General features: G+C 43.5%; 3 protein-coding genes and 1 long non-coding RNA gene across 10 annotated transcripts; 3 read left to right on the top strand and 1 right to left on the bottom strand.

The window, feature by feature from the left end:
* Nucleotides 1–37345: 37345 nt before the first annotated feature.
* On the bottom strand, nt 37346–148602 carry LOC145358791 (phospholipid-transporting ATPase IC-like). Of its 6 annotated transcripts, none has more exons than XM_080213079.1 (30): nt 148309–148602; nt 145440–145527; nt 122455–122501; nt 122266–122334; nt 115591–115682; nt 114027–114140; nt 108986–109084; nt 105470–105531; nt 103988–104060; nt 103824–103894; nt 101188–101270; nt 99868–100026; nt 92918–93006; nt 91481–91674; nt 88437–88645; nt 87953–87984; nt 87497–87653; nt 84621–84809; nt 81786–81898; nt 75792–75956; nt 71491–71602; nt 68877–68952; nt 67820–67964; nt 66781–67057; nt 58657–58880; nt 57427–57510; nt 51017–51262; nt 49510–49648; nt 43186–43316; nt 37346–42057 (listed from the first exon to the last, which is right to left on the bottom strand). In XM_080213079.1, exons 4-30 carry the CDS (start codon nt 122321–122323, stop codon nt 41818–41820), a joined length of 3633 nt encoding a protein of 1210 aa, XP_080069205.1. In that variant the 5' UTR covers nt 122324–122334; nt 122455–122501; nt 145440–145527; nt 148309–148602; the 3' UTR covers nt 37346–41817. The 6 variants fall into 6 exon arrangements, with proteins under 6 accessions (XP_080069205.1, XP_080069209.1, XP_080069204.1 ...); XM_080213083.1 differs by having other exon boundaries at nt 122266–122331; XM_080213078.1 differs by lacking the exon at nt 145440–145527.
* LOC145358643 (uncharacterized) lies at nt 129446–136838 on the top strand. Its single transcript, XR_013889499.1, has 3 exons — nt 129446–129637; nt 132199–132428; nt 133386–136838. It is a non-coding gene; the product is annotated as an uncharacterized LOC145358643 (long non-coding RNA).
* Nucleotides 148603–180003: 31401 nt separating the features above from the next.
* On the top strand, nt 180004–203206 carry LOC145358614 (uncharacterized). The gene is made up of 4 exons (XM_080212820.1): nt 180004–180325; nt 195086–195287; nt 197753–197819; nt 201636–203206. Exons 1-4 carry the CDS (start codon nt 180096–180098, stop codon nt 202001–202003), a joined length of 867 nt encoding a protein of 288 aa, XP_080068946.1. The 5' UTR covers nt 180004–180095; the 3' UTR covers nt 202004–203206.
* A 12835-nt stretch (nt 203207–216041) lies between these two features.
* cactin lies at nt 216042–239930 on the top strand. Of its 2 annotated transcripts, XM_080212662.1 has the most exons (11): nt 216042–216680; nt 220013–220108; nt 221724–221869; nt 224361–224523; nt 226474–226588; nt 231981–232173; nt 233132–233254; nt 233878–233937; nt 235196–235318; nt 235937–236208; nt 237210–239930. In XM_080212662.1, exons 1-11 carry the CDS (start codon nt 216066–216068, stop codon nt 237698–237700), a joined length of 2397 nt encoding a protein of 798 aa, XP_080068788.1. In that variant the 5' UTR covers nt 216042–216065; the 3' UTR covers nt 237701–239930. The 2 variants fall into 2 exon arrangements, with proteins under 2 accessions (XP_080068788.1, XP_080068789.1); XM_080212663.1 differs by lacking the exon at nt 233878–233937.
* Nucleotides 239931–246485: the final 6555 nt, after the last annotated feature.

Below are 246485 nucleotides of genomic sequence, written 5' to 3'. Positions count from 1 at the left end.
TAAACTGTCTCTTAGTCACCAAAGAAGATAACAAAAAAGACACACAAACTTGTACACGGATTGGAATCCCAAAAACAACTCGTCCCCTCCCCCCCTACTTACCCCTTCTCCCCAGTCCCTACCCCTCTTCCCCGCCTCCCTCCCCCCAAATAATAAAGATCCACAATGATTTGTCACCGAATGGCTAGTTTCAGGAACGAAGAGAGAGAGATAAAGAGAGATAGAGAGAGAGAGAGGAAAACTTGTGCCAATAGCAACAGCTGCCTTAATGATAAACACATAGGATGGTACCACACGACTTGTTGTTGCAATACCTACAAGATGACTTGTGCCATATAACAATACCAAAAAAAAACAGAATTTTTCCAAGAAAAATACCAAACCAAACCTTTTTTTTTAAATGTCTCGAGCTACTTTGTGAGACATAGACATCACTGGAAACTGAATTTTAAAAAAATGCGGGTATAGTACCATCTAATGATAAAGGTTCTTTTTCAATGAACTAATTTGCTTTGCTGTGGAAGTTAGGCACCTTGTTGATGAAGACGAAATTACACACTAGTTATGTTGAGAGAGGAAAAAAACAACTTACCAGATTCACAAAAGAAAAGAACCAAAAAAAACAAGCTTTTGTTATGTAAGAGTAATAACATTATGATGAATAGTACATTGTTTAAAAAAAATGAATATTAAGGTACTATTGAAGAGGCACAGATGGAATGTCTGATCGGTATTTCGCTAAAACTCCTCTGATGTTGTTTCTGTCTTGTTGTGATGTGGTAAAGCTTGATTCTTTAACCAAATCTAGTAGTATTAAGTAGGAAGCAAAAAAAAAGGCTTCCAAGTTGTGAACTTTGTAGAGACATTTATAGTGAGAACCAAAGAGGCTACCTCACTGAAGTTCAATTGTGATTTTAAAATCACGTCTGATACCAAAGATTTCCTTGCACGATCTGCGTTTTTGTAACTTCTCCCGCACTCAGCCCTTGTTAAATTGCAAACACACTCTGGTAACCAATTCCTCAAACCTTTCACAGTGAATGCAGGAGACCACCAATACAGAGTGACCACAAGACGAGAGTGCCTTGCTTGAGCCAAAGCGATGACTATTTGTAGACCTCTGTGCTTTGAAACTTTGCGTAAACCTCAGTTTTAGAAACAGAGTTTTCTGCTCCGGCCTTTCACCATCGTACCTACATTGTGAAGTAATCGGGGCACGAGTCATTTTACCGAAACGATTGAGGAGAACGGGGCAGCTTTGCTCTTTTGAACTTAAATCTTGACAGGCGGACATATTATCCGAGCCATGTTGCCAAAAATATCTGCCCAAGACAAAAGTCTTGATTGCCTAAATAATAGTTGCAGCCCTGATGATGATGATATTAGTGCACATGTTTTGCTTGTTTTTTTTCTCTAAAAAAAACAAAAAACAGAAGCTTCTGACTTTGGAAAGCTTAGTAAACGGCAATCTATCCAGTAATGTAATTGATATTTGCATAATTGCAAAAGGCACAGTGTAAACTTTCTGTTTTTTGTATGTATTTATGTATTTATTTAATTTATGGATTTTACTCATCTGCATTTTTAAACATTATGCTTTAAACTGGACATTCATGGCAGAGGGATAGCCAAGGATATAGTTTAAGGAATGACATCGAGGGGAATTCTGGGATTTGGATCATGGAGGGAGAGGAAGGAACGTTATTAGGAAAAGGGGACATATCCTCTTATTTCCACCTCACGTCTTTGATTGTGACTATGGCTCACGGTGCCTATAAACCAAGGGGGTATATGGAATCGAAAACTCTTTTGGGAATAGAAACGTTTGGATTACATACTTAACCAAAGATTCACATTAGGTTATAAGGCATATATGCCTTTCTGAGAAATCTTACTGAAGCCAGGAGGCATATAGGCATTCATAGAGGATCTCAGTGAAGTGAATGTTTCTCCTGGATGAAATAAAACTGAGAGAAAGAAAACATTCTTTCTCCATCCATTGAACCATTCCTTGTTGCTATTCTCTCCTGTATATTCCTGCAGAACTGAATCCTGTTGCTTAGGTTCTATATTTCAATGTGATTCAAGTGGTATGTAGCTACATTTTGTATCATGCTCTGTCCTACCATATTAGCAACTAGGTCATTTTGAGATTAAACATACTTTCTATATTGCATGTATGAAAATAAAAATAATGAATAAATGAACTGAGTCTCAGCAAGGATTATGTACTGAAGACATACTATAGATTCCGATCAGACAATTAATTGCAGAAGGATGCAGTAACAACTGCACGGAGAATCACCCTGTCCAAAATAACTCAAATTCCTTGAAAAATACAAGGAAATCTCCAGCATATTATTTTACAAACAATATAAGTATAAATACAATGTCTCGATGTGTAACGCATCCTAACCCAAAGCAGATTTTAATAATGTGCTCATGTCTTAAGACAATTCTGGGTTTTCTTCATTTGTAGGGGTAAAAAAACCTCAATTTCTATTGAGTGTCCTCTCTATATTTTATATTTATTTAAATACATAACAGATTACTTTCAATACTGTAATATTAATACTTCAATGACAATCCTCTATTAAATAAACTGAAAGCAAGTACAATCATTTTTAGTCAACACACCATTCAAGAGGGATTGACTGTACTAGCAAAGTGGACCTTCTCATTTACCCGTTATACAAACTCATTGTCACTCATCTTCATTTCAATTCTGACACAGAACCTGTGCACTAACACGTCGGTGGTACGTGATTGGCTTCACAAATACCAAAGTGTTTGAAAAATATACCAAAGTTCCCATTATTGCGGGTGGGCCTGTGACACAGACCGTGCAAGCTTTTGACAATTTCTCAGAAATACCTCAACTATTAATGTATAGTTTATGTGATAAAATACTAGCTAGTTTTGGAAATTGTGACTTGAAGCTTTATACTGTTAAATTATAATTTTGCAGAAGGCGGCATGTATACTTTGATGCGTTCATGGAAGACATATGAATGTTATGGCAATGAATTAGAAAGTTGATGCTGGTTGATAAAGGACCCCGGAGTTTACACTTTTCATACTTTTACAGTCCTTTGAGGTAATTTTATGTTCAGATGTGTTTCTTTCCGAGTCATGTCTTAATACAGTATTTATAAGTGTTATGTGTTCAGCTATAACTAAAAAAAAGATAAACTAAACTTATGATTTATGCATGAATATGTACTCTTTATAGAGCTAATGTATGGTTAGTATTGGAAAATGATTGATTTTAAAACCAAATTTCATTTTGACTAGGAGTTATGCATGGAAACTGTTATTTGTTGCATATTGTGGAAGAATTTTGTATATATTGTGTTGTGATGACACTCTGACATGAATTGAGAAGCTGAGGTGCTGAGTTTGTGCATTAACTGCAGGTGGTATTGGCTGTGTCCATAGTCAATTGTAAAGGGATAACTCAAACCTGGCTTTTGGGGATTATTCTTATAGCTGCACAGGGCCAGCTGTAGAGTGCATAGGAGGATAGCGAGTGAGAAATATGTCCATGATTCTGTGTTAAAATTAAAAAAAGAAAAAAAGAAGCTTGAACAAATAGTGATCTTGACAATACAGTCTAGACAAAACATTAAAAAAAGTCCCTTTTAGTCAATTTTTTCAAAGTAGTTGCTTTTTATCTCATGGAGATATGCATTGAATCAAGTGTCTTTTGTGTTACTAAAGAGACAATCAGCATAGACTTTTTTCAGACTAGCATTTTCTCCATGTCAGTTACAAAAAAAGAAAATCGCAATTATAATTAATAACTGGAACCTGGCAATCTGATTTTGTTAAGCTAACAAACGATGATTTTACAACTTTTATGTTACTGTGTCCAGGAGATAGATTTTCTAATGTTTAACCTTCAGCATATGTTCCATCGTTCAGCAAGTTGAGACAGCTATGAGAAAGAGGAAAACGTAATTGCAATATTTCCTTAGACTCAAGTGTTCTTGATTTTCTTTGAGTATTTTGACTCATTAAATCATATTGCCTCTGTCAAATAGAAAAAAAAGGACACAAATTAAGTGCTACCAGCATAGGAAAATAAGAATAGCAAAGAGTTAAACACTGCAAGTGTGAAGCACTTAGTTGAATTGAATATTATTTAAGTCCCTGCTTCTTTTTACTGAAATGGGCCAGCTCGAGTTTGAGAGTGGCAGCTGGGTTTTGTTCAGATCATGTTAAGGTAAACTGAAAACAATTGCATTGATCAAGTGTTTGTTTGATGCCACTGTCTCAAATCCTAATTCCACACTAGCTTCACTCATTGAACAACTGCAATGACTTACTGCTCGTAGCATCTATGTATATTTGTTTGCTTTCTGGTGTTGGGTTGTTTTATTTCAGTTCAATGATTCTAGCTAATGAATTTTGTGTGGAACAATTGTTGGATAAAGGAGAATGAAAATCAAAAAAGACCTCATGCTAATGAGCATTTACGCTACAGTGAAGGCAATGAATTGGTCATGGTTACTGTCCACATTTTTTTGCCCATAACACAGTGTGAGGCAATTTTCTGACCCCTAAGATACTTCCATGTGTGCAGTTATAATTAAGTTTCATGGGTTTCAATTCGCCTATCCATCGTTACTTTGTCCCCAATATCAAGGATGCAGCGTTGTAATTTCATAAGGATCCTGGTTGAGTGAATATAGGTGCTTGCATGTTGGGTGACGTGAAACTCCCATGTGGCAGTCTAATGCATATCTGTAAGAATGCAAATACAGATAGCTGAACCCATTGTGACGTTGGTAGCTTGACATGCCCAAGCAACTGTGCAATCCAGTTATGAAAAAAAACGCTAACGTATGGCATTAAATGTTAGTTGCTATAGGAAGGTGGAATTGCTTTCCAAATGTTTCAGAAAGCTGTGCATATATATGGGGGGTGGGGGGTGCAGAAGGGGTTTGTAGAGGGGTTTGGGTGGTGGAAGGGGGTGGGGAGAAGGAAAATTGATGTCAAATGATGTCCCACATGAAACAATCCATCATTAAGCAACCCATCATCATTATTATTAGTGATTAAGCTAACAAAGCTCACGTCAGCATATTTTAAGCTGAAAAACAGATTCTAATTCCAACTAGGATAGATCTTCGGGCCTGTGATTAGAAGCAGATTTTTTCGGCAGCTGAATGTTGCTGTTAAGAATATATTCAAGGTGTGAATTTGTGTTCTTAGCTTTTTAGGTACATTTGTCAAAATGACCATACTTAACTTGCTGGTTCTAAACCTGTTTTAAATAACCAAACAAAATCAACACTAGTCTTCTTTCTATGCACAGGTCAGATTAAAATTATTATTAATGATTGTGACTGGCTGAGAGCAAGATTTCACATTACGATCACTTCAGGACTTGCAATTGGTTGACAATAAAAAAAGAACTGAATACTTAATCCTGGTACCTGGTTTTCTAATTTGCTGAAACCTTTCAGCCGAATGGCCAATGATCCTCAGTGAATGAAGTGCTCTGCGATGAAATGAAACTAAGTCATAACCTGGTGATTTCACCAATAGTTGTAATGCAGTGATATTACAACATCTACAGCTGACAAACTGAGTGATATGTCTCACTGCTTATTGCACTTTGTCCAAATTATTTGCAAATTAGTGTTTGACTTTTGACTTCATGGTTTAAGTCGATGTTTTGATCATTTCATTCATGATGTGTTCATTTCATTCATTGCAATTCATTCCTGTAATATTTAGAAATATAAGGGACACATTTTAACAATGCCATCCCATCAGAAAGTGGACAGTTAAAATCAGCCAGTTAATTTAATCCATATCGATTGATCCATATCAATCAATATGGATTGATCCCATATCAATCCAGCTTTTTTCAATTTAACCTGCCTTCTGAGCAAATAACAAGCCTGAACTAGGGTGACTCCCCCTTCAAACATGCAGATCGAGATCTGATGATGCTGTAGGACTCCCATCTCCATGTTCAAATGTCACCCGAATGGGAACACCATCATGGTCTTCCTGTCGATGGATATAGCAGGAAGAACACCAGAAAAGACCATTTGGGTAGAAACTTTTGGCCTCCCCTCCTCTGGGCTTCTCCCCATCACCTTCATACCACTACCCTCAGACCCTTCCTCCCCCACTCCCGCACTTCAGATCCTCCTGAAACCTCTTCCCCAGAAGTACTTGCCAGCAATTGTCCCTGTCAGGCTCCTGCCAGGCAATCTTCTGCTCACACACACTCACGAGCTGCTGCTTACCCATCCATTTCCCATCGGCAATTGATTGGCACCAAACAGTTGAAACCCAGGGTCTCACAATGCCAAAGTGAAGGTGGGAGAGGTTTAGAGATAGGGCTGCTTTTCTCATCCCCATTCTTACTTGGGCTAAAGTGATTTGGATCCCGGGATATTAACTAACACCAGCTAAATCTTGTCCCATGCGGAGATTTTTGGTTTAATGATTTAACCATTGAGTCAAAAATATGACACAATGATGTGTTCATAGAAATTACTGCTTCTTAGCATTTTTAAAGTAAAATAGCTTTCTACCACTCTTGTTGTCCATCTTAACACAATGCACATTAGATTTTTTTGTAGTTATATAAATATGCTGTTTCAGCAAGACAAGTAAGATTATGTATTGCAGGCAGTATGATTTCTTTGAAGTTTTGCCATTGGGACTCCATATAAAATTGAATAAAGTCAAAAAAAAAATTGGAAGTACCTTGATTGAAAACAGTCTTAAATGTTATAAGAAATAGATGACAACAGTGTGAAGCAAATCCAGCAAATATGTAACCCTGCTGTATCTATGAGAATATCCTAGATGCACAAGCAGTACAGAGTACTTGTCACCTACGTTGAGAATAAAACGTCAGATAATGCACAATGACCTTCACTTGGGAGGCTTAGTGATGAAATAATATATATTATCATCCCAGGAACACTTGGTGGGGCTAATGTGTGATGTCTGAAAATATCCATTGTTGATTTACAATAATCTTTACCATGAAAACTTAATTAAGATGTAAATTTCAGTTATATTTCATTGTGATGAACTGTACAACTTTGCAGCAATTATTGCTCGATACCAAGGTATTCGTTAATGCATCCTAACAAAATAAGTCGCAACGTACCATTTTAAATCATTACAAAATATTAAGTGCAATCAAACCATGGAACAATCATCCTGAATTTAAACATAAATTATGTTTGCTATTGCTGCTACAGATCTTCACTAACCAGGTTCCAGCATTTAGAATTCACTTATATGTCATGGTAGAAACCCTATATGGTTTGTCTGATATGATAGGATTGATGAGCAGAACACTGGACAAATATTTTATTCATGTGATTGTCCACGTAAAGCAGAATATATAATGCACAATTGTCAACCAATTGCAGATCAAAGATTGTTAGAATATTCAAGCATTTAAGTGTTTGAGACATCTTTCTGAATTCTGGGGCTTCAATCAATAGTGATGTCTTCAGGTGTAAATTTATCTATGATTCTGTATGGTCTTCAACTGTTATACATCAGTGTGTTATCACCTGCCACATCTGTGAATGTAAATGGACAGGCCCATCACCACAACCTCCTCTACCTACTGTTTAACCTGAGGACATACAAGTTTCATAAGATTTACACTTTGCCCTAATTGATGTTATAGGACCTTATTTATATTTGTTGTATCTGTCCAGGAGTCCAGTGGATTTTTGAATATAAGGGTATTTTAGTATTGTTATTATTTGCGTAACACAGTACCAATAAACAGCAACTGTTTATTGTGAATGAAACCAAAGATTAACATTTCCACACTGTGGTAATACACATTTTCTATGTATAAAATCTGTAGAGTCTTATGTCGCGACTAAGATACAGATGATATTGTGAGGCTGCCACCGTTGTATAATGCTTTCATGTTGTAATAGCTTGTTCTGGAGAATAATGATCTTCTTCTACAAGGGAAATTAAAGAAATGATGTGGCATCCAGCGTATTGAATTGGTGTGGTATTATTTGGTTGAATCTTCTGTCTCTTTTTTTAAACTATTTTTGGGCAAGAAATGCAATGAAGTCATAATTTTCTGGTACGGACTTCACAATGTTAAACAATTTTTTTTCATGTAGAAATATAAATGCCATCTCAGCGCATGGTTCTAGAAATTTGGCTGCATCTCTTCATTTATAGCTTAGCTTTGCCACCCGACCTATTTCATAATGTCTTATCTACTGTGAAATCCAATTATTAAATGTAGACACTCTGTTTCAGTGTTGTTAAGCTATTAAAATGGGTAAGTGTTTGGCACTTTATACAGTTACCTAACTCTTGATACATAATCTGGTGTGTAGGTACGATAATCTTGTCATAAACTCTCCATCAGACACAATTGTGTCTCTCTTTCTGCATCTTGTCAAAAATCACATTTGTTCATGCTTAATTGTCATTGCTGTGCTGTAAATTTTGACATTTATGTTCAATAAATTATTTTCTATTCATTCACTAATAATGGAGTCCTACATCTAGCATTATTAATTTGGTTTGTGCTGAGTTCATTGCAAAAGTTTTTCTCTGTTTAAGATTGTCTCGTGAAAAGATGGTAACTCCTAGTAGTGAGTCTCCATTCCTAAAATTATTAGTTCATAATGAATGCTACTTCATTTGTCTCCTAGATTTTCTGAAACTGCATTCCAGTAAACTGCATGTTCTTGTGTGAAATGTGTTAGTTATTTTCTTTCTTCTAACTTTCCACCTCCCACGTCATACTTTTCTTGTGCTAGTGCAGGAATACAGCACACAATTACTTCAAGCAGAATTGTCTTACAGGTTTCCAGAAAGAAAGGGACAAATTTTACTGTCCCGTCCGCCACTGGAATTGGAGCGGGTGAGGGGGCGGGCTCTGGAAAGGTCTGTTGACCTCAGGCATGATTTCCTGTTTTGGGGGCGAGCGAGGCTGGAAATTTCCACACAGTTTGTAATTATATAGCTGGTTGTCATAACACCCATCTGGATCACTAACGTCCTTTAGGGAAGGAAACTTACCGTCCTTACCTCGTCTGGCCTACATGTGATTCCATACCCACAGCAATGTGGTTGAGTTTTAAATGCCCTCAGGGATGGGCAATAAATGCTGGTCCAGCCTCAGAAGGTCATTGCAACTCAATGCATCCCAACAAGCTCTTCACAACCAATGAATTGCATTTGTAGAAAAACATGGCCCCCATTTAAGCAGAACACAAACCGAGTAACGATAAAATATATGATTAATCGTGTTGGCTGAGGGATAAATTTGGATCAGTGCATTTGCAGAACTGATCTGATCTTTTCTGAATAGTTACATTGTACCTCAATTTAATGTCTTAATGACTATTAATATCTTAATGACCTTCAGAGGATGTTTTTCTTTTTTCATTCGTGGGGTATGGGCATCACTGGCTAGACCAGCACTTACTGTCCAACCCTGAGGGCATTTAAGATTTAATCACATTGCTGTGGATCTGGGGTCACATGTTGGCCAGACGAGGTAAGGTCGGTAAGTTTCCTTCCCTAAAGAACATTAGTGATCCAGATGGGTTTTTTTGACAATCGGCAATGGTTTCATGTTCATCATTAGACTTTTAATTCCAGATACTTATTGAGTTCAAATTTCAATATCTGCTCTGGTAGGATTCAAACCCAGGGAATTACCTTGGGTCCCCGGATTACTAGTCCAGCAACAATACCACTATACCACTGCCTCCCTGCGGTGCTATCACCGAGCCAAGGCTGAGAAAGGCCTGCACACTACATGTCACATGGATATTTTGTTCATAGAATCTCTACAATACCATCCAGTCTGCTCCAAATCTCCTACACAGCATCTTACCCAACCCTATCCCATGCCCTATCCCCATAACCCCAAGCTTTTACCCCATTAATCCCCCTAACATACACATCTTTGGACATCAGGGGGAGAATTTCACCTAACCAGCACTATGGGAGGACTATGGGAGGAAACAGCAGCACCTGAAGGAAACCCACGCAGACATGAGGAGAATGTGCAAACTCCACACAGGACAGTCACCCGAGGCTGGAATTGAACCTGGGTTCCTGGTGCTGTGAGGCAGCAGTGCTCACACTCACGTTATATTTAAGACTCATTGCACATGTGATTTGCCAATTCAGTATCACATAGGTGAAAGAATATAGTCTTCTAAAAACAAAACTACTCACTGTGCAAATACTCTCCTTCATTAAAGAACTTTCCATACATATAAAATACATATACACATATATATTATATTCACATAATCAGAATACTTACACACACACGTTTGGTAACCTGAAGTGAATATCAGGATTCAGTAGGATTTCCCAACATGGGAAAAGGAAACTGAGAGAAGAAGTGACAATTCAACGTCCAGCTTTGACTCAATCTAACTTGTTCCCTTTTCCTCATTGAACGTGTTTCATTGCTCCTTCGTGTCTCTGCTAAAGCAAAAATGCACATTCCCCTCCCCACCAAGGCAGCAAGAGCTGGAAGAAGCAGTCTTTCCCTAGGAGACATGCGGCTCCTGTTCACCAGTCAAGAAGCAATGTGGCAATCAGGGAAGAACCCAACCCTCTGAAGCAAAACAGAAACTATGGTGAGTAGTAACAGTGAGATTGTGTGGGCAGTGGGAGAAGGGCAATAAGAAGAACTGGGGGGAAGATATACATTGAAGAAAGACAAGATTACTGGAAGATATTTGTTTCCACAACTGACATCATTAGCATTGGGTTCTGTAATCTCACATTTGGATTGCAGAAAACAGCTCCATTCTGATTTTTTCATTCATATATCAGTTTAGCGCAACTGGAAGACAATATTTCCATCTCGGTAGCTCAGTGATTAACACTGATGCTTCACAGCACCAGGAACCTGGGGTTTGATTTGTGGCTTGGTATGTTGTCTACGTAGAGTTTGCACGTTCTCCCTGTAAGCATGGGTTTCCTCCAGGTGTTCCGGCTTCCTCCCAATGTCCAAAGATGTACCGGTTAGGTGCATTGGTCTATGCTAAATTTTTTCTCAGTGTACCTGAACAGGTGCTAGTTTGTGGCAACTAGGGGAATTTCACAGTAACTTCATTGCACTGTTAATGTAAACCTACTTGTGACACTAATAAATAAATTTTACTTTATTCAAGGACTTCACATTCATCTAGCTGCCTGATGCAGTGATGCAAAATTTGAAGGTATGAGGAGGTCAACCATCCTGCAACCAAAACCCTGTCAGCTGTCCTGTGCACTGTGGAATGAGACAAATGAAACTATCACGCACAGTGGCACATGGTTAGCACCGCTGCCACACAGCGCCAGGGATCTGGGTTCGATTCCCGGCTTGAACTGGGGGGAAGATATACATCAAAGAAAGGCAAGATTACTGGAAGATATTTGTTTCCACAACTGACATCATTAGCATTGGGTTCTGTAATCTCACATTTGGATTGCAGAAAACAGCTCCATTCTGATTTTTTTCATTCATATATCATTTTAGTGCAACTGGAAGACAATATTTCCAACTAAGTGGCACGGTGGCACAGTGGTTAACACTGCTGTCTCAACAGGGCCAAGAACCTGGGGTTTGGTTCTTAGCTTGGTACACTACCTGTGTGGAGTTTGCACATTCTCCCTGTGTCTGCGTGGGTTTCCTCTGGGTGCTCTTGTTTCCTCCTATATGCCAAAGATGTGTGGGTTAGGTCAATTGGCTATGCTAAATTGTCCTTCAGTGTTGGGGGACTAGCTAAGGCAAATGCATAGGGTATGGGGATAGGGCCTGGGTGGAATTGTGGTTGGTGCAGACTCGATGGGCCAAATAGCCTCCTTCTGCACTGTAGGAATTCTATGATTATCACATTCAATTTGAAACCAATCTGGCAAAAGTTATTAAGGTCTAAGCACTGGGTCATATGCAACATCTTCGGATTTGTTCTGATGTATTTGTAAAGTTCCTGATCCCAGAAGTTAATGTGTGGGCCAATCCCGGAAGTTAATGTGTGGGCCAATCCCGGAAGTTAGTGTGTGGGCCAATCCCGGAAGTTAATGTGTGGGCCAATCCCGGAAGTTAATGTGTGGGCCAATCCCAGAAGTTAGTGTGTGGGCCCATCCCAGAAGTTAATGTGTGGGCCAATCCCGGAAGTTAGTGTGTGGGCCCATCCCAGAAGTTAATGTGTGGGTCAATCCCGGAAGTTAATGTGTGGGCCAATCCCAGAAGTTAGTGTGTGGGCCAATCCCGGAAGTTAATGTGTGAGCCAATCCCAGAAGTTAATGTGTGGGCCAATCCCGGAAGTTAATGTGTGGGCCCATCCCAGAAGTTACTGTGTGGGCCAATCCCAGAAGTTAGTGTGTGGGCCCATCCTAGAAGTTAGAGTGTGGGACAGTCCCGGAAGTTAGTGTATGGGCCAATCCCGGAAGTTACTGTGTGGGCCAATCCCGGAAGTTACTGTGTGGGCCAATCCTGGAAGTTACTGTGTGGGCCAATCCCGGAAGTTAGAGTGTGGGACAGTCCCGGAAGTTAATGTGTGGACCAATCCTGGAAGTTAGTGTGTAGGCCAATCCCGGAAGTTAGTGCGTGGTCCAATCCCAGGAGTTAGTGTGTAGGCCAATCCGGGGAGTTAGTGTGTGGGCCAATCCCAGAAGTTAATATGTGGGCCTGAAAGTCAGTTTCGTGCCTGGCAAGAAATCATTTGCAATCATCCCACTCACTTTCTACTGCCACAAACCGGATTGTGCCCAGAAAGCGGGCATGTGGGAGGCATGGTGGCACAATGGTTAGCACTGCTGCCCCACAGCGCTAGGGATCCAGGTTCTGGTCACTGTGCGGAGTTTGCACATTCTCCCCATGTCTGCATGGGTTTCTTCCAGGTGCTCTGACTTCCTCCCACAGTCCAAAGATGTGGGAGTTAGATGGATTGGCCATGCTAAATTACTCCTCAGCATCAGGGGGACTAGCAGGGTAAATACATTGAGTTGTAGGTATAGGGGCTGGTTGGGATTGTGGTTGGTGCAGACTTGATGGGCCGAATGGCCTCCTTCTGCACCAACCACTGGGTTGGGGGTCATGTGGCTCCCTGCTTACTGAAAGACCTTCGAGGGGTTTCATATAAGGTTGAGTTCAAATCCCACTAATGTGGCATTGGTGTCCCTGCCATCTGTGTGCTGGATAGGCTGTCTAATGTACTGCGGACGTTCCATTACAGGCCCCACTAACCGTTACAAGCACCAGATCTGGCCACTGCTGCCTCAATCAAGGCAGCTTGGCAGGTTTTAGCAAAGTTCTTCACACTGCCGGAATGCTGCAGTGCTCCCTACAATGGGCACCCATCACACAAAAGTCAGGAGGATGGGATGGATAACCTTAATGACTTTTCCACCAACTATCTGAACTGCATGCCATGCCTGGAAGCCAGTTTGCACCATACATTCAGATGAGTGCACGGAGGTTTATGCAGCAGGGGTTCCTCAATGAGGATAGGCCCTGGTTGTTGGTGTGGTCTTGATGGGCCAAATGGCCTCCTTCTGCACTGTAAGGATTCTATCATTCTAGGACCTTCTCACAGCCACCCTCATGCTCCATGTGAGTGCCAGAGCACTGAGCCCAGCTTGCTACATGCTGTTACCAATGGCCTGTGGTATCAGGGTTCCATGTCTAGGTGGGTGGGCTGGCATCAGGAGGGGCAGCTTTGCACCACACACCAGCGACCATACAACTGCACTGGGGGTGCAGAGGGCATCATGTCACAGCATGTGAAGGTAGAGTACAGCTGTGTGGAAAGCTGTTGGTGACCATGAGGGGGGCATGGACAGTGGTAATGGTCAGCAGCTAATTGAAATGTTGCATGGCACTAGGGATGGTGTAGGGTTGTCAGCTTCTAGAACCATGAGGGCAACAGGGTGCTAGGAGGGATTGAGCGGCCTGGGATGGATAACCTTACGGACTGTCTCTCCCTCTCTCCTTCTCCCCTATCCCAGAAGAACCATGATTGTTGGGATTGAGCAGAGCTGGTAGCAGTCCTCATGGTGGCTGACTGGTGTCACCGCCTGCGGCAAGGCCAACCCAGGCTGGGGGCCACACTGGAACAATGGAGGGGGCTGTGATCAAGGTTAGGGCTTGGCCTCCCATCAGCCAGAGGAGGAGGCCAGAACAAGGAAACTCGGCTGTATGAAACCTGCATATCCTACAAGTTGTTGGACAGTGTGTGTCGCTGAAGACTCTGCCTGATGAAGGAGACAGTGCAACACATGTGCCCTCACAGACCTGGGACCTTGTGGGGAAGGAGAACAGCGGCTCCCAGTGGTCATGAAGGTCACAGCAGCCCTGAACATTTTCAACACTAGATCATTGGAGGGCTCGAGCGGGTACTTGTGTGGCATCGCTCAGTCATCAGCGCACAAGTGCATCCTGGTGTGGTCACTGATACCCGGGCATCCCACTCCATCCATTTTGACATGGGTCAGGCCCAACAAGATGCCCGGAATGCAGGCTTTGCCACCATCGCTGGTGTACCTCAGGTGTAGGGGGATTACAGATGCACACATGTCACTCTGCAAGCCCCATGGAATCAGGGAATGGCCCTAGTCAACAGCAAGGAGTTCCACTCCCTGAATGTCCAAAACATGTGCGCCCACCGTTCGCTATTATGCACATGTATGTGCGCTATCTGGGGACCGCGCTCCACACCCTGCGGCACTCGAATATTCCCGGGGTCTTTGAGGACCAGCCCAGGCTGCTGTGATGGCTTGTGGGGACTGAGGTCATGGCTGATGATGCCAGTGCTTTGGTCTCTGGCTCTGCACTGGCATCATCAGGCAGATTCCTCTGAGGAGGATTGCGGACCAGTAGGGTGTGGAGGATGAGGCTGAAGAGGACCCGGAGAATGGGAGACCTGCGCGGCAAGGATCCGGCATGCCAACAGACAAAAGAAGGCCCTCATTGCCCCAAGGTTTTCCAATTAGGAAGCATGGTATCCAGCAGCTCCAATCTACCCCCCAGAACCATGACTGAGGGCCTCGGGTGCATGCTGGAGACACAGTGGGTAATTGCAGAGGGGCTCCAGACCTTGGTCCAGACTCAGAGGGCCATCGCTGAGGGCTCACACATCATGGTTCAAACACCATGGTCAGGTTGGGCCTCCAGGGCTGGCAACACCATGTGATGAAGAGGCTTCTGGAGCTCACGCCAGCTGTCCCTCTGTCCCATGGAGTGTCTCAGAGGCCCACAGGCTCTCTGAGGGAGGGGGGAGCTCTGGAGGCGATCCCGGGGCCTCCCACCTATGGGATTCTGGCCATGTCTAACCCTTCCGAATCCTCTCTTCTTGATACCGGTGCATCTCACGGGCTGAACAAGTTGGCATGACTGCATCTTTGACACCAGAATTTCAGCCGGAGTTTCGCAGCTCCCAGCCCTCCAGAAGATACTTGCCCAGAACATCAAAAGCCATGGAAAAGAGCTGACGTGTTTCATCTCTGATGTGTATCCGGGGGCGGGGGGGGGGAGTGCACTTTGATGTTGTGCTAGGCCACACAAGATAAAGAAGAATTAGGAGTGCCAAGAGGATACGGATGAAAGCAGACACCATAGTTAGGAGCAGGGTTATTGGCATTTTAAATAACTTGGAAAGCAGGGAGTTGAAGGCTCTCTGTCGGGATGACCTGGTCATGCCTTGGACCCTACCACCCTGGTATCCTTCCCTGCCCAGGTTTTCCACTGTGGTCGCCAGCCTTGCAGTGTTGTCCTGGGTGCCACACAATGCTGGCACCATCTCTAGCACCTGAGGGATGTGGGCCACTCCCAAGCAACCTTGCAGTTGCTGGAATGTTGCTGACACTCCCTCCTGCTGTCTACTACATCTCCAGCAGCTTTGGGAGAGTTGTTTCCAGTGGCCTGGCATCTGGATCAGAGCCAGCTGTTCCCTGGGGTCCAGCGGACCTCCAACTCCCCAATCCCACCGATGTTCCTGCCACCACCTGATATGCATCAATGGCTGTACGGTGCTCACCATAAAGTGACCCCGAAACCTGTCTGCTAATTCCACCCACTGAGGTGTGTGACCTCCACTGGCGGATGGTGATACTTGGGTAGCGCATTCCTCAGAGCTTTCCTCCAAGGCACTGGGATGGGTTGAGGGTGGGGGTGGGGTGGGGAGGGGGTGCTGATTTCTGAGAATCCAGCCTCATCGGGGGTGGATAATAGGTGGTGAATGTTGGCACCATGCCTCAGCAAGCAGGGATTATGATGGGGACTGCCAGAGGGATTTGAGGATGATGCTGGGGTGTTAACTGCTGGAAGGCCCTGGAGTCAGGGATTGGTGTGGACATTTCAGTTGTGACAGATGGGACTGATGCCAGAATATGACAGATAGACACTCACTGTCTCCTTATGATAATGGCACAGTGGTTAGCACTGCTGCCTCACAGTAGCAGGGATCCAGGTTCGAATCCCCGTTTGGATCACTATCTGTGCGGAGCTCACATGGTCTCCCCATGTCTGCATAGGTTTCCTCCCACAGTCCAAAGATGTGTGGGTTAGGTTGATTGGCCATGCTGTATTAACCCTTAATGTTCCAAGATTTGTAGGTTGGAGGGATTAGCGATGTAAATATGTGGGGTTATGGTGATAGGGCCTGGTGGGATTGTTGTTGGTACAGACTCGATGGGCCAAATGGCCTCCTTCTGCACTGTAGGAATTCTACAATAACACAGGATAAATTTTAGTTGTGAATCTTGTGTTATCTCTTCCCAACATGTTGGAATAGTTCAGAGAAAATGACGAGTGCCCCCTCATTTTGGCATTACAGCTTAAGGAGTACTGAACTGTAAGGGGGCACTCAGCTTGGAGCCTCACTCGTCTGTAGTATAGGTCAAAGACCATAACAAAATAGGGTTGCCTCTGCAGTCTATAAGAGGCTCCCCTCTTGATACGGCCTCACAAATTGCCCCTTTAAAAAATAGATCTAGAATTTAGAACAAGTTTTAATTAAAAATTAACTTGTGTCTGTGGAGTAGCAATCGTGCCTCATTATAACAGAATGAGAGAAATGGAAATTGAAATCACCAACAGCACAATAGAATTCTAAAATGTTAAAGTAGAAATGACCAGGAGTAACGATATTTCACAAATGCTTAATTTACTCATATGAAGTTCCTCGCTGCCATTTCAGTTTTAGGCCACCTGGTTTAAACAGCAGGAAGTAAATAGCTATGGGGAGGTGATGGCCGAGTGGTACTATCGTCTCGATTACTAATCCAGAAACTCAGCTAATCTGGGGAACCAAGTTTGAATCCTGCAACGCCAGATAGTGAAGTTTGAATTCAGTAAAAAGTATTTGGAATTAAGAATCTACTGATGACTATGAAATGATTGTCAGAAAAACCCATCTTGGTCCGTAAAAAGTTTAAGTTTTATTTATTAGTCACAGGTAAGGCTTACATTAACACTGCAATAAAGTCACTGTGAAATTCCCCTAGTCGCCACACTCCAGCGCCAGTGTTCCTAACAAGCACATCTTTCAGGCTGTGGGAGGAAACCAGAGGACCTGGAGGAAACCCACGCAAACACGGGGAGAACATGCAAACTCCACACAGACAGTGACCCAAGCTGGGAATCGAAGCTGGGACCCTGGCACTGTGAGGCAGCAGTTCTAATCACTGTGGAAATCTGCTGCCTTTACCTGGTCTGGCCTACATGTGACTCCCGAGTGACTACATGTGACTTCAATGCGGTTGACTCTCAACTGACCTCCGAGGGCAACTGGGAATGGGCAACAAATGCTGGCCAGCCGGTGACACCCGTGTCCCACGAATGAATAAACAAAAACCAATATAATAAGCATATGCATGATAACATTGCCTTTAAATATTGTTGGTGTTATTACAAAATCTTTAACTTAATAATGTGTGCCAATAAATCTTGCTTTAGCAGTTCATTCAATAATTCAAATAAATATGGTAGTAAAATGGCAGAAATCTGTTCTATATAATGACAGAAAATTGAGTGCATGTTTTAGGAAATTGAAGAATCCACATTTTTCCAATTCCACTTCATCGAATATCAAAAGTTATATTTTCAGTTATATATAAGGAGCATCTCCCAGCACGTAGCCTTGCCAAATGAGATTGCATCAGAGGCTTGGGGCCTGATTTTACCATTTTGATTCTAACTTTTAGACCCGTTCTCAGGCACCCCCAAAAAGCAGCGGTTCTGAATCGTGCTGCTGAAGCCTGTGGGTGGGGTTTATCATGCCCTAAACGCTGCAGCTCCGACTGGAGCCTTCAACCGTGCATCGCAGGAAACTAATTTTAAAAACACTCCCTGTCACATCGTTCCCAGGCCGCATAAAGTGGCCCCAGAGCGATGGGCCCACAGGAAAAGAACAAAGAACAGTACAGCACAGGAAACAGGCCCTTCGGCCCTCCAAGCCTGCGCCACTCACTGGCCCAACTAGACCATTCGTTTGTATCCCTCCATTCCCAGGCCACTCATGTGACTATTCAGGTAATTCTTAAACAATGCCAGCGTGTCTGCCTCCACCACCCTACTTGGCAGTGCATTCCAGGCCCCCACCACCCTCTGTGTAAAAAACGTCCCTCTGATATCGGAGTTATACCTCGCCCCTCTCACCTTGAGCCTGTGACCCCTCGTGATCGTCACCTCCGACCTGGGAAAAAGCTTCCCAATATTCATCCTATCTATACCCTTCATAATTTTGTACACCTCGATTAGGACTCCTCTCATTCTCCATCTTTCCAGGGAGAACAACCCCAGTCTACCCAATCTCTCCTCATACCTAAGACCCTCCATACCAGGCAACATCCTGGTAAACCTTCTCTGCACTCTCTCTAAAGCCCGCACCACCCCTCCACCCACCCCCCACACCCACCCACCCACACACAGCACCCCCCCTCCCCCACAAACTGAGTTACAGAACTGCTGGAAGCTCTGAACTTACCTCCTCAGAAGCTGGAGCATCCAAAACAGACTTTTGCCGACCATGTCTGTTTAGTGCTATATCTGGACAGGCCAACATGGCAATAAAGGAGGAAATGCCGGTAAGTTTGGACATGAAGCCCATTAAATCAATTTAAATGAAGCAAATGCATTTAAATTGACATCATGCCTGTATTATGCTGATCGTGGCCATTTTAGCCACTTGGTAAAGGGGGAATGGGCATGGAGGCAGGCATGGATCACACTACTCACTTCATACCCAACTTTACCAAGTTTTCGTACCCAAAAATGGCTGCAACTTGTTGACAAAATCAGGCCCTTGGTCTAGCACGTAATGGGAGTCTACTCTGTGAACTCCCCCCAACTTGTAATGTTCCACAGTGAGAATCCTGCTCACAAAGTGACCCCTGTGGAGTCCAGTGATGACTGTTGGCAATATTAGCAGACTCTTAATGTGTCACATGGTGTTCCTTTATCCGTTATTTTAATGCGGGCATTATCCCATTTCAATGAGGTAATGTCTCCGCTAAATCACAGTCAGGGGAATGCCACACAAATGTTTTAATTGTTTCTCCATTAATATGATCAACAGCCATTAATATGGTCAATAGAATTTTGCAGCATAGTTTACAGTTATTGAATACTTCAAAGAAACTTGTGTTCTCTGTTCCCAATATGAAATCTTTCATTGGAATAACTAAAAATTTAATGCAGCACAATTTTCAAACATAAATTTCTCCTCTTTAGCTCTCCCTCTTCTATCTATTCTTTAACTGACTTGTAACTGACTGCATGAACGTAAGAATATAAGAAAAAGGAGAAGGGGAAGACAATTCGGCCCATCAAATCTGCTCTGCTATTCAATATGATCATGACTGATCTTGGGTATCAACTCTTTGCCACCCACTCCTCATATCTCTTGAATACCTGAATCAACAGAATTCTGTCTGTCTCAGCCTTAATTAGATTCAATGATGTTGCATCCATACAACCCTCCAGCCTAGAGAATTTCAAAGATTCACAACCCTTTGAGTGAAGAAATTTCTCCTCATTTCAGTCTTAAATGATCAACTGTTTATCCTGAAACTGTGACCCATTGCTCGAGCTTCTCAAACAGGGGAAGCAACGTCCCTGAAAAATCCTTCATTATCTTGAATGTTTCAATGAGATCACCTCTCATTCATCTAAATCCCAGAGAATAAAAACCCAATTTACTCAGCCTCTCCTCATCGGGCAATCATCTTATTACAGGGACCAACCGAGTGAGTCTTTGCAATATTGCCTCCAATACAAATGTATGCATGGAGACCATGCGGGCAGCACAATGGTTAGCTCTGCTGTCTCACAGCATCAGGATCCGGGTTCAGTTCCCATTTGGATCGCTGTTTGTGCAGAGTCTGCACGTTGTCTGCATAGGTTCCCTCCGGGTGCTCCGGTTTCCTCCCACAGTCTGAAAGATGTGCTGGTTAGTTGGATTGGCCATGTTAAATTCACCCACAGGCACCAGAGTGTGGTGACTAGGGGATTTTCACAGTAACTTCATTGCAGTGTTAATGTAAGCCTGCTTGTAACACTAATAAATAAACATTAAACTTTAAAAAATTTCGCACAGTGGGCAAGATCTTCCAGCTCTTCATGCTGGCAGGATCTTCTGGTCACACAAATGGCATCCCTGCACTTTTGGCTTGATTTATTATTGTCACATATATTAGCATACAGTAAAAGGTGTTTCTTGCACGCTATACAGACAGAACATACCATTCATAGAGAAGGAAACAAGAGAGTGCAGAGTGCACTGCAGTGGGCAGCACGAAGGCACAGTGGTTAGCCCAGCTGCCTCACAATTCCACGGACCACGGTTCGATTCCTGGTTTGAGTCACTGTTTGTGCAGAGTTTGCTGTGTGTCTGCATGGGTTTCCTCCGGGTGCTCCGGTTTCCTCCCACAATGCAAAAGACGTGCTGGTTAGCTGTATTGGCCATGCTAAATTCTCCTTCGGTGCACCCAAACAGGCACAGGAGTGTGGCAACTAGGGGATTTTCACAGTAACTTCATTGCAGTGTTAATGTAAACTTACTTGTGAGTAATAAATACACGCTAAAACTTTAAAACTCCCATTGATAGCAACCAAGAAATTTGCCTTGAGCAGGCCAAAGAATTCCACCCAGTATTCTAGGTATGGTCTCACCAATGCCCCATACAACTTTTTTGATTCATGTACTCCATTCCTCTTGAAATAAAAATGCTTCTTAATTATTTGCAAGACTGCATGTTAACTTTATGTGTTCCTTATACAAGTGCACACAATTTCTGCTCTTATGATCATAGAGAAAAACTACACACTTCTCATATTATACTCAATCTGCCATCCTGATGCCCACTCACTTGACCTGGCTAACCCTCTTTACATCTGTGTCCTCCTTGCTTCTTGCTTACCCACTTAGCCTTGCAGCATCAGCAGACTTACTCTGTCTCATTGTTCATTCATTAATCTGGATTGTAAATAGGTGCAGTCCCTGTGCTGATCTATATGGCACTCCACCAGTCACAGACAGTAAGTTTCAAAATGCCCCATTTATCTCTGCTTACTGTCCATTAACCAGAGTGGAATTCTCCCCAAAAAAATTCTAAGTGCCAAATTCAGATGAAAACTGGAGTAATTCATACTGGTTTTTTTAGTGGGAGTTCAAGAGAAGAATCGCCACACTCTCTGCACTGTGTGAGATTTCAGGTGGCAGGGGGCCTATTGCCTTTGGAGAGGCTGAAATCAGCTTGCTCAGTGGGTCATTGCGCATGCACCAATCTGTCAGTGCCAGGATTGGCGCATAAGCAGTGACCCCATACTAACGGCCTCCCAGTTGCTGGTCAGCTCACTCGCTGGCCAGCCCCATGACCCCCGCATCGTCAGCCTTCCACCCCCCCCCACAGCCCAAGCCCTGGCCCCCCCCAACCATTCCTGGGCCCAGCCCCTGCCCCCCACTCCCAGCCCACCACAAACTCTATGTCGACCTCCCCACCCACCGATTCCCCCCTGGACAGTAACCCTCCCCCGCAGTCACAACCCCTCACCCCCGTAGTGCCGATCTTCCCTCCACCCCCTCTCCCCACAAGCAGGCTCACCGCAACCCCCAGCTGACCCTCTCCCCACAGCCCACCCAATTGTTGGCCTCCCTGCTCCCCCACTGATCACTCCCTAGGTTCTGCCCCCACCGGGCTTCCAAATGCTCCACCCCCTTGGCGTTCCCGCATGCCCGATAGACAGTGCCAATGGTACTTTGCACCCTTGGGCAATGCCAGGGTTCCTACGTTGGCACTGCCAGTGTGCTAATGCCCAGGGGACACCCACTGTCACCCGGCCATCTGGGGTTCCCGTTTGCCCCTACTTCATTCCAGCAGGATTGGGCCACTAGCTCCCGAAAAGTGAAGAGCTACTGCAACCCCGCTGGAAACACTTTGGCGGGATGAGTGATGCAAGCAGGCCTGGAAAATTCATTTCCAGGCCCGCTAATTGTATTTGAGTTATATTACAATGACCATTTCTATGGTCTTTAAACCTACCCACTGATTTCCTGCATGGAACAGCCACCACCAAAAATCCAGCACTAAGAGACACTAGTGGGGTATGAATGCTCATTTGAACTCCACAAATCGGCCAATGCGAGAATCTCCTGGTCTGCTGCACTAAAATATTAGTCGCAGTGTCCACACTAATATATCACCCCTGTCTCCATGAACCCTTATCGTTAAGCTCTTGTGTGACATCTTATCGAATGGCCTTTGGAAATCCAAGCATGCTACATCTGCTGGTTCACCTTTATCTATCCAAGAGTTACATCCTCAAAATAAACTCTATTAAGCTTGTCGAACAGGATTCCCCTTTCGTAAAACCATGTTGACTTGTTCCAATCATTTTTTGCTTTTCTAAGACTTCTAAAACTTCTAGAATCCAGCACTTTCCATGACTGATGTCAAGTTAATTGACCTGTAGTTCCCTGTTTAGTCTGTCATTCCCATCTTGAATAGTGGTGTTACATTTACTTGCCCCTAATTTGCTGCGACTCTTCCAGATTCGGAGAGATTTAGAAAGTTATAGGCAGTGACTCCACTACCTCTTTAGAATCCTCGGATGTAAACCACCAGGTCCTGGAGATTAGTCAGATTTTTGTCCCTTGAGTTTCCAATACTTTCTCGATATTAACTGCTTTAATTTCCTCTCGCGAATTAGCCTCTAGGACACGTTACCCGTTATATCTGGTATGTAACTTGTCTTCTATTGTGAAGTAAAATGGTTCAGGCTCACTCTTGTATTAATTTATAATATATGAATAAATATTTTATAGTATATATTTTATAATATGTTATTACATAAAAGGCCAATAGTTGTAAGCATATATTTTATCCACTGAATTTTGGACAACCAACAGATCCAATATTTCTGTGACCACCTCCTTTAGTACCCAGAAGATTTCTCAGCTTTCAGTCCCATTACTTTCTCTAACACTATCTATCTATTCCTTCAATTCCTCCTTCTCACTGGACCCTTGCTTCCCCAGCATTTCTGGGAAGTAATTCCTCTGTGAAGACAGACTAAAGGAGCTGTTTAATTGCTCTGCCATTTCCTTGTTCTTTCTCTATCATAACTTCTCCCATTTGAGACTCATCATTTTCCTTTTCCATACTTCTGGAGGCTTGTAGAATTTGTTTTTATTTTACTTGCAAGTTTACTCTCATACTCTATTTTTACCCCAGTTAATCAATTTCTTAATCCCCCCTTGCTGATTTCTGAACTGTTCCCAATTCTTAAGCTTGCTACTTTTTAAGGAATTTTATATACCCCCTCTTTGGATCTAAAACTATCTTTAATTTACTTTGTTAGCCATGGCTGTGTTGTTTTTCTATTGTGTTTTTGCACCAGAAAGGAATGTAAAACTGTTGCATTGCATATATTCATTCCTCAAATATTAACCATTGCCTATCCACTGTCAAGCATTTTAATGATGTTCTCCAATGTATCTTAGCCAACTTATGCCTCATACCTTCATACTATCATAGAATCACAGAATCCCTACAGTATCATGGTGGCACAGTGGCTAGTATTGCTGCCTTACAGTACCAGGGACCCAGATTCGATTCCTGGCTTGGGTCACTGTCTGTGTGCAATTTGCACCTTCTCCCCATGTCTGCGTGGGTTTCCTCTGGGTGGTCCGGTTTCCTCCCACAGTCCAAGGTTCATAGGTTAGGTGGATTGGCCATGCTAAATTGCCCCTTTGTTTCAGGGGAACTAGTCAGGGTAAGTGGGGATAGGGCCTGAGTGGGATTATGGTCAGTGCAAATTTGTTGGGCCGAATGGCCTCCTTGTGCGCTGTAGGATTCTGTGTAGGAGAGTCCATTCAGTTCAATGAGCTTGCCCTGCCTGTCTGACAGAGTATCTTACCCATGCTCTCTCCCTGCCCTATCCCTGTAACCCCACACATTTATCATGGCTAATCCATCTACCTTCAATGTTTGCAGAGCTCTCGTGACTGTTATTATTGTCACGAGATCAGAGTGGAGTTGTGCTGAAAACTAAGAGGTTAAAAAGAAAAGTTCTATACCATTGTACTGGGGAGCTTTATCACTCTTTAAGGTACAGTGCAACTGCTTATTCTGAAGAGATTTTGTTGACCTTTGATTTGACAGATTTAGCGAAGATAATTGTCACTAATTGAACTTTTGGGAGCCCAAAGCATTCATTAATTATGAAAAGTAGGTATCTGCTGCTAGGGAGATTGCAGAAATCAATAGTGCATGGGCTAATTGGCAACTCTGTCATAATGTTGCTTTGGAACATTCCTATGACTTGGCAAAGTAGATAGCCCTTAATGCAATGCTTATCAGTAGTAGAAAGTCATTTCTTTTGCTTCACAAAATTCTTGGTTTCACTTGTTTTTGGGATAGGTCCCTGAAATTACCAAACTGGCCTTGGAGATGTAAGTTCATTACTTGTTAGCCTTCAGCCTCAGCAAGGTTGAGATCAGTTCACCAACTCTCTAACTTCCTCCTAGCTCGCCCCAGACTATGACCCCACCATCAAATGTCAAGCCATCGATTGCCACTGACCTTATCCCTGGAGATCTTCCAACATCATAGCCCCCCAACTCTAAGCAGGCAGATAAGAACATAACATAAGAACATAAGAAATAGGAGCAGGAGTAGGCCATCTAGCCCTTCGAGCCTGCCCCGCCATTCAATAAGATCATGGCTGATCTGTTGTGGCTCAGTTCCACTTTCCCGCCCTCTCCCCATAACCCTTAATCCCCTCTCTTATCAAGAACCCATCAACCCGCTTCTTAAAAATATTTAGCGAGGCAGCCTCCACCACTTCAACGGGCAGAGAATTCCAGAGATTCACCACCCTTTGAGTGAAGAAGTTCCTCCTCAACTCCATTCTAAACCGCCTCCCCTTTATCTTGAGGCTGTGCCCCCTAGTCCTACTGTCTTTTTTGAGCGGGAAGAGTCTCTCCACCTCTATCCTATCCATCCCATTCATCATCTTATACGTCTCAATGAGATCTCCCCTCATTCTTCTAAACTCTAACGAGTACAAGCCTAGTTTATTCAGCCTCTCCTCATAGCTCAATCCCCTCAACTCCGGTATCAGCCTAGTAAACCTCCTCTGCACTCCCTCCAGGGCCAAAATATCCTTGCGCAGGTGCGGCGCCCAAAACTGCACACAGTACTCCAGCTGCGGCCTCACCAATGCCCTATACAGCTGCAGCAAGACCTCCCTACTTTTATATTCAATCCCCCTTGCTATGAAGGCCAGCATCCCATTCGCCTTCCTGACCACCTGCTGCACCTGCAAGCTGGGTTTTTGCGACTCATGCACAAGGACCCCGAGGTCCCTCTGCACCGTCGCCTGCTGCAGTTTTTCGCCATGTAAGTAATAGTCCTTCCTACCATTCTTCCTACCAAAGTGGACCACCTCACACTAGGATTATTCCCTATTCCCAAGATCCAAAAGTAGGATTGCCCTGGTAACCAATGTCTGCCTCACTGAACAAATTTCTTCCCATCTTGACTCTGGATGTGATTTTCCAGCCACACTCGCCCCGAAACTGGAAAATTCTGTCCAAGATCAATAGACTTTTCCATGGTCGCCCCTCGCCTGCTACAATTCCAGTGGCAGGCAGAATGGATAAATTTGCTCCTCTATCTTTGTATCTCTCCTGCCTTCCAGTCTATCACACACTTTCACTTTTACTCATCTTTCCATCCATCCCTTTTTCACTTACTTATAATCTTCAAACATTTCAACATTCTAATGAAAGGTCATCCATCTGAACCATCAACATCCCTCCTCTCTTCACAGATGTTGCTCGATCTGTTAAGTATTTCCAGCTGTTTCTGGGTTTTTTTTGGCTTTTTCGGATAATTACAGGCTCATTTAACATTTATGAGAGAAAACTTTTGAATTATTAATTAAAATTATGTAATTGAAGAGGAAGCCATTTCAGGCATCCAATATAGATTTCAAAAAGCAGGTTGTACTGAACATGCGAACGTGCCTAATAGAATGCTTTGAGGAGGTGATACCAATATGGTGGATGAGGCAAATGCAGTGGATGCTGTGTGCATGGACTTTCAGAAAGCTTTTGACAAGATATTCAATGAAGACTATTGCAGAAGATTTTCATTCCAATCCTATTCCCACACTAGTGTTGCACCAAGGCAGTATTTTGTCTATTTCCACAGAACCAAAGAACCAGTGCCAAAGAGGCCATCGGGCCCATCAAGCCTGCACAAACTCTCCAGCCTATCCCCATAATCCAGCTTGTGGCTAATCCACCTAACCTCCATCTATGAACACTAGGGGACAATTTAGCATGACCAACCCACTTTACGTACACATTTTTGGACAATGGGAGCACACCAGAACATCCAAAATAAACATGCAGACATGGGGAGGATGTACAAACTCCACACAGACATTCACCCAAGGCCAAAATCGAACTAGATCCCTGGCACTGTGAGGCAGCAGTGCTCATCACCGTGCAATCATGTCATCCATAGCTGGTAATTCCCAGAACAGGTCTATAGTCTGTTGCCAGGGGGCTTATCACTTGAGGAGACACCACTCCACATCAAGCGGCTGTTGTGAGAGTCTCTCCCATTCTTCCCACCTGCCATTGTTGGAAGGATTTTCAAGTTGATACTCAACCTAGATTCATAGATTCATAGAACCTTACAGTGCAGAAAGAGGCCTTTCGGCCCATCGAGTCTGCACCGACCACAGTCCCACCCAGGCCCTATCCTTATACCCCTACATATTTTACCTGCTAATCCCCCTAACCTAAGCATCCTAGGACACTAAGGGACAATTTTAAAGTGGCTAATCAACCTAACGCGCACATCTTTGGAGTGTGGGAGGAAACCGGAGCACCTGGAGGAAACCCACGCAGACATGAGGAGAATGTGCAAACTCCACCTAGACAGTGACCTGAGCCGGGAATCGAACCCAGGTCCCTGGAGCTGTGAAGCATCAGTCCTACCGTGCCGCCCTGTTTGACTGCACTCCACGGCCATCAAGTCTTGGGTGGGACTCAAACCCAGAGCTTCTGGTTCAGGTATAAGTACGCTACCCACTGTGCGACAAGACCATTGATGACGATTGAAGAGTATGAAATTGAATGATGGGTAGGAAATGTGATTAGAAACTAGTTAAATGAGAGGAAACAGGCAATATAACAGTTGTGGGAGCAGTTGCAAGTGGATTGTAGTTTCTTGCAGGGTTGTGTTTTGGTCTCCATCCAAAAATTGTTCATATCAAAGATTTTAATATACGGCCAGAAGAAGTAGGGTCCAAATTTGTAAAAAATACTAAAATAGGAGGTATGGCCATTAATTCTAAAGGTTAAAGGAAACTGTATGGGGATATGGATATTGTGGCAGAAAAGCAATGGCAAATGAAATGGCTGCAAATATAAAGTCAGATAAAAAAAATTGATAGCAATTATTTTACATCGAAGAGGGGAAGTCAGGGTAATGTATAAAAGCCAATGGAGTTGGAGTTCTAGTTCAGAAGACATTAAAAGCAGCACCTCAAGTGGACAAGTCTATAAAATGATTATGGAATTTAGTGAGACCACAGGTGAAATATAATATGCTGCTTTGGACATGATGGCAGGTTGACACAACGGTTATCATTGCTGTCTCACAGAGTCAGGGACTGGGTTCGATTCCCGGCTTGGGTCACTGTCTATGTAGAATCTGCACGTTCTACCTGTGCCTGCGTGGGTTTCCTTCGGTTACTCCAGTTTCCTCCAAGAGTCCAAAAGACATGCTGGTTAGGCGTATTGACCATTCTAAATTCTCCCTCAGTGAACCCAAACAGAATGTGGCGACTAGGGGATTTTCACAGTAACTTCATTGCAGTGTTAATGTAAGCCTACTTGTGACACTAATAAATAAATTTTAAAGCTTAAACCATGCACAAAGCTATATCAGTCCAAAAGAGTTACAACTGCCTTTACTGCTGTTTGTCTGAGTGCATTGCTCTGTGTTTACCTGCAGGCCACGTTTTTCTGTTGTTGTTGTACTTGTTTCTTTGTGATACACTTTCGACATTTACACTGCAACATTGCATCCTCTGCTGTTATAATCTCTCTTAGGACGTATATTGTGAAATATTAATAAAGTGTAAACCCAGAGGCTTCGTATTTCCCATCCCACTCACTCTGGCTGAGCTGGAGGAGGAATTCTAAACATTGTTAACACAGTAATAACCATTCTCCTTCTCAAAGCCCAGCATCTTTTTCTGTATACATTGTATAATATTCAGATTCCCCTGGGACAAATGCCAGTATCTCTGTTATTGATTGTGGTGTTGCATTATACACCCCTCCAATTTTCTGTGTAGTGAAATTTCTCCTGACCTCTCCCCTCACCTTGTTAGTGGCAATTTTAAATTGATGCACTTCCAGCCAATCCTTAAACATATTTTAGCCTTCTTTATTTCATAGAAATTCTTCAGAATTTTAATAACGTCTAATGAATAGCGATGGAAATAGTCTCAGTATTGCACACGTGTCTGCAAAATGTTGTGTCATTCTGATGAAACATACACAGTTCATAGAAACATAGAAAGTAGAAGCAGGAGGAGGCCATTCAGCCCTTCGAGCCTGCTCCACTTTTTATTTTGATTATGGCTAATCATCAAATTCAATATCCCGATCCTACCTTCCCTCCCTTGATCCCTTCAGCCCTGAGAGCTATATCTAGTTTCTTCTTTAAATCACACAATATTTTTAAAAACTCATCCCTGGGATGTAGGCATCACTGGCTGGGCCCAGAATTTATTGCCCATCACTACCTTTCAGAGGGCATTTGACCTCAGTGCTATGGATCTGTAGTCAGATGTAAGCCAGACCAGGTAAGGACAGCAGATTTCCTTCCCTGAAGGGCATTAGTGAACCAAATGGTTTTTTTTCTGACAATCGACAATGGTTTCAGAGTCACCAGTAGACTTCTTTTAAATCCCAGACTTTTTTATTGAATTCAAATTTCACCATGAGCCGTGGTGGGATTTGAATCCGGGTCCTTGGGACATTACCCCACGATACCACTGCACCACTGCCTCCCCTCACCACTGTTTACCCTCTGTGGCTTTAATACACTCTCTGTACATACCATTGATGTTGGTGATATATTTTGCTCTTTATTGGCTTCAGTCTTAGACACAAACAGATAGATCATTGTCCATTATATTGAGCTCTTGTAGGCTCCATTAGAAAGAATTTTAAGGAAATTTTGTTCTGGCCAGCAACTGTTGTGAAATACAAGGAGCTCAAACAGGGAACCAGGTTTCCAGTGAGCCCAAAGAATGCGTTCTGCCCTCTGGAGCAGTGGTTCCCAGCCAGTGTGTCACAGCGCCCTGGTGTGTCATGAAGGCTCCGCCACAAGAAAAGATTCAAAACGATCCAAAATTCATACAATTAAACAAACTAATCTTTGTCTTCAACTCTGTAGTCAGGATCTCCAACGAACCTCAGGCCTCCTGCTCACGCAAGGGCTGGGAAAGAGCAGCACATGCGCGGTTTAGATTTTTTTATGTTGACTAGGCCCATGCACATGGCCAACGGGATGTACGGCTGAAGATAAGGATACCATGTTCCAGGCGAGATCTGTAACTCCTGGGATTTTGCCAAATCCTGAGCCCTTAACACAATTCGCATAGATGGAGGGAATAGGTTCAAGATTGCCCCCTCTGTGTTTACATTTATCATCGTTTTACTGTAAAGTCGGGCCAACCAACAGATTATGTCTCAAAACATTTTAGAGAATTCCTCAAAAGAATGTAAAAAGAAGTGAAATTTATGAGGCAAAATATAGGTAGAACTTTTCAAATGTATTAAAGACAAACATTGATGTTATAAAAAGCTGAACTTGCAGAAATACGTCTTCCAATTCGTTCCAAAATCAATGTAACTTGAACCTGAAGCATTTTAAAACATTCTGAACAGTTTATTGATTAACAATTGTCTCCATGGATATTCAAAGGTGTAATTATAGGTATTAAACTGTAAGTTAGAAAAAATTTCCATTCCAAATAAACTCTTGAATATAGATGATGTACAGCACTATGTAGGCTAAGGAGGTCTTGTAGCATGATAGATAGCATCCCTGTCTCTGAGCCAGAAGCTCTGGCTTTGAGTCCTATCCCAGGACATGATGGCTAAGGAAGGTGCGTTCATAGTGGGGACAATAAATTGAGTGTGTCAACCTGCAAAACCCTTCCAACATGCCAATGCAGAGGTAAGAGTGGAACAATTTCTGGTCTGCCATGCTTGATATGGAGTTGTGCCACTCCAGCTTTAAGCCTTTGGTGACAGACAAGTAACCTGATCCAGGAAAAAGCTTGCATTAAGTTTATTTATTAATGTCATGAGTAGGCTTAATGTCACAAGTGGACAGCATGGTAGCACAGTGGTTAGCACTGCTGATTCACAGCTCCATGTCATGGGGGGGGTTGGAAGAGTTGACAGTGGGTTTGATTCCTGGCTTGGGTCACTATCTGTGTGGAGTTTGCATGTCCTCTTCATGTCTGCATGGGTTTCTTCTGGGTGCTCCGGTTTCCTCCTACAGTCCAAAGATGTGCAGGTTAGGTTGATTGGCCATGCTAAAATTTCCCCTTAGTGTCCTGAAATGTGTAGGTTAGAGGGATTAGTGGGTAAAATATGTAAGGATATGGGGGTAGGGCCTGGGGGGGATTGTGGTCAGTGCACACTCGATGGGCCAAATGGTCTCTTTCTGCACTGTAGGGATTCTATGATTCTTACATTGACACTGCAATGAAGTTACTGTGGAACCCCTGAGTCGCCACACTCCAGCATCTGTTCCGGTACACTGAAGGAGAATTTAGCATGGCCAGTGCACCTAACCAGCACATATTTCTGACTATGGGAGGAAACCGGCAGAAACCAATGCAGACGCGGGGAGAACATGCAAACTCTACACGGACAATGACCCCAGGTGGGGATCGAACTCAAGTGTCTATTGTTGTGAAGCAGCAGTGTTAACCACTGTGTCACTGTGCCACCCATTGAAATAGCAAACTCCACACAGACAGCGACCCAAGCCAGGAATTGAACCCGGGACCCTGTGGTGTGAGGCAACAGTGCTGACCACTGTGTCACTGTGCCACCCATAGGAAGTGCAGGCTTCATACAGACATTGACCCAAACAAGGAGACAAGTGAAAATCTGCCTTGTGCACCATTAGTTATGAGAAGAGAAACAACAAAATATGTTGTCTGTTATACCACAGCTACCGGTTTGACTCTGTTGCTGGCTTAAGATCAATATAGACCGGGAACATCCAATATTCTGTGGAATTCTGTGAACTCAATAACTGTGGAATCCAATGTAAAATAGTACAAGTGCAACTTACATTGCTGGCTGCAGCATAGCTTAAGCAAAGACCTTTGCTTTGTGCTTATTCAATTAGGCTCTTCAGATCTTTCCACACTCTGCTACAAAAAAACAGATGGGTATGTTTCACGCCATCACTCAGGGGTAACGGAGGCTCAACAAGCTGTTACTCAAGGCACTGACTATATATTTAGTTAAGTGAAGACTGTCTTGGCAGTTAACATTAACACCTATGAATATCACTCCAAAAACAGCCTGTGCTTATCAAGAATCCAGAATCCTATAATGCAGAAGGAGGCCATTCAGCCCATTGAGTCTGCACCGACCACAATCCCACCCAGGCCCTATCCCCGCAACCCCGTGCGTTAACCCTAGTTCACCCCTGTGATACTAAGGGGCAATTCAGCATGGTCAATCTACCTAACTTGCATATCTTTGGACAGTGGGCAGAAACCGGAGCACCCAGAGGAAACCAACTCAGACATGGGGACAATGTGCAAATCCCACACAGTGACCCAAGCCAGGGATCAAACCCGGGGACCCTGGCACTGTGAGGCAGCAGTGTTAACCACTGTGCCACGGTGCCACCCAAATATATTGCCTATATTTACTGAAATTTCCCAGGATGCTTCACAGGAGAGCAAACAGGACAATAATTGACACCGAGCAAAAATGTTAGGAGAGGTGACTAAAAACTTAGCCAAAGAGATAAGTTTTGAACATTGTCTTAAAAGGGCACAGAGGAGCAGAGAGGCAAAGGGATTTGTGGAAAGAATTCCAGATCTTTAAGGATGGCTGTCTGTAGTGGAGAATGCACACAAGTATGCTCTAGAGTGGTAGAGCTGGAGAAGGTTACAGAGATAGGGAGGGAGGGCGATCACATGGAAGCTACAGGTCGTTCTGCAGCCCCAGTGAGAGGGTCCAAGGTTTTCATCACCTCTCCTAATATTCTTGCTCGACGTCAATTATTGTCCTGTTTGCACTCCTGTAAAGCATCTTGGGAAATTTCAGTATATGTAGGTGACATATTTTGGTGGCATGATGGGACATTGTGGGCAAATAACGTGATTTTCTGTCCACAAATTTCAAGAGCAAGCAATCACAGAGGGAGGGAGCATTTAATAAGGAGGGAGGGTGAGGGGTAGGGTCCCTGCCACCCTCCTGTCTCTGGTCTGTTTAATTCCCATGTTGGAAGCCACATGGATGGTTTTCCTGGCCCGCTGCTAATTGAGGGTTTTAAGTGGAAATTCAGTGCCCACTCACAATGTTCAATACCTCGCTGCTGGTATTCATCTAGTGTGGCAGGAAGGAAACCCAAAAAGCAAACCACGTCATGGGGGGTTGGAAGAGGTGGTTGACAGTGGAAGAGGTGGGGGGGGAGCTCTCTTGTTGTTCATCATTCAGTGTCAGGTTGAGGGACCCTGTCCTTGCCTCTGGCCCATCCCCCCACACCACCACCAATGACTCCCATCTCTCAATTACACCCTTTCCTCACTCAGTGTGGTCTGGTTCCCTCATTGATCCTGGGCGTCTGGTATGTGCATTGCTGGCAACAGTCACCATTTCCTTGGTGCCTCTGATAAGGTGGCACGGTAGCACAATGGTTAGCACTGCTGCCTCAAATCTCCAGGGGCTTGGGTTCAATTCTCGGCTTGCGTCACTGTCCGTGCAGAGGCTACACATCCTCCCCGTGTCTGTGTGGGTGTCCTCTAGGTGCTCTGGTTTCCTCCCACAGTCTGAAAGACATGGTGGTTAGGTGCATTGGCCATGCTAAATTCTCCCTCAGTGTGGCGACCAGGGGATTTTCACAGTAACTTTATTGCAGTGTGAATGTAAGCCTACTTGTGACTAGTAAATAAAAATTTTAAAAACTTGAAACTTTATAGCAATTAGGAGCTGTTATTTTCTGATTGACTGGGCTCTTGGATCTCTGGGAAGGCCTTTCGCCTTGATTACAACAGGCATTTCCCAGAGAGGCGACAGTGGTCTCGCTCCGGCAAGCAAACAAGACACCGTCACTGGATTAAATTCTGCCCAATGTGTTGAATTCCCAACCATGCACTTCCCTCAGAATTCTGCTCCCCTCTTGAACCAGAGAGTGAAATTAGCTCTGCATCACAGCCTATAGTGAGACTGGTGCCTAAGTGTTACTATCGAAATTGGCTTATAATAAATATCAAAATAACAAGGTGCACGGTATTGTTAACGAGTAAATGTTTTAACAATAGTTTCTATCGATTTCTCAGCATTGCCTCTTCAGCTGCAGAATGCCAGTCTGTACTTAGCACAATGACACAAAGCTTATCAAAGTTAGCAAGGAGCAGTCAGCAATGATTACATTGCTGAAACCACTACACATCGCATCAGATAGATGATAAATACTCTTCTGAGGCCTCTCAAAATGATGCCTCATTCAAAATCATTTCGCCTTTGCAAATCAATTATTTGGAATGGACTGTAAGTTTGATGCATGTGGTGGATGAACAGTGGTTTAATTGCTGCTGCATCACAGCAAACGTAAGCACGTTGGTCTCAAAATTACATCGTACAATTATTTAAACCGCTTCTCACTAACTAAATTGAAATAAAGGGGAGAATATAGAACTGCAAACTTACTGAGAGACGTTGTAGTGTAGCATGCTCTCTTAGGCTTTTGACTAAGATCAAGCATCAGATCAAGCCCAAGATCAGGTGCAATGCCTCATCTTGTCAGCTTGAATCTTAGAATCATAGACTCATAGAATTCCTACACTGCAGAAGGAGGCCATTCAGCCCATTGAGTCTGCACTGACCACAATCGCACCCAGACCCTATTCCCCTAAATCCATATATTTACCCTGCTAATTCCTGATACTAGGGTCAACTTAGCATGGCCCATCAACCTAACCCACACATTGTTTGGACTGTGGGAGGAAACTGGAGCAGCTGAAGGAGACCCACACAGACATGGGAAGAATGTGCAAACTCCAAACAGGGACAATGATCCGAGGCCGGATCCCTGGCACTGTGAGGGAGCAGTGCCAATCACTGTGCCACCGTGTTTCATGTCTCTCTTGTAGGGACCATGAACTGGATTCAATTTGAATTTGGTTTTTGGAGCAAGCAAGGAGATGGATTCAGGCTTTCCTGGTCCAATCTGAGCATTGGCTTTGTAACTTTAAGAATGAAATAAAAATTAAAAAAATACATGTGGAGTTGATAATCCAAGTTCATGCTGATGGTGGCGTACTCACATTACACCGCTCCAAATGAACAATTATAGGTACACTATATTGCTCAACATAAAACACAAATTTCAATGTTAAAGTAAGTACCACAGTCCAGATTGTATCAAAGCAACAACTGCACTTCAACAATGTTTCATTGGTTTCAAAATGCTTTGAGATTTCTGATGGTCGTGAAATGTATCATATATATGTCTTTCTTTGTTTTGGAAATTTACACATTGATGTGAATTTTCATCTCTGATGCTTTAGACTTGCTGTGGTTTGACACACTACTAAAAGTCATATCACTATATGTCCTGGGCAGGATTTTACTGTGCAGTGTACCTAATAGGGTGACATGGTGGCACAGTGGTTAGTATTGCTGTCTCACATTCCAGGGGCCCCAGGTTCGATTCGCGGCTTGGGTTACTGTCTTCATGGATTTCCTCTGGGTGGTCTGGTTCTCCCACAATCTGAAAGACGTGCTGGTCATGCTAAATTCTCCCTTAGTGAACACTCAATTTAAAATTTTTGTGCAGCCAAGTTGCTAAAAATATAAGCTAATAACAACACGGTGAGGAAAACAAAGGGTGGAATTTTATCTAATTGACTGCAGTGGCAAATATGGCTGCCAGGCCCACATAGGAGGGGGCAGCTGTTGTGGTATTGTCACAGAACTAGTAATCCAGACACACACACTGGGTTCAAATCCCACCATGGCAAATGATGAAATTATATTTCAATAAAAAAGGAATTAAAAGTCTAATCACAAAAATGAAAACATTAATGATTTCACACAAACCCATCTGGCTCACTAGTGTCCTTCCGGGAAGGAAATCTGCCATCCATACTCAGTGTGTCCAATATAGCTGACTCACAAAATGCCCACTGAAATGGCCTAGCAAGCTACTCAGGTCAAGGGCAATTAGGGATGGGAATAAATGCTGGTCCAGCCAGCAAAGCCCACGTCCCATGAACAAATAAAAAGAAAACTTGATCAGAGAATCCCTACAGCGCAGATGGAGGCCATTCAACCCATCGAGCCTGGACTGACAACAGTCACAGGCCATTTGTTGAGCTATAGACTTGACAGAACCAACCCATTGTAATGTACATTTTAGGGATTCTATGATTCTAACAATGCAGAAAGAGGCCATTTGGCTTATCAAACCTGCACCGATAACAATCCCACTAGGCCCTGTACCTAGTAACCTCGCATATATACCCTGCTAATCTCCCTGATACTAAAGGGGCAATTGACCACGGCAAATCCACCTAACCTGCACATCCTTGGAGTGTGGGAGGAAACCGGACCACCCAGAGGAAATCCATGCAGACACGGAGAATGTGCAAACTCTACACAGATAGTGACCTGAGAACAGAATACTGGTGAGTGTACCATACCATGATAGCAGATTCCCTGATAGGTATAGCTGTAAGCAGCAGCAGCAACTTTGAACATTGCAAAAGACTAATCTAGATCTGAAGCTCTATTTGTAATCAATGGGCCACCAAGATGGCACAGAACATATGTGCGGCACAGTAGTTAACACTGTTGCCTCATAGCGCCAGGGACCCAGGTTCAATTCCCAGTTTGGGTCGCCATCTGTATGTTCTCCTCGTGTCTGCGTGGGTTTCCTCCAGGTGCTCTGGTTTTCTCCCACAGTCTGAAAGAAGTGCTGGTTAGGTGCATTGGCCATGCTATATTCTCCCTCAATGTACCTGAACAAGTGCTGGAGTATGTCGCAGTAACTTCACTGCGCTGTTATTGTCAACCTACTTCTGAGACTTAGAAGTATACTTTAGGTGTTGTTGCCTCATTGAAGAGATAAATCCTAAATCAGATCATCAAGATCTGCTGGTATCAGCACACTGGGAAAGTAACAAATTAAAGGGATCATCCATGTGATCCAAGGCTCCATATTGCTCAATGATCCATGAGGACAAATGGACATCCCTAATATGGCAAAAGACTTACATCCTAAAGAAACACAAAATGCTGGAAAATCTCAACAGGATTGATAGCATCTGTGGAGACAGTTAGATTCCAGCATCTGCTGTATTTTGTCTTTCATCCTAAAGTACCAGGCTGGAATGATACAGATGTTCATGCCAGTCCCGTCCTGCTGCAGTGAACGAAGATTTGGCTCGGTGACAAATTCTTTGAGCTCACCGCAGTGGGAGCGTGGCATGAATGGCCGGTAAGATCGTCTCAAAGAAAGGAAATTGATTGGAAGCAGCAGAAAATGATTTTATAATCTCAGTCATTTATTTAACAGAACACTATGTACTCAAGTAGAGGAAGAAACTTTAAAGTGTAACATCCAATGACACTTGTTTTCTTGCACATTGAAATAGGAGTAGATATTAGTACAGACACTATTCTCATACAGATTATTGATCAAATACAGCAGTGATATCGGGGGGAAATTGCATTATGCGTTTGTATAAAAGCAGCAAGAGTTCAAAATTTCTATCCATTGAACGGTTGCACATTCCTCATTGCTTAGTCACAGTGATAATCTATGTTCTGACAAAATACGCACTTAATTCAAACATATCTCCAGTCTGCATCTGATATGGATTTGATAACATTCGCAAAAAGGCTATTTATTCATTGAATCTTTACAGTAAAGTCTTTTTATATGAAATGCTTCATTTCAAACACATTTGAATATAAAAATATCAAAAATACAATATATGCAAATATAGCCTCTGTGTAACGAATTCCAATGGCATTATTCAAAAATAACATGAAGAGTTCAGATTATTGTCCTTTCTCATAATATACCACATAAAGGTCAACAATAAAGCATCTCCCAGTCCATACTCCAATCTGCACATGGTCAATCCCACAGGTTCAGTATAGCTGCTCTGAGCATATTAGTAAAGGAGGCTAGAAAGGGTCAGGATTAATTTAATTTCAGACAGTTCCAAGATATGAATTTTGTGAATTCTAAATAAAATGCAATGATTTGAATGGAATGAGGATGGAATGGTGGGGGGAGCTTTTAAGTTGGCTAAATAATTGAGATCTGCAGGGACTGAACCATGCAGAGGCACTTAGGTTCTGGGATAAAGGGAACATCACTTCCTAGCTTGAGAACTTGATCCGCTCAAATGAGACATAATTTTGCTTCTCTGGTCTCTAAAGAGGTAGCATCATTGATTAAGACATATAGAGTCATATACAGCACGGAAACAGGTCCTTCGGCCCAACCTGTCCATACCGACCAGGTTTCCTAAACTCAACTAGTCCCACTTGCCTGCGTTTGGCCCATATCTCTCTAAATCTTTCCTATCCATGCACCTGGAAGTTCTTTGGAATACACAAGGCCCATTCAGGCTGCTGCACCAGCTCTGGGAACAAATTATCCAGAGTATAGCGTGCTTTGGTTTTCTTTTGGGTTCAGTAATAATGAAAAATTTGATTTGGAGTTAACATTCGAGTCAATCCATTACTGAAGCTTCCTAATGTGGTATTTGAGGGATATACATCACCAGAGCATGTGCTGGGGCATCGGCTAATCATTTAAGCGATGATTCCTTCAGTAAAGCTACCTTTTGGAATTTCAAATACATCGATCCCTAGAATTCCACCATCTCGCCCACCGCAGAATCAGAGCGGGCAAGGACAGACAACGGAAACGTCTGACCTCGGGCAGGAATTTCCAGTCTCACTGGAGCGAGGCTGTGAAATACGTCCATAATTTTAACCACACAATAACTGGCAAAGTAACCACATGCTGGCTTCTAACAGTGCTCAGTTGAACTTGAGTTTGAAAGTGACTGCAAATGGTCCTATCTGGGGTTACTCAAAATCCTGATGCAAAGATAGGCATGCACGTGCAAACATCAATACTGACTATCAATTTTTACTGATGCCATGGTGATAAAGATAGAGCTAATTTGAATACAATACAAATGATCAACAACCAAATAAAGGGAGAGACATTGGGAGGGCATAAATCTCTGACCCCTATCAATCTATTGCACATTTACATCTGATTATATTCAAGACACAACAGAGACTGAATGCCTGAAAATGGTACCCGAGGAAAGCACTGATAATGTTGATGACTTAGTCAGTGTTATATTCAACCTTTAGTGTTCCAGTGCAATGTTGTCTAATACATTTACTACTAGCTAATTGGGGATGCAGATGGTAAAATTTTTTTTATTTAAAGCAAAAAATGGATAATAGACAGTATCATCAACCATGTGATCTCAATGTTCATACGCATGCGCATTTGAACATTTTTGCGTGCTTGTAGGTTAAAAAGCTATGAAAAGCACAATGTGTGAATGTTTATTGATTGTTGTTTGTGCTTTTGCTTACTGATAATTGGTCACTCGTTATCATGGAGTGCAAGCCCAATGAAAAGGCTGAACTGGAAATGCTGCCATGGAAACAACAGAAACATCAAACAGAGGGGAGAATTTATATTGTCATCAGCTCGACCAATCGAGATAACTACTTCAGGCCAGAAGAAAGCAAGACCAATCGACACTAGCAGTCTTAGTGGGCACCTCATGGCAAAGGACAAGCAGCATCCAATCAGCACTCTGGATGGAGCAGGACAGGGCATATCTGACACATCTTCGCTCTGAGAATCAACATTTGCAGCAATTTCTCACATGAAGATTTTTTATTCATTTGTGGGACATGGGCATCGCTGGCTGGCCAGCATTTATTGCCCATCCCTAGTTGTCCTTGAGAAGATGAGCTGCCTTATTGAATCGTTGCAGTCCATGTGCTATGGGTTGACCCACAATGCCATTAGGGAGGGAATTCCAGGATTTTAGCCCAGTGACTACAAAGGAACAGCGATATATTTTCTAGTTAGGATGGTGAATGGCTTGGGAGGGAGCTTGCAGCTGGTGGTGCCCTTGTCCTTCTAGATGGAAGTGGTCATGGGTTTGGAAGATGCTACCTAAGAATTTCTGATGAATTTCTGCAGTGCATCTTGTAGATAGTATACACTGCTGCTACTGAGTGTTGGTGGTAGAAGGAGCGGATATTTCATAGAATCACAGAATTCCCCACAGTACAGAAGAAGGCCATTCAGCCCATCAAGATTACACCAACATCAACTCCATCCAACCCTATTCCCGTAAGCCCATGTATTTACCCCACAAATTGGCCTAACCTACACACCTTGAGACACTAAGGTTCAATTTAATATGGCCAATCTACCTAATCCATACATCTTTGGACTGTGGAGGGAAACCAGTGCACCTGGACTGCAGACATAGGGGAGAATGTGCAATCTCCACACAGGCAGTAACCCAAGGCCAGAATTGAACTTGGGTCCCTAGCGCTGTGAGACAGCAGTGCCAACCAGTGTGCCACTGTATTTGTAGATATGGTGCCAACGAAGAGGGCTGCTTTGCCCTGGATGGTGTCAAGCTTGAGTGTTGTTGGAGCTGCACCCATCCAGGCAAGTGGGAAGCATTCCATCACACACCTGACTTGTGCCTTGTAGATGACGGACAGGCTTTGGAGAGTCAGGATGTGAGCTACTCGCTACAACATTCCTAACCTCTGATCTGCTCTTGTGGCCGTTGTGTTTGGCGAGTAAAGTTGAGTTTCTGGTCAACGGTAACCCCAAGATTGTTGACAGTGGGGGGGATTCAGTGACGAATTGTCCAGGTGTCCCCATGCAGGGGTCGGGAAAACAAATGAAGAAGCTGCACTGAGATGTGACGGGTTTGGCCAATTCATGTCAGCGTTCCAAATGCTGGTGAAAGGAGAAGACTGCAGAATCCTGCACTGAATGGTCATTGCCGCTTGTTGAATAAATAAAAATGTGAAGTTCTTGTACTGAATGTAAGGTGCTTATTAGTCACATGACCTAATTGTTGCCAACATGGCAAGACATGTAGTTAATCAGTGATTCCTATTGGACAAGACCCTTCTAGTGAGGAGTGAGTCTGCACATAACATGTAGCTGTCCAGCAGTGCCACATATGTTACTGGAATTTAATAGGTGGTATGTGGTTTGATGCTCTAGTGAAGGTTAATCCCCAGTGAGGGTTAAATGCGTAGGGAACAATTTTAACCTCATCCGCCCATCGTGAATGATCGGGTTCAATGTTGATTTTCCACTTTCACTCCTATTGAAGCTGAAGTAGAATATCAGGTTGGGTGTAAAAGGCAAAAACTCCACCCAAACTGGTCATTATCCTCCTCGGTGGGTTAGATTAAAATTGCCCTCTTAATCTCTAACAGTTTACATTGAGGTCAGGTACCCAAGCATTTAATGAGAGTCAGTGGACATGTGCAAACATTACTTGGGGCAACAACTTGTGACAGTCATCTCTCTTCCTGGTGGTCACACATTCTTTCGGTGTGGGAACCTGAACGAGGTTTGGCTTTCGGAAATCAAAAATAAGAAATCTAATCACGGATCCCTTAATTGCACCACAGAACAAACTAAATAATTTTTTTAAAAATCAACTGTGCAAAGAAAATCTCTCAATTCTAGTTAAGTAGATTGAAATAACAGAACATCTTATGTACTGGCCCAAACAAATCAGGGGGGAAGGCACTCTATTCATTCAAGTTGCAGGGACAAGACTAACGTTTAACGTGGGCTGCACACAATCTTCAGTCAGTCAGAATCCTTCAGAAAGCTGGCGTTTGGGATATTTACCAGAATTGTCCACAAAACAGCATCAGAACGTTTCCAGCATCTCAGTAAGTGCACGAAATGAAGAATGCGGCAACTTTAGAATCTTTCCTGAATCACATCTTTTTCCCCTTCAGGCATGCTCTGAGCATTACTGTTTGTATTTGCTTCTGAAGCGAGCTTTTTCCTCCGAATGCTTGCTCCGGAGGTGATGAGGTCAGCGTAGCCTTTGTCCTGGGAAAAGGCATAAGCCGAGCGGCGTTGTGTGGAATCCCTGTTGAAGTGATTGGCCTTGTTGCTGGAAATTTTCTCGCCTTGATTTCGATTTTCGTAGGCTGCCTGGAAATAATCAAAAAAGGCTGCCGCTTAGTGAAGGCATTTGCATTCCGTCTCGTGCATCCACTCAGTGCACACTGCATAAATTGTAACTCATTAAGGGCCATCCCTCATTCACCACCTTAGCTGATCCACCAAGGGACTCCTCTATGGAATATTGGCGTACTTTGTAGGGCTATGGGGAATGTCTTTAAGACACAAGGGGTAATTTTAAACTTCACTGCAGAAGGACTAATCTGGTGAGGTGGAGAATCAGTGTTAGAGTCCTTGCAGCACAGTAAGAGGCCATCTGACCCATTGAGTCTGCACTGATTCTCTGAAAGAGTATCCCACCGAGGCCCTCCTCTCTGCCCTTTCTCTGTAACCCTACATATTTTCCCATGGCTAATCCACCTAATCCACACACTTTTGGACCTTAGGGACTATTTAGCACGGCCAATCCACCTACATCTGTAGATGTTTTCTAATTTTACATTTCTTACAGATCTCCATGTGGCTGATGGGCTGCTAGTGTTATTTGGCACCAGATTGCAGAGCTTATTGATGCATGAGGCATTGTCACTGTATTACCTGCCCCCCACCCTCTCTGAAGCCAGACCCCAAGCGTCCCCCCAACACCAGCCCACCATCCGGCAATTGAGCCAAACCTAAGTTTAAGTTTTATTAAGTTTATTTATTTAGTGTCACAAGTAGGCTTACATTAACTCTGCAATGAAGTTACTATGAAAATCTCCTCGTCGCCACACCGTGCCTGTCTGGGGACTCTGAGGGAGAATTTAGCATGGCCAGTGCACCTAACTTTCATGTCTTTCAGACTGTGGGAAGAAACCGGAGCATCCGGAGGAAACCCACAGAGACACAGGGAGGACATGCAAACTCCACATGGGATTTGAACCCGGGTCCCCGGTACTATGAGGCAACAATGCTAACTACTGTGCTTCCATGCCGCCTTAGTGTCAGGGGGATTAACTGGATAAATGCGTGGGGTTACAGGGATAGGACCTGGATGGGATTGTTGTTAGTGCAGTATCGATGGGCCGAATGACCTCATTCTGCACTGTAGGGATTCTATGATTCTAAATACCAGACACAATGAATGATAAGAAACTAATTTAAAGTAGCTGTACTTACTCTTCCTCCATCTTTGGAGTTGAAGATTCCCCAAATTAATCGAATTGTAATGGAAGGGATAAAATTTACAGCAACCGTCAGTAAGATGATGAGCCAGGCATAAGGCTGTTTAAAAACGTTTAAGGCCGCTCCTGCAAAATACAATGGAAAAAAATATTGAGTACCCAAACGTCTGACACTAATCATTATTGGGGCAGATATCAACGACCTTAATGCACAAAGGTAACAAAGCACACTGTTTGGTCAACCACCCCTGTCCCAGGACATTGCCACTGCAGGAAGCACTGTATAAATTTAGCCAGGGCTCCTTTGCCAGTACCTTCCAAACATGTAGACCACTGCCAATCACCAACCACCAACCCCCTCCTCCTCCACCCCCACCTCCGCCCTGGAAGTACAAGGGAAGAATGTACATGGGAACATCATCACCACCAATTCACAGAACATCCCGAATGTTCCTCCAGCTTGGCTGGGTTAAAATCATGGAAACTCCATGCCCAGAATTTCCCGACTGTTCGTGCTGGTGGAATCTTTTGTATACCTAGCTCATTTTCCATTACTTTAATCAGAAAACACCAAGGGTATCCTTTCTCGGCTATACAAAGCCTCATTAAGTCCTCTGCCAAATAAACACTTGCGTGGCTAAAATGAGTAATTATCCTGCTCTCTCAGCATCTGCTGTATTACCTCAAGGCACTGGAAGATCCCAGCCACGAATGAGGATGGAAGATTTTGGGCACTGTGACAGCAAATCTGCTTCTAGAATATCCAACTGAAAAGAGGACTGGTGGGATTTTCCAGCACTTTCTGATGAGGAGGGGTCATTGGGGGTTGGGGGGGGAGTGGTCAGGGGATCCTCCAGTCCCGCCAAAGGCAACCTCCCATGGTGGGTTCCCCAGGGATGGGATGGACAAGTCACACAAAACGCTGTTGACATCAGTGGAACCGGAGGGCTGCCTCTGCCACAAAAGAATCTTGGTTCAACTGCTTCACACTGTGAAATTCACTTGAGCCCAGCTTCTCAATTATATGAGCATTCATTTGTTTGATTAAATGAAAATTCACAAGTCACTTTTTGTAATGTTTTGTTGCAGATTGAAAAAGAAAATGTAATTAAATACCAAGGAAGAACAACTTTTAACAAAGGTGCGGGCTACAATTAGGGCTTAGGCCATAAGTCTCCTGCCTCTCATCAATTGACTCTGTCTACACTTCCCGCTGCCTCGGCAAAGCAGCCCCTCGCACCCCGGACACACACTCTTCCACCTTCTTCCGTTGGGGAAAAGATACAAAAATCTGAGGTCACATACCAAACGACGCAAGAACAGCTTCTTCCCTGCTGCCGTCAGACTTTTGAATGGACCTGCCCTGCATTAAGTTGATCTTTCTCTACACCCTAGCTATAACTGTAGCACTATATTCTGCACTCTCTCATTTCCTTCTCAATGAATGGTATGCTTTGGCTGTATAGCACGCAAGAAACAATACTTTTCACTGTATGTTAATACATGTAACAATAAATCAAATCAAATCAGAGTTTCCATAGGGTTCTTGTCCCATACTAGAACATTTCTCAGAGCTAAAATAATATTCACTTTAACAGAGAAGTTGGTGAAAAACTAGCAATAAAGATAGACATTTGGATTATATCTGCTAATCTTAAATTTGGTTGCATAGTGGCATTGACCAAAGTGTTAAAATAATTGGGAAAACACTGGAAAATCTCAGCAGGTCTGACAGGATCTGTGGAGAGAGGATAGAGCCAATGGGATTAGTGCACCTTTAGTGGTATTTATTATCGGTGCAGACGCAATGGGCCAGAGGGCTTCTCCGGCGCTGTTTAACGCTATTGCTGGAATTTTACTGCCCTGCTCACCACAGGAATCGGAGCGGGTAAGGGATAGACAACAGGAATGTTCATTGACCTCATAAGAACATAAGAACATAAGAAATAGGAGCAGGAGTAGGCCATCTAGCCCTTCGAGCCTGCCCCGCCATTCAATAAGATCATGGCTGATCTGTTGTGGCTCAGTTCCACTTTCCCGCCCTCTCCCCATAACCCTTAATCCCCTCTCTTATCAAGAACCCATCAACCCGCTTCTTAAAAATATTTAGCGAGGCAGCCTCCACCACTTCAACGGGCAGAGAATTCCAGAGATTCACCACCCTTTGAGTGAAGAAGTTCCTCCTCAACTCCGTTCTAAACCGCCTCCCCTTTATCTTGAGGCTGTGCCCCCTAGTCCTACTGTCTTTTTTGAGCGGGAAGAGTCTCTCCACCTCTATCCTATCCATCCCATTCATCATCTTATACGTCTCAATGAGATCTCCCCTCATTCTTCTAAACTCTAACGAGTACAAGCCTAGTTTATTCAGCCTCTCCTCATAGCTCAACCCCCTCAACTCCGGTATCAGCCTAGTAAACCTCCTCTGCACTCCCTCCAGGGCCAAAATATCCTTGCGCAGGTGCGGCGCCCAAAACTGCACACAGTACTCCAGCTGCGGCCTCACCAATGCCCTATACAGCTGCAGCAAGACCTCCCTACTTTTATATTCAATCCCCCTCGCTATGAAGGCCAGCATCCCATTTGCCTTCCTGACCACCTGCTGCACCTGCAAGCTGGGTTTTTGCGACTCATGCACAAGGACCCCGAGGTCCCTCTGCACCGTCGCCTGCTGCAGTTTTTCGCCACGTAAGTAATAGTCCTTCCTACCATTCTTCCTACCAAAGTGGACCACCTCACACTTGCCAACATTAAATTCCATTTGCCATTTCCTGGCCCATTCGCCCAGCCTATCTAGATCCTTCTGCAGACTCTCCACACCCTCCGCACAATTTGCCTTTCCCCCAATCTTGGTGTCATCAGCAAATTTCGACACCCTGCACTCGGTTCCCTCCTCCAGATCGTCTATATAAATGGTAAATAGCTGAGGCCCCAGCACCGACCCCTGGGGCACCCCACTAGTCACCAACCGCCAATCCGAATAGCACCCATTGACCCCCACTCTCTGCCTCCTATTTGACAACCAATCCTCTATCCACGCTAACACCCTACCCCCAACTCCATGTCCCCTGACCTTCTGCAATAACCTCTTGTGAGGTACCTTGTCAAACGCCTTCTGAAAATCCAGAAAGACCACATCCACCGGCTCTCCTCTATCCACTGCCCTAGACACATCCTCATAGAACTCCAGTAAATTTGTCAGACACGACTTCCCTTTAATGAAACCGTGTTGCGTCCGCCCTATCAAGCAATTCCCTTCAAGGTGCCTCGCAATTTCCTCCTTAATGACGGATTCTAACATTTTACCTACCACAGACGTTAAACTAACCGGCCTATAATTCCCCGCCTTTTGCCTGGCACCCTTCTTAAACAACGGCGTAACATTAGCCGTTTTCCAATCTTCCGGCACTTCCCCGGAATCCAGCGACGTCTGGAAAATAACCACCAAGGCATCCACTATCACCTCCGCCATTTCTTTCAGAACCCTCGGATGCATTCCATCCGGTCCTGGGGATTTGTCCACAATCAGCCCCTCCAGTCTGTCAAGCACCACCTCTCTAGTAACAGTAATGTCATTAAGACCCTCCATTCCTACCACCTTTCCATCGCTAACACCCGGCAAATTATTCACGTCCTCCTCCGTGAAGACAGAAACAAAAAAGTTATTCAAGACCTTAGCCATATCCCCATCCCCTACCACTAGCTCCCCTTTCTCATCCCCTAAAGGACCAACGTTCACCCTAGCCAGCCTCTTCCTTTTTATATATTTATAAAAACTCTTGCTATCCTTTTTTATATTAAGTGCTAGCCCAGCCTCATAGCTTCTCCTACCCTCCTTTATCAACTTCTTTGTCAATCTTTGTTGACATTTAAACCTTTCCCAATCCTCTTCTCGCCCACTGCTCTTAGCTACTCTAAATTCCTCCGCTTTTAATTTAACACTTTCCTTCACTTCCTTCGTTATCCACGGCTTATTACCTCTCTTCCTACTGTCCTTTTTAACCATCGGAATAAATTTCTGCTGAGCACCAAGAAAGATCTCCTTAAAGATCCTCCACTGCTCCTCAGCAGACCTACCTTCCAACGCACTCCCCCAGTCCACATTCGCCAATTCTTCTCTCATCCTACCATACTCCCCTCTATTCAAACAAAGGACGCGTGTCCGGGAACCCACTTTCTCCTCCTCCATCTGCACCAGAAACTCCACCATACAATGATCACTCTCTCCAAGAGGATCCTTCACCGCAAGGTCCCTAATTCTACCCGCCTCATTACATAGCACCAGATCCAAGATAGCTCGCTCCCTCGTCGGCTCCAACACACACTGTTCAAGGAAATTATCCTGGCAGCATTCCAAGAACTCCTCCTCGAGCCCACCTCGTCCAACATGGGTCGACCAATCAATATGCAGATTGAAATCTCCCATAACTACTGCCGTCCCATTCCTGCACGCCGCACTTATTTGCGTGTTAACAGCCCGCCCCACCTCCAGATCATTATTCGGGGGCCTATAGACGACACCCACCAGCGTCTTCCTCCCTTTGCTGTTCCTAATCTCCACCCACAACGATTCCACGTTCTGCTCTTTGGCTCCGATATCATCCCTTGCTACCACCTTGATACTATCCTTAATCAGCAGAGCTACGCCACCCCCTCTTTCCTCCTGCCTATCCTTCCTAAACACTTGATAGCCCTGTACATTCATCTCCCAGTCCCTGTCACCTTGCAGCCACGTCTCTGTAATGACCACCAGATCGTATCCATTTGTGTCGATCTGCGCCACCAGCTCATCCACTTTATTCCGAATGCTTCGTGCATTCAGATAAAGCGCTTTCATCCCAGCCTTCACCTGGACCCTATTTGCCGTAACGCCACCAATTGGGACATCCTCGGCCTCTTCCCTTACCTGTACCCTATCCTTAACTTTAGACCTCGTAGCGTCACCTACCCTCGCACCCTCCCCCCCCCTAATTAGTTTAAAGCCCTGTCTACAGTCCTCTTTACTCGATTCGCCAACACTCTGGTCCCAGCACGATTCAGACCAACCCCATCCCGCCCGAACAAGTCCCACCTACCCCAATACTGGTGCCAATGCCCCATAAATTCGAACCCATTCCTCCCACACCAATCCCTGAGCCACCCATTCACTTCCTTTATCCTGTCAATCCTACGCCCGTCTGCACTCAGTTCAGGCAGTAGCCCAGAGACGACCACCTTGTCGGTTCTACTTTTTAATTCCATTCCCAGCTTCTCATACTCCCTCCCCAGATCCTCAGTCCGCACTTTGCCTACGTCGCCGGCACCCACATGTACTACAACGACCGGGTTCTCACCCTCCCACTCCAGGTTCCTCTGCAGCCCAGCTGCGACATCCTGTACCCGAGCACCAGGCAGACAACACACCCTTCTGTGCACTTTGTCATTGTGACAAAGGACAGTGTCAATACTCTTCACCCCACTATCTCCAATCACTACTACGTTCCTTTTCCCCTTCTCTTTGCCTATGTCCTGCTGCATCACTGTACCGTGTGCAGTTTGCTCACCAACCTCACCTGCCTCGTCCTCTTCCAGAGTGGAAGCAAGAACCTCAAACCTGTTATGCAGATTAAGAGGCTGAGGCCTCCGCTCCTCACCCCCCTTCCTCCTCCTCCCAGCAGCCCCCTTTTGTCCCTGACCCTTAGATTTAGCCAGTCTAGGGGCACCCTCTCTCCCCCTGATGAGCCTCAGTGTCTGTAGCTCAGAGGCCAGCTCATCCACCTTGAGCTGGAGCTCCTCCAGCAACCTGCACTTACTGCAGACATGGTCACTGGGAAGGACCCTGGGGTCCGCCAGTTCCCACATCATACAGAAACCACACATCACATGCCCCTCCATTATTCACTGTAATTTTTTATGGGGAAAAAAAATTTTTTTCCTTGTTTCTTGCTGTAGCAGTTTTGAAAAAATTTTTTTTCCTTGTTTTTTTTTCAAACAAACTCACCTGGCCTTTTTTCCTCCAAGCCCTTTTTGATATTAAGCCCTATTAACTCACTCTGCTTCCCCCTCACTCCCTCGGGCGGGATTTTACTGTTTCGGGACAAGCGAGGGCATAAAATCCCATCCGATGACTCTAACTTTTCAAGTCTGGATGACCCTCTGAAGGATCATCCAGATTCAAAACATTGGCTCTACTGTCCTTCCACAGGTGCTGTCAGACCTGCTGAGATTTTCCAGCATTTTCTGGTTCAGATTTTAGCATCCGCAGTAATTTGCTTTTCTGCTAAAATAATTCACTTGTCCTCTGTTAAATGTATATATCAAAAGAGATAAATTGCTTTCTTACCTTGGAAGTGAAACATGTCCGGTTTCATTCGAGACATGAAATTACTCTGCGTTAAAAAGGTGAAGCAAAAGTATAGTCCAAGACTGATGACGATGGACAAAACACTGGGAACTGTCCAGTATGAAATCTCCAACATAACCTGTACAGAAAGCATGTTATTCTCATGAGTCCTTCCAGACAGGTGCAGGTATTTTTTGATTAAGTAGGAACTGGCTCACTCCCACATGAAAATACTTTTCATTTAGAATTCTACAGCGCAAAGGGAGGCTATTCAGCCCATCGAGTATGGACCAACAACAATCCCACCCAGGCCCTACTTCCGTAAGATTCCCCCTGACACTAAGGTCAATTTAACATGGCCAATCAACCTAACCCACACATCTTTGGACTGTGGGAGGAAACCGGAGCACCTGGAGGAAACCCATGCAGACATGAGGAGAATGTGTAAGTTGTACACAGGCAGTCACCCAAGCCAGGAATCAACCTGGGTCCCTGGCGCTGTGAGGCAGCATGTCGGCCCATTTAGATGAATTAAACTTCTGACAAAATACTACGTTCATTGCAATGACTGACATTCATTGCGTGTTAATGTAGGCATACATGTGACAAATAAATAAACTTTACTTTTTAAACTCTATTCTACAGAATTGTTTGGCTTCTAAATTCCATTTAGCAATTGGCTCCCAGAGATGTCCCTCACCCGCAGAGTGCAACAAAGAAGCCGGAAAGGGAGTCTCCGCATCACTCAGAACCCCCAGGACTGGAATCAGCAGAAGTATTTGACAACCACACTTAAATACAGTCACATCCACTGCTTGAACCAATGATTCTCAAATACTTTTGGTTGAAGAATTTCTTTGCAAATGGATTAGTAAATGCAGACACCTTCCCCCCGATCCCACCAAAATCATGACACCATGTAACACAATACAGGAATGTGGCATGTATAAAAAGTTCCATTATGCTTTTTACTTAGAGACATCAGAGAAATGAGCGTGCCTGCTTCTCACTGTAGAGGCTGCCTATGCTTGGTGTGTTGTTTATTCAGTTTCTAACTGTCACACGTAAGTTCACATTAACAGTGCAATGAGGTTACTGTGTATATCCCCTAGTTGCAACATTTGGGTGCTTGCTCAAATACACTGAGGTGGAATTTAGCATGGCCAATGCACCTAGCCAGCATGTCTTTGGACTGTGGGAAAAGTACTGAAGGATCCAGAGGAAACCCACACGGAGAGAACCTGCAAACTCCACACAGACACCCAAGGCCAGAATCGAGCCCGGGGTCCCTAGCGCTGCGAGGCAGCAGTTCTAACCATTATGCCACCACACCATCCCAATTACACATTATTTTTCCACCCCAAAGGGTACATGGACTCATGTACGTCAGCCAACTTGAGCTTCATAGGGATTTACATTTGTTAGCTGGATTATTTATGTTGATAGTTATTAGCATAGGTTCCAATGAATAGTTCTGTAATGGCTAAAGATTTAATTGTGGACTTACCTCCATATTAACAGAAAACACTACAGAGGTGCCAATGGTTGTAGCTAAGGACTGGTAATCTGAGACTGCTGTGCCATCTCTTCCCTCAGACTCCAAGAATGCTCCATATGGTATAAAAAATAAAACTATTGAACTTAGAAGGCCATGTAATAAAGTAATTAAGAAGATCTTGTAATTAAATAGTTCATTCCGCTGTCCAATATTGTAGAGTTTTGGGTGCTTTATGCTCAGATTGTCACTTATATCCTGTAATTCCAAAAGTACAAACACAGTTAGAAGCATTAAGTGTAATAACGCAAAACTTGATTGAATCCTCAATATTATAAAGGGAAGGACCAATGCTTCCCAGTTGCCTAGAGTCATTAAGTAATAATAGTGGCTTGGGACAGCATGGTGTTTGTGCTAACTGTGCTAAGCTGCCTCACAGCACCAGGGACCCAGGTTCAAATCCAACCTCGGGTCACTGTTGTGTGGAGTTTGAGCATTCTCCCCGTATCTGCGTGGGTTTGCTCTGGTGTACTCTCACAGTCCAAAGATGTGCACGTTAGGTTGATTGGCCATGCTAAGTTGACTTTTGTGTCAGGGGATTAACAGTGTAAATAAGGGGGGGGTTACGGGGATGGGGCCTGGGTGGCATTGTGGTTGGTGCAGTCTCAATATGCTGAATGGCCTCCTTCTACGCTGTAGGGATTCTATGGTTCAATGGAAGTTCCAACATCATAATGGATGGAAAGAGTCTGATGTGGGGCAAACAGCCAAGGCAGCAGATTAAATTGCATACCAATGTTGCCTCTTAATATGTCTCAAAGAGCTTTTCATAATGTATCACTTTGAAAGGCTGACAAGGACACTTAAAAGGGGAATGTACTTAATTTTCCTGCTGCCATTCATACCATTTTCCACCCAAGAAGAAAGCCAAGACCTGGTTTAAGTTAATCTCGGACATTTACATTTGATATTATAGCGGAGGCTCATTTGGACCTAATCTGTTTGATGGGAAAGAGTATCAATATCAAAAATGCAGGAACTTTTAAGACTTAACCAGGACGAGCTTCACAGTGAATTGGGAGCAGGTGATGATCACTAAAACTTGTATTTAAGAGCTGGATTTCCCACCTGACCTCCACCCATCCTCCCTCCAGCGAGAGAGATTGTTTTTTTTGACAAAGGATGCAGAAGGGAAGAGTGGAAGCCTGTATTTGTGCTGAATCATTGTATCACAATAACACTCTTGTGAATCATCAGAAGTCAAATTGTCGAATTTGATAAGTTTTAAATTTTATTTATTGGTATCACAAGCCGGCGTACATTAACACTGCAATGAAGTTACTGTGAAAATCCCCTAGTCACCACACTCCGGTGCCTGTTCAGGTACATTGAGGGAGAATTTTGCATGGCCAATGCACCTCACCAGCACGTCTTTTGGACTGTGAAATCGGAGCACCCAGAGGAAACCCATGCAAACATGGAAGAATGTGCAGACTCCACACAGACAGTGACCTGAGCCGGGAATTGAACCTGGGTCCCTGGCGCTGTGAGGCAGCAGTGCTAACTGTGTCACCGTGACGCCCTAACGGATATTCACCTGTTTTAACATAGAGTTGGGTTCAGGGTGACTGCCTGCTCTACTTCCTGCCCATAATGAGGCAATGGCCTAATGATATTATCACAAGACTATTAATCCAGATACTCAGCTACTGTTCTGGGGTCCTGGGTTCAAATCCCATCATAGCAGATAGTGAAATTTGAATTCAATAAAAATATCTGGAATTAAAAATCTACTGATGACCATGAAACCATTGTTGGGGAAAAAAACCATCTGGTTCACTCATGTCCTTTAGGGAAGGAAATCTGCTGTCCTTACCTGGTCTGGCCTACCTGTGATTCCAGAGCTACAGCAATGTGGTTGACTCTCAACTGCCCTGGGGAAATAGGGATGGGCAATAAATGCTGGCCAGCCAGCAATGCCTATATCCCACAAATAAGAAAAACACGTTCACGTTGTAAAGTGATCGGCTGACCAAATCAGAGCAGGTATCTTCCCAGGCAAGGTAAAGATACCCCCACATCATGAACGTTCATCTGTCAATTGCCAGCGTACACATACCGATAGAATGAGATACACTAGTGATTCTTTGTTCCTGTTTCTGGAGAAACCACAAGTACGCTTGCAAAACATTTTGTACTGAACTATTCAGAGCCAAACAGCACCATCTTTTGTCAGGAAAAAATAATGGACCGTATTTTTGCAGAATCGTGGAGATTTTGTGCCTTTTGATGTGTTGATGAACAGAGGGATCTAGGTGTATGTATACATAGATCCCTGAAAGTTGGGAATCAAGTAGATAAGGTAGGTAGGAAGGCATATGGTGTCTCGGCGTTTATTGGTAGGGGGATTGAATTTAGGAGCCGTAACGTCATGTTGCAACTGTACAAAACTCTGGTGCGTCCGCACTTGGAGTATTGTGTGCAGTTCTGGTCCCCACATTATAGGAAGGATGTGGAGGCATTGGAGAGGATGCAGAGGAGGTTTACCAGGATGTTGCCTGGTATGGAGGGAAGGTCCTATGAGGAGAGACTGAGGGAATTGGGGTTGTTTTCGTTAGAAAGAAGGCGGCTAAGAGGGGACCTTATTGAAACATATAAGATGATTAGAGGTTTAGATAGGGTGGACAGTGATAGCCTTTTTCCTCGGATGGAGAAAGCTAGCACGAGGGGGCATAGCTTTAAATTAAGGGGTGGTAGATATAGGACGGATGTCAGAGGTAGGTTCTTTACCCAGAGGGTGGTGAGGGATTGGAATGCCCTGCCTGCTGCAGTTGTAGATGCACCTAGTTTGGGGGCATTTAAGAGATCCATGGATAGGTTTATGGATGGAAAGGGATTGGTTTAGGTTAGAGGGTCATTGCTTTTTTAATTGGTCGGCACAACATTGTGGGCCGAAGGGCCTGTTCTGTGCTGTAATGTTCTATGTTTTCCAAAATGGCCTCCATATTAACAATATGACTTGCGATTTTTGAGAGTAGACCAGAGCCCTTCTGAAAGGCGGACAAGGTTTGTGGTCTGGTCAATCTATCAAGTTATTTCAATCCCTTGCACTTCAAGTTTTGAATATAAAGACAGCCCGATGAGAGTCTCAGTTGAAAAAAAAGGTGCTTGCTGTTTCAATAGCTGTTTGTTGACAATGTGAACGGTTTTCATATTATTGCTGTTTGACTGCTTTCACAAACTATCACAGTAGGGGAGAGTGCAAGTAGTCGAGGGGATTTAAATGTTGAATGGGCTTTTAAATGAATTCTGTAATAAATACTTAGCATTTTATTTTTAGTTAATCCCAGCACAGTTCTGAAGTCTGCCCGGAGTGAACGCTGCTGGGCTAGCATGGAGGGTGTAGGGGCAAAGGGTCAGAGGCCATGTGTTCCCATTAGTTTGCACTTAGTAGATACAGGGGCTAGAAAGGGTTAGCATAAAAGCTTATTTATTTATTAGTCACAAGCAAGGCTTACGTTAACACGGCAATGAAGTTACTGTGAAATACCCCTAGTCACCCCAGTCTGGCACCCGTTCGGGTCAATGCATCTAAGCAGCACATCTTTCAGACAGTGGAAGGAAACCAGAGCACCTGGAGGAAACCCGTGCCGACATGGGGAGAACATGCAAACTGCACACAGACAGTGACCCAAACCGGGAACCGAACCCGAGTCCCTGGCGCAGAGAGGAAGTAGGGCTAACCACTGTGCCACCATGCTGCCATGGATGAGAGGCAGGGAGATTGGGTGACCATATGTGGGGTGAGAGCTGGCGGAGCTAATATCAAATAAAACAACAGGGACAATGTCCCAGAGAATGCAGGAGGGTCTGTTAACCAGTATGTATCATCACTCGGCAGCCTCTTTATGTTCCAAGCCCCTCCAAACTGTTCCAGGGGAGCGGTACACCAGACTCCATCAGCCACCTGTATTCCCCACACCTCTCGCCCTCTCACCATCCCTCGGCCCAGCCCAATAGTGAATATTTCCCAACTTGGAAACAATAATCTGGGCCAATGAATCAGATCCTTCTGCCCTACCTTTGGAATTATTCCTTCCTAGTTTATGATGCCACATTTGAATTTCAATGTTTTGTCAACAATTGAAACTAGTTAATTGATCATTTTTGGTTGAAGTTCTTATCCCAGCTGGCACTCAATTCCTTTATCATAAACTTAATCCACGTTACAAAGACACAAATGATGGAAAACATGCCATAGGGTCTTTTCCCGCAATTTGTTTGTAAGTGTAACACATCCACCCAACTCTGGACCCGTGTTTTACTTTGAGCAGGAAATGCCCACAATAGTGGCAAGAATAGAAAGCCACTATTCCCAATTAACAATCCCTCTCAACGCAACAGAGTTACATGAGGGAAAACAGCACACCTTGCACTGAGAAGCAGTAGTTAGCACTGCAGCCTCACAGCGCGAGGGCCCCGGGTTCAATTCCAGCCTCAGGTGACTGTCTATGTGGGGTTCGCTGTTCCCCATGTCTGCGAGGGTTTCTTATGGGTGCTCCGGTTTCCTCCCACAGTCCAAAGATGAGCAGGTTAGGTTGATTGCCTATGCTAGGTTTCTCCATACTGTCCCAAGATGTGTAAGTTAAGGGAATTAGCGGGGTAAATACGTGGAGTTACAGAGAGAGGGCCTGGGTAAGATGCTCTGTCAGAGAGTCTGTGCAGACTTGATGGGCTGAATGGCCTCCTTCTGCACTATAGGGATTCTATGTTTCCAAAATGAAAACTCAAATCCCCCCCCCCGTGTGGGTCACACACAGAGATTGATGGTCATTTGCTCAATATGGCAGTACCTCACTGGTAACTAGAATTGACCAAGAAGAACTAGTTAAATAGCAATGCCATGGGGCAACAAATAAACAAACTAAAGTAGATTTTATAACAGAGTAAATGCCAGATATCTGCATTAAAACAGAGTTCTGGAAATGGACAGCGGGTTTACCTGCGTTGAATGACAAGAGCCTGTATTTGGCAAGGATTATTCAACTGTGGCAATCTCTTCCAAAGACATGCGGGTTAGGTTGACTGGCCATAGTAAATTGCCCCTTACTGTCAGGAGGATTAGCAGGGGAAATAAATGGAGTTATGGGGATAGGGCCTGGGTTGGATTGTTGTTGGTGCAGACTCGATGGGCCAAAGGGCCTCCTTCTGCACTGGAGGGATTCTATGATTCTTAAGGGCATGGATGGTGGTCCCACCCAAGAACTCATCGTGCCCCTTTTCGAAGCTGATGGGCCGACCTGTGTTTTTCCTGTTCCCAGCCACCAGGCCGAATAACCATTCTCCAGCCGTTCCCAGCTGCAGAATTATTCATTCGACGGGGGAAAATCCTCCACTATTACGAAAGGTGGAATTCCCACCACGGACCAAATCCACTGGGATTCCAGAAAAGTGGAAAAATCGTTTGAGTCATCCTGCAATTTGAATCCAGTTGGATATCAATCTCAACAGCTTTGGGTTTGAGGTGTGACTGATTACACAACTCATGATGTCACCTCAATAAGTTACACTCACTCATGATTGGGAACAGAATTAAGGCAGACAATGACTAGAGTTTCTTTTTCATTTGTGCACATTTTTAAGGCCAGAATAAGCAAGTAAGTAATTTTATTTACATTATAAAAGGACCATAAATATGACATTGTCTCTAACAGTTCAAATAAATAACATTCTTTGAACAGTGATAAGCGTGGGGATCTCATCGTGATGCTGACTGGTTGAAACAGAAAGCATTGACGTATTGAAGGAGAGGCATGTTGCATACTTATTAAATGGGAATGAAAGAAAGGTGGAGGAGAGGGGCGGAGTGGTAATATGAAAAGAGCTAATTAGAACAAGGGGAGGCTCCAGTGGCATATAGGCTGGGATTTTCCAGCCCCGACACCAATGGGCATGGCCAAAGGGGGACTGGAAAACATGGTGCATCATCACAGCTCTCCAAATTTCCACCGTCCCTCCCACAATGATGCCCACTGGTGTGGGAAATCCCACACCAGGGCTGAAATTTTCCAGTCCTTCCCATCAATGCCGACCCTTTGTGGCACGTTCACTGACGGCTAATGCTGCAGGATGCACAAAGCCCCATGGACAGCAGCAGAACTGGAAAATCCTGCTGCTGGCTAATGGTGGGCCAGTGGGGCTGGAAAATCCCACTCGATAAGACACTTTGATCGATTGGGTTGGGAGGCTTGCTTCTATGCTGAAGATTTAGAGCAATTCAGTGAGCTATTGCAACTATTTTCACAGTGTTAGGATGGCACAAATATTCTGAATGTATTTTCTGAGCGTATTTAAGGATGCCTCATTGATTTCCGCTCTCGGCTGACGCTGAGAATGTACGCTTAGGTTAGATGGCATCTTACCTGATCCAACGCCCCCAGGAACAGAATAGGCAGCCAGCTGTACATTACCTTATAGAAGGTGATGCACCAGTTCTCAAAAACAGACTTTGGATAAAACAAAAATTAGGAATGTGAAAATTAGTCCATGTTGGTTAAAGAGCGAGAAGACAGAAAATGAGTACAAATACGTCATATTCCAATGTAAGCTTACATTGATTGTCTAACAGTGGATTTGATAGCATGTGCAGAGGGCATATTTTGCAAGCCTTTTATTAAAATTCTGTCATAGAGCTGGAACCTTTGACTATGTTTCTTCCACAATTCATACACTGGCATCACTTACGAGACAACATAACAACTGAAATTCTTTTATTCGTTCGTGGGACATGGGTGTTGCTGGCTGGGCCAGCATTTATTGCCCATCCCTGGGTACCCTTCAGAAGGTGGTGGTGAGCTGCCTTCTTGAACTGCTGCAGTCCACTCTCTGTGGGTTGACCCACAATGCGGTTAAGGAGGGGATTCCAGGATTTTGACCCAGCGACTGTGAAGGAACGGTGATATATTTCCAAGTCAGGATGGCAAGTGACTTGGAGGGGAGCTTGCAGGTGGTGTTTCTATGTATCTGCTGCCCTCGTCTTTCTAGACGGAAGTGGTCATGGGTTTGGAAGGTGCTGTCTAAGGATCTTTGGTGAATTGCTGCAGTGCATCTTGTAGATAGTACACACTGCTGCTACTGAGCGTCGATGGTGGAGGGATTGAATGTTTGTAGATGCAGTGCCAATCAAGCGAGCTTCTTTGTCCTGGACGGTGTCAAGCTTCTTGAGTGTTGTTGGAGCTGCACTCATTGAATTGCCATTTGCGGCGGTGAGACCAGAGAGTCCCATCGCTAGCAGACAAGGTGCACTTCCCGTCAGCAGGAAACACTCGACTGGGAGACTGGAGAATCCCACCCTTCCCTTTCATGTGCGTTCCCATCTGAAACACTTCTGCCTTTTAGGTTAAGGAAACAGGACAGAATATTCTAGCTAAAAGGAAAGGAGGATTACAAGGGAAAAATCTTCTTAAGATTTATTTCATATTGCCAAATCTGATGTGTTTTATGTCAAACAAATTTGGTGGCTTTTAGGTCTTTGAAGTCAGACATTTCCTATTCCAGAAAACTCAAACTGAGGTTCCACTCCTTGAATCCCAAGTTTCCCAATAAATTGGAACTTTAGGTAGACAAAGTAGCAATGTTATATTCTTACTTACCAGACCAGAGAATCCGTTAAAGAATGAAAACCAGATTTGGACAAAGGAAAATGCGAATGTCTTGTAAAGGAAATATCTCAGGAACTTGCAGATCCTTAAGTAAGACCATCGACCGTGAACCAGAAGCAGGCGTTCGAGGTAGCGGAACTGGGCAAGTGAGTAATCACTGGACAAAACAGCCTGCATGCCCTCCTGACCGCTGATTCCAACTCCAATGTGTGCCGCTGGGGAAACACGCAATGCGTTGTAAAGTCACTCGCTGTGTACGGGGGAACGGATATCATGTTTCAGACCACTCACAGGCTAGTGAGCGATATGGATCTTAGTGATTCTGAATGGATGGTTCGATCACCAAACCCAATGCCACTCAGGAGGAAGGTCCACCCGCACCTTTGTCAGGGCAATGGGCAATAAATTCAACACGAACCCTACACAGTGAAGGCAAAGCTGATGTGGGACTAGATCTCATGAGGAGCATTATCTATCAGTTTATTCATTCTGCATTTCCTGTTACGGATGGCTTGCTCCAGAGGTAGCACGAAGCAGGATTAATTGCCAAATGATAGTTTTAAATTGTGGGTATTGATAGTTCATTATAAAACAAAACTAGACTTACTGGGGCCTTCGTGCACTGAGTGATCAGGGACGAGGAGACGAAAAAGAAAAGAGAGACAGGGACCACTTTAATTTGACGTAGCCAAACAGTGACACAGTGATTAGCACCAGGGACCCAATTCGATTACCGGCTTGGGTCACTATCTGTGCACATTCTCCCCATGTCTGCGTGGGTTTCCTCCAGGAGCTCCAATTTGCTCCCACAGTCCAAAAGATGTGCAGGTTAGGTGCATTGGCCATGCCAAATTCTCCCTCAGTGTACCCGAATAGGCGCCGAAGTGTGGCGACTAGGGGGTTTTCACAGTAACTTCATTGCAGTGTTAATGTAAGCCTACTTGTTACAATAATAAATAAACTTAAACAGGAAACCGATGGGAGCAGCTGCCCTGCAATGTTAGACTCCTTCAATTTTACTTTTCAGTGAAGACAAGAGTGTGGGGGACATGGGTACCAATCCCATCAGGTTCCAGCCAAGGAGGCTGGGTTAAACCGCACCCCCCCCCCCCCCCACCCCTCCAATATCCGGAATTGTTGTTTACTAAGCTGCAAAAGTATTAAAACTCACACAGTTTAAAAAATATTCTGAATTAGCAAATAATTGAAGACAGCAAAACAAGTTTGAAGAACAGAGTTAGCGTGTGTAGAATTTCACAACTGCGCTAAATTCATCAAATCACAAATTTGAATTACCTGCTCGCCATAAGATCGCTGCCCTTACAATCCCTGAACCCCTTAAAATCCTGTAGCGAAACAGCTAATTTACTTGATTTAAATGAACAAAAATAACAACATCTACGAGATTTAAACACTGAGTCAAATCTTCTCACGGAAGCAAGCCTGACGGCATCTGTGGAACGAGAAACAGAGTTAATGATTCAAGTCCGTGTGACACTCCTTCGCCCTGTTTCTCTCTCCATAGATGCCACCAGACTTGCTGAGTTTTTCCAGCACTTGGGTTTTTGTTTCAGGTTTCCCGTGTCTGCAGTATTTTGCTTTTGTCTTTCCAACATCAGCACTAAATTCACTCACTGAGCCAGCGTACACCCTGTTACTTTACAAAGCTCACTGCTGGTGGTGCTTGGATCAAACACAGCGCCAAGTTGTCAGAAACCACCCTAGCCCATCCCCAGGCTGACCGTTTGACCCCCACGTGGGGATGCGCATGGAGGCTGACAAGTGTAAATATTCACACCAGGGACAGGCCTGGCGGTTTACTGCAACCATCTGGGTGGCACGGTGGAACAGTGGTTACCACTGCTGCCTCAAGGTGCCAAAGATCTGGGTTCAATTCCGGCCTCGGGTCACTGTCTGTGTGGAGTTCTTCCCCAGGTCTGAGTCGGTTTCCTCCGGGTGCTCCGGTTTCCTCCCACACTCCAAAGATGTGCGGGTTGGGTTCATTGGCCTTGAAAAATTGACCCTAGAGTCAAGGGATTAGCAGGGAAATATGTGGAGTTACGGTAATAGGCCCTGGGTGGGATTATAATCGGTGCAGACTCGATGGAACAAATGGCCCCCTTCTGCACTGTAGGGGTTGTTATATATGTCCCTGCCCAGGGCATTTTCCTGGAGGCAGGATGGGGGTCAGAAGGGCTACCCATCTACAAGTGGCACGTAGCCAACTGCGGTTAACAGCCTAATAAGGCCTACAGACTGTGGGTGCCCAAAGCCTATAGTTTGATATAGTTTCTTTAAAGTTTATTCATTAGTTTCACAAGTATTGTTAGTGTTACATTAACACTGCAATGAAGTTACTGTGAAAACACTTAGTCTCCACACTCTGACACCTGTTCAGGTACACTGAGGGTGAATTTAGCATGGCCAATGCACCCAACCAGCACATCTTTCGGATTGTGGGAGGAAACCGGAGCATCTAGAGAAAACCCAAGCAGACAAATGGAGAATGACCCATGCCAGGAATTGAACCCGGGTCCCTGGCGCTGTGAGGCAGTAATGCTAACCACTGTGCCACCTTGCCACTTGGTTTCACTGACGTTCTTAAACAGAATGTTTCAATTACCATGAAAAGAAAAATTGGGAATGGATTGGATATTTTACCCCGATTCACTTAACCGGGATAGATGCAGTAAAATCGACTGCTCTGAGGAACTGAGCGCTGAATGTGTTGCAATTTTGAAGATGATGCAGTAACTATTGAGAGCCACTAGATGGTAGCACAGTTCCCGGAAACAGCGAGAGACACAACGTGAGACCAATTCCGACGTCTCCGACCCAGCTCAGGCCAGTGGCAAACTTGCACTTTGTGGGGCCCCACTCTTTCATTTCTGGGCCCTGCCCTCATGACATCACACCCCCTCCCCTAACAACATCACGTTCCTCCTGAACCCCCTCGCTTTCGCCCCATAGAACATAAGGGCATTTGAGTGGTCACTGAATAAACATATGGATGATATTGGAATAGTGGAGGTTAGATGGGCTTTAGATGGGTTTCACTGGTTGGCGCAACATCGAGGGCTGAAGGGCCTGTACTGCACTGTAATGTTCTATGTTCTTCGTCTATGTAACAGCCCAAGCCACAAAAATACACAAATTGATCACTGCTTTAGCTGGTCAAATCACACCTGTATGAATAATTGCTGAACTGAAATCTAAACTTGCCTCTTGTCAGAACCTTGGTAAAGATGGTCAATATTGAGATGTGAGTCTCGAGGCAAACAGACATAGAACTTGCTGATGAGAAGGAAATATCAGCCAGTGCTATCACTGCAGCACAGGCCAGTACAGAACTGAATGAGCCAGTCCAGCACAGGAGCAAATATTCCAATCAACAAGATGCATGCACTGCCATTCGGTATATTTCTGAATCTCATTCAGATTCAGAAGTTGACTTCCTCTCACAAAATCAACGAAGTTATTGCTGTAAATTCACGTGAACGGAGAGTTCAGTGAGTTCAAGTCCAATATCAGTGGCTCTCTCTGCAGATATTCTCTTCTTTGTCCTAGAAGAGACTTTCTGAAGGCCAGTCTTGAGACTGATGGTGGTTAGAATTGCAGCCATTGTATGAGACCAGCAATGGTCCACTTTAAAAAGACAGAATTTAAACAAGAAAATATGGAAGACAGATTTTTAAGGATGTTTTTGCCTCATCCCTTGTTGGCATGGCAATTTAGATAGCTTTTCTCCTACACCTCTTCTTCACAAAATCATCAATTACGTCATTGTGGGTAAAATCTTTTAAAGTCACACTTTCAATCATCAAAATTGCTGAACTTGTCAGATGTTCCTGACTCATCGTAATTCACAAATAATTTTTAACTCTTATGTTCGCCAGAAGGATTTTTGACAGGTATTGTTAAAAATATTTTCAGAATGGTTTCCACTTTTGGAAAGGTTTTCAACAAACAATCAGGTCCAAGTCTGTACAAATCAGCTGGGGATCTCAAAGCACAGAGCTCATCATTATCGACGAAATGAATGCTTTCACTTCATCTTCAACAAGATTTGTGTCTATATGCTCCAGGTGGAATTCATTTAATTTCTTACTGCCGTGGATTTTAGCATTGTCATCCAAACTTCTGTTGAAAAGCACACAAAATAAATCAAGTTCTCTTCAGAGATTCACTTCTACTCTGCAGGTGCACCATTATTGCATCTCAAGTAACACTGGCAGTCTTAATGATGATCTTTTCTTTCTCTCCTAAAGCGATTTCATTGTCTCCAGTTTCATCAAAAAGTAATTTCCCGCATTTTGTATGCTTCTCACCATACAGATTAAATTCAAGGAGTATCTGGAACTTAGGATGAGTAACACAAAGGGGCTTGCATTGTTCAGTCTTGCTTTTAGACCTGAGTATTTTCCCTCCATAGTTGTGACATTATCAAAGCTCTACCCATTACCATTTTTGATGTCCAAACCTAAATTTGCAATGATTCCCAAAACAGTTCCCTCCAGACACTTGGGATTGTAACTGAACAAAAGAAATCACTCTACAACTTCACCATACTGGTCACGTATTTTAATATTAATGTTAATTGGTCTGCATGATTTACATCTGGTATTGAATCAACTATTATGGAGTAGTATCTGGCATCTTTTACTTTATTAGTACATTTGTTCCTGAGATGCTTTGCCGTCAGAGCGATGGAGTCACTCTAAGTTCGATATGTTAAAAAGTTGGTCTTCCATTCATACAAATACACATCTCAAAGAACATTTTAAAAGTTATCAAATTCACTGAGATATTCAGGGCAGACTAAAATATTACCTCTTCAAGTTGACAATGATGACTCATCATGTCCTCTTAGAGAGATAGTCCCAAAGAAGACAGCAGTTTGACAATGCCAACAACACATCTCAGCACTTTTCACTAATTAGAACATTGCTTTACAAACTGAGCCAATAATACGGAATCGATTCTTCCAGATAATTTACATCTTTGAATGAACGCACACGTAGCTTTAACATGAACTTTAGAAGTTTCATGATCAACAATATCTCTTCCAATATTTCTCCAGTTAGAGCACCCATCGACAAATGCTCATTTCCCTTTACTAGGGTCAGGGAATAATGTGCAGATGGCCTTAGAGATGTCCATGAAAGTCAACTAATTTCTCATTTCCATCATCCCAAATCTCTTCACGGTTAGAAAACGGACTTACAGAAACTTCCAACCTGCTTTCCACCTCAACCTCAAACTCCTTCCTCAAATTTTCCATATTACCCATGTTTTCTGGTTTAATTTACTATGAAATATTCTATCATAGGTTTTGGCCATAAGCCATGTCTTCAGGATAAGTTTCTTCCCTTGTTTCAAGAAAGGAATCAGCAATAGCTTGCAGTTCCATTGTCATTTCAGATTCCACTCCTTGGTCAACTTTGTCAGGCGATGTGGTTTCTCCGGATAGCAGCAAGTCGAAGTCATCAGATAATTCACCCATACCTTAGGTGGACGCGGACGAACGTGCAGTTTGTGCATTGCTCAATACTTCAAACTTTTGGAAGTAAAATGAGGAAATGTCTTTTTGCCTGGCTTTGTCCTCTTGCCTCACCTCCAATTTTCTGCGTTTCTTTACTGCCAGATTGATAGTATCGTTTCACCTTTCTCATGAATATGAATTTTCTGAAAGAGCAGATTGTTGTTGTTCTCCTCAGCCCTGGGGGTGGTGTCACCGCTGTTCAATAACAGCTACCCCAGGTCTCGCCGGCTGGCTGGCTCACTCACTACTCCCCTCCTGGCTGTTTTCACCAATTTGCCCAGCCCCATTGGCACCTTGCACCTCACCTCACTGCTGGCTGCAGGCTTACCCAGCCCTTCTCAGCCCTGGCCTGGGGGCTGACTCACCCCTGTTTCCCTCAATGATGGCTTGCTTCTGAATCCCGACCAGCTGGCTGACTCACTACCCCTCTCCCTCATGGCAAAAAGTTAGTTAAGTAAACACAAGAGGTCTTTGCCTTGACTGCTCCCTCTCTCCCTTGTAGTCCCCTTAACCTTCACCTGTGTTTTCCCACCCTAAGGAGACTAATCAGAGCCTGATAGCTCAACGTAGAGCTATTAGGCTCTGATTGCTACTCACAGACACTGGCCTGCATGGGCCCACATCCCTCTCTGCCACCACTGGTGATGGCCCCCATGTCTAGGCAAGATTTGTTTCATTGCAAGTCCACTTCTGCTTCAGGCCTTTCTCGCAGAGAAATGAACAAATATTTAATTGTCATGGAACAGGCAAAACCAGAAAATGACAAAGTGAAATTGGGAGAATGAAGGAGCAAAGTTTCAAATAAATAAAAGGATAATCTAGGCTTAGATAGTCCATCACAAGAAGAGTGATCAGTATGTCAAATTAGGTTTCAGCAATGGTGGTAAAAAAAATTAGAAGCACTTAACTAACTATTGGCTTTCAGTTATGGGCTATTAAGCTAACTGATTCCCTAGCAGGTTTGGGGATCTTTAAGTAATGATTTTGTGCTGTCTTTACATCCTAAAGTTGGGGGGGCACAGTAGTTAGCACTGCTGTCTCACAGCACCAAGGACCCAGCTTCTATTCCCTGCTTGGGTCATTGTCTGTACGGAGTTTGTACGTTCTCCCCGTGTCTGCATGGGTTTCCTTCGGGTGCTCCAGTTTCCTCTTACAGTCCAAAGGATGTGCTGGTTAGGTGCATTGGCCGTGCTAAATTCTCCCTCAGTGTACCCGAACAGGTGCCGGAGAGTGGCAACTAGAGAATTTTCACAATAACTCCATTGCATTGTTAACGTAAGCCTACTTACGACTCTCATAAATAAATGTTAGCTTTAGTGCCCGAATACTTTGGAATCCAGTAGCACAGGTAGCTGTGACACTCTGTCAATACGATTGAAGTGCCTCCATTTGCAAAGCTTCTAAGTGTCAAATTAGCTTTTTTATTAATGATTCAAAGACAGATGACAACCATGTTAACCTATTGTGAGGTAGGCTCATAGAACATTTCTACTGCTGAGTATGTGTCTAATAATAGCACTGTTCTTTTAAATGCTCAGTACTCCTACAAAATAAAGCTATCACCAGTTCTGATAGCTCTTGTTATAGAATGATATATTACAGCACAGAATGAGGCCTTCCATCCCATCAAGCCCATGCTATCATTCTAGGATTGCGTGGCTCTCTCCAAACATTTATCCCCGTTCAGTCATGCTCTCCTGCTTGCTTTCCATACCTTTTAACATTCTATTTTTTCCCCCATCACATTCCCTGAAATACCTGCCCAGCCATGTCACTATTCCCACCAGATTAGGCTCCAGTCATGTGGACAGGTCCCAGGAATTGAGACATGGTGGGTGTCCAGCTGTGAAGGGCCGGACAGCTTCCCATCCATCTCGACCCTCAGCTCCCCTCTCCCCGAACCCCAACCCCCATCTTTGTCACTCACAAAATCATTCCATAGTTATTGACCGGCAACTGAAGATGACTAACTGCCCAACGGCTTTGGGGCCCTAGGCCTACTTCCTCTCTTTGAACCTCTACTTTCTCAGAAAGCTAAGGAAATCTGTCATGTCCACTGCGACTCTCACCAAATTCTACAGATGCACCATCGAAAGCATTCTTTCCCAATGTATCACAGCTTGGTATGGCTCCTGCTCCGACCAAGACTGCAAGAAACTACAAAGGGTTGTGAACATAGCCCAGTCCATCATGCAAACCAGCCTCCCATCCATTGACTCCATCTACATTTCACACTGCCTTGGGAAAGCAGCCAGCATAATCAAGGATCCCATCCCATTCTCTTCCACCTTCTTACATTGGGAAAAACCATAGAAGTCTGAAAACGTGTACCAACTGTTTGAAGTACAGCTTCTTCCCTGCTACTACCAGACCTTTGAACGGTCCTATCACACAATAAGCTGATCTTTCTCTTCACCCTATCTGGAGCTACAAGACTATAATCTTCACCCTCTCCCCTATGTACTCCATGAGCAGAATGTTTTGACTATATAGCGTGCAAGAAACAATACTTTTCGCTGTATCCCAGTACACGTGACATTAATAATTCAATAACTTTGTGAATCTTTTCTTACTTTTCAGCATGTTAACATCATTAGCTCCATCCCCGATGGCCAGCGTGATGGCACTTCTGTACTTTTTGACCAGTTGCACCACCAAGGCTTTCTGCTTGGGAGTGACGCGGCAGCAGATGACCGCCTTGCACTGACAAGCCAGTTCCACAAAGGCCTTCTCATAAGCTTCCTCCTCACAGTCAATGTCCTCTCTTGAGTGCGGACAAACGGAGGTTCTCAACTTCCAGCAACGTGGTTTCTTCCTTTTCAATCGCTTCAAGCGTCGGATGAATTTATTCTAGATGTAGATTGGAAAACAAACGTTACAAATTCAACAAACGCCATTGACAGGAAATTGATATTTGTAATGAAACGCTTCACCCATGGGAGGAGTTTTTTTTGTGTGCGTACCTTTTGATATTTAATTCCCATTCAAAACAGATTCAAGATGAAAAGACAGGCCTTAACTCCCATCTTGGGCTCAATCACACGAGATCCAAGCTGAGTGGGTCAGGCATTGCCCCCCATCCCGGGCTTGATCTGAGCTTCCTCTTAGCCAAAAATCCCAGATGGCTTTTAAAAAATTGTTTCAGGTGAAGTCTCAGCCCAACCTCATTCACTTAAACCAGACGCAGGATCAAAAACTACACTTGATTTTAGCTAAAAGGCTGAGAAGTGAGAGGAGATATTTCATCCAGGCCTCCCTGTTGTTATATTGCAATCTCTCACTGGCAGTCGGTGACCATGTTGGAGTAGCTCAAGGATACATATTTAGCCAAATTTAAAATTGACCAACCTGCATCAATATAGTTTGCACAGTCAAGGGCTTTTTCCAAAATAAGGTGACCCGCCAGTGAGTATAGGCTGCGATTCCCGTGGCGGGTGGGATGGGAAGATTCCATCCACTGGGTGCTAAGATGTTCTTACAGCACATACCATTAGAATGTGTAAAATGCTTCCATTTTCCCGTTCATTGTTAAGATCTGTGCCTGACACAATTGGATAAAATAATCCTGACCAGACCCCAGAGGTGAATATATCAAAGAATCAGATAACGTACCAGGAAGCTTCCTGTGATAATCAGTGCCTTGTTACTGCACGATAGCATGTCAGGCTGCTCACTGCTAGTTATGGCCCCTGAAATGGTTGCAATGTTGTTATCTTTGTTCGTGCTGTTGTTCATCTGTAACTTCTCCAGGGTTTTGCTGAGGTGGTAATAGGACAGAAATGTGCACAACATTACCATTGGCTCACTGTTCACACCAGTCGCCTGGGCTCACACTTCTCGCGGTTAAATCACACATTGTGCAAACCAACTGAACATACACGCTTGTCACCGTTAAAGGGTCAAACCTAACAGAGAGTGGGATGCTGAATATTCCTTCTTTCAAAGCAGTGACCAACAAAAATACACCTCACAAGAAGGCAGGGGAGGGAGGGCAGTGGACTCTAATGGTGCCAAGGTTGTAATTCTGTCGGAGAAAGGGACAGAAATGCTACGAGACATTTTTATTAGGATAATTTCCTACTCAAGTGATAAAGTGAAGTGGTTTGACACATTTATGTTACTTGGCATGCTTAGGGACTATCACAGTAAAGTTTGCCATTAATTGTTGTAATGACAGTAGCCCCTAACTACCACAGGCCATCCAGCGTGAGTTGGAAAGACTGGATTTAGGCCGAGCCTCAGAAACAACAGGTTCCAATCTTCACCTTCATCAGCCTCAAAAGTCACTCAGAGAAGGTGAATCATAGGATACCTACAGTGCAGAAGGAGGCCATTTAGCCCATCAAGCCTGCACCGACCACAATCCCACATGGTCCCTATCCTCATAGCCCCACATATTTACCCTGCTAGTTCCCCTGATGATAGGGTCAATTTATCTTGGCCAATCAACCTAATCCACACAAGCCTGGGTGCGATTGGAACAGACAGGATTCCCAGAGTTTCCACAGCCCTGGCCTGGTTGGTACTCTTACGTCCTGAGATTTCCATAGCAACAGGCCGCTATTGCATAGTTCCCCACCAGTGCCAGAGAAATTTAATTTGGAGAAAATCTTCCACGCCCCATATATTCTAGCAGACAACCCCAAAACTGAAACAATTCTCTACTCACCTAACATCTCGTCCATCAAAAAGCACCATTCTATCTGAGAGCAATTTACAGGAATACCCAATATTTATCGCCGTTTCTGTTCAAAATAGAAAAAGACAAGAAAACATTCAAGTAAGGTAACTCGCATTCATTTACAGCAGTGAATTACAAAGTGCTGTTCCTTATCCAGTAATAATCACATGTGGTTTTCCAATGATTTATTCACCATTGTTCCAATGGTGGTGGGGTGGGGTGATGCTGCCATTGCAGTGGGTGGGAGGGGATACCCTGATGTTGCCATTGTAGTGGGGAGATGGGTGGGGGGGGGGATACCCTGATATTGGCATTGTTGTGGGTGGGGGAGAACCCTGATGTTGGCATTGTGGTGTAGCGGGAGGGTGGACTGCAATGCTTGGGGGTGTCTTTATTTCATGGATGGGGGCTTTTTTTTTATTTAAGTCAGAGATCCAGATCCCCTTAGAATAGGGGGCTCCTGATCTCAGGATTCCTGGTCCTGCCGGTAGCTTCAGGTGCTGTTCCTTTAGCTGACGGTATGAATCTTGCTTCCTGTTTTTGAAATGCACAAAGTGTTGTTAAATGCGGTGAGGAATGTCGATCGTGTAATCTGCAAGCTCCATACCCATTTTCCCGCCCGAGCCACCCCACGATCGGGATTTTCTGATCCACAGCTGCAGAGGGGTCAGGAAGATGTGACTTTTTAAGATGAGTGGGGAGAGGTTTAGAAGAAATGTGCGAGGGTGGTGGATATCTGGAACACGCTGCCTGGGGAGGTGGTGGGAGCAGGAACGATAGGTGGCTTTTAAGGGGCAACTAAACAAACAGGATGGGAATGGAAGGATACGGATTCCGTACGTGCATACGGTTTTAGTTTAGGCAGGCATCATGATTGGCGCAGGCTTGGAGGGCCAAATGGCCTGTTCCTGTGCTGTACTTTTCTTTATTCTTTGGCTCACCAAGGTTTCCCATCCCACCCGTGACGATTCCCAGTGGTGTCCAGGCTGGAAAAGACACATTACATTCACAGATTTATAATGACAGTAAAAAGTCTGCAAGCTGCCTTCCTGTGACGTAAATGAGCTTTACCAATATTACATTATGATCTCTTTAAAACTTTTGAAAAATCTACTCAAAACTATTAAACCTCTCCGTGTAAACAGTTAACATTCCTCATTATCTTTACCTGCCGGTCTCCCTCACCTTCACTTTGTTCAGACTAATAGAGGTATTTGTACAAACGAAAATGTCTACACCCAAAACATTAACCTGTTGTTTCTCATTTCAGATTCATTGAATACCTACAGTTACAGAAGGAGGCCATTTGGCCCATTGAGTCTGTACCGACTCTCTGACAGAGTACCTTACCCAGGCCCTCTCCCCCCTGTAATCCTACCGCACACCTACCGTGGCTAATCTATCCAACCTATGTGGAATTTTCCCATTCCTCTCGCCACGGGAATTGTAGTGGGCGGGAGCAGACCATGCAAAGGTCCGTTGGTCTCGAGTGGGATTTTTCCAGTCTTGAGGTGAACGCGGTTGGAAGATTCCGTCATACGATGCAATTTAGCATGGCCAAACCACCTCACCTGCACGTTTTCGGATAGTAAGGCACAATTTAGCATGGCCAATCCACCTAACCTGATTCTGATGTGCCACCTGTAAAATTCCAGGTCTTACTGTTCTTTGGATAAATCCCAGCAGCATCTCTGCCCCAGCAGAACTCCCACTATTCGGGCACCCACACACACATTTAATTTCCTTTTGTTATTCTTTCATCAGATGTGGGCAGCACTGGCAAAGATAATATTTATTGCCCATTCTTAATTGCCCTTGAACTGAGTGGCTTGTTGGGCCACTTCAGAGGGCAGTTTGGAGTCAACCACCTTGCTGTGGCTCTGGATTCACATGTAGGCCCGACCAGGTAAGGGCAACAGATTTCCTTCCCCAAAAGGGCAGATAGGTTTTTTACAACAATCAGTGATAGCTTCACGGTCACGGGACTAGCTTGCAATTCTAGATTGATTAAATAATTAAATGGAATTTAAATTCCACCAGCTGCTGTGGTGGCTTTTCCAAAATCCTGGGCTTCTGGATTACGAGTCCAGTGATATTACCACTAAACTACTATGCCTTCCATGCTCGGCTAAAGGTAGACCATAATCACAGCACAATTCAGTCAGTAAATCATAAAATCCCAGACTCCTGCAGTGCAGAAGGAAGCCATTCGGCCCATCTGTCCTGCATGGACAACAATCCCACTGAGGCTTTATCCCCTGAACCCCACATATTTACCCTGCTTATCTCCCTGACACTAAGAAACAATTCAACATGGCCAATCGACATGACCCACACATCTTTGGACTGTGGAAGGAAACCAGAGTACCAGGAGGAAACCCACGCAGACATGGGGAGAATGTGCAAACTCCACACAAACAGTGACCCGAGGCTGGAATTGAACCTGTGAGGCAGCGGTGCTAACCATTGTGTCACCATGCTGCCCACAAATGAAAATGAAAAGCATGTGGACATGAATGACAGAAAGAAAAAAAACAGGGAGAGGTTGATAAGAAATATATATAATGTGTAGTAAAGGAATACAATCTGATGGTCCCAGCACCTTTCTTGTCTCCAGTCAGTACCCAGATTTTAATATCTGCCTCCTTCAAGTTCTGAATGGTTTCAGGAACTCCGACTTGCAATTTATCCTCGATCGCAGTGGCTCCGATGAGCTATAATATAAATGCAAATAAGGGCTTCATTGAGCAAAAGCCTTTCTATAGATTTGCAAATATTATATTCAAAATAAGAGTATATTATGGAGAACCATGAATTGATAGAGTTGAAAATTCCATTGCTGTTATATTAGAATTTTATAACAGTCATAGTCATCAGGAAGCATTTTCATTCTTTTTGCATTTGATTTAGAATTCTCTGACAGAGCATCTTACTCAGGCCCTATCCCCATAACCCTATGTATTTATCCCATTAATCCCATCTTGGGACCCCAAAAAGCAATTTAGCACGGCCAATCCGCCTAACCCATACATCTTTGGGCTGTGGGAAGACACTTTGGGGGTGGGGGGTCAGTTTTAACTCCAAGGTGAATGGATTTGGACTGGAGCAGAGGTGTTAAAATCTGAACCCGAATTTCAACCTGCCCATTTCCAGCTTTAATGGAGATTGATTGAAAGGTGGCCAATCAATATGCTTTCAGAATGCCAACTGGCAATTTAAGTATTCAAATGAGGCTCACAGCTTCATTTTCATCCACAATTTACTTTGACAGCTGAAGGAAAGAGAGGATTCTGGAGGTACCTTTTGTTTTACCTATTGGATCCAACTTGCCTGCTTCACCAACTCTACAATCACCACGGTTGGACACCCCACTGGCTCTTCTGATGCCAACCACCTCATGAGGCTTCTGATCTCCCATAAGAAGCCTACAGTCCACCGTCCTCAGCACCATTTACCACCCCACACATCCCCTTCAACCTCCAATGCCTCAGATCTCCAACTCTATCCTTCAATCCTTTCCTCCCCCATCTCCATTTCCCAGCTGTGACTTTATACTAAAAGCCTGCTCTCCCCACCCTCAGACAGCTCCTCAGTCTGGTTGGCACTCACCAGGAATGACAGTAAAACCATTACTCACGATCTGCGCTTAAAATCAGCTGGGACTAAGGGAGACCCAATTATTCCCTCATCTTACTCTTTTCCCACCTACAAGTAAAAGTCCAGCTTCCCTTGTCAAGGATCACATGTGAATAACCATCACTTGGGTGACAAACCAGAACTTATAGCTAAGAGTGGAAGAGTGGGATGGCACAGTAGCACAATGGTTAGTCTCACAGCACCAGGGACCCAGGTTCGATTCCCAGCTTGGGTCACCGTCTGTGAGGAGTGTGCATGTTTTTTTTAATTCATTCATTGGGACATGGACATCTCTGGCTGGGCCAGCATTTGTTGCCCATCCCTACTTGCCCTTGAACTGAATCGTTTGCTCGGCCAAGGGCAGTTAAGAGTCAACCACTTTGCTGTGGCTCCAGAGTCATGTGTAGGCCAAACCAGGCAGATTTCCTTCCCTAAAGGACATTAGTGAAGCAAATGAGTTTTCTCAACAATGGTTTCATGGTCATCAGCAGATTCTTAATTCCAGATTTTTTAAACTGAATTCAAATTCCACCATCTGCTGTGGTGGAATTCGAACCCGAGTCCCCAGAACATTGGCTGAGTTTCTGGATTAATAGTCTAGCGATAATACCACTCGCCATCGCCTCCCCCCATGTATTTCACGTGTCTGAGTGGGTTTCCTCTGGGTGCTCCAGTTTTCTCCCACAGTCTGAAAGATGTACTTGTTAAATGCCAAGAGTGGCCAAGCTAACTTCTCCTTTAGTGTACCTGAATAGATGCCGGACTGTGGCAACTAGTGGATTTTCACAGTAGTTTCATTGCAGTGTTAATGTAAGCCCAGTTGTGACTAATAAATAAACTTAAACTTCAGCTTTGGAGCAAGTACACATCAAGATTACACATCGTAAAAAAAGTCCCCTTTGTTATTACACTAAATGAAAAGTGGAATACAGAAGATACTGGAATCTCAAAATAAAAATGCAAATGGTAGAAATATTCAGCAGTAGATTTAAGGGAGATTTTCCCACCTATCTGCTTTGTTATATAATAAACGGCAGAACCCTTAAGAGTATTGATAGGCAAAGGGATCCGGGTGTACAGGTACACAGGTCACTGAAAATACAGGTGGAGAAGATAGTCAAGAAGGCATATAGCATGCTTGCCTTCGTCAATCAGGATATTGAGTTTAAAAATTGGTAAGTTACGTTGCAGCTTTATAGAACCTTATTTAGGCTGCACTTGGAATATAGTATTCAATTCTGATCGCCAAACTACCAGAAGGATGTGGAGGCTTTGGAGAGTGTATAGAAAAGGTTTACCAGGATGTTGCCTGGTAAGGAGGGCATTAGCAATAAGGAGAGGTTGGAGAAACTTGTTTTGTTCTCGCTAGAACGACGGAGGTTGAGGGGCAACCTGATAGAAGTCTACAAGATTATGAGGGACATGGACAGAGTGGATAGTCAGAAGCCTTTTCCTAGGGTTGAAGAGTCAATTATTAGGGAGCATCGATTTAAGGTGTGAGGAGCAAGATTTAAAGGGGATGTATGAGACAAGTTTTTTACCCAGAGGGCTGCTGCCGGGGGAGGTAGTGGAAGCAGATAGGATATGACTTTTAAAGGGGCATCTTAACAAATACATGAAAAGGATGGGAATAGAAGGATATGGTCCCCAGAAGGGTAGAGAGTTTTAGTTCAGTCGGGCAGCATGGTCAGTGCAGGCTTGAAGGGTTGCAGGGCCTGTTCCTGCGCTGGAATTTTCTTTGTTCTTGTTTTAGCGATTACAATGGACCTGACAGACACCGCATTACAACACTACAAATTAGATTGTTTAAACTAATGAATCTCTATCAGTTCAATAAATGGTGACAAATTGACATTAAATACACTTACACCTACACCTCAGTTTGTCATCTTACTCCTACATATCACAGTGATTTTCTGGATTCTCCATGCTGTTTCTCTCGGGGTGGGAGGTAGGCACCATTGGCCAGTGGCAGGATCTTCTAGTCCCGCCGCTGTCAATGGGATTTCCCATTGATTCCACCCCATCAGTGGGAAGAGGAGATCTCACTGGCATGAAGAGGCAGAAGATGGCACCCTTTATGTGAAATCTTAAAAGCAATAGTCTTATTGTCAGCTGTGGTAAATGGAGGTTTATCAATAGAGTTCAAGTAAAGAGTTTTCCCAACTCATTCTGATCCTTGTTACAATCACAACAAGATATTTAGCAATAAGACGACAAGCAAGGTGTCATATATATAAAAGAAAATTTGATTACTGAAGGCTGAGTCCTCACATTGTACTCAGGTTGTTCATTTGACATCTTTAACTTGGTAAAGTGTCCCAAGGCACTTTACAGGGAAATAATCAGAGAAGAGGACTGGTGCCTAAAGACTGGTCCAACAGTCAGCTTTTTAGGACCAGCTTATAGGGAGCAGGGAAAAGTGAGAAGATGAGAGATTTAGGGACGGAATTTCAGAGCTTAGGGCCTAGGTGGCTGAAGGCCACCAATGGTGGGTTGGAGACTGTGGGAAATGGACAAGAAGCCAGAATTGGACAATTTTTCAGAGGGGTGCCAGGCTGGTGGAGGTTACAGAGTCATTTTGCCAGTGATTTTGTTAGTGAGAGGGGGTGTAACTCAGAAATCAGCCTGACACCATTAATTTCCAGATGACGTACTAGTAGAATCATCATCATCATAGAATTCCTACAATGCAGGAGGCCATTTGGCTCTTTGAGCTTGCACCAACTCTCTGACAAAATATCTTACCCAGATCTTATCCCCATAACCCCACATACTTATTCTGCCGATCCCCCCTAACCTACACATGGGACACCAAGGGGCAATTTACCATGTCCAATCCACCTAATCTTCATATATTTGAACTATGGGAGGAAAATTGAGCACCCGAGGAAATCCATGCAGACACAGGCAGAATGCACAAACTCCACACGGACCAAGCCAGGAATCGAACCTGGGTCCCTAGTGCTGTGAGGCAGCTGCGCTAACCACAGTACCACCATGCCACTATACAGGTATGCATCCAATTGGTATGAATGCACATTCCAACAGGGCCCTGAATTCTCTCTGCATTGCTGAAGGCCTGAATGGTGAGACTATCCTGGTGATACTTAACTCACATGGGAGTGTCATATCAGCTGTAGGCAAATAATGGTGCCTAGAAATGGCAGGTACAGAGTCTGGGTGCATTATTACTGGGCAGATAACAGTTTGATTTGGAAACACCGCTTTTAGGCACATGTCTATCTAATAAAGGTGAGACCTTACCACCAGATCTGTTTCGATTTCTTCGTACAGCTCTTCGAGCAGCCTCCCGCGATTCTGCAGAACGACGCTAGCCTTGTGGTGCCTTTGGTTCCAGTCTTTGAAGTAGCTCTCGTCCACCTCTTTGTATGCCAGGCACAGAGTCCGCAATGTTTCAGCAGCAAAGTACTGCAGGAGGGATAGCAAAACACAAGTCCTGGCAAATGAAGCTTACCTTCAAGCTATCATTGATTTACACCACAATTTATGTGTGAAATGATTATTGAAGATATACTACTCTGTCTGCTGCCTGCCTCAAACATTTTTCATAAGCAATAGACACGCTTTCTAATATATTTCTAATATTTGTGATGACCCATTTTTAATGAGAAACATTTAGCGTGCATCAGGGAGAAAGGTAGTTGGAAAGTTAGGTCTTAGTGATCTTCAGAATTAAGGAAAATATCTTTTAAATCTTAGTTTAATTGTTTGAAAATAATGAGTTTTGATAATGGAAAGGTTTTAATGCTACTCTTGCCTCTTATGTTAAGAACAGGGCCAGCAGAGGCATGATGGGCTGAATGGCCTCCCTTCTGCACCAGGAAGTTTTCCTTGTTTCTATGTTCGTAAGAGTCTGCTAGCTCAAACAGCAGGATGGACTTAGAATCCTACGGTACAGGAGGAGGCCATTCAGCCCATCAAGTCTACACTGACCACAATCCCACCCAGGCCCTATCCCCATAGACCCTTGCATTTACCCTAGTTGGTCTCCCTGACACTAAGGGGCAATTTAGCATGGCCAATGCACTTAATCTGCACATCTTTGGACGGAAACCGGAGCATCCAGAAGAAACCCACGCAGGCACAGAGAGAATGTGCAAACTCCACACAGACAGTGACCTGAGACTGGAATTGAACCCGGCTCCCTGGCGCTGTGAAGCAACAGTGCTAACCACTGTGCCGCCGTGTCTCAGTCATGTTGGCCCAGATCAATTGACAGTAGGATCCTTTGGCGGTGTTACTCCTTGTCTTACTCCCAGTCAGATTACTCCAGAATTACGGAGGGTTTCATCTCTTAGCTCAATCAAGAATTGATAACCCACTCACTCAGCTGCAGTCTTCCCAGTTATATCAATATTGAAGCTTTGATTTGTCCTCAGGGCTGACGGATGAGGGATGATTCTGACTCACTGGTGTTATTAAGTCCTTTACTTGAGGCCTTTGCACAAACATTACATTTCCTTTCTAAAAGGCCATGTAAGTTCATTTATAAAAATGGAAGAATGAAGTTTTCAAATCAGCCACAGGTTTAAGTTTTTTAAGCTTAAGTTTATTAGTGTCGCAAGTAGGCTTACATTAACATGGCAATGAAATTACTGTGAAAATCCCCTAGTCGCCACACTCCAGCACCTGTTCAGGTACACTGAGGGAGAATTTAGCATGGACAATGCACCTAACCAGCACATCTTTCAGTCTGTGGGAGGAAACCCACACAGACACAGGGAAAACATGCACACTCTACACAGTGACCCAAGCCAGGATTTGAACCCGAGTCCCTGGCATGGTGAGGCAGCAGTGCTAACCACTATCTCACCCCACTACATAAAATCAGGTCAGGTGATTAGATCACTGATCTGTCTGGAATCAGTCAGAATGATTTGTTATCTGTCAGTGTCACAGCATTATCCCACCTTGATTCAATAACTGGATTACATGATGTTATAATGCGATCAGCGTCAAGACGCATTAATTCAAAATTCGCCTGGGTCCTTCACACTTGACAAGAGTTACAACTTTAATTCATGAAATTCAGCATTAAAGTGGTTGGTGGAATGAAAGAAAGTAGCACACCCCAGAGAATCCAAGATTTATTCAACGATTTTAATTCCCTCTCCTGAATTGAAGCTCCGAACACTTCTGTTGGTAGGTCCCAAAATAAGTGATTTGTCCCACCTGTATGAGGCAATAACTGGCTCCAGTGGAAATGAACTTCGAAAGCGACAGTTTAATCAAAGTTCTGGAAGCAATGATTAACACAAACTCGGCTATCAAACAGAACGCCATACCAACAGAAGTGTTCGGAGCTCATTGCCTTGCTCAATATAACGCAAATGTAATTTGAATTGAGTATTTGGATTTACATGAGGTTGAGTCACAATGGGGTGGATTGTTTTTGGAGAACTTTTCTTTTGTGTTAGAACTTGGTACCCTTTAACTCTGAAGGGTAGGGGTTGAGGCATAAAGGGCATGAATCCAAAGTATTGGCTCCAAACATTAAAGGGGCAGTTCATGGCCGAGGGACAGAGGGGATTGCTCATTAGGTGATGGCCTAGTGGTATTATCTATAGACTATTAATCCAGAAACTCAGCTAATTTTCTGGGCACCTGGGTTCGAATCTCACCATGGCAGATGGTGGAATTTGAATTCAACAAAAGAAATTTATCTGAATTAAAAATCTACCGATCACCATGAAACCACTGTTGGAAAAACCCAACTGGTTCACTAAGGTGCTTGAGGGAAGGAAATCTGCGTCCTTACCTGCTCTGGCCTACATGTGACTCCAGAGCTACAGCAATGTGCTTAACTCTCAACTGCCCTCTGAGGGCAACTAGGGATGGCAATAAATGCTGGTTAGCCAGCGACACCCATGTCTCAGGAATAAATAAAAAAAATTTAAACTGGGTTGCCAAGAAGTGGACAGTTTGGAATTTGTGTTTAAAGAAAGGAAGAGGCAGTGATCCAATAAGAATCATTCACCCTGTGCTCCCTCACCCTCGAGAAGGAGGTCAGCACGGCACAGGAACACCATGCTACACTGAAACACGTGTGCCAACTTACAACTATATCACAGGGCTGTCTGTACGGTGCCATCCCCAACATGGGGATTAGACAGTGTGGATTTCCTGCCCTGTAAATCTAGTGGCAAGCCCATCTCACCTATTTTTTGGGAGCTTACTGCCACTTGACTGGAACTGGCAGCCGCATCTCTCTAGTGCCAGATTCCCAAATATTTCTGGGCTCTCTGCCAGACACAGTGAAGATCGGACTAAATCCAGCACAGGGTCTCGATCTTATCAAGATGTAAAAACAGTGCTGCCTCACAGTGCCAGGGACCTCGGTTCGATTCCCAGCTTGGATCACCGTATGTGCAGAGTCCGCACGTTCTCCCCATGTCTGTGTGGGTTTCCTCCGGGTGCTCCAGTTTCTTCCCACAGTCCAAAAGATGTGCTGGTTAGGTGCATTGGCCATGCTAAATTCTTCCTCAGAGTACCCGAACAGGCACCGGAGTGCAGCGACTAGGGGATTTTCACAGTAACTTCATTGCAGTGTTAATGTCAGCCTACTTATGACACTAATAAATAAACTTAAAAAGCCATTATTTTTAGAGAAAGTGCCTTTCCGCAGAATATCATTGGTGGTGATATAAATATAAATTCTGCATGCAAAAATTCAAATGTTAATTAGATTAGTTCACTTTCAGACAGAAGGGCTCTTTGCACAAATTTTGTCCCGGTGAATATGGACCAAAAATGATCAACTTGCATTTCAATAGCATCTTCAGCACACTGAAACATTCCTAAGCACTTCACTGATGTACTAAATGACTTGATTTGATATTGATCCACGTAAGGGGAAAAAGGAAATTAGCAATAAGACCATAAGATGTAGGAGCACCTCCTCCTCTGAGCAGAAGTGGGCCATTTGGCACATTCAATAAGACCATGAGGGATTTGATATAATCCTCAATTCCATCTTCCTGCCTTATCCCCACATGAGAATTAGAGAAAATCATATAGATATTTATCTTAGAGTTACTGTGCATGAGTTTGCTGGTTGTGTTACAACATTTAATATATGGCTTCTTGGATGTTGTGAATCTTAAACCCCCAATTTACAAGCAGTACAGCACAGGAACAGGCCCTTCACCTCACCAAGTCTGTGCTGACACAGATGCCTTTCTAATCTAATATTTTCTTATCTCTACGTGCCTATTCATGTATCTATCCAGAACGTTGATACAGAATCTGCTTCCACCACCTCCTCTGGCAGCACATTCCAAGCATTCACCAAATTCTGTGTGAAAAACTTGCCCCTTAAGTCTTTTTCTAAACTTTCCCCCTCTCACGTCCAGCCTATGTCCCCGAGTAATTGACCCTTTAATCCTGGGAAAAAGACTCTGACTATCCACTCTATTCAAGCCTGTCATAATCTTGTAAACCTTTAATAGAATTGTGATGGACTGCCTGTGCTGTTATAACTGTCCTGATTTTAACTCACCCTGCCTGGCAGAAATCTGGCACAGCTGCAGTTAAAATGACTGCAGTCACTCATCCTCTCCAGTCCTGTTGCTTCCTTGCTGTGTCCTGATTTGAGTAGGTGAGGAAAACACCGAAGGGCAGAAGGGAAGGTTGTATTTTAAATATGCCCCCCTCCTCCTGACATTGAATTCCCACTCTCACCCTCTCGCCAGGCAGTAGGATGGGTTTGGACTGAACATAAATGTGGGCTGTCGTGTTGCCGGTCTCCTGGATTCGTTGCCTGTTTCAGGGCTTTGTAGGTATCTTGTCCATTGTCCTCCCCCTCCCGCACCTGGTTAGCACTGCTGCCTCACAGTGCCAGAGACCCGGGTTCAATTCCCGGCTTGGGTCACTGTGTGTGTGTGTGTATATATTATATATATATATATATATATATATATAGTGTTGGAGTTTGCACATTCTCCCCGTATCTGTGAGAGTTTCCCCTGGGCGCTCCAGTTTCCTCCCACAATCCAAAGATGTGCAGAGGTGGTTTAGCCATGCTAAATTGCCCCTTAGCATAAGGGGGACTAGCTAGGGTAAAAGCATGGGGTTATGAGGATAGGGCCTGGGTGGCGGGAGGCGGTGGAGGAGGCGGGGTGGGGGGGGGGGGGTGACTGTGGTCCGTGCAGACTCAATGAGCTGAATGGCATCCTTCTGCACTTAAGGTTCTACGATCTATGATTTCCCCACTTAAAATCAGGACCAAAAATTTCTAGACTCAACTAGTGACTTATCACTGATGATGTGATCAAAATGCTTTTAGTGGGTATCTAAGCATTTATAATTGCCACGTGACAAGAGACTCCCAACATCACTGACTATTCACTGCGATGACTGCAATACAAGAGGTCACTGTAATGGGTTCACTAAGTTGGCAGCACTGCTGAGTATTCTTTCTGAATGTTCTGATCACATGCCCACTTTGGGAAGTCTTGTTACACAGAAACTAGAAGCAGGAGTAGGCCATTTGGCCCTCTGAGCCTACTCCACTGTTCATTTTGACCATGGCTGATCCCAAATTCCCCCCTACACTCCTTGATCCTTTTAGCCCCAAGAGCTGTATCTAATTTCTTCTTGAAATCAGACAACATTTTGGCTTCAACTGCTTTTTGTGGTAGTGAATTCCACAGATTCACCGCTCCCTGGGTGAAGAAATTTCTCCTCACCCCAGTTCCTTAACCTCAAACTATAACCTTTAGTTCTGGACTCTCCCATCATCGGGAACACTCTTTCTGAGTTTACTCTATCTAAACCTGTTAGAATTTTATAAGTTTCTGTGAGGTCCCCTCTCACTCTTCTAAACTCCACTGAATATAATCCAAACCAACTTTGTCTCTCCTTATATGACTGACCTGCTATCCCAGGAATAGCCCGGTAAACAAATTTAATGACCTCCAGAATAAAGGGCATGCCAGAAAAGATCAATTTATCAGCTCAATGTGACCAGACAGTTCTCAGCCTGTGATTGTTCAACTTCCTGTATAACATGTGGAAGCTGAATAGCTATCGTCAACTTAACATTTAGAAGATTGAGGATCGTGGAAATGATAACTTGAGAAACAGAACAATATCAAAAGAAAAGCTTAAAAACAAAAGACCATTTCCATGCCTCCTGATCTCTGAGCAATTCTAGAGACTGGCACATTTCTGAATGATGCCAAAGTGCATTCATAATCCTCAAAGATTCAAACATGGGGAAAAAGTGAGCGGCCTTACATCGAGTGCCGATTGAGTACTCTCCTTGTGGGGACAGTTGGGACAAAGCCTCTCATAGATCACTGCATCAGCTCCTTTGGAGTACAACTTAATCTTCCCTTCTGAATCTTCCACTGCAGAGAAAAAGTGCTCAGGGTGAACTTTTGCACTGAAACTTTTACAGACACAAACAGCCTTTACAATCACAAAGAATTGGGTGACATGTTGGTTAGCACTGCTGCCTCACAGCACCAGGGGCCCAGGGTTCAATTCCAGTCTCTGGTGACCAACTGTGGAGTTTGCACATTCTCCAAGTTATTGTGTTTGTGGTCTGGTATTGCAACTAATAATAAACCATGAGGTCAGTGGTAGGAAACTAACTGAAGCAGTTTGTTAACATGTCTGTATCCTAGCACAGTCAGCATTAGACTGGCTAGGCAAGCTCCATCTAGGGTAGCAAAACCTAGGGTGGAGTTTGAGTCACATGATCCATGAGCCAGCCACATGATCCATGAGTGAGTCACATGACCCATTCTCTTAAAGGGGCATTCCCCCAACACATGAATCTACAAGGGATTCCTCCAGGTGCTCCAGTTTCCTCCCACACTCCAAATATGTGCAGATTAGGTGGATTGGCCATGCTAAATTGTCCCTTAGTGTCCCAAGATGTGTGGATTAGTGGGACTGATGGGGTGAATATGTGGAGATAGGGCCTAGGTGGATGCTGTTTTGGAGAGTTGGTGCAGACTCGATGGGCCAAATGGCCTCCTTCTGCACTGTAGGGAATTCTATAAATTCACAACATTAATCTGAGATTAGGCTCAGCACAGCAAGTAACAGAGGAAATCTTGAATTATATCAGGTCTTTATCACAAAGTCTGGTACTTTCCAAGTAGACTTTTTCTAAAAGAAAAGTCAGAGCTTGAGTTTATATTTAAATTGTTTCTGATTGGCTGGTTCCAGCTGAGTTCCAGAGAACCGGGAGAAGAAAACTAAAAAGCTGACTTATTCTTTGTGATGAAGAGTGTTTTACTTCTCTGCGATACAGCTTTGCTTAGAGAAAAACAATCCATATAAACCCAGAGATTTTCAGTCCTGATTATGTGCTAAGCTTGAGAGTGGACGTTGATCGGGCAATGCGACAGATGCAAGGCAGATGCATTTCAAAGTTATGCTTCCTGTATGTTTATATAAGACTTTGATCTCATAAAACCTCATGGCTCTAATGGGGAAGACTCCAGAAACAGATGTTAGACATCATCTGTACATTTGTAAAGCATTCAACTGTTGTCTCTGAACCAATAAGTGTACATCATGGGGAGGTGATGGCTTAGTGGTATTATCGCTGGACTATTAGTCTCAGAAACTCAGCGAATGTTCTGGGGACCCGGATTCGAATCCTGCCACAGCAAGTGGTGAAATTTGATTTCAATAAAAAAAAAATCTGGAATTAAAAATCTACTGATGACCATGAAATTATTGTCGATTGCCGGAAAAACCCACCTGGTTCACTAATGTCCATTAGGCAAGGAAATCTGCTGTCTTTACCCAGTCTGGCCCACATGTAACTTCAGGACCACAATAATGTGATTGACTCGCAACTGCCGTCCAAGGGCAGCTAAGGATGAGCAATAAATACTGGCCGGCCGGTGACACCTACATCTTACCAATGAATTAAAAAAAATCTGACTCAGAATTTGTGCAGCACTGTAACGACTTTAATCAGGCAAATGAGGTGGGCCTGTAGAATATGAACTCCCTGATTGAAGGCCAAACTGATGGGCCTGTCAGGGACCCTCTTGCTTTGTCCTTACCCAGAGGCTGTCAGTTCCTCTGGTACTCCTTGTGTAGACTGCTAACTGGAAGCACTCGGTATGCTGTTGTCAGGCTTGTAACTAAAGGGATTTGGTGAAGGGACTTCTGCCTCCGAGGGCTTATTATAACCACCCACCACACTGGATATGTAAAATTGTCTGGTAATTTATAAGCTGGTATCAGCAAATGTTAATGAAAGCTGTTGGATTGCTGTGAAAATCTTACAGGTTCATTAACAGACCTTAGGGAAAAGCAAGCTGCCACACCTGTATCCGATCTAGTCTATCTGTCCTACAGACCTGCACTCTCTGATTAATTCTCCATGCTCTTAAGAATGACCTAACAAACCATTGCATTGCAATTATGGAATCGTAGGAATTCACATTGTCAGTGTCAGTTGTAAAACAATTATTCAACCAAACTTTACTTTCCAGCCTTTGAGTTGTATTCCTGGAGCTCTGCATATCTACACCATCAATTTTCATTCTTCCCCCGTGCTGCCACTGGGGAATCGGCGGTGGGGGGGCTGACTTCGGGAGGACTGGAAGATCCCGGTGGTGGGAAGGGCTGGACAGTTCTGCCATAGGCTTATGCCACAGTGTAATTGGATGGTAGGATTTGAAAGGGAAATTCAGTGCTGAATGGGCAATGGGATTGGCAGAGGGGGTCTCTACTTATTCTCTTCGCTGCATTCCTGAGAAATGACAGGACGCAAAACCAAAAATTCGAGAAATAACTTTCATTGAAAAAGAAATTTCACCTTACAGAAGAAAACCTTCTATCACACAGCGAGTGGTAATGACCTGGAGCTCACTGTCTATGAGGGTGGCAGAAGGGAAGCCAATCAACAATTTCAAAAGCAAACTGGATAGGGAAATAATTTCACAAGGTTTCAGGTTAGAATAGGGGAATCGGGCTGAATGGATTCTTCCATGGAGAGACAGCATAGACTCCATGGGCTGAATGGACTCCTCCTGTGCCAGAATGACTCAAAGTGGAAATGTACTTTTTTTTATTAATTGTCTTTAGTTAGCTACTTACAGATAACAGACATCCTCTTTCGGCAGCTGTTGAAATCCAGTATTGCCAGCATTGTGTACGTTTGCTGCACTCCCAGTTCACTGATGGTGATGGTGTCCTGTGTACGTGACAGAAACACGTAACCAAAATTTCTCGCCGCAGTGACCAGAGCCTCTTCATCTGGGGAAGCAGCTTGGTATACAAGCTGACCTTGAAGTAAGAAAAATAAGCAAAGTTCAATGTCCAAACAGTGCCTGGAATAGAGTCAAGATGTCTTGTCAAATCAAGGGTGGCATGGTAACACAGTGGTTAGCACTGCTGCCTCACAGCTCCAGGGACCTGGGTTCGATTCCCAGCTTGGGTCACTATCTGTGTGGAGTTTGCACGTTCTCCTTGTGTCTGTGTGGGTTCCCTCCAGATGCTCTGGTTTCCTCCTATAGTCCAAAGATGTGTGGGTTACGTTTATTGGCCATGCTAAAATTAGTGTCCTGAGTTGCGTAGTTAAGAGGGATTAGTGGGTAAATACCACTACACTATTGCTTCATTATGAAGGGACCTGAATTCCCCATTAGTGCCCACGTTTCTCACTTCAATTTTTTTTGTATGTTTTGGTTTTTATTTTGAGTTTCTTTAACCATTTCAAACAATCTCCATCTTTATTGGAGTACTTCATTAGTTTGGGGCAGAATTTGACAATCCCAGCATGGCGGGGGAAGAGGCGTCGGGAATGGGGAGGGGGCAGGCTGTAAAATGCGGTGAGCCATTGACTTCAGCAAGGCAGCAAAATCCCACCAGTGCAATATTTTGCACTTTGTTTCTCTGGGGAGAAATTTGCGGTTGGCAACAAATGTGGGGCCTGCTGATAGTAGGACCATCTCTACTGGGGGAAGCCTAACAAGTGCCTGGGTGGTGTCAAACCTTCCCCAGAATTTAGAAACCCCCAGGGTGAGAAGTCGCACCACTGGCCAACATCCAGGGCAAGATTTAAGTCCTGCATGCAATGCAACCCCCTTGACCAGGATAATTCCACCCAATGTATTTGTAATGACCTTATCCAGCCTCAGGTACTCCCTGGTTAACGCAGTGCCCACATTTGAATAACTACTTTGTAATTACTCACCAATCCGTCCTACTGAAACTCTGAGATCATAGAATCTTACAGTGCAGAAGGAGGCCATTTGGCCCATCGAGTCTGCACCGACTGCAATCCCACCCGGGCCCTATCCCCATAACCCCACACATTTATCCTAGCTAATCCCCCTGACACTGGAGTCAATTTAGCATGGTCAATTCACCTAACCCACACATCTTTGGGCTGTGGGACGAAACTGGAGCACCCGGGGAAACCCATGCAGACATGGGGAGAATGTGCAAACTCCACACAGACAATGACCCAAGGCCGGAATTGAATCCAGTTCCATGGTGCTGTGAGGCAGCAGTGCTAACCACTGTGCCATTATGTCACTCCTGTGATGAATATTTGAACACAGTAAAAAGTCTGACAACACCAGGTTTTAGTCCAACCTATTTATTTGATAATATACTCGCAAGCTTTCGGGTTAGCCCCTTCGTCAGGTGAATGGAGAGTTCTGGCCTCAGACAGAGCATATAAAGCACAGACAGTTTACAGATTACTGATTAGAATGAATTACTGATTAGAATTACTAATCAGTAATCTGTAAACTGTCTGTGCTTTATATGCTCTGTCTGAGGCCAGAACTCTCCATTCACCTGATGAAGGGGCTAACCCGAAAGCTTGCGAGTATATTATCAAATAAATAGGTTGGACTAAAACCTGGTGTTGTCAGACTTTTTACTGTGTTTACGCCAGTCCAACGCCGGCATACCCACATCATGAATATTTGAAGGCAGAATTGTGAGGACCGGTTGTACAAATGCACTTTTCTGAAATGGAGCCTCATTCGACAGCAGCACTCATCAGAAAATGATAGCAACACATACAGGGTTTGCTACTTATACAATCCCAGCAGTAAACACCAGGCTGTGCCTGTTGTATGCATCAGAAATATCCTCCCTATTCTACAAAGTTTCAAATCCTCATAGCAACTTGTCCTCGGTTTGTAAGCATTAAGCGACGGAAGTGCTGTTCAAACCATCTTTGTGCTGAAGGATTTTTTTTTTACAAATTGGTAAAATTGCTACCAAAACTCGCTTTGCTTCATGGGCGGCACACTGGCACAGTAGATGGCACTGTTGCCTCACAGTGCCAGGGACCTGGGTTCGATTCCCAGCTTGGATCACTGTCAGTGCGGAGTCTGCACATTCTAGCAGCGACACGGTGGCACAGTAATTAGCACTGCTGCCTCATAACACCAGGAACCTGTGTTCGATCCCAGCTTGGGTCATTGTCTGTGCAGAGTCTGCATGTTCTAGGGGTGGCATGGTGACACAGTGGTTAGCACTGCTGCCCCACAACATCAGGGATCAATTCTAGCCCCAGGTCACTGTCTGTGTGGAATCTGCAAGTTCTCCCCGTCTCTGCGTGGGTTTCCTCCGGGTGCTCTGGTTTCCTCCCACAGTCCAAAGATGTGCTGTTTAGGTTGATTGGCTGTGTTAAATTGCCCCTTAGTGTCAGGGGGAACTAGCAGGTTAAATATGTGGGGATAGGGCCTGGGTGAGATTGTTGTTGGTGCAGGATCGATGGGCTGAATGGCCTCCTTCCACACTGTAAGGATTCTATGAACCTTTCTATTTATTCATATGATACGAATTAAGGCAATCTCACTGTCCTTGCTGAAGGGTAAAGAGCTAATTTATGCAAGAATGAAGATGGCCTACTTATTGCTGTAGAAATGTTCTGTCTGCCTTTCAAGCTGTCTTCTGCACGAACCTCAGTAAAATTCAACAGTTGCCCAGCAAAGATGATTTGGACTCACCATTTTTGTCCTCCACCATTACCGTGTGACAAACAGCCAGGAGCTTAAAGAATTCATGTACACTGGGGTCTCCGCCCGATCGAATGAGGTCCAAAAGCGAGCTGTCGTGAAACGTCAGTTTTCCATCAGCGAACGTGTTCCAGCTAAAGTCAACCACCTGAAAACATCCCAGTAACTTTCTCAATGTGAGGTGACTCGAGACGCACAATAATCGGCCAACGCAACATCGAATGCAGGTTGAAGCACAGAATTACTGAATACTGGGCCAGATGCACTGTTGGGGACTCGGTGCAGACTCAGGATTTTATGGAAAAACTGACCTATACTGTCTGACAATCGATGTTCCATCTCTGTGGGATGGTTGGGGGAGGAGGGGGGGAGATTTTCACTCAAACTCAAAATGCAAGGAATGCCAAATCATTCCTGCCAAATAATTTGGATTAAAAAAACACTTACCGTTGCTTTATTGACATCATCAAATTGATTGCCTGAAAGTCAAAGAATTCAACTTTTAGTGCATAGAATACAGAATATTTTTAATTAGCGATTTCTTTTTAAAGTAGAGTTTATTTATTAGTGTCACAATTAGGCTTACATTAACACCACAGTGAAGTTACTGTGAAAATCCCCTAGTCGCCACACTCCAGTGCCTGTTCGGGTACACTGAGGGACAATTTAGCGTGGCCAATGCACCCGAACCAGCACGTCTTTCAGACTGTGGGAGGAAACCGGAGCACCCAGAGGAAACCCACACAGACACAGGGAGAATGTACAAACTCCACACAGTCACCTTAGGCAGGAATTGAACTCCAGTCCCTGGCGCTGTGCGGCAGCAGTGCTAACCACTGTGCCACTGCAATGCCCCATAGCCTTTGAAATATTCCCAAGTTCTGCAAAATGGAATATCATTTATTTCTTATTGAGAAATATTAACAGTTACCATATACCCGTCCACCGACACAGCATTTCTTAAACGTCATGATGTTTTGGGTCAGAGTGCCTGTCTTATCCGAGAAGATGTACTTTATTTGGCCAAGCTCTTCATTCAGGGTGGTGGTTCTTGCTTTGGCGGGACAGTCTCTCTCAGCACAGTACATTTTTAGATCCCAGTTAATGAAGAAACTCTGGACTATGTGGAGGAATTCAAACCTGAAAGATAACATTTCTGCCATCATCTGCTGTATGCCGAGAGGTTTGCTTGCAATGTTAACACAGTTAGAGTTACAGCAAGTTAAACCTGCTCCATTAAGTCACTGCACCAACCACGTGAACACTACCCATTGAAAAGTTGCGATCGCATTTATTGGTAACATCGGGCGATTAAGGATCGTAGGGTTCGCTCTTACTGGCCATTCATGCCACGCTCCTGCTGCAGCGAGGTTGGAGGATTTGGTGGCCAGCCAAATCTCCGTTCACTGCAGCGGGATGGGAGAATCCCGCTGGGCCGAACGGACACAAGATTCCGGCCAATGCCACGTTTTTCAGTCAAATACAAGACCCACTAAAATATTTAAAATAAGTGCCTCAGGATATTGTGAGCAAGGCAGTTCCTACAATGTGGCCTATTCTGTGTGGCTAGTTCCTTTCCAGAGGCAAAATTTTCATGTGTTTAATGGTACGGGAATCATTGTATCCCATGGAAAATCCGATCGTTTCAGGACTTTCCCAATCCTGGGTTTGCTTCACTGATCTCCCACCAGAGTAAGAAGTCTCACAACACCAGTCCAACAGGTTTATTTGGTAGCAAAAGCCACTGACTTTGAGTGCTGCTCCTTCGTCAGGTAAGTGGGAGTTCCATACCCCAACTAGGACACCGGGTTAAAGTCCAACAGGTTTAGTTGGTAGCAAACGGTGAGTGGGGAAGACCTAACGAAGGGGCAAAGCCCCAAAAGCTAGTGGTGTTTGCTACCAACTAAATCTGTTGGACTTTAACCTGGTGTTGTGAGACTTCTTATTGTGTTTACCCCAGTCCAATGCCAGCATCTCCAGATCATGATCCCCACAAGAGGGCAGACTAAACATCATCATTCTCTTCAGTGACGGTTCCAGCTTCTGAGGTTGTCATAATTTAATAAAATGGCTCCCTCTCCTGGACATCAATATAATCACCACACAACATTACTTCACAGAATCCCGACAGTGCAGGAGAAGGCCATTCGGTCCATCAAATCTGCACCAACAACAATTCCTCCTGGGCCCTATATCTGTAACTCCACGTATTTAGCCTAGCTCATCCCCCTGACACTAAGGGGCAATTTAGCATGGCCATTCAGCCTAACCCGTACAGCTTTGGAATGTGGGAGGAAACTGGAGCACCCGAAGGAAACCCATGCAGACATGGGGAGAACGTGCAAACTCCGCACAGACAGTGACCCGAGGCCGGAATTGAACCTGGGTCCCTGGCGCTGTGAGACAGCAGTGCTAACCACTGTGCCACCATATGATGCCCCTAGTTTGTTCTACTATGCAATCTGACTAATTCAAAGTCAGCATTGGCAGTACGTGATACAACTGTTCGTCATCGTTGCTGCAACATTCGCTACTTGGAGAACAGCCTTTGCTCAGAGTAAACATGTGCATGTTTAGTTTGATGACAAGGAGGTGCTAACGTTGGGTATGGTCAGTATGGATACACATATTTCAGAGCCTTAACATGCAATGGACATCTTGTCAACTCCTTTCAGAAGGTTCAGTCCATATCACAGCCAGTCTTGGGGTATGTTTTAAAATTACAGAATTATATTTTAAAATACACAATTCCACTAATTATTCAGAGTCACCTTCTCTTTCGAAGCTTAATGTTTCAAATTGTATTACTATCAAATATTCTAATAATAACACCTTCTAATTAGGCCCTCAGGACTCAACATTGCGTTCAACAATTTTAGATTGTGACCTCTCTCCTCCATCTTAACCCCCTTCTTTTCATGCCCCATACATTTTTTGTTTCAATGCAAAAATGCTCCACCCCTCTCCCACTCCTCTCCCCGGTCCATCTGTCACTCATTAATTTTTGCTACATCTTTACTGCAATCTCTCCCAGCTCTCACTAACCGCTGATCCAGCTGTCTCAACCCCCTCTTAAACTGTATAATATCCCAACATGTCCTCTCTCTCTTCCATTTCCATAGAGCAGCCAAATGAACTGGAAACATTCGCTGGAATTCTCTGGTCCCCTGCGCTCTGCTGTGGTTGCCAGAGAATTTGGCGCTCAGCCAAATCTTCATTCACAGTAGTGGGATCAGATAATCCCAGTCCTGGGGTGAGTTCGGAGAATTCCGGCCTTAACTCTGTTTTCTCTTCCCATGGATGCTAGCAGATCTACTGAGGGTTTCCAGCATCTTCTGTTCTTGTTTTAGATTCCAGCATCTGCAGGATTTTGCTATTATTTTCAAAGAAATACATTGAATCATAGAGTTGCTACAGTGCAAAAGGAGGCCAGTTGGCCTATTGAATCTGCACTGCATCTCTGACAGAGTGTTTCCCTTCAGACTACCTCCTGCCCCAACCCTTTAACTGCACGCATTTACTATGGCGCTAATCCATCTAACTTTTACATCCTTGGGCACTAAGGGGCAATTTAACATGGCCAATCCACCTACCCTGCACATCTTTGGAGGAAACTGGAGTGCCTGGAGGAAACCCATGTAGACATGGGGAGAATGTGCAAAATCCGCACAGACAGTGACCCAAGGCTGGAATTGAACCCAGGTCCCTGGTGCTGTGAGACAGCAGTGCTAACCACTGAGCCACCGTGCTGCCCTGAATTGCTTGCTCTCCAACAGTTGTTTGTTTTTTCCCTTTGCTTTCTGAATTATGAGGAAATCAGTTGGATTGTTTGAGATGGCAGCCTAGGGAGAGCCTTCTCTTTACATCACAAATCTCCAGGAAGAGGGTAAAGGGCAAACCAGTCTAAACAGCTGCACATTTCAAAGTGTTTGTAAGTTTGTCAGTAGCTTTGCAGAGGGATAAAGACGTGCTTACGTAACGTAAAGTGACATTGGCAATAGGGAGTTCAATACAATAACATATCCCCAGAAAGACAGAAAGCCTTGGTATCCTGGACTGAAATCTTCGGATGTAATGTCGAGATACGGAACTTGGATTCCAAATTTCACATCCCAGGCAGCACTTCCAGCAGCAAGGCAGAATGATAAACCAGCAAGAATCAACAGGATCTGGAAAAGGATTAAGTAAATTCGCAGTGAGTGATTTAATTGGCCTTCACTGTACAGATGTTGTTACAGACATCTTTAATCCCCACAGCCTGTGCTAATGCTCTGACACACTCAACACAGAACTTACTCCAGTCAAACAGGTGGTGCAAAATATAAACTTGCAGACACAGCACCTTTCTAATTATGGTCTGGGCATTTTTAAGTAATTCCTGGATAATTTACTTCTTTCAAAAAAGTACTTTAATCAGCTTTACTATTTAAGCAATTCTGAAATGAACACAAGCTGGAATTGCAACAAGTGCAGCACAATGCAGTGGAAAGGTTGACATGCGTGTTCCTACTTTGTGCTTCATTTACCCCTTCTTTACCACCTGTCCCCAAACACAAACACGCACACATGTACATGCACACCCATACACGCACCCACACACGTATTTATGCGTGCACATACATGCACACGCCCACACACAAACACGCAAATACATGCACACGTGCATACACACACACACACAAATACATGTGCACATGCACGTACACACATATACACACACAAAAACACGCACACGTGTGTACACACGTATACACACAAACACACAAATACATGCACACATGTGCCTACACACACACACATATACACATACACACGCACACTCATATGCACACACACTCACATAACACACACGCCCACATGCATACACGCACTCAAGCATGCACCCACATGCACACACACACATGCGCCCACACGCACATGTTTAATTACATGATTGAGTTCTTATGACAGGTCATTAACCTGAAACATTAGTTTGGATCTTCCAGTCCTGTCAGTGGAAAATCTGGAGGCCTGGCTAAAGATCCTTTGGCTTCCGATGGGACTGGATGATCCTAGAGTATAAAATCCCACCCGTCACCTCTGCTTCTCACCCAGGCTGGCTGAGTGTTCCCAACACTTTCCCGCTTTTAGTTCCAGTTCCAGGCTGCTGCCTGATTGACTTTAAAAGCCGGACAAGGACTGCTGATTGTTTGAGAGGTAAAAATCCAGTCGGGATAAAGGAAAGATGCTCTGACTGGTGGGAGGTGACGAGCAGAGTTCCCAGGGGGAATGTACTAAAGCCTCAGCTTCTCCCCACACACTTTTGAATATGATCGGGAGTTGTTGGTTCGCAAACAACACAAAAATAGGTGGTGGAGAAAATCACAAAGAGGCACATTAGGCAAAGTGTGAGTGGAAAGTGACTGAACGTACCAGGAGCACCACACGATTCATTAGACGTTCGATTCTGGTTTTCTTCAAGATATATCTCCCACTGTTCTTCATTATCTTTGTATCCACCCCTGAAAATTAAATGAAATAACAAAACAAGTCAAAATGTGCGTGCTCTGAGCTAACATCAGCAGTAGGTTTATGGGACAGTGTTAATAACTTTGGCTTTGGAAGATGCAGTAAGTCCTCACTTAAAGTTGTTTGCATTTGTGAAAATCATGACTTGAAGTGAAGTGGCTTTAAAGCCAGAGCCAGGGGCGACACAGTGGTTAGCACTGCTGTCTCACAGCTCAAGGGACTAGGGTTCAATTCCAGCCTCTGGTCACTGACTGTGGAGTTTCACATTCTCCCCGTGTCTGCGTGGGTTTCCTCTGGGTGCTCCGGTTTCCTCCCACGGTCCGAAAGATGTGCAGGTTGGATTGATTGGCCATGCTAAATTGCCCCTTCGTGTCAGGGGAATTAGCAGGGTAAGTGCATGGGGTTACAGGGACAGGGGCTGGGTGGGATTGTTGTCGGTGCAGGCTCGATGGACCGAATGGCCTCCTTCCGCACCAAAGGAATGATTAGCCAGAGTTAGGTTCCTTCTAACGCGTCTTACCCAGAAAATATAATGCACAAGTTCAAATACTGAACCATTTATGTACCGCACTATGCATTCCTTCCAAAATAATATATACATCCCTAAATATGAAAGAAATCAATACAGTAGGTAATAAAAAAATACATTCGCCATCTATCTACCTGTACAAGTACTTTTAGAGTAACCGGCTACTATCTAGTGACAGGAGTTGGTTGATGCCATTATCTACCTGCACTGACCAACACCTGCCACTAGATGGAGGCCAGGGCTTCATTGGGAGTTCTGCACAGGTGAAGACAGGATTGGAGGGCGGCATCAAAGTGAACAGCCAGGGGGTGAATAACAGGGCTCAGGGATTAAGGCGAGAACAGAAGGCAGGCGGCAAGGCCCTGGAGCAAGGGCACTGAGGACAGAAGAGGAATTGCTGAGAGAAAGTTTCTATAAGTGCTGGTAAATGGGATTAGGTGGGAGGTCAGGTGTTTCTCATGTTTAGGATCAGACTCAGTGGGCTAAAGGGCCTCTTCTGCTCCGTATGATTCTATGAAAGACAGACCAGGGAAGAGAAAGTCTGGCAACTGATGAAGTGAAATTGGCAACATTAGATACCAATACAACATTATTAATGATGTTAAAGTGAAATGGTGTTCAGTGAGGCAGCGTTGAGTACAGAATTACTCTAGTATAAAGCAGCCACTTCATTAACATCTCTCCACATTTTCACCTCCATTGATCTTAACGGTAATAATAACCGGAAAAGACGTTAACACGTGTAGCTGATTTGCTATTGTCCGTTTCGCACTATCTCCAGTGAAACTTAGCCCATTGGGTCGGTCCCATTCCAGCAGAGTGCAATGTGTACGTCTCCCTGTCCCTACTCCCACGCACACAGACAGACAAATCTCCTGGGAGAAGCAATAACCAGAGACCAATTTCCATGAAATACCTCTCTGACCACAAGGGAGATCGTAACAATAGGTAATGTCTGTCTTGGTACCTCGAGGAATTTAGCACTTGCAGAAACTTGTCTAGTTCCCCTGATGTTCACGCAGTGAATATGTACTCAGAATGTGTCAGTGCTTATTCCAGAGCTTGGTGCGTCATTGCTAAAGGAGGCATTTCAAAGCAGGCAACTTCGCTCACTTCTTTCTTAACTTATACGTGCATTCCCAAGTCTATTAAATAGCTTAGCCACATGAACAGGTTCTTAATGCTTCTATTATCACAGTCACATCATCTCAAAGCCTAAGCTTTTCCAATACAAAGCCTCTATAAGTCTGTCCTGGGGGCAATGGTTTTAACTCGGGATGAGATTCAGGTGAGCAGGGAGGACAGGCTAAAATCTCCCAACCTCAGCAACATTAGGCCAGGGTGATATGGACTCCTGGGGACACATCCCTGTTGACAGTGAAGCATAGAAAATAGGAGTAGGCCATTCAGCCCTTTAAGCCTGTTCTGCCATTCATTATGATCATGGCTGATCATCCAACTCAATAGCCTGAACCCACCTTTCCCCACATCCTTTGATCCCCTTTGCCCCGAGAGCTATAGTTGATTTGATTTATTATTGTCACATGTATTGGGATACAGTGAAAATTATTGTTTCTTGTGTGCCATATAGACAAAACATACCACACATAGAGTACAAACGGGAGAAAGAAAGAAGAGAATGCAGAATATCGAGTGGGATTCTCCGGCTGCGTTCGTCCCAAAACCGGAGAATCCGCCTGAAATCAATGCGTGGTCTGCCCCCCCACCCACGACGATTTCCGTGGCAGACGGGTGGGACAATTCCCCCTGTGGTGTTACAGTCATAGCTAGCTAACTTAATGCAAGGTAAGGCCATTCAAAAGTCTAACAGAAGCAGCGAAGAAGCTGTTTTTGAGTCGGTTGGTTCGTGTCCTCAGACTTTTGTATCTAGAGGAGGTGGTGGAAGAGAGGATATCTGGGGTGCATGGTGTCCTTAACTATGCTGGCTGCTTTTCCAATGCAGCGGGAAGTGTGGACAGAGTCAATTGGTGGGAGGTTTATATGATGGACTGGTCTATGTTCACAACGCTTTGTAATTCCTTGCGGTCTTGGTCAAAGCAGCTGCCATTCCAAGCTGTGATATATCAGGAAAGGATGTTTTTTATGGTGTATCTGTAAAAATTGATAAGAGTTGTACCAGACCTGCCAGACTTCTTGAGAAGGTGAGAGGGCATGGGATCCAAGGGGCTTTGGCCTTGTGGATCCAGAACTGGCTTGCCTGCAGAAGGCAGAGAGTGGTTGTGGATGGGTCTTTTTCTGCGTGGAGGTCAGTCACCAGTGGAGTGCCCCAGGGATCTGTTCTAGGACCCTTGCTGTTTGTCATTTTCATAAATGACCTGGATGAGGAAGTGGAGGGATGGGTTAGTAAGTTCGCTGACGATACGAAGGTTGGTGGTGTTGTGGACAGTCTGGAGGGATGTCAGAAGTTGCAGCGTGACATCGATAGGATGCAAGACTGGGCGGAGAGGTGGCAGATGGACTTCAATGCGGATAAATGTGTGGTGGTCCATTTTGGCAAGACCAACAGGATGCAGGAGTACAATATCAAGGGTAGGAGCCTTAGCTGGGTTGAAGAGCAGAAGGATCTTGGGGTCCGGGTCCATAGGACTCTTAAATCGGCCTCGCAGGTGGAGGATGTGGTCAAGAAGGCGTATGGTGTACTGGCCTTCATTAATCGAGGGATCGAGTTTAGGAATCGGAAGGTAGTGCTGCAACTTTATAGGACCCTTGTCAGACCCCACTTGGGGTACTGTGTGCAGTTCTGGTCGCCTCACTACAGGAAGGATGTAGAAGCTATTGAGAGGGTGCAGAGGAGATTTACAAGGATGTTGCCTGGATTGGGAGGCATGCCTTATGAAGATAGGTTGAGGGAGCTAGGTCTCTTCTCCCTGGAGAGACGAAGGTTGAGAGGCGACCCGATAGAGGTTTATAAAATGTTGAGAGGAATAGATAGGGTGGATTCTCGGAGGCTGTTTCCCAGGGCTGAAATGGTCGCTACGAGAGGACACAGGTTTAAGGTGCTGGGAAGCAAGTACAGAGGAGATGTAAGGGGAAAGTTTTTCACTCAGAGGGTGGTGAGTGAGTGGGGTCGGCTACCATCAGTGGTGGTAGAGGCGAACTCGCTGGGGTCTTTTAAAAGACTTCTGGATGAGTATATGGGATCTAATGGCATTGGAAGTTACAGATAGTTCTATGGCTTGGTAGGTATAGATGTGATCGGTGCAACTTGTGGGCCGAAGGGCCTGTTTGTGCTGTAGTGTTCTATGTTCTATTTCCTTAGCCTTCTGAGAAAACAGAGACGTTGGTGGGCTTTCTTAACTATAGTGTCAGGACAGGTTGTTGGTGATTGGGACATCTAGAAATATGAAACTCTATCTAACGCATTCTTGAAAATATACAATGTTTTGATCTCAACTGCTTTCTGTGATGGTGAATTCCACAGGTTTACCATTCTTGGGGGAGGAACTTTCTCACCTCACTCCTAAACGACTTACCTCGTATCCTTAGACTGTGATACCCTGTAAGAGGGAATTTAGAATAATTTGGTTCTAAAAGACTAACAAATCAAAGTAGATTAATTTAAAGTGAAGTCACAAAGTACCTGGAATATATTTTACAAGGTACAGTTTGCATATAGACAGACATATAACCACGATTTGAGTATTTAAACATGTATCTTTTGAAAATATATTGTATTCTGTGTTAAAAGCATACACATTGACTAATGGCACAATACTCTAAGGCATGATGAGATTAGTCAAGTAAAAAGAACCTCTTTCTTTAGAACAATATAGCCACAGAGCACAATTCTTATCAGTGTGGACTCTAGACCAGTTTAATGAGTAGACCATATAGCACACGAGATAAGGGAAAGTCTAGAGAATGCTAGAAGATTGTGAGAAAGACCTTTCAAAGTCCATGCTGCATTCCCATGTTGTCAGAAAGCAAATGTTATTAGCCAAGGTAAATGACCTATACTAACAATGATTGGCTCTTGCTCGGTTTGGATGAGCCACGGGGCAGGCAGAATGACTTTTGAAAAATGTATAATTATAACATTGAGAGCGATGTAACTTCAGAGTAGAATTGGACTGCCCTAAATCTCTTTCCGAGCATACATTGGTCAATAAGGAAACACCTTTGACCAGGATACTGCCTCCATGAGTCTTTGTATTAGCTGAAAAGGCCAACATAATACATGGTCTCTGAAAAATGCACCTACACATTCCCACCATTGGGAAAATCCTTCCTACATCCACCCACTCTAGTCCTGTTAAAATTTCACATGTTTCTATGAAGTGACACCCAAGTACCTCACAGCCATTTCTCGCTTGAATGAGCATCAGTTGGCTGCAGGCAGAACTTCCTAATCTAAGGATTAAGATGGACACCTGCACTCCCAGGCATGCAGCCTAGTCAAGCTACCAACGCCACCAACTTGAAATAGGCCCATACTTAACTACAGCATATCACAGCGAACAAACATACACTATAAGCAGCACGGTGGCACAATGGTCAGCACTGCTGCCTCACAGCGCCAGGGACCCAGGTTCGATTCCCAGCTTGGGTCATTGTCTGTGCAGAGTCTGCATGTTCTCCCCATGTCTGTGTGGGTTTCCTCACAGTGCTCCGATTTCCTCCCAGGGTCCAAAAAACTCTGTTAGGTGCATTGACCATGCTAAATTCTTCCTCAGTGCACCCGAACAGGCGCCAGAGTGTGATGACCAGGGGATTTTCACAGTAACTTCACTGCAGTGTTAAGGTAAGCCTACTTGTGACAGTAATAAATAAACTTTAACTTTCAACTCGTTCTCAGACCAAACATGATTGGAAACAACTCCCCCCCGACCCCACCACCAACTATAGCGAAGGCTCTGTCCTGCTCCCAGGCATTTTAATATAAGTGGGGAATCTTCCTTTATCTATGGGCACACGCGGCAGCTCTCACCGCCTCTGGCCCAACAATGGTAGAACACTGACTGCTTTAAATTGCTCATTGTACAAAAACTGCCAACACGCAGCCACAGAGCTACTCTGTCAGCTGGAATTGGAAGTGTCTTTGAAAGGCCCGATTTAATTATAGTTCACACCTCAATATTCACAGGCATTTTACGTATTAAAGGAGGTTGAATTAGTCACCAACTTGAATCATCAAGTAATTTGGATTAAGCAATGTAATTAACACAATTAAAGGAAGGAATACTGCTTAAGGAGTAGATCGTACTTCCCGAGTAAGCCAACGACCAAATTCTTTTTTTTATAAATTTTATTACTTTCTCAGAGTTACAAAGCAAGTGCACAGAGTGGACATGGCAAACCCTTAATCCATCTCCTTGCTTGCTCCAAAAACCAATTCAACTCTGACGAAGAGCCATCCAGGCTCAAAACATTGGCTCTATTCTCTCTCCGCAGATGCTGTCAAGACCTGCTGAGATTTTCCAGCATTTGCTATTTTTGTTTCAGATTCTGGCAGTATGGTAGCACAATGGTTAGCATTGCTGCTTCACAGTGCCAGGAACCTGGGTTCAATTCAGGCCACGAACGACTGTTTGTGTGGAGTTTGCAATGTTTTCCCTGTGTCTCTGTGGGTTTCTTCCGGGTGCTCTGGTTTCCTCCCACAGTCCAAAAGATGTGCTGGTTAGGTGCATTGGCCATGATAAATTCTCCCTCTATGTACCCAAACAGGTGCTGGACTGTGACGACCAGGGGATTTTCACAGAAACTTCAGTGCAGTGTTAATGTAACCCTACTTGTGATTAATAAATAAACTTTACTTCTAACCCAAGTAAATGATCAATTTTTTTGTTCCCTCAAAAATAAGTTACTAACAATGTGGAGAAAAGGCTGGAAAGGTTTAGGAGGTCTGACAACATCTATGAAACAGTAATTTATTTATTTTTATTAGTGCCTCAAGTTGGCTTACATTAACATTATAGTGAATTAACATCTTGAGTCCAACGCAACTCTTTGGAATTCACCACGTCAATTCAACTCCAAACATTAATAGTTTTTCTCTCCATAGATGCTGCCAGAACTGGAACAAGAGTGTGGCGACTAGGGGAGTTTCCACAGTAACTTCATTGCAGTTGTGAATGTAAGCCTAATTGTGACACTAATAAATAGAAAAAAAAAATCCACAGGAATTTGCTTTTATCCAATTCATAATCCCCACAACAGAGACGTACAGGATCCAAGTTGATAAAAACGCCTGATCTTAGCCAAAAGGCCGAGTTGACAATCATCGCCTGATATGGAGCAGATAGAATGTTGAACGTGAAGACCCACATTCTGACTACAACACATTATTATCCACTCTCTGACTTACCTGCAAATAAAACCACCCCGTAGCACTTCTCAGTATTTCGTATTCTACAACCGCGGAGTAATATTTGCTCGTTATCTAGCGAGAATTCTTGATTTTTCCAAAATAACGTGCCAGTAAATGAGTGCAGGTCACTGTTTGGTTTTTCACAGATTATTTTACCTGTGGAGACAACATGCATTTGCTTAAAGGCTGCTGGCAATTGTGTACCCTGTTTAAGAAATTCAGGTAAGGTCAGTGGAGGTTCCCTATTGGTTTCCCGCTAAGCTTTCCCCAAAGTCTCGAGACTTTGCGCGAGAGTTAATTTAATTCATCGTTTTAATTTAATAAATGTAATTTAGTGGTATAAATGCGCGTCTGGCTCCTTTCACTCTCAAAATCATGCGTCATAAAATTGGGCAAATGGAAAGTCCGGCAAACAACTAATTTTCCTAGTTTCTATGTTGCTGACAGGACACTGGGCAGCAAAGTGGCACAATGGTTAGCACTGCTGCTTCACAGTGCCAGGGAGGTGGGTTCATTTCCCGTTTTGGGTCACTGTCTGTGTGGAGTTTGCTCTTAAAATATTTTTAAAAATCAGCGTAACTTTTACCAATTGAAAATACTTAAACATGACAAGGTCTAATTCTTAACTTTCTCTATAGTTCCAATGTAAACATGGATGGCACAGTGGCATAGTGGTTAGCACTGCTGCCTCATAGTGCTAGGGACCTGAGTTCAATTCCTGGTTTGGGTCACTGCCGATGTGGAGTCTGCATGTTCTCCCCATATCTGCATGGGTTTCTTCCAGGGATGTGCAGATTAGGTTGACTGGCCATGTTAAATTGCCCCTTAGCGTCAGAGGGAATAGTGAGGTTAATATGTGGGGTTACAGGGATAGGGCCTGGGTGGGGTTGTTGTCAGTGCAGGCTCAATGGGCCAAATGGCCTCCTTCTGCACTGTTGGGATTCTATGATCTAGAGAAGCTTAATAATGATGTGATTTCAAAACTGATAGGCCCAAGGTGAGCAACTAGGATCCAAGATCTTACAACACAGATGTTCATTCAACTTCCAACCATTTATTTAATCCTTTGGATAAGGCTTTAGACATTAAGGAACTTTGAGTTTGCAGATATGATGCACATACCTTCTTCACCACTCCCAAATCAACATCAGTTTATCATTTACAACACATGGCAATGCTTCAGGTTAGATAAGAGAGTGTAAAGAGTGAATTTATGGAACAAGGCAAGGTCCTCAAGTCCATCCATCCTGTACTGTTGAAAACCTTTCCAATCAATGAAACTCAGAAGATGGTTCTGGAACCATAGTTCACACTTACCATTAAACTGTGCTAGTTGGTCCATGGTGTTCACCTCATTGTGTGTATCACTCAGTGCTTGTCTGTATTTAAGGTTGGTTTCACTGAAAAGAAAGTAGCTTTCAGTTATAAGCCTGTTGTATCAATCATTTTGATATCTGGAAGGCAATGACCTTGTGTTATTCTCGCTAGACTATTAATCCAGAAACATGTTCTTGGGACCCAGGATCAAATCCTGCCGTGGCAGATGGTGGAATTTGAATTCAATAAAAAATATCTGGTATTAAGAATCCACTGATGACTGTGAAACCATTGTTGATTGTTGGAAAAACCCATCTGGTTCACTAGTGTCCTTTAAGGAAAGAAATCTGCTGGTCTGGCCTATGTGTGACTCCAGAGCCACGGCAATGTGGTTAACTCTCAACTGCCCTTGGGCAGCTAGGGATGAGCAATGAATGCTGGCCAGCCAAAGACACCCATGTCCCATGAATGAATAAAAAAAATGCTGCCAGGCTATACAATTCACTGAGAATCTGGTAAAGGCCTTGTCACATTGGAGGGATTTGATGATGTCAAGAGTTACTATGATATTTTTGTTCCAACAGTTAGCGTAAAAGTAACTGGAGGGGTGGAAACTTATACAGTTTATGGAGCCACAGGACCACACCCTAGTACAATATAGGTTAGACTCTGCCTGAACCAACCTCTGTATATATAAAGGGAAAATGCTGGAATAACTCAACAGGTCTGGCAGCATGTGGGGAAAGAGAAAAAGAGTTAACAGTTTGAGATAGGACTTCAGGGCTGAAGAGGGGTAGAAATGTGAGGGATTATATCATTGGGAAGAAGGGAAGCACAAGTAGAGCAGGATTGAACTCAGGGATAGTTGGGTGCTCTGGAGAGATTTGACAAAGATGTCATGAACACAAGACAAAGGGAGTTTTAATGGTAGTGATAAAGACTAAAGAAGGCACTAATAGCGGTATACAGGTAAGATCGCAGAATGTGATAATTGGAGAAGAAAGATCAAATAAAAAACCTAAGAACCTAAGTGAGAGGTGGCCCTGTGGGGGAGAGGTTGCATTGGGACAAACAAAGAAAACAAGAAACAAAAAAAGGGAGGAGAAAAAGTTAAAGCAATTTCTGGTGTGGATGACACTACTAGAGAAGATATCAAACAAAACCTAGTAACTTTCTAATGGAATGGGTGGGTATGGAAAGGCAGTCCAGGGAATATAATATGCAAAAGGCAGGCTAACAGTTATCCTTGGCTGCACAGCCTGGGAAAAAGTTATTATTCATCACTCAAGATCAGGGTCACAATAGTGGGAACTCATTTTCAAAGTTGTGAGTGTCTGATTTGTAACCATTATGATTCTCTCTCAACTTGTATGAACGGTAAACCCACATGCTGACCTTTACACTTGAATTCCTTTCATAAGAAGCTCTGCATTCTATTTCCTATGTTTCTTCATTAGATATTGCTCTACCGGCTAAAGGGATCAAGGGATATGGTGGGATCAGGATATTGAATTCGATGATCAGCCATGATCAAAATGAATGGCGGAGCAGGCTCGAGGGACCACTGGCCTACTCCTGTTTCTAGTTTCTATATTTCAATGAAACCATCAATTGACAAATTTATCTCTAAATGCAGGAGCCAGGGAAATCCTTGTATGTCGTTATGCTCTTTATCTACATCCCTCAAAACAATCAGTATCATCGCTGAGAAATGGAGCATTCCAGCCAAGAGCATTGCTCTCCAAATCATGAAATGAAGAACATTAAATGAGAATAGGACAATTAGGCAAAAGGGATGTTTAAGTAAGAGCGTGATAGAATTGTGGAAGAATATTATGGATGGCACAGTGGCACAGTGATTAGCACTGCTCCCTCACAGCACCAAGCACCCGGGTTCAATTCTAGCCTTGGGTCACTCACTGTCTGTGTGGAGTTTGTACATTCTCCCCATGTCTGCATGGGTTTCTTCTGGGTACCCCGATTTCCTCCCACACTCCAAAAATGTGCAAGTTAGGTGGATTGGCCATGTATTGCCCCTGAGTGTCCAAACATGTGTAGGTTAGGGAGATTAAGAGGGTAAATGCATGAGGTTACTGAGATAGGCCCGGGTAAGATGCCCTGTCAGAGAGTCAGTACAGTCTCGATGGGCCGAATGGCCTCATTCTGCCCTGTAGGAATTCTATGATTGTTAGCGAGTTTGGACATAATAATTGCAGGCAGGTCAGGAGCAAATGGGATAGTGAGCTATTTGTCCCAAAGTACAATAAGGAAAAGGGTAGCTGATTAGGAAAGAGCTGGGCCAGTGGTCGTCTTCTGCCCTATGTGATTGAGATAAGTAAGCTGTGTCCCTGGGCAGAGAGTTTGCTATTCTTACTGAGCAAGTTTCTCAGTAGCTTGAATTGGAGACTGGTCCACAGGGTGATGCAATGGTGTGTCAGACACACCACTGACCAGGGACAAATGTAATTAAGAAACTGAGACCAACCTAATGTCATTAGCAACTTAATTGTAGACTGGTAAATGTTCCCTGTGGCAATACCACTGTCAGGAAAGGAAGCGGAGATCCATCACTTCCGAACACAACAAACACGGGAATATTCAACGTGAATGGCGATCAGCAAAGGTAGGAAACTTACCCATCAATTTCAGCTGTTTCAACATAACACAGGCTGTTTGGCTCCGAACTGGACAGCAAGAAGAGATCAGCCTGAGGAAACCACAAACATCAACATTGTTAAGAGATACTGAAGCACTGTCGCTCGGGAGAATAAAGAATGGGTAAATTTAAAAGATAACTCACCGGGACAAAGTCATTTTTCTTCAGACAAACCACATCACCTACTTGGAGTTCTTTCCATTTTGCAACAGTAAAACTATAAAAGAATCAGGTAAAGCATTTGCATTGATATGTTGCTTTTAATGCCTTTGGGGTTTCCCACAGTACTCCCTTGCCAAGGGAATACTTCTGAGTTACTTAGTCTCTGATGTGATATAGGTAGATTTGGCAGCCAAATTGCACGCAGCAAATTCCCCAAACAGCAGTCAGATAAATTCCCTGATGTGGAGATGCCGGTGTTGGACTGGGGTAGGCACAATAAGAAATCTCACATCACCAGGTTAAAGTCCAAAAGGTTTATATGGAATCATGAGCTTTCGAAACGCTGCTCCTTCATCGGGTGAGCGGAGAGATAGGTTCACATTTCAATCTGTAATTATCTTGCTATTGTGTCTTTGCCTATATATAAAGCACAGTATATATAGGCAAAGACACAATAGCAAGATAATTACAGATCGAAATGTGAACCTACCTCCCCACTCAGCTGATGAAGGAGCAGTGCTCTGAAAGCTCATGATTCCAAATAAACCTGTTGGACTTTAACCTGGTGATGTGAGACTTCTTACTGGGGCAGCACGATAGTACAGTGTTAGATCTGCTGGCTCACAGTGCCAGGGACCTGGGTTTGATTCCCAGCTTGGGTCACTGTGTGGAATCTGCAAGTTCTCCCTATCTGCCTGGGTTTCCTCCGAGTGCTCTGGTTTCCTCCCATAGTCCAAAAGACGTGCTGGTGAGGTGCATTGGCCACACTAAATTCTCCCTCAGTGTACCCGAACAGGTGCAGAGGGTGGCGACTAAGGAATTTTCACAGTGTTAATATCAGCCTACTTATGACACCAAATAAACTTTAAACTTTTAAACCTGTTGGATTTTAACCTGATGTTGTGAGACATCTTGCAGGTAAATTCCCAAACAATCTCTTGTTAATGATGCTGCTGGCTGCACTGACCGGAATATGGACTGGGACATGCCGGCTTTCATTGAAAGAATATCATGGGATCTTTTGCATTCACCCGAGGAGGTGGGTGGGAAATCAGTGGAATAGTTCAACTGATAGTGTGGAGATGCCGGCATTGGACTGGGGAGGGCACAGTGAGAAGTCTCACAACACCAGGTTAAAGTCCAACAGGTTCATTTGGAATCATGAGCTTTCGCAGCGCTGCACCTTCCTCAGGCGAGTGGAGGACTGTTAACCTGGTGTTGCGAGATTTCTTACTGTAGTTCATCTGAAACAGTGCAATACGCCCTCAGACCCACACTGAAGGGTCGGACTAGATTGTCTGCTCCATTCTCAGGAGGGGGACTGCCACTTTGAACCCCCTGCCTCAGGGGTGACAGTGCTAACACTTAGCCAACGTGGAATGCAGTGCGGTGCCAAATGCTTGCTCTTGATACTCGCCATGTTGTGTCGGGCGATGGTGGAAGTCGTGCTGTTTGACTGCTTACCTTTCCCCGACAAGAATATCACACGGTCTGTTGTTGATTTCTTTGTCATTCCTGTGACGTGCCTGACAAACACAGGGCCAAAACAGTGAGCAGTTATATTCCTTCTTGCCAATGACATCTGTCTTTATACAGTCAATCATTACAAATGTAATAAAGTGTCAACAATAAGTTAAAACAAAAAAGTCTTATACGTTTGGTGAAGTGAATAAACACACACAAACATCTGCCAAATTACAAATATTGTTTGCTTGGCTGAAATTAATAGCATATCTAGTTTAAATGTATATCTTGAAGGTCCCAATGCTTTCCTAATGTGTTCCAGCAATTGTAGATCCATCATGCAAATGGAATTGTGAGCAATATGCTATCCGTGACAAGCTAAAATTCTCCCTCAGTGCACCCGAACAGGGGCTGGAGAATTGCGACTAGGGGATTTTCATTGTAATTTCATTGCAGTATTAATGTAAGCCTGCGTGTGACACTAATAAATAAACTTAAAGCTTAAACTGGCGTGCATTACACAAGGCAAGAAGAATCAGCTCACGTGTAAAGGAAATATGAAGCCCAAGTTCTACAATATGAAAGGGAAAACTGAGGAGGGATCTCATGTATGCTGAATGAAATTCGATGTGGCATGACTAAAGCAAACTCAGAATGCTATTTCAAAATGAATCAAAGCAGGACCAGAGGGGTCTCCAAATGAATTGGGGTGGGTGGGGTGGAGTGAGTGGGATGGAATTACTGCCAGCCATGAGCTGGAACATGAACTGATCCTGGTAAAGGGAGCCAGCAGAGCTTTCCTGTAACACATTGGTTTCCTTCGCTGCTTTAAATCCTGTGTTCTAAATGATAAGTGTTCCAAATATGTTCTGTCTCCAGTGGGTTGGTTACAAGGATTGTTTTTAAATGTATTCATTAGATGTGGGCATGACAGGCTGGGCTAGCATTTATTGTCCATCCCTAATCATCTTTGGAATGAGTGCTTTGCCAGGCTATGTCAGTTAAGAGCCCTGGGGCAGAATTTTCCCATCTGCCTACCACGATGATTATAGCTGCGCGACACGGACCATGCAAAGATCCCTTGACCTCGGGTGGCCTTTTCCGATCTTGGGGCAAACACCACCAGAAACTCCCACCCCTGGAGTCACACATAGGCCACATCAGGTAAGGACGGCAGATTTCATTCCCTAAAGAACATTTGTGAACATTAGGGTTTTTACGACAATCAACAATTTTTCATAGTCATCATTTAATTACAGATTTTAATCAATTTCAAATTTCACCATCTGCTGATGACGGGTTTGAACCCAGAACCCCACAACATTACCCTGCCTCCCCGTGTGGCATGTGCAAAATAATTTACATAATCCTCCTCCTTTGTGAAAACATCACCAAACTGTGGCATTGTCGCTGGACTAGTAATCCAGAGAACCAGGGTAACACTCTGGTGACCTGAGTTCAAATCCCACCACAGCAGCTGGGGATTTGCATTCAATAAAGAAGTTTAATTATGACCATGAATCCATTGTGGACTGTCGTAAAAACCCATCTGGTTCATTAATGTCCTTCAGTGAAGGAACTCTGCCGTCCTTACTCGGTCTGGCCTACATGTGACTCCAGACCACAGCAATGTGATTGACTATCTAATGTTAGAAATGGGCAATAACTGATTGGCAGCTAATGGAATTGAACTTCAGTTAATAAATTTGGAATATAAAAAGCACTCTCAGTAATGGTGACCATGAAACTAACATGGGTTGTCATAAAAACTCATTTGGTTCACTATATGCCCCTTTAGAGAAGGAAATCTATCTGGTCAAATCATGTGACTTCAAGTCTATTAACTGAAATGGCCCAGAAAGCAACTTAGTTGAGGGGTGATTAATTCAAGGCCTTGCTAGTAATGCTCATGGCAAACTCTATCCCCAATTCCTATATTCAAAAAGCAATGCCTGCTTTTCCAAAATTATGTTTCCCCATGTTAGAAAAGCTTTCTTTTAAAATGATGCACACTCAGGATGCTAATCACAAGCCATAACCTTGGGATGGTTAGCTGGAAGATTAGCTAATGATATGTAAAATGGTAATATCCAGCCATCTAATATCATAAAGGAATAAATATACCAAGTGTTCAAAAAACAAGGAGACATTTTAACTAAACCTAACCTGCACCAACCCCCTTCATCCCAGGGATTCAGCCAGTGAACCTTCACTGTACTGTCTCCAATGCAAGTATATCCTTCCTTAAATTAATTTAATTGATTTTTTGAATATAGGAATTAGGAACAGAGTGCAGTTCCCATCTCTCACAATCCCATCCAACTAAATACCCCCAACCCACCTCCAATCACACCTTGGAGAGAGACATTAAATCCCACCCAACCAACCATAGCTGGGGAATGTGGCAGATTCAAGTTTCTGATCAAATCATAGGTTTATTATTTATACATAACACAAACAGAATAATAAATTGCGACTTAATATTTGGCACTCTTTACAGTGCAATAATACCTATAACAGATGAGTATCAGCTGGAAAATCCAATAATTTCTGTCCAAGTTCCTGTCCAAGGATAAGGCACCCTTGATCGGGGAAGCTTTTCTCTGAGCTAGGACTAAGGTGTGAAGCCATGTCTCCCAATGAAACCCAGAATACAGTAATCACAGCGAATGACCTTTTACCTATCTGGCTGAGTATTAAATATTGGGGAGACGATGGCCTAATGGTATTATCACTAGATTATTAATCCAGAAACTCAGCTAATGTTCTGGAGACACGGGTTCAAATCCCGCCATGGCAGGTGGTGCAATTTGAGTTCAATAAAAAACATCTGGAATTAAGAATCTACTGATACCCTTGAAACTACTGTCGGAAAAAACCATCTGGTTCATTAATATCCTTCAGGGAAGGAAATCTTACCTGGTCTGGCCTACATGTGACTCCAGAGCCACAGCAATATGATTGACTCTCGACTGCCCTTGGGCAACTAGGGATGGGCAATAAATGCTGGCTATGAGTTAATAAAAAAAGTTAAAAACCTTCTATTTTGGACAAATATTTATTACCTGCCCTAATGTTTATTTAGCTCAGTACCCATTATTGTCTAATAACACTGCTATGAAGGCCATTAAGACATTTTACTATATTGATGATGCTACATAGATGCAAATAATGGTTGTTAGCTCATAACGAATGCACAGTGGCACAGTAGTTAGCACTTCTGCCTCACAGCGCTAGGAACCTGGGTTCAATTCTCGGCTTGGGTTATTGTCTGTGAGGAGTCTGCATGTTCCTCCTTGTCTGTGTGGGTTTCCTCCAGGTGCTCCAGTTTCCTCCCACAGACTGAAAGACGTGCTGGTTAGGTGCATTGGCCATGCTAAATTCTCCCTCAGTGTACCCGAACAGACACTGAAGTGTGGCGACTAGGGGATTTTCACAGAAACTTCATTGCAGTGTTGATGTAAGCCTACTGAAACACTAGTAAATAAACTTTAAAACAAATTTGGAAGTACTCACAATGTCATCAATGATATCCTTAACTGCTGTTATTCCCAGAACAAAGGTGAGAGGAATCAGTGTTGTATACCAAGGTAAAGTCGCAATGGCAGGGATGGCCTAAACAATGGAAAGAACATTCAGGTAAGGAGGAAGGTATTTCCACATCTGCCAACAGATCTCAGATAAACTATTTGGTTTTGTGTTCCAATTTCTCTTTCATCCAACAGAATTAATGCAGAGCGGGCACTGAAATAGGCACCAAAAATTCTCAAGATGTGATTTTCCGGCCATTCCCACCGATGGGAACCCCCCACCGCAGGCTTCCAGGAGATGGAGGGTGAGAACAACAGGAAACCCCATTGACAGCGGCAGAACCCAAAGATCCTACTGCCAGCTAATAGCAGGCCGCCTCCGGAACAGACATTCCCAGATTTACCATCCCCACCATATTGCGGGTGTAGTAAATCCCACCTCAGACTTCAGGGATAACTCTCAGATTCATGGGCACTATCTGTACACAGCAGGAAAATACTGGATTCTATGTCTATTCCTATGTGTCCATTACAATTTCCCTTTGAGAATTGCGTGTCCCAAGACCCAACTTACCTTCTCGTCAGGATTACAGGCTGGGAACTCCACTCGCTGGGGGGTTTTGCACCTGCACAGACTGGGAGCGGGTGCAATCCAGCGTTTTGTTATTCTTCGGGTCAAGGGTGGGCAGATTGTGCTTGTGTAAAAAAATCCTGATCATGTGACCAGGGCGCAGATAATCGAGAGGCGTCCCAGGGAGTGTACAGGGAGAGGGGGATGGGGAACAGGGAGTAATTGCAGTTCAAAAAACTGAAGGGAGAGGGGAAGAGACGGAAGTTCCAAGCAGAGAAAGAGATGTGGTTGGCAGTGTGGATGGTGAAAGAACGGCTACAACAATGATTTAACAACAATAATGGCAATAGTGGCTTTAAAATGGCTATTCTGGCTGAGAGCTAAGCATGCTGGGAATTTTGGTCAACTTATAGGTTAAAACCAGATGCAGGTCATAAAGTTGCTCTGGTCTGGGGGCTGTGATCTGAAGTTTCCCAGATAAGGGAAGTTGTTTACATTAACCGATGACATTATTCGGGCTGTATGTGATTGGCCTAATCGAAGGATGCAAGTGAAGGTTTCTGATGAATTCATTGGCTGGATGACAGAATCTTCCAGAAACTGGTGGAGAATTGTGGATAAAGAGACATGCAGTCCTTTGTTTGCCAGCAATAACTCAAAGAGACCAACCATCGCCACAGGACCTGTGCCCTGAAGGATACTTCAGAGAAGGAGATGATAGATTCTATATCGAGAATATTTCTTGGCCAAGATTTTTCTAAACTCAGTTTTATCTATTTTCAGTTAAATAATTGAAGTTGATGGTCAGTTAAAGTTCAAGAGCAGTTTAAGAATTAAAATTCAGTTGAAAGTTGATGTTCAATTAAAGTTCAGTAAAGAGTTAATGAGTTGCAACTGTTTATGTTTGAGTTGGTACTAGAAGTGTTAAATAGATAAATAATTGAATTACTGTCCTCATTTGTCTCATTAAACTGGAGTACTTGGAAGGTGTTTAAATTAAAACTGTATAATAGACTATAATTAATGAGTGTTCCAGAGAATCCCTGAAGATCTAAAAAAAGCAGCAAATGGTTGGTGACTCCATGTCATGGGTCACTGCGACACAGGAAGTGCTTTTGAGTAGTGCTATCCTGCTTGGTGTGGTCTAAGAGCGGAAGCTATGTTTGTGAGTTGGTGCTTAGTGCAGACTTGGAAATCCATTGGAACAGTGCCACAGAATCCCTACAGTGTTGAAGGAAGCCATTTGGCCCATCAAGCCTGCACCATCAACAATCCCAGCTGGGCCCTACCCCTGTAACCCCCTGACCCAAGGCTGGAATTGAACCCAGCATTCCTGGTGCTGTGAGGCAGCAATGCTAACCACCATGCCACCCATGCCTCAGGAGACAAGCTTGAAACCCCATGAGGTGGACCATCGTTGAGGCCATCCAAGCAGCAGCAACTTTTGGAGAGATTTGTAAGGCGAGATCTTCAAAGGTGAAGACTGGGATCCCTCATAAGGAAGGCAGAGTTTTAGCGAGGTGGGTTCACTCTGAGTGTTTTCTGAGGTATTGTGTGTTTGGCCACAGTTTGCCTGTTAATTCACAGACACCTGATCTTTCCTCTTAATGGTCCATTAGTTTGTGGCCTGTTTTTCCACCAAAAACAATGGTGGCTGGGAGGCTTGGTTACTGAATTTACTCTGGACAGACTTAGACCGATTGTTGATTTACAAGTGAGTCAAGTGTTATTGAATGGGATGGAGCAGACAGCAAAGTGGAGTTGAGACCACAACCAGATCATAAGAACATAAGAAATAGGAGCAGGAGTAGGCCATCTGGCCCTTCGAGCCTGCCCCGCCATTCAATAAGATCATGGCTGATCTGTCGCTGCTCAGTTCCACATTCCTGCCCTCTCCCCATAACCCTTAATCCCCTCTCTTATCAAAAACCCATCAACCCGCTTCTTAAAAATATTTAGTGAGGTAGCCTCCACCACTTCAACGGGCAGAGAATTCCAGAGATTCACCACCCTTTGAGTGAAGAAGTTCTTCCTCAACTCCGTTCTAAACCACCCCCCCTTTATTTTGAGGCTGTGCCCCCTAGTCCTACTATCCTTTCTGAGCGGGAAGAGTCTCTCCACCTCTATCCTATCCATCCCATTCATCATCTTATACGTCTCAATGAGATCTCCCCTCATTCTTCTAAACTCTAACAAGTACAAGCCTAGTTTACTCAGCCTCTCCTCATTGCTCAACCCCCTCAACTCCGGCATCAGCCTAGTAAACCTCCTCTGCACTCCCTCCAAGGCCAAAATATCCTTGCGTAAGTACAGCGCCCAAAACTGCACACACTACTCCAGCTGCGGCCTCACCAATGCCCTATATAGCCTCAGCAAGACCTCCCTACTTTTATATTCAATCCCCCTCGCTATGAAGGCCAGCATCCCATTTGCCTTCCTGACCACCTGCTGCACCTGCAAGCTGGGTTTTTGCGGCTCATGCACAAGGACCCCGAGGTCCCTCTGCACTGTTGCCTGCTGCAGTTTTTCTCCACGTAAGTAATAATCCTTCCTACCATTATTCCTACCAAAGTGGACCACCTCGCACTTGCCAACATTAAATTCCATTTGCCAGTTCCTGGCCCATTCACCCAGCCTATCTAGATCCTTCTGCAGACTCTCCACACCCTCCGCACAATTTGCCTTTCCACCAATCTTGGTGTCATCAGCAAATTTCGACACCGTACACTCGGTTCCCTCCTCCAGATCATCTATATAAATGGTAAATAGCTGAGACCCCAGCACCGACCCCTGAGGCACTCCACTAGTCACCATCCGCCAATCCGAATAGCACCCGTTGACCCCCACCCTCTGCCTCCTATTTGACAACCAGTCCTCTATCCCACTAACACCCTACCCCCAACTCCATGTCCCCTGACCTTCTGCAATAACCTCTTGTGAGGTACCTTGTCAAACGCCTTCTGAAAATAAGGTCATCCATGGTCTTGCTGGATGCTGGAACAGGACTGATGCGCTGAATGGTCTATTCCTGCTCCTATATTCCTATGTTTAACCTTCAATGTTAAAGTATCTGATAAGTTATTTTATCTTCTGACCTTGTATACTGAAGTTCACTTTTGTTTGTTGTTGAAAATCCATGATATTTTCTGGCTTTATTCCCTTAGCAAGTGTGTTGAATCTCAAACTTTGCTTCAAACAAAATGTTACTGGTCGCTAACCAGATCGTATCAAACATTTGGGAGACTTGTCCAGGATTATAACACAAGTCATGATACCTTCACAAATTACAATACTCCACTGAGATCCCCCCCACACCCTCCCACCTCCTCCCCCAACCCCAACCGTTATATATTGTGGTGGGGCTTCTACTACCACTCTCACCAATTTTTACAGATGCACCATAGAAAGCATTCTTTCTGGTTGTACCACAGCTTGGTATGGCTCTTGCTCTGACCAAGACTGCAAGTAACTATCAAGGGTTGTAAACGTAGCCCAGTCCATCACATAAACCAGTCTCCCAATCACTGACTCCATTCACACTTCCCACTGCCTTGGGAAAGCAGCCAGTATAATCAAGGACCTCACGCACTCCGGACATACTCTCTTCCACCTTGTTCCATCGGGAAAAAGATGCAGAAGTCTGAGGACACGTACTAACTGACTCAAGAACAGCCTCTTCCCTGCTGCCGTCAGGCTTTTGAATGGACCTGCCTTATATTAAGTTGATCTTTCTCTACACCCTAACTATGACTGCAACACTACATTCTGCATCCTCCCTTTTCCTTCTCCGCTATGTACATGTTTTGTCTGTACATCATGCAAGAAACTTTTCACTGTATCCCAATACATGTAACAATAATAAATCAAACCAAAGCTCTGCCAGACTCAATCAGTAGAATATCCATTCCATTACACGTAAGCAGTGCATTAGGATTGGCTTTTAGCTCTGACCCTCATCAGCAGTAACTACTAAGCATCTAAGGATTTACTTTGTGCTTAACTGACCTCCATTCTTAACCTGTGATTATATTTGGGTTGCAGAACCACATCCAAGAGAACAGATTTCACACCGGGAACGGCACGGTGGTTAGCATTGCTGCCTCACAGCATCAGGGACCCAGGTTCGATTCTCGGCTTGGATCACTGTCTGTGCGGCATCTGCATGTTCTCACCATGTCTGCATGCGTGTCCTCCGGGTGCTCCGGTTTCCTCCCACAGTCTAAAAGACATTTTGGTTAGGTGCATTGGCTATGCTAAATTCTCGCTCAGTGTATCTGAACAGGTGCTGGAGTATGGCGACTAGGGGATTTTCTTAGTAACTTCATTGCAGTGTTACTCGTGACACTAATAAATAAACTTTAAACACAAGGATTGTAACTTGTTGTTCCAAATAATTTCTTCTTGTAATATTGCCAAAACACAACATACAGAGAGGATCAAGTTAAACAGTTCTTACCTGGAGAATGCAAATAAGCAAGTAGTAGAAATTAGCAACTCGGTGGAATTGTTCAAACAGGTTGAGAGGTAGAAATGTAATAATATTGTATTTCGAAGTCTTAATTTCATTGCCCTGGAATTAAACATAGATAATGACAATTGCAAGATGATTGTAATAGAAATATGCATTTTCATAATGATTGATTTGACCTTTGTTGAAAGTTGGCTGCTATTTTTGGATTGATTTTGAGGAACTTCTTGTTAGTCAGACAAAGTAACTCTCCAGTAATGATTATTCAGCTTTCAAGGAATCTGCCTTTTCCATATTTAACCTTTGATTCTTTTCCATCTTTCAGAATTAGTAAATATGGCTCTTAGCACTCACAGCCACCACTGTAGAAAGCCAAAGAAGAAAAAATTAACTTTGAGTCGATGATACCTCTCTCTGGGCAGAATTTAATGCCCTCTCCCATGGCTAGCTTGGCAGGAAGGTGAGGCATTTAATTATAGAATCATAGATTCACTACAGTGCAGAAGGAGGTTATTCGGCCCATCAAGCCTGCACCGACCACAATCGCACCCAGGCCCTATCCCCGTAACCCTTTGCATTTACCCTGGCTAGACTCCTGACAGTAAGGGACAATTTAGTATGGCCAATTCACCTAACCTGCATATCTTTGGACTGTGGGAGGAAACCTGATCATCTGGAGAAAACCCATGCAGACACGGGGAGAATATGCAAACTCCGCATCGAGAGTGACCCAAGCTGGAAATTAAACCCAGGTCCCTGGCACTGTGAGGCAGCAGCACCAACCACTGTGCCACTGTGACACCCGTCTATTCTATTCCATTTAGCATAAAGCCATTAGATTTATACAACATCTTGGACAAGATTTTGTAAAATCTGATGCTATTTAATTCCTTTGCACATTTGATGCTTGCTTTAACAGGTCTGCAGTTCTGCAATCAGGATAAAGAAAGAGGAGCACTGATAACACACTCTGTGATTTGAACTACAGAAGCTGCACAATATACAACAGGTGTGTGAAAGCTTTGGTCTACAATTAACCTCATAGCTCACCTAGACATCCATTAACAAGTGTCACAGGTCAAAGACAAAAAAAACTTCTAGAATTACAGCATCTGTCTGCATATCTGCACAAGTCAAAGAATCACAGAAATTCTTACGCGCAGAAGGTGGCCATTTGGCCCATCGTGTCTGCACCAGCTCTCCAAACCAACATCATGACTTAGTGCCATTCTCCTGCATTTTCCCCATACCCCCGCACAGTGTTTCTATTGAACCAGCCTCCACCATACTTCCAGGCAGTGCATCCCAGGCCCAAATGATCCATCCTATGAAAATGTTTTTTCTCACAAACAGTGAGATTCAATTTTAAATACAGGCAGTTTCCTTGGCATTGCCCCCATAACGTTACTGGGAGTGTATCTGAAATCCTGTTTACATAATTCAACCAGGAATAACTCAAGAGAGATTTCCTGGCCACAACCTGTGTTTAGATCATGAAACATCGGATCATCAGTGAATCAATCTGGACGTAAAAGCGAAGAAAGAAACTTACAGCATATTTCCTTTTCTTAAAGCAGAGGAAGGAAGGTTCCTTAATTTGAGTGTGGTACTGCCTGTTGTTAGCTTTGACTTCCCAGGTATGTTCTAGAAAGTAGAAAATCAACATGCTTTCAGTTTGTGCTTTAATCTGCTGATTTCTCCTGCTATCTGCTGTGTTTCCTACTTCTTTCCTCTTTATATTTGATTAATTTTCTTTTTCTGCATTGTGAAAATACACAGTTTCGTTTCTAGAAATCTTCCATTGGCCAACAAATTCAATGCTCACAAATACTGCTTTATCTCTGCTCACTACAGACTCCCACTGCTCTCTAGCCCACTCAGTCCTAAGCTTCAACTGCTGTCCCCCTGCTTACACCTAATCCCCACTGCTGTCCCCAACTCACTCCTAATCTCCAACTCTCACTCCTGACCTCCCCCCAACTGTTGTCCCTTGCTCACTCCTGACTCCCGCACACCCCCCTTCCTGTCCACCGCTCACTCTTAACCTCCAACTCACACTCCTGACCCTCCACTGCCGTACCCCACTCACTCCTAACCAACTCTCACTCCTGACCTCCCTCCCCCACTGCCAGCCTCTGCTCACTCCTGACTCCCCCACACCTCCCCATTTCTGTCCGCCCGCTCAATCCTAACCTCCAACTGCTACCCCTGCTCACTCCTAACCTCACACTCCTGACCCTCCACTGCTGTCCCCCACTCACTCCTGAGCCCCCACTGATCAATGCCAGCTCCCATTACTCCCCACCACCCCTGTCTCAATAGGAGTACTTGCTATTCTGTCATTCTGGGCATCACCAAATGAAATCTACAAATAGGCAAAACAGAATAAACTCATTCACTAAAATGGAAAACAGAGTGACTGTTGGTAACAAGAAATGAGGAGGATTTGTGCTGAATTTTTTATGGCAATTGCAGTTTTCATTAAAGTACTTTCACTTTTCACACTGTGACTAGCACCACAGATAATCAGAGTGAAAATGGAATCCACACTCTGCTTGTATTGTGAATCCGTAACAGCACAGATACAGCATCGTTCAGAGGTTTGTTCAGGGGTCACACGTTATGTGGAATAAGGTAGCTTGCTTCTGTTGACAAGGCTTTTACAAATAGATTAAAACCAATATGTCATTAGATATTATCTCTAACCATCCTGACTGGGAAATATATCGCCGTTCCTTGGCTGGGTCAAAATCCTGGAATTCCCTCCCTTGTGACATGGTGGGTCAACTCACAGTGGACTGCAGCGTTTCAAAAAGGCAGCTCACCACCACCTTCCCAAGGGCAGCTGGGGATGGGCAGTAAATGCTGGCCTAGCCAGTGACACCCATGTCCCATGAATGAATAAAAAAAAAGCTTGAAAGAAAGATTTCTGGCAATAACCACCATCTCCCCCCACCCCCCCCGCCCCCCCACTCTCCCGTCCCCCACCCCCCCCCCAACTCTCCCGTCCCCGACACCGCAGCGGGTTTCCCAGGGAGAAGGCATCTCGCCACTGGCCGCTGGTGGGATCTCTCAGTCCTGCCAAAGTCAATGGCAATTTTCCTGGTTCACTTCTCCTGCCACTGAGGCCAGGGTCAACTTTGGCAGGACAGGAAGATCTCATCAGCGGGAAGGACTGGAATATCCCGCAAATAAACTCTTTTTCTCTCTCCACAGAGGCTGCCAGATCTGCTGAGTTTCTCCCGCACTTCAGTTTTCATTACTTATTATCTGTAAAATAGTCAGCAACACCCTGCTGGTCTCTGACAATGCATTTTTAAATTAACAAACCGGCTATAATTTTTGCTACAAAGTGATTACAGATGCGCCTTAAGACAACAGCATGAGAGGCACGGTGGCACAGTGGTTAGCACTGCTGCCCCACAGCGCCAGGCACCCAGATTCAATTCTGGCCTTGGGTGAATGTGTGGAGTTTGCATGTTCTTCATAGGTTTGCTCTGGGTGCTCTGGTTTCCTCCCACGATCCAAAAATTAGGTGGATTGGCCATATTAAATTGCCCCTTGATGTTCAAAGAGGTATAGGTTACATGCATTAGCCATGGTAAATGTGCAATGTTATGGGGATTGGGCAGGGATGGGCCTGGGTAAGATGCCATTTAGAGGGTGGCACATTGGTTGGCACTGTTTATTTATTTACTAGTCACAAACAAGGCTTACATTAACACTGCAATAAAGTTACTGTGAAATTCCCCTAGTCGACACATTCTGGCACCCATTTGGGTCAATGCACCTAACCAGCACGTCTTTCAGAATATGGGAGAAAACTGGAGCACCAGAGGAAATACACGCAGACATGGGGAGAACAGGCAAACTCCACACAGTGACCCAAGCTGGGAATCAAATCCAGGTCCATAGCGCTGTGAAGCAGCAGTGCTAACCACTGTGCTATCGTGTGTTCCGCCAGGGACCCCAGTTCAATTCCATCCTTGGGTGACTCTATGGAATTTGTTCGTTCTCCCCGTGTCGATGTGAGTTTCCTCAGGGTGCTCCGGTTTCCAGCCACAGTTCAAAGATGTGCAGGTTAGGTGGATCGGCCTTGGCAAATTGTGTCCCTTAGTGTCCCAAGACGCATTGGGTAAGGGGAAATCAACGTCTCAAGATGCATTGGGTTTCGAGGATAGGGTCTGGGGTGGATGCTCTGTCAGAGAGTCTGCGTAGATTCAATGGGCCGAATGGCCTCCTTCTGCACTGTAGTTATTCTGTGAGCATGCTGTGGACCTCTGGATGGAAACCACTGTGACCTGCCAGAGCCTGACAGGATAGGAACATCAGCACAAGGAGTCACCAGAACAAGGAACCTGTTTTATTTGGAGTTAATGTCAGTGTTGGCAAAGGTCTAACTAACCCACTCGCTTCTTACTACCTAAGAATTTAAAACTGCCTCCAATAACTTGGTCAGACAGCAATGTGAAGCCAGCAGTATAACGCTGCGATACCCACGGCTAGGAATACTCTAAAACCCATATACACGCACTGCATTGAAGAGCACTAAACTTGGTGAAATACAAACTAAGTATTAAATGGAGGGACTTTGCATGCTTTCCGTACCATTGGAGTACTCTAACCAAACACACTGGATTAAATGTCCAGTAAATTAATGTACTGCTGTGCCAGCGATAGTATTTGATACTAATACACTGGCTGCATGTTGAGAATTAAAATTAAGCAGGCAGGATAAGAGCCTTGTTCTAAAGTGATGCTGTAACTTACACCACTTTGAGACAATGTCAAAAGATGCAAGAGATGAATGGTACGGCCGTGAAACTATACAACAATTCATCCATGTGCGTGTCTACTGAAAATAACCAAGAAAGCAGCTCAAAGAACACTTCAAGAGACTGAAGGAAAACAATCAAAGTTCAACCAAGGGATTAATCCTTAACTTTTATATCCTGAACCAATTTACAAAGCACTCTGGCAACCTGTACAATGCAGATGACTTTGTAACCCAGCTACGTCCTGTTGTTAAAGTTTATTTATTAGTGTCGCAAGTAATGCTTAGACTAACCCTGCAATGAAGTTACTGTGAAATTCCCCGAGTCGCCACGTTCCGTGCCTGTTCAGGTCAATGCACCGAACCAAGTTATTAGTACTTTCAAAACTGTTACGGTTCCCCCTTGACAGCAAATCTTGCATTAAACCTGTGAGCAAAGTAATGAGTGATGTCGTGCCCCCACTATGTGAACTGCCTTATAGTTCAGAGTTTTCCGGTGCTGACACTCCTGGAATGATCAGGGCAAGGACAGGAAAATCTGACGTTTAATGTTTCTCCAAATGTCCCCATCCTGCCCGCAATGATGCCCGCTAGAACCCACAGACTGTTAAAAATAACTCTTTCTTATTTTCCTGTGGGGTTTCTTACACTGCGTAAGCTGCAGTGTATGAAACCCCACAGGAAATGTCACAATACTTTCCGTGATAGACTGCCTGGGATTGCCACAGCTCCACCTCCAGTGACAAGTTCACCTCCTTTCCCTTACATCTGGGAGGAGGACAGCTAGCCTGTGCTTGGCACTTGGACAGCCTATTGTCAGGAATTTGCTGGGGCATGGATTGCAAATTTAAACCTGTGCCCAGCATTCTGCATCTACTCTATCAACTAGGGATGGGCAATAAATGCTGGCCAGCATGAATTAATTTTAAAAAAAGTCCAATAGCTGTGTCAAACTTACACTTTTTATAGTGTCACTCAGAGTTTGTAATACCACTGGGGCTTCCTAAAGCTTAAAGTTTATTTATTAGTGTCACAAGTAGGCTTACATTAACACTTCAATGAATTTACTGTGAAAATCCCCCAAATGTGCTGGTTAGGTGCACTGGCTGTACTAAAGTCTCACTCAGTGTACCCAAACAATCGCTAAATTCATAGAATCCCTACAGTGCAGAAGGAGGCCATTCGGCCCATCGAGTCTGCTCAAACCACAATCCCACCCGGGTCCTATTCCCATAACTCCACATATTTACCCTGCTAATCCCCTGACATTAGGGTTAATTTAGCATGACCAATCAACCAATGTAACCCGTACATCTTTGAGCTACGGGAGGAAACTAAAGCAACCCAGAGGAAAGCAACACAGACATGGGGAGAATGTGTGAACTCCATACAAACAGTGACCCGCACTGGAATTGAACTCTGGCACTGTGAGGCAGTAATGCTAACCACTGTGCCAGCGTGCTGCCCCCACATTCTCTGCGTGAGATTCTTCCAGGTGCTCTGGTTTCCTTCCACAGTCCAAAGACGTGCGGGTTAGGTTAATTGGCCATGCTCTATTGCCCCTTAGTGCCAGGGTAACTGCACGGTATTATGGAAATTAGGACCGGGGTGGGTTTGTTATCAGCGCAGATTCAGTCTGCCAAATTATCACTTGCTGCATTGTAGGGATTCTATGATCCTTACTGGGAGCTTCATTTTTAACTTCTCCCTGTTCCTTGAACCTCTCCCCCTCTCTCCTGCTTCTCCCATGGTTTTTGTGAGTTTTCAGATGGGACATTTGCCTTCGCCTCCAGGTCCTGTTGGTCACGTACGTGGGCCTGACTAATGTAAAAAAATCTAAACTGTGCACATTCGCCATGTCTTGGAGGTGTCAAAGGCGGAGCTGAAGACAAAGGTTACTTTTCAAATCAATTACACAAATTTTAAATCTTTCTTGGCGGCACACATGCAGCACATCACTAGTTGGGAATCACTGATCTAGCAGGCCCCTTGATTCTAAGGAAGGTTGGAAAATTATGGCCAATCTCTCCTCAACTTCCACTCTCATTTCTTTCGATATCCTCATGCAGTCCTGATGCATTATCAGTAAGACAGCCTATTCTATACCAGCTTCTTATCAATTTTACACCCTTCAAGTGTCTGAACTACCTTTTCTTGGGTAGCATGTTAATCTTTGGTAAAGACAGATGGAAAGTATCAAATCAGTGCCTCAATTTACATCTGCCTCCTTACGGAAATCCCCATTTTGGTCCCCATTTGGCCTCACTCTACCTCGTCTTGGACTATTTACGTACACGTATAAACTTTTGGATTCCCCTTTATATTAGCTGCCAGTCTCGTCTCATGCTCTCTCTTTGCTTCTCTTACTTATTTTTCTCTATATTTGGTCCGCTTCATAGAATCACAGAATCCCTACAGTGCAGAAGGCGGCCAGTCAGTCCATCGAGCCTGCACTGACAAAAATCCCACCCAGGCCCTATTCCCCATCAACACATTTTTTTACCCTGCTAATCCCCTGACACGAAGGAACAATTTAACAAGGCCAATCAACATCTTTGGACTGTGGGAGGAAACCAGAGTGCCCGGAGCAAACCCATGCAGACACAGGGACAATGTACAAACTCTACACAGTCACCCAAGGGTGGAATTGAACCTTGGTCCCTGGTGCTGTGAGGCAGAAGTTCTAACCACTGTGCCATCCTTCTCAATTGCATTATCCCCTGACATAACGTCGTAAACACGCCTTTTCTGCTTAATCTTTATCTCTATCTTTTTATCACCCAGGAAGCAATAAATGTGTCATCAGTGCAAGCAGTGCCACACTCTTTGACCTCTGCTAATTCCGCTCCAGCCAATTACACTCCTTCTTGTGTTTCACATTTGGGAGTGTACTTATGCCTCCTGAATAAAGTGAGATCAGAGGTGAATTAAGGTTTATTTATTAACTAAACAGAAATCAAAATATTGCTCTCATTTGGTGCTTTGTTTAGCTTTCCAAAATAAAGATACCAAGCAGTGTGGTTTTACTCAGTCTAACATTCATTTATTAGTGTCACAAGTAGGTTTACATTAACACTGGAATGAAGTTACTGTGACAACCCCCTAGTCCGGTGCCTGTTTGGGCACACTGAGGGAGAATTTAGCACGGCCAATGTACCTAACCAGCACATCTTTTCAGACTGTGGGAGGAAACTGGAGAAAGTCCACGCAGACACAAGGAGAATGTGCAGACTCCACACAGACAGTGACCCAAGCCAGGAATCGAACCCAGGTCCCTGGCGCTGTGAGGCAGCAGTGCTAACCATTGTGCCATCATGCCATCCTTACTTTGGTTTCAGTGTTTGCAAACCCACATTGCAGTGCTCTGGACTCCCCAGTACTAGCTGAAAGTACACAGGATAATCAGTTCTAATGCAGTGCTGAGTATATAACATCAATGGACAAATTTCTTACCCTTTGATAGTTGACATGACTCAAACTGATTTAAATTTGAAGTTTCGGAAGTGTTCATTATGGAAACTGCTGTCAAAAAAATAAAATGGCGACTTAATAAACTCCAAACTGAACAGGTGAAGAAAATCAAAAATGATGAATAAAAACGATACAAAACCGAGCTAAACTGAAGAAAGAAATTCTACATACCTGCAACCCTCAACAGGGTTAAACTCAGACTACCTCAGCCACCTATCCTGTAAAGAGAAGATACAAAATTTAAAACATGGGACATATTGCTTTGACCATGTTGGCTATGCCTGCGTCTATATCAACAGAGATGAAATGGAAAAGCTTCAGGTTTCTCGGTGTCCAGATCACCAAAAACCTATACTGGTCCCTCCACACTGATGCTATAGTTAACAAAGCCCAACAGCACCTCGACTTTCTCAGGAACCTAAGGAAATTTAGCATGTCCGCTATGACTCTCACCAATTTTTACAGATGCACCATAGAAAGCATCTTTTCTGGTGCATCACACCTTGTTGTGGTTCCTGTTCTGCCCAAGACCACAAGAAACTACGAAGGGTTCTAAACGAAGCCCAGTCCATCACGCAAACCAGCCTCGCATCCATTGACACAAAAACAGAAAATGCTGGAAAATCTCCATGGGTCTGACAGCATCTGTGGAGAGAGAATAGAACCAACATTTCGACCCTTCGCACGGTCATCCAGACTCAAAATGTTGGCTCCATTCTCTCTCCACAGATGCTGTCTGACCCGTGGAGATTTTCCAGCATTTTCTGTTTTTGTTTCAGATTCCAGCATCCGCAATGTTTTGCTTTTCTCCAATACATTGACTCTGTCTACACTTTCCGTTGCCTCAGAAGAGCAGCCAGCGTAATTAAACACCCCACACACCCTGGACATTCTCTCTTCCACCATCTTCTGTTGGGGAAAAAGATACAAGTCTGAGGTCACGTACCAACCAACTCAATGACAGCTTCGTCCCTGCTGCTGTCAGACATTCAAACGGACCTACCCTCTGTTAAGTTGATCTTTCTCTATACCCTAGCTATGTAAGATGACATTCTGCACTCTTTCCTTTCCTTCTCTATGAACAGTATGTTTTGTCTGTATGGTGCGCAAGAAACAATACTTTTCACTGTATACCAATACATATGACAATAATAAATCAAATCAAATGAATTTTCATTTCTGATGTCTCAGTACACTTCCTTCTACCAAATGCCATATGGTTCTGCTCAGGATTTGTGGCAGGTTCATAAGACCATAAGACATAGTAGCAGAATTAGGCCACTTGACTCTGCTCCTTCATTCAATCATGGCTGATTTTTTTTTTCTCATCTCTATAATTCTGATCCCTTATTAATCAAGAACCTATCTATCTCTGTCTTAAAGACATTCAATAACCTGGCCTCCACAGCCTTTTGCAACAAAGAGTTATTCATGAGAAATGGGGACCTCAACAAGGATTTTCATTTGGGAACTATCTCCATGGAAGCCTATAACAATGTGTTTTTTAAAGAATGGAAGCAGATAAGGCTGTCATTTCACATTGCCGCAAACAATTTTAAATTCCTCCAGATATCTCAATTTATCAATAATTAGGCACAAGTGGGAATAGTGAAAGGATATGTGATGATTAAAGAACCTGACCATGCACCAAGTCCTTAATCCATGCTGCTTAGTAATCATTTCAGCTACATTTATGGGACAGATTCAAACATGCATTAACAAGCTTCTTATTACTTGTTACAAACATTTGGAAAGTATACAGCCCTGAATCTACTCTCTGTCATCTCCTCCAGCCCTAAGGCCAAGCTTAGACCTTGGGCAAAATTTTCCGGTCATGCTCGCCCCAAGACTCCCATCTGACGGCAATGGACCTTTGCATGTTCTATGTCCCTCCTGTTATGATTCCTATGGCAGGGAAAATTCCGCCCAACTTGTAACTAGTTTCTTAATGCTGAAACTTTTCCCCATAATGCAGTCAAGTGGGAGACGGGGCCCATGACACAGACACATGGACACACACCCACGCACAGCAACAAAGACAGAAATGCTCTGAAAAGCTGAGAGCTTTTTTTAAACTCATTAATAAAAATGGCCACTTAAGGCTCCTGTGCATCTTAGCTCTGAAAGACAATGTAAAAAAATTCAACCTTTGCGCCCACTATTCATTCTGTCATTGAAATGCCTCAAGTGAGATACAGCATTTCAACTATGGCCTCTGCATAACCATACAAAACAGCAAGACCATCACAATACTGACTTCAGTGGAGTATGCAGAACGCAGCCATTCGTACTAATGCAATTATATGACCAAACTTAAATTTTAAATTTATCCCTCCCCTAAATATTCACCAGTTACATAGAATTACATGGAGTGTATGGCACATAAATAGACCATTGATTCAACAAGCCTAGGCTGGCATTTGTGCTACACTCAAGCCTCCCCAGACCTAGTTTGATTGGCATTAACCCCCTCACTTGACTGCCGTCTGATGTAAAGCTTCCCCTTCAATAAATTCTCTCTCAATTCTCTGTCTGTTTCCATAACTAGTAATTCCCAGAACAGATCACTAGTCTGTTCATAGAATCACAGAATTCATACAGTGCAAAAGGAGGCCATTTGGCCCATCGATTCTGCACCAACCAAAATCCCACCCAGGCCCTATCCCCAGAATCCTACTTATTTACCCTACTAACCCCCTGACATTATTGGAAAATTTAACATGGCCAATCAACTTAACCCACACATCTTTGGAGCATGGAAGGAAACTGGAGCACCCAGAGGAAACCCATGCAGAAATGGGGAGAATGTGCAAACTCCACACAGTCAGTGACCCAAGACCAGAATTGAACCCAGGCCCCTGGCACTGTGAGGCAGCAGTGCTAACCACTGTGCCACCCTGTTGTCAAGGGCTTATAACTTGAGGGCGCCACTCCAAATTAAGTGCAGTTGACCAGAAGTGTCTCCCACTCTTACCACCAGTTATTGGCGTGTTTGGAAGGATTAGCAGGTTGACACACCCAACCTGTTTGATCACGTTATGAATGCAGCTTCCTTTGTCATCCAGTCCTGGGATGGGACTTGAACTTGGAGCTTCTTGCTCAGAGGCAGGGAGCGCTATCCACTGCGCCACAGGACCTTCACCATTAAATGCCTCTGTACTGTTCAAACACAGTAACTGGGTGATAAAATTTGCAATAATAGATTAAGACCATAAGACATAGGAGCAGAATTAGGCCACCCGGCCCATTGAGTCTGCTCCGCCATTCAATCATAGCTGATATGTTTCTCATCCCCATTCTCCTGCCATTTCCCCATAAACCCTGATCCCCTTAATAAACAAGAACCTTTCTATCTCTGTCTTAAACATACTCAATGACCTGGCCTCCACAGCCTTCTGTGGCAGAGGGTTCCAGAGATTCACCATTCTCTGGCTGAAGAAATTCCTTCTCATCTCTGTTTTAAAGGATTGTCTCTTTAGCCTGAGGTTGTGCCCTCTGGTTCTAGTTTTTCCTACTAATGGAAACATTGGCATTTTCAGATCAATAGATTTAAACACTGAGAATGCCACTACTTGATTTTGCAAGAACCATTTCTGTCACCAAGCTGGAAGGGATAATTTATATCTAGTCAGGATAAGGCTGAACTGAACCAGCATGAATTAGGCAGCTTCTGGAGCCAAATGAAAAGGTACCTCTTGCTGTAATTCAGTAGAATCAAAGAATCTTACAGCATTACCGCATTAGGTTTCGGAAAGATTTCTCCACTCAGTCCATCTCCAATACCTTTTTAACTTTCTCTTTTTTAAATTTAGCCACTCGCCATTAAAAACTATGATTGAATCTGACCGCATATTTGCTTCTCATAGGGTATGCCTCTTCCGACAAAAAACGTCCCCAACAAAATGTTCTCCCAACCTCTCCTTTCACTCTTCTGTCGATGACCATAAGCTACATACATCGGCAGTGGCTAACATCCCAGCCACTCCACCATTACCAACTTACCCGGCATGGATACAAGCAAGAAACAGAGAAGCGAGGAGGGCAGAAGGAATTTAAAATAAGGGCAGGGCTTTGGATTGGTTGGCTAGGTCCTCAGAAGAGAAATGATTGTTTCGTGTCTTACTCATTCAAAATGCACCCACTCCCGAGCCACCCAGTAAACACATAATATCAAAAGAACAGGGAGCGAAATAACTCTGAGAACCTCATTAGCGCTTCATGTTCTTCTGCACATTCCCTGAAATCCCAACCTGAAGTGGCTCAGCCACAACCTTTGCAAAAACATACGGCAAGCTAAGCAGTAAATAATCGAGAAATATGAGCTAACTGAAATCTCAGATATGCTACAACCTTAGAGACACACTACACAATTCCATATTCAATTAAGTAGGATAGTTTGAGTTAAGACATTCATTATTTCATAGAATCATAGAATCCCTACAGTGCAGAAAGAGTCCATGGAATCAGTGCCGACTCTCTGACAGGGTATCTTATCTCGGACCTCTCCCCTGCACTATCCCTGTAACCCCATGCATTTACCATGGCTAATCCATCTAGCCTTGGGGACTGATGGATCAAGGGATATGTGAGGAAGAGGGCACCAGGATATTGAATTCAATGGTCAGCCATGATCAAAATGAATGACGGAGCAGGCTCGAAGAGTCGAATGGACTACTCCTGCTTCTAGTTTCTATGTTTCCAAGGGGCAATTTAGCATGGCCAATCCACCTAATCACATCTTTGGACAGTGGGAGGAAACCAGGGCACCCAAAGGAAACCGACGCAGACACAGAGAGAACACGCAAACTCCACACAGACAGTCACCCAATTTGCAGGCTCAAAATTTGATTTTTCTAATCTCCATCGCTCAACAAACCCCAACTTGGTATGGGAAATCCCTCTACAAGGTTACCTTCGGTTGTATCCACACCCAGGCGGGTATTAGGGCCCTGGTCTGCCATTGAGGGCCCACCTCTGATTCATCACGTCAGGAAACTGAAGGCTGCCTGAAATCCCCGTCAGCCTACTTTCAGTGTACTTAGTCAGGGGCTAATTAGCATAATTGGCTAACCGGCACCAGGCCCCCTCCATCAAAAATGGCCAACATGGGAAAACAGGTCTGGAAACTGATAAGTGGCCAGCAGTGGGATTTGACACTGAGGTGGTGTGCTCTTTGGCACCCCAGTGGTTACCTAAGATACTCAGGTCCTTGAATATGTGCTTTTGTGACTAAACATCTATCAGACAACTTCTTTGCTAAATTGATCCCAGATCTTTTTTTTAAAGCAGTCGTAGCAAATGCCTACAAAAGCTACATTTTAGAACTTCTTTAAAAAACGTATTCCTACAAAGCCAAAATAAGCAAAACCTGACTCAATGGCCATTCTGCTATGGCCTGCTCCAATCCCCTCCCCACTTTAGAATGATAAACTCACAGAATCATAGAATCCCTACACTGCAGAAGAGGCCATTCAGCCCATCACGCCTGCACCGACTCTCTGACAGAGTACCCCACCCAGGCTCTCTTCCCCACCTGTCCCCTTAACCCCACATATTTCCCATGGCGAATCCACCTAACATGGACATCTTTGGACTGAGGGAGGAAACCGGAGCACCTGAAGGAAGCCCACGCAGACACAGGGAGAATGTGCAAATTCCACACAGTCACCCGAGGCTGGAATCAAAGCCAGGTTTGGGCGCTAACTACTGTGCCACCATACTGCTCCAAAACTGTGGGTAGAAAGCCAGGCGAGAGACTTTTGGAGTGTATCTGCTGTCATAATACAGGCAAGTGTGGGCAAATCTTGCAGCCAATTTTGCATGTTGCAATGTCCCACAAACAACAATGAGCTGAGGTCAAATATTTTATTTTGAAAACATTTATTGAGGAATAAATTCCAGTCAGCGCATTGAAGCATTCTCCTGTTCATCTTTGAATATTGACATGGGATTTTTTATATCCACCCCATAGGAGGAATAGGGCGTTGGTTTAATACTTCGTCTGCCAGCCCTCAGGACTTTAGTTGGTTTTATCCCCAGATAGAAAGAGTAAATGTGCAATTTATCCATCAAAGAGAAACTCTACCTGAGTGGATCCCCACTAGCTTGGTTTGGAGACCATGGCATTGGGTCCTTTGCAGTTCAAACAAAAAGATGGGGGCAATTCTCCCAGAACAATGCTAAGTGTCAAATTTGCGTAAAAACTGGAGTAAATCCACTAGTTTTTTTTTAAGCAGGACTTCCAAAATGAATCTCCCACACTCTGCGTACTGCAGAGTTCACTAGTGCGAATCCCATTGAAAATTAGTGGGTGAAGCCTATTCCCACTGGAGAGGCCGGCAGCACAGCGCTGAGAGAGCTATTGCGCATGCGCCGATCTGTTAGCACTGAGGTCGGTGCACACGCAGCAGCCCCACACTACTATCCTCCCAATCACTGACCAGGTCACTTGCTGAGCAGTCCCACGACCCCCACATGGCTGACCGTGCGACCCCTCCCCCCAGAGGCCCAATCACTGCCCCCTGTCCCGGCCATGTACGGGCCGGTATTGACCCAAAACTACCCCCCCCCGCCCACTTCGACCCACCTCCTCCGCCACAACCCCGACCTCCCAATACACCTCCCCCACCCCTCAAACCTGACATGTTTGAAACTACAAACAGGCGGAAGGTGTACTTAGAGAAATTACAAAGCAAATATCATAACATTAATGATGGAAAGTACTGCAGCAGTAAAAAGTTTATCAGGATTTTCAGCCGTTCAAAGTTGAGTGGTGCAGTTTTATCAGTGACCTTCTGCAAACCCCTGTATTCTGTTTTAAATGATTTTGCTCATACCTGCCTAGTGTACATGTTATTCACAGGGCAATTTGGCAAAAACAAACACAAATAACAGGGCATCCACGATTCATTCCCGAGGGAGACATTATCAATTGCAGAACACTACAGCAGTGAATGATAAACCCGGCTTTCTTTTAGGTGTTCTCTACAGTTGCAGTTTCTCACCATACTACCACAAGGCCTCTCCCTTTGCTTCTGCTTCTCCCCTTGGTTGACATATCCTACACCATGTTGCAGCCAGTCTCTCTCTCTCTCTCTCTGCTGTTGTGGCACACTGTTGTTTAATTGGCCAGCCGAGCACTTGGGAGCAGTTGAGGAAGAAATAACATGTTTTGCAGTGAGTGAGGAGTGTCCTGGATGGCATAACTGAAATTGAAAGTGTTTGCTGACGCCTCGACCCAGAAAGTTTCGCTATCACGGGCAACGGTTGGAAATGATGACGGGATGTGAGCAAACCCTTACACATTGTGCATTAAAATGTGTTCTATAGGTCATCCACACTGGCTGCCGAGAAGGTGAGTGAAAAACGGATGGTAGTAGGGAGTGATTGCAGACTAGTAGTATGTTAAAATTCTTGCATCTGCATTCATGCCCTGGTTATAGAAACTTAGGCAACAATTCTCCCATCGTAAACTCCAGCTTCTCTGGCGAGTCAAGGCGTCGCCGCCAGCCTTGTACCGGGATTTGTGCATGTGCCAGGAACGCATTCGCCTCTCCCAGAGCCGACAAACAGTTGCCGGCCAGACCACGCTGGAAATCGGCAGGAAGGCAAGTAAGTAATTTGAATCTGTTTTAAATGTATTTTAAATTTGTTTTCGATCTAATTATCAGGAACTTTCCAGTCCCGATTGAATCTCCCACCCGGCCAGGAGTACTTCATTCCAGCAGGGTTTACACTAGTTCCCCACGTTCAGGGAACTAGCAGGAGACCCTGCCAGAATGAAGGAGGGCAATCGGGGCCCCCTGGGCATGAGCACACTGGCAGTGCCAGCCTGTGTCCCTGGTACTGCCCAAGGGGCAAAGTGCCCATGCCCAGGGAGCATCTTGGCACTGACCATCAGGCATCAGGCAGTGCCAAAGGGGTGGGGCACCCGGAGGAAACCCATGCAGACATGGGGAGAACAAAATTCTAATCTCCAGATTTACAGTAGAAAGTACCCTATTCTTCACTACTTTAAATGTACTATACGTGCTCAGCCTGTACAGTGAAGAAATTCCTACGTAGAAATTACTGTATAGAAAAAGGGCACTCAGCCCAGATAGTCTATGATTAATCTCCAATCTAGCAATAGTCGTAATCCCACATGCCCACAATGTTTTTAATTCAATTTATTGCCATTTCTTTTAACAAGTTCATAATTATATCAAGCAAGGCCTTTTACACAATAAAATATCAGGCACTTCACAGGGGCAATATAAAACAAACTGTGACACCGGACCACATGAGGAGTTTATTTTCAAAGTTTTAATTATTAGCATCACAAGTAAGGCTTACATTAACACTGCAATGAAGTTACTGTGAAATTCCCCTAGTCACCAGACTCAGCCACCTTTTCGGGTACACCGAGGGAGAATTTAGCATTGCCAATGCACCTAACAAGCATGTCTTTCAGACTGTGGGAGGAAACTGTAGCAGTTGGATGCAGACCGGGGTGGGGGGGGGGTAGAATGTGTAACCTCAACACAGACAGTGGTTAGCACTGCTGCCTCACAGTGCCAGGGACCCGGGAGAAATTCCAGCCTCGGGTCACTGTCTGCGTGGAGTTTGCACGTTCTCCCCGTATCTGCGTGGGTTTCCTCCAGATGCTCCAGTTTCCTCTCACAGATCAAAGGTGTGTGGGTTAGGTTGGTTGCTCCCTCGTGTCAGGGAGATTAGCGGGCTAAATACATTGGATTATGGGATAGGGCCTGGGTGGGATTGTGGTCAGTGCAGGCTCAATGGACCAAATGTCTTCCCCCTGAACTATAGGGATTCTATGACAGTGACCCAAACTGGGAATTGAACCCGGGTCCCTGGCGCTGTAAAACAGCAGTGTTAACCACTGTGCCACCAAGCCGCCCACAAAACTGTATACATTTCGTCCCTCCGTGGAATCGAACCACCATCCTTTCGGTTAACAGTCAAACAAGCTAACCGACTGCGCCACAGAGATGACCCAACACTTGTAAAATCAGGATGGATTTGAGCATCTTAAACCCAGAAATGAGGCAGAGGAGCATGGAGAAAATTCCAGTGCTTGGGGCCTAGATAACTGAAAGTATAGCTAACAATGGTGAAAAATTAAAAACCCAAAAATTAAGAGGTCAGAAGCAGATGAGCGTCGATGTGTTGGAGGGCGTGGGGATGGAGAGGATTACAGAGATTAGCATTTGGCCATGCAGGGATTTGAAAGCAAGGATGAGTATTTTTAAATCCTGGATGTTGTTTGACCGAGAGTCAAAATGTAGGTCAGTGAGCACAGAGATGATAGGGGAACGAGATTTATTGCAAGCTAAGACAGCAAAGGTTTGAATGGCCTCAAGTTTACACAGGGTAAAATGTGAGACCAGCCAGGAGTGCATTGGAAAAATCAAGTCCAGAGTTGACAGGAGCATAAGGCAGGATTTCAGCAGCAGACGAGTTGCAATGGGGTGAAGATACAGAATGTCATGGGAGCGAAACAAAAACAGAAAATGCTAGAAAATCTCAGCAGGTCTGACAGCATCTGTGGAGAAAGAACAGAGCTAATGCTTTCAGCCTGGATGACTCTTTGTCAAAAGTGAAAATCAGCCGTCTTAATGATGGCATGACTGGCACATCTCAGGGTCAAATATGACACCAAGATTGAACAAACAGCATTAGTCTGTTACCTTCAAATATGGATCTAACTGGGGGGAGGGGGCTCCTTACCCACTTCAAACAAAAGGCCCTGGAAATCACAGGGGAGAGCCAGGAGCGGTCAGTAACCAATTGGGAGGTAAGGACTGCCCAAGCAAATGAGGGTCCAAAAGCACGTTCATCTATATCTCAAGTGAGTTGAAGATTCCGCACACCATTGAGGATCCCAGCAGCTAACCCAGGTCCTCTGGCTTCCAGGATCAGCATCCGATGAGACAGGACCACCTGGTGTCACACTCCCTTGTTGAACCCCTCACTACACCGCTCCAGGGATGGCACAGATTTCTCGGCACTGCCTTCACCGGCACCATCCACCAGCGCAGATCCACTCACCTCGGTGGGGAATGTTAGCCACCAGACTTCTGGGGCACTTTCCACCGAGCATCACTCAGCTGCCACGCACATCGGGTGGAGGTAGGAACTTCCAGGTGAGCCAAAGTCGGAGGGTTGCTGGCTGCTCTGGAGGCAGAAGGTTATCATGGAATAAAAGGAACAGTAGGAACGTGGGTACAAAATTGGCTAAGTAATAGAAAAAAGAGAGTAAGGGTCAATGGATTCATTTCAGATTAGAGGGAGTTTCGCAGTGGGGTTCCCAGAGGTCGGTATTGGGACACTTGCTTTCCCTGATAAATAAATGATTTAGATCCTAGTGTGCGGGGGACAATTTCAAAGTTTGCGGATGACCCAAAATTCAAAAGTGTTGCAAACTGTGAGAAAGACTGTATCGAACTTCAAAAGGACATAGACAAGCTGGTGCAGTGGACAGATAAATGGCAGATGAAGTTCAACTCAGATAAGAGTAATGTGATGCATTTTGATAGGAAGAACATGGACAGACAATATAAAATATGGGGTACAATTCTTAACTGGGTGCAGGGAGAGAGGGATTTGGGTGCATATGTGCACATATTATTGAAAGTGGCAAGACTTCTGGAGAGAGCATTTAGTAAAGCATATAGTATTCTGGGCTTTATTAATAGGGGTATAGCGCAAGGATGGTGAACTTATAAAAAACATTAGTTAGATCTCAGCTGGAGCATTGTGTATAATTCTGGGCACAGCACTACAGGAAGGATATGAACACATTTGAGAGAGTGCAGAAGAGTTTTACAAGGATGGTTTCTAGGATGAGAAAAATTTGATTGAGGGTAGACTGGAGAGGTTTGAACTGTTCTCTTTGGAGAGAAGAAAGCTAAGGGGTGTTCAAAATCATGAGGGAGCTGGACAGAGTTATTTTAATTCTGTGGGCTTTGCTGGTCAGGTCAGTATTCATTGCTCTGCCTTAATTACCCTTCAGAAGGCGGTGGTGAACTGCCTTAGTGTGAATGGCATTCTGGCTCAGTCATCCATCTAACCCTGGGGACTATCTGTGATTTTATCTCCAGGGTAACTATTCACCATTGCCACACAGACTGGGGATACTTTCTACAATTTCCACTCCATCAACTTCAACGGGATGAAAATCAGGCAGAATGTAGACTGACTGCAAAATTGACTCTGTTGGTTCATTGACTGCACGGTGAAGATGGAAACAGATCCCCTGTGAGCAGTGGAACAGGAAATTAATTGGGTTCCAAAGTAACCGCAAACAATATAGGACATGCTTACCATCTTATGTCAAGGTTATGAAAGTGAAACCTTACCTTGCTTGGTAAAAGCAATTTAGGCAGGGCTACTTCTCAAGGATGTCAATTATGGAGGTGTTGATTCTATAATGCACTTTTATCCACTGTAGGAAAGGCACTCTGATCAAATTGCTTCATCCAAGTGTATTCGAAAGTACATTCAATACAAACAACACAGTTGCTCATACGCTGCCTGTTTTTATTGTTCAACGCGACTCACCATTATTTTCTTTGATTTATTTTCCATAGAAGTGTCACACATCCACAAAACATTGTTTAAACATTAAACACACTACTCCATGATGACTCCATTAACATGCAGAGCTGGCTCATCTGTGACCACTTCAGCAATAGAGATGTCTCAAAGTTTTTTCCATCCACATGACACAAGTTCATTAATGAAAGTGTTCCGTTTATGTATCAATATAACTAAATTTACTGTCACAATAAAAGAGGCATAATTGGAATGCCATCTGCTCACAATTTGCTCTATAAAGGAGATTGAGCTAAGATTGATTAGTGATTGTAGTATTGGATGTTAGCGGTCGTGGGTTTGTAAGGTGTTGCCCGAGGAACCTTGGTGAGTTCCTAGTTTAGTTTGTATATTATTGTCACAAGTAGGCTTACATTAACACATTAATAAAGTTACTGTGAAAACCCCCTAGTCGCCACATTCCGATACCTGTTCAGATACGCTGAGGGAAAATTTAGCACGGCCACTGCATCTAACCAGCACGCCTTTCGGACTGCGGGAGGTAACCGGAGCACCCGAAAGAAACCCACGCAGTCACAGGGAGAACGTGCAGAGTCGATGCAAACAGTGACCCGAGCTGGGAGATCCTTGGCACTGTGAAGCAGCAATGCTAACCACTGTGCCACCACCCCACCCAGGAATTAATTCTGTAGGTGGTACATATGGCTGGCATATGGGGGAGAATGTTTGCGATAAGAGTAGCAATCAAACAGGCTGTTTTGTCCTGGATGGTGTCAAACTTCTTGTTGTTGCAGCTGCACTCACCCAGCAAGTGGAGACTATTCCATTGCACCCATGATTTGTGCCTTGCAGATGATGAACAAGCTTTAGGGAGGCATATAATTGACTACAAAAGCTTACATCTGTCAAGAAAACCAAGCTTCCTATCATGTTTTGTCCCACTTTTACATCTTTTTTCACTTTCTTTATACACTAAATTTCCTACGCATGTCATGCGCTCCTTAAAGACCTTTCACATTAGGTGCTGTCGCCTTTTATAACGAGACCAACTGCAGATATCCCTCTACCTATACGCGCCACATTACTCATACACTCAGCAAAATTCACTTTGTTCTATCTTGGGCAGTACTATGGCAGATCAGCCAATGCATTCATATTTGTACATTCATCATGATAACAGACTCAACATGAGTCACTTTGAAAGTGCACTCATCTGCCATTGGTTACACTGCAGCATCTCAGTTTCACATCTCCCACCCTGCACTGCAGAGAGTTCTACTGTCTAACCAGTTCCATTTCTGTGCTACTTAACTATAAATAATAACAATCAAAGTTTTATCTTAAAATAAGGACAGAATGTATGTCTTAAATTTTAACATTGAACTATATCTGCACACCCTGGTGTACTTACTCACTCTGCTTCACCTGGTTCCTTAATAAAATTACACAGAAAATGGACTAGTAGCATCATATCCTTTGGATAAGTCTTTAAAAGTTGTCTGCTAAGATTGTTCAGTTAATAAATTACATTGTATTCAGCTGAAACTAGAATATCTACAGTGAACAATTTAACAAAACTCAAAGGCAATAATTCCATTTCCTTCCCTGCCTTGCTGCCCTTCGTTTCCTGAAGGCAATAAGCTCCTGGGACAGGGTTCCACTGAGCTGGTATGCCTAAAACCTTTTTCAAGTGGGCATCTGTCATGTGTAAGCTCAGGTGCCAAGAGTTGGCAGCCAACTGGACTATGGAAGGGGCGACACCACAAGCCTAAGCCTATCTTTTCTTGCAACATGGGCCTAAACTCTAGATGTGACATCACATCTTGAGTATGATTTGGTCTTCATTTTAGCCTCTATGCACATTTACTTGGACGCTGGGAGGTTGTGTCACAACCAAGACAGATCCTGTCCATGGAACATCTACATACCTGAAAGTCAATGGATACCTCAGTGTGTTGTTCTACCCTCCTTAGCCTAGGTTCACCGAGCCAAGGGATTTTCATAGTAAATTCATTGCAGTGCTGATGTAAGCCTACTTCTAACGTGAATAAATTAACTTTAAAGTTTAATTGTCACATTCTAAAGGTCACCAGATAACTCCGCATAAAAAGTGGTAATTTAAAGTTAAAGTTTATTTATTAGTCACAAGTAGGCTTACATTCACATCAGAATGAAATTACTGTGAAAATTCCCTGGTGATCTCTGCCAAGCACTGTGGGCAACATATTTGTTTGCTGAACCATTTGGGGAGCTTCTTCATTCATTTTAATGAATGAATTAAATTAATTAATGCATAGATATCAGAAACAGTACTCTTTTCTGACAACTTTCTCCATGATGTTTTCCCTAAAGACAGGTTTGCTGATGTATATATGTACTGATGCCAATCATTCCTTTGCTACAGCATCCAAATGGTCAGGTGTAGGCTTTGACAGTGAGTCATGACAAACTATTCCAGGTTTGCTGTGTAAAATCCAGAGTCAAAGTCCTGGACAATTTTTGATCTCACTATCAGGAGTGCTGAAGCCAATTATCTTTAATCCTGGTGAGATCTGCTAACAACATAAGTACAGTGGTTAGCACTGCTGCCTCACAGCGCTAGGGGACCATTTTCAATTCCAGTACTGGGTGACCGTCTGTGTGGAGTTCTCCCTGTGTCTGCATGGGTTTCCTCCAGGTGATCCTGTTTCCTCCCATACTCCAAAGATGTGCAGGTTAGGTTGATTGGCCATGGTAAGTTGCCCTTTGGTGTCAGGGGGATTAGCAGGATAAATATACGGGGTTACGGGTAAAAGGCTGGGTGGGGCTGTTATTGGTGCAGGCTTGATGGGCCAAATGGCCTTTTTCGGCACTGAAGGGAGTCTATGGTTATATGAATCTAGGGAGCAAATCTTCTTGGTCTCAATGATTTAGCACATTGCAGGAGAAACTTGCTAAACCATGAGGACGTTTTTGCAAACATTTTGCAATTTTAAAAATGGTATGATTGTCAAAACAATGTTTTAAAAAAAGCAATTACAATCATTTTCATAATTAAAATTGTTACTCTCATTTTACTTTGGTTTTAATTGCGAGATTAATTAATTATGTACTGTGTCCATCTCATTGAAGTTCTTTTCAATACAGATGCCTCATTTAATTCTATGATTCATAGAATCCCTACAGTACAGGAGGAGGACATTAGGCTCATCAACTCTATACCAACCACAATCCCACTCAGGCCCTATTCCCTAACCCCACACATTTACCCTGCTAATCCCCCTGACACTAGGGTCAATTTAGCTTCACCAATCAACCTAACCCACACACCTTTCGGTCTGTGGGAGGAAACAGGAGCACCCAGAGGAAGCCCACGCAGACACTGGGAGATCATGCAAACCACACACAGACGGTGACCTGAGGCCAGAATTGAACCTGGGACCCGGGCACTGCAAGGTAGCAGTGCTAACCACTGTGCCACCTTGCACAAGGTGGGGTAAATCAACATTCATACCATACATTCAATCTATTGTGTTCTTTTTTTTGAGAATGGAATCTAAATGTGTCTAATTCTCTTTAATCCTACAAGACTATTCTGTACAGTGTTTTCTCAAAACGGTCCCTACAAGCCTAGATCAATTACTTGCTCTTTGGGATTATAAATCTCAAAGGTGTTTACAATCTCTGTTAAGTATCTGTGAATTTGATCAAACTCAGGACAAATATATCTCAGTTCGTAGAGCAGACTGAGAAGTATTTCTGTACCTATTAGAAGTATTATTGGATCCATAACCTTTATTTTCAAAACTTGGTGTAAGAGACGTTTCTGAGGTGTCCCACTGGGGTGTCTTGTACTTGGTTGATCTTACGCAACCAATACCTAGACTACGAAAGACAGCATGTAGTTAAAGAATGAAAAGGAGTTTTATTTGCCAATGTATGCATCAGGTGAAGGTTGACTATCCTCTCTGACATAATAATAAAGACGTGAGATTCATATACTCTTCGGAACACATCAACGTCCGGCCCAACTTGCCGCCCAAACTGGAGGGTCCAATTACAACATTATACAGTATTACCTTAGTCAATAACGTTCCACCTGTCAACAGGAAAGGGAGCTCATTAGTCCATGGTATCTAAAGGCCCTTCCCTCGTTACTAGGAAACCTAACTACGTAAAACCTAGTAGATTCAAGGATATTGCTAATATCTACACATTTTAATCAGTAAAAGGAGTCAGTTCTTTTGCCTAAATTTGGCCTCTCATCAGCTCATCAGACTGTACCAGCCTTACTAACCAGTAATGAAGATACTCCCACTTATTCCAGACACCTGATTAACTTGCAGCTGCCTAACCCAAGCAGATAAGAAAAAACTGCTCACTCTGTTTCCTTGTCTCAAAAATGTGGCATGTCTGCTACTGTCTGTTTCCTATCATGCTGAGCAACTACATTTTAGTTGTAATACTTGCTTAAAAATTCATTACTATTGATTATATGTGATTAATAGATAATACCTTTGCATATATTGTATTAGGAAATGGTGAATCCTTATTCTATATATAAGGCACCTTGCAATCTCCTCCTTAATCTAGTCGATTTATTATGGTAAATCCAAAATGACAGCCTATATGCTAGGAATTCTACATTACTCCCCCATCACTTGGCATAGTAGAGTTAATGTTATAATTGAAAAAGTTCAGAAATAACTCTTTACTTGTAACCTCTTACCAGAATGAGAAATTAGGTTATTAAAAAAGATCAGACGCCCAGTGAAACCAAGGATTTGGAGAATTGCTTTACAAGATATTCCGGTTCTGGCAGCTCCCCCTCATCTTCATTCCCACAACTTCTGTGAATTGAGAACAAATTATGCTGCGCTTAATTGTGGATATCAGTCCAAAGATATGCAGGTTAGGTTGATTGGCCATGCTAAAATTGCCCCTTAGTGTTCTGAGATACATAGGTTAGAGTTTAATGGGTAAATATGTAAGGATATGGGGGTACGGCCTGGATGGGATTGTGGTTGGTGCAGACTCGATGGGCCAAATGGCCTCTTTCTGCACTGTAGGGTTTCTCTGATTCTATGAATTGAGCTACTAACATATCATTTTTGCCCGTAGTTTAAAAGCTTTGTGAAGTATGTCATTAAACCATTCCTGGTAAGCACTTCTGAAAAAATTCAACTCAACTTTGTGTTTGCAATCTCCAGAGATTGCTTTTATGGATCTGACAAGAGATTACTAAATTACCTCTTATTTATCCAAGCTGATTAAAGTCTTTTTAAAAACAATTGCTTTTTTTTGTGACATATGTTACTCTACTGTGCACATGACAGTGTCTGAATGCTGAATGTGGAATGTGAAAATAGGTGCCGAAACGCCTTTCGGTTATGAGGCAGATTTTTTGCCCTGAGTTCACGATTGTAATGCACGATTATTAATTTTAACAGGGAGTGCCAAATTGATCAGTGAGCAACTATTAAAGTTGCTACTTAGAAATTAGCAACAAGTATATAATTGCTCATGTCAGAGCAGCAGCAGAACTGGTTGAATCAGGAGATGCAACTGACAGCGTTGAGCATTGGGTGTCACAAGTTACTTGAGCAAGTGAAAGTTCAATGCACAAAATGGCAGGAAGCTATGCAAAAGATACAAGCACTAGAAACAGCTTAAATGGTCAGCGCTGAGAACGAGCAGAGACATAAGGACTTAGAGAGTAAAATAACTAATAGCTAATGTAATATATAATTGGTCAATGTATTCAAATGCTCCAGGTACTGAGCAGGTTTTACACTGTTGAATTACTAGGTATGTTTCACTCCACCTGATCTTTTTTGCTTTAGTTTTGAGTCAACCTAACCACTGAGCTGTTTAGCTGATAGTTTTTTCTATGTTTTGATCATAACAGCAGAAAACTCTTCCTATGCGCATTTGAATGTTATTAGCTGTGAGACAGAGTGAGGGAGAAACGGAGGGAGAAGAAGAGAACAGGAGGGGAGGGAGAGAAAAACGGAGAGAGAGAGAAAACAAGAGGGAGGGAGAATTGGAGGGGGAGAAAGAGAACAGAACAGGAGGGTGGGAGAAATGGAGGGGGAGAAAGACAACAGGATGGAAAGAGGAAGAAACAGAGGGATGGAAAGAGAACAGGAGGGAGGGAGAGGGAAATGGAGGGGGAGAAAGAGAACAGGATGGAGACAGGGAGGGAGGAAAGGGGGAAGAGAGGAAGGAAGGACAGAAAGAAGAATTCCATTTATATTGCATATTTTATTGTCTCAGGACACTCCAGTGCAAAGAACAAAGAAAGGTACAGCACAGGAACAGGTCCTTCGACTCCCCACTCCCCACCCCTGCCAAGTCTGTACATGATGCCCTAACTAAACTAAAAAAAATCTTCTGTCCTTACTCAGACCATATCCCACTATACCCTCCCTATTCATGTACCCATCCAGATGCCTCTTAAATGTTCCTAATGTGCCTGTTTCCACCACCTCCTCTGGCAGTGCACTCCAGGCACCCCCCACTCTCTGTGTTAAAAGCTTCCCCGCACATCTCCCTTAAACTTTCATTGCAGGCTGGTAATAAGAAATGCCTTAATTCTCTGGAATGCTTTTGCAGTTATTTTATTCAATATTAGCACCACTCTCCCGCACCCCCCCCCCCCCAAAGACCTGTCATCTCCCCAATCCCACCTAACCTCATAAAAGTGTCAATCACCCAGATCATTAAAGTATCGATAGCAGAAGCTATAAGCACTTGATACCTATTTATCCTGAGCAAAAATGGACATTAAGTCAGTAATAAAATAGATCTAAGGAAAAAAGCAATCAATCAAGCCATGTTTTCCCTCATGTGCAGCAGTGGCAGAAAGCCACAGCTTTCATTCATTGGTCAGGGCTTGCTTGCCCACATGCCTCTCTTACATAAGTGCAAATTGGAGTATCGGGAAAGGGGAGGGAAGCAGGAATCTCAGAATTGGGTTCCACCAATACAGAAGAAAGCCATTTGGCCACAAAAGACTGCACAAACAACAATCTCACACAACTCCTATATCCCCATAACCCCACACATTTACCGTGCTAATTGCCCTAACTAATCTACCTTCGACCAGAGAAGGCTGAGAGGAGACTTGATTGAGGTGTACAAAATTATGAAGGACATAGGTAGGGTGGATAGGAAGAAACTTTTTCCCTTAGTAGAAGGGGGGGAGCATAGGTTTAAGGTAAAGAGCAGGGCAGTTAGAATATAAGAACATAAGAACTAGAAGCAGGAGTAGGCAATCTGGCCCCTTCAGTCTGCTCCACCATTCAATAAGATCATGGCTGAGCTTTTCGTTGACTCAGCGGGTTATCCACCCGCTCACCACAACCCTTAGTTCCTTTACTGTTCAAAAATTTATCTATCTTTGCCTTAAAAACATTCAATGAGGTAGCCTCACTGGGCAGGGAATTCCACAGATTCACAACTCTTTGGGTGAAGAAGTTCCTCCTCAATTCAATCCTAAATCTGTTCCCCCTTATTTTGAGGCCATGCCCCCTAGTTCTAGTTTCACCTGCCAGTGGAAACAACCTCCCTGGTTCTATCTTGTCTATTCCCTTCAGAATCGGTTATGTTTCTATAAGATCACCTTTCATTCTTCTGAATTCCAAGCTACTCAGTCTCTCCTTATAAGCCAACCCTCTCAACTCCGGTATCAACCTAGTGGATCTCCTCTGCACCCCCTCAAGTGCCAGTATATTCTTTACAGGGGATTTGAGGAGATAGAGAATCTGGAATTCTCTGCCTGAAAGGGTGGTAGAGGCGAGAACACTTATAACATTTAAGAACCATTTAGATGAAACGACATAGCATACAAAGCTATAGGTCAGGTGCTGGAAATTGGGATACAAAAAGATAGGTGCAGACACAATGGACTGAAGGGCCCCATTCTGTAAAGCTCTATGGCCATGACTCTAAATTCTGGCTTTCACACAAGAGGAACCCTGCCACAAAAGGTGAAAATGATTTTGTGCCATCAAAACGATGGGAACAAAGCTATGTTGATGAGAAAGATCACAGGTCAACATAACACGCCTATACGTGACAGTGCCCAGTTTTAATAGTGAACCTGAAACTGAGGTAATCCTATCCACTTATAGGCATCATTTTCCAAAACAGTTAAGAAATTGACTGCCTAAGGCTCAATGTACAATGAATAAATTGTACTTGAAATTCACAGAATCCCAATAGCCATTCGGCAGACTGAGCCTGCATCCTCAATAATGCCACCCACCCCCTTTTCCCGTAACCCCACATCTTTATCCCGCTAATCCCCCTGACATGAAGGGATAATTTAGCCTGACCAATCAACCTAACCTGCACAACTTTGTGGGAAGAAACCGGAGCACCCGGAGGAAACCCACACAGACATGGGGAGAACATGCTAACTCCGTACAGTTATCCCCAAGGCCGGAATGGAACCCGGGTCCCTGGAACTGTGAGACAGCAAGGCTAGCCACTGTGCTACTGTCCAACTCACTTAGACTGGGAGAAGAACCAGAAAATATCACCCACATACACTTGTCACTCAGGCAAGAGTACTTGGTAGTTGCTGTGCACCATCATCCCCTGACTTCTGTCTTTTTCTTGTTTGATGCATTCACGTCAATGCTTAGTGATAATTTTGTGCAACATGCTTCCATTATTCAGACCTTGTTGTTATAACCCTTTGACCAACAGCTCAGTATCTGGAACATCACTTTAACTATTCAAACAGCAGAGTTTGTCATCAGTGTGCCTCATTCAACCTGAACTTTGGTGTCTATGGGATGTTTTCCGAAATGTCACTAAGTATGATCACAACAAGTCATGTCGATGAAGAGCCACCATTTGACCTTCATTCTCTATCAGGAGGCTCAATTACTGCAGAATAATAGTGTGACGTGTGTAACTTAGAAGTGTGCCACTGTTTTGCTCGGTTCTTGGGTAAGATTTACAGATTGTAAATGTCAGCTTTCTGCTGCTAAGACTGCTGCTGCCTCAATGGTATTGAATGTTTCAGTAATTGTAACTGCCAGCACTTTTTAATATCACAAAATCCCTATGATATGTTCAAGAACAGCTGATACAGCTTTTGTACATGACGTAAAAATGTTGTCTACAATTCACTTCTGGTGATACTATGCAAGTAAATGCAAAAACTGCCCTTTTTTCCATTCTATAAGTGAGGTCAAAACACAGTTTTGTTTTTGAAATGTCCCTCCTACTGAGCAAAACTTTGCACAATTCTTAATAAGAACTTTGGTAAGTCTTTTATAGGGATTAAGAAAGGTTTATTTACCTTCACCTTGAAGCTCCCCGCTGAAGTGTAGCTAATCTGCAGAACTGTGAGAAGCTGTTCAACCTCTGACGCCTCCAGGCCGAAGCTGAGACCACCCCGACCTCAGTCATCGAGCGGCAGTAAGCAGATGATGCCTGTGTGTGCGCACACTCAGAGGCCAAGCTACAGGTCATCATTGATGCACTCGTTGAGGCGTGTAAGAGACTGGGCCTCAGGCAGAACATTCAGAAAATAGAGATTCCCTACCTTCTCTTGCCACACAATGGTACCCAACAACTGTCAAGAACCATAGTGAGACCCTGGACAACATGGATTATTTCCCACACTTCAGGAGCCTCCTCCTGGTGTAAGCAGTCATTGCTGATTCAGTCCAGCATTGATTCCAATGCACCAGTGCAGCCTTCAGATGCCTGAGGAATACAGTGCTTGAAAACTGAGACCTCAAATCCAACCCCAGAGCAGACATGGTCCCCGCCCTCCTGTATGCATCAGAAACATGGACAATGTACAGCAGACACCTCAAATCCCTGGAGAGATATCGCCAGCATTGCCTCCGCAAAATTCTGTAAACCCACTGGCAGGATAGGTGTACTAATGTGAGCAAATTCTCCCAGACCGATATCCCCAGCATCGAGCCACTAGTCACTAGCTGCGATGGGTGGGTTACATTGTCCGTATGCCCGACGCAAGACTCCCGAAAAAAGTGCTCTACTCTGAGCTCTACAATGGCAAATGCTCACTAGGAAAGCAGAGGAAACACTACAAGAACACTCTGAAAGCCTCCCTAAATAAATGCAACATCCCCATCAACACTATTATAGAAACAATACTATTAAACTAGAAAGAGTGCAGAAAAGATTTACTAGGACGCTACCGGGACTTGATGGTTTGAGTTAAAAGGAGAGGCTGGATAGACCAGGACTTTTTCCCCTGGAGCGTAGAAGGCTGAGGGGTGTTCTTGTAGACGTCTATAAAATAATGAGGGGCATAGATCAGCTAGATAGTCAATATCTTTTCCCAAAGGTAGGGGAGTCTAAAAGTAGAAGACATAGGTTTAAGGTGAGAGGGGAGAGATACAAAAGGATCCAGAGGGGCAATTTTTTCACATAGAGGTGAGTGTCTGGAACAAGCTGCTAGAGGTAGTAGTAGAGGCCGGTACAATTCTGTCTTTTATAAAGCATTTAGATAGTTACATGGGCACGATGGGTATAGAGGGATATGGGCCAAATGTGGGTAATTGGGATTAACTTAGTGGTTTAAAAAAAGAGTGGCATGGACAAGTTGGGCCAAAGGGATTGTTTCCATGCTGCAAACCTCTATGCCTCTATGACTCTATGAACACATGGGAAGCACTTGCCTTAGAACGGACAAACTGGAGAAGAAGCAACCGTGAAGGCATCACAGGGTGGAGCACGCGGTAGTCAAACGTAAACAGCGGAAAGAGAGCGCAGAAGCCACAACGTGCCACCCACCCGCCTCTTCAAACATCACCTGCCAAACCTGTGACAGAGTCTGGACTATTCAACCAGCGCAGAACCCACCTCCCCGGAATGGCAACAAGTCATCCTCGACCCAAAGAAAGAAAATTCACCTCTTTTCATCCATTTCACAATACAAACAAAAATTCGGGTGCACCAATAAGGCAGGACACATCAACCACTGTTTTCCCAGCAGTTTATACGTGTATGTTAATTATCACTAATATCAGAGCAGAACATTTCATCTTCCCTATTCAGTTCAATTTCAGCATTGTCATTGCAACACCAACAATAACCATAAACATCATAATCTCAATGCTCATCTAACAAAGGTATCATAAAAACCTGTATCATAGAAGAAAGTTATTACCCCATTATGTTAGTTCTGATTTCATGAAAAATCTATCCATTGGGTCTACTTTGTGTTTTTTTTTTCTCCACAGCCATGGTACTCTTTTCTATCTCATGTATACATCCAATGCCCATTCGGAAGTCACTACTGAATCTGCTTCCACTACCCCTTCTGTTAGTGCATTTCAGATGATCGCAACTCACTGCATATAAAGAATTATCCCTATCTTCCCCGCCTCAGTTCTTTTCCAATGATCTGTAAACTGCGTACACTCATTATTATCTCTCCTGCCGGTATAAGCAGTTTTTTTTTCTCTAATTGGCTACATCAAAATCAAAAGGGAACAAAAATTACCAACAAGTTCAGAAGTGGCAAAAGAAGCTGAGAAGAAAACAGAAACAAGGGAAGAAAATATCGATTCAAACAACCTCTTATTTCCTTCTTCCTCTCCTTACCTGTAAACCTCTGCCCTTACCTCTCCTTACAGCCACAGTGTGTCAGTCACCTTAAATACTGGTAATCTTTGGACATAAGCCTATTAAGAACAGTGCCATGTGATCTGTCTGTTTAGGAAAAGAATTATTGCCAGCTCATCGAAAACCACAAATAAACAGATAAAAGAAACAATAAATCATCAACAGAAGTCTTTCCAGAAGCACGAAAATGGCATACCTTGACCTTTGTGTCCAAGATTATGCCCCCGAGATACATACGTACATTTTAATACCACTTTGATTACTTGTACTGCTAAATTCAACATTTAAAGTGTCACAAGTAGGCTTATATTAACACTGCAATAAAGTTGCTGTGAAAATCTCCTAGTTATCACACTCTGGCACCTGGTTTGGGTGCATTGAGGGAGAATTTCGCACAGCCAATGCACCTAACCAGAACATCTTTCGGATTCTGGGAGGAAACTGCAGCACCCAGAGGAAACCCATGAATACACAGGGAGAACGTGCAGACTCCACACAGGCAGTGACTGATGCCAGGATTCGAATCCTGGTCCCTGGCACTGTGAGGCATTAATGCTAACCACTGTGCCGCCCTATGTATGCAAGGTTTCAATCTGACAGCATGACTAAACCATAAAAAGGGTTCGAATTCAGTAGCGCATGCAGACTAAAGTGTTGTCAGTGCTGATATTGAAAGGTAATATGGATCACCAGAGATAAACTTAAGTGAAGCAACCTATAACCAGCAAAATTGCACATTTAAGTGTCAGCAAAACTCCACTGTGATAACAAAAAATAGGTGCTGCCACTACATCTAACCGTTACCATGCTAGTCTCAGGCCCTGAGACAGGGTTCGAACGGTAGCATAGTGATTAGCACTGCTGCCTCACAACACCAGGGACCCGGGTTCAATTCCCAGCTTGGTCACTGTGTGGCGTCTGCATGTTCTCCCCTTGTCTGCGTGGGTTCCCTTCAGGTGCTCCGGTTTCCTCCCACAGTTGAAAGACGTGCTGGTTAGGCAGATTGACCCAAACAGGTGCTATAGTGTGGCGACGAAGAGTTTTCACAGTTACTTCATTGCAGTGTTAATGTAAGCCTTACTTGTGACTAATAAATAAAATATTGAATAGCATCAATGCTGTCATGGCAGCCATACAACCTTGTCTACCCACAAGAAGCACCTGCTTCCTATGAAAAGCCCCCCCACTGTACTGTCTGTTACATATTTGGACAATGGCCCTCTGTCTTTCAAAGAAAATCCACACCTTATTTCTAAATGCCAATATTTGTAACCTGGTGTTATTTATATCCTTCTGTCATCAAATGTTACAGATAGTGTATGAAACATGTATAGTGTATGAAAATGAAACATTTTCAAACAGAAATGAAACACAAAAGCTCAAAATAAAATTATACTGTGCCACATCATAAAACTACCTGGCATCAAAGTAACCTTGTTAGAAAAGAAAGCACATCATTCTAGTTATGGTAAGACTCTTGCAGTTTTAAAGCTAGAACATGTAGTATGGAGTGAGAGGGGATCTCATAGGGTTAGACAGGGCAGATTCAGAAAAAATGTTCCCAATGGTGGGATAGTCCAGAACATAGTTTGAGGATAAGGGAAAAGTCTTTCAGCACTGAGGTTCTTCACCCAGAGGCTGGTGAATGTGTGGAATTCACTACCACAGAAAGTAGTTGGGGACAAAACGTTGTCTGATTTCAAGAAGAAATTAGATATAGTTTTCGGGGCGAAAGGGATTTGGGGAGAAGCAGGGATCAGGATATTGAATTTGATGATCAGCCATGATCAAAATGAATGGCAGACAGGCTCGGAGGACCAAACGGCCTACTCCTGCTTCTAGAATCATAGAATCCCTACAATGTAGAAGGAGGCCATTCAGCCCATTAAGCCTGCACTACAATCCCACCCAGGCCCTATTTCTAAAACCCCCACATATTTACCCTATTAATCCCCTGATACTAGGGTCAATTTAGCATGACCAATCCACCTAACCCACACATCCTTGGACTGTGCAAGGAAATCAGAGCATCTGAATAAAACCCATGCAGACACAGGGAGAATGTGCAAACTCCATTCAGACAGTGACCGCGGCCAGAATTGAACCCGAGTCCCTGGTGTTGTGAGGCAACAGGACTAACCACTGTGCCACCATGCCGTCTCAGTTTCTATGGTCCTGTAGTTTAATTTTTCCAAAGTTCTATTCTATTCCTATGGAGCTGGATCACAAACTGAATTTCTATGTTGTTAAGTCGGAAGAAATGTAATGGAAAAGATGGGCTTTGAGCAAAAAAAATCAGAAAATGCAAAGAACTAATTTTATTCAAATGATAATACTTCCCTGTTCACCTTGCTAAATGAATGTGACAGCTGATCTTTTATTGCTAACCTTTCCCTGGCCAGAGCACCGCTGTATCCCATTACACATGATCAACGTCTAATTTGTCAAAAGCATTAACAGAATGGGTCCACTGTTAAGTTTCAGATCTGTCTTTCGAAACAAGCCAATTTTCGGTAAGTTATTTTTTGTAACCTGTTGCGCAATTTTAAAAAAAACCCATTAAGCTGCATAATCATGAGTTGCCAGAATACAAACTGATTTAACCCATTCTGGTCACGATGAACCTTCAAGAGCTGAACATCTCCACAGCGACTGCTATCAGAGCGACAAGAGACGCCAGTTAACCCTTAGATTAGCGGGGATGTTTAAACTTAGCTGAGTTCTATCGCGGTGAGTGAAGGGTGTTCACTGGCATCTTATCTCTACAAAACCCTGTCGGAGCTCACAAAACTTGAAGTTGGAGCCGATCTAATTCACTGTTCCGCCTTGTACAGCTGGAAAATTTAACATACACATAGAAAAACTTACCGTACAGAAGGTTGTGTTCCCAAGCATTTGCTTTGTACCAAGTTCTCCCAACGTAAGTCGCTGTACAACCATGTGGCTCGAACGATTGTCTTTCATGCAGATTTTTTTGACATTAAGGATCAATGAGAACGCAGCGGAGGGGGGCGACTGGGGGTAGATCCTAACAGTTTAACTGATAACTTATTCTCTCCCCCCACAGTCCCAAAGCCTGAAGCCAGAAAGAGAGGAGGTAAGTGTTCCATTGAGTACAAGAACACAATTCTGCTCCAGCGAAAGTTTGATGCGGTTTACAGAGAGGAAATTGCATCACATGACGCTCTCGCATCATCTCATCTGAAAGTTTAAAGTGGGGATCGGTTGGGATTTGTACTCGGGATGTCCAGAGTTTGGGGGGTGGGGCTGTCAATGTGAAGCATCCTTAACACCCACTGCCGTGGAGTTCCACAAGTTAAAATGTGGCTTGGTTTTCCGTTCGGAACTGGGTGCCCCAGTTCACAACAGAGGGGAGCTTCCAGGATTGAGAAAGGACAGATGAACCAACTATTTGCGCCAACCCATCCAGGATTACGGAATACCGCAAGCATTTCAATTTGAAAAAGGCTTAAACTGGGCTGTGACCTGATAAGGTGCTATATAAGTACATGAGTTAATTACAGGCAGATTCAACAACTCATATAGAATTGCAAAAGGAGGCCATTTGGCCCGTTGAGTCTGCACCGACTCTCTGATAGAGTATTTTACCCAGAACCAGCCCCACCCTCTCCCTGTAACCCCATACATTTTCCACGGCTAATCCCCCTAATCTACACATCCTACACAAAGGAATAATTTAGCATAGCCAATGCACCTAACCCGCAAGATCACATTTTGCACAGCTTTTTGCTAATTAATTTGTTATTAATTACTTACTGACAGGAAGAGACTTAATTTATAAGTTATGATTAGTATCACAAGTAGGCTTACATTAACACTGCAATGAAGTTACTGTGAAATTCCCCTAATCGCCACACTCCAGCATCTATTCGGGGACACTGAGAGAGAATTTAGCATGGCCAATGTATCTTTTTTGGCCTGTGGGAGGAAACTGGATTACTTCGAGGAAATCCATGCAGACATGGGGAAAATGTACAAACTCCATATAGACAGTGACCCAACCAGGAATCGAACCCAGGTCCTTGGTGCTGTGAAGCAGCAGTGCTAACAACTGTGCCGCCATAATTTAAAAGAGCTCTGATTTCTTCCCTCACTACCCATCTGTAAACACAAAGATTTTTTTAAATTTCCCTCTTTATTGATGGTGACATATTTTCCCAACCCCTCAGTTTCGAAATGATCCAATCATCTATTATAACAAAGCAAGCTCAAGATAGGGTGAAATCAGAGTTTATTTCATGCACATTCAAGATGTGGCAGAAAGTGTTGCCAGAGACAGAATTACTGTTCATGGGGCTCTGTACTCATTTTTGCACATATATCTTTACATCTCAGCCATATCTCAGCAGTAGACAGAGGGGAACCGGTGGATGTGGTGTTTTTAGATTTCCAAAAGGCATTTGATAAGGTGCCTCACAAAAGGTTGCTACAAAAGGTTAGGGTGCATGCAGTTGGGGGTAAGGTGTTAGCATGGGTAGAGGATTGGCTGTCTAATAGGAAGCAGAGAGTTGGTATCAATGGGTGCTATTCTGGTTGGCAGTTGGTGACTAGTGGAGTGCCGCAGGGATCGGTGCTGGGGCCTCAACTTTTTACCATTTATATAGATGATCTGGAGGAGGGGGCTGAGTGTAGGGTGGCGAAATTTGCTGATGACATGAAGATGAGTGGAAAAGCAAATTGCGTAGAGGGTGTGGAAAGTCTACAGAGAGATCTGGATAGGCTGAGTGAGTGGGCGAGGACCTGGCAGATGGAGTATAATGTTGGCAAGTGTGAGGTTATCCACTTTGGTAGAAATAATAGTAGGAGGGATTATTATTTAAAAGGCGAAAAGCTGCAGCATGCTACGGTGCAGAGGGACCTGGGGGTCCTTGTTCACGAGTTGCAAAAACCCAGTCTGCAGGTGCAGCAGGTGATCAAGAAGGCGAATGGAATGTTGGCCTTTATAGCGAGGGGGATAGAATATAAAAGTAGGAGGTCTTGCTGCAACTGTACAGGGTACTGGTGAGGCCGCAGCTGGAGTACTGTGTGCAGTTTTGGTCGCCGCACTTGCAGAAGGATATATTGGCCTTGGAGGGAGTGCAGAGAAGGTTCACTAGGCTGATACCAGAGATGAGGGGTTTAGCCTATGAAAAGAGACTGAATAGACTGGGCCTGTACTCGTTGGAGTTTAGAAGGCTGAGGGGGGATCTTATAGAGATGTATAAGATAATGAAGGGGATAGATAGGGTAGAGGTAGAGAGATTCTTCCCGTTTAGAAAGGATAGCAGGACTAGAAGGCACAGCCTCAAGATAAGGGGGGGGGGAGCAGTTTAGATCGGAGTTGAGGAGGAACTTCTTCACTCAAAGGGTGGTGAATCTCTGGAATTTTCTGCCCGTTGAAGTGGTGGAGGCTACCCCGCTGAATATATTTAAGTCACAGGTAGATAGGTTTCTGATAGACAGGGGAATTAAGGGTTATGGGGAGAAAGTGGGAAAGTGGAACTGATCCACTTCAGATCAGCCATGATCTTATTGAATGGTGGGGCAGGCTCGAAGGGCTAGATGGCCTACTCCTGCTCCTATTTCTTATGTTCTTATATCCTATACTTCAATCCTAACCACCGTGCTAAATGTTTCAACAGACTTTTGCAGCTTTGCTAACAGAACTTATAAAACGTTACCATGGGAATGTCACCTGATCCGTTGTTTTGTTCCAATATATTTTTGGCAATCAGTTTTGGCTTTAGTCAACGCCAGCTGTACCTGATATCTATACGTGCAATCTTGCCAATGCTTTGGACTGTGTGAAATATTTAGTTTTAAGGCTACTTTCTGATTATTTAGGTAAATAACTTCATTTTTCTTCTCTATAACATTTTTTCCACAATCAGCACACCTCCAATCTCCATTTTCTTTACAGTTGAAAATCGAACACATTCTTACTGGAAGGACAAGGTTGTCTGCGCCAATAATTTTCTCAACTAAGTGAAATGCGATGACACAATACTGATTAATAGGCACTGAGTTGTTAGAACACGAAATGTTCCCACCTGAAACAATGGCAGGATTACACTCAATCATACATTTCATGTCTGAATTTTTTTTTGAAAACGAGATGTGTGGGAAATAGGACAATATGAATAGTTCTTTTTAAGAGCTGTGTAGTAACAATGATGGACCAAGTCACTTCCATCTGTGCTGTGAAATTATATAGTTCCCACATGGAAATTGGATACAATCTCAGGAATACTGCTATTGATTAAATCCACTGCTTCCCAACATGTTGAGTAAGAAAGAAAATTGTTGCCTGCATTGTCAAATACCTTTTCCCTGCCATTATACCTGTTGAATAAGGTAACACACCCTAATTTCTGACCAATTATCATTGCTTCATAACGTGCATACTAATTTTAGATATTGTTGTGTCATTAACCATGCTGATGTTCATAGAATGGAGTACCTTCAGTGCAGAAGGAGGCCATTCGACCCATCGAGCCTGCACTGACAACAATCCCACCCACCCCCTATCCTCGTCACCCACCCCCACCATATTTACTCTGCTATCCCTAGATTACAAACTTGGGACACTAGGGGCAATTTAGCATGGCCAATCAACCTAACCCATACATCTTTAAATGCAAGGGTATCAAAAAACACAGATGGAAACTTGGAACACTGGTTCATAGTGGCATATACTTTTTTTTTGGTATTATATGAGGAACAATGTACAACCAGTGAGGAAACAGTCCAGTTAGTTATGTGAACAATTAATAAAGAATATTTATCAACTTAAAAGAAAAACAAAAGCACACACAACAGGAAGGATTGAAATATTCTGTGGTACGTAAGGATACTGATGTTATATGAAGCCCCTCAAACTACCTGGAGGCAATTTTACCTGCTTGTCTCACTGGTCAATCAGTGTGGTGAGCGGTAAGACTGGACGAGAGGTGGAAAATGGAATTCGTGCCCAGTTTTGCTGGCGAAATCAGCTTCGTATCCATGAAGTGAACAAAGGCGATTTCTATATTCGACATGGTGGCACAGTGGTTAATATTGCTGCCCCACAGCACAGGGACCTGGATTCGATTCCCAGCTTGGATCACTGTCTGTGTGGAGTTTGCACATTCCCCCCATGTTTCCATTGGTTTCCTCCCACAATCTGAAAGATGTGCTGGTTATTTGCATTGACCCGAACAAGTGCTGGAGTCTAGCAACTAGGGAAATTTCACAGTAACTTCATTGCAGTGTTAATGGGAGCCTTATTTGTGACTAATAAATAAACTTTAAACTCATATTCATAACTCCATTTAAATATAATTAGTGAATCCTGGACACTATGGCCAGAGATATACCAGCACACCCGCCTGATTTTGGGGCGGGTGAGGCTTTCAGAACGGCATTCTCTGGCCTCAGATGGGATCTTTTGAGGCTCAGGTGGGCGTGCTGGTAAAATGCCACATTACATTCTGGCTCTCTTGTCCTTTCCGGCTCAACAGTTGAAGTCCTCACTGGTAAGGATGAGTCTCCACTAACAGAACCCTGACATAATGGCTTCACCAGTGGGATTACAAGCCATTTAAGCCCTTTGGTACTCGGGGGGTGGGGTGAGGCAGTGCCAGCCTGGCACCCTGACACTGCCAATCTGGCACCCTGGCGTCCTTCTTTTCTGATTAGTTTAGCCCAGTGATTAACATGAAGGGATTTCAAAGTAATTCTGTCCTTGATTGGCTATGAGAGACTTGTTCATTATTTTGGGACCTCCCTGTCATTTGGGGGTCCTGTGCCTGTGTATGGTGCTAGAAATTTGGGAAGTTAATGAGGTTAACAGTTGAACCTGAGATGAAAACAAACTAACAGACAAGTGATAAGATTAGCAGGCATCCAGAGAAATTAGAGTGTGAGCTGCTTTATCAGAAACATTGTTCACAAGAGATCAGTGGAGCTATACAAGTGATAACATTTAAAGGCAAGGAATTTGAAAAATGTAGACAGCCGAATCCACAGGTTGAAATATCAAAGAGATGAACAGTATAACTGCTAGCACCCTCATTGGGGAAGGAGACTAGTTTTCAACCCAATAATCAGGCAGGCTAATCTTCAGAGAGGCGAGTTACATCTATGATCAAAACCATGGAGGCCTGTTCCACCTAACAATTAGAGTCACGGCAGATTGCAAAAATTCTCCTCTAAAAGATACAGTTTTGTGGCTTGGTTAGACCAGGAAAATACATTTTCTTAGACTTGGTCACTGAGGCCGTATTATGTGGTAACTACAGCTGGATTTGGCTTACAGAGTTATTAAAATGGGTGTAGTTTGGGAAAAGGAATGTCTCAGTGAGTTCAAGGAATGTGGGTATAGTTTGAGAACAAGAGATAGTTTCAGATAAAACATTGTGATTAGTTCTTCAGTGTCATTGTGTACCTTAGTCCTTCTTGTTATCTGTTTTTCTTTCACTAATAAATACTCTATTATATGTTTACACAATGATTGGACTGATTCCTCACTGGGTCGTATATTGTTCCTCACATTATTCTAAAGATATTTATATCACTAAGACCCAGTATTTCAAGTTATCCTTTGGTGTCTGGAGACACTCTTATAGGTAATGTCAGGGTAGTTCTTAACAATAGTACGATTCATTGCAAATTTTCTCCTGGGTGTTGCGTGGCAGTGACACAGTAGTTAACACTGCTGCCTCTCAGTGCCAGGGACCTGAGTTCAATTCCTAGCTTGGGCCACTGTGTAGAGTCTGCACCTTCTCCCCGTGTCTGTGTGGGTTTCCTCCGGGTGCCTTAGTTTCTTCCCATAGTATAAAAGATGTGCTGGTTAGGTGCATTGGCCATGCTAAATTCTCCCTCAGTGTACTTGAGCAGGCACAAGAATGTGATGACTAGGGAAATTTCACAGTAACTTCATTGCAGTGTTAATGTAAGCCTTATTTGTGACTAATAAACACACTTTAAACTCATATTCATAGCTCCATTTAATAATAATTAATGAATCCCGGACACTATGGCCAGAAATTTACCAGCACGCCCACCCCGATTCCGGAGCAGGCGAGGCTCACAGAACAGCATTCTCCGTTGGCTTTGGATGGGATCTTATGAGGCTCAGGTGAGCGTGCCTGTAAAATGCCACGTTATGTCCTGGCTCACTTGCCCTTTCTGGCTCACCGGTCAAGGTCCTCACCGGCAAGGATGAGTCCCCACCACCAGGAAGTGATGGCCTCACTGGTGGGATCACAAGCCACTCTGGATTGTTTGGGGTGGGGTGAGGCAGTGCCTTTGGGCAGTGCCACCCTGGCACCCTGGCACTGCCACCCTGGCACCCCTCCTCTCTGATTGGTTCAGCCCAGTGATTAACATGAAGGGATTTCAAAGTAATTCTGTCCTTGATTGGCTGTGAGAGACTCGCTCATTATTTTGGGGCCCTCCTGTCATTTGGGGTTCTGTGCCTAGATATGGGTTAGGAATTTGGGAAGTTAATGAGATTAACAGTTGAAACTAAGATGAAAACAAGCTAACAGATAAGTAACAAGATTAGCAGGCATCCAGAGAAATTAAGGTGTGAATTGTTTTATCAGAAACACTGTTCACAAGAGATCAGTGGGGCTATACAAGTGATAACATTGAAAGGTAAGGAATTTGAAAGATGTAAACAGCCGAATCCACAGGTTGGAATATCAAAAAGATAGAACAGTATAACTGCTGGCATCCTCATTGGGGAAGGAGGCTTGTTTTCAATCTAACAGTCAGACAGGCTAATCTTCAGAGAGGCCAGTTCCATCTATGATCAGAACCACGGAGGCTTGTTCCACCCAACAATTAGAGTCACATAAGAACATAAGAAATAGGAGCAGGAGTAGGCCATCTGGCCCTTCGAGCCTGCCCCGCCATTCAATAAGATCATGGCAGACTGCAAATATTCTCCTCTAAAAGATACAGATTTGTGGCTTTGTTAGACCAGGAAAATACATTTTATTAGACTTGGTCAGCGAGGCTGTATTATGTGGTAATTATAGCTGGATTTGACTTAGAGTTATTAAAGTGGATAACTCTGGGTGGAATTATGTTGTTGGGCAAAGGGATGTCTCAGTGAATTCAAGGAATGTGGATATAGTTTGAGAACAAGAGATCATTTCAGATAAAACTTTGTGGTTTTTCAGTGTCATTGAGTACCTTAGTCCTTCTTGCTATGTGTTTTTCTTTCACTTTAATAAATACTCTTTATTATTTGCTTACACAATGATTGGAGTGGTTCCTCACTGCGTCATGCATTGTTCCTCACATTATTCCAAAGAAATTTACACCATTAAGAATCAGTATTTCAAGTTATCCTTCGGGGTTTGGAGACACTCTCATAGCTAATATCAGAGGAGTTCATAACAATGGTACGTTTCATTGCAAATTTTCCCCTGAGTATTGCAACACATGATGTGGGTATGCCGGCATTGGACTGGCGTAATCACAGTAAAAAGTCTGACAACACCAGGTTTTAGTCCAACCGATTTATTTGATAATACTCACAAGCTTTCGAGGTTTCCCTCTTCGTCAGGTGAATGGAGAGTTCTGGCCTCAGATAGAGCATATAAAGCACAGACAGTTTAGAGATTACTGATTAGAATGCGAATCCTTACACCTAACCTGCTGTTCAAGACCTGAAGTGGCCAACAATGTGAGTGGAAGGAGCACTGATCACAGGTTACAGAGATGTGTATTGTCTCCAGACAGTACAGTAAGTGAGGTTTTGCAAACCCAGGCAAGTCACGGGGGTTACAGATAGTGCGACATGAACCCAAGATCCCTGTTGAGACCGTCCTCATGTGTGCGGAACTTGGCTATCAGTCTCTGTTCAGCGACTCTGCGCTGTCGTGTGTCGTGAAGGCCGCCTTGGAGAATGCTTACCTGAAGGTCAGAGGCTGAATGCCCGTGACCACTGAAGTGTTCGCCAACAGGAAGGGAACAGTCTTGCCTGGTGATTGTCGAGCAATGTTCATTCATCCGTTGTCGTAGCGTCTGCATGGTCTCCCCAATGTACCATGCTTCGGGACATCCTTTCTTGCAACGTATCAGGTAGACAATGTTGGTCGAGTTGCAAGAGTATTTACCCTGTACCTGGTGGATGGTATTCTCACGTGTGATGATGGTATCCATGTCGATGATCCGGCATGTCTTGCAGAGGTTGCTGTGGCAGGGTTGTGTGGTATTGTGGTCACTGTTCTCCTGAAGGCTGGGTAGTTTGCTGCGAACAATGGTCTGTTTGAGGTTGTGTGGTTGTCTGAAGGCAAGAAGTGGGGGTGTGGGGATAGCCCTGGCGAGATGTTCGTCTTCATCAATGATATGTTGAAGACTCCGGAGAAGATGTCGTAGCTTCTCCGCTCCGGGGAAGTACTGGACGACAAAGAGTACTCTGTCCACTGTGTCCCGTGTTTGCCTTCTGAGGAGATCGGTGCATGTTAAAGAAGCCATTCCCTATGGACAAGCCCTCCATATACACAGGATTTGCTCAGATGAGGAGGATCGTGACAGACACCTCCAGACCCTGAAAGATGCCCTTATAAGAACAGGATATGGTGCTCGACTCATAGATCGATAGTTCCGATGCGCCACAGTGAAAAACCGCACTGATCTCCTCAGAAGGCAAACACGGGACACAGTGGACAGAGTACCCTTCGTCGTCCAGTACTTCCCCGGAGCGGAGAAGCTACGACATCTTCTCCAGAGTCTTCAACATATCATTGATGAAGACGAACATCTCGCCAGGGCTATCCCCACACCCCCACTTCTTGCCTTCAGACAACCACACAACCTCAAACAGACCATTGTTCGCAGCAAACTACCCAGTCTTCAGGAGAACAGTGACCACAATACCACACAACCCTGCCACAGCAACCTCTGCAAGACATGCCGGATCATCGACATGGATACCATCATCACACGTGAGAATACCATCCACCAGGTACAGGGTAAATACTCTTGCAACTCGGCCAACATTGTCTACCTGATACGTTGCAAGAAAGGATGTCCCGAAGCATGGTACATTGGGGAGACCATGCAGACGCTACGACAACGGATGAATGAACATTGCTCGACAATCACCAGGCAAGACTGTTCCCTTCCTGTTGGCGAACACTTCAGTGGTCACGGGCATTCAGCCTCTGACCTTCAGGTAAGCATTCTCCAAGGCGGCCTTCACGACACACGACAGCGCAGAGTCGCTGAACAGAGACTGATAGCCAAGTTCCGCACACATGAGGACGGTCTCAACAGGGATCTTGGGTTCATGTCGCACTATCTGTAACCCCCGTGACTTGCCTGGGTTTGCAAAACCTCACTTACTGTACTGTCTGGAGACAATACACATCTCTGTAACCTGTGATCAGTGCTCCTTCCACTCACATTGTTGGCCACTTCAGGTCTTGAACAGCAGGTTAGGTGTAAGGATTCGCATTCTAATCAGTAATCTCTAAACTGTCTGTGCTTTATATGCTCTATCTGAGGCCAGAACTCTCCATTCACCTGACGAAGGGGGAAACCTCGAAAGCTTGTGAGTATTATCAAATAAATCGGTTGGACTAAAACCTGGTGTTGTCAGACTTTTTATTGCAAACAGGCAGTGGCACAATGGTTAACACTGCTGCCTCACAGTGGCAGGGACCTGAATTCAATTCCTAGCTTGGGTGACTGTCTGTGTGGAGTCTGCACCTTCTCCACATGTCTGCGTATGTTTCCTCTGGGGTACTCCAGTTTCCTCCCATAGTCCGAAACATGTACTTGTTAAATGCATTGGCCATGCTAAATTCTCCCTCAGTGTAACCGAACAGACACCGGACTAGGGTATTTTCACAGTAACTTCATTTACATTCAGTGTTAATGTAACCCTATTTGTGATGCTAAATAAATAAATAAATTTTAAATTTAAACAGTACATTAGCACAATAAGTAAGGGGTAAAAAGAGGTACAGGGCAATATTTCAATGGTACATAAAGTCAAAAAAAGGTTGGGGGGGATAAATGTTGTAGTAGAGGTAACATGTTGAAATATTAGGATTGGTTTCGAAGTGATTGCTTCTAATGGGCAGGAGGCAAGCAAAGTAATGATACCTTTCAAAATGTGGACATGCAGGCGTTGGACTGGAATGAACAAGATGAGAATTATTGTTTTAAATGAATCCATGGTTCAGAATCAAAGGTTTAAAGGTGCATTGCTTCAGAGAGGTTAGTTGGCTGAAGCAGATGTGGAATAATCTACATTTCCAGCATTTCTGACTTCCATGATGAGAGAAGCATATGGAGCTGAATCAGCCTTGTAACAGGCACTGGCTCCAGTACCGTGTAGATCAGGCCCAGGCAGTTTAAACCAGGACAGAATTCTCGGAGGGTGACTCTCTCATCTCACCACACTAATTCTTTAGCATGGCATGCCAGGAGAATTGCGGGTTGGTCAATTTGTGGGATTCATGCTTGCGTTCCCACCGTGCGTCTATCTCCGAGCTCCGGAAATCCAGCACTGTCTGATTCATGCTAGGATCCGGCGGGAATACCGGGGAAGTTATTTCAATCTAACTATAATGTGATTTAAATGTGATTAGCGAGCCCAGGACTGAATTCTCCGGGTCCACCAGGAGTGTTTCACTCCAGGGGGATTTAGAGTAGCTCCCCACTTTCGTGGAACTAGTGGAATGATCCTGCTGGAGTGAAGGGGGGTGGGTGCAATTGGGCTAGTGCCCCCTTTGCATGGGCACCCTTGCAGTGCCAGCTTGTGCCCCTTGGCACTGCTGAAGGGGCAAAGTGCCCATGTCCAAGGGTCACCTTGGCACTGTCCATCAGACATGGGGCAGTGCCAAGGGGGTGGGACCTATTGGGGCAGGCCCTGGTGGCAGGCATGGGGGCAATCAGTGGGTGTGGGGGGGTTCCTGCTGCCACTCTGCCACAGCAATCGATGGAGGCTGGAGGGAAGCCAGTGATCGGGGCAGGCTGGGTAGAGTGGTGTTGGTCAGCTGGGGGGCCTGCCAACTGAGAAGGAGTCTGTTTCCTTGGCGAGGGGTCTGCAGGGCTGGGGTGGGGATACTGTCACTGTAGGGGGAAGGGCTAAAAATCACGCAGTCCAGGACACAGGGGAGGTTGCAGCAAATGGAAGGGGGGGCTGTGATTGGGCTGTGGGGGTTGAGTGGGCAGCCCTGCAGGGGTCCCAGGCTGGCCAGTGATTAAGCTGGCCAGCAAATGGAGAGGCTCAGAGTTTGCACGCACAGAGCTCCTGACCTGTCAGCCTCTCGAGCGGGAATAGGTCCCCCACTCACCCCTGAAACCTAATGATATTCATGCTGGTGGTCTCTGCATTGTACATTGTGTGGGAGATTCTCACGTGAACTCCCACTGAAAAAAAAGCGTGATTTACTCCAATTTTCCCACGTATTCGACACTTAGAACTTTTTAGGGAGAATCTGCTGCTGTTTTGTGATTGGGGAATAATATGGTTGTGATCGTTGGAGACCAATCAGGATGTTTCAACAAGAGTTCCTCATGGACCAACAATCATCAACAACAATCATAAGATTAGTAAGGAGGTGGGGATGTTGACTGATGGTTTCATAATGTTCAGTTCCATTCGCACTAATGAAGCAGACTGTGCCCTTACAAAGCAAGTTCTGGACAACATTCAGGCTTGGTCTGATAAGTGGCAGGTCCCCACACAAGTGCCAGGCAATGACCATAAAAGAAAGAAAGATTTGCCTTCATAATGGGGCTTTTCAAGACACAGCATTTCCCAAAGCACCTTATAGCCAATAAAGTACTTTCAGCTCTGACGAAGGGTCACCCAGACTGGAATGTTGGTTGTATTCTCTCTACAGCTGCTGCCACAAAATGCGGAGTTTCTCCAGCGTTTTCTGTTTTTCTTTCAGCTTGGTATGATGGCCCCTGCTCTGTCCAAGACTGCAAGAAACTACGAAGGGTCGTGAATGTAGCCCAGTCTTATCATTCAGACCAGCCTCCCATCCATTGACTCTGTCTACACTTCCTGCTGCCTCAGAAAAGCAGCCAACATAATCAAGGACCCCATGCACCCCGGACATACTCACAAGAACCTTCGCCCATTGGGAAAATGGTACAAAAGTCTGAGGTCACGTACCAACTGATTCAAAAACAGCTTCTTCCCTGCTGCCATCAGACTTTTGAATAGAACTACTTTGCATGAAGTTGATCTTTCTCTACACCCTGGCTATGACTGTAAAATTACATTCTGCACTCTCTCCTTTCCTTTCCTATGTACAGTATGCTTTGTCTGTATAGCGTGTAAGAAGCAATACTTTTTCCTGCATACTAGTACATGTGACAATAATAAATCAAACCAAAATCCAGCATCCGAAGTATTTTGCCTTTATTTGTGTGTATGTTTGTGTGTGTGTGTGTGTGTATAGTATTTTACAGCTTTTTTCATGTTATGCAAGAAACATGATAGCCAATTTGTTCAGGACAAACTCAAACAAATAGTGATGTGATGATGATGAATCTACTTTTGATTGAGGGGTAAGTATTGGCCACAACACTGATATTCTTTGAAATAGCATCAAGGAATCTTTTACACCCACCTATGCTGGCAGATGGGGTCTCAGTTTAAAGATTCATCCAAAAGATGTCATCTCCAACTGTGTAGCTCACTCAGTGCTGCATTGGAGCATCTGTTTTGTGATCAGCAATTTCTATTAAAAGAACCACTTTCCCTTGATATTCGACATCATTAATATTGCCACTTTCCCCACATTTAACATTGACCAGAAATCTAGCTGGATCAGCCACATAAATACTATGTCAACAAGAGTAGGTCAAAAGCTGGGTATTCTACAGAGAGTGGCTCACCTTGTGACTGCCCAAAGTCTTACCACCATTTACAAGATATTGGTCTGGAGTTGATGGAATACTGTCTAGTTGCTTGGATGAGTACAGTTCTATCAACAGTCAGGAAGCTCAACACCATCCAGAATACAGCAGCCTACTAAATTGGCACCCCATCCAACACCATAAATATTCACTCTCTCCACTACTGGCATACTATGGCATACTATATTAGGGGAGACAATGACCTCATGGTATTATCTATTAACCCAGAAACTCAACTAATGTTCTGGGGACCTAGGTTCGAATCCCACGATGACAGATGATGAAATTTGAATTCAATTAAAAAAATGTGGAATTAAGAATCCATTGATGACCATGAAACCATCGTCGATTGTCAGAAAAACCCATCTGGTTCACTAATGTCCTTTAGGGAAGGAAATCTGACATTCTTACCTGGTTTGGCCTAGATGTGACTCCAGAGCCACAGCAATGTGATCAACTCTCAACTGCCCTCTGAACATGGGCAATAAATGCTGCCCAGCCAGCGACATCCATGTCCCATGACTGAATAAAACAAAGTGTACCTTCTACCAAATGCAGTGTAGCCATTTGCCAAGGCTTCAATGCCAGCACCTTCTAAATCCAGGAGCCCTAACAGCTAGAAGGAGCAGATAGCAGGCACATGAATATATCACCATCTTCAAGGCCCCTTGCTAATCATACACCACCCTGACTTAATCCTTTATTGTCACTGGCTCAAAGTCCTGGAACTCCCTTACTACCAGCATTTTGGGAGTACCTACATCATATAGGCTGCAGCCATTCAAGAAAGCAGCTTGTCACCACCATCTCAAGGACAATTAGGGATGGGTAATAAATGTAACTGCTTCCAATGATGCTCACATCTCATGAATCCATTCAAAAAATATAAAAACATTCAAAAGAAAAAGAATTAAATAAAAGGGGAACAGAGCGAAAAAAAAGATATGAGAAGACAAGCCATTGAATTAGTTGCAGATGCCGACTTGTGAATAACATTTTACACATTCAACATAAGCAGCCTGATCTACATTAGATTTAACCATCACATATTTACCACACAAAATATTTACAACAAAATGATGAATAGGCCCAGGCACATCATCAAACCATATTATTTATTCATTAGGCTTTGTTTGTTCTTTCTGAGGTTAAACAACAGGGTGTTCCTGGGGCAATGCGAACAGTGAGACCTTGCGATAATTGCCAACAGCTTGCAGTATTTGTCCTGTGTGCCAGTATACAAAGACTCTGAACCATGGCACAGCCAAATTCGTGAGCAAACAACCCTGCTTAAGAAAGTATTTATTTAACCTTGCTTTTAAACAACAGCAAAAATTATCTGGAATTAAGAATCTACTGATGATCATGAAACCATAGTCGATTGTCAGAAAAAACCCATCTGGTTGACCAATGTCTTTTAGGGAAGGAAATCTGCCATCCTTACCTGATCTGACCTACATGTGACTCCAGAGTCACAGCGATGTGGTTAACTCTCAAGTGCCCTCTGAAATGCCACTCAATTCAGAGGCAACTAGGTATGGGCAATAAATGCTGGCCTGTCGGTGATGCATGTTCCACAAATTAATAAAAAAAGGGGTGAGGGTTTACTATGGTTACTGTCTGGGATGGACTATCCCCAACAGGAGAAGACACGTGCGTAGCTTGATGTTGGCATTCCCCTCAGTCTGTGGGACTGATACAAACGGCAGTTTTGATGTTGCTTCACCTATCACAAAGTCTCTTTACCTATGAGTATTGGTTATAAAATTAGGGTGCCATATATTTGCAATGAAAAAAAATACATTATTTAAGTCCAGTTAAGTCAAAATGTATAGTTGAAACATCGAAGCTACTGGTCGTCTTGGACTAATGGAAACAATATGATACAAATCCTGAAGAGGAAATACGTGAGCCAAGATTCTTTGGCAGTTTACGCTGGCAGGATTCCCATTGATAGTGGCCGTAAGCAAACAATGAGCCACCTCCCACCAACAGGAAATACACAGTTGGAAGGCCAGAGAATCTCACCCATGACATCTTTTCAAAAAGTTCATTTCTAGATCATTTTTCCATCTGGAATCACAGCAGAGACGAACAACCCTTCCACATATCTGGTACCTTGGTGCCAGAAGCTGAATTATCTCAACATTGTCATTGTTGTTCCACACCATGAAACACACAATTAGATATTTGATCATTTCTCTTTGCACTAGGCCTAGTGGTATTATAGCTAGACTATTAATTCAGAAACTCATCTAGTGTTCTGGGTTCAAATCCTGTCATGGCAGATAGTGGAATTTGAATTCAATAAACAAAATGTGGAATTAAGAATTAACTGACGACCATGAAACAATTGTTGGAAAAACCCATCTGGTTCACTAATGTCCTTCAGGGAAGGAAATCTGTCATCCTTACCTGGCCTGGCCTACATGTGATTCCAGAGCCACAGCAATGTGGTTGACTCTCAACTGTGCTCGGGCAACTAGGGATGGGCAATAAATACTGGCAAGCCAGCAACGCCCATGTCCCATGAAAAAATTTTTATAAGTTCACATAGCATGGCAAACTAATGCAATGCTATTTCACATTAAATTACGCCTCTTTGTTCACATCAAAATGCATTGTGGCCTAGATCCAGGCATACCAATAGGAGAAGACCATTTCACCCCTCCAGCCTTTTTACCCCATTTAGTGAGGCAATTGAGACTATGGCTGGTTGGTGACCTAACAATGTAACCGTCTTTGCCCTAAAACCCTTAATATTTTGATCAACACAAAGCTATCATTTTCAGATTTAAAATTAACCATTAACCCAGCATTAATTTGGCAGCATGGCACGGGTGGCACAGTGGTTAGGACTGTTGCCTCACAATCCCAGGGACCCAGGTTCAATTCCCAGCTTGGGTCGCCATCTGTGCTGAGTCTGCTCGTTCTCCCCATGTCTGCGTGAGTTTCCTCCGGATGCTCTGGTTTCCTCCCACAGTCTGAAAAACATGCTGTTTAGGTGCATTGGCCATGCAAAATTTTCCCCCAGTGTACCCAAACAGTCACCGGAGTGTGGCGACTAAGATTTTCACAGTAACTTCATTGCAGTGTTAATGTAAACCTACTTGTGACACTAATAAATAAACTTAAGCAATTACCGTTGTATATGACAGTTTTATACTTCAACCACCATTAAGAAGTGCTTCTTAGCTTCACTCCTAAAAGTTTTTGACCCTTAATTTTAGCCTATGTCCGCTCAATTCTCCAATTACTGGAAATAGTTTCTCTCCATCTACCATATCAGCTTCCCTTATTATCTTGAAAGCTTCAATCAAATCACCTCTTAATCTTCTAATTTGCCAGAAACATAACCCCAGTTTGTTTGATCACTCCGTGGAATTCAACTGTTGGATTTCAGGTACAATTTTAGATAATCTATGTTGTACTCACCCAAAGGCCAATATATCATTCCGAAGGTCTAGTGCCCAGAACCTGAACACAGTACTAACCAGAGCTGAGTGTAGCTTCAACACAGCAGTTAACCCTTTGTATTTCAGTCCTCCAGATATAAAGGCCTCAGGGTTTGTTTGTTCTTTCAGCCGCAGAGCATCAGGGTGTAGCTGGGGCAACGCTAACAGAAATTATGATTCTCATACGATTGACTTTGTGATACTTGCCAATGGTTTGTAGTACTTGTCCTGTGTGCCAGTGTGTAGACTCTCTGAATCGTCTCTGAGCTAAAAGATGCACTAATGTGTAAAAATAGGGGTAAGTTAATGTGGGAAAGGATTTTACCTGCTTGTCTGAACTATCTCTGATGCCCCTTTTAGATTGTCCATGATATTTAATAACACATGTACATGAATCCCCTGACAGTCTCTTTAGACTTCCACCATTAATTGGTTTTCACCCTTTTAAGTTCAAAGTGGATAACCTTGCATCTTATACTTGCCTATATTGAGATCCAATATTTATAGCTTTAGGCTCATCTCGTAATTTTGTGCTTCAATCCAAACTGCTGAGAGTTCTGCTTATGTGTCATTGGCAAATATGGATTTTCCATCACTTAAATTGTAAAGAAATACAGTGAATAATTGAGGCCCCAAATACATCCCTGTAAGATCCCAGAAATAACATCTTACCATTTAGCGTATCTGCTTGTTATCCCCATGCTCTGTCTCCTTCTACACAGCCAAACTCCTGACAAGGCCAATAATTTGTCCTCAATTCCATGAGTTTCAACTTCAGCTTGCATTTTTTATATATGAAGGGTTTTATCAAATTCCTCTGGACGCTCATACATTGTGAGACAATCCCATGTCCAGTATTCTGATAAGACCATAAAACATCGCAGCAGAAGAAGGCCATTCAGCCCATCGAGTCTGCTCCGCCAGTCAGTGAAAGCATGATTGCTCTGATGTGATAATCCTCAATTTCAGTCTCTCGCTTTGCCCCATAACCTGTGATTTCCTTACTGATTAAAGATCTGTACATCTCAGCCTTGAAGTACTTAGTCTTCTCTTCAAAAAATGGAAGCAGTTTTTATCAGACATAACATATTCTTTCGATCTCAAGGCCTCTTATAAGCATTTCAAACCATCTGATGAGATCATAAATTACTTGAATAACAAAATGTCATTATATTCTTCATAAATCCATGCTGGCTTTTTCCTACCAGCTGAACTTTTCCCAGTCACTCCAACCTTATTTATCGGCTCTAGTGATTTCCTGACAATTGACAGAAAACTATTTGGCAGACAGGAAACAAAGGGCCCTAAGTGCTGGGCAGACTTGAAACTGAGAGTGTTTCAGATCCGACTTTTAGATCCATTTTCAGGCACCCCCGCACACACTCTGCCTGCAAAAATATCAGCGATTCCAAAGCACGCTGTAGATGCCCGTGGGCGGGGGAGCTGTGATCGGCAGCTCCAACTGCACATGCGCAGAAAAAAAAATTGAATGCTGCTCCCCTGCCACAATCCTCCCGGACCGGATAATGCCTCCCCCCAGCCCCCACAGACATTGGCCCACCCCCACAACATTTCTGACCACCTTACCCCCCCCCCCCACCCCTTCCTCCAGCCAGACTGATTGTGAACCCCTCCCACCTTGTCCCCCACTGATCTCGGGCAGAGTGGCAGCAGACCCACCACCCCCCCCCCCAACTCTGATCTCAAGCAGAGAGCCATCAGACCTACCACTCCACCCCCCACCCCACCCCAACTGATCTCAAATATCGAGCTGTCAGAAGCTAAACGTTAACCTCCTCACTAACTCTCACTGATGGAGTGCCAGAATTGGCCTTATACGGAGCACATCTGTTTCGCACCAATTTTGGATGGGCGAACGAGGTAGAAAAGGGGGAGGTGCCGGTAAAGTTGGGAGTGCAGCCCATTAAATCAGTTTAAATGTATGCAAATACATTTAAATAGCCTTCACGCCTGTTTCGGGCACGGTTCCAATTGCGGCCATTTTCAGGCCTTGTTAAAGGGGGAATTGGTGCAAAGGTGGGCGTGGATTGCACTGTTCACTCCATGCCTAACTTTACCAAGTTTTTGCGGCCGAAAACAGGTGCAATACGACGGTAAAATCAGGCCCAAAGAGTAGGAATAAACGAGTCTTTTTCCAGATGACTCGATTCCGGCTTTGGGTGCCTGTCTGTGTGGCGTTTGCATATTTTCCCCAAATCTGTGTGGGCCACAGTCCAAAGATGTGCAGGTTAGTTTGATTGGCCATACTAAGTTGCCCTTTGTGTCTAAAGATGTGTAGGTTAGATGGATTGGCCATGATAAATTGCCCCTTGGATTCCCAAGATATGTAGGTTATATGAATTAGCCATTTGAAATGTGTGGGGCCTGGGTAGGGAGAGGGTGGGCAGCGGGTGGGCCTGGGTAGAGACAAGGTGGGCAGCAGGTGGGCCTGGGTAGGGACAAGGTGGGCAATGGGTGGGTCTGGGTAGGGACAAGGTGGGCAATGGGTGGGTCTGGGTAGGGACAAGGTGGGCAGCGGGTGGGCCTAGGTAGGGATAGGGTGGGCAGTGGATGGACCTGGGTGGGATGCTCTTTTGGAGAATTGGCGCAGACTTAAGTGTCTGATATTCATTTAATTTCTTGGGTCTTTATCTGCACATTTTGTTCTGGATTAATTTTGGCATAAATATTTTTGTCTCTATTAGACATAGAAAGAATACATTTTTCCATTTATTTACTAAAATTCTGATCATACTAATAGCCCTGTGGTTATGTTGCTGAATGTAAGTTCTTGGGTAATCAGGCCATTATGTACAAATCACTGACATCCACATGGCACAACTTTCAGCCTATGTAAGACTCACCGGACCTTCTTCATTTACCAACATTAGTGCATGCAAAAGTTGTGTTTAAACAGCAGAAATATCCTTTCACTGTATCTAGCTGCAGAGATGATAGCACCATCACAAATCCAATTCCTGATTCGTAGAATCATAGAACTCCTACAATGCAGAAGGAGGCTATTTGGCCCATCAAGTTTGCACCGACCATAATCCCACCTAGCCCTTATCCTCATACCCCTACATATTTACCCTGTTAATCCCGCTGGCACTAAGTGGCAATTTAGCATTGATTGGTGGCAAAGTATTCAGCAGGGATGACTTTAAACTAGGATTGACTTTGAACCTATTTATAACTCTGCTTGACTTTTGAGCCCATTTTGTTCTGTTCCTCCCTTTATTCCAGTCCATTTTTTATGCATCTTCCGTCTTATTCTGCATTTGATATTTTATTTGTTTGCTGGACTCCAGAGAGCGCAGAATGGCTGATTGACTTTCTGCAAATGATGGAAATGAAGAAAATGAGCTAGAAAAACAGAATTAAATAACATCTCTTGAGGTTAAATCCTCAAATCTTTCGGTGGGTAATAATCATGGGAACAGCAATGGAGATTCACTTACAGAATGGCCCCATTTTCAAAGTAGCAGATATAGGTGTCCCGAATTAGAAATAACTTTATATAGTCTCACTCACGTTCTAAGGATCTCCCAAAGCATTTCAACATCAGTGAAATACTTTCTGAAATGTAGGGCAGAATTTATTGTTGGCAGGGGGACCACCCAGCCGTTGTAGAACTGGTGGAATCCAGGCATTTCCCCGGACATTATTGGACCTCCGAGGCAATCAAGCCATCCATAGGGCTGGAATCTCGCCAATCAGAGGCTGTCAGTACTGACGGCGCCACTGGGAATGGCAGCCCCTGCCGGAAACAGATCCGAGCCTTCACAAGAGATTGTTGTCAAATCCCTGGAGACTGATAAATACTGTCATAATAATGGAGGAAAAAACACGGAATTACTTGTGGAAATGCTGGACTTCAAGTTTTTGAAAATGAACATACAAGTCAAAAACAGCTAAAGGTGAACTGGCTGAATTTCTGCAGATTGACTCTCTCAGAGACAGTGGAACCCCTTCCTGTTCCCAGACAAGATACTTCTAAAAGCATCCACAAAGCAGCCCAAAGATGTACGGGTTAGGTTGATTGGCCATGCTATATTGACCCAAGTGTCAGGGCGATTAGCAGGATAAATATGTGGGGTTACAGGAATAGGGCCTGGATGGGATTGTGGTCAGTGCAGACTTGATGGGCTGAATGGTCTCCTTCTGCAATGTAGGGATTCTATGATTCCAATTGCTATTGCAAATAGAGAAAAAGGAAGATTAGAGCCATCTTATCTCACAAAATCCTGCGAGCAATGCCGAGACAAAATTGTGGATTCACCTTCCCAGATGGAATATATAAAGAATATGCTAAAAGCAGACTGAAAAGCTGCCCCAGTGTCCATCTGTGTGGGTTCTGTGAGACCAAGTGCTGGAAATTAAACAGAAGAAAAAGTCAGCAAGCATATGCAGTGTCCCTGCAAAATACTTTTGCAGGCATTATCTCAAAGCTCTCTCTCGCTGATTGTGGAAGCCAGTCCCCATTAACAAATGGATCACAGCTGGAAAGAGAACTGGGCAGCCTCCCTGCCAAACTACAGAACACTGGGATCACAGAACCAACTATTCACCTGCTGAAGTCAACTCCACTGTAATCAAGAATAGGTTCATTATTTACTTTGTTTTAGTATTCATTCGTGGGACATGGGCATCACTGGCTGGCCAGCATTTATTGCCCATCCCTCGTTGCCCAAGGGTAGTTGAGAGTCAACCACATTCCTGTGACTCTGGAGTCACATGTAGGCCAGACCGGATAAAGGAGGCAGATTTCCTTCCCTAAAGGACACTAGTGAAACAGATGGGTTTTTCTGACTATCAGAAATGGTTTCGTGGTCATCAATGGATTCTTAATTCCAGAGCAGGATTCAAACCCGGGTCCTCAGAACATTAGCTGAGTTTCTGGATTAATAGTCTAGTGGTAATACCACTTGGCCATCGCCTCCCCTTCATTCCTCACAAGTCAACCACTGTTCCATATACCTTTTTTAATATTTACTTATTTTGGACTCAGTTTCCACTTCCAGCCTGCATGAATGGATATGCATGTGTTTTACCATTTTTTATTTGTTTTTAGTAGGGAATAAACTCAGTCTATCTTTAACTCAAGAAAGTCTGGTTAAATTGCTTCCTTTTAAAACATAAATATTGGGTCTGGGGGAAAAGTATCTACAAAAAGAATCACTTTGGATTAAATCTTATTGCTACTAACAGTAGGAGTTGAATAAACAGAGAACAAGTTCATCCTTCCTTACCCAGGGGGTGTAACAATTTGAGGGTATCCCAACCAGACAGTTACAAATTGTGGGGTCTCATCTGGATCAATAACTTCAGGGAATCTCATCTTGGGGTGGTCAAACAGTATAGATGGGATGAGGGTGACAGATGGGGGGTTGCTAGCGAGGGGGGAAGGATATCGGATGCAGAACCATCCAACCATTCCAAATCCTGGTCCCTCAGTCAGGCACTGAATACCTGTGAATGAGGGGACCAATGCCAGAGGCTCCCCCACCAATCTGACAGGCTTTGCTGGGCAACTTTCAGATGACACATGCAAGTCCCATCAAATCTCTGAGCTACCATGAAAATCCCAGGAGGCTCAGGGATGATTGTTCTAAGGAGGCTCATTAATAAGCTTCACTGGCACCTCACTGCCTGCGGGTGGGATTCCTGCATTGCACCTTCCTGCCTCCTGAGAAATGCACGACTGCAGCCCAATGCTCTCAGCCCTCTTGCCATCTTGCCCATCCATAGTCACTATTGCCGTACGGAGACAAACGTTGCAGCTAATTTGCTCATAGCAAAGTTCCATAAGAGGATTCAGAAAATTGACCAGATATTTGGCCCAGAATTTTCAGGATTTCACTGACATTAAAATTATTTCAACATTTCTGCCAGCTTATGTGCCAACTATGTTGATGGGAACTTCTGGCCAAACTTCTTTACAAGGTAATTTGCGTCTAATATGCTGCAATGAGTCTTTGGAAGCAGAAATCCCTTCACCAAAAACTCTCTACTTACAAACTCTAACAGCTGTACACAGAGTGCTAGCGGTTAGCAGTCTACCTCAGGGGGTGTCAGAGGAACTGAAACTTCCGGTTAAATACAAAGCAAAGACTCCCTGATCAGCCCATCAATTGTGCAAACAGATCCCACAACCCAGGTCCCATGAATTCACACATTTACACAATGACATCACCTTTACACAATGACATCACCTTTATAATTACATTGCTACATTGGAATAATATTTTGTTTTGAGCAAACTTGACAAAATGGCTCTGACCCAGACCATCAAAGTCAATTTCAGCAGAGCACATACTAACTAAGATGCAACGATTGTTAAAGAATCCTGAAGCTGGATTCTAAGTGACAAAATGGAGTCGAATAAAAACGCTATAGCCACACTTCTTTTGAAATTGCACATGTCCTCTAATACAGTACTATTTAAGTATTCAGGTTGACTGTTCATTTAAATTAATTGCTGGTGCACTGGATGAGAACATGAAATAGTAATTGAGTCCCTGGGGCAACACTGCAGTTTATATTTAATCATTGGAACTACTTATGAAGATAGAAAGAATTAAAATTGACATGTTTTGAAGAAAGAAGTACAAGTCATTATATTATGTTATAAAAGTGCTGCTTCACTAAAAATAGATTACAACTTCAGGACTGAAAAATTCTATTTACACAGAAATACCTTGCATTTAGAATGTTGTTGCAGAATCACCACAGTGCAGGAGGAGGCCATCCCAGCCCATCAAGCCTGCACTGACAACAATCCCATCCAGGCCCTATTCCTGTAACCCCACATATTTATCCTGCCAATCCCCCTGACACTATTTGGGTTACATCTTGTAACCCAATGTATTTGCCCTGCTAGTCCTCCTGACACTAAGGATCAATTTAGCATAGCCAGCAAACTAAACCCGCATATCTTTGGGCTGTGAGAGCAAACCGGAGCAGCCGGAGGAACCCACACAGACCCAGACAGATTCCACACAGACAGTCACCTGAAGTCAGGATTGAACCTGGATCCCTGGAGCTGTGAGGTAACAGTGCTAACCACTGTGCCAGCCAGTTGATAAACCTATGACAGTATTTTACTAGTATAAATACTGATGGTGCTTTGCAGAAGGTGGGTGTGTAGATAGGTGACATTGGGTTTCAGTGGGCATATCACAAGAAATTTTGTATGTAGCATGTTTCAGTATAAATAAACTCCATGCAAATTACCCCAGAAACTCGCTCTTATTCAGATGTACATCAAAACATTTCGATGAAATTCCAAACTGTTTTATCAGTGTCATTGGAGGGAAATATGACGGCAAGAATATCAATAGGACTCTCTTGCTTTTTATATCCACTTTAGAGAGTACACACAGCCTTGGTTTCACACTTGGGTGACAGCACCTTAGCAACAGCCCTCAATATTGCACTGAAATGTTTGATCTATGCGTTCAGATTAAGAGTGGGAATTACCTTTTTGGTATTTACCATCTCACAAAAATCCTCATCTATTTCACAGACGTATGCAATTTTTTTAAATATCCAGGAAACAATTAAATATAAATTTGCTCAGAGAGTTTCTTGATGCACTGAGAATTATAGCTGATCATCTTATTGCTGCAGGTCTTCATCAGCTTCTTAATTGGCTGCAGTAAGCTGACAGACTCAGGTCACCATTTGCTGGTCTCCTGCTTCACATTTGCATTTCAATTATACTTCAAAAAAATAGCCTTTGGCACCATATGTTGTTGGCTTGGGTTGGATAATGAAGATTCCTTTTCAAAATTTGAGGAAGTTAGTCGCTGATAAGTTTTTTTTTAACAGGGGTTCTTCCAACTAAGATTAGCCTTTTGTTTCAAAGTCATTTTTGTTGATGCTTGTTATGTATTTGGAAGCAGGGGAGAGCAGCCGATGGTCACTTGGGGCTATGGTGACTTTACCTTTTATTTGGAACTATTAATTGGCACAATGGTACATAGTAAGATTAATTCAGCAGATCTATCCTTTTAAATTTCATCGATGGGTGTCACAGTGGATCACTGGCTGTGTGGAGTTTGCACATTCTCTCCGTATCTGTGTATGTTACCTTTGGGTGTTCCGGTTTCCTCCCACACTCCAAAGACATGCAGGTTAGGTGGATTGGACATGCTAAATTTCCCCTCAGTGTAGTAAGGTTACGGAGAACGGGAGGGTGGTTGGGGTCATGGCTGTGGGGTTAAGGTGCTGAGTCAGTGCAGATGGGCTGATTGGCCTTCTCTGCACTATTGCGATTCTCCCAAAAAAGTTTGAAGTGCTGAGTTTGTGGGAAAACTGATATAAATCACAATTGTATTTTCAATGGGAGTTCAGATTCAAATATCCCATATTCTATGCATTGCAGAGATCACAATCATGAATATCATTAAAAACTCAGGGGGCGGGACCTATTTACCTCCAGAGTCTGACAGTTCTGGAATTCTGCACATGCGCAGTGGCCCCAAACTGTCAGCCTGCAGTTTGCTGGCCAGCTCGATTGCTGGCCAGTCCTGGACTCCCACAGTGCTGCCCCTCCAGCCTCCCCCACGCCCAGTTGTAACCCACACAACCTTCCCCAGCCAGTCCTGGCCCACCTGTTCTGAAGCACTCCAAGCCTCAGCCCCCACCCCCAGCAGTGACAATTCCCTCCCACTGCCCCTCACCCAGGCAGACCCCCCCCCACAATGGGAGCCAGACATCCCTGGCAAACCCCTCAGCCCTCCCCAATTGCTGGCCTCCTTCCAGTCCCAACCGGATCACAATGCAGAGTGGCAGCAGGACCTCCTCACAGCCACCAATCACCCCCTAGGCCCCCCAAATGGCCCTGCCCCCTTGGGCCCAACCCCTTAGCATTGTTCGGTTCCTGGGGGACAGTGCCAAGGTGCCTCCTGGGCATGGGCACTTTGCCTCTTTGGCAGGCTAGCACTGCCAAGGTGCCCATGCCTGGGCGTACCACACCCCCACTGCCCGGACCCCTGGGGTGCCCCCGATTCCCCCCTTCACTCCAGCGAGGTTCCCTGATAGTTCCCCGAAAGTGGGAAGGTATACTAAACCCTGCCAGGGTGAAACCGTACTGGCAGGGTGGGAGATGCTATTGGGCCCGGAGAATTCGCAGGTCAGAATGGGAGACTTGCCCCCTATTTACAGTCCTTCCTACAAGGAACATCCCAGCACGGGAAACAGGCCCTTCGTCCAACGAGCCCGCGCTGCCGCATCTTCCCACACCTACCTCGCCCTGTCACAGGAATCGTAGTGGATGGGGGTCAGGCTATGCAAAGGTCCATTGACATCCAGCAGAATTTTCTGGTTTTGGAATGAGTCCAGCTGGAAAATCCCATCCTATGATTCTATGAAGTAAGCTTACATTTCCAATCATTTAACTGCCCCAAGCAACTTTACTGAGAATTGTAGATCCTCACCGTGTCAATAAATGCACATAAACATAAACATACGTTCACGGAAACACACATGCACATATACACACACATACCTGTACAATTAGAACATCATGTATTCCGAGCACACCTAATTTGGCAGTTTCCAGAAAAAATGGGCATGCAGCATATGTATAAAGCATGGTGGCCCAATGGTTAGCACTGTTGCCTCACAGCACCAGGGACCTAGGTTCGATTTATGGTTTGGTTCACTGTCTGTGCAGAGTCTTCCGGTGTCTATGTGAGTTCCCTCTGGGTGCTCTGGTTTCTTCCCGCAGTCTAAAAGATGTGCTGGGTAGGCACATTGGCCATGCTAAATTCTCCCTCAGTGTACCCAAACAGGCGTCGGAGTGTGGCGACTAGGGGATTTTTCACACTAACCTCTTTGCGGTAAGCATACTTGTGACACTAATAAATAAAGTTTAAATTGCTCAAAATGAAAAATAAATTTAGAAATTCTCTAGGTCAAACTACAAACAATTACATCTGAGACACAAAAACATCATCAGGCTGTTTGGCAAACTCAGCTCCAGTTATAATTACTTTAACCCTAATCAGAGGGACCAACTTTCGCTTTGTGAGCTGCAGTAAGGAGTCCTTTGAAAAGCAGATGATTGCCAGTTTAATTGGTTCTTAAAACTCAAAACAACCAAAATCCATCAGAACTGAATAAAATTTGGCAAAATGGTCACGGTCCCTAGATGGGTATCATTAGAAAATCATTTTAAATGGGCCAACAGACTTTCACTAATCTATAAAGATTTTTATGGTCAGACCAAAGCTATCACTAACTGATATATTCTGCATTGCAGCAGATAACCTTATAGTCTCAGGTACAACAACCAGATATTCAGCCTCAAATTCACCACAGAAAAGCCAGTGCTTTATGGAACACAAGATAAGAGAATTACAATAACTTTGATAAGAGGTGACACAATTCTGCAAAAAATGACTTCACTGTAAAGCTGATTAAATGACACACCTTTCCTATTTAAAAGCAAGTTGCTTTTGGTTATTTAGCATTAGAATCTTCATTCTAGCCTTTCCCACAGTTGTTATTAACTCGGTCAATTCTACCAGCTTTCTTAGAATCTATGGTTTTCCAGTGCTCAGATTATCAATTCTTTTGGCAAAACAAATAAACTAAAACAAATTAACTGAGGGACAAAGTAAAGGGGGCAGCCCCTTAAAGGGGAGGAAAACATCCATTACAAAAAACAATGCATAAAGGAAACTTCAGATAGCAAACCAAAATGTAAGTAAAGGGGTCAATATTACACCCCAATCCCTGTAAGGCTCAATGAGTACGGAAAGTCTAAACAGCACCCATGAACACAGCATGCTGCCTCTCCAGGAACTGATCAATTTTCTAGATTATAAAAAAAAAACCTCAAATTAATTAATGGTTTGTTTGCAAGATACTTCTTGTTTGGTTGGTTAGCAGAGTCTTATTGGATGCACACTTCTATTTTGTTCCCTTGGCAAAATGCCACATGTCATGCATTAGAGGTTAGCTAAGGAGACAGTCGCCTATGCACTGATAACACAATGCTGAGTGGAGTATTATTTTATGATCTCTATTGTCCAAAGGTAATGTTAATTACTTCAGCTTTCTTTCATTTTGTTCCTGGTGGTGTCCTGAACTATGAACTTTGTTGTCCACCTAGATTTCTCATCACAAAATATCCCACTAGGAAACTTACAATAGCAAATTATGATATATTTTTAAATTGGCAATTGCCACAAAAGTTATATGAAGTTTATTTATTAGTCACAAGTAGGCTTACATTAACACTACAATGAAGTTACTGTGAAAATCCCCTAGTAACCACACTCCGGCGCCTGTTTGGGTACACTGAGGGAGAATTTAGCATGGCCAATGCCCCTAACCAGCACGTCTTTCAGACTATGGGAGGAAACCAGGGCACCAGGAGGAAATCCACGCAGACACAGGGGGAATGTGTAGTTTTCACACAGTGATCCAAGCCAGGAATTGAATCCAGGTCCCTGGCGATGTGAGGCAACAGTGCTAACCACTGTGCCACCGTACTACTCCAAATAAAAGTGGAGAATGTGGGCATCAATCCCACTACCTCTCACATACAAAGTGAGCGTTCTACCATTTGAGCTAATTTCCCATGGTACGGCAGGAATAATCTGGAAAAAGAAACTGTTGAAATGATAAAATATAACAAATAGCCATATTGAAAACATCCAGATGTTTCCTACTTTTTACCTGGCTTCAGTTGTGTTTCTTCTCAAAGTACAATCTGAATAGCCAAAGAGATAGTATCCTTCAGGAAGCTGCAGACTTTAGCCACCAGCAAAACACTGACCATAATTATCATTCAATCTTGGTGCATTTAGAATACCATAATTGAAGGAAGCTGCAATGTAAACTCTCAGTGTCAATGTACTTGACATTATAAACTTGAAACTTTTTGTCCATTTTAAAATTTAAGTTAGTCTCAATTCTTCCTTTGCAGACTCACCTTAGGAAAACAAAACAAAATTAGATTTTTTTGTTCTACATTGGAAAGTTTTTGAGAGAAAAAGTGGCTTCTCAACTGGATTGACTAGAAGCCATCAACTTTATTGGTCTTGATTATGACCCAATGCACACCAACTTTAATATAAAGTTGGAAAATCTAAAGGTGTTTCATGCTTTCAGACTTCAACCACCTCATCTCCAAAGAATATTGATGCTACCAATACTTTTAGAGATAGAGTACATGTGAAAGGAATGCCTTCACTTACAACCGTAGAAAAGTTACAGCAGAGAAGGAGGCCATTCAGCCCATCTTGTTTATGCCAGCCCAAGGACAGCCAAGTGCCCTTCCTAATCCTGCCATCCTGCCCCCCGGCCCATAGTCCTGTAGCTTACAGCAATTTAGGTGCTGATCCAGGCACTTTTTAAAAGAGTTTAGGGTTTCTGCCTCCACCACCAATTTGGACAATGAATTCCAAGACCCACGACCCTCTGCGTAAAAAAGTTATTCCTTATGTCCCCTCCACACCCATTGCCGATGATCTTAAAATTATGTTCCCTGGTTCAAGAATTCTCCACCAAGGGAAACAATTTTATCCTGTCCACTCTATCTCTTCCCCTCATAATTTTATACATGTCTATCAAGTCACCCCTTAGCCATCTTTGTTCCAAGGAAGATAATCTCAATCTAGCTGATCTCTCCTCATAGCTACACTTTTCTAGCCCTGGCAATGTTCTTGCAAGTCTCCTCTGCACTCTCCCCAAAGCAATTACATCCTTCCTTTAACATGAATACTCCAGTTGTGGCCTCATGAGTGTTTTATACAATTCCAACATTATATCCTGCTTTATTATTCTATAACTCTGCTAATGAAGGTGAGCATTCTGTATGCCTTCTCTACAACCTTGTCTACTTGAAATATTGCCTTTAGGGACCTGTGTACTTCTACACCAAGATCTCTCACATCATCTATCCCTCTTAGTATATTCCCATTTATTGTGCATTCTCCACAACTGTTTGACCTTCCTAAATGCATTACCTCAAACTTCTCTGTGTTAAAATCCATCTGCCACTTTACCGCCCACTCCATCAATATCATTTTGTAACGATGCTCTACACTATCCATTACTCAGCCAATCATTATGTTATCTGCAAATTCTTCAATCATGCCCACCATGTTCCCATCTAAAACATTAATAAATAACACAAACAGCAACTCTGGACCCTGTGGAATATGATTTAAAACAATTAGCCATTCACAGCAGCATCCAGTGACCTTTGTTTCCCATCACCAAGCCAACTTTTGATCTAATTTGCCACGTTACCCTGTATCCTACGGGCTTTTACTTTTTTGACTAGTCTCCCAAATGGGACTTTGCCAAACACCTCACTAAAATCCACGTACACGACATCCACTGCACCATTGTCTTCAACCCTTCAACATCTTTGTTGGCCTAGTGGTATTATCACTGGACTCTGAATCCAGAAACTCATGGTCGGGGGACCCAGGTTTGAATCTACTAATCCAGAAACTCAGCTAATAGTGAAGTGGCAGATGGATTTTAACACAGAGAAGTGTGCCGTAATGCATTTAGGAAGGTTGAACAGTTGTAAGAATGTGCAATAAATGGGAATATACTGTGTTCAAATCCCACCATGGCAAATGGTGGAATTTGAATTCAATAAAAGAAATCTGGAATTAAGAATCTACTGATGACCATGAAATCATTGTCAATTGTCTGAAATAACCCATCTGGTTCACTAATCTCCTTTAGGAGAGGAAATTTTCCACCCTTACCTGGTCTGGTCTACATGTGACTCCAGAGCCACAGCAATGTGGTTGCCTCTCAACTGACTTCCAAGGCCAGATACGGATGGGCAATAAATGCTGGCCAACCAGCAATGCCCATGTCCCAGGAATAAACTTTAAAAATCTTTCTGCCATCACAATATATGGTTTTATTTAAATTTCCACTCTTTCCCATTTGGAGGAGTTTGTCAAATGTTAACACGTTGACTCAAGCTTTTGACAACTTTAAAATAAAAGCTTTAACATTGCTCACTGACTAATTGTAATTGTTAAAGTAATAAGTTGACATACAATAACTTTGCTCACTTTTGGTAGACCTCATCGAGTTCATAGAATACCTTGAGTCCAGAAGGAGATCAATCAGCCCATCGAGTCTGCGCCGACAACAATCGCACCCAGGCCCTGCAGTTGTAACCCCATATATTTACTCTGCTAATCCCCAACACTAAAGGGAAATTTAGCCACTTTGGATGACATTGATCTTGACGTGTATATGGTCACAGTTTATTTCTTATTGTAGAAGTTCCATGGTGTTCACTCCAAAGTGAATGCAGCACATTACCAACATGGACAAGGTGGAACAGCACAGGCTAAGCAGTATGGTTCCTAGGTTAACTAATAGTCTTCCCAGGCCAGCAACATACAAGAGGGGATTTAGACTCACTCTGTCTTTAAGTTAATGTATTGGATCATAATCAACACTAATAAAATTGATGGCTTTCACTAATCCAACTAAAAAGCTAAGTTTTCTCTCAAAAATTATTCCTTTAAATTTAATGTCACGGGTAAGCTTACATTAACACTGCAAAGAAATTACTGTGATAATCCCTAGTTGCCACATTCCAGTGCCTGTTGGGGTACACTGTGAGAGAATTTAGCATGGTCACTGCACCTAGCTAGCATGTCTTCAGACTGTGGGAGGAAACCGGAGCACCTGGAAGAAACCCACACAGACACGGGAAGGACGTGCAAACTCCACACAAACAATGGCCAAGCCGGGAATCGAATTTGGGTGCTTGCCGCTATGAAGCAGCAGTGCTAACCACTGTACTACCGTACATAAAATTCTTGTTCTGCCTGAAATTCTCTTTATCAATCACGCAGGTAACAATATTTGTTTGCTTATTCACAGAATGACACACTTGCTGGCAACAATGTTGCCTTTCCAGAGAGATATTGCAAGTTTAGGGGAGGGAGGGAAGGCGGGGACCGATTTAATGGGTCATTCATTTGGAACATCCTGCGCTTTCTCGTCTTCCTTTTGGAATAAGGAGGAAACTCGCAAGCATTTGCAATCCCTGTTACAAATGACTTTCCTTGACACCCGTCCTACATTCGTGGTGGGGCTCGCCACCTACCAGCTGCTGTTGCCATGGCACTGTGTCTATATTTATAACTTGGCGGGGGCTGAGTTTGAAATCATTTCACAGCAAGTCCATCACTGTGACGTTTTTTTTAGGTGAAAGAGGGGAGGGTGAGAGGGGTTTACCTGCAGCCTGGGGGAAGTAGCAAAAGTCTCACCCTACCCCACCCACTGCCACCACATGGACTGGATCTAGGCATGTGGCAGCAAGGAGAAATCAACAAGCGATACCGCTCGCTCTGGTCGGTGGATTTGATTAAGAGCCACGAAGCTTTGTTAAACGCAGCCAAGAGAGATGCTGTCATCTTGCTGAAGTCGATCGGAAACGCATCCAAGCAATGGATTAGCAGACCGTCCAACATCCTGCTGCTATACTACCGTTGGAAATGGGCTGATGCTCTCAACGATATCGTCAACCTGTACAGAAGGTCAGAGCTTTTATTGTTGTCGACGTTTTGCCCTTCTGGGTCTGCTTTTTTTTACAGTCTTTCGAGACCTTTTTTTTGCAAAATGAATGGCGTGACTCACTGCGGATGCAATCTAAAATCTAGGTTCGAGCGAGAAAAATAATTTTAAAACATCTGCGAGTGCACATAAAAGCACAATTTGGGAGTTTGACCTTTGGAAATAGTAACAGATTCCCCTCCTTTGTTAATGTGAAGTGGCTCTTTGACATGCAGACGTGTAATCACAATAATGTCCTGATTTTCTTAACTCTTCACCAAATACAGTGTCGAAAAGTTTCTCATGCTCCATATTGGTCATTTTGTTTTCAGGGACAGGATGTTTCCGTTCTTTTCTCTTACATACAGGCTCCTCCTGATCAAAGGAGACTGATTCCTGTAAAACTACAGGGGGCACATTGGATAGGTTGGGACTATCTGCCTTAGAACAAAGAAGGCTGAGGGATGACTTGATAGAGGTCTACAATATTATGAGAGGAAGAGATAGAATGGACAGGATAAAAATGTCGGAGACTGGTTTCTGTAAAACCGCAGGTGGGCATCGCCCCCTGATATATGGGGCGATGAAGAAAACTGTGGTCTTGTTACCAATGAAATATCTAATGGGAGGGTCAGGGCTGCCAGCTCCCTAAATTAGCAAACCTTCTGACAGGTGAACTAATGCAATGTTCAAAATTATGCTAATCGGAGACTATGTAGGGTCGTCACCTAAAGTTCAAGGGGTCAGACTTGGCTTGTGGTATCTACTGGGGCCAGGAGAGAGGGAGACTTGTTATTAGTAACTAACCACTCCGCGGCATTGAGTCATTCCCCATCAAAGCAGGTCCATTAAAATGTTACAGCCTAATCGAATTCATGCCCTAAACTTTCCAATTTTCTCATGATATCTGATTGGAATACCTGATTCAATGATTGCTGATAGTGCCTATTGCTTAATATAAATAGTGTTATTGTGAAACAGTCACATCTTTTCATATTTTCTGTTCAGAGATACTCTTTTCCTAATACAGGATCCATTTACCCCAGAATCCCAACCGGACAGACACACCAAGTCACTGTATCTGTGGATATTTGTGGATTATTCCTTGGATATCAGATTGAAAAGCGCAGGAATATTTCCTTAGGTTAAGGTGACCAGCGTATTGTAACCTCCCTGCTCGGATTTGCTGAATGGGATTTATTGGACTCCTCCCTGCAGCTTGCGATTTGTACACGTGAGAGATATTTTTGACTCTGTCTCTCTGATGTGCCGGATCTGGAAAGCTGCACTTCCCAAAAAAAAAGATTTGTTGTTTTGTGCTTGTTTCATTGAGCTATTATTCATCATCAACTGCTCTAAATCTGTATCTCAACTCCGGGTGTACATAGGAGAAGCCCGAAAACTAATAGTCAAACATTGTTATAGAAATTGTTATTGCATTGCACTTACAAGGAATAGGAGCAGGTGTAGGCCATTCAGCCCCCCGAGCCTGCTTCCACATTCAGTTGGATACTGGCTGATCATGGGAATTTTACAGCACAGAAAGAGGCCAGTTAGCTCTTCAGGTTACAACACTTGCGGTTGCATACCTCAACTCCAGTGAGTCACAAATGTTGCTTTCACATGTCAGTCTGAGGCTGGATGCTCCTGGAATCTGCTGTACATTGTTATGGATCAGGATTATCAACTCACATGGAAAAATTAAGGGACAGTCTGTCATGAGGCGGGGGGATGTCCAGAGCTGTGAGTTTAAAGTTTATTTTAGTCCCACAAGTAGGCTTACATTAACATTGCTATGAAGTTACTGTGAAAATCCCCTAGTTGCCACACTCAAGTGCCTGTTCGATGGCCAATGCACATGTCTTTCGGACTGTGGGAAAAACTGGAGCATCCAGAGGACATGGGGAGAACATGCAGACTCCTCACAGGCAGTGACCCAAGCTGGTAATCAAATGCAGGTCCCTGGCGCTGTGAGGCAGCAGGCAACAGTGCTAACCACAGTGCTACCAAGAGCCTGGAGGTGGGAGAGGAGAATGGTGCTTGTACAAAATTTAAAGGTCCAAATTACAAACCAATCACAACTCCTGGCATCGTACAGCCCAGTACATGTGACTGTGGCCTCAAATACACGGCAATCTGGTAAAATGAGGGGCAGTGGTCACCCAGTTATGAACTGCTTTGTAAACCTAGGAATTGTAATTGCCACAATTAAATACCTATATTTAAAAATGTAAGTCTGGGAATCTGAGTAAGTACAGCAAATGTTGGAAACAAAAAGGTAAGTCAGTATCTGTAAGGAGAAATTGTTTCAGATGAATACCTCCTGCTCTGAAGGTGGGGGGGTGGTTTGGGGGGGGGGTGCAGAGATGGGGTACTGATGACCATGAAAAAATCCATCTGGTTCACTAGTTTCCTTTAGGGAAGGAAATCTGCTGTCCTTACCTGGTCTGTCCTATATGTGACTCCAGAGCCACAGTGATGTGGTTGACTCTCAACTGCCCTCTGAACAAGGGAATCCAGGGATAGGCAATAAATGCTGGCCTGCCAATGATGCCCATGTCCCATGAATGAATAAAAGAAAAGTCAGCAATGTGATAATGAGCAATTATTCTATTTTTGCGATGTTGACTGAGCGATAACTGGGAATAACTAGCCAGGCCACCAGGCATGTTCTTCCTGGAAATTCTGCCATGGAACCTTTCCACCTGAGAGAGTGGACAAGATTCTGAAGGATGGCATCTCCAATGATGTCTCATCAGAAGGATGGCACCTCTAATGATGCAGCACTCCTTCAGTATTACACTGGAGTGTCAGCCTAGATTTTTGTGCTTGAGTTTCATGGAGTGCATCCTGAGTCCACACCTTCTGTCAGTAACTGAGCCGCAGCTGAGAGATGTAAAGAATGGGAAAAGGAGAGCGGAGTAACCAGCTTCAAGAGAGAGGAGGATGAAGATAAGGGATAGATCGAATGGGTGAACAAGAGGGAGAAACAGTGAAAAGGGAAAGGCAGGTATTGTCTCTTTGTACGATCACTTATACTTCTTGTGTTTACATAGCACTTTCATTATTGGACTAAAATTTGCTGAAACAAATAACAGAGTCTGGAATTTTACAGCCCCTCCGCCCCAGTGGGATCTTCTGATCCCATCAATGTCAATGAAGTTTTGAGCAGTTTGTCACATTTTAATGGCCCTGCCCTCACCATGACGGGGTGGTACAATTCCACCCTTTATGTGAACAGTGCATGGTTCATTGATATGCTAGTTGACCAGCTATCTACGGCAAGAAATACCTCATTGATTGCAAATCACCAAACTTGCTGGCAGACTTGCACTGCTCCAATAGCTTCACAGAAATGGCAACTTACCTTTTGCTTCCTCTCAGAATCATAGGATCATAAAATTCCTACAGTGCAGAAGTTAAGGTTCATGAAGTTGTTTTCATACATTGATTGGCCTTTAAGTTCACCACAGAAGGTTGTCTCATAATTTTTAAAAAATCATTCATGGGATGTGGGCTGGGCCATCATTTGTTGCCCAACCCTAATTGCCCTTGAACTGAGTGCCTTGCTCAGCCATTTCAGATGGCATCTAAGAGTCAACCACATTGCTCTGGATCTGGAGTCACACATTGGCCAAGTACGGATGGTAGATTTCCTTCCCTAAAGGGCATTAGTTAACCAGATAGGTTTTTATCACAATCGACATTTAATTCCAGATTTTATTTAACTCAAATTTCACGATTTGCTGTGGTGGGGTTTGAACCTGAACCCCAAGAGCATTACCCTGGATGTCTGGATTACTAGTCCAGTGCCACTACTACTATAGTGCCACTATGCTTCCCCTCAACAGCATCAGCGCTCATTTAATCACATGATAATTAGTCATTGTTAATGAATGTTTATCAGTGACCCTGGCCAGAAAGTGGAGAGTTAAAAATGCACAGTCTCATTCTTTCAGGTAGCTGTGGAAGATTTTAAAAGACAAATTTAAATTTTGTTTTTATACTTTCCTTTCTGTCTCTTTTCACCATCTTAGTTCAGTCTTTCTTTTCTGGCCTTGACTACACAGTTTTCCCAGTCCGGCCTTATTTATTTCTCAATGCTTAAATATGATTGGTTAAGGATCTACAGTGTTGGTCCTTTCTTTCATGAAAATCCCAGATGTCCTGCTGCCCTTATACTGCAAACACTCTGCATTTCCAGCTGAAGGATGCTGGATAGACTAGCTAGTGCGGCACATTTTTTGAAACCCAACATCAGCAAATTCTGACCCATTTTGGACGGGGCCATTAATTATTGAGTCATTATATACAGCCCGAGTAGTTTTGATATACACTTCACCCATTAGCTCTTTAAAGTTTCTTAGCTCTCCCCTGTCACTGGGAGAACAGTTTGCTGTTATGTTTGCAGTCTGCAATCTTGTTCATCTCCAGATTCTACTCTTCCTCCTTTTACCACATTTCCAAAGGTCCCCAGTGCTTCCCACTTACCCTTCTCCATTAGATTTTATATCCATTCTCTTGCCCATTTCACTTCGGATTACTTGGTTGATTAATTGAGGACATTGCTTGCTCAGTCTGCATTTCCTAATTATAGAATCTTAGAATGGTCCATCACAGTAGGAGGTCATTGGATCTCCCTTGCTTATGATGGCTTGTGAATCTGTTAATTCCATTCCCCTGTTTTATCCCCAAAGCCATGCATTTTCCCAATGTTATCCAATTCCCTTTTAAAAGTCTTTATCGAATCTGCTTCCACCAACTGTTCAGGCAGATGACAAGATGCTGCCATGTAAAAAAAAATCCTCAGTTCGGTGTCTGCTTCTTTCGCCACATATCCGTGTCCTGTGGGGAAAGGAACATAAGGAACATAAGATGCAAAAATGTACAAAAAACTGAAGAAAGTTTTCTGTTATTTATTCCTTGGATGTGGGTGTCACTGGCAAGGTCAATATTTATTAACCATTCCCAATTGGTGAGGTCACACCTGGAGTACTGTGTACAGTTTTGGTCTCTCCTTACTTGAGAAGGATATACTGGCACTGGAGGGGGTGCAGAGGAGATTCACTAGGTTGATTCCGGAGTTGAGAGGATTGGCTTATAAGGAGAGACTGAGTAGACTGGACAATATTTATCGGAATTCAGAAGAATGAGGGCGGATCTTATAGTAACATATAATATTATTATGGGAATAGATAAGATAGAAGCAGGGAGGTTGTTTCTACCGGTGGGGAAAACTAGAACTAGGGGGCATAGCCTCAAAATAAGGGGAAGCAAATTTAGGACAGAGTTGAAGAAGAACTTCTTCACTCAAAGAGTTGTGAATCTGTAGAATGCCCTGCCCAGTGAAGCAGTTGAGGTTACCTCATTGAATGTTTTTAAGGCAAAGATAGGTTTTTGAAAAGTAAAGGAATTAAGGGTTATGGTGAGCAAGTGGGTAAGTGGAGTTGAGTCAACGAAAAGATCAGCCATGATCTTATTGAATGGCAGAGAAGGCTGGAGGAGGTAGATGGCCTATTCCTGCTTCTAGTTCTTATATTCTTATGTTCTTACTTTGCCCTTCTTGAACTTCTGCAGATAGTGCGGTGAAGATACCTCTACAATGCTGGTATGGAGGGAGTTTGACTATTTTGACCCAGTGACAGTGAAGGAATGGCAATATGTTTCCAAGTAAAACACTGTGTGACTTAGAGAGGAATTGGGAAGTAGGTAGTGGTATTCTCGTGTTGTAAGAAAAACTGAAGTGGCTGCAAAGGGATTTGGAACATAAGGGGTGGCAGTTTGACACTTGGTACTTTGGGAGATCAGGAACCAATATAGATTAGTTAGAAAAAGAGAGAAGTTGAAATGGTGAATGGAGCGTAGTCTGAAAAGGATTTATATTGAAAAAAGTTGGAATTGTTGAAGGGGTAGGATGTAAAACTGGCAAAGGAGTTATTGAAATAGTCAGTCCAGAAAGGGTGACAAAGAGGATGTACGTGATGGAAGGTCTCACACAGAGGTAGAAATGAGAGGCATTGCAAAGATGAAAGGAGTGGACAGGATGTGAGGTTTAAAGTTCCACTGTCAGCTCATAATACCAGGGTTATGCATGTTCTCGTTCAGAGGGAGAATGGAGTAACAGGGTATGGGAATTTACAATGGGAACAAATGACTTTGGCCCTGATGCAAACCACCATCAACTGTGAAATGATGCAAAACATTCAGAATTACTCTGGAATAAGATTCCAATCTGACTGTTTAATGCTACAAGGCTAAGACATATGACTCCCACTCAGGAAACCTCACTCAACCCTTACACTTGAGGCTGTAAACAGTCTAACTATGGTGCTGTGTAAAGCTCAACCTTAAAGTAGAAAATGCCACCTGCACTTTAACATTAAAATTTAATTTCCAAAGTACTGAAGCTCTCCACTTAGAGGGGTGAAATTTGCTGGCTGTCTAGCTGTCTGCTAGAGTTGGGTTGGGAAGGAAACCATAAAGTGGTGAAGGAATGAGGGGAGTGCCCGTTGCCTTCCTAACACTGTGGAATTCTATCTGTGATGAGACTAAAGAGTCTCTTCCTGCCACCATTGGGCTTTTACCACTGGCTGGTGTATCTCCCATCATGTCAAGGGCTCCCCAGGTAGGTGGGGTTACTTCTGATCAGGCACTCTGTGTATCAAGGAGAGGCCCCTCGTGGCAAAGGTTATCCCCACCAAAAGACTCCTCCCCACCCTCTCCAACACAGCCCCCTCACTGGGGCCTGCCTAATTGGCCTTGGTGACACACCTGGCTCCACTTACTTCTGTCTAAGCAGCTGGGAACGGAGAGAGCGTTGGAGGAATACAGAGAGAGTAGGAGGGAGCTCAAACGGGGAGTTAGGAGAGCAAAGAAGGGTCATGAGATGGCTTTGGCAGGTAGGGTTAAGGAGAATCCAAAGGCGTTTTACTCCTGTCTTAAGAACAAAAGGGTGGCTAGGGGTAAAATCGGTCCTCTCAGGGACAGACGTAGGGAATTGTGCTTAGAGGCAGAGGGAATGGGGGAGATCCTGAATGAATACTTTGCGTCGGTATTCACGAAGGAATTGAGGGAGCGGTAGACCAATTGAAAGATCTATCAATTACGAGGGAAGAGGTGTTAGGGCTTTTATCTGGCATTAAAACCAATAAATCTCCAGGGCCTGATTGCATTTATCCTAGGCTGCTTAGGGAGGGACGAGATTGCTGGGCCTCTGACGCGAATCTTTGTCTCTTCTTTGGACACAGGCGAGGTCCCAGAGGACTGGAGAATAGCGAACGTGGTACCGTTGTTTAAAAAGGGTAGGAGGGATAGCCCGGGTAACTATAGGCCGGAGAGCTTAACGTCAGTGGTAGGTAAGTTGATGGAGAGGATTCTTAGGGATAGGATGTATGAGCGCTTAGAGCGTTGCGATCTGATTAAGGATACGCAGCATGGCTTTGTAAAGGGGAAGTCTTGCCTTACGAATCTGGTAGAATTCTTTGAGGAGGTGACAAAAACGGTCGACGAAGGATGAGCCGTTGATGTCGTCTATATGGATTTCAGTAAGGCGTTTGACAAAGTCCCTCATGGTAGGTTGGTACAGAAGATTAAAGCTTATGGGATATGTGGTCAGGTATCTAGATGGGTAGAGAACTGGCTTGCAAAGAGGAGTCAGAGAGTAGTAGTGGAGGGGTCCTTTTCTAGCTGGAGGTCTGTCACTAGTGGTGTGCCGCAGGGCTCAGTACTGGGACCTCTTCTCTTTGTAGTGTATATAAATGATTTGGAAGAGGGAGTAGGTGGTGTGACCAGCAAGTTTGCTGATGACACCAAGATAGCTGGATTGGCGGGCAGTGAGGAGCAGTGTCTGGCAATACAGCGGGATATTGATAGACTGGTTGATTGGGCAGATACATGGCAAATGGAGTTTAATCCGGATAAATGTGAGGTGATGCATTTTGGCCGGAATAATGTAGGGGGGAGTTATATGGTAAAGGGTAAGCCCGTAAGGAGTATAGAATCGTAGCAAGACCTGGGGGTGCAAGCGCACAAGTCTTTGAAGGTAGCAGTGCAAGTGGAAAGTGTGGTGAAGAAAGCCTATGGTATGTTAGCCTTTATAGGAAGGGGTATAGAATATAAGAGCTGGAGTCTAACATTGCAGTTGTACAGAACGTTGGTTAGGCCGCATTTAGAGTACTGCGTCCAGTTCTGGTCGCCTTACTACCAGAAGGACGTGGAGACTCTGGAGAGAGTGCAGAGGAGGTTTACCGGGATGTTGCCTGGTATGGAAGGACTGGGGTATGAGGAAAGATTGAAGAAATTGGGGCTCTTTTCCCTTGAAAGACGCTGACTGAGGGGGGATCTAATAGAGGTATATAAGATTATGAAGGGTATAAATAGAGTAAACAGAGGTAAGCTATTTCCTATGATAGAGGCACGTAGGACAAGGGGCCATGGACTTCAGGTGAGGGGGGAGAGGTACAACACAGATATTAGAGGGAGGTTTTTCACACAGAGGGTAGTGGGGGTATGGAATGCTCTGCCAAGTAAGGTGGTGGAGGCAATCACGCTAGAGTCATTTAAGAGTAACTTAGACAGGCACATGACTGGGTTGGAGATGGGTGGATATAGGAGATTGTTTTAAATAAGGGTCATTAGCATTGGGGCATCCCTGGTAAGGTAAATGGATATGGTATAATAATAATGCTTTTTTTTCCCTTTTTATTCACAGGTTATAAGTCGGTCCATTTCGTGTCCAACGAGGGGCATACACACGATGGGTCGTACTGGGGCTGCTCTTGGTTGTTCGAGATTGGCCTAGTGCTTCATGTCGTTAGTGTGTGCCTAAACTGGACCAGATACTGGGCGAGACAACAGCTCAGTGACTATCGCTGATTGCTGTGCAGACACATGGATTTGGGCCGGTGTCTGTGGGAGTTTGCGCATTCTCCCCGTGCTTGCGTGGGTTTTCTCCGGGTGGTCCGGTTTCCTCCCACACCCCAAAGATGTGCTGTTAGGCTGATTGGCAGGAATAAATTGTCCCTAAATCAGTTTCCCTCAATCTGGATGGCCATAAAACATTAGACAAGGGTCGTGGGTGGAGAGGGGGACTGGTGGTGTTGAGATGGCAGCGCGGGTTCATTGGGCCGAAGGGCCTGTTTCCCAGGCTGTTTTTGTTCTTTGTTCTTTGTAGAGATTGGCATCCATTTTTGACAGCTGTAATTCCAACAGTGGCCTGCACTTGTGGCAGCGCTGCTGAGAACAAAGAGTTGCCAGTCCTCTGACTGAATGGCAGTTTTTGGCGGTTGTATCCTGCCTTTTAAAGGAATGGCAACCCCAGCACCAAACGGTTAATTGCCTGAGAATCAAAAAGTGAGGTTGGGGGTCTCCCAAACATCCGAGGCTGGGATGTCTCTGACGTTACGTCCCAGCATCTGGACTTCCATCACTCCAATGAAATTCAACTCTTAGAAATGCTAGTCACCATCTGCAATATTGGGGCGATTTTCTGGTGTTGCTGTGCTGTTAGTAGATCACGCTGGTCACGTGGAATAGTGTGTGAGGCTAAAAATTATTTGTTACCCGATACCAAACAGTTTGCAATTCGCCCAGCCCCTTTCTACTGGCATGAACCAGTTTGCACCCAGAAAGGACGCAAGTCCGATTAGCATTTTTAAACATATATAGCCTGTTAAATCCCAGTGCACGAAATTCAGCTGTCTTTATTACTGGTCTTCACCAACAGAGACCTGGTGCAATGGTCATGCCAGCGGCGCAGAGGCCATTGAAACCCCCAGGTGGCTGGGGGCATGACCCGGCAGTGTCCATCAGGCAGTGGCCACCAGACTGTCCGGCGGTGCCAGTTGGGCACCATAGTGTGCCAGGGCAGTGCCTGAGGAGTGGGGCCTGTGTTGGGGCCCTGATGGGGTGGGGAATGTGCTATGTGTGGGTCCTGATGTTGGGACTCCTGATTGGAGAAAAGAGGGGGACATGTCAGGGGTCATGGAGGAGGACCCATTGGGAAGGCTCTGATGCCCCAATGCTGGTGACCCATATTAGGGAGGAGTGAAGGATCATGACACCAATAGGGATGGGGGGGGTGATCCCAATGCCTGCAAATGTGGGGGATTGGGGAGTCTCCCATTACATTATGAGATCAGGGTGCACTTGCACAATGGCACCCAGTTGCTTTGAAGCCAGGCTCACCAGCGTGTTTAGGCCCCACCACCCACAGTACCGGTGTGAAGCTCTCAAAGAAGTGACTGAGTGTGGAAGGATTGCGGTCCGGAGCGAACTTGAGAGACCGGCGTGGATCACTCCATTATTCTCGCATTTATGCCACTTCGGACAAAATTCTCTGACCCCGTTCGCAACCAGGATTCTCCTGTCCCACTGCAATAAACGAGATTTGGCTGAGTGCCAAACTTTCTGTCCTCATTGGTAACAAACTCCAGAAAATTCTGGCCTTTGGTTACTTTTGGAGAACTCTGCCCATTATCTCAAATACTGGTACCAGATCGCAATGCAGTATAATGACATTCTATTTCCAGCTTTCCCGAGGCACCGTTTACATATGAAAATGGGTCCAAACTTACAAGGTAAGAGCTGATTCCCTGATCAACATTTATGGGGAACACTTGTCAGGAAATCACTTGGTGCATCATCCATTGAAGTTACTCTTTGACAAATTAAAATTGACTTTAATTGGCAACACCACACTGAATAATTTCATCAATCCATATATACAACATATTAAATATGAAAATAATTCAGAGAGATTGTATTTCCACTGTTAAGTACTTTATGCTTTGAACTAACATTACTTACTGAAAATGGTAAAAGTCATTCAGATGAATGGTTTTCATGTTAACTCCTTGTTTAACAGAATAAAAACAACATGGGAATTTATTCTGTCAAAAAGTAACCGTTTACCTTTCTAACAGGTGATTACAAAAAAGTGAATACTCTGTCGTAGATTATATCTAGAGGGTATTGGAATGAATTCTACCAATTTTAGTTTTATCAATTAATTTCTTCCATGTTAAGATATGTAGAAACCTTCTTTTGAAAGACTACTTTCCATGGTATTGCAACTTACAACTAGAATGAGCTTCATCATATTGTTTGATCTTTTTTCTTAGGATGACCTATTTCCGTTATTTCTTACTTATTGGCACATCAAAATTGCCATTCTCCAGCTTACCTTACAACTAAGTAATTCCAGTTCTTGCTTCAGAATGTATTGAAGACTATTATTCAAGTTTTTCAGTTTCTACCCAGTTTTTCACTCGATAGCATCTTCTCTCCGAAGCCATTTTTCCATTGACTACAATGCAGTTATCTAAAGAATGAATGATTTTAACAAATCAGGTTGACTCTTTTGACATTCATTGGGCCTGACTATAACACCCCAATCTCTTTCCTTGCTGATGAGCCCTTTCTCCATTTTATCCAGCCACTTGAATTGATGGACACCTTTCTTACCTATTCAGGCTAATTCAATGTCCCCAAGGCAATGGCCTAGATACAATTGCTATGTTGTAACATGAGCTTGGGAAGTTGACCATCTGACGTCACCCTATTTGTTATTAACACAGTGAACTGTTGTGGCTATTTTTTTCCATTTTTTATCTGTATCATATTTCAATAAAGTACATGTTACTCTTTACAATTCAATGGAATTAAACTGTTTATTTCACTAGAGTTACCATCCACTTGCTTTTTCAAATGTCACTTAGATCTCTCAAACGTCATATCTTTATTTATCATCTGATGTGACTTGTTACAACAACAATCATGATTGTAATACTCACGTAGGACTTTATTTGATTAAATTGCAAAATGAGAATTGGGATGGCATTTTTATAAGATTTTAATCATGGAGTGAAACAGGAACACTGCATTCTGTAATGTCCATTGAAATCACTAGATCTTTGCACTTAATGTGAACCAAGGTAGCAGAAAAGTGAAGTTGAGGTCAAGGCTTGAGAAGAAGGCTCAAGAGGCCAAATATTATTCCTGTTCCTGTTTCTTATATAAACAAGTAGTTTTGGGAGAACATATCAAAGGCTAATGTAATTATAATTTCAGTTGTAAAATGCAATACAATGGAAAGTGGTGTAGGCACATGAGAACATAATGGGGAGGTGATGGCCTAGTGGTATTATCACTGTGCTATTAATCCGGAAACTAATGTTTCTGGAACCCGGGTTCAATTCCTGCCATGACAGCTGGTGGAATTTGAATTCAATAAAAAATATCTGGAATTAAGAATCTACCGATGACCATGAAACCATTGTCGGAAAAACCCATCTGGTTCACTAATGACAATAAGGGAAGGGAATCTGCCATCTTTACCTGATCTGGCCTACATGTGACTCCAGGACCACAGCAATGTGGTTGACTCTTAACTGCCCTCCAAGAACAGCTAGGGATGGGCAATAAATGCTGACCAGTCTGTGATGCCCATGTCCCACAAATGAATTAAAAAAAAATCAAGGTTTCCAAACTCCATCAAAACGGAAAAAATTGATTTACCCATTGTGCCCACCTTTTTATAATAGAACAACTTTAAATACTTTTGTAAAAAATATACAATTGCTATTTTCACACACCTCTTCTGAAGTAAGGGAATGATTTGCCTTGTTTGGATTTATGCTCTTGCCTCATTCTTTATTTAGAATCATAGAACCCTACAGTGCAGAAAGAGGCCCTTCGGCCCATCGAGTCTGCACCAAACACAATCCCACCCAGGCCCTATACCCTTATCCCTACATATTATAGACACTAATCCCTCTACCCTACGCATCCCTGGACACTAAGGGGCAATTTCTTAGCATGGCTAATCAACCTAACCTGAACATTTTGGACTGTGGGAGGAAACTGGAGCACCCAGAGGAAACCCACACAGACACGAGGAGAATGTGCAAACTCCACACAGACAGTGACCCGAGCGGGAATCGAACCCAGGACCATGGAGCTGTGAAGCAGCAGTGCTAACCACTGTGCTACCGTGCCACCCTTTGATTTTAGAAATAAGTAATTTCTATCATGTCCTGAACCACATCCCAAACTTCTTTGCAGCCAAATTATTCATTATTATTTCTTGGAATGTAACTGTTGTTGGTTAGTGTAACATTTCTTGCCCATCCCTAATTGCCCTTGAGAAGGCGGAGGTGAGTTCTCATCTTGAACTATTGCTGTCCATCTGATTCAGATACTCCCTCAGTGCTGATAGTAGGGAATTTCCAGTACTTTGATCCAAACAATAGTGAACAGACAGCGATATGGTTCTAAGTCAGGATGCTGTGTAACTTGGAGGGGTTTTTGCAGGTGGTAGCATTCCCATGTATCTGCTGCCCTTGTCCTTGTTGATGGTAGAGATTGCGGGTTTGGCAGGTAAGTAATTTTGATTTGCATTACAATTGTTATGCAGGCAAATATGACGGTTGTTTTCACACAGCAAGGCCTCACAAATGGTATAATTGACCAGTTAATCTGTTTTCCTGATGTTGGTTGGAAAATAAAATGCTCCGTTCTTCTTCTGTTTGTTCCATTGGATTCATTCCATCCAACCGTAAACATTGATTGGCCTTTTTGTGAAAAATGCCAACACCATCAAGATTCTATCTCTCAATTCTGCACAATTATGGAGGAGTCTTATGACTGCCAGATACCAGTTTCTCAGTTGAGGAACAGGCCACCAGCAATTAAAATTCCAGAGCACATGAAGTGAAACAACTTTTAGGCAGGTCTTGTAATGGGAGCCCACATTCTTGCTCAAAAGTAAGGAGGTTTAAAATCCAAGGGAGACTTCTTTACTGGTTTTAGAATCACAACTGCACCTTTCCAGAAGAACTGTGCGAAATATGCATAGTGGATGCTAGATTTCTCCAGGCTTTGAGAGATTCTAACCAGCCATCCTTAATAAAACCATTGAAAACCACTCCCAAGGGAGTTTTAAAAAACTATTTGTGTGTAAAAGCAAATCACTGCAGATGCTGGAAACTATTTGTCAGTCTTGAATGAGCAGAAATGCTCTTCCAAGCCCCATGTAGATGTTGATTCTGGTAACAGTCTATCCTATGGAAACCTGAAACAAAATAAAATTTAAAAAATGCTGGAAATGTGCAGAAAGTCAGTCAGGAACTGTGGAAAGGTCAATCAGAGAGTAGAATCATTGAATCCTTACAGTGTAGAAGAAGGCCATTCGGCCCATTGAGTCTGCATCAAATACAATCCCACCCGGATCTTATTCCCATAACCCCTCATATTTATGTTGCTAATCCCCTTGAGACGAGGGTTAATTTAACACAGCCAATCAACCTAACCCGCACATCTTTGGACAATGTTTTAGGAAAATCCCTTTCCAGTTTAGCTAATGGAAAGTAGGCCTTAATCCACTCATCATTTTCCTGTGATTGCATGACATCTCTGTAGACTTTAATTTTTGGCCTATATGGCTGGAATTCTCTGACCTCATCCACAGTTGGGATTCTCCGGTCCCGCTGCTGAGAAGGGAGGTTTTGCTGAGCACTAAGTTCTCCATTTGCACTGTTGCTGCCAGTGTGGGACCAGAAGATGAAAATGTTTTTCAATCTTTCATTTAAAAGTCTTCATGCAATTAACACTGAGAGTAAAGGATAAAAGATGTGGCTGAAAGAAGCAAAGTTCTCACCACATCAGTGAAATAGGATATAAATGTTCCAAGTGAACAGCTGTTAACCTTTCAGAGATTGGCAGCCGTTTTCTGTTGTTGTATATAGATGGAATGGTACAGAGTCTGCGGAAGCTGCCAACAGCATTACCACTCTCCGACGAAACTGGAGCGGAAAAGTATGTGAGCTCCATCGAAAAGGTGTGACTGACATTGAACTAAATTCTATGGAGCAGCAACATGTGAAGTTTATTTCAGAATTTATATATTTACAAAAGAAAAATCTACGGCATGCAGCAGTCACCACCGAGGTAAGAAATTATCAAAACACTTTGTATTAAATTTGCAATATTGGCATATCATCTTCTATAAGTTCCAATCCTATTCAGCATAAGTGACAATGGGAGAAAGTAGGATTTAATTAATACCTGTTCCTAACATGAAGAATGCAGAAAAGACAACTCATTCCAGAATCATACAATCCCTAAAATCCCATTTGGCCCATCAAGTCTGCACTGACAACAATCCCATCCAGGCCCTGTCCCCATAATCCCCCCTTATTTACCATGCTAATCCCCCTGACAGTAAGGGGCAATTTAGCATAACCAATCAACCTAACCTGCACGTTTTTGGAGTGTGGGAGGAAACCAGAGCACCTGGGGGAAACCCACGCAGAGAACCCACGGGGAGAACGTGCAAACTCCACACAGGCAGTCACCCAAGGCCAGAGTGGAACCTGGGTTCCTGGCACTGTGAGGCAGCGGTGCTAACCACTGTGCCACCCTGTCACCCCAGATTGGAGTTCTAGGCCTTAATCATTAATAATATGGCTGAATTTAGGATTCCAACAAAGATACACTATACCAAGAACCTCGGAGTAGTCGCTTTTCCCATGGGTATATGTAGCTTGGTCAGATGGTCACCCATTGTCACACAGGTGAGAGTTGTGCACTTCTGCATGGAAACTGTGTAGACTGCTTATAGCACACTCAAAAATGGCTGCATGAGCGATTGATGCTGAGCTAGGAAAATGCATTTATTGACAAGCTCATCAGATGTAAATCCAAAAGGTTAAGAGTGACTGGAGACCTCAGGTTCCTTGAATTCCACCTGTATTTGCTCCTCCTGACCCATGCTGTTTACCAAGCTCTGCATAACAACAATTTGTAGTTAAAGTGTGGTGAGGTTCACTTTGAAGGATACAGGAGCGTAGCATTCGTGGTGAGTTACTGTGTACACACAACATTTCAATTACTCCAGAGAGTGGATAGACCTGTGTTTAAGCTGGAGGAAGGCATGGTATGGGTGTTGAGTCTTGACTTTGAACTCTGTCATTTTCTCCTGTTGCAAACCTGTGTACGAGCAAAAGAATTTCCCTTGGAAAATTGAAACTACAATATTATACTGTGGTGCTATTTGTGAAATGTGACTGATTAAGGAAATAAAAAATGATAAACAATGGATGAGACTGATCACAGGCTTGAGAGATTTCTGGCCACATTCCACTTTATTACATATATACTTAGAATCTCCAGGATCCTTTCTTCATCCGAGTCAAGTCATATTTAATGAAGTTAGTTCTGCCTCCAATTTGTTTGCACCCTGCTGCCAGTGTGTGCAGCTCTGTCCAGGTACCCACCACTCCCAGGTAGCATATCTGCTTCTACTCTTCTACCAATACCACTATGTCCTAAACCATTAAGAGGTACTCCAGAGATACATGATGTTAATTCCTGCCTATTTCCTCTCACTCCTTGAGTGATCATCCATCACTTTACACTTCTGCTAAGATTGTGAACTTGCCATGATAAAATGATGTTCGGTTTCAATAGCCCAAAGATAACTGGGGACATGAGGCTAAAGCCATTTCAACTTCAAGGTCTATTTAAATAAATTAGGCCTAATTCCTCTGACAAATATGAGGGATTACAGGAATATGTCCTGGGTGAGATTGTGGTCGGTGCAGACTTGATGGGCCAAATGGCCTCCTTCTGCATTGTAGGGATTCTATTCTATTCTAAGTGTAGCAGGCGACCAGCTGCTACAGGGTTTGTGAAAACAGTGTCCAGGCAACAAATGTATCCTTGAGTGGGAGGAGGTTGAGGAGGAGAGTCTGAAAGTAATCTCTGGAATAGGGGAGGCCCTATCCTTGAGAAGCCTAGATAAGCTTTTTTAAATTTTTTTTTAGCTTCCTGCTCCTTGGCAGCTGTATTTCCTGGTGAGATGAACTCCAGTTATTGAATCAATGAAAAGGTGCTAAAATGGCATCAAGATCTGAAGCTATCCTCAGACCCCATCTGCAGTTTTCCTGGGATGAGGGCTTGAGACGCTGGCTGGAATTCTCCTGCCATTCCGGCCCTGCCGCTGCCACCAGCAAGAACAGAGAACTTGACGTTCAGCCAGATCTCCATTCACTGCAGGGGGACCAGAGAATCCCAGCTGCAGGTGAGGCCCACTGTCTGAGTTACATTAGGAGAAGAAACATCATGCTGTGAGTTTAACCTCACACCCGGCCCAGTTTCTCCAGGGAAGCTGACATCAATGTTAGTGGACACACAGTAGCCGGATAACTTCCTCCTTTTAAACTCTCAGACTAAGACAGAGTCACTTATCCCATTATATTACAAGGAGGTTCCTGTGCAAAGAGTAAAATAGAGTTCAGCAAAAGAGAAGAACCCTTTGTACCACAAACAACTGAAACTGAGAGTTTTATTTTCAGCAAGCTGACAAACACAAAAACAAACAATTTGCATTTTTCCTTCATTATTTACAACAGGAATTGATACATATGCATAACAAAGAAAGCCGGACTGTTGGGAGCTGTATTTCCGAATCCAGTGCTGGTATGTTCATTTGCTTTACTTTCATTATCTTTTGATGAAATAAATAAATTTCCCCAGAGTCATTACACAAGCGAAAAGCTAACAAAAAGTGCCCCCTGTTTAGAGGGGCCCAACTAATAAAAAACTTTTAAACAATAATATTAACTACTCTTTTCACCGAACACTTGAGTCTGGTGGCATGCCGACTCTGCGTACCAGTCAACACATGTACTCTTGCCCCAGGGCTACCCATCCAACCAATCCTAGTACTCTTCAGGATTTATTAACGTTCATAAGTATTCAAGAGGAGCCTATGACCTAGTGATATTATCGCCAGACTATTAATCCAGAAACTCAGTAAATGTTATGGGGATTTGGGTTCAAAACCCACCACAGCAGATGGTGGAATTTGAATTCAATAAAAAAATGTGGAATTATGAATCTACTGATGACCAGGAAACCATTGTCAATTGTCAGAAAAACCCATCTGGTTCACAAATGTCCTTTAGGGAAGGAAATCTGTCGTCCTTACCTGGTCTGGCCTACGTGTGACTCCAGAGTCACAGCAATACGGTTGACTCTGAACTGTCCATGGGCAATTAAGGATGGGCAATAACTACTGGCTAGCCAGCGACGCCCATGTCCAATGAATGAATTTTTTAAAAATTCAATGCTTCACAATTGCAAAGGGTATTCATTCACATGAAGAAAGGCTCAAGCAGAGACAAAGCTACAGCAGAGGGTCAGGCAAACCAAATGGGCATCCCCATGGATGGTATGTGATTTGATACCACACTGATCACACTTTGTTTGGGCTGAGTTCAAATAAGAACATAAGAAATAGGAGCAGGAGTAGGCCATCTAGCCCTTCGAGCCTGCCCCGCTATTCAACAAGATCATGGCTGATCTGAAGTGGATCAGTTCCACTTTCCCGCTTTCTCCCCATAACCCTTAGTTCCCTTGTTTATCAGAAACATATCTACCAGTGACTTAAATATATTCAACAAGGTAGCCTCCACCACTTCAACGGGCAGAGAATTCCAAAGACTCACCACTCATTGAGTGAAGAAGTTCCTCCTCAACTCCAATCTAAACTGCGCCCCCCGCTTATTTTGAGGCTGTGCCCACTAGTTCTGCTATCCTTTCTCAGTGGGAAGAATCTCTGTACCTCTACCCTACCTATCCCCTTCATTATCTTATATGTCTCTATGAGATCCCCCCTCAGCCTTCTAAACTCGATCGAGTAAAGGCCCAGTCTATTCAATCTCTCATCATAGGCTAACCCCTTCATCTCCGGTATCAGCCTAGTGAACCTTCTCTGCACTCCCTCCAAGGCCAATATATCCTTCCGCAAATGCGGCGACCAAAACTGCACACAGTACTCCAGTTGCGGCCTCACCAGTACCCTGTACAGTTACAGCAAGACCTCCCTGCTTTTATATCCTATCCCCCTCGCTATGGAGGCCAACATTCCATTCGCCTTCTTGATCACCTGCTGCACCTGCAGACTGGGTTTTTGCGATTCGTGCACAAGGACCCCCAAGTCCCTCTGCACTGTAGCATTCTGCAGCTTTTCGCCTTTTAAATAATAATCCCTCCTCCTATTAATTCTACCAAAGTGGATAACCTCACATTTGCAGTGGATAACCTCACATTTTCAAATCCTTGGAATAGAATCATAAGGTGAGAATTTCCAGTAATGCTCACCCCAAACCTGGAAAATCCCACCCGAGGTCAACGGACCTTTGCATGGTCTGCCCTCCACCCCCCACCCCCCGCCCCAACACTCACTACAATTCTTGTGGCGGGTGGGAATGAAAGATTCTCCCCGTACAATCCCTACAGTGCAGAAAGAGGCCATTCAGCTCTTTAAACCTATGCCTGTCATCCCACATATTTACTCTTCTATTCCTCCTGATACTAAGGGGCAATTTAGCATGGCCAATCAACCTAGCCCGCACAACTTTGGCATGTGGGAAGAAACCAGAGCACCCGGAGGAAATCCATGCAGACACAGGGAGAATGGGCAAACTCTACATAAATAGGCACCCAAGGCTGGAATTGAACCTGGGTCCCTGGCACAGTGAGGCAGCAGTGCTAACCATTGTTCCACCGTGCCACCCTTCCTGTGTCATTTTCTTGACTGCTAGTCTTTGCTTTTAAATTTTCTGCTAATGGTTCTGACATACGTGTGGAATTTTACCACTTCACCCGCCCGAGGCTCATAGGATCCCACCCAAGGCCAACAGAGAATGCCGTTCTGTGAGCCTCGCCCATCCTGATTCTGGGGAGGACGTGCCAGTAAAATTCCTGCCATGATGTAGTATAAGGCAACCAGCAGCCTTTAGATATCCAACTGAGGTGGACAGCGATCGAGTTTTCCAGCTTGTGAGATAATCATTAAGGCTGACTAGAATGTGAACTCTGCCACAGGAATCCATGGAGAGAGAACGGAGTGGGATAGAGTTAGAAGTTGTGCGTTGGAAAAGAAGGAAATGGGGAAATTAGAATAGAGAAGACATGGAGATGGATAGAGGTGGGGTTTAAAGAACCCAGGTGAAGTGAGAGTGGAGAAGTTGGGTTCAATGAGGCACGGTAGCACAGTGGTTAGCACTGCTGCTTCACAGCTCCAGGGACCTGGGTTCAATTCCCGGGTAGGGTCACTGTCTGTGTGGAGTTTGCACATTCTCCTCGTGGCTGCGTGGGTTTCCTCCAGGTGCTCCGGTTTCCTCCCACAGTCCAAAGATGTGCGGGTTAGGTTGATTGGCCATGCTAAATTGCCCCTTAGTGTCCTGGGATGTGTAGGTTAGAGGGATTAGCAGGTAAATGTGTATGGATATGGGGATAGAGTCTGGGTGGGATTGTGGTCAGCGCAGACTCGATGGGCCAAAGGACCTGTCTCTGCACTGTAGGGTTCTATGGTTCTTATAGAGGGAGATAAGAACCATAGGTAATTCTAACAGAATTACCTAACAAATTCTAACAGTACCATCTATGAAATTCTAACAGGACTAGACAGGGTAGATGCAAGATGGTGGGGTATCCAGAACCGGGTGTCACAGTCTGAGGGTACAGGGTATCCCATTTAGGACAGAGATGAGGAGAAACATCTTCACCCAGAGAGTGGCCAACTTATGGAACCACTGAAAGTCGTTAAGACCAAAACATTGAATGTTTTCATGAGGTAGTTAGATATAGCATTTGATGCAAAGGGGAACAAAGGATATAGGGGAGAAGACGGGATCAGGCTATTAAGTTGGATGATCAGCCACCATCATAATGAATGGTGGAGCAGGCTCAATGGGCCAAATGGCCTCCTCCTGCTCCTATTTTCAATGTTGCTTTGAAAAGCTGAGGAAATGAGTGGTTGAATCAGAGCAATGTAGATACTTATTATCGATGATGTGTCATCACTGGGTACAAGGAAGAATCAGCTATCAGGCTGGAGTGAATGGAGATGGGGTAGAACTGTAAGGCAATAAATTTTACAAAAATAAGCCACACTTGGCTTTAAACATAACTTATCATCTCCTAGACTAATCTAAGTTCAATGGCTGCTAACCATCGCGAGGGAGTTCTGGTTACACAAATAAACAATTGCTAGTCAGAACCTGCAGACAAAATCTTATTTTTCAACACACTATTAACAGCAATTATTCTAGCAGCCAATGTTTTGTGACTGAAAATCTCTCTTATAATATCATTTCCAGGCTCTCGCAGTTAAATTCCAACACTTTTATAATGGGGTTAGCCATGAACAAGAGCATTTTCAATATGTGTTGACATGGATTCTCAAACCTGCTTCACAATTTCAACATATTTTCTTTCCTTTTCAAGAGTCCTTATTCTGCGTATTTCCAGAATCGCTGGTTTGTTTGGAAATGTTCTGCAAAGATGTTTTGGAGCTCTCTGAGGAACTGTACAAGAACTCTGTCTACGTGCTGGAATCAAACGCAACAGTTTTGCCTGACCCTGACCAGGAGTGGTGGAAAATAAGTCTTCCAGATTGGATGCAGTATGTTAACAGGGTGTTGCCTGCATTAGAGGACACAATTATTAGCATTCGGAATATAACACATCAGTTTCTAGAATATTTTAAAACAACTTCGATTGCCTGCAGTCTGAAGAGCCACCCAGATGTGGGGTACTACGTCAGCGATTACGGTTTTAAAGAGGCATACATGAAGAAAGTGTGGCGCTTGTAATGGATGTGCAAAAATCTTATATACACAGAAAAAATAATTTGTGCAATATTGTGACGTAAGTTTCAATGTAATTAAAAGACAAGGAAAGAAAAAAAATCAGTCAGCCCTAATTTCTTACATCTAATTCCAAAAAGGACTGTGGGAAAAGCGTGGAAGAGAATCTATTACCTTGGAAAATAAGACAGCACGATCATTGGAGATTAACTTGTATTAGTTGTCCCTCCTAAAATTAAGCTAAAATTTATAAGGGTCTGTATTTATACAGGGTCCGCATTTTCAAATGATCAAATTTATCAAGTTAATACCCATAATTTGTCTTGACACAGACTTCCGTGTAACTAATAGTTAGCAGTGCCACCTCACAGCTCCAAGGACCCAGGTTCAGTTCTGGCCTTGGATGACTGTGCGGAGTTTGCACGTTCTCCCTGTGTCTGTGTGGGTTTCCCCTGGGTGCTCCAGTTTCTTCCCACAGTCCAAAAATGGGCAGGTTAGGTGGATTGGCCATGCCAAATTGCCCCTTAATGTCCCAAAATGCATAAGTTAGGTGGATTAGCCGTGGGAAATGTGTGGAGTTACAGGGATAGGGTGGGGGAGAGGGCCTGGATAAGATGCTCTGTCAGAGAGTCGGTGTAGACTCGATGCATTGAATGGCTTCTTCTGTACTGTAGAGATTCTATGAAATAATTTTACTTTATGTGTGCTTGTTAAAAAATTGTAATTTTCCCCTAAAACAATTGTCCATTTATACTTCATTCGGATTTCCTTTATTCAAATATTCTTGTGGATCTGGGTATATAGTTACAGCATCTGCAGGACAATTTAAAATCATGATACTTCTCGTTACCTGATTGTAGGGCTAAGAAACAGATCTTATATTTTGGCCAGTGAGTCCCTGTTCAATTGTATGTCATGACTGTACTACCAATAACATATCAAAATGTAGTTTAAGGTTGTACAAAATATGTGTATCAGAGGATGTGTATTTTGTGTCACTCATGTTCATCGAAAACTATCTATAAGTGGTTGCATAATACCAATAGTAACTGACAAAGTACATGACTCACCAAATTCATAATGGTTTTACAAAATTGAATGTAGGATGATTGTCTTCCACTGTACCTCTGTAAAATACCATACAGAATAATTGTATACCATTTTTATGTACAACAAAACAGTCAAGTGGAGCTACCATGCATATATTGTCACCTCATGAGATGTTGACTCATTAAAGACATGTCTGAAAGTACGTTTGAATTGTCTTTTAAATCTTAGCTTTGCCATTTCCCCGAAAGGCTTTATTTTAGAGTGTGACTCTGAATCAGTTCTGACACCTAGGTCAAGTGGTCAATGTGAGGTTTTAATTGCAGAGTTTAGAACAACTTTACACAGTTTCTCAGCACTTTTAACAATAACATCAAATTACAAATCATTTCTTTTTGCTTTGATACAATTATGTGCCACTTCCGAAAAATGTCTCTAATGTAGATTCTTTGTCTTACTTTATATAGGTGAATGCAAGCAGGTTGTATGAAATATTGCAGAATGAAATGCATTTAGTTGTTTTAATAGCAATAATTATTGCATTTTAATCTTCCATTGATAAATAGCAGTGTAGCCTGGGCTCTGTTTTCTTCACATCTAAGAATTCTTGCATAAGCTCAGAAGAAATAGGAACAATCTAAGCCATTCGGCCCCTCAAACCCATTCTGCCATTCAAGAAGATTATGGTTGATCTGACTGCAGCCGTAAATTTACTTTTGTTCCTGCCCCTTCCCCCTGCCATAACTTTTTATGGATATGGATAGGTTAAGTGAATGGGGCAAAATGTGTCAGTTGGAGTTTAACATGGACAAGTGTGAGGTTATCCATTTTGGTAGGAAAAATGCAAAGGCAAACTATTACCTAGATGGAGAGAAACTTCATAGTGCTTTGATGCAGAGGGATCTGGGTGTTCTCGTGTATTAATTGCAGAAAACTAGTATGCAGGTACAGCAGATAATAAGGAAGGCAGATGGATTCTTAGTATTTACTGCTAAAGGAATAGAATGTAAAAGTAGTGAAGTGTTGCTGCTACTGCACAAAGCATGACTGAGACCGCATGTAGAATATTGTGTACAGCTTTGATTCCTTTTCTTGAGGACGGATGTGGTTGCATTGGAGGCGGTTCAGAGGAGTTTCAGTAGATTGTTTCAGAGATGAAGAGTTTACTCATGAAGAGAGATTGGGCGGTTTAGGCCTATATTCCCTGGAGAAGTATGAGAGGAGAACTAGTTGAGGTGTACAAGCTGATGAGGGGGATTGACAAAGTAGAGGTGGAGAGGATGTTCCCCCTTATGGGGCAATCTAGAGCAAGTGGTCATAATTTTAGGATACAAAATAGAGATGAGGAGAAATTGCTTTTCACAAAGCTTCATGAGTCTGGAGTTCATTACTGTAGGGTATGCAATGTATGCCAGGACATTGAGTAAATTTAAGGAGAAAGTGAAGAGATTTTTAATGAGTAATGGGTTTGAAGGACTATGGTGAATGGACAGTAAGTGGAGTTGGGACTGAGATGAGATCAGCCATGATCGTATTGTATGGTGGAGTAGGCCCGAGAGGCCGAATTGTTGACTCCAGCTCCAAGTTCCTATGATTCACCCCCTTGTGGATCAAAAATCTGTCTAACTTGGCATATATGAAATGACACAGCCTCCACTCTTTTCTGGGGAAACAAATTCCAGAGACTAATGACACTCAGAGAACAAGTTCCTCCTTTTAAATAACAGCCACCTTATCTTTAAACTGTGCCTGTAGTTCTAGATCTCCCTCATAAGGGGAATATCCTTGCAGCACTTATTGTGTCAAGCCCCCTCAGAATCTTGTGTGCTTCAATAAGATCATCTCTCATTCTTCTAACTCCAATGAGTATGGGCCCGTACTGCTTAATCTTTCTCCTTAGAACAACCAATGAACCACCTTTGAGTTGCTTCCAAGGCAAGTATATGTCTCCTTGAATACGGAGACCAAACTGTACACAATACTCCAATGCAGAAGCTTGTTATTCCGAATATTATTTATCCTGACTCTGTGGCCAGAAATTTCCCATCCCATTCGCTGCTGGAATCGTAGCAGGTGGGACAGACTATTCAGTGGATTATTTAAAAATCCATTGACTGTGGGTGGGAATGTCCCAGTTTCGGGGTGTGCACAGCCAGAAAATTCCACCCTCTGTTCCCTGTTATCTAACCCTCTATCTATCTAATGTCTCTCACCCCTCTACTCCCCTCCCTCACCAACATCATGACTTCTGATCTTATGCAGTAGGCTTTCAAGTAGCACCTTATTGGAAGCTTTTTGGAAATCCTAATGCGCTACACCCTCTGTCATAGGTGAACATCCAATTATCAAATGAGAAAGCAAACTCTGATGGTTCACAGCACCAGTTTATTGTGATCCTATCATTCAACACAAATATAAAACAGAATTTTCTGGCCATTCATGCCAGCAGGATTCTCTGGTCAGGAATATCGCAATTTCTTTCAGGTAACCATAAAGTTATTATGTGCACTAATAATCAATTTAGCTATAATTCAGCCAGTGGCTTTGACTGGCACCTGGAGAGTGAAAAGAATGGTTAACAAAACCCAGTCTATACTGCTTATGATGGGCTACACAGGGCAGCATGGTGGCACAGTCGTTAGCACTGCTGCCTCACAACACCAGGGACATGGTTCAATTCCAGCCTTGGGTGAGTGTCTGCGTGGAGTTTGCACATTCTCCCCATAGAACATAGAACAATACAGCACAGTACAGGATCAAAAATCTGTCTAACTTGGCATATATGAAATGATGCAGCCTCCACTCTTTTCTGGGGAAACAAATTCCAGAGACTAGTGACACTCAGAGAACAAGTTCCTCCTTTTAAATAACAGCCACCTTGTCTTTAAACTGTGCCCGTAGTTCTAGATCTCCCTCATGAGGGGGAATATCCTTGTAGCACTTACCGTGTCAAGCCCCCTCAGAATCTTGTGTGCTTCAATAAGATCATGTCTCATTCTTCTAACTCCAATGAGTATGGGCCTGTACTGCTTAATCTTTCTCCTTAGGACAACCAATGAACCACCTTTGAATTGCTTCCAAGGCAAGTATATGTCTCCTTGAATACGGAGACCAAGCTGTACACAATACTCCAATGCAGGAAACAGAGGGCGGGATTTTCTGGCTGTGTGCACCCCGAGACGGGGACAATCCCACCCACGGTCAACGGATTTTGAAATAATCCACTGAATTGCCTGTCCCACCTGCTACGATTCCTGCCCTCAATGGGTGGCACGGTAGCACAGTGGTTTGCAATGCTGTTTCACAGCTCCAGGGTCTTGGATTCGATTCCTGGCTCGGGTCACTGCCTGTGTGGAGTTTGCACATTCTCCTCGTGTCTGCGTGGGTTTCGTCTGGGTACTCTGGTTTCCTCCCACAGTCCAAAGATGTGTGGGTTACGTTGAAATTGCCACTTAGTGTCTAGGGATGCATAGGTTAGAGGGATTAGTGGGTATAATATGTAGGGATATGGGGGTCAGGCTTGGATGAGATTGTGTTCGGTGCAGACTCAATGGGCCGAAGTGCCTCTTTCTGCACTGTAGGGTTCTATGATCTATGATGTTGTGCCGAGCATTTTTGTTTCTGTCTTCACGGAGGAGGACGTGAATAATTTGCCGGGTGTTAGCGATGGAAAGGTGGTAGGACTGGAGGGTCTTAATGACATTACTGTTACTAGAGAGGTGGTGCGCGACAGACTGGAGGGGCTGATTGTGGACAAGTCCCCAGGACCGGATGGAATGCATCCGAGGGTTCTGAAAGAAATGGCGGAGGTGATAGTGGATGCCTTGGTGGTTATTTTCCAGACGTCGCTGGATTCCGGGGAAGTGCCGGAGGATTGGAAAACGGCTAATGTTACGCCGTTGTTTAAGAAGGGTGCCAGGCAAAAGGCGGGGAATTACAGGCCGGTTAGTTTAACGTCTGTGGTAGGTAAAATGTTAGAATCCGTCATTAAGGAGGAAATTGCGAGGCATCTTGAAGGGAATTGCTTGATAGGGCAGACGCAACACGGTTTCATTAAAGGGAAGTCGTGTCTGACAAATTTACTGGAGTTCTATGAGGATGTGTCTAGGGCGGTGGATAGAGGAGAGCCGGTGGATGTGGTCTTTCTGGATTTTCAGAAGGCGTTTGATAAGGTACCTCACAAGAGGTTACTGCAGAAGGTCAGAGGACATGGAGTTGGGGGTAGGGTGTTAGCGTGGATAGAGGATTGGTTGTCAAATAGGAGGCAGAGAGTGGGGGTCAATGGGTGCTATTCGGATTGGCGGTTGGTGACTAGTGGGGTGCCCCAGGGGTCGGTGCTGGGGCCTCAGCTATTTACCATTTATATAGATGATCTGGAGGAGGGAACCGAGTGTAGGGTGTCGAAATTTGCTGATGACACCAAGATTGGGGGAAAGGCAAATTGTGCGGAGGGTGTGGAGAGTCTGCAGAAGGATCTAGATAGGCTGGGCGAATGGGCCAGGAAATGGCAAATGGAATTTAATGTTGGCAAGTGTGAGGTGGTCCACTTTGGTAGGAAGAATGGTAGGAAGGACTATTACTTACGGGGCGAAAAACTGCAGCAGGCGACGGTGCAGAGGGACCTCGGGGTCCTTGTGCATGAGTCGCAAAAACCCAGCCTGCAGGTGCAGCAGGTGGTCAGGAAGGCGAATGGGATGCTGGCCTTCATAGCGAGGGGGATTGAATATAAAAGTAGGGAGGTCTTGCTGCAGCTGTATAGGGCATTGGTGAGGCCGCAGCTGGAGTACTGTGTGCAGTTTTGGGCGCCGCACCTGCGCAAGGATATTTTGGCCTTGGAGGGAGTGCAGAGGAGGTTTACTAGGCTGATACCGGAGTTGAGGGGGTTGAGCTATGAGGAGAGGCTGAATAAACTAGGCTTGTACTCGTTAGAGTTTAGAAGAATGAGGGGAGATCTCATTGAGACGTATAAGATGATGAATGGGATGGATAGGATAGAGGTGGAAAGACTCTTCCCGCTCAAAAAAGACAGTAGGACTAGGGGGCACAGCCTCAAGATAAAGGGGGGGCGGTTCAGAACGGAGTTGAGGAGGAACTTCTTCACTCAAAGGGTGGTGAATCTCTGGAATTCTCTGCCCGTTGAAGTGGTGGAGGCTGCCTCGCTAAATATTTTTAAGAAGCGGGTTGATGGGTTTTTGATAAGAGAGGGGATTAAGGGTTATGGGGAGAGGGCGGGAAAGTGGAACTGAGCCACGACAGATCAGCCACGACAGATCAGCCATGATCTTATTGAATGGCGGGGCAGGCTCGAAGGGCCAGATGGCCTACTCCTGCTCCTATTTCTTATGTTCTTATGTTCTTATGAAACCAAGATCAAGCTATCCCACTCCCTATCATTCTGGTATGTTCCACGTGCCTATCCAATAATCGCTTGAAAGTTCCTAAAGTGTCCGACTCCACTATCACAGCAGGCAGTCCACTTCACACCCCAACCACTCTCTGAGCAAAGAACCTACCTCGGACATCCCTCCTATATCTCCCACTATGAACCTTATAGATATGCCCCCTTGTAACAGCTACATCCACCCAAGGAAATAGTCTCTGAACGTCCACTCTACCTATCCCCCTCATCATCTTATAAACCTCTAATAAGTTGCCTCTCATCCTCCTCTGCTCTAAAGAGAAAAGCCCTATCTCTCTCAACCTTTCCTCATAAGACCTACCCTCCAAACCAGGCAGCATCCTGGTAAATCTCCTCGGCACTCTCTCCAATGCTTCCACATTCTTCTTATAATGAGATGACCAGAATTGCACACAATATTCCAAATGTGGTCTCACCAAGGTCCTGTACAGTTGCAGCATAACCCCACGGCTCTTAAACTCAAACCCCCTGTTAATAAACGCTAACACACTATAGGCCTTCTTCATGACTCTATCCACTTGAGTGGCAACCTTCAGAGATCTGTAGATATGAACCCCAAGATCTCTCTGTTCCTCCACATTCTGCCGTTGACCCTGTAATCGCATTCAGATTTGTCCTACCAAAATGAATCATCTCACACCATGTCTGTGTGGGTTTCCTCCCACAGTCCAAAGCTGTGCAGGTTAGGTGAATTGACCGTAGTAAAATTGCCCCTTAATGTCCCAAGATGTGCAGGTTAGGGGGATTAGCCATGGTCAATGTAAAGGGGTTAAGGGGTGAGAGACAGGGCCTGGGTAGGATACGCTGTTAGAGAGTCGGAGCAGATTCAATGGGCCAAATGGCCTCCTCCTATATTTAAGAAAAGGATAGAAATAGAGTAGCACTCTATGGGTGGGATTTTACTAGCATGTCTGCCCTGGAACTGGGGCGGATGTGCCAGTAAAATTCCAGCCTATATATCTGCTTGGGTATTCCTGCACTATTAGTCATTCTTAAAAGCCTATGTTGAATACTAAATAATACCTGAAAGAAATATTTTCATTTAAATGTCCAAATGCAAGTGTATAAAGCGTTCAGAAGGCCCAGTGAAGACCATCTGCAAAATGCAGCCTAGTACAGGTCTGATGTTACATTGCACTTGTGAACTCAATGTCGGTAAGTAGGCTTGCTGATAGAGTTCCCACAGACCACACATGATTAAGCACTATTGCAAAATATACAGTGGTGAAAAGCCCTGAGCTCAGGGAACATCACATATTTATAAAATGATAACGTGGTTGCAAGGTTAAAATGTATCGTGGAACAGGATCACAGTCTCAAATCATTGATGCCTGCATCCATGCACAATTTGCTATCGACAAAATAATGGCAATATAGTTGCATCCTTAAAATATTCTCTTTTCACCATTGTATTCTGACATCAGTTGCAGAATTCCAGCTTTCCCAGATAATAAAAGCATTATCCATTGGCCTGGATCTTGAGGTCAGTGAAAAAAAGACAGTTCTTGCTGTTTATGTGGAAAAAATGGCCCACACAGTTCCAAAAATTCCTGGATTTCACCCTTGCCACCATTAATTTCATCCTAGCACCAGCTGTACAGTATCTCAAGTTTCCTGCTTCAATTATGTCATCAAACAGATTAAGAGCCAATTGTTTTGAACATAAGAACATAAGAAATAGGAGCAGGAGTAGGCCATCTGGCCCCTCGAGCCTGCCCCGCCATTCAATAAGATCATGGCTGATCTGTCGTGGCTCAGTTCCACATTCCCGCCCTCTCCCCATAACCCTTAATCCCCTCTCTTATCAAAAACCCATCAACCCGCGCTTTAAAAATATTTAGCGAGGTAGCCTCCACCACTTCAACGGGCAGAGAATTCCAGAGATTCACCACCCTTTGAGTGAAGAAGTTCCTCCTCAACTCCATTCTAAACCGCACCCCCCTTTATCTTGAGGCTGTGCCCCCTAGTCCTAATATCCTTTCTGAGCGGGAAGAGTCGCTCCACCTCTATCCTATCCATCCCATTCATCATCTTATATGTCTCAATGAGATCTCCCCTCATTCTTCTAAACTCTAACGAGTACAAGCCTAGTTTATTCAGCCTCTCCTCATAGCTCAACCCCCTCAACTCCGGCATCAGCCTAGTAAACCTCCTCTGCACTCCCTCCAAGGCGAAAATATCCTTGCGTAAGTACGGCGCCCAAAACTGCACACAGTACTCCAGCTGCGGCCTCACCAATGCCCTATGTAGCCGCAGCAAGACCTCCCTACTTTTATATTCAATCCCCCTCGCTATGAAGGCCAGCATCCCATTCACCTTCCTGACCACCTGCTGCACCTGCAAGCTGGGTTTTTGCGACTCATGCACAAGGACCCCGAGGTCCCTCTGCACCGTCGCCTGCTGCAGTTTTTCTCCACGTAAGTAATAATCCTTCCTACCATTATTCCGACCAAAGTGGACCACCTCGCACTTGCCAACATTAAATTCCATTTGCCAGTTCCTGGCCCATTCGCCCAGCCTATCTAGATCCTTCTGCAGACTCTCCACACCCTCCGCGCAATTTGCCGTTCCACCAGTCTTGGTGTCATCAGCAAATTTCGACACCATACACTCGGTTCCCTCCTCCAGATCATCTATATAAATGGTAAATAGCTGAGGCCCCAGCACCGACCCCTGAGGCACTCCACTAGTCACCAACCGCCAATCCAAATAGCACCCATTGACCCCCACTCTCTGCCTCCTATTTGACAACCAGTCCTCTATCCACGCTAACACCCTACCCCCAACTCCATGTCCCCTGACCTTCTGCAATAACCTCTTGTGAGGTACCTTGTCAAACGCTTGAAGAATCCTCACAGACAGCAAACTAGGAAGTAATAAGGAGATTTTATTATTCACTTTATTATTTTATAGAAAATGAAATAAAGATTGGGAAATGCACATTGGATTAAGGTTGAAAATGAAATATCATAGATATAAAAACCTGTGGAATTTATGTCATGTAACGGAGAAATCTAACAGTTTATAAATATAAAAATTGTTTTGCAGGCAGAGAGGCTACTTGGCACTAATTATCACTTAAAACCCAGTCAAACATTATGCAACAAGGTGTCTTCAAGGGTTATTTTTGGCAAGAATAATATTATAAAAAGTGGGACATTCACATCAATTCAGTGATTCTTGATTGATTTTAATCTGCAAGGAATTCACCCAGTGAAAGAGTGGCGAATCACAGGCAGCAGCAAGGGCTGCATGGTGGTATAGTGGTTAGCACTGTTGCCTCAAAGTGCCAGGGACCCAGGTTCAATTCCAGCCTTGGGTGGCTATCTGTGTAGATTTTGCATGCTCTCCCTGTGTCTGTGTGGATTTCCTCTGGGGGCTCAGGTTTCCTCCCACAGTCCAAACATGTGCTGGTTAGGTGGACTGGCCATGGTAAAATTGCCCGTTAGTGTTAAAGATTTTCTAGGTCAGTGGATTAAACATAGTAAACGTGTGGAGTTAGAGAGAGGGCCAGGATAAGGTACTGTGTCAGAGTCGGTACGAATTCGATGGGCTGAATGGCTGCCTTCTGCACTGTGGGGATTCTATGATTCCAACTTCTAGATTTACACATTTCATTGCACATATGTGGTTGCATGTCAGCAGTTTCGCAGAGTAATGATGACAAAATGCTGAAAGCTTTACAATGGCAACAGCCACAAAATCCACATTTTACGAAATATACATTTTTTTCGAAATGTCTTAATTGAAAGGGAAGTTCAGGCTGCTTGTCAACACATGATAAGGACAGTCTTCTGCTGCTTCTAATTTAAAATTTGAATTTCTGTTTCATTGCTACAGTAACAATGCAAATCTGCCAGGAACAGCATTTATAAAATCAAAGTCCACAGGCAGGATTTTCCAGCTGTGGTCACCCCAGGACAGGCATTTTCCATCGACTGCAATTCCCGGGGCAGGCGGGACAGAAAAATCCACACTATAATCCCCACCCACACAGTATGCTCTCAGTTTCAAATTAAGTAATTTTATCATATATAAAGCTCCAATATAAAGGAATGGAGGAAGTGATCACATAATTCACTGAGCTGGAGTGTTTTTCTTCCTGTTCAGCAGGCTTTGATTAAAAATGCTTTGTGGAACATGTACAAGAGACACAGGGTCATGAATCCATCATTAGCATTCCAAAGTGCTGGCTGTATCCAATAAAAACATGCTAATTTTACTTGGTAGATTGTAATAAAAAAAACCTTCTACCATTATCACTAAATTACTTTTCTTTTAGTGAAAAAGTGTATATTACATTTAAAGAGATAGTACCCTATCAAAGGATCTGAGGATTCAGATGCACGATTATATATTTTGACTCAATGGACTGGATTTGGGCCAACTCCAAAGACCTTGGGTTCATGTCACCATGACTTGCCTGGGCTTGCAAAATCTCACTAACTGTTACAGCTGGAGACAATACACATCTCTTTAACCTGTTAACCCTCTCTCCGCTCACAATGTCCGCGTGGGTTTCCTCTGGGTACTCCGGTTTCCTCCCACAGTCCAAAGATGTGTGGGTTAAGTTGATTGGCCATGCTAAGAAATTGCCACTTAGTGTCTACGGACGTGTAGGTTAGAGGGATTAGTGGGTATACCCATTGTCTGTACTTTTAAAACTTGATTACCTGTAAAGACTCGCATTCCAACCATTATTTTGTAAATTGAGTTTGTGTCTATATGTCCTGTTTGTGAACTGAAATCCCACTCACCTGATGAAGGAGCAGTGAGCTATTCCTAATTGATGAGGGAAGGGCTGTGGATGTAGTTTATATGGATTTTACTACCAAAAATGGCTTTTGCTATCAAATAAACCTGTTGGGAATTTAAGCTGATGTTGTGAGACTTCTTACTGCTTTGACCTGCCAACCGGTTTACAGAAAAAACATTATCATCTGTGTCTGCAGTTTCAGTAGATTTCTTTCTCACCATTCTTCATGGGCTGTAACTACAGCTGTCATTACGAGTGCCTGAGTTACAAAAACGTAACTCCACAGGGCAGGGGTGTTAAGTTCACATTTCAACTGAAGGTTAAATAGGCCATGATATGGTTGCAGGCTATAATTTTGTTTTTATAACAGATTACACATTTGAGAGGATTTAAAATATTTGAAGGGGCTTAATGAATAAAAGTTCTTTACACTCTCAAGTGCATATGGGTAAGAACACTATTAGATTGTTGTAGGTTTTTCTCTCTATTTCCACGTGGCTTCTAATGTCTGCCCAACGTGGATACTGGGCAAAGCATGGGGATATGAGGTTGCATGCGCTGTCACGAGAGGACATGGGAATAGGTGAATGGGTGAGGGATATGAGGGGCAAGGGCCCCTAACATATGGACAGCCTAACAGCTTCTAAACCTGAGACAAAGCCCAGAGAACACTGAATCCCTGCAGTGCAGCAGGTGACCATTTGGCCTATCGAGTCCATATTGACAATAATCCCACCCAACCCCATGAATTTGCCCTGCATATCGCCTTGACTTCGAGGGCAATTTAGCATGGCCAATCAATCTACCCTGCACATTTTTGGAGTGTGGGAGGAAACAGAAGCAACTAGAGGAACCCATGCAGACACCGGGAAAAAGTGTAAATGCCACACAGACACTTGGCACTTGACGGCTCTGCGACCACCTACACTCTGCTCCTGGCATTAGCAGACCCAACTCTACTCCCCCCCCTCCCCAGAGTGAAAATTGGGAGGAACGGGTATAGTGAGATTGTCTGTCCAAATGCCTCAATAGCACAAATCCAGCCCCTTGTTATTTCTGTATCACCAAGGTGCCCCTGTAACTGCAATGTTAATACCCATCTAATAATTTTTAAAGATCTATACAGTGGCACCACATACTGTATAATAAACCAATGAGCAGGGGTCACTGGGATACTGTAATATTTCTGATTTGATTCTGGCCTATTCCACTTTGAGAAGAAGCAGCAGTTTCCAATGAGAAATTGTTCAAAATCTGGATCCAGCCTTTCCTGGGAGCACTCCAGCTTTTTCTTTATTCAATTGTGAGGCATGGGCGTCACTGACTGGGCCAGCGTTTATTGCCCATCCCTAGCTGCCCTTAAGAAGGTGGTGGTGAGCTGCCTTCTTGAAACACTGCAGTCCATATGCTGTGGTTGACCCACAATGCCATTAGAGAAGGAATTCCAGATTTTGACCCAGCAACTGCAAAAGAATGGCCATATATTTCCAAGTCCAGATTGTGAGCAGCTTGGAGAGCAACTTGCAGGTGGTGGCGTCCCCAAGTATCTGCTGCCTTTGTCCTTTTAGATGGAAGTAGTTGTGCGTGTGGAAGGTGCTATCTCAGGATCTTTGGTGAATTGCTGCAGTTCATCTTGTAGATGGTATACTCTGCTTCTGTTTAGTGTCAGTGGTGGAGGGAGTGGATGTTTATGGACAAGATGCCAATCAAGCATGCTGCTTTGTCCTGGATGATGTCGAGCTTCTTTAGTGTTGTTGGAGCTGCACCCAGCCAGGCAAGTGGGGAATATTCCATCACACTCCTGACTTAAGTTTAAAGTTTAAATGTCACAATTAGGCTTACATTCACACTGCAACAAAGTTACTGTGAAAATTGCCTAGTTGCCACAGTCCAGCGCCTGTTCAGGTAAACCGGAGAATTTATCATGTCTAATGTACCTAACCAACACATCTATCAGACTATGGAAGGAAATCGGAGCTCCTGGAGGAGACCCATGCATATATGGGGAGAAGGTGCAGGGTCTGCAGTAAGCCAAACCGGGAATGGAACCCACGGGCCTGACGCTGTGAGATAACAGTTCTACTACTGTGCCACTCCTTGTGCTCTGTAGAAACTGAACAAGCTTTGGGGAGTCAGGAGGTGAATTACTCGCCGCATAGCTCCAAACAGCATCCCCCGGGCCTGGTGAAGCGTGCCATTTACAGGTCCAGGCAGCGTGCGATGAGAGGAGTCATCCATCCTGACTGTCTGCCCCTCTACTGTAGCTACGTTCGCGGCCAGGTATCCCTGGATACCCAGCATGCAGTGTCCGCTTGCGCAGTTGACTCCTTCTGCGTTCGTTGGACACTGCAGGGACTGGGGTGCATTAGCGATAATCACGTTAATTTGATGTTTTCAAGTTTCCTTTGTACTTTGATTTTTTTCCGGCTGTTCCCCCCTCCTTTTGAGCAGCTGCCCCTTTTACTTTGTCCCTGAGTTAATCTGAGTTTGTTTATTTGGTTTAACTTTTAAAACGTCCATAACATCCTCACTCCAGTTCCTTACACGGGAAGCAGCTCCCCACCACCCACCATCCGTGGCGTACTTCCTGCGAGACGCTAACCAGTAAAGGACCCTTATCCTGTCACACAAACCGCCTGATCCATCTGTGATTTTTATTGGCGCGGCAATTTACCATACTTTTTTTCTTTCGTGTTTTTTTTTAACTGTGGCAAAAGGGAGGTTTTATTATTCGTCGCTGGTGATTTTTAAGGGAGGCGTTAATGAATCAGGCAGGTTGTGGTCATGCCTACGCCGCTGGGTGAGGTAGGTCCCTCCTGGGCCGTTGGGTTGACGATTGGAAGGCGATGAGCTCGAGACGGAGCCCGGAGCGGAGAGGCCGCAGGGAGAAGGAGAAGCGGCATCGCAGCCGCTCCGCTTCCCGGGATGCGGGATGGAGGCGGCGACGGAGGAGGAGCTCCGGCAGCAGCAGCCGGGAGCGGAGCCCGGCCGAGCGGCGGCGATATCGACGGACAAGATCGCGCTCGCCTCCCGCCGGTTCCAGGAAGGCGTCCCGCTCCCCCGACCGTCGAGCGGGTCGCTCCCCCGACCGCCGACCTGGCCGCTCCCCCGACCGCCGAGCGGATCGTTCTCCCGACCGCCGACCCGGCCGCTCCCGTTCCCACTCCAGTACTTCCTCTTCCTCCGCCCCCTCGTCCCGCTCCGGCAGCCCGGGTAGCGTCAGCCGCCTGCTGAGCCTGCAGGAGAAGCTGAAGCAGAAAGCCGAGAAGAAGCAGCAGCGGGAACTCGCCAAGGCCATGGAGACCCCCGAGGAGAAGCGGGCCCGCCGCCTGGCCAGAAAAGAGGCCAAGGAGAGGAAGAAGAGGGAGAAGATGGGCTGGAGCGAGGAGTACATGGGATACACGAACGCCGACAATCCCTTTGGAGACAACAACCTGTTGGGCACCTTCAAATGGCAAAAGGTCACTGTGAATTGCTGCAAAGCCGTTTGCTGTTGAATGTCTTCTTCTCAGCTGCATTAAGATTCACCCCACTGGGATGAGAGGTTTAGAAATCATAGAATCCCTACAATGTAGAAGAAAGCTATACGGCCCATGGAGCCTGCACTGACAACTGCACCTGTAACCCAATGTATTTACCCAGATCATCCTCTGACACTAAAGGGCAATTTAGCATAGCCAATCAACCTAACCTGCATATCTTTGGAGTGTGGGAGGAAGCCAGAGCACCTGAAGAAAACCCACGCAGACATGGGAGAATGTGCAAACTGCACATAGTCACCCCAGGCTGGAATTAAACCCAGATCCTTGGCTTAAGCAGTCTCTACTACCAACTCTGACAGCTTGTTCCAGACATTCACACTCACCACCCTCCATGTGAAAACAATTGCCTTTCTGGACCGTTTTGTATCTCTCCCCTATCACCTTAAACCTATGCCACCTAGTTTTAGACTCCCCCTAACTTTGGGAAAAGATATGACTACCTAGCTGATCTATTCCTGCACTATTTTATAGACTTCTGTAAGATCATCCCTAAGCCTCCCTCATGCCAGAGAAAAAAGTCCCAGTCTTTCCAGTCCTTATAACTCAAACCATCAAGTCCCAGTAGCATCCTAGTAAATCTTTTCTGCACTCTTTCTAGTTTAATAATATCCTTTCTATAACAGGGTGACTAGAACTGTACACAGCATTCTAAGTGTAGCCTTACCAATGTCTTGTACAACTTCAACAAGACGTCCCAACTCTTGTATTCAATGTTCTGACCAACGAAACCATAATGCAGAATGCCTTCTTCACCACCCTGTCCACCCATGACTCCACTTTCAAGGAGCTATGAACCTGCACCCCTAGATCTCTTTGTTCTATAACACTCCCCAAAGCCCTACATTAACTGTGTAAGTCCTGCTGTGGTTCAATGGACCAAAATGCCTCTCCTCACATCTATCTAAATTAAACTCCATCTGCCACTGGCCCAGTTGATCAAGGCAGTGCAGTTGATGTCCACATGGATTTTAGCAAGGTCTTTGACAAGGTACCACTAGGTAGATTGTTGCATAAGGTTAAATTTCACAGGATCCAGGATGAGGTAGCCAAATGGCTACAAAATTGGCTTGATGACAGAAGCCAAAGGGCAGTTGGAGAAGGTTGTTTTTCAAACTGGAGGCTTGTGACCAGCGGCGTGCCTCAGATCAGTGCTGGGTCTGCTGTTGCTTATATCAATAATTTGGATGAGAAAATAAGAGGCACGGTTAGTAAGTTTGCAGATGACACCAAGATTGGTGGCATAGTGGACAGTGAACGACAACGAGATCTTGATTTTAGACTCGCATTTTAGACCGTGATGAGGAGATTGTTTCTTTGAAGGTTGTGGAGCTCCCCTGCCCAGAGAGTGGTAGGGACAGGGTCATTGAATATTTTTAAGTCTGAATTAGATTCTTGAATGACAAGGCAGTCAAGGATTATGGGGATAGGAGGGAAAGTGGAGCTGAGGTCACAATCTTACTGAATGGTGGAGTAGGCTCGCGGGGCCAAATGCCCTACCTCGAATGTTCCTAACTCATATGTTCGTGAGTAACTCCAGTCACCCTTCATTGAGTTGCTACCAACACTAAATCTGTTTTGTTCTTCGTTTTAATAATGTTTAACGTTTTGGGCAGGAATATCCCACCCAAAATCTCTCCCCATCATAGTCATAAAAGGGAGACACTTTATTTTTAAACGGTGTCCCCTAATTCTGATTCTCTTCCACAAGGACAAACAAAATCTCTCCGTACCCATCCTTTCCAGTTCCCTCAGTATCTTATTGAAGAGTCATAGAGGTTTACAGCATGGAAACAGGCTGTTCGGCCCAACTTATCCATGTCACCCTTTTTTAATCCTTTAGGAATGAAGGATCTTGCATTTATATACTGCTTTGCATGGCTGAAGGGTGTTTGAAAGTACTTTACATCTAATTAAATACTTTTGTACAGTAGTTCATTGTTGCAGTGTTGTATTTGCAGCATTTGTGTTGCTGCATAAAGTCCTACAGTAAGAAGTCTGACAACACCAGGTTTAAGTCCAACCGATTTATTTGATAGTAAACTCACAAGCTTTCGAGGTTCCCCTCTTCCCCTCTTTCGAGGGGAACCTCGAAAGCTTGTGAGTTTACTATCAAATAAATCGGTTGGACTTAAACCTGGTGTTGTCAGACTTCTTAGCGTGTTTACCCCAGTCCAACGCCAGCATCTCCACATCGTGACTACTAAAGTCCTACAAGCAGGAATGTGACAATGTACAAATCACCTATTGTACTGATGGTTGAAAGAAAAATATTGGACAGGACACCAGGAGCATCCCTGTTTCCTCTCAAGATGCCATGTGTTTTTGTTTACTTCCACCTATGAGACCTCTAATTAAATTTCATCTAGAAGATTATGATAGTTGAGATATTATTAGAAAACTGTTGTTTTGGTTGGCTTTTGCCATTGATTTTTTTTTTCAGATCCTAAACTGCTTTTCCAATCTCAGATTTCTTCCTCTGCATATTGTATATTTATGTAGACACTTATCTATATTTGATATACTCTCTTGTGAATCAAGACTCTGTTTCAGTTAATTTTATTTTGGTTGTGTAGTTTGAGGGATGAAGTTTACCCAGAGTAACTTCTGTTCTATGGGATCCTTCACACCCATCTGAAGAGGGAGGTTTAATGTATTTCCAACAATTTAGTAGGCATAGCATTAAAATGATTCTTCTTTGGATGTCTTTTACTAAAATTCTCGACCTCATGGTCAAACCCTCAATGGCATTACCCTTCTCTAACCTTTGTAACTGTACAACATTTTGAGATCGCTGCACACCTTGAATTCTGGTCGCATGAGCAACTCTTCACTTCATCATCAGTGGCCCTATCTTCAGCTGCCTGGGTCCTAAATTTGGAATTCCCTCCTTAAATCTCTGCCTCTCAACTATGCTTTCCTCTTTTAAGTTCCTTAAAGTCAATTTGTTTGCCTTTGGCTCAGTGCCAGTATTTGTCAAACTGTGCTCCTGTGAAGCATTTTGAGATGCTTTGCTCGTTAAAGGTGCTACATAAATGCAAGTTAACACGAAATTCACTTATGCCTTTCATTAAAAAAACTGATAAGTGTAACAGATCCTTTGTAACAGATGCAAAGGAGCTTTAATTAAAAAACAATGTAATTGGCTAATAGTGTTACAATTTTACAGATTTTTGCTCTGTATCATGAGAATATATTGTGTTAAGGAACTATAATTGCTTTGTTGAAATATATTTTTATTTCTTGCATTATAGGCTCTGGAAAAGAAAGGAATTAGTCACCTTGCTGAAAAGGATTTAAAGGATCGAAACAAGCGAATTCAAGAGGACAACCGCTTGGAATTGCAAAAAGTATGGATTAATATCTCTTAATTTTCCACAAACCTTCCATTGTTACTGTCCCCTGTGTCCTCAAAATAGCTGCAACTATAAGAGCTGCCATCTGGCCCAAGTTAGTTGCAACTGACTAATGAGTGTTTAAGAGAAGTAGAAAGATCAAATAATTGTTCAATTGAAAAAGTGGGGAGTTAGTCCATAGCTACTTTCTTTTTAACCATAAAATTGCTTTAGTTCTGTTGCCTGTGAAGGAAACTTCACTTGCTGGAGAGTGACTCGCTTCACACTAAGCAATGTTTCCTATTAAATTACAGCTCCAAAATGTTTCTACAATCTAATATCTAATAGCGGTTAATGCTTTATTGATTTCAGAGAAATACCATGTTTAGATTGTGCAGTTTATTGGAGGCAACATTGATGTGGTCTGTGAGCATTAACAATTGGTTAGTCTTGGAAACTTGTGTCTATTGTGGCTTAGTTAGTAAAACTCTTGCGCCTGAAATACAAGGTCCTGGGTTCAAGCCCCATTCTGGAGCTTGAGCACATAGAAATCAAAGCTGATATCCAGTGCATTACTGATGGAGTGTTGTACTGTTGGTGCATTGTTCAGATGAGACATTTTGAGGCCACATCAGCCTGTCCAGAGGGATGTAAAAGATCCCATATCATTATTTCAAAGAAGAGCAGGCAAATTATCCCTGGTGTTGTTGGCAATTTCTATCCCTCAATCAACATCACAAAAAAATTGCCTAGTTACTATCACATTACTAACCACATTCACAATTTTTAAAAAATGTTGGTGGAGTACAGAATGTTCGTCTGTGAAGCCAAAGCAGAAGAACTGGTTACTGAACCAGTTAGAGATTTGTTTCGGGTAAATCTTGTTTGCAAACATGAGGGCCAGCTTATAGAGTGTGAATGGAAAACTTTTAAGTTTAGTTTTATTTATTATTGTCACAAGTAGGTTTGCGTTATACTGCAATGCAGTTAGTGAAAATCCCGAGTTGCCACAGTCTGGTGACTGTTTGGGTACACTGAAGGAGAATTTAGTATGTCCAATGCACCTAATCCGCACATCTTTCGCACTGTGGGAGGAAACCGGAGCACCTGGAGGAAACTCGCACAGTGACAGGAAGAATGTGCAGACTCCACACAGACAGTGACCCAAACTGGGAATCGAACCTGGGGCCCTAGCGTTGTGAGGCAGCAGTGCTAGCCACTGTGCACCGTGCTGGAAAGTGATCATCTTTCTAGTTTTTCATGTAGATCCAATTTCAGAAAAAACAATTTTTGTCAGTAATATTTCAGGCTTGTTAACAAAGTATTTATTGACATAGAAACTGCTGACTTAAAAAAAAACAAGCTTGTTGACAAACAGATGTCAACTTTGTAGAAAGAGTTCCAGTGAAAGATAACAGTAGATGAAAACACAGACTGATGCGTGCAGCAAGTTTACAATGTTGTTGGGTGCATCTCAAACTGGCAAACCACACTCCTGTGAATTAATAATAATTCAATAAATTTTACTTACCCTCATTTGATTGTATAATAGAACTTCCATGTAGCCAGTGAAAATTGTCAGTTTGTTTTTTGGTTAATTTAAGTAAAATTTTTATTCTTGTGGCTCTAGGTAAAACAGCTCCGTCTTGAACGAGAACGAGAAAAGGCCCTGCGGGAACAGGAGTTGGAGATGTTACAGCGGGAGAAAGAAGCAGAACACTTCAAGACCTGGGCAGAGCAGGAGGATTATTTCCATTTACAGCAAGCCAAATTGAGGTAAGCATGAACATATTTCTCTGTCTCCTTACACCCTGCAAAATAACTTTTTCCATAGTTAGGAAATAGAGATAGTTTAAATAATTTATATTTGTAATGTGTTTGGAATGAAGCGTAAATTTAAACTTTAAAGTAGAATTTAAACTTTAGTTTGCTTTATGTTGAACAAAGGTGCCTGCATGTCTATAGTTTCTCTTTAAACTTTGCCCACATTGTGATGGAGGTTTTATGATGTAAAAAGCAGAAATAGACTTTAAGAAGTACTTAGCTGAGGTTTAGCAACCAGAGGCTCACTGAAAAAGCATTTGGGTTCAGTTGGAATTAACTGAAACACAAGAAACTTTTCACAGAAGCTGCCAATACAGGCAGGACAGTATAGGAGAAAGCAAGTTAAAGCTGAAGTTCCAGAAACCACAGAATTAAAAGAGGAGTCCCAGGAAGACACTGAATCAAAGGACCAAAGAGCCTGAATCTGAACAAGATGCAGTTACTGAAGCTAATAAAAGGGGCAGAGAGAGGCTTGCAATTAAAGACAGAGCTGCAAGTTGCAGGTGTGGAGAGGTTGGCAAGTGAATGCCAAACATCTGAATAATCCTAAGGTTGGTGACACCTGTGTTGGAATGGTTAGGTATGAGAGATTATGTGGAAGTCTGAATGCACGTGGAGGAATATTGATATGAGAGATTGAAATTCTAGTTGTGGATCCTTGGTGAAGACATCAAAAAGAAAGCGTTGCCTTGGAGAAGATTCCAAAGTGTGCTCTTTAAAAGTGGAGTTTGAAAACCCTTCTCTGAAAGTCAGGGTTCCATTGAAAGCCGTTGGCTCAGTGTGACAAGCATCTGAGGGATTTGATGAGAAATCTACAGAAGTTGTTTTGAGTGGCATCTGTCACTTGGTTTCAGAGTGTGGATGACCATGTGTTGGCCTGTTGGTTTGCATGAACTGTGTACTAAGTAAGAAGCCTCTCAACACCAGATTAAAGCCCAACACTCACCTGATGAAGGAGCAGTGCTCCAAAAGTTTGTGATACCAAATAAACCTGTTGGACTTTAACCTGGTGTTGTGAGGCTTCTTACTGTGCCCACTCCAATCCAACGCCAGCATCTCCACATCATGCATACTTAATTGAAAACATTAGAACATGAAATATATTTTGGAACTTGTGTAATCCGTATAAACCTGTGTACATCTGCAAAGTAAAGCTGAGCATATTATAGTCAATATTTTCTTGTTTATTCTTTTGTTAAAAGTTAACTAGCAGTCCTGTAACTCTGTTCACCCATGTCTCTAAGCAAAGAATAAAAGTTGTGATCTATTAAGCTGGAGTTCCGCTCAAGGACCTGACTGCCCAGTAGTAACATCAGCTGGGATCGTAACAGCATATTTTCTGGATTGAAAATAATGCAGTTCTGTCTGTATGAGAACATATCTATTCAGCACTGGGCATCTCATCCTGTATGTCTACAAGGGAAAGTGTAATCTGTAACACATATTTTATAACTAGCAGATCTTCAGTGACATTGCCCCATGTGAGTTGGAGGTAATGTTGTTTTATTACAATGGGATTTTATTAACAAAGTTAGAGGAAGTAAGTTAAAACATTTGCAGATTGTGTGCATGGTTTTTAAACTATCAAAATTTAGACAGCTTTGATGTTGAATCATTGCCAACAGTGGCCAAGTGGTGTTTCGGTGAAAAATTATAAATATTTACCCATTGGTAACTGTTTGTTTGTTTCAATAATCAGTTCTAATGCTCAATTGTCAAATTTGTCAATTGACCGGCAGCTGAGCCACACACATCTGGAAAATGTAATTTAAAAACAGAAAATACTGGAACTATATAGCAGGTCAGGCAGCATTTGTGGAGAGGAGCTGTGTTAACATTTCAGGTCATTGATGGGAAGTCATCTTGAAAAGTTAACTCTGCTTTTCTTCCCGCAAATGCTGCTTGACCTGCTGTATATTTCTAGCGTTTCTGCTTTTATTTCTGACTTCCAACATCTGCTGAAGTGTTCAGTCCTTATCCAGTGAACTTGGAGAAGTGGTGGGACACTTTGATTGCCCTTGAAATAAAAGAAAAATGAGCTGAGGTTGTGTTCCCAATAGCAGTATTGCAATTTCTGCTAGAAATCATGTGTGCGTACCAGCCCTAAGCCACTTCTTGAACTCAGATGGGATGTATATTTTTGTCACCATGGGTAATAGTAGGATGTTCAACAAAATTTGTTTAAGCAATTATGCTGTGTCTGATGCAAGTGTTACTTTGGTCATGTGAAGCAAAGTGAATTTTTCAGAGGCTTAAAATAGAAATCTGTTTGCATGATGTTTGCTTTGCTTTTACAATCTGTTAGCATATCTCATTGATAATCCTATTCAATTGTACCCAGTATAATATGTAGATAAAAATTATTGCGTGAGACCTTACCTTATCTTGACATTTGATTGTTAGTGGGAAGATGGCTTTTTAAATTATTCTTTGTTTGATTTAGATCAAAGATCCGCATCTTGGGAGGCAGAGCCAAGCCAATTGATCTTCTTGCTAAATACATCAGTGCAGAGGATGATGATCTAGCTGTGGAAATGCATGAACCTTACACATTTCTAAATGGACTGACTGCGTCAGACTTAGAAGATCTTCTTGAAGATATCAGAGTATGCACGATAATATTCCCTCTTCCTCAGTGATGTCTTGAGATTTGGTTATTGGAGATTCACAATCACCAGGAGGCTTTCACCACTGCCACCATCTCAGGAAACTAGGAATAGGCAATAAATGCCGGCCATACCTGTGATGCACATATTTCCTGAGAGATTTTTTAAAACCTAAATTTAATGTTATTTCTGTTCTGGCAATATTTGATTTTGACACAGGAAAATGTTTCAGCGTTGGCATGCCTCAGCACCATAAGCAAAAGAATTTTCTTTCAGTTGTTTCAATATAACTATCATAATGTAGTAATAGTAGTAATTATAATGAATTATATTCAATAACTGCTTGATAGCTATGCCATAGAGTGTAATCCACTTTCTTTGAAGTTTTATTGCTTGGACAAGATATTTAAATTTTGTGATTTTACTAAGTAAGCAATTTTAATGAAATATGGGCAGATTTGAATTGGCATAGTTCAATATTTTGTAGTTTGAATTAAGATTCAACTAGTAATTGTTTCAGTGTTGACAGTCTATTAGCACAGTGTAGAAGTTGGGAGATGGCTTTTTTTTGATATTTAAGCCTCAGACCCAATGAACTTCAACAGTGGCAAGCAATCAAGATAAAAAAAAATTATTTGCCCTGTCCCTCAACGAGTTTACAGATTTAAGATTTGACTGTGAGGTTATTTCATAATTCTTGTAAATTTCAGATTTTCTTTCTGTTAAGTAGTTGATTCTCAGATCTTTTTTAAAAATGTACTTTGAGGTACAGCCACTAGATGTCATAGCTGCACTAACTTTGAATTTTCACAAAATGTTCAGAACACTTTACAACTTGAGGAAAAGATGGGATTAAGTTTGTGGGAAGTGAAGAACTAGAAGGGAAATGAAAAATTGTTCCACGCAGGATTACACTGATCTAGAACACACTACCTGAAAGAGTGGTAGAAGCTGATTCCAAGGGAGCTTTCAAAAGGCAATTGAATATATACTTGAGAAAAATAATTTGCATGGTTAAGAGGAAAAGCTGGGATGTGTCCTTCCATTGATGGCCATGACTTCAGCCATTGAGGAATCCCAAGCTTCTTAAATTCTTTTGAGACCCCTTCCCCTCCTTAATATCTACCTCTTTCACCATGTTTTTGATGACCCCACTCCCTTTTCTCTGTGTTCATTCATTTCCGATTACACTTTTCAAATGCTTTGGGATGTTTTTCTGTATTATTAGTCATATTAACACATGTTGTTGATCTTGATGCTAGAGTTTGTCTGATATTGTGTTCATGCGCAACCCGTACTTAAAAGTTTGTCAAATGATAATGACAAAAGCTTTTTTTAAAATACAGATACACAGGAAATGATTTATACATACGTCAATCCAACAATGAGTATGAACTGTAGTCAGCGCCTCAGCCGAGATTTGAATGATGTCTCATGTGCCTTCCTAATGCGCCATATATTAGATGTAAATTGGACTGCCCTAATGGGTTATATGTTTATTCGATGAATCACCGAGCTCTATAAATTAGGAAAATCCTAGGATCCGCACCTGTGTTGTTTTAAGTTGGAAGAAAGTTTAAGATGAGGAAGATTGACCAGATTTCAATTTCTGAGCATTGACGACACCTGTTGGATGTGAAAATGTGTGAACTTTAATGAGGTCATATTTCTGCTCCGTTGTGAGGTGTTCAGTAGTTGGTTCCCTTTTAACGTTCATCATCAAGGCTCACATATGAATGATGTCTATACCCCATTGAGGTTTGGTTGCTGTGGAAATACAAATTAGGAATATCCAATATGTGTTTGAACGTTTTGTGTCAATAAATCTCAAGGGGAAAGGCTCCAGTAATTAGACTGCGAGATGGTTTAGAAATAGAAAATATTAAAATGGTCTAACCATGAATAAGTTGAAGATCCTTGCAGGACTAACTGACTTTTTTTTCTCTTAAGGTTTACATGGAGTTGGAGCAGGGGAAAAATGCTGACTTTTGGCGAGATATGACGACCATTACTGAGGATGAAATAAGTAACCTGAAAAAGCTGGAAGCTTCAGGAAAAGGACCAGGTAATGGGAAAGTAATAGAATATATACAGAGGATGGACAACACTGAATTTGTCCAGCAGAATTTTTTTATTAACCAATTGTGTTAAAGCACTTGCAACACTAAAACTCTTATAGCAAAGCTACCTCGACAAGAATGTTTAGTAAAGTAAGATTGTTAAGTAAAATCTTTTTCCTCTTCCTTATCATACTCTTTAATAATTAAAACTTTGCTATTAATATCTATCTATATATTTTTAATTTTCCTTAAATGAACCTTTTATTTGCTTGTTTGCCCTCTGTTGCAAGTCTCACCACTTAATTTGGAATCCAAGTGGAAAAGAATGCCTCAGTTGGTGAAAAACCATTAATTGCATGACGTCCAGATTCAAATGCTGTCTTTAAAGCTAGTTGAACTCTTGTGCAAGTGGCATGTTGGTCGAATAAATTAGGAGCTATCAGTGAGACAAGTTGAATCATCTGATCCGGTCATGTCTGGTGAGGCAATTCCTCTGCAGTACAGAATTGCTGTTAAATGTTTTCTGTAATAAAGCAAAATACAATTTGTTACTTTTCTACCAAAGTGAAAATCTCTCTTACTTTAAGGAAATAAGCCTGTCCCTTCTGTGTAATCCAGTCAGTTAGCTAAAATCTCAGTTTCTGTGATCTTGTTTGCCCATCTGCAAAACCTAATTCCTGTTGTCCAACTCCTAAGTAGCGTTGTATTTCTTCACTATGTATTGTTAACTTCATAAAAGTTTGCACTGATTTTTTGATTGATTTCCCTGCCCCCCAACCCCTGGATTAAGTATACTTGAATTTAATCACATTGACTCTCTTCATCAATCTGTGTGAACTTCTGGCCCTTTAGCCTCTGGCTCTTTGCTGTGACCAACCTGTTATCTTGCCTTTGTTCTTAGTGCAACCACATAGCAAGCTCCCAGTTCAATCTTTCTCCCTGTGCCAACCTAAATCTCATCTCCTTTCTGAAGGTCCTGGTACAGTTAGGCTCTGTTTTATGATTCTGACCCTCCTTCCTCCAGCTGTTTTGGACTCCTGCGTACAGAGAAACAGTGCCTCCAGCTCCTGAATGCCTGCAACTAAAGAAAGGAAAAGCCAACGATACTTAATCCAAAATAAACCAGGGTGAGATTGCTTATGACTTGGTCACTTAATGATCGATGGGGAGAGCAGGTAGCATAGCAGAGTATAAGGTGATCACAAAACATTATTTAATGCCCAGGGTTTTTAATGTTCTCCAAGCTGGTGTTAAACGAGTGAACCTGCAGCACATTGGCTGTCCCTTGGTCCATCAACCCCGAGTGCCAAAGAATGGGTGACCAGGTCAGGATTGCAGTGTCTGTAGATATCAGGTTCATGCTCTTGTCTGTTCATTTGTCTTTACCTTAGTGGCTTTCCATTTAGATTCAAATAGCAGAAACCATATGCAATAATCAATAGCCACATCACAAATATAGCATGGCTACAAAGAGAATCTGAATAAATTTGTCAGGAGTGACTGCAGGGAATAAACAGAAGCTCGAATATCATAGTTAACCAAAAAAAAATCAACTACATATAACCCACCAGTATTGCTCAGTGTTCACTTGGTGAAAGGATTTTCTTTACTCAGAGGGTAGTAAGGGTGTGGAATGCCCTTCCCGCAGCAGTTGTGGACTCGCCAACTTTAAGGGCGTTCAAATGGTCATTGGATAGGCATATGGATAACATTGGAATAGTTTAGGTTAGAGGGTCATTAGATTCGTTCCACTGGTCGGCGCAACATCGAGGGCCGAAGGGCCTGTACTGCATTGTAATGTTCTATGTTCTGTGATTTGTTGTAGTTGGAGTGTAAAGTTCAGACCCAGTTTGTTTTTATAAGAAACTATTGATGTGTATTTTTGTTATAGTACAGACAAAAGCTGTAGCCCTGTGTTTATATGACAAGGATGAGTACTTGGATACAGTCAAACACACTGTTAGCATTTTTACATATAGTGATGCTTTGCAGAGATTTGTTGAGCTCAGCACTTCTTTCATAGAAATGTAAAAAATAAAAGCAGCAGGAGGCCATTCAGCCCTCCATCATTCATAATGATCACGACTGATCATCCAACTAAGTAGCCTAATCCCACCTTCCTTCAGAACCTTTGATCCCCTTCACCCCAAGTGCTATATCTAACTGCTTCTTGAAAACATTCAGTGTTTTGGCCTCAACTACTTTCTGCGGTAGTGAATTCCATAGGGCGACCACTCTCTTGGTGAAGAAGTTTCTTGTCATTTTTGTCCTAAACCTGTATCCTCAAATGTGACGCGCGGTTCTGGAAAGCCCACCATCAGGAACAGCCTTCTTACATTTAACCTGTCTAGTCCTGTTAGAACTTTATAGTTTTCTATGAGAGCCCCCTCATCTGAAATCCAGCGAATACAATCCTAACTGACTCAATCTTTCCTCAAATGTAAGTCCTATCATCCCAGGAATCAGTTTAGTTACCTTCTCTGCACTCCCTCTTGAGCAAGAATATCCTTCCTCAGATAAGGAGACCAAGACTGTGCACAATATTTCAGGTGTGGTCTCAACAAAGCCCTGTATAATTGCAGCAAGACATCCCTGCTCCTGTACTCAATCCTTTTGCTATAAAAGCCAACATCGTTTCCCTTCTTTTAACCACCTGCCACATGTGCATGTTTACCTTCAGTGACTGGTGTATGAGGTCACCCAGTGTCGTTGCACATTCCCCCTCTTCTAATTTATGGCCATTCAGATAGTAATCTGCCTTCCCACTTTTGCTGTCAAAGTGGGGAACCTCTCATTTATCCAAATTATACTGCATCAGCCATTCGTCTGGCCACTCACTTAACTTGTCCAAATCACACTGAAGGATCTCTGCATCCTCCTCACAGCTCACCCTCCCATCCAGCTTTGTGTCATTTGCAAATTTGGCGGCATTACATTTAGTTCCCTCATCTGAATCATTAATCTATATAGTGATTAGCTAGGTCCCAGCACTGATCCCTGCTGCACCCCAGTGGTCATTGCCTTCTATTTGGAAAAAAGATCCTTTAATTCCTACTGTTTACTGTCTTCCAAATAATTTTCTATTCATCTCAATACAGTACTCCTAATCCTACATGCTTTAATTTTACATGCCAGTCTCCCTTTGTTTGCTAGTCTCTCTGTCCCTGCCCACCCTTCTTCCAAAGCTCTCTTCTTTTCCTTCTAATTAAGTGTTATGATTTCAACCTATCGAGGTGACTAATCTGTAGATGTCTGTGTTATGTAATCTTTTAGCTATTTTCAGTACCAATCCAGGTCAACATGTATCAAGGTATTCCAAGCTACCTAATCTCTGTTCTGATTTCCACAACTCCAAGACTGATTGCCATTTACAGTTAGCAATGCTAGTATCTAATATGGTGACTACAGATAAGTGAATTCTAAAGGCAAATGATGTGGAATCTGACTCGAACAGAAATTGTACTGTTAACCATTTGCAGAATTCCAAGTTTAGGTTTACAGATATTACTATTAATGTAAAAATGGATTTGTTTACCATGTCATGACCTTAATCTCCAGAGAAACAATGTTACTGCAATGTACTGGATGTGAAAAGTATAGTAAAAAATATGGCTCATGCCCAGAATATTGGAAGGGAAGACATAGTGCAAGACATTGCAAGTCTTGGGCCAGACTGCTAGTATGACTTTCTGGACCTGTTGCTTGGCAGTGTTGAGTAGGTTTCAACAATAGCCTAACAGAACCCTCTTCAATGGGAACTGGATGGCCAGACCCATTCAAAATTCATGTCTCAGCTGAGAAACATTTTGAACCACCATTCCAACTGCTTCCACCCTTGTCAGAATCTGACTTCTGTCCCAAAGCAGTGTCTCGAAGACAAGTCGCAGAGTTTAGAACGGAGTTGAGGAGGAACTTCTTCACTCAAAGGGTGGTGAATCTCTGGAATTCTCTGCCCGTTGAAGTGGTGGAGGCTGCCTCACTAAATATTTTTAAAACGCAGGTTGATGGGTTTTTGATAAGCGAGGGGATTAAGGGTTATGGGGAGAGAGCGGGAAAGTGGAACTGAGCCACGACAGATCAGCCATGATCTTATTGAATGGCGGGGCAGGCTCGAAGGGCTAGATGGCCTACTCCTGCTCCTATTTCTTATGTTCTTATGTTTAAAGCCCCTTCTGACTTTTGGAAACAGTGCTTGTCCCTGCTTTCACCTACCTGATTACAGTGCTCACGTCAGACCTGCTGAAGATTGGATATAATCTTTCTCTGTTCCATGGCTTTCAAATAAGCTAAAATATGCCTCCTAAATTCAGAAAAAAAATGAGGCATGTAGAGTGTACAATTAAGGGAAAGATTTACAGAAAGAAAAGAAAATTGGAAAATAACGCTTGCAATAAATTATAGATTAATGCAATAAACCGAAAGGCATGGATAAAAAATGAAGTAAAGCAGTTAAAGAGCTAGATAGAAGCAGGGGACAATTATTTGTAGGGGGGCAGTTATTGCTTTTTTTTTGTGAACGGCACCAAGGATTACAGAAAATTATCATGGAATGGTTACAGCGCAGAAGGATGCCTTTCAATTCAGCCTTTCATATCCATACTCCTCCTTGCTTTTCCTCATGGCCCTGCAAATTATTTCTCTTCAAATAATTATCCAATTCACTTTTGAAAGCTGTAATAGAGTCTGGCTCCACCATATTCTTGAACGGTGCATTTCAGATCCCAACCACTAACTAGGTTTTTTGAAAATAAATTCTCCCTAGTGTCACTAGTGCATTTGTCGCCATTCACGTTAAATTGTTGTCCTTTGGTTCTTGGTCTTTCCCCAAAATCAGTGCTATGTCCAGACCGCTCATGATTTTGAACACTATTAAATCTCCTCTTAATCTTCTGTTACTCTGGCACACTTAACTGCTAATAGGCGATAAATAACAGATATAATCATTTTATGAATTTGAAAGTATTCCATTAGTGTGGTCACTAATCACATCGTCCCTTTCTCGCTAAGTGTCCTCATGGACCTTGCAAGGTGTGATGCCATGTGAAAACCATCTTAGTTTTATACAATGGAATTTGTCTTATGATATTGAAAATTCTGGATGTTAAACATTAACAAATAATTAAGTTCTCAAATTTGGTCCTGATACAGGAACATCTTCACACAGAATAGAAAACAAATAGTACAGTAACAAAAGCATTTGTTTTGATATGTCACTCAAGGCATCCTGATGTGGAAACTGATAGCTGATAACAGCTCTACGTTGAGTAAGCATTTGTTTAGAAATGTTGAAGTAATGTGCAGATATGTTCCTTGCTCTAGAAGTAGCCATACACAATTGCTTCCAAAGCAAAGCGATTGTAATGATTCAATTTCTATTTTGTATTTTTTTTGCCCAAGGCGAAAGACGAGAGGGAATCAACACTTCAGTGAGCACGGATGTCCAGTCGGTATTTAAAGGAAAAACCTACAATCAGCTTCAAGCGTTGTACCAGAACATTGAGGCAAAAATCAAAACTGGTGGTTCAAATTTGGACATTGGCTACTGGGAATCTTTATTACAACAGCTGAAGGCATATATGGCCAGAGCCAGGTAGGACTGAGTGCAAAGGGTATAGAGCAATAAAAATAAATTCATAATGAGCAATGTTCAATATTTTCTTTGCTGTACGTGCTGGGACAGAGTGATATATTCTGGATTGCTTTGCAACTATGCAGCCATGCAATTTAGAGGGAACATTGATTATGGATGTTAAACTTTTCCATTGATCCACTAAGATGGTTGTAATGGAACTGCATGTTGATGGAGCTCTGTCCATTTGGACTTTGTTGTAACTAGCTGCTATTCAGTAAAATACTGAAAGACCCATATTAGGAGCATATATCTGTATGAATAGAAAGAATATGGAGGTAATGAGCCCCTTCCCTGAAAGATATGGATTCAACTTAACATGTCATTTCCACAGATGGATTATTTTTGTTTCTGGAATGCTGCCCAATGTGGCCTCCCTCAAACACATGAATCTGGCCAAAGAAGGTCAACAGGCTTTTTTGTCATTAGACATCCTTTATAGAAGTTATAATAAACTAATTAGGGCCGCCACAAGCTGAAGGCAAGAAAAGAGCCATTAATTGCTTTAATCTGCCCCCATCACCAATTATTTTGGATTCACTCATTGTGGTCGAAATTGTGCAATTACATCCTGCTAACCTAGTGGATACGCTGATTGGGATCTTCCAAAATTTCTTAGATTCTGGAACAATCCCAATGTTGCAGAGTATTTTTTAAATGGTGGGAATGTATTAAATGCAGGGCATCAGGGGGACTTGTGTGGTGTTCACATAACATATTAACATACAAGTACAGAAGGCAGTTCAGAAGGCAAATGATATCTTGATAGATCAATGACAAAAGGCCTACTCTTGCTTCTGTTAATGTTCTTTACCTAGTGAGATTTGCAAATGTCACAGATGTTTCTTTTGTTTCCTCCATGTTATTACTTTATTCAGGTGAATTGATATTTATTTTGTAATTGTGGAATTTCTTATAGACTACGTGAAAGGCACCAGGATGTGCTACGGCAGAAACTTTACAAACTGAAGCAGGAGCAGGGCGTAGAAAGTGAACCTTTGTTTCCCATTCTAAAGAAAGAATCAGAGTCTCCCAAGGACGAGTACGTATTTATAAATTTGAGATCTGTTTAATGTATGGTATTTGCAGAGAATGAGAGCTGTTAATGTCACCTATTTTTGCAATCTTGAATCATGTAGTAGTCTAATTTCTTAAATTAGATGCATTCCTTAGAAACTATCTCACTGTAAATGTTAGCATTGCTACATGTTGGAATTAATCTTGCAGATTTGTGATTAAATACAGCTGATGCATGTAATTACTATTTTCATGTTATTATAGTCAACTGTGCATGCTCCCAACCACAAAATTCACTGGAAAAAGAATAAAACTCATCCAGCAAACAGGTTCAAATGTATTGACAGCAGAGAGACATTGTGGGTTTCAGTTGCTAATAAACTGATGAGACCTACTTGTCTGAACCACTTTATTATTGCCTTGAATCATTCTATGGCCTGAATATTACCCCAGAGAATAGTCTCCAGGATGTTTAGGGGACAGCACTATGGTTTGATAATTCTGTTCTGCCTAACTATTTGCTATTGTGGAAATTGTTCTGTTCAAAGCACACTTGATAGTTGAGTATAAAGCATTTTCAACCAAAGTGTAATTGCAGAAGATTTTTATAATTTTGTTGTATTCACATTTATTTGTACAATATTCCAGTAAAGATCAGAACAACATGTCCTCAACTAGCAATTCTAATGCAGAGAACCTTCCTCTCAGGTAAGGATATTTGATAGGGTTAAAGGAATGCATCTTAGCGATGAGGATTTTTTTTGATCTTTTCCTTGTGATATCTTGTTGTAAAATACCTTTAAATTATCTTACGCTTTGACAGTCTCTATTGGATTGGTCACAGTGATTTTCAGAATACTATGTCATAGAAGTCTGAAAATCACCATGACCAATTGAATACAGATATTGGACTACTGGTCACTGGCAGCACCTCCAGCATGTAAACAGGAAGAAATGGAACAAACAGTTATTGAGGTGGAAGAGTTTTCAGAGGAAATGTACTAGCAGGAACATGTAGTCACTTGGTCCTGTGTCTGAAAAAAAGGATGAAACCCTGTCCTTAGAAATATAGAAAATAGGAGCAGGCAGGCAGGTTCTTGTTAAGACTAGAGATTAAATGAAAGACCTGGACTATAATAAAGGAGAATTGAAACCACTGCAAATTAACCTAATTTAGCAATCAATTCTACTTTATACTGAAGCATAAAATTAGCTGAAATTATATGGAATAACAGGACCAAGCTTTATGCTGATTTCAGCTGAATTGGAGCATTAGTTCCAAATTGAATATTTCAACGCAGTACAATCTTGCACAACCGTAGTGTCTTTATGACCCAAATAATAATTGAACGCTGGATGGTGAACTATTCAAGTTTAGTGCCTCACAGCATCAGGGACCGGGTTCAATTCTGGCCTCGGGCCACTGTCTGTGTGGAGTTTGCACAATATCCCTGTGCGTGGGTTTCCTCTGGCTGCTCCAGTTTCCTCCTACAGTCTAAAGATGTGCAGGTTAGGTTGACTGGCCAGACTAAATTGACCCTAGTGTCGGGGAGTATCAGGGTAAATATGTGGGGTTATGGAAATAGGGCCTGGGTGGGATTGTGGTTGGTGCAGACTTGATAAGTCAAATAATGTCCTTCTGCACTGTAGGGATTGTATGCATTATAAGTAGTGGAACAATTTTCTCATTTTGTGGGGCTTATAAAGTCATTAACATATTATCATGAGGCTGAAGTGGCAGTGCAACGTGTGGAAGCTTGGCGCTTTGGGAATGTTGATGTTGAATCTCTCTTTTGCTATTGGAAGAAAATATTGCCTTTTCCATCGTTGAAACAGCTATCTACACAGTTAATAGAAAGTGGTCATTACATACTGAATATATTGTATCAGAGGAACAACCTCAAATTGTATTTTGTTGCCTTTGTGCTTGCTGTTTCACTTTAAATGTTTTGTTTGTTTCCATTAGAATTGATGAAATGGACCGGAACGAATTACACCAGAATCTTTACATGCTGAAGCAAAATCAAGGAGGTGAAAGTGAACCCTTCTTTGGAATTCAAAAGAAAGAACCTCAGATACCCAAGGACAAGTATGTATCTTTAAATTTTGAGATGTTATGTTGTGTGCAGCCAATTTTATTGGTGTATCAATTGCGTTTCATGTCTTGCAATACAAAAGTAGTTAAAACCAGCTTCGTACACAAAATATTCACATTTCAGTCGATCTATAACATCGGTTACAAAGTCTTTCCTCTTCCAACTCCTTTTGCTTTTTCTCCCTTTACATGTTTTTCATTTCTTATGTTGTGCTGCTTACTATTTTTTATTTTACTAAACTTCACACATTCTTTCCTCTGCCAACACTGTTTAACCTTGCCTCTTTACCTTCCCACAGAGACCAAGCTATTTTGATATAGAGTGTCCTTGAGATAGTCTTTCACGCTGTCAAAGAGCAAACTAGCCTTTCACACTGTCAAAGAGGAAATTATTGTAACAAAGGCTGTAACTGGTCACCTCGGGTGACGGAATGTACCCACAAGAAGAATCAATCCTGTCAGAGCCCTTGAATAAATTTTCTTTCCCTAATGAACCAAACCATTTATAGTGCTCTCAACTTGAATAATAAATTCAGAAGTGTTTCCAACTTCATGACCGACCAGCCATCACTATTAAAGGATGATGTTCTGATTTTTATTTGTATCTTGCAGGTCAGGAGGTGAAGACAAGGAAGCACCAGGCACTTCTGCCTCAGGAACTTCAGAAGCAAATGAAGAGGAGGAGAATGCAGAGCCTGAAGCTGAAGGGGAAGCAGTGCTCACTGAGGAGGATCTTATCCAACAGAGTCTGGATGATTATGATGCTGGAAAATATAGCCCAAAGTTACTCAGCCCTCATGAATTACCTATGGACACTCACATCGTAGATGCTGAAGAGGATCTACAGAAATTAATGATGGCAAGGCAGCAATTGCAAGTGACAGGTAAGAGAAGGGTCTGTTGACTAAACAATATTCCAAACTCAGTGTTTTTAAAAACTTGCCTCATACCACAAGTACTCTCTAATCATTTTCATTAGTTGCGAACAGGAGCTCAATTTTTGTTTGTTACACAGCCTTTTTGCTTCAGTGTGATTGAAGTGTCCCTTTTCCTTGCCCAAGATTTCTCCTTAACAAGGGGAGACAAGACCTTTGATTTTGTTGTTTTAATTTCCTGTGCCTCTGCTCACAAAGCAACAACAGAATTGTATTTATTCTCATATTCCACTCTTGTAGTCGCCCTGTTTACTGACCACCACCAACGACTTAAGCCATTTACAATGCAACCCTAGGATGTCATTGCAGCCCATTTTTGCTTACTTGTCAAACTTTGTTAGTGTAATAAATTATTTCTCATTGTCGTCTTTATATGCCAACTGGATGGGAAACTAAGAAGAAAAGCATGACACCAACCTGATTAAGATATGTTTGTTCCTAAGCATCCATAAGAAATAGAAGCAGGAGTAGGCCATCCAGCCCTTCGAGCCTGCCCCGCCATTCAATAAGATCATGGCTGATCTGTCGTGGCTCAGTTCCACCTTCCCGCCCTCTCCCCATAACCCTTAATCCCCTCTCTTATCAAAAACCCATCAACCTGCGTCTTAAAAATATTTAGCGAGGCAGCCTCCACCACTTCAGCGGGCAGAGAATTCCAGAGATTCACCACCCTTTGAGTGAAGAAGTTCCTCCTCAACTCCCCCTTTATCTTGAGGCTGTGCCCCCTAGTCCTACTGTCTTTTTTGAGCGGGAAGAGTCTCTCCACCTCTATCCTATCCATCCCATTCATCATCTTATACGTTAAAGGGTTAAATGTGGTGACTATATAGACATGTATTTTAAATTCATAAATGTATTTATGATTACGATCTATTGTTTCTTCAAGTAATTTATTATTTTTCAGATTGAATTATCCTTTTCTTTTCAATGTCTTTTATTTATTTGTGTAGGTGATGCCAGTGAGAGTGCTGAAGATGCATTTGTACGCAAAGCCAAGGAAGGAATGGGAACTGATGAAGCTCAGTTCAGTGTTGAGATGCCCTTAACGGGCAAAGTGTACCTTTGGGCTGACAAATACCGTCCAAGGAAACCACGCTTCTTCAATCGTGTCCATACAGGCTTTGAGTGGAACAAGTACAACCAAACCCATTACGATTTTGACAATCCTCCGCCTAAGATTGTCCAGGGTTACAAATTCAACATATTTTACCCCGACCTTATTGACAAGAGGGCAACCCCACAATATTTCCTTGAGCCATGTGTGGACAATAAAGACTTTGCAATTCTCCGCTTCCATGCAGGCCCGCCATATGAAGATATTGCTTTTAAAATTGTGAACCGCGAGTGGGAGTACTCTCACCGGCATGGTTTTAGGTGTCAGTTTGCCAATGGAATATTTCAACTCTGGTTTCATTTCAAAAGATATCGCTACAGAAGATAGAAGCATCAGAGTAAAAACTCGTAGTTGTTTATCATGTTTTAAATTGTAAGCTTTTCTGAGATTGGCAACCTGTTATGTACGTTGCAAGAGAGGTTAAAGGGATGTTCCCACGCAGGAGTGTACAGCACTTTTCCCACCAGGATGTGAACTAATTTTACTCCTTGCCATACTGTTATTTTCCTAACATGTTTTTGTAGATCCAGGAACATAAGCTCGTTAGAGGTTATATTACTGCCCAGCTGTAAGAACTGAAACTTCTAAAATATCTATGTTTTCTGCATTATTTGGGAACTACTTTGTTTATTGTTCTTTTCTCTTTTGGTGGCACTCAGCCTTTCTCCATTTTTCCCTCTTTTTTTCTTGAGGCGGAACATACCCTGTGTAGGCTGTGTATCCCCTCCAGCTTGCTTCTTGGTTGATCTGCATAAACCCCAGATACCTGCCTTTATCCCATATCCCTTCACACCTTTGACTCACAAAAATTCAATTTTGAAGTTAACATTTGATCTCGCAATTACTGTTCACAGAAGAGTGGTCTAAACTTCTACCACCTTTGAGTAGAGTGTTTCATAATTTCACTCTTGAAAAGTCTTGTTCTTATTTTTAGGAAATGCTGCCTAAGTCTTACATTTCTTAACTAGTGAAAATAGCTTCTCCCAATCTATCTAGTTGTTTCCCTTAATATCGTAAAGACTCTGATCAAATCACCTGTTAAATTCCAGGAAATACAACCCTAGTTTGTTCAGTCTCCTTAATGGGAAATAACTTGGTGACCCATCCTATGATGATATCACTGCCATAACTTTTTACTCAATTAATTGGGATTCTGACATGCCAAACAATCCCTAAATACAGGAAAATCTCTTTTATCCATTATGATCTGGGAATGGGAAGTGCCAGTTAACTGAGATGTAAGATGAATTCTGTATTTTCATCAAATGCGAGAGCTCTAGGATGAACACGCAGGTATTGAGGTGTTACAGGAGGTGTGGGACTGCGCAACTAAGCGTGCAGTGCCAAGAGGAGATGATGCTTCAAGCATTGGGAGTCTCCGGAGCAAGGACAAGCTACTAATAACTATTACCAGTGAGTATTGGAGATCTCCAATGAAAAGACAAACTCAACCCCTGAATTCCAAAACAAAAATTTCAGTTGGTAGAGTACCAGAAAGCAGAAATTTTACTGTGTATAATTTTGATTGGTATTAGGAAAGAAAGATTACAATTCTTCACTTAAGCAAGTGACTCTAGGCCTGACAGTTGGTCTGCGCATAATGAAATTCCACAAACAATGAGATACGTAACGGAAATCTCTTGATTTGAGGGATAAAATGTTATTCAAACATTAGAGGAGCGCCTGCTTTTCTTTGTATAATGCCATGGGATCCTTTACATCCCCCAAGCAGAGCAATAAGGCAGTCAGATATCTCATCTCATCTGAAAAATGAGATGCCCAACAGTTAGTCCCTGCAGTCCGAGATAATATTAGTCAAGGTTATATGCCCAAGTTCTACAGCGAAGCTTGATCCCACACCTTTGGGTCTTCAAATCTACTGACTGGGTAACATAGTTGTATGGAGATGCTCTGCAGTAAAAAAAAATTGAAGACCTTTCCTGGATCAGTTGAGGTTTTGTGTCTCACGCTGTCTGTGTCACATTCCAGTGTTGTGCATCAAGAGCTTATATCGAAAGGATAAAGGTTGGTGATGGGTTGAAACTATCTACCTGTCAAATTGCTAAATATCATATGGAATGTAATTGATCTGATTTTGATTTTATCTCTAATTTTGAGTGACTTTGAACCAGTGAAGAAAGAAGAAGTAGGAAACAATTGACTTAAACAGATTTTTCCCAAAGCTACCATTTACTAAAACAGGAGCTTCAATTGGAATTGCATCATAGTCCTGGAATTTTCTGCTGCTTTTAGCAAATTCTTATTGTGCACTAAATTAGCAGTGGTGTTTCTATTCCAGGGAAACTACACAATCCACCATGATAACCTGCGGCATAAAAGTAAGGTGAGAAGGACCAGGGTTGTTTGTTACTGTAATGAATTTTTGTGTGAGATACATCATGTGATTTGCAGTTCATTTTCCCTGTACCCTCAATAGTTATGTAATCTAGACAGATGAGTTGAGATTAATTGTGAATACCTGTACTGGAAAAATACAAATGAAAGTCACTTTTTCAGCATTTTACACAGTTTACATAAATAAAAATTTTGAATTTTATAGTATTTGGGTTGAATTTTGTGTTGCTGAAGTGGCAATGGGGGCAAACTTGAGAGGTACTGTGATGTGTCTGACATTCAAGTCAGAGTTAATTAGTCCTGATTGTACATTGTCAAGTAACAACATTTGACAATGTACAACAGGAACATGCCAGTATGCAACAAAACATTTAATTGAAGTGTTAGAAGCATTAATTCAACTAACTAAGAATCACAACACCCAATGTCAAAAGCAGTACTTCAATCTGAAAAGGATCAGACAAGCCAAGTGTTTTCACAAAATTAAACAACATTCCAAGACACATCAGCTTTGAGTCTTGGGAGTAATCGTGAAAGATGTTATTTCTGGTCAATAATGAAGTAGTGGTGTGAATCTTGGAGCAGTAGGAAAGAGAGAAAAAAAGGAAAATCAACAGCTTTGAAGTGTGGTGCTTAAGAAAGATCCCTCGAGTAAGCTGGATAGAGAAAATAACTAACAGAAGTGTTGACTGAGGCCAGAGGAACAAGAAAACTTTAATTGTCATCTTTTGATGTTAGTTAGGTTGTTAAGACATGTTATCCTTGCAGAAGGGTTGATGTGCCTAATCATCACCAGAAAGAATTAATGGAAGAACAGGCTAACAGTGAAGGAACTAGCCAGATATTATTTAAAATGAAAGCAAAATACTGTGGATCCTGGAATTGGGAACAAAAACAAAATGCTGGAAAGTCTCAGCGGGTCTGACAGCATCTGAGGAGAGAGAATAGAGCCAACGTTTAGTCTGGATGACCCTTCATCAGAGCTCCAGCAATCCACCTCAACCTTACTCTCTGGCCTCTTAACTGCTCTTGATCTTTTCATCGAGAATTGTTGGCATGACATCAGCTGTCTCAATTCCTTTGTTCCTCTCAACCGCTCTAACTTGTCTCCTTCTGAACTTACTGCACTTTGCCCTCTACGGTTCAACCCTGACCTTGTCATCAAAACTGCCGGCAAGTGTGGTGCTATTATTGTCTGGACCTCTACCTTGCAGAGGCTGAGTGCTGACCTCTCAGATACTTCTTCCTACCTCCCCCTGGACAATGACCCCAACACTGAACATCAAGCCGCTGTTACCATGACTGTCAATGACACCATCTCCTCTGGAGATCTTCCCTCCACAGCTTTTAACCTCATAGTCTCCCAACCCTGGACAACCCACTTCTACCTCTACCTAAAAATCCACAAACAGCACCGCCCTGGTAGGCTCATCGTGTCAGCCTGTTCCTGCCCCCCACTGCATTTCCTCCTATCTTGACTCCATTCTCCCTTCTTGTCCAGTTCCTCCCCACCTACACCTGCAATCCCTCTGATGCCCTACATCATATCAATAACTTCCAGTTCCTGGACCAAACTGCCTTCTCACAATGAATGTCCAATTCCTCTACACTTCCATTCCCCACCAGGGTGGCCTCAAAACTCTTCGCTTCTTCCTCAAGCTGAGGTCCTAACAATCCCCATCCACTACCACTCCCCTCTATCTGGCTGAACTAGTTCACTCGACAATTTCTCCTTTGACTCGACTCTTCCTCCAAATAAAAGATGTGGCTCTGGGCGTCTGCATGGCTTGCAGTTGTGCCTGTCTCTCTAGTTATGTGGAGTATTCCCTGTTCTAGTCCTACTCTGGCCCCCCTCTCAAAACTCATTTATTGGTATATTGAAGATTCTTTTGGTGCCACCTCATGGTCTCATCTGGACTTGGAAAAATTGATGAATTTTGCTTCCAATTTCCACCCCTCATCACCTTCACGTGGTCCATTTCTGACATTTACCTTCCATTCCTTGACCTCTGTCTCCATTGCTGTGATAAACTGTCCAGTATCCATTACAAGCCCACAACTACCTTGACTACCGCTCTTCACACTGCACATCCTGTAAGAACTCCATCCCATTCCCTCAGTTCCATCACATCTGCCACATCTGTTCTGATGATGCCACTGTCCAAAGTAGCACTGCCGATATGCCTTCCTTCGTCCTCAATTCTGGTTTTTCACTTCCTGTGGTTGGTAAGGCTAGTAATGGTGTCCAAAGCATCCCCTAGGCCACTACTCTCACCCCCTCCCAGAACGAGGAAAGGATCTCCTTTGTCCTCACTTTTCACTCCGCCAGCCTCCACACTCAAAGGATCATCCTCCACCAAGTCCAGCATGATGCCACAACATATTCCCTTCGCTCCCCCTGTCAGCATTCCACAGCAACTGTTTGCTCTGGGATACCCAATACCTCATGCCCTGCCCACAGCACCTTCCCATGCAATTGTAGAAGGTGCAGCACCTGCCCCTTTACCTCCTCCCTGCTCGCTATTCCAGGTCCTAAATTCCCATTTTGGTTGAAGCAGTGCTTCACCTGCACCTCTTTCAATCTGGTCTATTGCATTCACTGCTCCCAATGCAGTGTACTCTACATCGGAGAGACCAATCGCAGACTGGTGACCGCTTTGCTGAACCCAAACTTTCCTGGCGTTTGCCACTTCAATACACCCTCCTGCTCTCCTGTCCATATGTCTGTCCTTGGCCTCTAGTCAACCCCAAAGCAAACTGGAGGAACAGCACCTCATGTTGTGATTGGGCACTTTACAACCTTCTGGACTGAACACTGAGTTCAGCAACTTTAGAGCATAAACTTTCCCCTCCAGCTTCATCCCATTTCCATTCTGTTTATTCTTTTAATCTCATTCATCCATTTTTATCATCCTTCTTTCTCACTTCTATCTTTCTACTTCTCCATTCCTGCTCTCCATCTTGCAATGCTTCCCCACCCTCCCACCTTTTCAGGCTAACTGCCTTAACCATTTGTATTTCTGTTCTACCATTCACACATTCTGATAATTTACAACTACCTTCACCCGACCTCTGACAATGGGTCAACCAGACGCAAAACGTTTGCTCTATTCTCTCACCACGGATGTTGTCAGACCTGCTGAGATTTTCTGCAGATAATGTTAAAGACTGATAAGAACATAAGAAATAGGAGCAGGAGTAGGCCATCTAGCCCTCCGAGCCTGCCCCGCCATTCAATAAGATCATGGCTGATCTGCCGTGGCTCAGTTCCACATTCCCGCCCTCTCCCCATAACCCTTAATCCCCTCTCTTATCAAAAACCCATCAACCCGTGTCTTAAAAATATTTAGCGAGGTAGCCTCCACCACTTCAATGGGCAGAGAATTCCAGAGATTCACCACCCTTTGAGTGAAGAAGTTCCTCCTCAACTCCGTTCTAAACCGCACCCCCGTTTATCTTGAGGCTGTGCCCCCTAGTCCTATTATCCTTTCTGAGCGGGAAGAGTCTCTCCACCTCTATCCTATCCATCCCATTCATCATCTTATACGTCTCAATGAGATCTCCCCTCATTCTTCTAAACTCTAACGAGTACAAGCCTAGTTTATTCAGCCTCTCCTCATAGCTCAACCCCCTCAACTCCGGTATCAGCCTAGTAAACCTCCTCTGCACTCCCTCCAAGGCCAAAATATCCTTGCGTAAGTACGGCACCCAAAACTGCACACAGTACTCCAGCTGCAGCCTCACCAATGCCCTATACAGCCGCAGCAAGACCTCCCTACTTTTATATTCAATCCCCCTTGCTATGAAGGCCAGCATTCCATTCGCCTTCCTGATCACCTGCTGCACCTGCAAGCTGGGTTTTTGCGACTCATGCACAAGGACCCCGAGGTCCCTCTGCACCGTCGCCTGCTGCAGTTTTTCGCCACGTAAGTGATAATCCTTCCTACCATTATTCCTACCAGAATTACAACAACAAGGTCGTACAATGTTGCAATGGTCAAAAAGTTTGGAAATAGTGCTCATCTACACCACTTGACGTGGCACTTAAACAATAATACCTGAATATTGGAAGTTCAGCAGTGGTGAGGTAGAGGAGGGCTTCACTTTCCTGAGCAATGATTAATTCAGCAAAATACTAAAAATTCACCAAGGAGTGAGGCAGAATTTTTTTCTGATCACAGAAATAACTAAAAAAAGAAGCAAACTTTAAAGAAGCAATCAAGTTTGCCATCAAGGTGAGAGTAGGGCGTAGGGTGGCAGCAGAAGCCTGTAATTATAATGTGGAACCCAGAGGAGTACTTGCACTATTGATTTGGTGAGATATGGTGTCCCATTAAGGGCTGCTGGTCAGACCACATGTTTGTCCTGAATGCAGCAGATTCAAGCCAGAGATTTCTTGCTGGGTGAAGATTTGGTGGGAGTTACACATTTTTTTTCAAAAATGTACTTTATTCATAAAAATCTCAAATAAACCATTGCAAATCTACATGTCTATGAATTGCAAACAGTACAGAATTAAAACCTTTTTACAGTTCTATGCAAATTACAGTCATAACATTTCAAAACTTAAAACTATATACATGCCTCAAAATTTACTGTGCCGTTATTTCTCAGATTGGCACACAGTCACACAGGTCGAGGGTATTATGCAGTTCTCGGGCCCTCGGTCTGCCTCCGTTAAAAGGCCTTGTGGTGTGGCCTTTCCCCATTGTGCCTTTGCGGCGGCTGCCCCAAGCTTCAGCGCGTCCCTTGGAATGTGCCAGTCTGCAACACTTGGTCGAGGACAGTTCTTTCAACTGGAAGATCAGCAAGTTTCGGGCAGACCAACGTACGTCCTTCACCGAGTTGATGACCTTCCAGCAGCAGTTGATATTTGTCTCGGTGTGTGTCCCTGGAAACGGCCCGTAGAGCACAGTCCTGCGTCATCGAACTGCTTGGGACGAACCTTGACAAATACCATTGCATCTCACTCCAGACCTTCTTTGCAAAGGCACGTTCTACAAGGAGGTGTGCGACTGTCTCATCAGCCCTGCAGCCACTTTGAGGGCAGTGTGCGGTGATGTTGAGACCTCAAGCGTGCATAAAGGATCTGACGGGGAGTGCCTTTCTCACCACGAGCCAAACCAGATCTTGGTGCTTGTTTGTCAGTTCTGGTGATGAGGCATTCTGCCAGATGACACTGACAGTCTGCTTAGGGGACCATCCATGATGTGGGTATGCCGGCGTTGGACTGGCGTAAACACAGTAAAAAGTCTGACAACACCAGGTTTTAGTACCATCCAACAGGATCCGCCATCTCCTTTTCTCTCAGGGCCCCAAGGCTGTTACGCGCTGACCACTGCTTAATCACCATGTGGTCAAAGGTGTGTTTGCAGAAAAATTTCTCCACGAAGGACAGGTGCTGCAGTACAGTCTAACTACTTGGAACATTCTGCGGCAGTGTGGCCAGACCCATCCTCCGCAACACTCGGGATTGGTAGAATCTCAAAAAGTAGTGGCACTTGCTGTTAGTGTACCGAGGCTCTACGCACAGCTTGATGCAACCGCACACAAAGGTGGCCATCAGGATGAGGGCAGCGTTGGGAAAGTTTTTCCCTCTGTTCTCTTTATTTCAGAGACATATGTAAATAACTAGCAGAGGACAGAGCAGGGATTGTGTCACCTGTGAGATTTCCTGCTTTCCCACCTTTAGAAGCATCTACTTCTCCATTCCTGTTCTCTATCTTGCCTGCCCCCACCCCTCCAACCCCCTTTCCAGACCAACTGCCTTAATCATCTGCACCTCAGTTCTGCCATTCACAAATTCTGATCATTTAGAGAACACTCTTAGCACCTCTCTTCATCCTCATTTACATTCCCTTTGTCCTATTACAGCTCCCCCCCCATCTCCAATCTGAGCCCTGACAAAGGATCATCCAGACGCAAAGCGTTTGCTCTATTCTCTCGCCACAGAAGCTGTCAGACCTGAGATTTTCCAGCATTTTCTGCAGATAATATCTAACCAGAATTACAACAACAAGGTCGTACAATGTTGCAATGGTTAAAAAGATTGAATGAAGCATCTAGCACTAAAATAGAAGTAATGATCTGAGTACACCCAGATATCATCATAAAAAGGGAGCTGACAAATTGTCTCTAATTTTAAATTGGGCTCAGTGGAGCAGCCAAGAATTGAGTTTCAAGCAAATATTGCTCTCATAGTAGGTGCTGAAGATGTGCGCATCATGGTGCTGAACCCTATCTGTTTTATGTAAATTTCTGAACCCTAGAACTGGTGGAATTAGATCTTTGTAATCAATGGATTATAATTCCCGCTCGACTGCATTTAGTGGAGTGGGATCATGAATGTTTGGATCCATGGACAACATCTTACTGCCACCTGATCAATGACTTATTAGAATAGAATCCCTACAGTGCAGAAGGAGGCCATTCGGTCCTTCAAGTCTGCACCAACCACAATCCCACCTAGGCCATATCCCTATAATCCCACGTATTAACCCCAGCTAATCCCCCGACACGAAAGAGCAATTTAACTTAGCCAATCCACCTAAACTAATGTTATTGATAGTTAGAATTATTAACGGAGGGTAAATAAATGATTCTTAATGTGACTGGGTATTTGTAACATCACTTCTTGTTAGGGTACTGCAGGCCCATACTGACATGTAGGGATATTGTGGTTTTTAACTAAAAACCCTCCCCTTTTTTGAGAAGTGGGGATATGATTTTATATTGAAAATATGAAGCTAGATTGGAG

Source organism: Carcharhinus amblyrhynchos, chromosome 26 (genome assembly GCF_965287045.1).
Source record: "Carcharhinus amblyrhynchos chromosome 26, sCarAmb.v2.hapA, whole genome shotgun sequence".
Classification (NCBI taxonomy): domain Eukaryota; kingdom Metazoa; phylum Chordata; class Chondrichthyes; order Carcharhiniformes; family Carcharhinidae; genus Carcharhinus; species Carcharhinus amblyrhynchos.
The sequence above is the reverse complement of the archived record's forward strand: the minus strand, read 5'-3'. Positions and strand labels throughout refer to the sequence as shown.

What these genes read in the sequence shown, in the direction of transcription:
- LOC145358791 (XM_080213079.1), bottom strand. Translation starts at nt 122,323, where the DNA reads ATGAACACTTCCGAAACTTCAAATTTAAATCAGTTTGAGTCATGTCAA. An exon ending in TGTTTTCTGTTAATATGGAG is followed by an intron (nt 49,649 to 51,016) that starts GTAAGTCCACAA and finishes CTTTCTGTACAG; the next exon opens with GTTATGTTGGAGATTTCATA. An exon ending in GGACATGTTTCACTTCCAAG is followed by an intron (nt 43,317 to 49,509) that starts GTAAGAAAGCAA and finishes TGTATTTTGCAG; the next exon opens with GAGCGGCCTTAAACGTTTTT.
- LOC145358614 (XM_080212820.1), top strand. Translation starts at nt 180,096, where the DNA reads ATGTGGCAGCAAGGAGAAATCAACAAGCGATACCGCTCGCTCTGGTCG. An exon ending in ATGCAGCAGTCACCACCGAG is followed by an intron (nt 195,288 to 197,752) that starts GTAAGAAATTAT and finishes TATTTACAACAG; the next exon opens with GAATTGATACATATGCATAA. An exon ending in TATTTCCGAATCCAGTGCTG is followed by an intron (nt 197,820 to 201,635) that starts GTATGTTCATTT and finishes TTCCTTTTCAAG; the next exon opens with AGTCCTTATTCTGCGTATTT.
- cactin (XM_080212662.1), top strand. Translation starts at nt 216,066, where the DNA reads ATGAGCTCGAGACGGAGCCCGGAGCGGAGAGGCCGCAGGGAGAAGGAG. An exon ending in ATCTTCTTGAAGATATCAGA is followed by an intron (nt 224,524 to 226,473) that starts GTATGCACGATA and finishes TTTTCTCTTAAG; the next exon opens with GTTTACATGGAGTTGGAGCA. An exon ending in GCAGAGAACCTTCCTCTCAG is followed by an intron (nt 233,938 to 235,195) that starts GTAAGGATATTT and finishes TGTTTCCATTAG; the next exon opens with AATTGATGAAATGGACCGGA.